The 280,646-nt window shown below is 43.5% G+C and overlaps 1 protein-coding gene across 1 annotated transcript; it reads right to left on the bottom strand.

The window, feature by feature from the left end:
* Nucleotides 1-67,928: 67,928 nt before the first annotated feature.
* MCUB (mitochondrial calcium uniporter dominant negative subunit beta) lies at nt 67,929-246,744 on the bottom strand. The gene is made up of 8 exons (XM_077476706.1): nt 246,525-246,744; nt 155,849-155,918; nt 149,768-149,938; nt 141,448-141,552; nt 140,800-140,960; nt 103,378-103,581; nt 69,826-69,942; nt 67,929-68,135 (listed from the first exon to the last, which is right to left on the bottom strand). Exons 1-8 carry the CDS (start codon nt 246,576-246,578, stop codon nt 68,058-68,060), a joined length of 960 nt encoding a protein of 319 aa, XP_077332832.1. The 5' UTR covers nt 246,579-246,744; the 3' UTR covers nt 67,929-68,057.
* Between the last annotated feature and the right edge of the window lie 33,902 nt (nt 246,745-280,646).

The raw sequence follows: 280,646 nt of genomic DNA, 5'->3' as shown, positions 1-280,646 counted from the left end.
CTGAACACCTGTGAATGAGCGGTACACAGCGCCTACGTTCCTTTGCAACAGGCCCCTCGCTTCGCTCACCACTCTTTGGGCACAGCCTCACTTTGCTCGGCATATGTATATTCTGACTCTATGTCCACTTGGATGGTGGGACTTGAACCTGGAATCAGTACATAGGCGCCATGTACAGCTGACGATCAGCTGTTCACCTTCAGAGACTTTCGGCAGCTCCGTAGTCGTTTGTACTGCACAAGCGATGCGCCTGCGCAGTACGGGGGGGGGGGGTTGCATTATCTGCCGGGGGACCTTTTTCGGCAAGACACCGGTGTTCTATCGGATAGTGCCCGCTATTGTGAAGTGCGCATGCGCAGCACAACAAGTGATTTTATGATCAGCTGTTGAGACAGTGTTCTATTGATAAGTGCCCGGGACAAGCGCATACACCGTACGTAACAGCGCAACAGCTGAGTTTACGGTCAATAATTGGTTAATAGGGCACTAGAATCTATAAAAGGGTCCCACAGTGTTAAATAAAGAAACAACCACATATAATAACAAATTGTCCATAGACATCTGACTCCTGCAAAGAACCTCTGATATATAAATTCTATAATGGAAAGTCTTTAGACCGTGATCATAAAACAAAACAAAAATCGAAAAAAGTGCAGATAAAAAGTCACCACCACCTCAATGCGAACTGCCTGCTCACCTTCCAGGAGTTTTCAGATACAAGGTCCTTATAGTGGTCAGCCTCTATGTGTACCAATCCTGGGACCCTTCCAAGAGCAATCCAGCCTCTCCAGGATAAATTGATTTTCAAGAGCAATCAACTTAACATCATTAAGCAAGAATGCTATTACACTGATTGCCTCCTTTTAGTATAAAATAAGCACTCACACTCGTTCCCTCATCGCTCATTCTCTAGGATAGACCATATATTTATGTCCATAGGGCTAATTCCAGAAATAATATCTACAAAAATTATTCCCATCCCATGGTCCGATCATAGTGCAGGCTACATTACTGTTGCCTCTATAATTCCAAAAAAAAAAAGATCCAACATGGATATTAAGAGATTTCCTACTAAAAAATCCAGCTCATAAAAATAATATTGAAATTGCGCTCAAAGATTATATAAAATATAACTCCACACCTGATGTCTCTCCGACTACATTATGGGAAGCACACAAACCTGTTCTCCGTGGCATATGTCTACAGCAAGCAAACATATTCAACAGAGAGCGGAAAATCCTTTGTCAGACTTTAGAAACAAATTTCAATAAATGTCACACAGCATTCCAAAATAACCCTTCTTCTTTATCTAAAATAAATCTTGACAAAGCTAAATTGGAATTTGATCTATTCCTTACTGAAGCAGCGGATAAAACCATCAAGAGATCACAACACAATTTCTATATCAATGCGAATAAACCTCACACACTATTAGCCAGGGCAATAAAATCCTGCCAGAACCCAACGAAACTGATACGTCTGAAAATCTCTAGGGGGGTATACACAAATAATCCTTTAAAAATATTACAAAAATTCAAAACACAATTAAAAAATTTATACTCTTCTAATAATGAGTGGGACCCTTCTAGAGCAAATGATTTTTTCTCTTATATATCTCTACCGACACTATCTAAAACACAAATGGAAATGATGGAGGAACCATTGTCAATTATAGAGGTATCTGAAGTTATCAAAAATCTGAAACTAAATAAAAGGCCAGGTCCTGATGGTTTTTCTGCGCTGTATTACAAAACGTTTGTAGACACCCTATCTCCAGTCTTGACAAACACTTTTAATTCCCTTTTGGAAGGTCATTCTTTTAGAAGAGAAACCCTAACTGCAATTATCTGTATGCTCTCTAAACCTCACACAGACGATTCAATATGGTCTAATTATCGCCCTATTTCGTTATTAAATTTGGACATAAAAATTTTAGCCAAAATTCTAGCTAACAGATTAAATACTATTATAGGCAATCTAATACATCGTGATCAAGTGGGCTTCATTCCATTACGTCAAGCAGGAGATAATATTAGACGTGCAACACTCCTGTCACATGCCGCTAAAAAAAGACGTATTCCCACTTGTTTTCTTTCTTTAGATATTATGAAAGCTTTTGACACAGTATCTTGGTCATATATGAACTATACCCTTTCCAAATGGGGATTCGGCCCTCATTTTTTACGATGGATCTCTAGTTTGTATCAAGATCCCAAAGCTTATATCAGATATGCAGGGTACAAATCGGACGAGTTTAATATACTGAGGGAGACTCGTCAAGGATGTCCACTTTCGCCATTATTATTTGCTTTACTCATTGAACCTTTAGCACAAAGAATTAGGATGGAACCCACTATAACAGGTATTGAAATGGGTGGCTTTCATCATAAGCTCTGTTTATTCGCAGACGATATTCTCCTTTTTCTATCTTCTCCACATGTTTTGGCCCCAAATCTTATGGTTGTACTACAATAATTCTCATTTATTTCGGGCCTTAAGGTCAATATTCAAAAATCTTCAGCATTAAACATTTCACTTGTCGAAAAAGATAAACAATCTTTACAAAATTCACTACCCTTTAAGTGGGTAGATCATAGCCTCCCATATCTGGGTGTGCAGTTTACTCCTAACCAATCCGATTTATTTGCAGCTAATTACCCAGCTCTATTAAAAAATATTACAAGGTCGTTATCTAATTGGTCATCAATGCCGATATCATGGTTTGGGAAAATCAATATCATAAAAATGTCTGTTCTTACGAAATTTTTATATTTATTCAGAACTCTCCCGATTCATATTCCTGCATATTTTCTTAGGCTGATTCAACAAAAAATAACGAAAATAAAACCCAGACTTCACAAAAAAACACTTGTTCTCCCGAAAGCTTTGGGTGGTTTGGGATTCCCAGACTTTAACATATATTATAAGGCAGCTCAATTATCTCAATTAACAAAATATCACTCTTCTACAGAGATTCCTTTATGGGTCCTCATTGAAGCTGTAGACTGTGATCCTCTTCCTATAAACAATATATTATGGTTACAACCTGCGGATCGTAAGTCTATAAATAACCCCATTTCTAAGCACTCTCTATCTATATGGGATAGGTATAGAAATTCACATGGTCTGCAATCTCCACAAAATCCGCTATTATCTTTCCACAAGAATCCGACTTTTTACCCAGCCTGGAAATATCCCAAAACCTTTAAAGCTTGGTCTAAGGCTGATATCACTTGTCTATATAATCTAACTTCAACTACATCAATAAAATCTTTTACAGATCTATGTGAATTATATAAGCTTCCACAATCAGAAATATTCAGATATCTCCAAATCAAAGATTTTTATACTCCTCTTCTCAATTTAAATGTAAACTTACATAATATTTCTCAATTTGAAAGATTTTGTCTCAAGGAACCACATGCTAAAGGTCGTATTACATCATTGTATACACAATTGATATCTAATTCTAATACTGTTATACCTAAATATGTGGCCAAGTGGGAAAAAGATTTGGATTGTACGATCGATTCTAGGTCTTGGTCCAACATATGGTCTTTCACAAAATCTTCCTCTATAAATATATTGGCGTCTGAATCATCATATAAAGTTCTCACACGCTGGTATTTGGTTCCTGCGAAAATCGCCAAATTCTCAACAGACAACACTGGCCTCTGCTTTCGTGGCTGTCCAGAAAAAGGTACCTATATACATACCTGGTGGCATTGCTCAATTGTACAATCATTTTGGAAAAAGATCTTTCTGATAATTACAAAATTTTTTGATCGTCCAATTTTTCCAGACCCAATTATAGCTCTCCTTAATTTAAAACCAGCCTTTCTGAATCAGAAACAATTCAAATTAGTTCTTACACTCCTGATAGCCGCAAAGCAGACTATAGCCAATGCGTGGAAAACAGATGTGGTGAATATTGCAGAAACCAAACGTAGAATGAATCAATCTTTCATCCATGCTAAAATGGACGCTATAGATAAAAACCAGATGACAAAGTTTGATATCATATGGAAACCCTGGATTAAATATTATACGTCAGATAATATTGACAACCGAGTTTTATTGTTATGGTGATTAAGATTTTTTATAGAATTACAACATTAGATGATATATAAAACCTCCTCCGGAGAATTATTCCCTCCCCTTCCCCTCCTATATACCTTTTATGTTCTTCCCTTACTATATAATACTTACTATAAACATACTTTAGAAGTTATGGTCAAAACTTTAAAATCATATATTTTCTTTTAGACATATTTATATTTTCTTGGGATTAAAATGTTTAAAACTCAGCTATAAGAATGTTTTCAAATTCTAAAATATATAAGGCTATTTATTGTCATTCCCACGAGAATATCTTGAAATTCTTCTTTGTTTTGTATCATCCGTACTTCAATATGTCTACTTTTTATTTCTGGTATCACATACCGTATATACTCGAGTATAAGCCGAGATTTTCAGCCTCTTTTTTGAGGCTGAAAGTGCCCCCCTCGGCTTATACTCGAGTCATCGCTGTCTGCCTGCTCGATCAGCGTGTCGAGCAGACAGACAGTGGACATTCTAAAATTCAAAAGCCGCGCCTCCGCCTCCGCCTTCGCCTGTGATAGGCGGAACACTGAATTTCCCAGCAGTCAGTGTTCCGCCTATCACGGACATCCGCTCATCCTCGTACTACGGACGAGGATGAGACGATGTCCGTGATAGGCGGAACACAGGCTGCTGGGAAATTCAGTGTTCCGCCTATCACAGGCGAAGGCGGAGGCGCGGCTTTTGAATTTTAGAATGGCCGCAGAGGCGCCGACGAAGAGCGGCGATCCTGGCAAGGCACGGGACGGAGGCAAGGCAAGGCAAGGCACGGCACGGGACGGGACGGAGGCAAGGCACGACACGGGACGGAGGCAAGGAGGCAAGGCACGGCACGGGACGGAGGCAAGGAGGCAAGGCACGGCACGGGACGGAGGCAAGGAGGCAAGGCACGGGACGGAGGCTCGGGACACAGGCTCGGGACACAGGTAGGCTGGACACACACACACACACACACACACACACACACACATGGACACACACACACAGGGATGGATGGATGGAGACACACACACACAGGGATGGATGGATACACACACACACAGGGATGGATGGATGGAGACACACACACACACAGGGATGGATGGAGGGAGACACACACACACAGGGATGGATGGATGGATGGAGACACACACACACAGGGATGGATGGATGGAGACACACACACACAGGGATGGATGGATGGATGGAGACACACACACACAGGGATGGATGGATGGATGGACACACACACACACAGGGATGGATGGATGGATGGACACACACACACACAGGGATGGATGGATGGATGGACACACACACACACAGGGATGGATGGACGGACACACAGGGATGGACGGACACACAGGGATGGACGGACACACAGGGATGGACGGACACACAGGGATGGACGGACACACACACAGGGATGGACAGGCATGTCTCACCCTCGGCTTATACACGAGTCAATAAGTTTGCCAGTTTTTTTGGGGGTAAATTGGGGGCCTCGGCTTATATTCGGGTCGGCCTATACTCGAGTATATACGGTAATTTGTCTTATATTCTGTACATGTAATTTATTTTAACATAAAATAAAAAATTCTGAACGAGAAAATAAGCACTCACATTTGCCTCATAGTATACCGCATATTGAACAATCAGCATAGGAACGCAGCTTTCCTCCTCACTACACATCCAGCGTGTTCAGGAAACACGCCCCCGGAAGTGTCATCACCGGCTCCTCCCAACGTGCTGCGTCACAGGTCATGTGACTTTCTCAAGGGAAATTAAGCCATGTGACAAACGTAACGGGTTATAAGCCGCAATTTGTGTATGGGTTGCCATGGTGACGTGAGAATCATTAGCTCATTAGCTACTGTCAATCGCGTTTATAGAAAAAACTATATTGATTTGCAGGTATATAATACAATATTATACATGAAATCTTTATTCGTTAAAGTAATTTAAAAAAACTTACTTTGAGGGCCAATTTTAAACCCAATAATTAGTACTAAAAAAGCAGAGCTATAAGATACAATTTAGCAGACTCCATCTAGTGGTTAATAATAATGACAGGATAGAAATGAGAGAAAGAGTAATACACTATTAGAAAGAGTAATACACTATTATCATAGGGAATTAATAGCAATAAAAAAAACAACCATTACAAATTGGAAATAAAACACTTTAAATCAAAATCAATGTTCAATCCAGTTGGGGAAAAAGTACCCAGCTCAAAAATCCATCTGGATTACCATTTACTTAATTATCTGACCCTGTTACTCCCCCTCCTGTAGGGTTTATATTTATCTATTGCCCAGAACTTGATCCCTGTGGGGTTTTTGTTGTAGCATTGTGCGAAGTGTCTAGAGACATGTTTTAAAAACATTCTTAATATTTTGTATATGTTTTTGTATTCTCTTCCACATAGGATGTTTTGTTCTCCCTACATATTGCAAGGAACATGGACATTGCAACATATATACTACTCCTTCTGTTCTGCATGAAATAAAATATTTTAGAGGGTATTCTTTTTTGGTACTCACAAATGTACACAATTGTCAGGCGTACAGGCATTTTAATGCCGGATGTCCGGAAAGTGTGTCCTGTCCATTGTACTGAGTGGCTGGCGCGTGTCAGGAAGGAGAGCTGAATCATACGCTGCTGACACACGCCGCCACTCAGTACAATGGACAAGACAAACTTTCCGGACATCCGGAATTAAAATGCCTATGTGCCTGACAATTATGTACATTTGTGAGTACCGTGTTCTCAATCTACATTAAAGTACCTTTTTAATTATTGCACTTAGAGTGGCGCCTCTGTTTAATTTTCAGTGTTCCCAGAAGATTGCTTCTTTTTCTTCAAACGGGCTGCCTTCCAAAGTTGCCATTTATCCACACTAATTATGGACTTTTTCTAAAGCCATTGTATGTTCAATATGCCATGTCTCTGTTTTGCATTTTGCATTTATAATTCCCTTGCATGAACATTCTGGTTCATAGTCTTATATATGTGTGGCTGGTAGCGCTCACTCTATTCGTTTTTATATTATATTCTTTTTTGGTGGTGTTGGAAATAAATATATTACTATTTTGACCATTTTTATTGGTATTTCTACATACATAACTTCTTTTGCATGGAAAAAAGTAAATTCTTGTGACTTTGTTGGTGGATCTGGGACATTTTTTGCTATCAGATCCCTTAATGTCAGTGCCTTCCTATAAGTCTAACGAGTGACCAATATTTTTTTTTAAATATGTTCAATTTGTTTAACCACTACAATACAGGGCACTTTCGCCCCCTTCCTTCCCAGCCCAATTTTCAGCTTTCATCGCTCTCGCACTTTCAGTGACAATTGCGCGGTCATGCAACACTGTACCCAAATGAAATTTTTATCATTTTGTTCGCACAAATAGAGCTTTATTTTGGTGGTATTTATTCACGACTCCGTTTTTTTTTTTTTGCGATATAAATTTGTAAAAAAAACAATATTTTCTTTTTTCTATTTTAAAAGAAATCCAATAAAATCAAAATTTGTCATAAATTTAAGCCAAAATGTATTCTGCTACATGTTTTTGGTAAAATAAATTCCGTTAAGTGTATAATAATTGGTTTGTGTGATCACGGACATATGTACGCAAATGATCATGTACAGATGTGTGCAGGTGATGACGGGCATATGTGTACAGATAATCATTGGGACATGTGATTTTAGTGGGACATATGTGGGGGACATGTTTTTGTTATTAGGGACATGTGTTTTTATTATTTGGGGACATGTATGTTTTGAGGACATATGTGGGGACTGTGTTTATACTGTGTGGTGTGTTGTGTGTTTACACTAGGCTGGTGATCAGTGAGTAAAAAGCTGCAAAAAACAGCTCATACTCACTGATCATCAGCTGGTTGCAGCGATCTGCTCTCCTCTCCTCAGCGATGACTTCTGTGTGAGGAGAGGAGGAGCCAATTGCCTAGCAACCGGCTGTTTGTTTACATCACATGACGGCCGTGATTGGACATGGCCGTCATGTGATCAGGAGGGCCAATCACAGAGCCCTCCTGCCGATCCGAGATGCGCCGTGTCCGGGTGAAACGAGCACATCGGGATCGTGCCGCTGCGCGGGCACGCGCGCGATCCCCCTCCTTCTGAAGGACGTTCCTGAACGTCCTATCAAAAGTAGACGGCTCCCACCCAGCCGTTTATGTACATTGGCCAGGTGGGAAGTGGTTAAGTTGGACATTATAGCTTAAAACCATAGGGACTTATTGATATTGTATCACTTTTCTTTTCTTTCTTTATCTTCAATTAAAATAGCTCTTGGTAATTCTGATACTTCATGGATCTTGCTCTTTATAAATTCTTCATTGTAGCCTTTATGGATAAATGTATCTCCTATAATTTGTGCTTGTTCCAAGAAGGTTTTCTGACTACTACAGTTTCTCCTCAGACATATCAGGCCAGACTGCTGGTTGGAAGCTAAACAGTGGGGACCTTGACTGAACAAGTTTTGCATTTTGACTGCTGGTGATTGCTGGGTTGCATTTTTAGGTTCTTTTTAGGGCTTTTCCTTGTAGCTTTTTAAAACCTTTTTCTGACTCTTTTTAAACAGCTTTTTTTTCTTTGCTTCCTTCAGCCTACTAATTAAGGGGAGTAGTTAATTGGTCACAGGTGCTTGAAGCCTATATAACCTCATTGTGAGCCGGCTCATCTTTGAGCTTGCTGGAACGCAGGCCAAGTGAAACTGGAAGTGGCGAGTTAAAAACCAGAGTTGAAACCAGGAGGGTATAACAGGGGTCATAGTACCTGTGTAGTGTGAGTACCTGAGTGTTGTCTAAGTAGTGTGTGTGGATTGTTAGTACTTGTGTATTGTGTACTGTGTACTTGTGTATTGCGGGTGCATGTAGGTCTGCGAGTGGACGTAGGTCTGCACATAGGTTTGCAGGTGCACGTGGGTCGGCGGGTGCACATGGGTCTGCGGGTGCATGTAGGTCTGTGGGTGCACATAGGTCTGCGAGTACCTGTGTATTACCTGTTGAGTACCTGTGTATTGCCTTGTTGAGTTCCTGTGTATTGCCTTGTTGAGTTCCTGTGTATTGCCTTGTTGAGTTCCTGTGTATTGCCTTGTTGTGTTCCTGTGTATTGCCTTGTTGAGTACCTTTGTATTGTCTTGTTGAGTACCTGTGTATTGTCTTGTCGAGTATTAGTGTCAGGAAGCTAGTCGTTAGGTAATTTGGACAGAGTGTAATCCCCAATCCTCATTAAATTAATAGGTAGGAGCCAACACAGAGGCGGGTGGAGACAAACAGGTGCAGGCACTAGGAAAGAGTAGATGGGTGACAATCAGGAAGGGTAGAGGGGGAAGTGCCAGGGAGGCAGATCCAGGGCTGAAGCATCCCAATTAGTACGCCCCATTGATTGACATTGGTGAAACCAGTCAGGGAGCCAGCACAGAGGCGGGTGGAGACAAACAGGTGCAGGCACTAGGAAAAAGTAGATGGGTGAAAATCAGGAAGGGTAGAGGGGGAAGTGCCATGGAGGCTGATCCAGGGCTGGAGCATCCCAATAAGTATGCTCCATTGAGGGACATTGGTGATACCAGTCAGGGACCAGCACTGCTGGAGCTGAGGGACTCTCCTAGCTGCCAGGGGAAGAACTCCTCCAGTGAGAGTGGGGGGGGGGAGCGAAGGGAAAGGAAAGACAGATTTTGGTGGTAGGGGACTCAATTCTTAGAAGGACAGAGAGGGCAATCTGTAGCAAAGACCTGAAGCGCCAAACTGTATGTTGTCTACCGGGTGCTCGGATTCAGCATATCACAGATCTTGTGGACAGATTACTGGGAGGGGCTGGGGAAGACTCAGCTGTCATGGTGCACATTGGCACCAATAACAAAGTAAGAGGCAGATGGAGTGCCCTAAAGAATGATTTTAGGGACTTGAGGAAAAGGACCTCCAAGGTAGTATTCTCAGGAATACTACCTGTACATTGAGCCACACCAGAAAGGCAGAGGGAGATTAGGGAAGTAAACAAGTGGCTGAAGAGCTGGTGTAGTAAGGAGGGGTTTGGGTTCCTGAAGGACTGGGCCTTCTCAGTCGATAACTGGTACTATAGAAGGGATGGACTGCACCTAAATAAGGAGGGTACAGATCCGCTGGGATTAAAGATGGCCAAAAAGTTAGAGGGATTTCTAAACTAAGCAGGGGGGGGGGGGGGTCCAGAGGTAGAGATAGTCAGCGTGGAACATATTCTAGAGGGTAGTATTGGGGGCATTAGTGATAGGTTTTTATAGAAAGGATAGAGGTGGGACTTTATATGAGCCGTGACCATCCGGTACACCGAGCTCCATCCCTAATATTTGGATACAAAGAAAGAGGGGGCAGCAATGGGACTTTATATGAAACAACACATTGAAGGTCAGTTAAATCAATCAATAAAATGATATTTTATTGGCGATGCACGGGGAGATACTACAATAAGTTAATAATACATAGACATATACAGAAAAATATACAATAAAATAAAATAAATAAAAAATATATAAATAAAATAATAAATAAAAATAATAAATAGATAGTAATAAATAATATTAGATGGATAATAAATAAATAAGAAACATGTATGATAGTAACATAGGTCAATTCATATTATATAAGCATTAATGTATATATTTCATATTGTAGTAACATAATTACACATAAATAGTAGCAGATCAATAGTATATCCCAAAGTGCATATACAGTGGAGACCAATAAAATGAATTGATGATTTAAATAAATAAATCGAACCCATGAGGGAATCTTGGTTGTTGGGGCATAACATCCACTGGTAAAAAAACTCGTAAAAATCTTGACGTGTTTCGTGGACTGTTTCCACTCATCAGGAGCCGCTATAAAAATTGGGGGTACCTGTGGCAAAAATATACTGAGTATTAAAAATCAATAATAATTGATTATACAGGAAAAAGGGGGGAACATACAAAGTGGTCCCATCCGCTCTTACCTATAGAATAACAAAAGATGCATCTAGATCTCATGGTAGTAAAGGTTTTACATCAGAGGCACTATGGAGGGGGAATCTGCATCTTTCCGGGAGTTGAGGTAACATCCAAGAAGCCGGCAAGCAGGCCAGAGAGTGAATAGTCCTAAATGTGACTGGAATTTACTCAAAGCGAGTAAGTGTGGTGGAGGAAGGCTAAGGAACCTAAAAAAAGGGGGAATAATGTGAATGAATGTGAAGTGGGATAGGGGAAAGGGGGGGGTTAATGGTAATGATAATGAAGAGACAAGGAAAAGCAAGTGAAGCAGTGAATATTGGATAAGAATAGTCATCCCAAGTGAGAAAAGAAGTGAACAACAGAACTGGAGCAACCCACAGTAACTATATCACCACGGAGATAAGAGACCCAAAACAAAAGGTCATAAATTACCTGAAATAAGAAATGTGTATTGTGTAGGGGTGACACGTGTAAGAAAAACCTTTTAGAAGTAAAGAATATCCTTCGAATGGAAAATAGGTGATGAACGTAGCCTGCAGCACCGGCGAGGATGTGACCAACGTCACGCTGAAAATGCCCAGCTCAGAGAGCAAGAGTACCCGCATCCGAACGACTTGCGCTCACATGAGAGAGCCCAACAGCCCTCGTGCTGAGCGGAGTCATTTTATTGATTGATTTAACTGACCTTCAATGTGTTGTTTCATATAAAGTCCCATTGCTGCCCCCTCTTTCTTTGTATCCATTAGTGATAGGTTGACCAAAGCACATAAACCCAAAGTTAGTATACTAGTCAGGGACCAGCACTGCTGGAGCTGAGGGACTCTCCTAGCTGCCAGGGGAAAAACTCCTCCAGTGAGAGTGAGGGGGGGGGGGAGCGAAGGGAAAGGAAAGATAGATTTTGGTGGTAGGGGACTCAATTCTTAGAAGGACAGAGAGGGCAATCTGTAACAAAGACCTGAAGCGCCAAACTGTATGTTGTCTACCGGGTGCTCGGGTTCGGCATATCACAGATCTTGTGGACAGATTACTGGGAGGGGCTGGGGAAGACTCGGCTGTCATGGTGCACATTGGCGCCAATGACAAAGTAAGAGGCAGATGTAGTGCCCTACAGAACGATTTTAGGGACTTGAGGAAAAGGACCTCCAAGGTAGTATTCTCAGGAATACTACCTGTACATTGAGCCACACCAGAAAGGCGATTAGGGAAGTAAACAAGTGGCTGAAGAGCTGGTGTAGTAAGGAGGGGTTTGGGTTCCTGAAGGACTGGGCCTTCTCAGTCGATAACTGGTACTATAGAAGGGATGGACTGCGCCTAAATAAGGAGGGTACAGATCCGCTGGGATTAAAGATGGCCAAAAAGTTAGAGGGATTTCTAAACTAGGTGAGGGGGGGGGGGGGGTCCAGAGGTAGAGATAGTCAGCATGGAACATATTCTAGAGGGTAGTATTGGGGGCATTAGTGATAGGTTGACCAAAGCAAATAAACCCAAGGTTAGTATAGTAGCAAGTCCTAGTTGCAATCTCGGAACACCCAATAAGAGGAGAATATGCGACCGGTTTTAACTACATGGCATGTTCACCAATGCCAGGAGCCTGGTGGACAAGATGGGTGAACTAGATACTGTTATACGAGGAGGACTTGGATTTTGTGGGAATTTCAGAGACATGGTTCAACAGCTGTCATGATCGGCTGGCAACCATTCAAGGGTATACCCATAGACATGCGCAGCCTATTGCATTAGGGTGTGCATCTGAAAGCTCAAGCACACATGTGTATATATATATATATATATATATATATATATATATATATATATATATATATATAAGCTTCAACTCTTCTGGGAAGGCCGTCCACAAGGTTTAAGAGTGTGTCTATGGGAATGTTTGACCATTCTTCCAGAAGGGCATTTGTGAGGTCAGGCGCTGATGTTGGACAAGAAGGCCTGGCTTGCAGTCTCCACTCAAATTCATCCCAAAGGTGTTCTATCAGGTTGAGGTCAGGATTGCAGGTCAGTCAAGTTCCTCCACCCCAAACTCACTCATCCTCATCCATGTCTTTATGGACTTTGCTTTGTGCACTGGTCCAAATAAATTGATGGAGGGGGGTTATGGTGTGGGGCTGTTTTTTGGGGGTTGGCCCCTTAGTTCCAGTGAAAGGAACTCTTAAGGCGTCAGCATACCAAGAGATTTTGGACAATTTCATGCTCCCAACTTTGTGGGAACAGCTTGGGGATGGCCCCTTCCTGTTCCAACATGACTGTGCATCAGTGCACAATGCAAGGTCCATAAAGACATGGACTTAGCAGGGGTGGTGGGAAATTAACTTCAAGTGCAATAATTCACATTATAACCGTAACTAAAACATATACAATTAAGTGTAACATAAAAATTCCAAAGTGCTATAATGGTGTGAACCTCCCAACTAAAAAGTTGTTGCATTTGAAGGTAATTTGTGTTGCAATTATCTGCAAAGGAGTTTCCACCATCCCTGCTAAGGCAGCACTGATGGGCACTAATAGGCTGCACTGATTGGCAGCGTTTATGGGCACTAATTGGTAGCACTAATGTGCAGTGATTGACAGCACTGATGGGCACTGATATGCATCAGTGACAGGCTCTGATTGGTAGCACTGATTGGCAGCACTGATGGACACTGGCACTGATAGGCAACACTGATTGGAAGACCTGATGGACACTGTGCACTGATAGGCAGTACTGATAGGCACTGATAGGCAGCACTGATGGGCACTGACTGGCAGCACTGATAGGTGGCACTAATTGTCAGCACTGATGGGCACTAATTGTCAGCACTGATGGGCACTGATATGCAGCACTGATGGGCACTGATAGGCAGCACTGGTTGGCACTGATAAGCAGCACTGGCACTGATAGGCAGCATTGGTTGGCACTGATAAGCAGAATTGGTTGGCACTGATAAGCAGCACCAGCATGGATAGGCAGTACTAGTTGGTACTGATTGGCAGCATTGGTTGGCACTGATATGCAGCATTGGTTGGCACTGATAAGCAGCACTGGCACAGATAGGCAGTACCTAGTTGACACTGATTGGCAGCATTGGTTGGCACTGATAGGCAGCATTGGGTGGCACAGTTAGGGGAGAGGGGGGGTTTCTCATTCAGGAGATCGCAAGAATTGCCAGAGCTGTTCAGTGTATGAAACTGTTAGATAATGACACTGCATGCAGGTAGAGAGACCAGCTGTAAAATTCAGCGGTGATGTCGGTGGTGGGCGGGACTGAACAGTTACCAAACACCAGTCAACAGGATGGTCTGGGCGAGCCTCTACATTTCTCTGGTTCCACCCCCTCTCTGAAGCAGCCCAATCATTGGCTGGTGTTGGTGCTAGGTCCCGCACACCCCCGACATTGCGGCTGAGTTGTCATGACTTACAACTCAGCCGCGATGTCGGGGGTGGGCGGGACCAAGCACTATGAACACCAGCCAATGTTTGAGCTGCTTCAGAGAGGGGGCGGGTCCCATAAATGTAGCGGTCTGCTCAGACCCCATCCCATTGGCTGGGGTTTGGTAACTGTTCAGTCTTGACCACCACTGACATCACCGCTAACTTTTACAGCTGGTCTCTCTCCCTGCATGCAGTGTCATTATCTGACAGTTTCATATACTGAATAGGAAACATAAGGGGAATAAAAAGACACTGAATTTCAAAAAGCTAACTTCCCTAAACTACGAACCTTGCTAGAAGGCATAAATTGGGATAAAATCTTAGCTTTAAAGTGGAAGTAAAACCATAGATTTAAACTGGTAAAAAAAAAAGGCATGCCGGGAATGCTAACTGCACATTGGCTGTGCTCTCAGCCAAACTATCAAACCATCCAATGGCTGGTGTCATAACGAATCACATATGCAGCACCATAGCAGTTGAAGATTAAACAGAGGCAAAGATGGCAGCTTCCTTGGCTGAAAACGATAGGGGAGTTTACTTCCACTTTAAGAGTATATTAAATAAGGGCATTAGCCAATGCATCCCATTGGGTAATACATTTAAAAGAGCAAACAAAAGTCCTGGATGGCTTAACTCCAATGTAAAAATGCATATAAAAGCAAAGGAGAAGGCCTTCAAAAATACAAAGTTGAGGGATCACCATCAGCATTCAGACTTTATAAAGAATGCAACAAGAAATGTAAGGGTGCAATAAGGATGGCTAAGATAGAAAATGAAAGACACATAGTGGAGGAGAGCAAAAAAATCTCAAATTCTTTAAGTATGTAAACAGTAAAAAAGGGAGGTCAGACCATATTGGCCCCATAAAGAATGAGGAAGGACATCTGGTTACAAAGGATTGGGAGATGGCGAAGGTATTGAATTTATTCTTCTCCTCAGTCTTCACAAGGGAATCGGGAGGCTTCAGTAACCAAAACTATCAGTGTTTATCCTCATGACACATAACAGGAAGCACCTCCATGGTTAACAGAGGACAGAATTAAAATTAGACTTGGGAAACTTAACATTAATAAATCTCCGGGATCAGGTGGCCTGCACCCGAGAATACTTAGGGAATTTAGTCAAGTAATTGCCAGACCATTGTTCCTAATTTTTACTGACAGTCTACTGACTGGGAAGGTACCAGCTGATTGGAGAAAAGCCAATCAGCTGGTACCAAAGCACCAATATTTAAAAAGGGCCCAAAATACATTCCTGGGAATTACAGACCAGTTACCCTAACATCAGTAGTATGTAAACTCTTGGAGGGGACGATAAGGGACTATATACAAAATTTTAGTAATGAGAATGGTATCATTAGCAATAATCAGCATGGATTCATGAAGAATCGTTCTTGCCAAATCAATCTATTAACTGTCTATGAGGAGGTGAGTTGCCATCTATATAAAGGAAGGCCTGTAGACGTGGTGTATCTGGATTTTTCAAAAGCATTTGACACAGTTCCCCATAAACGTTTACTGTACAAACATTGGTACATTGGCATGGACCCTAGGCTGAGTACATGGATAGAAAACTGGCTACAAGGGCGAGTTCAGAGTGTGTTGATAAATGGGGAGTACTTAGAATGGTCAAGGATGGGTAGTGGAGTCCCCCAGGGTTCTGTGCTGGGTCCAATCCTGTTTAATTTGTTCATAAAAGACTTGGAGGATGGGGTAAGCAGTTCAACCTGTGTATTTGTGGACGATACTAAGCTAAGCAGGGCAATAACTTCTCCGCAGGATGTGGAAACCTTGCAAAAAGATCGAGACAAATTAATGGGTTGGCAAATGAGGTTCAATGTAGAAAAATTTAAAATAATGCATTTGGGTGGCAAAAATATGAATGCAATCTATACAATGGAAGAGAACCTCTGGGGGAATCTACGATGGAAAAGGACCTGGAGGTCCTAGTAGAGGATAGGCTCAGCAATGACATGCAATGCCAAGCTTCTGCTAACAAAGCAAACAGAATATTGGCATGCATTAAAAGGCAGATTCCAGAGATAAAATGATAATTCTCCTGCTCTACAAGACTCTGGTACAGCCGCACCTAGAGTATGCTGCCCAGGTCTGGGCACCAGTCCTTAAGTACTGGAAATGGAGCGAGTCCAAAGAAGGGAAACAAAGCTAATAAAGGGTCTGGGGGATATTAGTTATGAGGAAAGGTTGAGAGCACTGAACTTATTCTCTCTGGAGAAGAGACGCTTGAGAGGGGGATATGATTTAAATGTACAAATACAGTACTGTTGACCCCCAAATAGGGATAAAACTTTTTCACGGAAGGGAGTTTAACAAGACTCGTGGCCACTCATTAAAATTAGAAGAAAAGAGGTTTAACCTTAAACTGCATAGAGGGTTCTTTACTGTAAAGCCCCGTAAACACGATCGGATTTTCCAACAAAACCGTGGATTTTTTTCCGAAGCATGTTGGCTCAACTTGTCTTGCATACACACGGTCACACAAATCTTGGCCCAAAATTCCGAAAGTGAGAACGCGGTGATGTACATGACTTACGATGAGCCGAGAAAAAGGAAGTTCAATAGCCAGTGCGGCTTCTTCTGCTTGATTCTGAGCATGCATGAACATTTGTGCAACAGACTTGTGTACACACGATCGGAAATTCCGAAACAAGTTTTGTTGGTGGAAAATTTGAGAACCTGCTCTCATACATTTGGGGGCGGAAATTCTGACAGCAAATGTTCGATAGAGCATACACACGGTCAGCAAGCTCACATCCAACATTTGTTGTCTGAAAATCCGATCGTGTGTATGGGGCATTAGAGCGGCAAGGATGTGGAATTCCCTTCCACAGGCAGTGGTCCCATTGGAGAGCATCGATAGTTTCAATAAATAATTAGATAAGCACCTGAACAACCACAACATACAGGGATATACAAGGTAATACTGACATATAATCACACAAATAGGATGGACTTGATGGTCTTTTTTCGACCTCACCTACTATGTAACTATGTATCATTTATCCTTTAGGTATGTTAATTAGCCATGGATCATAATAGCAGCTAAGGATGAGCCGAACACCCTCCCCGGTTCGGTTCGCGCCAGAACCTGCAAACAGACCTAAACTTTGTGTGAACTTAAGAACCCTATTAAAGTCTATGGGACTCGAATGTTCAAAATCAAAAACTTGCTAATTTTAAAGGCTAATATGCAAGTTATTGTCCTAGAAAGTGTTTGGGGATCAATGCAAAAAAAACGGGCGTTTTTTCAGGAGCAGTGATTTTAATAATGCTTAAAGTGAAATAATAAAAGTGTAATATTCCTTTAAATTTCGTACCTGGGGGGTGTGTATAGTATGCCTGTAAAGGGGCGCATGTTTCCCGTGTTTAGAACTGTCCCTGCACATAATATCATTTCTGCAAGAAAAAAAGTAATTTAAAAGCACTCGTGGCTATAATGAATTGTCGGCTCCCCGTAATACAGAGAACAGTCATTGAAAGTCATTGATAAAAAAAAAGCGTGGGGTTCCCCCAAATTCAATTACCAGGCCCTTCAAGAGGAAGTAAACCCTGATGAGTTTACTTCCTCTTTCATTCCCTGCAAAGGCAAAGCATAATTGACTACTATGCATCACATAGTAGCCCATTATGTGTCACTTACCTGACACAGGAGCCAGCGAAGTCACCGCTGTCCCCTGTAGTCCGCCGCATCCAGCGGCATCTTCGTTATCGAGGATGCCACGCTCAGTGCGCCTGCGCGCCGCTGTCTACGGCGCATGCGCCACAGACAGCCGTGCCCGTCTTCAGGCAAATATCTCCTAAACCGTATAGGTTTGGGAGATATTTCTTGGACCTACAGGTAAGCCTTAATCTAGGCTTACCTGTAGGTCAAAGTGGTTTGTAAGGGTTTACAACCACTTTCAGGTCTGGTATGGATATTAAGGGGAACCCCGCGTCAAATTAAAAAAAAAATGACGTGGGGTTCCCCCCAAAAATCCATACCAGACCCTGTATCCGAGCACACAACCTGGCAGGCCACAGGAAAAGAGGTGGGGACGAGAGAGCGCCCCCCCCCCAAACCGTACAAGGCCACATGCCCTCAACATTGGGAGGATGCTTTGGGGGTCTGTGACCCCTCAAAACACAATTTCCCCATGTTGATGGGGACAAGGGCCTCATCCCCACAACCCAGGACGGTGGTTGTGGGGGTCTGCGGGCAGGGGGCTTATCAGAATCTGGAAGCCCCCTTTAACAAAAGTACCCCTACCATTTCACAAATAAAGTGTATAAAATTGTTAAAAAACACACACCGTTGGGAAAAGTCCTTTATTAAAAATAAAATTAAAATTAAAAAAAAGATTCCAGCGGTGGCAATCCACTCTTGCTACCCAGCGATGGATGAGCATCTCTCCGAGGTCCAGCTATGGGTGATCTGATCCTGCAATGGGTGATCTCTCCCGATGGCAGCGCATCCATCTTGTCTCCACCGGAGACACTGCGGGAATCCCGGCAGCCTGACACGTCTTAGCTGAGGAGGACGGGGCCACCTGTGACCTGACCCTGCCTCCCTCTGACGCAAGGGGAAAGCTGGGCTTCCCCAGTGATGTAATGCAGGTTTCTGTTACCGGTGGAGACCGGATGGATGCGCTGCGCTTGAGGGAGAGATCACCCATCGCTGGATCAGATCACCCATCGCTGGATAGCAAGAGTGAATTACCACCGCTGGAATCTTTTTTTATTTTTAATGAAGGACTTTTCCCAACTATGTGTGTGTGTGGTTTTAATTTTTTTTACACTTTCTTTGTGAAATGGTAGGGGTACTTTTGTACCCCGTTACCATTTCATACAGGGGGGGCCGGGATCTGGGGGTCACCTTGTTAAAGGGGGCTTCCAGATTTTGATAAGCCCCCCACTGGCAGATGCCTATAACCACCTGCCAGGGTTGCGGGGATGAGGCCCTTGTCCCCATCAACATGGGGACATGGTGCTTTGAGGGGTCACAGACCCCCAAAGCATCCTCCCAATGTTGAGGGCATGTGGCCTGTTATGGTTCAGGAGGGGGGTGCTCTCTCGTCCCCCCCCTCTTTTCCTGCAGCCTGCCAGGTTGTGTGCTCGGATAAAGGGTCTGGTATGGATTTTTGGGGGGAACTCCACGCCATTTTTTTTTTATTTGGCGTGGGGTTCCCCTTAAAATCCATACCAGACCTGAAGGGCCTGGTAATTGAATTTGGGGGAACCCCATGCTTTTTTTTTATCATTGACTTTCAATGACTGTTCTCTCTATTACGAGGAGTTGACAATTCATTATAGCCGTGATTGCTTTTAAATGACTTTTTTTCCTGCAGAAATGACACTTTGTGCAGGGACAGTTCTAAGCACGGGAAACATGCGCCCCTTTACAGGCATACTATACACCCCCCCCCCCCCCCTCCCAGGTATGAAATTTAAAGGAATATTACATTTTTATTTTTTACTTTAAGCATTATTAAAATCACTGCTCCCGAAAAAACGGATTGCTGCATTGATACATGTCCCCTGGGGCAGAACCCAGGTCCCCAAACACTTTTTATGACAATAAATTGCATATAAGCCTTTAAAATTAGCACTTTAGATTTCTCCCATAGACTTGTACAGGGTGTTCCGTGGCTTTTCGAATTTGCCGCGAACACCCCAAATTGTTCGCTGTTCGGCAAACAGGCAATGTTCAAGTCGAACATGAGTTTGACTCAAACTCGAAGCTCATCCCTAATGGCAGCTATGAACTGGTATGTAGCTATTTCTATCTACTGCTTTGAAGAATGTTTTAGTTGTTATTGAGTTGCCTTCTAGATGTATTTCCAGGTCTAAAAAATGAATTGTATTCTCTTGAATCTCATACGATAATTTGATATTTTTTTGATTACTATTTAATTTTTTAAAGAAAATAATCAAACTATTCTGGTCACCATTTCAGTTTAGAATACAGTCATCTATAAATCTTTTATACATCACCAGTTGTATAGGGATATTTGAATACATTTCTTCCTCTTCCCATTTTGCCATGAAAATATTAGCTAGGCTTGGTGCATACTTAGCCCCAGTCCTATTTGGAAGAGAATACAGAAACATAAACAAAATATTAGGATGTTTTTTTTAAAACACAGTGTATCTAGACACTTTGCACAATGCCACAACAAAAACCCTACAGGGCTCAAGTTCTAGGCAATAGATAAATGTAAGCCCCACTGGAAGGGGGAGTAACAGGGTCAGAGAATTTAGTAAATGTGAATCCAGATGGATTTTTGAGCTGGGTACTTTTTCGCCATCTGGATTGAACATTGATTTTGATTTAAATTGTTTTATTTCCAATTTCTAATGGTTGTTTTTTTTATTGCTATTAATTTCCTATGATAATAGTGTATTAATCTTTCTCCTATCTTATTTCTACCCTGCCATTCTTATTATTGACCACTAGATGGAGTCTTTGTATCTTATAGCTCTACTTTTTTAGTACTAATTATTGGGGGTTAAAATTGGTCCTCAAAGTAAGTTTTTTTTTTTTTTTCACAGCCAAACTTCTTCTTTATTTAAATTTTTCATTTAAGTTGCGTACAAAACATAATCAAGTATTATAAAAGAAAACCATAGGACCAAAATACATTCATGCCCTTCAATTTTTCACATTATCCTGGTTTTCTTTCTTTACTTCTCGAGTTCTTCTAAAATATCTCCCTCCCACCCCTCTCCCCACCCCTACTGACCCATTACCTCGTTAAAAATCATAGATTGTCTAAAGATTTTCCAGTATTTCCATTTCACATGGAATCTCTTTCTTTCTCTTTCTTCCTCCATTCCCAGCCCTTCAATACTATACATTTCCTCAACTTTTCCTAGCCATTCCTTTACTTTGGGTGCTTCTATTTCTTTCCATTTTTTCGGAATCAGGCTTTTTGCCACGTTTATTAATGAGCTTGTGAGGGAATTCCTATACTCCTTAATTGGGGTATCTACTGCATGGAATAGGCATAACCATGGGTTCTCAGGTAACTGTATTTTAGCTATTACTTCTATATATCTTATTATTTCTCTCCAATATTCTTTAATCTTGGGACAATCCCACCATATATGGGCCAAACTTCCCGTTTGTCCACAATTCCTCCAACATTTCCCAGATTGTCCCTCCTGGTACTTTGCCATTATATCTGGGGTCCTATACCATCTTACTAAAATTTTATAATTTGTTTCTATCATCTTACTATTTTCTGTGGATCTGTGCACCATCTTCAATATTTTTTCTATATTTTGGTTTTCACCCCGTGCTCCTATCTCTTCTTCCCATTTTTTAATGAAAGTTGGTACCTCCGCTTCACATTCCCGTCTCAAGACCTTATAAAACTGGGCAATACCTGCCCTTGGGGATTTCCCCTCACATATCCGCTCCAAGGCAGTCAAATTTTCTCCATCTCTAAGCGGTTGTGGTAGTCTTGAGACAAAATGTCTAAGCTGCAGGTATCGCCACTCATTCAAATCCATCCAATCATTTTCTTTCTGTAATATTGCTAGTGTTTTCAATTTCCCCTCTTTAATTATGTGTCGTAATTGCATATTATCTTGTTTAATCCATTTCCCTCCTATTGTACTTTTACCAGGTGCATAAAAATCATTATCTTTTAAATAAATTAAAGGGGAATTATATTTCCACTTGTTATGTTTGTGTATTCCCTCCCATACTCTAAACACATTTTTTGTGACCAAAGGTGTTGTCTTCCCTAGTGATCTATATTTTAAAGGAGTCCAGATTTCTCTACCTAAATTTGTGCCTGATAAACTGTGTTCTATTTTTCCCCATCTTTTTTTACTTTCTAATTTTGCCCATTCCACCACCCGTGTTAACACTGCTGCTTCGTAATATTTTCTAAAGTCTGGGACATTCAGACCCCCCTCGTCTTTTCCCTTTTGCAAAGTCTTCAGTGGGATTCTAGGTTTCTTGTTGTTCCAGATAAATTTAGAAATTAAAGAATTTATCATTTTAAAATATAGGGGGGGGGGATATATATTGGTAATAGCTGAAATTTATAAAGGATTTTAGGTTGAATAATCATTTTTAAGGCATTAATTCTTCCTAACCATGACAGGGGCTTTGTTCTCATTCTCCTTATTTCTTCTCTCAATTCTTCTAGAAGGGGGATATAGTTTATTAGGTAAATTATTTCTATTGATGCAGTCAGTTTAATCCCTAAATATTTAATTTCTTTTTGCCATAGAAATGGGAATTCTCTCTTAATGTCAAGTTCTTCTCTCGGATTTATATTTACGTTTAAGATTTCTGACTTGCTTGGGTTGATTTTAAAGTTAGATAATTCTCCGTATTCCTGTAAAGCCTTTAACAAGTTTGGCATGGAGATTCGTGGGCTGGATACATAAAACAGAATATCATCCGCGAATGCGGCTGTCTTATGTATTTCCCCCTCTATCTCAACCCCCTTTATATCTGGGTTTCTCCTTATCGTCTCCAGGAGTGGCTCCAATGCCAGAACGAACAATAGGGGGGACAGCGGACACCCCTGTCTAGTCCCATTGTTCATTCTGAAGGCTGTTGATAGTACCCCATTAACTCTTACCACTGCCTTGGGGCTGTTATATAGTGCCTTTATCCACTTCAAAATTTTGGGACCAAACCCCATTCCCCTTAGGGTACCCATCATGAATCCCCAGTCTACTCGGTCAAAAGCTTTCTCAGCATCTATTGATAGGAGTAGACTGGGGATTCTACTCTCCTTCATCCTCTGAAGCAGTAATAATGACCTTACTCCATTATCTTTTCCTTCTCGCCCCTCAATGAATCCCACCTGATCTGCATGGACTAAGCTAGGCATTAACTTCTTTATTCTAGCGGCCAATATTTTTGCGAACAATTTAATGTCCGTATTGAGTAGTGAGATCGGTCTATAGTTTGAGCATATTGTATTCTCTTTTCCCTCTTTCAATATCGTGGAGATTGTCGCAGTGGAGGCCTCCTCGCTCAGTCCATATTTTGTACCTAGTCCATTATAATATGCACATAAAATTGGGGCTAGTATGTCTCCAAACTTTTTTAGATATTCTATTGTATAGCCATCAGGCCCTGGACTCTTTCCTCCTTTGGTCTCTTTTATTGCCTGTATTACTTCTTGGACTGAGATTGGATTCTCCAATTCCTGCGCCAATTCCCCCGGTATTTTAGGGATATTTGCTTGAAATATATAGTCTTTGATTTTTCCCCTTCTCTTCATCTCTTGCTTTTCTGTCTCTTTTTTTCTCACGGAATATAACTGCCCATAATATTCTCTAAAAACTTCTGCTATTTCCTTAGTTTTATAGACCGACTCTCCCTCTTTATTTAATATTTTCTCTATATAATTCTTCGATCTTTTTTTCCTCAATATCTTTGCTAAGATCTTACTATTTTTAATGCCGCTATAATATCTCTCTTTATTAATCCTATTATATATCGTCCTCATTTCCTGTTCCATTAATTCCCCGAGTTCCTCTCTTTTCATAGCCAGTTTATGTAATAGGTCCACTACCTGTCCACTTTCCCTGCCATTTGCCTTTTTATGTTCTTGCTCTAATCCATGGATTTCCTCCCTCAACTCTCTACTCTTTTTAATACCTTCTCTCTTCCTATTTGTACCTAGTGAAATATATATCCCTCTTATATAAGCTTTATGTGTCTCCCAAATAATATTTTCCATATTCTCTTCATTTAAATTAGTGGTAAAAAAAAACTCCAATTCCTTTCTAATTATTTCCTCTCCCTTCTCGTCCAACAGTTCCCTATTCAATTTCCAGGAAAAAGGAGATTTCTGAAATCCTGGGATTTTGATCTTCAGGCTTATTGGAGAATGATCAGACAATGTTCTAATTCCTATATCTGTGGATATCACCTCGTCCAGAACCCTATGTTCCACTAACCAGTAGTCGATCCTTCTGTACGTCCCGTGTACCGGGGAATAGAACGAGTAGTCTCGTATCCTTGGGTGCATAGTTCTCCACACATCCATAAGCTGGTACTGATATAGCCTGTGTTTTATTATTCTCCTCTGCTCCTTCCCAATCCCCTGCACACGGGACGAACTATCCATTTGCGGATTCATACAAAAGTTCATATCTCCAGCTATAATTACTCTTCCTCTTTTAAAATCCCATAATTTCTCCAATATTCCTTTCAGAAAAACCGTTGGACTTCTATTTGGGCAGTATATGTTAGCGAGGGTATAGTCTACTCCCCATAGTTTCCCCTTCAGAAAGAGGAATCTACCCTCCGGGTCGACTAATCTTTCTTCTATTTTATAGTATACCTCCCGTCCTATACCGATAGCTACCCCTTTTGAGTTCCTTGAGTAAGAATCTCCATAAAACCACACCGGGAACCTAGGGGAGTATATTCTAATCTTGCTTTCGTATGATAGATGGGTTTCCTGTAAGAACACTATACCCGCTTCATATTGTTCTATTTCTTTCAGAATTTTAAACCGCTTTGCTGATTCATTTAGCCCCCTAACGTTATATGACAAACAATTAACTATAGACATAGATTTTAGTCAGGCTGGTTTCTCCTCTTTTCTCACTTAACGAGGTTCTCTGCTGTTGGGTCTTCTTTCTCCCCCCACCCCTCCCACCCCCCCTCCCAACCTCCTCCCAACCCTCCCAGACCCCTCTTTGGTCCTTGTACCTATATCCAGAATATATCCCCATCCTGGAATATGTACCTCACCCCTTGGGGTGAAGCTCCAAGCCCGGCATTCCGTGTCCCTCCACTCCCCCCGGCCTTGAAGGCCCGGTAGACATAGGGGGGGAGAGGAGGGAGCAGATAGTCCAGGGAGGCTCTTCCCGTTTCCACCCATACCCACATTAACTTTTATTTACTTTACCTCTCCCATCTCGTTTCTTTTGTTTTTTTATTATTTTAACCAATAAAGATTTTATGTATAGTATGGTATTATATACCTGTAAATGAATATAATTTTTTCTATAAACACGATTGACAGTATGATGAGCTAATGATTCCCAGGTCACCATGGCAACCCGTACACAAATTGCAGCTTATAGCCCATTACGTTTGTCACATGGTTTAATTTCCCTTTGATAAAGTCACGTGACCTGTGACGCAACACGTCGGGAGGAGCTGGTGACAACACTTCTGGGTGTGTGTTTGCTGAACAAGCTGGATGTATAGTGAGGAGGGAAGCTACGTTACTATGTTGATCGTTCAATTTGCGATATACATTGAGGCAAATGTAAGTGCTTATTTTATACTAAAAGTAGGCAATCAGTGTAATAGCAATCTTGTGCAATGATGTTATGTTAATTACTCTTGAGAATCAATTTATCCTGGAGAGGCTGGATTGCTCTTGGAAGGGTCCTGGAGATGTGGTAACACTGTGTCCCAGGATCGGAACACATAGAGGCTGACCACTATAAGGATTTTGTATCTGAAAACTCTTGGAAGGTGAGCAGGCAGTTCACACTGAGGTGGTGGTGACTTTCTTTCTGCACTTTTTTTCAATTTTTGTTTTTTATGATCACGGTCTAAGGACTTTTCATTATAGAATTTATATTTATATCAGAGGTTCTTTGCAGGAATCAGATGTCTATGGACAATTTATTATATGTGGTTGTTTCTTTATTTAACACTGTGGAACAGTTTTCTAGGTTCTAGCGCACTATTAACCAATTGTTAATCCTATTATATGTGGTATTAGAGCACACCAGAATAGTTGCAGCTGAATTTTTTATATTGAGTTTACGATCAGTTGTTTTGTCGGCGAGATGGCACCCTTGCATAATAGCTGACGGAAGACATTTTTCTGTCAGATTGTGCCTCGCACTGGCCAGGCGTGTTCATGTCGGTGTGGGGTGGATTAGTACATGATGGGGGTGGATTATTCAATGATGGGCAGTGCTGCAAAACACATGTTTTTCTGCTATTCTACCTGGACACTTGTGGGGCGTGTTTAGCTAACTGAAGGGCAGGTTTTTCTATCAGAAAAATATGTGTTTAGCAGCACTGCACATCATTTAATAATCTGCCCCCATCATGTACAAATCCAGCCCGCACCGACATGAACATGCCTCAGCAGCGCAGGGCACTATCTGACACAAAAATTTCTTCCATCGCCCATTGTGCACAGGCGCCGTCTCGCCGTCACAACAGCTAAATGTAAAATCGGCTGTTGTGCTGCTCCCTATGGCGTATGCGCCGTTTGCCCTGGGCACTTCTTGATAGTGGGCACTAGCCGATAGAACACCGGTGTTCTATTGATTTGTACCCTCTGTCGAAAATTGCCAGCGTGTAACGGATGGGCACTCCAGCTGCGTTGCCGATCAGCTGGAGTGACATCACCATAGCGCATGCACACATCACAGGAGGATTTTTTTTAACAGGAGTTACCATTTCACGGGCACAATTGAAAGCTATGCAAAGAGCGGTGGGAAACTGTAGATGTCAGATTGTGCCTCACTGTAAAACCGCAGTGCAACAGTGAGGCACAATATGACAAATACGGTGTCCCTCCGCTGTTTGCATAGCATTAAATTGTGCCAGAGAAATGGTATCTCCCATCGAAAAAAGGCTCCTATGATGTGCGCTATGGTGACGTAACACCAGCTGATCGGCAACTCAGCTGGAGTGCACTTGTGTTCTGCGCGGACACTTTGCGCCGGTGGGCACATATCGACAGAACACCAGACTAAGGTCATCTAGAGCCCAGGACAAACATGTCAAACTGCCTCCCCCCCCCCAAGATGCATGAGCACTGTATGTCAGCAAAAATTCCCCCACAAAAACACTGAGCACTAATCCACATGTTTAAACCCTAAGCATCAATTCATCCTCCTCCCAGGAAAATTATGCCCCCCTGCTGAAATTCCCCCTCTCAGCACAAATCTTTGCCCCCAAATCTCCTAAGCTCAAATGCCCCCCCCAAAACAAAAATTCACACCTCCTAGCACAAAGCCACTACCCTTAAAATTTCCCCTCCTAGTACACATCTTAACCCCCCACCCACCTTCAACACCACCTCCCAGCACAAATCTTCCCTCCTAGCACAAATATTCTTCCCCCTCACCCCTCCTCTCAATACAAATGCCCCCATTAATTAACCTTTTTTTGTTATTTCTCCTTTAAGGGGGTGTGGCAGGGGGAGGGTCATATGCCTACATATGTTTGTTAGTAGGTGTCCCTCATTCCTATCTCAAAATGTTGGGAGGTATACATTTGGATCCTTTAAAATTCACCAATCTGGTGATACTTTCTTGTTGGTCACCAAGCCATGATTTCCATACACTGCACTGAGGATAACCAACAAACATGAAACAGCTGCATGCAGTTTGGAATGAATATCATAATATTAGGCTTTATCTGTACTGTAAACTACCAGTTCTGGACACAGAGTTGACCCAGGGAGAATAAATTAATTATTTTCATGGCTTCAACCACTATCCTAAAATAAGTAATAAACTCAGTGAACTACCAAATGGAACCACCTAGCATAATCCACGATTGTGATCTTCAATGGATGCATGACGGCTTTCTGCCCTTTTAAGTGCAGGGACAAGAGACGGGCCGAACAATCTCTTGTTCAGTTCACAGGAGAACTCTCAAGCAGGGGAAAAGTTCTGCCCTAAACAACGAACCCTATTGAAGTCTGTAGGAGCTGAATATGAGAAATCAAAGTGTAATTTTGAAGGCTTATATGCAAGTAATTGGGGTACAGGTACTGCCCTGGGGGAGATGTATCAATGCAAACAAAGTTTTTTCAAGAGCAGTGATTTAAATGATACTTTAAGTGCAACAATAAAAATGAAAAATTCCTTCAAATATAGTGCCTAGGTGGGGTCCCCTTAGTCTACTTGTAAAGTGGAGGATTTGTAGCATACATAGAACATGCATAGAACATGCTGCAGCAAAAATCACATTTCTAAAGAAACAAAATTGGCGACATCCGGCTATTGAAAAAATAAAATTAAGAAAAAAATGGCGTGGGGTTCCCCATAATATGGACTATAGGGAGAATCTCTCACCAAAATTGAGAAAAAAACGGCGTGGGGTCCCCCCCAAAATCCATACCAGACCCTTATCCAAGCATGGAGCCTGGCAGGTAAGAAAAGGGGGGGAGGGCAAGCGAATGCCCCTTCAAACTATACCAGGCCACATGCCCTCAACATGGGGGGGCTGCTTTGGGAACCAAAGCACCTTGTGAAACCCGTGACTTCACCGGCTGCTACTATAGTAATGACATCACGGCAGAAAGGAAGATCAGGTGAAGATGGAAGCCATGATAGTGCACCACTGGAGGGCTTCCTTTTTGGGTAAGTCTTTCATAATGTGCAATGCATACTTTTGCTGTAATTTTTTTTATTTTTTTGCTGTTTACTACCACTTTTAAGGATTGGCAATAATGGTCATTGTAGAAATACAGATAAATGGAACTCATCTATTAATATCTTACCACACAAATCTGAGATATTTAGAAAATCAGTGTGTGAATACTAATAACAGAAATTAAAAATTCTTACTTGGGTGTACTTTAAAAGTGAATGAAGGATAAATTCACCTTTAGGAACATGTTACATGTTCCAACCTTATTCAGGGTGTAATATGTAGCATGTTACTAATGCACCAGCCTCGCCACCCTCCCCCCCCCCCCTTCCTGAGCCCCCACCGTGACAGCAGGCAGTGGATCCTCTCCCCGCATCCACTGTCACAATTTAAACACAGAGCACACAGCCGTGCCATTCGTTCACAGCAATCTGTGAATAAATGAACTACAAGTCCCATCTCCACTGCGGCAGACAACTTGTAGTTCTTAATGAACTACCAGGACACTCATCAGCGCCTTCGTAGTTCACTGACACTTCCCGCAGTAACTGTTTGGCTGTATGGAGGTATGGGCAGACAAGAGCCTGACATTGCATCAACCATTTACTGATCATGGGTGCAACGCTTTACAGGCTCCATGGTAAAAAAAATATATATTAATGCACATTTTTTATTACATGCAAAATCATGAGCATTTACTATATATATATATTTTTACAAATGGTTAACTTAGTCTTTAGTATATACCTTTGCTTTTCTTTTAAATGTATATTTGCATTACATACTGCATAATCTAGTATTTATTAAGTAGCTCAAACTTGAATTTACATTTTTGGGGTTATCTGAAACTGATGATATGAACCAGCTTGCTGATGTTCCCTAGACGACCATAAGCTCCAGCTATGATGTGATATCTTCATATCTGGTATGACGGGAAGGGCAAGTGTGGCTCACTTTCCTAACCTGATTTAGTGGAACGCGTCAGTCAGATGTCATTTATTGAGGATTTATCAGAACATTCCACAATTAACAAGAGTAAATTAAATCTAGGTAACAAATAACCTTTGATCATAAAGCATTGGGCCAAGTTACACATAACATGGGTGATTTAGCACAGTGTAAGTGCTGGTGACTGTGTTATTTTCCTGTGCACTGGAACAAAGTGAGCATCTTTGTTCATTAAACATTGGACAGGTTGAATGTTGTTATCTAGAGCAGCTTTATGTCTTTATACCACAGCTCATTGATAATTAGTGTGATCAGTAAGATGTATATGTAATAATAGAAAATAAAGAATGTAGCATACTTAAGCTGCGTACACACGGGCGGACTGTCTGGCCAACTTAGTCCGTCGAAACACATTTCAGCGGACAGTCCGCTCGTGTGTGGGCTTCAGCGGACTTTTTCAGCGTGCAGTCTGGCGGACTAAGTATTTCGGAATTTCCGTAATATTGTCCGTCATACTTTGGTTTCAGCGGACAATCCGCTCGTGAGTAGGCTAGTTGGACGGACTAAGTATGGCGCATGCTCAGAAAGGATTTACACGGCGAAAGGTTGCATTGCTGTGTATTGGACTTCCTATTTCTAGTCCCGTCGTACGTCTGTACACGTCATCGCGCAAGCTTTCGACGGACTGTTTGTGTATCCGTGTGTGGTCAAGTCCGTTCATTCGAAAGTATGACGGACTGTCCGTCGGATTGTCTGACGGACTAAGTTGGCCATACAGTCCGCCCATGTGTACGCGGCTTTAGATTATTTCACATCCATATTGGATTTTTTTTTCTGTATATGACAAAATAATTTAGATAATAATTATGAAATAAGTATGAAATGAAACAGATAATATATATAATATTTATATATAATTTTGAGCATCTGTTATATACAGGGCCAGGCCAAACCCAAGGTAGAGGAGGCAGCTGCTTTGGGGGACAGCACACAGTAGGTGGGGCGCAGAAACATCCCCGCTATACCCTGCCTGCATTACTGGTCACACACGGGGGATGCAATTATTGATGGCAGCACCTACCCTGCTACTTTTATAACAAGCGATACAAAGGGAGGGTTGTGTGTTAATGCACACTCCTGTGCTTATATTAGCAACCGCACTCCTATTTCTCATCCTGCCACTTATATTGGTGAATCCAGCAGCTGCGCCTGTGTAAATGGAAGCTTCCATGAAAATTGTATTTTCTATCTTGTATTCATGTTTAGGACAATGTTTTTTGATCTGTATTCGGTGGATATAAAAAGTCTACACACCCCTGTTAAAATGTTAGGTTTCTGTGTTGTAAAAAAATTACACAAAAAAATAAACAATTTCAGAACTTTTTCCACCTTTAATGTGACCTAGAAATTGAACAACAAACTGAAATCTTTTAGGTGGAGGGAAGTAAAAATATAAAACTAAAATAATATGGTTGCATAAGTGTGCACACCCTTAACCACTTTCAGACCGGACCATTTTTCTGGCTTAAGACCAGACCACTTTTTGCGATTCGGCACTGCGTCGCTTTAACTGACAATTGCACAGTCATGCGACGTGGCTCCCAAACAAAATTGGCGTCCTTTTTTCCCCACAAATAGAGCTTTCTTTTGGTGGTATTTGATCACCCCTACGTTTTGTTTTTTTGCGCTATAAACAAAAAAAGAGCGACAATTTTGAAAAAAACGCATTATTTTTTACTTTTTGCTAAAATAAATATCCCCCAAAAATATATATAAAAAGTTTTTTTTTCCACAGTTTAGGCTGATACATATTCTTCTACACATTTTTTGGTAAAAAATCGCAATAAGCGATTATTGATTGGTTTGCGCAAAATTTATAGCGTTTACAAAATAAGGGATAGTTTTATGGCATTTTTATTAATAATTTTTTTTTACTAGTAATGGCGGCGATCAGCGATTTTTATTGTGACTGTGACATTATGGCGGACACATCAGAAATTTTTTACACATTTTTGGGACCATTGTCATTTATACAGCAATCAGTGCTATACAAATGCACTGATTCCTGTGTAAATGAAGGGGTTAACCAGGGGGTGGCAGTGTAGGGGTTAAGTGTGTCCTAGGGGCGTGTTACTAACTGTGGAGGGCTGGGCCGTGTGTTAGTGAACACTGATCTCTGCTCCAATCACAGGCAGAACGGGGAGATGCAGTTTACTTCCGCATCTTCCAGTTCAGCCTCCCCGCGAGATAATCGCAGGTATCCCCGTGGCGAGAGAGTCCATGGGACCCGCAAACCGGACTTACGGGGTCCCAACTCGCACCACCTAGGGGCGTGTTACTAACTGTGGAGGGCTGGGCCGTGTGTTAGTGAACATTGATCTCTGCTCCAATCACAGAGAGCAGAGATCAGTGTCACTTGTTGCTAGGCAGAACGGGGAGATGCGGTTTACTTTGTCGGAAAGTGGTTAAACTAATACTTTGTTGAAGCACCTTTTGATTTTATTATAGCACTCAGTCTTTTTGGGTATGAGCAACAGCATGGCACATCTTGACTGGACAAAACTTGCCCACTCTTCTTTAAAAAAAACACTCCAAATCGGTCAGATTGAGAGAGCACCTCTTTTACACAGCCCTCTTCAGATCACCCCACAGATTTTCAATCAGATTCAGGTCTGGGCTCTGGCTGGACCATTCCAAAACTTTAATCTTCTGCTGGTGAAGCCATTCCTTTATGGATTTGGATGTATGCTTTGGGTCCTTGTTATGCTGAAAGATGAAGTTCCTCTTCATGTTCAGCTTTCTAGCAGAAGCCTGAAGGTTTTGTGCCAATGTTGACTGGTATTTTTAACTGTTCATAATTCCCTGTGGGTATTGTGTTCTTTTAGTGATGTGCAGTGTTTTTTTTTCCGCCAAACATATCTTTTGGAATTTGGCCAAAAAGTTTAACCTTGGTTTCATCACACCATAACACACATTTTCCCACATGCTTTTGGGAGACTTCAGATGTGTTTTTGCAAAATTTAGCCAGGCCTGGATGTTTTTCTTCGTAAGAAAAAGCTTCCATCTTGCCACTATAACCCATAGCCCAGACATAGGAAGAATGCGGTAGATTGTTGTCACATGTACCACACAGCCAGTACTTGCCACATATTCCTGCAGCTCCTTTAATGTTGCTGTAGGTCTCTTGGCAGCCTCTCTGACCAGTTATGTCGTTTTTGGTTGTAACGTGACAAAATGTGGTAAACTTCAAGGGGTATGAATACTTTTTGAAGGCACTGTATCTAATGCCTTTGAAATTCTTTTGTAATCTTCTCCTGACTGATAACTTTTAACAATCAGATCCCTCTGATTATATTAAAGATAAAAAGGGGAAAGAACAAAAAAGGGCTGGAGGGTAACCAATCCTGGGACTTTAGACGGTACCAGATAGAGTCAATCAAAACATTCAAATATAAAAGGTTGTTATTGTTATTCACAAAATATAAAAACAAGAAAAAGGCATTGATAAAAATATCAATACATCACAGTGAATATAAGCTTGGTACAAAGCATAGATACATGGAATGTTACCAATCTTACATATAAAACAATGCTGCTATTCTCTCTACATGTTTCGCTCCATCGAGCTTCCTCAGGAGCTAGGTGATGCAGCTTACAGTAAATGCATTAGTGCGCTTGTGGTGAAATTGCTTCTTTGACGAAGTGATTCGATCCGTTGCCAATTGTACAAATAAAACAATGCTGCTATTCTCTCTACATGTTTCGCTCCATCGCGCTTCCTCAGGAGATAGGTGATGCAGCTTACAATAAATGCACATATATACAGATTCCAAGAACTTTGTTTATAAGATCATGAATCTACAGGTCGAGCCAGTAGGGGCTTAAGTAGAGCAGTTGAAATGATGGTGGCCGCTAAATAACACATACCCCAGGGGGCCTGAATGATAGTGAAATGAAACGAATAGAATCAATCACTAATGGCCGGAAGACTTAAAGGTATGTAAAAGATATATAGTGAATATTGTGTTGCCAGTCATATCCAGCCTCATGCCAGTCGAATCCAACCACCAGGCATGTGTATTCTCCAGAGTGTAAAGATTGCCTTTGTTGGGGAGAATCACAAATTATAAAGCATCCACTAAGGGTAAAGTGTCTTCCGACCTGGTAAGATAGAGATGAGACTTCTCCTGTCAATTGCCAAAAAAGGTTTCCGGTGCTTCCCCAGCAGGGAGAGCTCCATATACCAGCCTCCCTTTGCTCTCCCATAGCTCCCAAAAATGGGGAAAATCCCTCCCCACTAAAGCTTCATGAAGCAGTGAAGGTACCACCCTCACTAAATGTGTTATACTGCCCACGGGGGTATCAACCTCAAACACCGCTGTCTGGTAGTTACGAGTGTCCCCATGGATGCAAATGCAAATTACGCCAATAGTACTGGGGTGTAGTTTTGTGGGGTTCACACAATAATTCCTGACCAGGGTCACCGCACTACCAGAGTCTAGCAAGGCTGTGAGTGGCTTTCCATCCACTGAAATAACACACATCCGTTTTTCAATGCAACTCTGACATGATGCAAACAGAGAAATGCGTCTTTTCATAAAAGCATAATCACATTGCATAGGTTCATCATCTATAGGACAGTTTGCAGCAATATGCCCTAATGCATGGCAATGGAAACACCTTATGTGGCCTACCCCCAGTCCTCTTAACGGCCCCAAAGACCTTCTTGGCTTCTTTGGCCAGTCTCCAGGTCTAGGACCCAAAGTATCATCAGTTATAACAGCAGTCTTATCCACCTTCCCCATGCTCTTGAACCCCGGAACAGTCTTACCAGAACCGCTGAGCGATCTTGCATGCCTAGAGACACCGAAGTGGGGCGTAGATGGATTCACAAAGTCCTCAGTGATAGTGTACCTTTCCACTAGGTCCACCAACTGGGTTGCAGTTTTGGGGCCCCCCTGTCGACCCACTTCCTCAGGGCAGCAGGGAGTGCACGCAGGTACCGATCCATTACCACACGCTACACGATCTGAGGGCTAGTCAAGGTCTCTGGCTGCAACCACTTCCTGGTGAGGTGGACCAGGTCAAACATTTGTGAACGGGGCGGCTTGTTGCTGGAGTAGGACCACTGATGCACGCGCTGGGCACAGACTGTTTTGGTGACACCCAAGCGTGCAAGTATCTGTCTTTCGCGTCTCATAGTCCTGGGTGTTATCTGGTTCTAGATCAAACTAGGCCTTTTGGGGTTCTCCCATAGAAATGAGGCCAACAGACCCGCCCACTGCTCTTTTGGCCATCCTTCACGGACAGGAACTCTCTCAAAAGTCGCAAGGTACGCCTTGACATCATTAGCAGGTTTCATTTTCTGTAGGTGGTAGGAGGCACGTACCATCTTTGGTTCCACCGGCACAGGAGGTGAGGGCCCATTTTTCAGTTCCAGTTGCGAACTGCCGATTCATTTCCTGCTGGGCCTCTGCGACTTGGCGGTGCATCTCTTGCTGGGCCACCTGTTGTGCTGCAGCGACTGTGATTTGGCAGTCCATCTCCTGCTGGCGGCATGTTGTGCTGCAGCGGCCTCTGCGACTTGGCGGTTCATCTCCTGCTGGGCGGCATGTTGTGCTGCAGCGGCCTCTGCGACTTGGCAGTTGGTTTCTCGCTGAGCTGCATTAGCCTGTAGCAGGGCCTTTTTCATTTCCTCCATTTTCAGTAATTGCCCGCTGAATCCACCACGTGTGGGGAAATTAGCTCGTGGGGATCGCCTTTTCTGAAGGACAGTCAGCAAATGGGCACTTTCTTAAAAATCTGGCGGATGCCAGGTTATTTGCAGGAGGTTTGCAAAATAAAACAAATAGTAAAGTAAATCCTTGCCATCTGGCGCTAACTAAACAAACAATCTCCTCTCTATACAGTGCGAGGCTGGTCCCCGTCACCCACAAAACAGGCGGAAAAGCAAACCTTTCTTAGTCTAACAGCCAGAGTCCCTCTCACTCAGGTTCCTTTCTGAGTCTCAAAACCAGAGCCCTGCTCTGCTCCTTTCCTGGATATTTAATGTCCAGCTGACTATAGACCTCAGTGGACCCAAACATCCGGACCGGAACCCAGCCTGCCACAGAGGCTGGAAAAACCGGGCTGGATTCCGGCTCAGTCCCTTACAATAGAACAAATGCAAAGTGAAATGTACCTATTGTCCTGTATCTCACCTCGCATACCGTCACAATATATATATATATATATATATATATATATATATATATATATATATATATATATATATGTAGCACTGACCCCCGAAGGACAGGTTGATTTTATTGGGCTTAACGTTACATCTTCACCTTGTATGCGTCTAGGGGTTTCCCGGGGTAGATGGCCCAAAAACTGCAGAGACTGACGACAGATCCACTTAAAGGGATTTTTATTTGCAAAAAGTAGTTAAACAAACAGACTCTGATATAGGATCAGAGGGTTTAGGTGTCCAGGTACTCTTAGCATCAAAGTCAGAATGAAGAATAACTCTCTTACGTTGAATAAATCCAGAGAATAGCTATTCACAGCTGCATCCTCACCCTAATTGGATAGTCCTTCTCTCACCAGGCCTAGCAGCCAACAGGGTGTTTGAGTCAGGAACAAGTCTCTGCCACAGACTTTGCCATAGAACATGTAAAGGAAACTTGAAACTTGTAGAACACTTGTGTGGTATCAGTATATGGCAGCCGGTCTGGCGATACCACGAGATTGGATTCACTTGGGTTCTTCAGCTTCCAGGCTCTTGTTGAGAAGCCAACCCTTGCATGGCCTTCTCCCGAAGAGTCCTCCCCTGGATAACTTCACAGTTGCTGGGCCTCTCCACTAACCGAGATGGCACCGAACCCCCTCCGAAGCCTTCTTTCAGTTTCCTTGCCTCGGGCTAGCCAACCCCGAGAAGTAAAGTCGGGTGGATCCACACCCCAGGCCATGAAAGTCCTGAGGGATGGTCAGGGGGACCAGGACCATGCAGTCAGAACATACTTCTGGACCGGAACCCAGAAACACATGACATCCGCATCTTAAGTACCCCCTTCCAGAAAGCACAGCAAGAATGACACTCCCACTGGGCTGGTTCAGAGAGAAAGTAACCTTAAAGCTCCCAACTAGACTGTGTTTCCATACCTGCCAGAAGTGACAGTGCCCCCTATGGCCAGGCAGAACACCCTTCAGTCCAGTCAGGCTGATGCTGAGGTCAACATTTAGAGTAATCAAACCCAAACCAAACATTACATTTCAAAAACACATAGTGTGTGCTCTTCAGGAGCCAGCGCTATATATATATATATATATATATATATATATATATATATATATATATATATATATATAAATAAATGTGACCAAAATAACCTCCACTTGTGGTAAGCTTATGACAAACACAGTTGGAATCATATCTGTATATCTATGTAAGAGCTAAGGCACTGCAAACCTGGGGTATTTGGGGTAAAATTTGGTGATATCAATACTGTGATGCTCACGGTTCTCCTTGCTGGAATCTGTGACATTAGCTTTCCCTCCAAAAATTGTTTCTATCTTTCTCCAGCATGACGTCAATCTCTTACATGGTCACCATATATTTTTTTTTTAAATGCATTTATTTTTTGGGAAATTGCAGGGATACATAATACTTAATTTGGTATGATGGAAAGTCATATGACATTCGATCAATACAGACTTGATAACTTTTGAACAAAAATAATGCTTTAAGAATATTCAAGCACAGCTTTTAAACCCCTTTCAAACTGGCACGGCTCCGTATTAGCGGTTTTAGCTGCGTTTTACTGTCATTTTTCGGCCACTAGTGGGATGCTTTTAACCCCCTCTAGCGGCCGAAGAAAGGGCTAAATGCGCCCGAAAAGCACCGCTGCCCATTCATTTCAATGGGCAGGGCGGTTTAGGAGTGGTGTATACAACCGCCCCAAAGATGCTGCTTGCAGGACTTTTTTGAATGTCCTGCAAGGGCACCGCTCCAGTGTGAAAGCACTGGCTTTCACACTGGGGCTGCAGGGGAGGCGTTTTTTAAGGCACTTTACAATTGCTATTTTTAGCCCTAAAGCGCTTGAAAAATGCTTCAGTATGAAAGGGGTTTTAGAGTATTCTAACCAGTGTTTTAGCATCTCTTTCATCCTTAAAAACCAACTATGCTCTAAGAAGGGAGGGACATCCAATGTCTTGTTCCACTCACACTAGATGATGGCGGTTGATAACGCATGCCAGCACATATACATTGTGAAAGCAATGTGTTTCTATAGGAACACTGTAGAACAAATGGAATGGCTACAGACCAGGATCGGAAGTCCAAGTAGAAATCTTTAATGCAATAAAATCCACCAAGTCACATGAGTTCCTGTGACTGTGTATGGTGGATTTTATTGCAATTAAGATCTCTACTTGGACTGTCTATTTTGGTGTGCACCCATCCTATTCGTTGTACAGTGTCCTTGGTTGCATTAAAGATTTCTACTTGGACTTAGTATTTTGGTATGCACCTATTCCAATCATTGTAGAGTATCCTTGGTTGCAATAAAGATTTCTACTTAGACTTCCTATTCTGGTGTGCAGCCATAACATTTATTCTACAGTTTTCCTTGGTTGCAATAAAGATTTCTAATTGTACTTCCTATCCTGGTGTGCAGCCATCCTATTTGTTAGACAGTGTTCCTTGTTTGCAATAAAGATTTCTACTTGGACTTCCTACTCCAGTGTGCACCCATCCCATTAATTCTACAGTGCTCCTCGGTTGCAATAATGATTTCTACTTGGACTTCCTATTGCAGTGTGCACACATCCCATTCATTCTACAGTGTTCTTCGGTTGCGTGCCAGGCCTGCACCTGGTTTTGGGTCTGCATATTGGATGCTGTGCACTTACCTGGAGTAGTAGTATACACTCGATTTCTATAGGAAAAGTTCACATCAGTGTGTTGCACTGATGTGCGCTGCCCTGCAAAAAAGGAGGACAGGACCTACTTTTTCTCAGTACAACACAATGCAACGCATGTAAAAACATGTATGCGTACTGCAAGACACAAATGCAAAAGTCAAAACAGTCTATTGAAGTTTCCTTTACAAATAAAGCTTAGTGACGTTAATAAAAAAAGCATTGCATATTTTCATCTGAATGGTTTGCATACTGCTTCTTGTCCATTCATTGCATTCCAATCAACTGCGGTAATTTAAATATTTTTTTTTACGGTTTGTTATATTTTACTTCTAATTTCTCATTAAAAATGTCCTTTCTTTTTATGTATACTTATTCTTTCACTAAAAGGTTTGCATTCAATAATTGATGGCTTATAATTGTAATGTATTATAAAACCCTCATGGGCACCACTGTACAATATTGCGTTTTTCCTGATTTCATTAGTCCTCCTTCTTTCTATTTCGTTTCTCCGTAGAGCTAAAATATTTTTTATATATTTAACTGTTTCAGTTTTCTGAATACTAACATCCTTCATCCTCCAGACTAAGCAGTGCACTCGTATATTTCATGCTCTAAGCAATAAATCATAATCAAGACTCATTGTTCTGTCTGACTCTTACCACGTGCTGGTTTTTGGATAATTTATCATTTTCTGGCATAGGCTTGTCAGTCCTGTTCTAACACATAATAAAGTGGAGCAGTTTTTTTTAAATTTCAGGGTATGTTCCTCTAGGAGAGGTTGGTTTCCACTTTAAAAGGATATACTGTAACTCCCTTGGTTTCCTTTTGATGTTTTCGTCATTTGCCTTTAATGATTCCTTTCTAAACCTGAATGTAGCAGGGAATGCACTCATTTACTAACAGAACTTATTTTCCAGATAACCAAGCCATCTATAGGCTCCTGTGGTTTTTAATAAGAGTAATCACAGCAGAGGTATCCTTTCCTATACGTCTGATATCATCAGTGATGCAGTAAAGCAAAGATACGGGTCGAAGCTTCATACATTTGACCTTTAAAGTTGCAGCTTGTATATTTCTATCCTAACTATTTCCCTTAAAAGTGTATGTAGCCCTATTTTTTGGTCTGGTAATTATACACTTGAAAGTGTTTTATCTGTTTAATTCATGGATTCATAGGTCATGCCTTCCAGGGCCAATTCACTAACCCTCCGCCCAACCTGAAAACTTTTTATTAACAGATTAAGATCAGACTTCATAGCAGTACAATCCACACTGATGCTGGGGCACAGAGACTGAAAATGACAAGCTGCCCATTCTGCATCAGAACATCTTAATATGACATCTAGAGAATAGGCAGTCTTTTTCCTTACCTTGCCAGCAATATTGACCTTAAATTGGCAAACTCTAAGTGCACAGAAAATGACCTTGACAATAGCAGGAACATCAAAAACAGGAACCCAGGCAGATTGCTGTAGCAGGCAGAATGGCAGTCCGGACACAGGATTTATGGGAAGCTGCTTGTTGCTCTTGGAAACGCTTGCACAATAAGTCATGGCCTTTGTTGGCCGTACAGAAATTCAGCCCTGCTTAAAAGTCTTGGACATGTCCAATAAAGGAAAAGGACAGGGTGTGTGCTCAACTCAAAGGGGATAATGGGCTGGGAGAAACTCCTCTACTCATATTCACCAAAGAATGGTTCCATGTCCAAAGAGCAGTTGGTTTATTTTTCACCCAGGATCTAGACACCATACAGGCTGTCCAGTGAGAGCTATTTATTCTTCAGATTTTGGTAAGTAACCATGCCTTGTACCTTCCATCACACGGAAGCCATTTAAAAAAAAAAAAAAAAAGATCAGTGTACACTTATCTAATACCCTTATCCACATTTTATTTGACAATTACCAGGGTTTGTGGTCATATGGACTTTTGAAGACATAAAGATCATTGCTTTCTGAGTTTAGTGAGTCATTCGGAGAACATGGAACCATCTTTCAACACTGTCAGAGAAAGCTGCAGCAGTGCAAATAATACAATGATTTTGTGCCAAGTAACAGGGGAGCTTTTTGTGTCCAAGATCACTGGGCCTGTATCCAGAGAACAGGAAAACTTGTGTGCCAGAGAGCTGAGAATTTGTGTGTCAGAGGAAAACAAAGAGGAGCTTATGTGTACAAATGATACTGTATCTACAGTTGTGAGAAAAATATATGGAATTTTGCATGAATGGCTCCTAAAAATGTGATCTGATCACTTAATTTAAAATTATTAAATGCATACATACACATACTATATATATCTTATTTAGCGACAAGATCATGCAGAGACCATGAACTCAGTCCTTGACCTTCAGTTGCATATCAAGTCTGTCCCTGACCTTTTGTTATGTTGTCATGTGTGCCCGGTATCTGGAGGACTTCTTGGCACTAAATTTAGACTTTTCTGAATATGAGCTCAAGTTCTCCGATCCTGTCAATGTTTCATCATGTTTCTGACTTTGGTTTCCCTAGCCTCAAGGAAATACCAAACCTTATGCATTAAAACAGCAGCCCCCCTACTGGTCAATCCATTAGTAGAGTTCAAGATGAGGACCACGATTACTAGAGCAGAAAATTAATCTGAGTGGATGCTTTGTGTGTGAGAAGATGGATTGTGCAATTAAAAACTGTAGAAAGGAAAAAAAAAAACATTGCTAACAATATGCTATATTACATATTTTCCAGGTTTATGAAAAAAGTTCTATTAAGTGTGACACCGCAGTTTAGCTGAACCTTTGTGTTTGCATAATTATGATACATACCAGAACAGGAAATCTGCAAATTTGTATTTTGACTGACACTTTATGATGTAGTTAAAGTCAAAATAAGAACATTAAAGTGGAAATCAAAGCAAATGTGTTTTCCTATGTGTACTATTTTTTTTGTTAAATAATTGTGGTTTACCTTCCACATTATTGTTCTGCAGCCAGCATTCCTGACATAGCAGGCAATTAATTTCATAATGTTTCATAAGGGCTGTAGTGGTGTAACCCCAAGAAAATTGGGAAATTCGGACACTCCTGGTGGAAGCAGGCAAAACAAATCTTATAATGTCAGGATCATGTAGTAGTTAATGTACATAGAATATAGATAAAGAAACCTCTAGAGCCCATGCAACTGTGGTTTTAGTAATGTTCCTGATTTGCTTGCTTAAAGTGGATGTAAACCCTCTTCTATACCCAGTGAAGTGAACAGCCTCAGATGATACAGAGATGGAGCAAATCTACCTGCATAAGTTTTACATGTATATCTGCTGTCTTCAGCTCTCTATATTCTTTAGAAAGTGAAAATCGTGTTAGAATTTTTTTCTTCCTGTTCTAGCAGTGGGTGTGGAGTCTGGGCATACACTGTGTGCCCAGACTCCACATAGGCAGAGGAACGAAGAAACATGTAGAGCTGTGCTGTGAATAGACAAGCTCTCTGCTAATCTATTTATAGCTCCCTCCCTGACACAAATTCCAGGCTGCTTTTATGTCCCATCTCTGACAACTTGTCCGAAGTTATCATGCTGATAACAGAGGAATGGAGCAGCAGAAAGACACGGGACTTAGCGCTTTGGAGAGAAATACGTGAAAACTACTCACATATGTGCCTAGGTCACATTTCATGAATCGGGTTTACATCCACTTTAATTTGAGCATGGTACTGCCTAAGCCTAATACACACTAATAGTTTTTTATTGTTCAACCCAGCAGGGCTAAACAAAAAAAAACCTGACCGCTCAGGAGGAGCTACAATAATACAATGATTTCCCCTGCTGTGCTATTGTGTTCTGACATGGGGACAGCCCCCCCACCAAAACACTTTGGGAGCCGATCGGCAGACCTTTTTCAGTCATGCCCCATCGACAGAAGCTGGCTGCAGTACACACGGGCTAAATGTCGGCCAGCTACTACCACCTGACATTCAGCCCGTGTGTACTAGGCTCTAAGCCATACAGTTTAACCTTGTAAAATATAGAATTAATGTAATATAATCCTTGTGTGACGTTTCATGTGATTAAATAATTTTAACACCTTGCTAATCTCTCCTCCTAGGCTGCAGATCTGCAGGTGCATGCTGTACACATTTGTAGAATTGTATGCTGCAATTTGGGAGCTGAGAGTCACATTTTTTGTCAGTCCGGTTTGGCCAGTCTGATCTTTGAGTGGAGATCTGAGATGGAGATGTTTGCCCTGGTAGACTAGAGATGAGACATCTGAAATTTAGAAAATGGCTGATGAAACTGTATATATACAATAGATATAGTAGAATACCCTTACGCCTAAGAAAGATTAACAACAAGAATATTGACCTACATTGGGTCACCCAGTTAGAATGCTTTAATGAAGAATTAAGACAATTTATTTGTATACAGTCATTTCTGGGTTGGGATCAGGGTCATCTACTATTTAATATCTTGTGCAATTTGTTTTTGGTATTAAATATGATGGATGTATTATATTGTATATAAAATAAATAGTTATAACTAATATAAACTTGTTGCCCTTAAAGTCCCATTGGAGAAAATAGAAATTGCTATAGTGGAGGGATGGTGGCAATGCCAAAGGGTGTCAAAATCCTCCTCTCTTGAAAGCATAGGCTGCAGATGTTGAGACAGGTAGCTGGACAGTGGGTATATGAGGGCATATTTTAGAAGATGATCTTTTTGTACTCTATGTCGTTATGTATCTAATGCACTTAACATCTAGAGCAGACCATTTTTACCAATAAATCTCTATGATAAAAATTATTTTTTGTAATAGTCCTCATATAGAATGAAAATCCTAACAATAACCTAAACAGAGATGCAGACAGTGGAAATTGTGGTGTCTGCTCACATTGGTAGTGATGAAGACCTCATTTTACTGATTGTCAGTGGAGAAAAACCCTCTTACTTTAGTTGTCAGTGGAGATGGACTCTCTAACATTCTTTGTCATTGAAGATGGACCCTCTAATATTGGTAAATAGTGGGAGAAGGGCCACCTGTGATTGTAAATGCTTAATTTATTAAAATTAAAATAACAAACATGTCAATGATTTTGCACAGAGCAACTCTGATCCTCCTCTTCTCGGGTCCCCTGCCAAAACTTCAGGCTACCCCCCCCCCCCCCCCCAAGAGTGCCCACCTTAGCCTGCCACTTTCTATGTGGGCACTGTGTATGCCCACTCCAGAGCGCCACTGTGTGCATCCATTGACACACAGAGCACAACTCAGCCCTGCCCCTCTTCACTGGCTGTGATTGACAGCAGCAGGAGCCAACGGCTCCCGATGCAGTCACTGAGCCCATGAGGAAGGAGAGAGCCTCTGCTCTTGTGCATAGTGCTTGATCAAGATCAGGCTCAGGTAAGTATAAGGGGGGCTGGGTGAGAGCTGCATGCAGAAAGTTTTTTTACCTTAATGCAGTATAAAATGTTCTGCCTTTAGAACCACTTTAACGATCAGTGTAGAGTCCTGTTGCATTGGTGCTCAGGGGAGATGTGCTTCTCTATATTAGAAGTAATAGGAGGAAGTTGTCAGAGATGAAGGACCCACTTACATTGGTGGTTAGTGTAGTGTCCCCGCACACTGGTGTTCAATGAAGAATGAACATCCTTATATTTCATAATTGGGAATAGAACCCATTTACATTGGTGGTCAGTAAAGATGTGCTTCCTTATATTAGAAGTAATTGTTAGTGGATTAGTGCACTCTTGTTTCAGAAGTCTTTTGGAGAAGCTCCAGGTTGCACTGATTGGAGGTTTGCACATAGGACAAGGACACTTCCCTACCCACACATAAAAACATTGGGCGTGGTGCTTGGTTTCTCAGGTACCCAGCACTGCATTGGGTGTGGAAGGAAGGAGAGAGATGTTCCACAGGCCTGGAAATACTGGGTAATTTTCTTCACTCCAGCTAGCTGAACTGCGTGTGGGGAAGCAAAAGAAAACTTGAGTACCGTATATGTGGGGGATTTTGCTTTGCACCTTTACACCTCTACTATTCTGAAAATAAAACAGCCAGAATCAAAATTATACAAAATTCTGTGTTTTACATCTTTTATTAATTAAGAAAATATATACTAGGAGAAATATACAGGGTGCCATTGCTGAGCTAGTTACCTACCTACCATAAAAAAAAAAATATAGATATATATAGGTACCCCACAGAAAGCAGCTTGCTATGGGGGGCAGCTGAACAGAGTCATAGCTCCGTGTGTCCATTCACACATGGAGCCCCCATTTGGCCCCACCCCCTCTCCCCTGATTGGCTAGCTGATTTTGATTGACAGCAGTGGGAGCCAATGTGTCTCAGCCAGTCAGGAAGGAAAATCTCAGACAGGTGAGACACTCATGGACATCGCTGGATATAGAGGGACCTCAGGTAAGTGTTAGGGGGGTTGCTGCACACAGAAGGGTTTTTATCTTATGCATAGAATGCATTAAGATAAAAAAAAAACCTTCTGCCTTTACAACCCCTTCAAGGTCACTTTGGGCTTTGATTTTATTCTTCCTTACTGCTTAATGGAAATGCATGGCTGAAGCATAGTAAACTCATCTCACTTGAATACGGTACACCTATGTACAGTAGATGGTACCCAGGTTTGAGCCACTGGGAATATTAATAGCAACACATCTTTTTGCATTCTTTTTTGTTTAACCAGGTATTCATAAGTTTAGGGGAAAATTGCAAGTTTTAATCAAATTATCTGTGAATAGAGAAACCGTTACCAATGACATATTCCGTTACCTGCTGTTGATCTCTAGGACTATTTTTCAGTACTATTATTCTTACTGAGTTTTGAAAAGAAGAAGTGCATTGAACTGGGGAATTCAAATGAAAGAAAAGTAATCACTTTGAAATGTGTTATTGAGAATACAAAGAGAAAGGACATACTGTATATATTTTGAGCATAGCAGGAAACCTTTTAGTGACATTAAAAAGACAGAGCCTATGATAATGTTTTCCTGAAATGTTCAAATACGCTTAGTTCAAAGTACAGGTACATTCAACCATGACATACCATTTTCTCAAAGGAGAGATTTCCTTCAAGTAACGTTCAGAGCAGGCCCAACTCTTCTACGATACACAACACAGGTTGTATAAGTGCCGCAGAAGGTACAAGCCTGAAGTTTTGTTCATGTTCTTCCAGTAATCACCCTACTGGTGATTAGTATACAAAACTAAATAATGTTTGGGAAAAATATTACAGACCTGTGCACTGTTGCTCATATCAGAGGAAGCCAATATGTAAAAAGTCAAAGCTGGACTTTATTATTAGAAAGCCTAACATCCCATTAGACCTCTTCCAGAACCCTGAAAGTAATGCCCCGTACACACAACCGTTTTTTCCGTCGGAATAAACTCTGAAGGTTTTTCCGGCAGAGTTCTGCTGAAACTGTCTTGCGTACATGATCGCACCAAAGTCCGACCGTCAAAAACGCGGTGACGTACAACACATACGACGGGACTAGAAAACTGAAGTTCAATAGCCAGTAATCAATAGCTTCAGTACTTGCTTCAGAGCATGCATCATTTTTGTTACGTCAGAACAGCATACAGATGAGCGGTTTTCCAGATAGGAATTGGTTCCATCAGAAATATTTAGAACATGTTCTATTTCTAGGTCCGAATTTAACGTAAAAAGTCAGATGGGGCATACACAGGATCGGAATATATGATGAAAAGCTCCCGTCTGACTTTTTCTGTCGGACATTCAGCTCATGTGTACGCGGCTTAGGAGTTTCAATCCTACTTCATCTTTTTTGTTATTTAAATCTTTTTATTTTATAAACTTATAAAACATAAATACCAATAAGAATAAAGAAACTTCCAAATCCAGAGATACTCTTACATAATTCCTTCAGTGTCACAATTATCTATTAAACCCTTCGTACATTATTCTTTCTATAAACTTTTAAACCCCTCCCTTCCCCCCCTCCCCCCCCCCTTCCCTCCCGTTGCCTTATTTTACAACCACCTCTTTACTGTGCCTTCACTTTTGTGATGTTAGTAAACAATAATTATATCACTATTATCCTACTCTCCCTTCTCACTAACTAATTTTACTCCATTCTAGTCTACTCTCCCTTCCTTGTACCATCCCCTCAGTCTTTAATTCACCCTTACCATATACCCATTAGTCCCCTTTATGGTGGACAGCCCATTTTATCCAGCCATGGCATCCATAACTTAAAAAATCTGCCAAAGTTCCTTCTTCTAGTGTATACCACTTTTTCCCTCCATATGCCTTACTGCCTTCTATTTTTCCCAATACACACACCTCGCCAACCGGTTTAAGCATGGTCCCAAAAGTACTATTAATAACTTCCACTATTCCTGTCCAGTACCTAAATAATTTTGGGCACTTCCACATCATATGTATCAAATCCTCAGTCTCTTGACACCTTGGACATTTAGCGTCCACTCTATAACCAAATCCAAAAAGTTTTTTCGAGGTATAGTAGACCCTGTGTAGAAAAAATAGCTGAGACATTTTTTGTGCGGGAGATACTGAAACCAGGGCACTGCCTTCTAATATCCTCCCCCACTGTACTTCTGTTATCTTTACTCCAAGGTCCTCCTCCCACCTTTTTTTATTTTTAGCCAATCTTACCCTCGTGATGTACATATATCTCAGATATCAGCCCTTCAGATGACTCCCTAATAACCACTTTTTGAATAAGAGGGGTTTTACACCATACTACTGCTTGGGTTCTAAAATTGTTGTTTGTAGGGCGTGTCTTATCTGAAGGTATCAGAAGAAAGAATGGTTTGGAATACCATACTCCCTCCTCAGCTCCTCAAAGGACTTCAACCTGCTCCCCTCGTATACTTGGGCCAATCTTTCAACACTGCACTTTTCCCATACACTTACTTTACCTATAGGTATCAAGTCTGGCAAATACGTATTATCCCACAATGGGGTATATTCTGTTGGTCCTGCATATCCCATTCCTTTTTTGACCGCCTGCCAAACCTTTGTAATTAATCTTAGTGTAGGGCACTCAGGAAGGAGGGAGTCGGCTTCCAAAGCTTCCACCAATTTACCGTGCTTAGCTCCCTGCAACAGCATCAACTCCCTTTTATTCCTATCCTCCACCCTATCACAACCCCTCAAATGCTGTAGCTGAGCAGCCAAAAAGTAACTACTGGAACTGCTGCACCCCCCTCTTTTATTGGTAACTGCAGTGTCTGTAGGCCTATGCGTGGTTGTCCATTCTTCCACATTAGTTCCCTAAATAAAGTTTCAATCTTTTTAAACCATTCCATTCTTATCCAAACCGGAGCGTTGTGTAGATAGTACAACAACTGGGGCATCCAGACCATTTTGATTAAATTAATTCTACCAGCTACTGACAGAGGTAAACGGTTCCAAATATCCCACTTCCGACTGAGGTTGTCGCTTATATATTGGTTTGGATCTCGTTAGCCATATTTCTAGATATTTCTGTCTACCACCCGCAGTTGAGCAACTGCAGGCGGCAGGGAGCTTATTGAGTTCACCGGCATCAACGCAGACTTCTCCCAATTAATTACCAACCCCGATATCCGCCCGAAGTCTTCCACTATATTCATAGCTGTCACTAAGGATACATCTGTATAACTGAAGAACAGGATATCATCTGCATATAATGCAATCCTGTCTACTCCCACTTCTCTTTTAAATCCCTGTATCGCCCCTGTCGCTCTAATGGCAATCGCTAATGGTTCAATTGCCAAAGCGAATAACAGGGGCGACAAGGGAAATCCCTGTCGTGTACCCCTCTCGAGCCATATCGGATCAGAATACGCGTTGTGGATCTTTATTTTTGCTTTAGGGGTCCTATATAGTGCTTTTACCCATCCCATAAAGGTGGGTCCGAACCCAAATATCTCCAAAGCCCCACTCCAAGCTATCAAAAGCTTTAGCGGCATCTAGAGATACTATGGCCCGTGACCCCATATTTAACGTCGGGATCCACAAATTCAGATACACTCTCCTGATATTGGCACTGGTGGACCTATTCGCTATAAACCCAGATTGACCTGGGTGTATAAGTTTTTGTATATGCTTATTCACCCTTGCTGCCAATACTCTTGCGAGTATTTTAGCATCAGAGCACAGCAGTGATATTGGCCTGTACGATGAGGTATCCATAGGATCTTTCCCTTCTTTTGGCAACACTATTATTATGGCTTCTGACATTGAAATAGGCATCCCCCCTCCTATTGCCACATCCTCTAATACCTTTAATAGTTCTGGGAGCAACATCTCTCCATACCGTCTATAGATCTCCGCTGGAAGACCGTCTGGTCCCGGGGACTTCTGATTGGCCATCCCGGCCACAGTGCTCTGTAAATCCTCCAGGGTTTTAGGGCTCTCTAGTTCCTCTTTCGCTTGTTCTGACAGTGTTGGTAAATCTATCCCTTCAAAAAATTGATCCAACCCCCCCCCCCCCCTTCTGCCTGGATAATAATGCCTAAATGAGTTCAAAATTTCAGGGGTCCGAGAGGAAATCTCCTCCTCCCTGGGCATCCTAATCGCCGCAAACCCTGATGGGGAGTTATTGGTTTTACCCAACCTAGCAAGCATACGGCCTGCGCTCTCCACCTTTCTCGTAACAGCGTTTCTATATATATCCGCTGGCTTCTGAGCCATCTCTCTTGTTTTTCAGGGGTTGGATCTTCCACATATTGTTTTTCAGCCTCTACCACTTCTCCTGTAATACTCTCTTCCCATTTCCTAGAGCTTCTCTTAATCTCTGCCACCTGCTGTATTACTAACCCTCTGAGAAATGCCTTTAAAGTGTCCCAAACCACTCCTATTGGTGCTGTCCCCTCATTTAAAGTTACAAACTCTTTTAATTTTGCATTTAACTAGGTTGGTTCCCCCATCAACTCCAACCAGAATGGAGAGTTTTTCCATTCCATTTGCAAGTTTTTATCCTCAACTTGGACCGTTAATATTAAAGGTGAATGATCCCACACTCCCCTTGGGGCATAGACTATATCTTTTACTAACTCTAGCGCCTCCCTGTTTCCAAACGCCATGTCAATTCTTGATAGTGTGTTATATGAGCTGGAAAAACATGAGTACTGCTGCAAGGTTGGGTTCTGAGTTCTCCAGATATCACACATACCCGCTTCTTCCATAAATTGGGACAAATGGCCCTCAGGAACCTTATCTGATTAAACCCCAGGCGGAAACCTGTCTTTTCTCTTATTGAGGACTTCATTAAAATCCCCCATCAAAATAACTGGTATACCCTCTTTATCTTCCAAAAATTCTGCCAACCTGAATAATATCTCCATTTTAAAAGGTAGTGGGATATAAATATTTACCAGAACGTAGGGTTTATTTTATATTTGGCAATGTAAAAACACATAACGCCCCTCCTTATCTATTATGACTTTCTGAGGAGAAAAATGCATCTTGGTTCTGACCATTATGCTCACTCCCCTTGCGTATGAGGAATAAACCGAATGGTAGTGGAACTAAAATTGCTTGCTGTAAAGTCCTCCCATAGTGTCTTTTGTTAGATGTGTCTCCTGTAGACAAACTAAATCCACCCAATTTTTCTCCATAATTGAGAAAACAGCCATTTCTTTAACTGGGTTCCCAAGCCCCCTGATATTCCAGGAGGCTATATTCAAACTGCTAGATTGTGTCAGCGGGGATTCTGTTATATTCCTGGCCTAGCAGACTATGGCCACCAAAGATTGGAGAGCAACCCATCTCCTTTAGTAACAGATTATACTCACTTGGAACCCTTTCTCCAAAAACCTGAATGTCTTTCACCCATAAATAACCAAGTGAATTATTATACTAATCCCATTCTGTGATACATAAAAAAAAAAAACTCTTTTTACTCTTTCAACGTGACAATCCTGTGTATTCATTTTAATGTGGTTCAAGTACCTTCCCTTCTCCCTCCCCCCTCCCCCTTCACCCAATCCACCCCTCCCCCCCACTCCCAACTCCCACCCCCCCATACCATTGCCTATCTTGGCTCCCCCCAAGGGTTTTATGCGTGACCTTTCTACAACCTATCCCCCATTCAACTCCTTATACCCCCCAGTGCATTACGTACCGTTATTAAATTATACTTATTCATCCCTTTCCCACCCCCCCCCCCCCACAAATGCATACAAAACAACAACTTGGCAGGTGTCTTACCTGCCCCATACATTATAGTGTCACCACACATATATCTCCCCTCTCCCCCCTGATATTAATCCTAAAGCCCAACCATATCATATTTAAAGTTCTACATCCTGTAAGTTCTTCTTATTCTCCTCAAGCCATCTTGCCGCCTCAGCTGCTGTATCAAAAAATTGCCCTTATCCTCAGACGGGCTGGGTACAGTAGGGCGTACATGATTTTCTGCTTCTGCAAAGAGCGTTTAATCCCTATAAACTCTGCTCTACGTTTTTGTAGCATTGGGGAGTAATCTGGGTAGAATGATGTCCTGACACCTTTGAAAAAAATATTCCCCTTCTCCCTGGCCTTTCTCAAAAGAGTTTCCTTATCCTTATAGTTAAAAAAAACTTTAAGAGCATTGACCGGGGGTGTCCATTGGTTGGCCGAGCTCTGGCTGGAACCCTATGAGCTCTCTCTATATCGAACAAAGGCGAAAAACTAGCCTCCCGAACTCCTCCTTAATCCACTTCTCCAGGAACTCAACAGGGTGAGGACCTTCACAGCCCTATTTTCCATTTCATACAATTTTGAGATCTGGAGAGACATTTGTTCTCGTATTGATTTAATTTCCTGTTTGAGAGGGAAAAAATAATCTTCCATTAAACTCAATCTTTCTTCTAGGGCCGTGGTCCTTTCAGTGGTTTTCTGCAGTTTTTGGCTAAGTAAAAGTCATTCCTCCTTAATTACCCCAATTTGTTCACATAGACTATTCAGTGAGCTCTTGCATTCATTAACAGGGGTGAGTATAATCTTTAGTGAGGGTTCTTCTTGTTCTACTAAAGGGGTATGAGGGTTTGCTTCAACCACAGGCTCTGAGCTCCCATTTACTGTCTTATTATTACCTGCCATTTTTATCCCTATTGGTGCAGAACTTTTCTTGCTCTGCGCTTTGCCTTGGCTTTTTCTATCCTGAGGGGATTGAGCCTTTACCGTTGGCTGCTGCTGAGGCCCTTTATTAACCACTTCAATACAGGGCTTTTATACACCTTTCTTACCAGACCAATTTTTAGCTTTCAGCACTCTCACACTTTGAATGACAATTACTCAGTCATGCTACACTCCACCCAAACCAAATTTGTATCATTTTTTTCCCACAAACAAGCTTTCTTTTGGTGGTATTTAATCACCGCTGGGTTTTTTATTTTTTGCAATATAAGCGAAAAAAAGAAATTTTTGAAAAAAAAAAAAACTTTTTTTAGTTTCTATTGTAAAATTTTGCAAATAAAACATTTTTCTTCCTAAATTTGGGCCAAAATGTATACTGCTACATATCTTTAGTAAGAATAACCCAAATAAGTGTATATTATTTGGTCTCTGTGAAAGTTATAGTGTCTAAAAGCTATGGTGCAAATCATTGAAAAATGATCACATCTGATCACACCTGATGCACTGAAGGCCTATCTCATTTCTTGAGACCCTAACAAGCCAGAAAAGTACAAATACCCCCCAAATTACCCCTTTTTGGAAAGCAGATATTCCAAGGTATTTAGTAAGAGGCATGGTGAGTTTTGTGAAGTTGTAATTTTTTTTTTTTTTGCACAAAATTGTCATAATAACAAGTTATTTTTCTCACACAGCATATGCATACTTGCAATGACACCCCAAAATACATTTTGCTACTCCTCCTGAGTATAGTGATACTACATGTGTGAGACTTTTACATAGCCTGGCCACATACAGAGGTCTAACATCCAAGTAGCACCATCAGGCGTTCTACATGCATAAATTACACATCTCATTTCTCAACCACCTATTACAATTTTGAAGGCCCTGGAGCACCAGGACAATGGAAATGCCCACTAAAGGACCACATTTTGGAAAGCTGACACCCCAACGTATAATCTATGAGGCGTAATGAGTCTTTTGAATGGTTCATTTTTTTCCCCAACGTTTTTGGAATGTGTGGAAAAAAAATGAAAACGCATTTTTTTTATACAAAGTTGTCCATTTATAAGATATTTCCAACACATAGCATGTACATAGCAAAACTGACACCCCAAAATGCATTCTGCTACTCCTCCCGAGTATGGAGATACCACATGTGAGACTTTTACACAGCCTGGCCACATACAGAGGCCCAACATTGAAGTAGCACCATCAGGCGTCCTACATGCATAAATTACACATCTCATTTCTCAACCACCTATTAAAATTTTGAAGGCCCTGGAGCACCAGGACAATGGAAATGCCCACTAAATTACCCCATTTTGGAAAGCTAACACCCCAACGTATAATCTATGAGGCATAATAAGTCTTTTGCATGGCTCATTTTTTTCCAGAAGTTTTTGGAAACTGTGGAAAAAAAATGAAAACGCATTTTTTTTTATACAAAGTTGTCCATTTATAAGATATTTACAACACATAGCATGAACATAGCAAAACTGACACCCCAAAATACATTCTGCTGCTCCTCCTGAGTATGGTGATACCACATGTGTGACACTTTTACACAGCCTGGCCACATACAGAGGCCCAACATCCAAGTAACACCGTCAGGTGTTCTAGGAGCATAAATTACACACATAAATTCCTGCCAACCTATCACATTGTTGAAGGCCCTTCATATTTCTAACACATAGCATGTACTGTACATATCAATTACAAACTAAAATACATTCTGCTGAGCAAAGGGTAAAGAAAAGATTACCTGCGGTTTAGTAGTGCAGTGGTCCACAGAGGAGAGCATCGGTCCAGGCAGCAGGCAGGAACATGGAGAGCGACAGCAAATCAGGCAGCAGGCAGGAATAGTCAGTACAGGTAGAGATGTTGTCAGCACAGTCAATGCATTGGTCCAGATAGCAGGCAGGGATGTGGTCAGCAGAAGCAAAAGGATCGTCCATGCAGCAGGCAGGAATACTGTCCATAGTACATGCAGCAGGCAGAGGTATGGTCAGCACAGCCAGAGTATTTGTCCAGGGAGCAGGCAGGACCACCAAGCTTAGGGTATCGGTGAGGAAAGAATGGGGACAGGGGTAAAGGCTTCTCCCACCCAAATCGCTTTGGAGCCTCCGGACAACCAGACCCTGTTCTGGGAACACAAAAAAACAAAAAAAATGGTTTTCTGAACTCCGAACACTATTCTGGAGCCCCTCACATGTGAGACCCCTGTGTAGCAGGGTAAAAGATCAATCCAAGGGGCAGGAAAAAACATGGTCAACAGGCCGAGGTCAGTGCAGGTAAAAAGCAGAAATAGATGGTAGGCAGAAGCATAGTCGATACAGTCCAGGGTCAGTTCACTTTAAAGGCAGAAACATGGCGGACAAACAATGCAGACGGTAGGCAGAGGCATAGTCGAGAAACAGGCCAAGGTCAGTTCACATGGAAGACAATGATACGGTTGGTTGAGGCAGGGAAATATTCATGACGGAAATTGAAAACGGGGAAATGGCAGTATTAGAAATAGGGGCTAATAGTTTTCCAGGGTGTGATATCGTCTGAAGCATTGTCCGATGCAAAGGCCAGGTTGGGACAGTCGGGACAATGGAAGCTGGTGTCTTTCCTAATTCCTCTTTTGGTGCACACCCGACATTTTTTTTGGCGTCGTCTTCCGGATCCTGATGGTGGAAAATGACGCTCATGTAGTCTGCTGCCAGAATCTGAGCGAATGCTTTCAGGGGGGGAATCTTGTTGGTAGATCAGGAAAGTGACAATGTCTTCAATATACTTTATGAAGGTGGTGGGTGTTTCTGTTGACTTTTGTTAGATGATAAAAGAATTTAAAAGGGCCAAATTAAAAAAGTAAATTGCGATTTTTTTGTACCAAAAAAGGGATTTTCTTGTTGAAAGATAGGGCTGCAACATCTGGTTATTTAAATCCACCCCCCCATGAATTTATTATACTCGCTGATACAGGAAGGCTTGTGAACGGGACTGCATCTTCAGTGAAGTTCCACCGAGGTGTCGTCGTGGATGGTAGACATCATGTACACGTCTTTCCTATCCCTCCACTTCACAGCCAACACTTCCTCATTCCTCAAGCTTGCCGATTCCCCCCTTTGAATGGATGTGGTGACAAGACGCGGTGGGAAGCCCTTTCGGTTTTTCCTTATTGTACCACACGCCAAAGTTTTTTTTAGGTACAGGTGGCGGAGAAGGGGCAGACTAGTGTAATAGTTATCCATATAAATATGATAACCCTTTTGGAGGAGTGAGAATGCCAACTTCCAAACTATCTTTCCACTTATTCCCATGTAGGATGGACACTCAGGGGGCTGGAGCTGGGAATCTTTGCCTTCGTACACGTGGAATGAGTACACATAACCAGTGGCGCTTTCACAGAGCTTGTTCAGCTTCAAGCCATACCTCGCTCTCTTACTGGGGATATATTGCTTGATTCCCAGCCGGCCTTTGAAATGCACCAGGGTTTCGTCCATACATATATTTTTGTCAGGGACAAAAGTTCGGAAAACTTATTGGAAAAAAATAATTAGGGGTCGAATTTTATACAGTTTGTCGAAGTTTGGGTGATTTCGGGGTGGGCACTGTCAATTGTCACTAAAATGCAGGAAGCGCATTATAAGTTCATATCGGGACCTGGACATGAGGAGAAAACTGGCATGTGATGGATGGGTTTGGTAGACCAATACTTACGAGTTTCATTTTTTTGTAAGCCCCATGTTTAGCATTAGGCCTAAAAACAATTTAAGCTCTGCCGCTTTTAGGGGTCGCCATTCAAAAGGGCGGCATAGCTGGAGCTGGGGTTGGTTGCAATGAATTGTTGGGCAAAAAGGTTGGTTTGGTCCACGATGCCTTGAACCAATTCGCCTGGGAAAAATAAATAAAAAAAATCAATTTGGGAAAAACCCGCAGTGTTGACCTGCACACCTGGCTGTACTGTTAAAGGGGGGATCGTGGCTGACCCTGTGGTAGAAGGCAGCCACACTGGGTTTTGCCAAGCCTTCTGGAAGTTGGGTTTGGGCCCTAATTCTTTGGCGTGCATTGGGCCTTTCCTCCTGGGGTCTATCAGTGCTTGTACCGGGCCTCTCCTCCTGGGGTCTACCGCTGTTGGCACTGCTGGTAGCTGCCTGGTGCTCAGACTGTCTTCTTTTAGGACGGACTGCTTCCTCCTCCAATTCGGATCCCGATGTGCTGCCTTCAGGGGGCTCATATTTCGAAACAGAATCGGACCCAGAACTGAGCTTTGAGAGCTCCCCGTTGCTCTCATCGGTCAGGCTGAGTATTAGGTAAGCCTCTTCTGGGGTGTACACCTTTCTGGACATAGTGGCTGTAGGTACTCTGTTGGCAGGTGGTGAGGTGGCGGGTACTCTGGTGGCAGTTACTTTGGTAGTACTCTGGTGGCAGGTGGCGGGTACTCTGGTGGCAGGTACTCTGGTGGCGGGTACTCCGGTGGCAGATGGTAAGGTGGCAGGTACTCTGGTGGTACTCTGGCAGGTGGCGGGTACTCTGGTGGCAGGTACTCTGGGGACAGGTACTCCGGTGGCAGAGGGTAAGGTGGCAGGTACTCTGGTGGCAGGTACACTGGTGGCAGGTACTCTGGGGGCGGGTACTCTGGTAGTACTCTGGCAAGTGGCGGGTACTCTGGTAGTACTCTGGCAGGTGGCGGGTACTCTGGTGGCAGGTACTCCGGGGACAGGTACTCTTTATTTAGAGGGAGGCAATTACTGGGGTACAGTAGTGGTAACTCACTGTTAGCTGATCTCCTCCTCTCACTGGATCGGTGTGTGAAGAGGAGAACTCAGCAACAGGAGTTATACACCTTTTGTTTACATTTAGTGACAGGCTGTCATTGGGCACAGCCAGTCACTAAATAGCCAGTGTTCTTCTATTTTTACACTGATCGGGGCTGGGCTGTAGCTAGGGAAAAAGCTTCAGCCAGCCTCAGCCCCGATCACTACACAGGTCCTCTCCAGGAGCGCGCACGTGCGCCGTGCACGCCGCTCCTGGATGTTGTTATGCAGCGCCGGCTTGTGACGGATCACAGCCGGTAAAGCTGCTCCGCCACTCGCCGCCACCGCTTCAATACCCCCATCGGGGAACGGCTAGGGACACACCGGATCCCCGATCGCCGCTCTGTGGGCCCCCGCAGTAGCGGCGGAAAGCTGAGGACATCATATGACAGCCACCCAGGATGGGAGATCCCATCTGTGGCCGTCGTTTGACTATGGCCGGGTACTGAATTGGTTAAGGGAGTTTTTCGGAGTACGAGCAAACCTTTCAAGTTTAGCTGATGCGGCCACTGCAGCCTGGCCTCCCCTCTCCTTCACCAGACGTGTTTGTTTGTGACCCGGTGTTCTCCTGATGTGGCTGCTCTTCTCCCCTCTTTCTAGTCATATTGCTTACGTTACTAAACAAGTGCTGAACCAGCACCTATTTTCCAGAGAGGCAAAGAAGGGGTTATTGTGCAGCTGGCTGCAGTCTCTGCGACCTTTGTCAACTTTACCAATACTAAAATACAGCAGCAGTACAAAAGTAATTCAGTGTTGTCAGTTTGCAATGTAACTATGTGCTATCCAAACTGTGGCCGTATAAGCCTGAAAAAATAATAATGTGTAATTAAGGAGCAGGAAAAGGGCCCAACTAATAAATGGTATCCAATAAGGCCTCACGCAGCTTCAAAGTAGTGTGAAAACTACTTTTCACGATTTTTACAGTTTTTTCCCCCCCTTTTCTCCCAGCGCAAGACCTGGATGACCCCTTAACCCCCCCAAAAAAAAATTGTCCTGCGATTTACTGTTTGTACCAGTCCTGCCGGGTTTTCAGGAGCTTAAAATAGCCCAAAAAATATCCACTGATGTTATATTTATTATTACTGTAGTCCTGAGATGGGTGAATTTTTCCAAATCGCATGTGTATGCACCACTTTCCCCTGACGTTTCATTCAGATAGAATTAAATAGAGGATCAATACAAAGCAATTTGTGATAGTTACTTTACCCTGATTTCAGGCAGTTTAGATTTTTCCCACAGCTCCTGCTCACCCCTTTCTCTGCAGCATGATATTTTTCTTCTTAAATATATAGAGTCACTCACCAGTCCAATGAGCCCGGGTTGTACCCTCACACATATCCCCTGTATTCATCACTTTTTGCTCAGTGCTTACTCACACCGCTTGTCTCTGCTGCAAACGGATGGATGGAGCTCTGTGGATGGATTAACAATCCTCTTGGCTTCACATTTACTTCATCTTTTTAATTTAATTGTTTTTTTATTAAAAAAGAAATTTGGTTTATACATACATAGAGCATAGTTTTCCAAACATAGAAAAAGTGTACATGTCACAACAAAAAAATACAGGTTTTTTCTTCAAAGATATTACTTAGCGCCGAAGGCGCAACCATACCTAACACTCTAGTTATCCCTAACACACCTGCAATTCTATCCCCTCCCCCCCCCCCGTAACCCTGTTCTTCGAACACGCGCTGCTAAATCCAGTCAAGCCTATTTGGCTAGCCGGTAACGGAGTGGCAAATCCCTTCAGGAACAGAAATAAGGAGCATCCGGGAAACTCCCAGACCACACCAGGCCTAAGCCGAGTGGGTGCGCCCTAAATCTTATCCTCCACTATCTCGTCCAGGGGGTAACCAATGTCTCTCAACCATGGATTCCATAGCAACTTGAATTTTTTTAAGTTATTTTGTCTAATATACATTGCTTGTTCACACCAAATTATAGAATTTATGGCATTTATCCATGCTTGCAGTGCTGGAGGGTTTTTTGCCTGCCAGTTCATCGCAATTAGGCGTCTGGCCTGATACAGGCATCTTAATATAGATATTTTTATTACAGCGGAGATTCTACCCCTTTCCATAATCCCTAATAGACAAGTCCTAGCTTCAGGTTCCAAGGTGGTATTAAAGATCCTATTAATTCTATGTACAATTTCTATCCAGTACCGGTATAATTTTGGGCACTTCCATACCATATGAAGCAGGTCCCCTGGTGCTCCACATCTAGGGCACTCACCGTTAGACTTTCTACTTATCTTCCACATTTTTTTAGGGGTGTAGTATGCCCTATATAGAAAGAGCTTGTGGGACATGCGATGCGATGGGGAGATAGACACCAGGTTCCCCTGTGCTAGGATCTCATCCCATTGTTCCTGCCCAATTGGTCCCAGGTCTTCCTCCCATCCCCTCCTGCTCTTATCCGGTCCCTCTCCATTCAAAACTTTATCCTTGAGTTTTGTATATAAACTAGAAATCTGACCCTTTGTTTGTCCTTGCTCGAGGAATCCCTGAAACAGGGGATTCTTCGTCCTCTCAATAACAAGTGTGCCGTACTGTGCATGTATCCCATGTCTCACTTGCAAATATATATAAAATGTTTTATTGGAGATGCCGAATTCCTGACGAAGGTCTTCGAAAGATTTCATAGTATTCCCCTGGTAGAGATGCACCAGTCTACTAATCCCCCTCCTCTCCCACTCCAGGGACCGATCTATACTATTTATTTCGGCCAATTCTCCATTGTTCCATAGGGGGGTATACTCAGTTACCCCCTCATAGCCCAAGAGTTGCTTAGCTATCTGCCATACTTTCCTCGCCAAAACATTGGTAGGGCATTTACAAGCAAATGAGTTGGCCTCCAAGACTTCAACTAGAGTTTTATGATATGCATTATTAATCATCAATTTGTGATTCGGGCAACCACCCCCCTCCAGTCCAGCCCCAGTTAAATGCTGGAGCTGGGCTGATAGAAAGTATGTTCTTGGATGTGGTATCGCTACTCCTCCCTTTTCCACAGGGAGCTGCAGCGTCCGCAGCCGAATCCGAGGCTGTCTCTTTTTCCATATTAATTCTCGAATTAATCCCTCCAGTCTGTTAAACCATTTGTGGCTAATCCAGACTGGGGAGTTGTGGAGGATATACAAGATCTGTGGCTGCCAAATCATTTTTACTAAATTACAGCGCCCCGCCACAGACAGGGGAAGGCGACACCAGCTATTGACCTTCTGCTTCAGTTTTGCCAGTAATGGTACCAGATTCTCCTCAACATACCGGTCTATATCTCTGGGAATCCAGACACCCAAGTATTTCAGCTTAGGTACCACTTCTAGTCCCACAACTGTAGGCGATGTTTGATCTTCAGACTCCGACAGTGGCATAAGGGCTGATTTACTCCAATTAATGACCAAACCTGATTGTTGCCCAAATTCCTCCATCAGCCGTACTACACTGTTCAGAGTGGAGCGCACATCGCCAATAAAAAACAAGACATCTGCAAATAAAGCCAGCTTCTCCTCCTCCAGTCCGCGCTGGAATCCCTGGATGTCCGGGCGTGATCTCGCCATCACAGCCAGGGGTTCCATAGCCAGCACGAACAAGAGGGGAGACAACGGGCATCCCTGCCTCGTACCCCTTTCTAGATGAAACATATCGGAAAATAGGGTCCCCATTTTAATCTTAGCCCTGGGTCCCCTATATAGTAGTTTTACCCATTGGATAAATAGGGGGCCAAAGCCGAAGCGTTCCAATATGCCCCAGAGATAGCCCCACTCCAGGCTGTCAAAAGCTTTAGTAGCATCTAAAGCTAATATGGCACCTGGGTTATCATTGTCTCTAGGTATTTGTAAGTTTAGAAAGACCCTCCTAATATTAGTGTTAGTTGTTCTGCCCGGGATAAACCCGGACTGGTCTGGATGTATTAATTTATGAATATAGCTATTTAACCGAATTGCTAGGGCCTTGGCTAGGATTTTTATATCTGAGCATAACAGAGATATCGGCCGGTACGACGAGACCTCTTGTTGATCCTTCCCCTCTTTAAGAATTAAAGTGATATTAGCCTCCAGCATTGAAGCGGGGAGCTCTCCCGCCTCTAATGCATGGTTTAGCGTTTCCAGTAGTGCCGGCATCAGCTGTTCACTGTATCGTTTATACATTTCTACTGGAAGCCCATCGGGACCAGGAGATTTATAATTGGGCATGCTATTCATCGCGCATTTTAGTTCTTCCAAAGTAAGTGGTAAGTCTAGATTCAGTTTATCCTGGTCTGAAAGCACAGGGATAGCTGTTTGATGCAAAAAATTTGTGGTCAAGCCCTCACAATCCTGTATAGTTGATTTATATAAGGTTCTGTAATAATCACCAAGTACCTTCATAACCTCGGGGGGCCTAGAGACAAGGTCGCCCTTCTGTGTTTTAATTGCCTGTATTCCTGTGGGGGGGCCATTGGTTTGAACCAATAAGGAAAGAACTCGACCCACCTTCTCCCCTTCGCCAAAATAATATTGACGTTGGAAAATACGTTGGTTCTCTACCCTTTTTAGAAGTGCCATTTTATATATCTGTTGGTTATCCTCCCAAGTCGGTTGTTTCCCCGGCGATGGATCCTCCACAAACTCTCTCTCAGCCTGGATAACATAATTTCGAATTTTCCCCTCTTGGTCTCGAGATTCCCGTTTTGTTATTGCAATTTTCTGTATGAGTATTCCTCTAAGAAAGGCTTTTAGGGAATCCCAAACCATTCCAGGTGCCGCTGTCCCTCTGTTAGTCTGGAGAAATTCCCCTATTTGATCCCCTAAGAGGTTAGATCTATCAATTAGTTCCAACCAAGCGGGGTTTATTCTCCACTCTCTCAGTGGGACGCACTCTCCCGTGTTCAAAGTTATAGCCAAAGGGGAATTGTCTGAGATCCCTCGTACCCCGTATTCTATGTCTGCTACCACTCCAACTGCCTCATTGTTCCCCAAACCCATGTCTATTCTTGATAGCGTCTGGTGGGTACTGGAAAAACAGGAATACTGCCTATCCTGAGGGTGTCTCATACGCCAGATGTCTCTTAAACCAACTTCCAGTAGAAATTCATGTAATCGACCTGTTCTGTTCCCAGTTGGACAAGGGAATCTGTCCAAGCGCTTATCTATGATTTCATTGAAATCGCCGGCAATTATCCACGGGACGCCCATTTTACCCAAACTGAACATGAGAAATTTATCCATAACCTCTAGTTTAAAAGGAGGGGGTATATAGATATTCGCTAGAACGTATTCTTGCCCAGCCACCAGGCAGTGCAAGAAGACAAATCTCCCCTCCCCATCTATCTGGGACTCTTTACATAAAAAATCTGTACCCTTCCATACTAACACACTCACACCGCGGGAATACGATGAATAAAAGGAATGCTAATATGCCTGGAATTTCCGGTCATGAAGCAGAGGGGCCGTGGTTGGGGTTAGGTGGGTTTCCTGCAGAAAAAGCAGACCAGGTCCCCTTCCTTCCATCTCCAACATCACAGACCCCCGTTTCTTAGGGTCTCCCAAGCCCCTCACGTTCTACGAAGTTATATTCCACCTACCCATCAGCTCCAATGATATTCCACCTACCCATCAGCTCCAATGATTGGTATACCCATGGAGGGGAGAGGATAAGGGGGGAGGGAACTGCTTCCTCTCCCCATTGCCTCTCCCCATCCCAACCTGTCCCCCATCACCGCCCCGTTACTCACAGCACGCGTTCGAAGACTCCCCTCCCTCCCTCCCCCCACCCGACCCTGCCCATCAGAGCCACCCTTAGGGGTCTCAATTGTAGCCGGTATAATCATACCCCATTCAAAAGTGTCCGAGCTCGTTATCCCCCCACATGATCTTATCACACCCCTTTAATATACTTCTAAGGTGGGATCATAATCCCTCCATAACACCAATCATGCCCTACTATTAAAAAAAAAAAAAAAAAAAAAAAAAGGGGGGGGGGGGGAGGGGAAGTGCCTCTGTAGCTTCAAAAACTCAGTAGTCACAATATTATTATTATACCGCGTTGCTTACCTTCAAAATATATATGTATCCCCCCCAAATCCCACTCTCCCAACTCAACTATAAAACCTCATTACCGCTTCTAGTGTAGAATTGTGTGGACTATTTATTCGCCATATGGCATCGCAGTGTTCTATAATCCATAATACTTTACCCCAGCCTTAGTCAATTTGTTATATCGTTTTACCCACCTCGCCCAAGCAGCGAGCAGCGACATTATAACTCCCCATTCCTTCACCGAGATGGGTTCACAAATAAAATTATTTCCGGTAATATACATACACAAGTTTACATTCTCCCTTACAACCCCCCCCCAGCCCCCGCGCCCCCGCACCCCCACCGCGCCTATAACCATATCTTTATACACAATGTGGATCACCCTATAGTGTTCGATTACTCGTAGTACGTTAACCCCAATCACTAATCTATTCATTGTGTCCCTCTACCACTCCATTGAACAAAAAAAAAAAAAAAAAAAAAAGGGGATATATTCCTTTCCTTTTCCCTCCTCTCCCTCCCTACAATCCCACCCTCCTGGCTCATCCATAAAACCTCGTTTACCACTTCTAATGTGAAATTGTATAAACTATTAATTCGCCTTGTGATATCACAGTGCTCTATAATCCATAGTGTTTTACCCCATTCCAAATCAATTTATTATGTAATTTTGCCCGTCTCACCCAAGCAACGAGCTGTAACATTAGAGCTCCCCATTCCTTCACCGAGATGGGTTCATAAGCAAAGTTATTTCCAGTAATATACATACAGAAGTTTACATTCCCCCTTGCAACCCCCCCCAACCCCCACACCCCCATCTTCCCACTTCTCCTATAGCCATTCCTTTATACACAATATAGATCACCCTATAGTGTTCAGTTACTCGTGATACATTAACCCCAATCATTAGGCTATGCATTGTATCCATCTACGTCTACCCCCCTATTAAGCAATAATAACACAAAAACAAAACAAAAAACAAAAAACAAAAAAACAAACAAAAAAAAAAAAACACCCCCACCCCCCCCCCCCCCAAAAAAACTAGTACAGGCCAACTCTAAGCATCATTAAAGGGCCTCCTTGTGATCCTCCAGCCAGTTCACGGCCTCCTGCGGGGAGTTAAAAAAAATTGTTGAGCCCAAAGCAGACACTCGGAGTCGGGCTGGATACAATAGGGCATACATTATCTTATGCTTTTGCAGGGTGCGTTTGACAGGAATAAACTCCGCTCTCTGTTTCTGTAAGTCCGGTGAAAAATCTGGATAAAATGATACCCTAATCCCCTTATAGAAGATGTCTCCCAATCCCCTGACCCTCCGCATCAAAATCATTCGATCATTATAATTGATAAATTTCAATATCATTGGCCTGCAGCGTCCCTCTGAAAGGTGAGATCTAAGAGGAACTCTGTGGGCTCTTTCGATGCTAGAGGGCGAGGAGAAGGAGACATCTCCCAATAGTTCCTTGAACCAGTTTTCCAAAAAAATTATGGGGTCAGGACCCTCGCTTCCCTCTGGCAGGCCAATTAGTCGCACATTATTCCTGCGGTTCTTGTTGTCCATGTCGTCAATTTTGGATGCCTGTGCGACAATTTGTTTCTGAAGTGTAGCTATTTTTTCCTGAAGGGGGGATAATTCGTCTTCCACCATACTTAATCTTCCCTCTAGAGCATCTATTCTATCGATGGTGTTACTTAATAGTTGGCTCATAGCATGCAGTTCATTTTGAATATTTCTCAATTGGCTGTTCAGCCCAGAAATAGAACTCTTACAGTCATTAACCGCCAGCAATATCTCTCGTAAAGTCGGTTCACCACCCCCCCCCCGGGTTTTTGGGCCGTCCTGCTTTCCTCCTGGGATAGCTCACCTACCCCGCCTCCTGGCAATGGGGTACCAGGATCTAGTGAAGAGTGACCTGCACTTCTTCTGTCCCCCAATGACCCCTGCATTTTAGATTGGCCTGGCGGATGGTGTTGGACTTTCCTACCTGGGGAAGTTGCATGTGCAAAGCGCTCAAGTTTCGAAGCCGCAGAGGCTTGATTTAATTTTTCTTTGGCAGCACGCGTTTTTTGATTCCCCTCTCCATGGGGTATATCCTCTACCGCTCTTTTGCTAAGCATGGTAAAGTCCACGTGGAAAAATCACTAAGCCAGCGGAGGGTAGTAATATAGCAGTTTATATCGCTAAATCAAATCTCCCCAGCAAAAGACCCAGCTTTTGATTCAAGAAAACCTGGGGGGGGGCAGCCAATTCACCAGACGCACAGTGCCAGAATCCCACATTAATTATGTTTGTGGGGTAAGCTCGCTTCAACCAACGGTTATCAAAAGCAAAGCAGGTAGGGAGAAGCAAACATTCCAACCAAACAGGGATAACCAGTGCACTGTCTATTGCCAACCGAGCCACAGTCTCCACCACACAGGTTCTGTCTTCCGTCCCGCTAGATTATATAACATTTCTCACCACTCCACAGCCAGGATTTATCATCAACGGAGCTGGCAAATGTCACCGGGAGGTTTGCATCCGTCCAAGGCAGTCGCAGGACTCTCTCCGCGTGTCCTCGTGCAGCGTCTAAGAGTTCGTCTGTCTTCGGATCTCCGACCGGGTTCTCGCGATAGCGAAGCCTTCTGCGGAGCCCTCCTTCGATACTGTCGGCAATCTCCGTCAGTGCTGGGCAGCAATAGTGGTAGTGCACGCTCCAGGTCAGACGCTCATTACGGAGCTCCGATAGGGGGAGTCAGGAAACAGCAGCTGTAGCCACCAGCGGATTACATTCCTCTCATAGCAGGGCGGAGGCAGGGAGTTCGGACACACTCACACTCCTTCTCACTCACTCACGCCCATCTCCATACGGCCACACCCCCCTGGGCCCTCATTTACTTCATCTTTAGTTCCTGAAGTCAACCATTTAGCTCATGATTGGGACACAGTTTAAAAAAAAATAAAAAAAAAAATAAAGTGATTTGGCTATAAAAAAAAAAAAAAAAAACCCTCAAAAAATCAGGCATTCAGGAGATGGCACCATTGCCTCCTGAATGCCTGTTAGTTGCGCGAGCACCAATTTGTGAAAAGCTATCCACCTCAGAGTGCACTTCACAGAACGACACAGTTGTAGACAACTCCTAAATGTGACGAGGTAAAATGGGCATTATGCCCTTTTGTTTGTAGGCTGCATATGTGAAAGTCTAACTTTGAGCATTTTCAGAAAGTGGTTATAGCAGGAGTTCTTTTGTAAAAAAAAAAAAAAAAAAAAAAAAAGTGTCAACCTATCAAATCTAAAAGTATCCCTACAGGTCCTTTCAGACAGGCAGTAAGCTTACCACCCGCAGACAATACTGCCACATCCTGGTATCTGGTTTTGCTTTTCTCCTTTTTTTTTTATTTTCTAACGGCAATTTTACATTGCAGGACCACATCGCAACTCCAAGTCAAGCCGCTGTCAGGCTGCAATGTTAGAATACGAGTGAGGGGTGGTGGTTGGGGAAGGGGCTAAATGTAGATCCAAGGCTCAGACACCTCTTTTTACCTCCCCCGACCACCAGTGTGAAAGAGCCCGATCAACTCAGATCTACACTTCAGCACACACAGCTTACTCCCCAGTATCCATGCCACCAGTGAGATCTACAGTGCCTTGGAAAGGTATTCATACCCCTTGAAATTTTATTGGGATTTGATGTGATAGACAAGCACAAAGTGGCACATAATTGCGAAGTGGAAGAAAAATTATAAATGGTTTTCAATTTTTTTTTTCTACAAATAAATATCTGAAAAGTTTGCAGTGCATTTGTATTCAGCCCCATTTATTCTGATACCTCCAACTAAAATCTAGTGTAACCAATAGCCTCCAGAAGTCACCTAATTAGTAAATAGAGTCCACCTGTGTGTAATTTAATCTCTGTATAAATACAGCTGTTCTGCGAAGCCCTCAGAGGTTTTTTAGAGAACCTTAGTGAACAAACAGCATCATGAAGGCCAAGTAACAAACCAGATAGGTCAGGGATAAAGTTGTGGAGATGTTTAAAGCAGGGTTACTGGCGGTTCACACTGAGGCAGCACCACTTGCAGCGCGACTGCCTCAGGCAACCTGGACACGACCGATGAGATGACTTGCAAAAAGACTTCTCTATCGAAGTCAATGCAAGTCGCCCCCGAAGTCATACAGGAACCTTTTTCTAAGTGACAATCTGCATCTGGAAACAGGCAACTGTGGCAAGTGACAAACTGCATCTGACACGCTCAGGGCTCCCACTGATTCTGCATTATGGTGAGTTTAACTATTTCATTTTATATTACAATGTAATAATATAAATAATGCACTTCAATCATCCTGACACTATATTAACCATGGTGCCGTGAGGATTGAAGAGCCAACACCAGCCATTGCCCCTACAAATTGCCCCCAATCATTTTGGCAGTGCCCCTCCCGAGATTAGACTCTGGATCCGCCCCTGCCCCACCATGGTGGTGGCAGCATCATGTTGTGGAAATGCTTTTCTTCAGCATGGACAAGGAAGAGTCAGAGGTCAGAGTTGATGGGAAGATGGATGGAGTCAAATACAGGGCAATCTTAGAAGAAAACTTGTTAGGGTCTGCAAAAGACTTGAGACTGGGGTAGAAGTTCACCTTCCAGCAGGACAACAACCCCAAATATACAGCCAGAGCTACAATGGAATGGTTTAGATCAAAGCATTTTATGTGCTAGAATGGCCCAGTCAAAGTCCAACTGGGAATCTATGGCAAGACCTGAAATTGCTGTCACAGATGCTCACCATCCAATCTAACAGAGCTTGAGCTATTTTGTAAAGAAGAATGAGCAAACATTTCACTCTCTAGTTGTGCAAAGCTGGTAGGGACATCCCCAAAAAGACTTGCAGCTGTAATTGCAGTGAAAGGTGGTTCTACAAAGTATTGACTCAGGGGAGGCTAAATACAAAAGCATGCCACACTTTTCAAATATTTGTAAACAATTTTTAAAACTGTTTATCATTTTCCTAATAGTAACTACATTACGGAGTTGAACGGGAAATTCTCTAGCCCTGTGGGGCAAGGCTGTGTTTTGAAAGAGGAGCTAATAGAATCAAGGTTGGAAATGCATAATTGTTCAAAATGTCTTTGTATGCTGCAACATTAACAGTACCCTTCACTGGAAATACCAGTCTAATTGTTTAGAGGAGTTGTCTAATTCTGTCTGTCTGCTGCTGCTTCTGTCCATTCTTTGAGTAAAAGGTAGGTAGTGACTCACAGTACATCTCATCATATGAATCCAAATAAAAAAAGCCTCACCCATTCCTTTATTAAATAACTTTGTGACACTAAGATAAAATGGTATACGTTTAAAGAGAAACTGCACAAATAAAATTGGATCATCTTTTATTAATCGTTTATTGTAGTCTCCTAAAGTAGTGGTCATAAGGTTCAGTTTAATTTACAAAATTATTTAAAACACAAAAACTTTTCTAAACTGAATATAAAAAATTCCATGTTATTCTCTCTCTTGTAGTTGCTCAATTGGAAGCTTGAGTTTTAGAGGATTCCGCAGACGTCTCAAACTTTCTTCGGTCTTGGGAGGAGAAAAAAAAAAAACATAAAAATGACAGTAGATGTACAGATATGGGATACATAGAGGTGAAATCCTGACAGTATACCCCGTTCACACTGCGCCTAAATTGGCTTCCCTATGCGTGTTTGTCACCCAAAAGAAATTCAAGAACCAAATTTTGTCCCTGAGCCAGGTGCTATTTTACAAGCGCTTTGTGTTTTGCAACAATCGTAGCAAAAACCGCACCGTGCTTTGGATGCCATTCAGGATGAAGAGGATGTCGCACATTTTTCCATGATTTGCATTTGCAAGCAGAGTTGTGGTGATTCTGCCCTCGATTCTTATCACCCAAGTGTGAAGGGGCCTGAAGCATGTTTATAATGGCTAAAATGTATCCCGTCAAAGGTTAATTCATGTCACACATTAACCCATCAGATTTTATATTGGAAAAATGTATCTGATCAGGCTTTTGTCAGAGTTTGTGGTCTTGCCCAGAGCAAACATGTTCCTCCATGTTACACTAATAGTACATCCTACATGTCGCCACAACAGACATTTTAAGGGATACGGTCACCTTTTTTAGGGTGAAACATGTAACATATTCCCAATGCTTCAGCTGCTGCCCGATCCCTGTGATAGTAGTATGGGGAGAAGGATTCTGTACTAGCTGTCAGTATTTGAAGTAAAGCTGTGCAGGGCTTCGCTCACATGGCCGTGTCATTCATTCACACAGCTCTATATGTGAATAAACTACAACCCCTGACATGCGTTTGTCAACTTGTAGCTCACAATGAACTACCACGGTGCTGCTGAGCATTGTTAGTTCATCAATTCTTCCTGTCAGTGTATCTGCTTGCCCATACGGGGTGTAAGGACACACATCTGCATGGCACCAGTTCAGGTTTAAAATTAATAAATAAATCAAAGCACTTTTTTTATCTGCAAAAAAATGTGCATTTATTCATTTATTTTTAAAGTGAACTTATCCTTTAAGAAAGGGCAGTGATAACGTTATAGCCAGTGTTTATCATTCTGTGGCCAGTAGGAATTGTTGTATGTCGTGGGGGGGGGGGTGTCAGGTGGTCAATCTGCTACTATTTACATTTACAGACATGGCATTGTTTACGACTAACAATCTGTTGTTACAAAATTAGGTAGACAGCCAGCCTCTTGTAATTGGTCTTACACTAGTATCAGAAAATGTTTATTCAGTAGTGGAGTGCTCAGAAAAAAATGGTTCTTTGTATGCAAATTCAACATGCCATCTGAGACTCTGCTTGGAGATTATTGCTAAAAATAAATACAAATGTTTTTGGAAATACAAACAAAATCCACTTAATTCACATCTGTTCCTTTATTGTATATTTTAAGTAAATGTAGAGCCACATTATTGTGATCATGCAGTGATTGCTATGTACCTACAATATGTTTGATGACAGATAAGCTGGATGATGAGAATGAGGATGTACTTTATAAGGGCAGCTAGATGATCGCTGGCAAAATGTTCTTATACGTAACATCCACTGAATAAACCTGAGAAAGGCAGAGCTGAGAGCATCTGCTGGTGCTGTTCCCCCTCCCAATTCCATTAACATAAACAGGAGTGTTAAGCTCAGCTGAAAATTGAGAGTAATCAATGTATCTAGATTGTTTCCAGGGTCTTTCATTTTTACCCTATGCTTCTACTTAATGTAATAGTTAAAGTCAATACCTCTGCCAGTTCATTTCTCAGCCAATTGTATTTGTCTACATCAAAGCGCTGCTTCTTGGCTCTTTTGTAAAAGAAATTCAGGAACTGACGGTCTCTTGCATCTGGATAAACATAGTCCTATCGAAGAGAGACAGTACTGGGTTAAATGTTCAAAAAGTCAACAGTCCATAACAGAGTATAACAATGGGTTTATAAACGAAAAATAAAATAATGTTAACCACCTCAATACCAGGTACTTAAACACCTTCCTGCCCAGACCAATTTTGAGCTTTCAGCGCTGTCGCAATTTGAATGACATTTGCGCGGTCATGCTACACTGTACCCAAATTAAATTTTTATAATTTTTCCCACAAATAGAGCTTTCTTTTGGTGGTATTTGATCACCTCTACGTTTTTTATTTTTTGCTAAACAAATAAAAAAAGACCAAAACAAATAAAAAATAATTTTTTTTTGTTTCAGTTTCAAAACTTTGTAAATAAGTATGTTTTCTCCTTCACTGATGGGGCTGCACTGACGGGCACTGATAAGGCGGCACTGATGCGGTGGCACCAATGAAGTGGCACTGATGAGGTGGCATTGATGGGCACTGATAGGTGGCACTGATGGGTGACACGGATGGACACTGATAGGCGGCATGGATAGGCGGCATAGATGGGCATGGATAGGCGGCACTGATGGGCACGGATAGGCGGCATTGTATTGCATTGTTTTGTACTGGTGGATGCCAATCAATGCCAAACAATAGTGCATGCCAATCAGTGATGCCCATTGTGGGCACTGATTGGCATCCATTGTGGACACTGTCTGGCATCCCTGGAGGTCTAGGGTGGCATATCTGGTGCTGGGCATCCCTGGTGGTCCAGTGAGGGCATCCTGGGGGGGGGGGGCTGTGCTGATAATCGATCAGCACAGACCCCCCCCCTGTCAGAGGAGCAGCTGATTGGCTCTCCTCATACTCGCATCTGACAGACGCGAGTGAGGAAAAGCCGATCACCGGCTCTTCCTATTTACACCGTTATCCCTGTTATTGGACACGGCTGATCACGTGGTAAAGAGTCTCTGTCGGAAACTCTTTACCTAGATCGTAGTTACGGGGTGTCAGACTGACACCCTGCAACAACGATCAACGCGACGTCCTATGACGTCCGGTCAGCATTTTGAAACCACTTTGCAGCCGTCATTTGCCTATAGGGCGGGCATATTTATTGAATTTTTTTTTATTAAGGGTTCATAGGAAAACTACATTGTGGTTATGTTTAGGGTACAAAATAAGTATATGGCTGCTATAATTGATTGCGCATATGAGTATGTTTTTGCACAGTGATGATACGCATTAATGTGTTTGATTGATTTTACATAGTTGGTGAGGTTGAAAAAAAAACAAGTCCATCAAGTCCAACCCGTGTGTGTGCTTTTATGTTAATATTACATTGTATATCCCTGTATGTTGTGGTTGTTTAGGTGCCTATCTAATAGTTTTTTGAAATTATCGATGCTCCCTGCTGAAACCCACTGCTTGTGGAAGAGAACGCCACATCCTTACAGCCTCTTACAGTAAAGAACCCTCTATGCAGTTTAAGGTTATATCGCTTCTCTCCTAATTTTAGTGAATGGCCGCGTGTCTTTTTAAATTCCCTTGCGCAGAAACGTTTTATCCCTGATGCGGGGTCAGCAGTATGGTATTTGTACATTGAAATCTTGTCCCCTCTCAAGCGTCTCTTCTCCAGAGATAAAAAGTTTAGTGCTTGCAGTCTTTCCCCATAGCATATATCCTCTAGTCCATTTATTAGCTTTGTTGCCCTTCTCTGGACCCTCTATAGTTCCAGCGTATCCCTCCAGAGGACTGGTGCCCAGAACTTCAATGCATACCCCAGGTCTGGCCAGACCAGAGTCTTGTAGAGTAGGAGTATTATCATTTTATCTCTGGAGTTAATCCCCTTTTTAATGCATACCAATATTCTGTTGGCTTTGCTTGTAGCAGCTTGGCATTGCATGCCATTGCTGAGCCTGTCATCTACTAAGACCCCCAGATGCTTTTCCATCCTAGATTCCCCCAGATGTTCTCTCCCTAGCGAGTAGATTGCTTTCATATTTTTGGCACCCAAATGCATTATTTTACATCTTTCAACATGAAACCCCATTTGCTATGGAGTTGCCCACCCCATTAATTTGTTTAGATCTTCTTGCAAGATTTCCCCATCCTGCGTAGAAGTTATTGCCCTGCTTAGCTTAGTATCGCCAGCAAATACTGAGATTAAGCTGTTTATACCATCCTCCAGATCATTTATGAATAAATTAAAAATAGGATAGGTCCCAGGACAGAACCCTGGGGGACCCTGCTTTCCACACCAGACCATTTCGAGTACTCCCCATTTATCACCACCCCCTGGACTCATCCGTAGCCAGTTTTCAATCCATGTAATCCTTTGGTCCATGCTGACAGACCTTAGTTTGTACAGTAAATGTTTATGGGGAACTGTATCGAATGCCTTTGCAAAATCCAGATACACCACATCTACGGGCCTTCTTTTATCTAGATATCAACTAATCTGCTCATAGTCTGGCAAGAACGATTCTTCATGAATCCATGCTGATTACTGCTAATAATAAAGTTTTTATTACTAAAATCTTGTATATAGTTCCTTATCATCCCCTCCAAGAGCTTACAAACTATTGATGTTAGGCTAACTGGTTTGTAGTTCCCAGGGATATATCTTGGCCCCAGTTGCGCAACTAGAACCTTCCGGGCCCTGATGCAAGAAACTATGAAGGGCCCCCCTGACCGTGCCCTTTACTCCGAGACCGGTCGCAAGTGGGTGGCTGTATATAAAGGAACCAATTTTACCATTCCCCTCTGCTTCTCCTCCTCTCCCTCCCACAGGCATTCAGCGGCTGCAGGAGGAAAATGGAGAGATGGGTTCCTCTATTCCAATGTTTCTCAATCTTTTTCCAGTCAGGGCACCCTTGAAGTATACCCCTAGGTGAATGGGGCTGCACTGCAACCACTCTGCAACTGTGTGCATTGCATACAGTTGCAGCATCGTGATGATGCATTTAGGGGTTAAAACAGGTGGTCAGGAGGCAACAGAATGCCTCTTTACAGGCTGTCACACACCTCTGAAAAACGATCTGAGCATGGATCGCTTTTCAGATGAACACTTTTTTTGCTGGTACTATGAACAAACAAGAAAAAAAAAATCAGTTCTGATTGTACACATATAGGGGGTCAGGATTAAACACGCATACATAAAATGTGCAAACATACATGTAAACACACACACACACACACATGTGCATGCACACGTGCACATACATGCACAGACACACACACATACAAACACACATACATACAGATAGCCTTTTAAAAGAATGGCAGCGATTTAACTTACCTCTTCCTGATGGGTACTGCACTGTAGGGGGAGACAAAGAGCACAGCACACACTGCGCTTTCACTTTAGGTTAAATCAGTGTGACCAGCTCCCTGCAGTGCCGATTACAGTTAGACTGAGGATTGCTCATAGCCACTGCCCTGATCGCTCCTCCTATCGAGGTATACAGGGGGCCCTCAAGGGGCCCCTGCAGCATGGGGCCTGGTCGCCATGGCCTCAGCAACCCCTATACTTCCGCCACTGCTTGGCCCCTTTTTAAAAATTGGTGCTACATTGGCTTTTCTCCAATCGGCTGGTACCATTCCAGTCAGTAGAATATTCTGAGGAACAATGGTCTGGCAATCACTTGACTGAGTTCCTTAGGGACCCTCGGGTGTAAGCCATCTGGTTCTGGTGACTTATTAACCACTTGCCGACCGCCACACGACGATATATGTTGACAGAATAGCACAGGCAGGCATATGGGCGTACCTGTACGTCCCTGCCTCCCAGCGGTGCCTGTGGCAGTTAACTTCATTCCAGGAGTGATCCATGCTGAGGGGGAGGCCACGGATTCATGACCACTCCCTTGCGATCGTTCCTGACGAATGGGCTTCTTCTGCTGCCTGTGAACTGTAAACATAGGAAGTGAGATCATCTCTCCTTGCGCTTCCTTTTTCATTTGGGAGCCATGGAGAGAGGACGTGAAAAGTAAGTTGCACCAACAGACCACTAACACCAGTACTCATAGGCACACAAATCACCCCCCGATCACCCCCTGCACCCCCAGCCACAATGTCACTGATTGCAGTGTTCATTTTTTTACTGATCACTGCATTTGGTGTCATTTGTGACTGTAAATATGTTAGGGCAGTTAGTGGTAGGCCCCTTTAGGTCTATAGTACCCCCCTAACCCCCCCAATAAAGCTTTAACCCCTTGATTGACCCCCAGTTAACCCCTTTACCCCGTCGCCAGTGTCACTAAGCCATCTTTTTTCTGATCGCCATATTTGTGTCACGGGGGATGCTAGGTAGCCAGATAGTTATTTAGGTTCACCGTCAGCCTTTTTTAGCGATAGGTACCCCATATACTACCTAATAAAGGTTTTAACCCCCTGACTGCCCGCTAGTTAACCCTTTCACACCCTGTCACCAGTGATCTCCTTATAAGTGTTACGGGTGATGCTGGTTAGTTTGTTTTTTATAGCATCAGGGTCCCGGCTGGGGACAGGGGGCTCTCAGGGTGGGTTTCCCCATTTACAGTCCACTCCCTGGAAATGTGGGATAGGGTTAACACACGCTTTGCACTAGCACCACAGTTATCCCCTCTGACTCCGGTGAGTGGGTACCCGTGGTTCCCCCCAGGGGAACAGATGGCCGCATTCGGTTCGTGGATACGGGATGGGAAGGTCAGCCTGGACAGATTTGTGGAGGGAGGGGCGGTGGTACCACTTTCTACTTTAAGGGAGCGATATGGCAGCTTCCCCTTTGATTTCTGGAGGCATCGCCAACTGGAGGCCTTTATAACCAAGAAAAAAAATCCTTGGAAAACAGCGCTGTCCAAAAAGTTGCTCAGTCATTCAAACGAAGGCCTAAGCCGGTGAGGCAAGCTCTAAAAATAATAAATTAATTACCGACAATAAACTAAATATAAGTTCTTGCTGCAACACAATGTGAGATACCCACAATATACACAAACCAAAAAATAAAGCTGCGCTAAAACGTATAAAGTGAAAAAACTAAAGAAATGATATTGTGACATATTAAATCCTAGTATCGCATACTAAACAGTGTATATAACCAAAAATTGTGCAAAAATTATTCAAAATTAAAACACATAGAAAGTCCAAGGGGAAGAGAAACGCAAAGAAATAAATAAATTCAGTCCATTGAAGTGACTCTTTAAAACACCCCTTAGATGTATAGCAGGTGCGCCCAGAGAGAGAGTTCTATCCACCACCGAATTCAGTAAGGCTTACCAGCTGACAAGATCTCTTTTTAGGGAGATCATACAAGCTTGAAAACAAAAACGATCGCTCCTGGTCTCTCCAATGGGTTCTGCTGGTGTCTCCAACTCTTATGACTCCTTGTTAGAGCGTCTCACATTCCACCATAAATTGTTTGGTAAGAAAAAAAAGAGAAAGGCTCCCATAGCATAAGTCCGTATAAAATTTTAATCCGAACAGATCTGACACCGTCGACATTGATGGTACCCTGTTATATGTTGAAAAAAGAAACATTCTTAGGGGGAGGATCTATTACGTTAGGGGCTATCCTATGTCTCAGGGAAGGGACCCCTCTAAAAATAATCTCTGGTTTGGCTGGAAGGAAGGTGCGGATGATTCTATCATTAGACAACAGATGCCAATGTTTACGCAACATCTTTTTGACTAAATAATGTTGGGTGGGAAAAGTTGTAACAAAAGGGACAACCGGCTTCTCCCTTCCTCCACCCGAACCGGCCTTTAGCAAGGAGGTTCTGTCATCATCGGCAATCTGTTCTATAATTGTGTTCATAGATTCAACATCATACCCCTTTTCTTCCAGTCTCCCTTTTAGAATGTTAGCCTGCAACCTAAAATCGCCAACATCCGAGCAGTTCCTCCTCATTCTTATAAATTGACCTTTAGGGATTGATCTTAACCAGGAACTATGGTGGCAGCTCTCTATGGGTATAAAGGAGTTCCTATCAGTTTTCTTAAAATAGGATATCGTTTTGAAACCCCCTTCAGACTTACTGATTGTCAAATCCAAAAAATGGACACTCTCTAAACTGGCCTCCACTGAAAATCTGATACCCCTATCGTTGTTATTGATGTTGAGAAAAAAAATTCCTCCAATTGGGGCCTAGTCCCCTCCCACAGGAGGAGGACTTCATCTATATACCTCGCCCAGAACGTCAAGTACGGGCTTCGGTCCTTATAGATGACGTCCTCCTCCCACTTAGCCATAAAGAGATTCGCTAAGCTGGGGGCGTACTTCGCCCCCATTGCTACTCCCCGAATCTGTTTAAAATACTTCTGTTCGAACCAAAAATAGTTATGGCTTGCCGCAAACTCAAGTAGATCAATGATAAACTGTTGTTGCTGTACTGACAAGGTGGACATAGTGTTCAAATAGTATGTCGCAGCTGCGATTCCCAATTCATGTGGGGTGATTGTATAAAGAGAGGTGACATCAGCTGTCACCAATAAACTGTGTTCACTAGATCTCAACTCAGACAGTAAATTGATCACATGCCTCGTATCTTTCAGATAAGAGGGCATCTTTTGTACCAGTGGCTGAAGAAAGAAATCAATGTATTTCCCCACCCGGGACGTGACAGAATCTATGCCACTCACTATAGGACGCCCCGGGGGGGATATAAGGTTCTTATGAATTTTTGGCAAATAATATAGCACCGGAGTCCGTGGTGCTTTAGGGACAAGGAATATTCTCCTTCTCATTCAATATTTTAAGTTGGAATCCCCTATCTACCAAAGACTGTAAAGTCTTTTTATATTGAACGACAGGATTACCTGGCAATATGACATACGTATCACCATCATCAACTATATTATGCATTTCTTTAATGTAATCTTGCCGGTCCAAGACTACTATGCCACCACCCTTATCTGCAGGGCGAATGACAAGGTTTTTATTATTACAGAGTGAGTCTAGACCTTCTTCCATATTTCTATCCATTTTATGGTTGACAATCCTAATCTGTTCTAAATCTTTTAATAATACATCCTTAAAGACTTTCAATGAGGGTGCTATCGTCCCTGGGGGATTAAATGTCGAGGCATTCGAAAGTCCCGAATGTGATACCTCCTGGGATATGACTTCGTACTGTTTAGTCGGCAGGGTTGCAAAATGTCTCTTAATATTGACCTTACGGACAAATTTATGAATGTCCATATAGGTTTTAAAACCTATCTAGTTTCCTTGGTGGTGCAAATTTCAAACCTTTGTTAAGTAGAACTGTTTCTGATTTGGTGAGGGTTTGGGTACTAAGATTGAAAATTCCCTCTCCCTTTACTTCCTTAATCTTTTTTGAATATAGAGCATCTAAAGTAGTTAATACTGAAGGGGTATTTGAAATGTATAAAGAAAATAATGGAGATCTGAGCGGGTTGTTTATGAGATTGAAAAATCTGACCATCTCTGAGATCCATACACAATGGGATGTGGCCTTCCTGGAGACCTATGTTAAATTAACCCTTTCCCGCCGAGCGTACGCAGATATGCGTACTCGGCTTCCGGGGGTTATACCGGGATGATGCCCGCACCTGCAGGCATCATCCCGGTACCGTTTTTTGCAGCAGGCGATTGGCTATCCAGGCATAACAACCGATGCGGCTAAAAGCCACTCGGCTGTTATGCCGGAGGAGCGGGAGGGGACGTCCCCCCCTCCCGCCGCCTCTCGCCGCTGTTACCGGTGCTCCCGCTCGATCGGAGCACCGATCAGAGATCCGACGCCTCCGGCTGCTGCGGAGGAGCTGGAACGAAGCCGTAATCGGCTTCGTTCCAGTCTCCTCATCGTAAACACGGAAGCGACGTCATGACGTCACTTCCCGTTTACTCGGCTGCCAATGGCGCCGATTTAAAAAATATATACAGTATTCAGAATCGCCGTTTTTGGCGATCTGAATACATTGAAGTGTAAAGGACCCCCGATCCCTCCATAAAGAGGACCTGTCACCACCTATTACTGTCACAAGGGATGTTTACATTCCTTGTGACAGCAATAAAAGTGATAAATTTTTTTTTTTTTAAACAATTTAGTCATTTTAAAATAAATAAAATAAAAAAAATAAATACATTTTAAAGCGCCCGCCGTCCCCGCGAAGCAAAGAAAACGCATACGGAAGTCGCGCCCGCGTATGTAAATGGTGTTCAAATTACACATGTGAGGTATCGCCGCGATCGTCAGAGCGAGAGCAATAATTCTAGCACTAGACCTCCTCTGTAACGCTAACCTGGTAACCGTAATTTTTTTTTAAAGCGTCGCCTATTGAGATTTTTAGGTACCGTACTTTGTCATCAATCTACAAGTGCGCGCAATTATAAAGTGTGACATGTTTGGTATCTATTTACTCGGCGTAACATTATCTTTCACATTACGCAAAAAAATTGGGCTAATTTCACTGTTTTTTTTTTTTTTTATTCATGAAAGTGTCCCTTTTCCCAAAAAGTTGCGTTTAAAACACCACTGCACAAATACCGTGTGACATAAAATATTGCAACAATCGCCGTTTTATTCTCTAGAGTCTCTGCTAAAAATATATATATAATGTTTGGGGGTTCCAAGTAATTTTCTAGCAAAAAATATGGGTTTTAACTTGTAAACACCAAATTCCAAAAATAGGCTTAGTCATGAAAGGGTTAAATATGGTCCCCAGGAGCCTTAGGTGGGAGGTTTGTCCCCAAAAGGGGGAGACAGAATTGGAGGAGTGGTTCCGCTATTTTAACGATGCGGGAGTTAAATTCCTACAATTTCTGGTCGCCCGAAAAAATAGTAAACTCGTAAGGTTGGATGGAGAAATTAAGTCTCTCAAGGATATATTACTCCTACACAAGGATAAGGATGAATATAAAGATAGGTCAAATAATCTTTTAAAAGTTTTAGATAAGGAAGAGAAGGAACAAAAAGCTAAGAAAAGAAAGAAACACAATAGGGATTATGCCGATTACCAAGCCACAATGGTATTTGAATGGCAAAAGAAATTGTTGGGAGAGCAATCCACAAAAACTGACTCTAGGATGGATGCTATTACCCAGGGAGATGAAACCCATGAAGAAGGTGCTATGCACATTCAGCACCTACCCACTGGGGGCCAACCCCCAAGAACCCTCAAGAAACCATACAATAAATCGGGAAAAAAGGGGTTAGAATGTAACATACCAGTCACCCAGGAGGCTCCCGGTGATAGGGAAAGCTGGGCAGCCTATGGGGAACTCAGGTTGGAACCAACCATATCCACAGGGAAATATGGGCGGCAACGGCCGGGGGTATGGCCAACATTATGAGGGCATGCAACCACCTCACCCTAGGAGGAATCCCTCTTCTAATAGGGGACCTATCAGGGGGTATTATGATAATTATGGGCATAATATGCCCACTTATCAGGGCCCCCAGTATGAAAATAGACCCTATTACAACAGGGAAATTGAAGAAAACGATTACGATTACAGTGTGGACACACACAATCGTTTTTTCCCGTTAAGGGATAGAGTTGGTTCTTCTAATGGGGGATATAATGAATTTGAATATGATGGTTGTGCAAGGGAGCCATTCAGGGACCCCAATGGGAGGTCCAATGTCGGGGACCAGTCACAACAGAATTGGGGTTTTCCCAAGGGTGCTCAAGGAGTAAAAAGACCGGTAGAAAACAAAGAGGAATCAGAGGGGGGAGGAGAGCACAGTATAAGAACCTTATATCCCCCCCGGGACGTCCTATAGTGAGTGGCAGAGATTCTGTCACGTCCCGGGTGGGGAAATACATTGATTTCTTTCTTCAGCCACTGGTACAAAAGATGCCCTCTTATCTGAAAGATACGAGGCATGTGATCAATTTACTGTCCGAGTTGAGATCTAGTGAACACAGTTTATTGGTGACAGCTGATGTCACCTCTCTTTATACAATCATCCCACATGAATTGGGAATCGCAGCTGCGACATACTATTTGAACACTATGTCCACCTTGTCAGTACAGCAACAACAGTTTATCATTGATCTACTTGAGTTTGCGGCAAGCCATAACTATTTTTGGTTCGAACAGAAGTATTTTAAACAGATTCGGGGAGTAGCAATGGGGGCGAAGTACGCCCCCAGCTTAGCGAATCTCTTTATGGCTAAGTGGGAGGAGGACGTCATCTATAAGGACCGAAGCCCGTACTTGACGTTCTGGGCGAGGTATATAGATGACGTCCTCCTCCTGTGGGAGGGGACTAGGCCCCAATTGGAGGAATTTTTTTTCTCAACATCAATAACAACGATAGGGGTATCAGATTTTCAGTGGAGGCCAGTTTAGAGAGTGTCCATTTTTTGGATTTGACAATCAGCAAGTCTGAAGGGGGTTTCAAAACGATATCCTATTTTAAGAAAACTGATAGGAACTCCTTTATACCCATAGAGAGCTGCCACCATAGTTCCTGGTTAAGATCAATCCCTAAAGGTCAATTTATAAGAATGAGGAGGAACTGCTCGGATGTTGGCGATTTTAGGTTGCAGGCTAACATTCTAAAAGGGAGACTGGAAGAAAAGGGGTATGATGTTGAATCTATGAACACAATTATAGAACAGATTGCCGATGATGACAGAACCTCCTTGCTAAAGGCCGGTTCGGGTGGAGGAAGGGAGAAGCCGGTTGTCCCTTTTGTTACAACTTTTCCCACCTAACATTATTTAGTCAAAAATATGTTGCGTAAACATTGGCATCTGTTGTCTAATGATAGAATCATCCGCACCTTCCTTCCAGCCAAACCAAAGATTATTTTTAGAGGGGTCCCTTCCCTGAGACATAGGATAGCCCCTAACGTAATAGATCCTCCCACTAAGAATGTTTCTTTTTTCAACATATAACAGGGTACCATCAATGTCGACGGTGTCAGATCTGCCCATTGAACAAAAGTAAGAAGAGAAAAACTGAGTCTTTTGTTTCTACTAGCACTCAGTGGGAGCATAAAATCAAACCTTTCATAACGTGTAGCTCCAAGGGCGTTGTATATCTTTTACAATGCCCTTGTGGGCTTCAATACATAGGGAGAACCAAGCGAGCCATGCAAGTCCGCTTAGGAGAGCACATCACAAACATTAAGAACGGGTATAAATTCCACTCGGTATCCAAACATTATGACTTATATCATGGTCGTAATCCAGCGAATACTTTGTTTCTAGGTATTGACAAATTTAGTGCGCACTGGAGGGACAGCTCCCTGGTGCGGGACCTGTCTAGACTAGAAATGACGTGGATACACAAGATACGATGTTATACACCTTACGGTCTCAATGTGGACGTTGACGTGAGCGCTTTTATAGATAACGGCTAGATTCTTCTAATGTGAACCACTTCCGAGTTCCTGGGTTGGGTCCTTAGTCTCAGACTTAACTGGAGTGGGGTAGAGAGCTTGTTGGCTATTTTTGATATCCGTTACGGGCATCTATTTTGAAGTATATATGTGCCTTGCGAGATTATATCCACCTAACCGACATCATCTCCCGTGAGGAGATGTGATGGGTATATTTCATAGGGCACTGACCAGTAGGTTTTGGTGGTGGTTTTGGCCACCCTTTACACTATCTGAGGCCACCCAAGGAAGGTGCTTTACCATTTGGGGTGGGTGATGGGGTGTGCCTAAATAACCTTTTTTATTAGTATACGGGGATTGTATTGAATCCCTGATATTTTCTAAGGGGTAATAGTAGATTTGGGTTACGGTTTGGGGCCTTATTTGAGCCAGTATGAGCTAGTATTAATATTTCGTCATCTTGGAGTAGGGTCTGGGATTTTGTGGCATCATTTAATCCAACCACTATTTCTTGGTTGTTTCTTTAGATTTTAATTAATTTTTTACCTTTTTATCCCAAATTTATTTATTTTAGCTGGTTGGCGACCCTTGGTAAAACACGGGATAGCGATCCCCTTTGTGGGACTGCGCCAACTAAGCTCCCTTTGAGGGTGTTTTTGACGTATTTGGCATATATCTTAGCGTATGGGATAATTTTTCTAATGGTCCTTTGTATATAAGGCAGATTGGAATAATGTTTTATATATGAGAATGTTCCTTCTCTTCGTATATGTATGTATAGTTTTACGATTTTTTTTACCTTTGAGACGATCTGATGATCTGTTAGGCATATGTCCCTTGTCCTTGAGGGAGAGCAGGGTCGGGGTTGCGAGGGTGGGTCCCTTCGTGTTTTGGTCGCATACATCGGAACTGTGCGATCGGACATGGAGGGACGCCTCTACCCGATCGTGTGCTCCCGATTAGACAATTAAGGGACATAGTTGAATTGGTTGGTGTAGGCCCAGTTGGGAAACGGTTTGTCTCCGATTCCCAAGAGTGGCTTCACTATTCAATAGTTAGGGAGAACGATCGATTTTGCCCTATTTTAAAATGGCGGATTAGGAGCCGTAGCCAGGAGCTCGGAAGTGGGCGGTTACGTTCTTTGCCGGCGAGTATTTATGGCGGTGGATCAGCGCGCCGCCCGTACCCCAGGAAGAAGTCATTTTTGACTTAACGACGTAGGGTGAGCGGCGTGCTGACGTCACCGCCATTCCCCGTTGACCAGGAAGGGCGGGCAGTGTAAACAGGAGAGAGCCGGCCGGCTCGTGGTTATACACACGCATGTACTCAGCTGGAAATCTGTGAGTTTGTTATTGTTTTATTACGTTCGGATTAAAATTTTATACGGAATTATGCTATGGTAGCCTCTCTCTTTTTTTCTTACCAAACAATTTATGGTGGAATGTGAGACGCTCTAACAAGGAGTCATAAGAGTTGGAGACGCCAGCAGAACCCATTGGAGAGACCAGGAGCGATCGTTTTTGTTTTCAAGCTTGTATGATCTCCCTAAAAAGAGATCTTGTCAGCTGGTAAGCCTTACTGAATTCGGTGGTGGATAGAACTCTCTATCTGGGCGCACCTGCTATACATCTAAGGGGTGTTTTAAAGAGTCACTTCAATGGACTGAATTTATTTATTTCTTTGCGTTTCTCTTCCCCTTGGACTTTCTATGTGTTTTAATTTTGAATAATTTTTGCACAATTTTTGGTTATATACACTGTTTAGTATGCGATACTAGGATTTAATATGTCACAATATCATTTCTTTCGTTTTTCCACTTTATAAGTTTTAGCGCAGCTTTATTTTTTGCTTTATAACCAAGCACTGTAGACAGACACCACTTCGGGTCACGCTGACAGCCTTCGAGAACATGTGGGCATCCGCGGAGCCTCTGACACGCGTGATCTCGGAGATGTACGGGCTGCTAGAATCCACCACACCTACTCCCAAACCATGCTATATTACGGACTGGGAAAAGGACCTCCAACATGAATTTACAGGCGACCAGTTACATTGTCTATACCGCCTAACACATACCAGCTCGATAGACTCTAAGACTCAAGAAAATAACTATAACATTTTATCCAGGTGGTACAGGGTACCCGTCACCCTGGCTAGAATCTTCCCAAACACTCCGGATGTATGCTAGAGGGGATGTGCAATGAAAGGCACCTTCCTCCATATTTGGTGGGAGTGCCCTGTGCTAGCACCATTCTGGAATATGGTTCGCAAACACGTGTCAGACAGTCTGGGTATTGATATCCCAGCCCTGGCTAAGCACTTCTTGCTCCACATACCCACTATGCCTCCATCACGTTATAAAAAGGGTGTACTCCCCCCATCTCCTCAACGCAGCTAAACGTTTAGTACCACTATATTGGAAGAGCTCGCAAATTCCAAGCGAGCAGGACTGGTTGGGGAAGGTGGGGGAGATAATGGAAGCAGAGAGCTGGATGGCCACTTGTAGGGACACCAGGGAGAAATTTGAGCATACGTGGGCACCATGGAAGGCCCATGTCCAGACCGCAACTGTGGTTACATCCAGTTTAGATGTCACGCTTCTTGCCCTAGCAGACCCTGAATTTGGGAGACTTGTCCAGGCGAACCTTCCTCCTCCGAACGCACCTTCTGCTGGTGAGCTGAACGCATAATCCAGTGAGGCATGATGTTCACACTTCCTTTCCCACCCCCATCCCAACTCTTTTCTCTTTCTGTCTCCCCTTTGCCTCTATACATACTCTAATGGAAGATGTTTGGTTTTGGTTGACTTAATATGTTCTTCCCTTTTTACTATGCGGTAGGAGTCACTTGTAAAGCTTTAATAGTGTTAAGGGGGCACCCCGCCCTCTTCTAGTAGGGTAGAGGGACCTGCTCATGTGGATCGAATGTCTGGAGCGGGAAGGGTGATGCCCTGGGTTTGTTGAATGGAAGTAACTCTCTGCCACCATGTATGCTTACATGTAACTTGACTAGGTTGTATGTATCCCCCCACCCCCATGGAACCCCCCCCCCTTTTTTTTCCCCTTATTTTCCCTATGTATGTTGATTTTTTATGTTGTTTCTCCTTTTTGTTCAATTTTTAAAATAACAATAAAATACCAATTATAAAAAAAAATATTCTTTGGACTCAACATGCCGCTCAGCAAATAGCTTGGGGTGTCTACTTTCCAAAATGGGGTCATTTGGGGGGGGGTTGGGCCATCTTGGCATTTTATGGTCTTCAAAACTGCGATAGGTAGTGAGGAGTGAAATAAAAAATTTACGCCCTTAGAAATTCTAAAGGTGGTGACTGGTTTTCAGGGTTCCGAAAGCGGCTAGGCTCCCAAAAAAGTCCCACACGTGGTATTCCCATACTCAAGAGAAGCAGCAGAATGTATTTTGGGGTGTAATTCCACATATTCCCATGGCATGTTTGAGCACTATATCATTTAGTGACAACTTTGTGCAAAAAAAATAAAATAATGGTAATTTTCCCGCAACTTGTGGCAAAACATTTTGGCCTAAATGTATGACTAAAATTTAACTGATTGGATTTTTCTTATAACTAAAAGTAGAAAAAAAAATTTTTTCAAAATTTTTGGTCTTTTTCCGTTTATATCACAAAAAAATAAAATAGCAGAGGCAATCAAATACCATCATTTGTGGGGGAAAAAAAAGATGCAAATTTCGCTTGGGTACAACAATGCATGACCGTGCAATTACCAGTTAAAGCAGCGCAGTGCCAAATTGTAAAAAGTCCTCTGGTCTTTAGGCAGCCAAATGGTCTGAGGCTTAAGTGGTTAATGTTACGTTTTTCAAGTCCATTTCAAATTCTATCCTCTAAAGTTTTTTTCCTTTAACCACTTGCCTACTGGGCACTTAAACCCCCTCCTGCTCAGACCAATTTTCAGCTTTCAGCGCTGTCACACTTTACAATGACAATTTGTTTTTTAAAGTAGAATTTTTATTTATTTTCATATACAACAAACAATACAGAAAACAAACTGCATGTAGAGTGAACATCACTCAAATCATTACATAATCTGGTAAACTGGTATACATTTACTGGGTATGTGACAACGGTCACATATCTATTCAGCTTAATTGGATCCAAGTAATGAACAAGAAGCTTCCATTAATCTTTCAAGAGGTGGTGGTATGGTACTTTCAGAGCTGACCCAAAAGCCCCAAATCTTAAGGAATTTTTTTGGGCATCCTCTGGACTCATACGTCAACTTATATAATGGTATTGCATGATTAATGGTAGTGATCCAAAAGGTTATAGTGGGTGCGGACTGAGACTTCCAGTGGATGGTTATCGATTTTTTGCCATAGAATAGTACTATACGCAGAAAGGTTTGTACATTCTTGGATATACTGTCATCAATATATCCCAGTAAGCACAGCAGAGGGTTGCAAATATTGGGTATCTGAGTTAAGGAGCTGATGAAGGCCGTGACCTCCGACCAGAACTTTCTAATCGGGGTACACTCCCACATCAGGGGAAAGAATGTGCCATCTGTCGTACCGCACCGAGAACATAATGCAGAGGGTAATCTATTTAATTTGTATAGTAAACATGGTGTGAAGTAGGATCTGTATAACAATTTTGTCTGCATCACTTTGTCACGGGAAGAGATGACTGAGGGGACCTGGAGGGGAAGAACTTCCTGCCAGATGTCCTCCGTCAACTCAGGGATGTCAGCACTCCATTTATCGGCTGTATTGCTGAGCCTATGAGTTGTAGAATGTAGGAGGGATCTATAATATGATGAAACTAGTTTGGTGTGAGAAGAATCTGTCAGCAATCGTTCTAGCGGGGAGAGTTGAACAACTATGTTACGAAGGCCAAACTGCGCTGCAGCAGTGTGATGTATCTGTAGATATAGAAAGTAGGCCGTATTGGGTAAATTATATTCCCGACGAAATTCCTCAAAAGGGCGGAACATATTTTAAAATAGGTGCATGATCGTTTTCACACCCCGTGTAGACCAGAATCCCTCCCCCATCGGTTCTGCGGTAGAATTCCTACAAATTTGGATTTCCCCAGAGGTTATGCCCTCTCATATATAGTTGTGCCCTCTCTCCCTCTAAGAGACATACGATGAATCAAATTTTGAAGAGATTCATAGGAGAGTATAGCAGCCCCCAAGGCAGTGGTCGCATTGTTGGTTTCAGGATAAAACCACCAGTGCGCGTGGGCCAACTGTGAGGTCATATAATAGGTTTGAATGCAAGGTAAAGCCAGTCCGGCCTCCATTACCAGTAACTGCAGGGTGGTTGTCGCAATCCTAACTGCTCCCCCCTCCAAATGAAAGTGGTGAGGATAGATTCTATTTCCTTAAATTTGACCTTAGTGAAATATACTGGCGAATTACTCAGGATATACAGAAATCGTGGTAAAAAGATCACTTTAAAGATGTTTATCCTACCTAGTAGTGTTAGGGGGAGATTGGTCCACGTCTTTAATGTGGTTCTCAGTCTTCTGATAAGAGGATCTAGGTGGATTTTGATGTAGGAGGAGATTGGTTGTTTCACCGTAACCCCCAGATATCGGAAGGAACTGACTATTTGTAAGGGGCAGGAGGGAGGTGGCACTATCGACGTTGCTTGGTCTATCATAAAGAGAAGGGATTTGTCCCAGTTGACCTGGAACCCAGAAAAGTGACCAAACCTCTGAATAATTTCCAGCAGGGCTGGGAGAGATGACTGGGGGTCCGATAGGTAAATTAACATATCATCAGCGTACAAAGACACCTTTTCTTCCAGACCCCCAATCGTCAGTCCCACTACCTCCCCACTAGATCTTATTAGTGCTGCCAGAGGTTCTATCGCCAATGCAAATAGCAGCGGCGATAGGAGACATCCCTCTCTAGTGCCTCTCTTTATCAGAAAGGGATCAGACATGGCTGCGTTCACTCTTAGTCTAGCAGTGGGCTTCAGGTAGAGTGGTTGCACCCACCTAATAAAGGTGTTGCCGAATCCGAATTTTGCTAAAACTTCCAACAGATATGGCCATTCAACTGAGTCAAATGCCTTGTGAGCGTCCAAGGCCAATACGGCCCGAGATCCCACATTATCATGAGTGACTTGCAGATTAGTAAAAAGCCTACGTAGATTGATGGAGGTTGATCGCCCAGGGATGAACGCAGTTTGGTCCGCGCCAATAATAGCAGCGATGACTGTGTTCATTCGCCGGGCAAGCACCTTGGCTAGAATCTTGATATCTGAATAAGCAAAATCGGTCTAAACGATTCACAAAGCAGGTGATCTGCATGGGGTTTGGGAATGAGGACAATCAGCGCCTCTGACAGAGGGCGGTAACTGTCCTGTTTGCATAGCATAATTATACAGTGGTGTGAAAAAGTGTTTGCCCCTTCCTCATTTCCTGTTCCTTTGCATGTTTGTCACACTTAAGTGTTTCGGAACATCAAACCAATTTAAACAATAGTCAAGGATAACACAAGTAAACACAAAATGCAATTTGTAAATGAAGGTGTTTATTATTAAAGGTGAAAAAAAATCCAAACCATCATGGCCCTGTGTGAAAAAGTGATTGCCCCCTTGTTAAAACATACTATAACTGTGGTTGTCCACACCTGAGTTCAATTTCTCTAGCCACACCCAGGCCTGATTATTGCCACACCTGTTCACAATCAAGGCATCACTTAAATAGGAGCTGCTTGACACAGTAAGGTCCACCAGAAGATCCTTAAAAGCTACACATCATGCCGAGACCCAAAGAAATTCAGGAACAATTGAGAAAGAAAGTAATTGAGATCTATCAGTCTGGAAAGGGTTATAAAGCCATTTCCAAAGCTTTGGGAATCCAGCGAACCACAGTGAGAGCCATTATCCACAAATGGCGAAGACATGGAACAGTGGTGAACCTTCCCAGGAGTGGCCGGCTGCCCAAAATTACCCCAAGAGCGCAGCGACGACTCATCCAAGAGGTCACAAAAGACCCCACAACAACGTCCAAGGAACTGCAGGCCTCACTTGCCTCAGTTAAGGTCAGCGTTCATGCCTCCACCATCAGGAAAAGACTGGGCAAAAATGGCCTGCATGGCAGAGTTCCAAGGAGAAAACCACTGCTGAGCAAAAAACATCAAAGCATCTCAATTTCTCCACAACACATCTTGATGATCCCCAAGACTTTTGGGACAACATTCTGTGGACCGATGAGACAAAAGTGGAACTCTTTGGAAGGTGTGTGTCCAAGTATATCTGGCGTAGAAGGAACACTGCATTTCATAAAAAGAACATTATACCAACAGTAAAATATGGTGGTGGTAGTGTGATGGTCTGGGGCTGGGGCTGGGACAGGCTGCTCTATTGCGCAAAATCACATATCTGTACGTGATTTTGTTCAATAGCCACTGGGAGGCTCACGTGTGCACCGCCGGAGCTGTAGTTGCATGCTGATTGGCCACAGGGAGAGCCAATCAGTGGACCAGGCGAATGCGATGTCCACCGGCCACCCGTGATCACTCCACAATAGCAAACCGCCGTGCTGTCAGGCATCCCCAGTAATGCCACCAGATTCATGTATCCAGAATGTAAAATAAAGGGGGTGAAACAATTTTAAGCCCCCCTTATCTCATGGGATTGCGGCAGTGGGGTTTCTAGTATTCCCTCAGGTTACAAAAATTGCGGGAAGACTTCCCATTGCATTGGCCCATAGCCTCTGGAAAGGTCAGATGACACTGTATCTGGGCAGTTTAAGGGGATTGTAGTGTAGAATTGGAAAAAAAGATGTCCCTTCTGAGGCGTCTCATCAAAAGAGCTGGAGAAGAAGCGGGGGGGGGGAAACTGGATCCGAAGATGCACAGCCGAAGTTCCTGGAGCCGTCGTCGGCAGGGCTGCCTCCATCGCAACAGCCACCACAGACACCACCATAGATTCTACTTCAAGGACCCCATCAGAGCTGTCAAGGCTTTGAAAGATGGAGAAGTCCGGAGCCCAGCGGTGGGTTTGGAGGAAGAGGATGTTCCACCCACGAAGGAAGTTCCGGGTCGTCTGTCAGCTCAGGGTGTCACTTCCCTTCCGGCAGGAACCATCATTACTCCCCCGCACTGCGTCTTCCCGCAGTGCTGGGGATCCCCCTCCGTGCAAAAGTGGCATGCCTGGAAGGGCGGGGGAGTGCAAAGCAAGAAGGAGCCCAGAGAGAATAGCGCTGCCCAGGACACAAGGGGTGTTGGAAGAGAGGATCCCAAGCATGTCAAGCCGCTCTGGTGGTCGGGCAGCATCTCCAAGGACATCCTATCCCAGTGGTCTGCAAATCAAGGGATCAACAGGCAGGCGCTGCTGCTGCTGTACCTGGCACTGGTGAGTTTGCTCCACATTTATTTGCTTTATTCTCCTCTGTTCCAGTCAGAACTGTTAGGGGATTGAATGCAGTTAGAGAAAGTTTAGAGGTTTCTTTATCTGCTTCTGTGTTGAATAATACTGCTCCCTTGACTGCAATATCATCTGCCAGTGAGGAAAATGTGGCCATGGTTTGGGCGCCATCTAGTGGAGTTAATGCTAACTCAGGTTTTTTTCATTGACAAATTTCCAGCTTTCTTCTACAGCTGATATTATTCATTTACAAAACACAAATTTTCCTGAAACTTGTAGGAAGGAAGTGCTGCCATGTATCTGGTCTCCTCTAGGTTTTCATTTATCCACCGGCATCAAGGAGGAAATTTGGCGAGGGGAATTTTTGGACTTATTATCATTACTCCCCTCGTCAAAAGAGAGTTTCTTCAGAGGTCAGGTGGAAGAGATGATAAATCTGAAGATAGAAGACGGGCAATTAACAAAACTTTTGTTAAAAAGGTTGCAAGCCCTTTTTTATATTCGCTAGCGTGCTATGCGAAAAACATCCAGAGAAAAACCCTTAGCATTTGGACATAATTTTGGAAGCGTATAAAAACTTTAGGGGTATGGCTTGGTTTATTCATGATGAATCATTTAGACAAAAATTGGTGGTACACCCTTTATTACAGTGTTCAATATTGGCCTATGGCTGAATCTTTTTCATCCCCAAAGGCCAACAATTATCAGACAAGCCACTCCCCCAAACCAAGTATCACACTCCAATTACAGAAAAGGGGTCTGTTTTAACATCAATTAAACTCACTGTAGATTGCCTGACTCTAGTAAGTACAGGCACAAGTGCACATTTTGTGCAAGTACTCACCCCATCTCCAAGTGTTTAAAGAAACTTCAAACCAGTCGGCAGGTAAGGAATCCTTTTCTAAAGGCAGAGTCATGTAATGGCCCCTTGGCTCAAGGAATTACCAGACACACAGACAACACATCTTCTGTTTAAAAGGGGTGTTCTCGGTTTTTTCTTTACCAAGTTTTAACGGCTCAGGGTGCAAGATACATCACAATTTAAAATCAATAAACGGTTTAGAAGCTAGAGTGTTAGAAAAAATCACTAGCAAAATTAGTTTGGGTAGGGTAGCTGGCCCATTTAGGGACCCCCCCCCCTTTCAGATTTTAGGATTTACCCTTTAGGAATTTTTCCCAAAAAGGAACCAAACTCTTACCGACTTATCCAACATTTGTCATTCGCTTCAGGCGATTCCCTAAAGGACCAAATACAGGACTAGATTTTGTCTGTTTCATATGCTTCCTTTGAGGACGCTTTGGTAATTTTGAAGGAATTAGGTCCGGGAGCTTTGCTGGCTAAGGCATACATGAAAGCTGCTTTCAGGCTGCTGCCTATAGACCCTACATCATTTAATTTGTTAGGCTTTTTTCAGGGAACATTTTATTTCGACTAATGCCTGCCAATGGGCTGTTCTTTATATTGTTTTTATTTTGAATCCTAGAATGGGTAGTTGCAAGGACGGTGGGTGTGAATTCCCTGATCCATTACTTGGATGCTTTTCCTTACCTAGGTCCTCCTCATCCAAATGCCTGTAGGGATTTATTGCTAGCAATTTCTTCAGTTTGTGAGGCTTTTGGGGTCCCTTTTACAAAGGAAAAATACAAAGAATACTTCAACGGCAGGGCGATTTTGTCAAGGATGGGGAATTCTGTCTTCAGATGGATTCTGAAGGGTCCCTGGGATTCACTGCCATATGGAAAACGCATTGGTGCACTGAGCCCTGGGATCCTGCCTGGAAGCTCAAGGGCTACTTAACCACTTTCAGACCAGTCCATTTTGCTGGCTTAAGAGCAGACCACTTTTTGCGCTTCGGCACTGCGTCGCTTTAACTGACAATTGCGCAATCGCGCGACGTGGCTGCCAAAGAAAATTGATGTCCTTTTTTTCCCACAAATAGAGCTTTCTTTTGGTGGTATTTGATCACCCCTGTGATTTTTATTTTTTGCGCTATAAACAAAAATAGAGCGACAATTTAAAAAAAAAACGCATTATTTTTTGCTATAATAAATATCCCCAAAAATATATAAAAAAACATTTTTTTCCCTCAGTTTAGGCCGATACGTATTCTTCTACATATTTTTGGTAAAAAAAAAAAAAAAAAAAAAAATCGCAATAAGCGATTGATTGGTTTGCGCAAAAGTTATAGCGTTTACAAAATAGGGGATAGTTTTAATGCCATTTTTATAAAAATTTTTTTTTTTTTTTTACTAGTAATGGCGGCGATCAGCGATTTTTATTTTAACTGCCACATTATGGCGGACACATCGGACATTTTTGGGACCATTGTCATTTATACAGCAATCAGTGCTATACAAATGCATTGATTCCTGTGTAAATGACACTGGCAGTGAAGGGGTTAACCAGGGGGTGGCAATGTAGGGGTTAAGTGTTCCTAGGGGCATGGTACTAACTGCGGGGGGCTGGGCTTTGTGTTAGCGAACATTGATCTCTGCTCCAATCACATGGAGTAGAGATCAGCGTCACTTGTTGCTAGGCAGAATGGGGAGATGCTGTTTACAACGGTATCTCTCCGTTCAGCCTCCTCGTGAGACGATCGCGGGTATCCCCGCGGCGATCGAGTCCGCGGGACCCGTGACCAGGCTCATGGGGATCCCGACTGGCACACGAGCTCGCCACCGGCGGCGCGCACGCAATGGCAGGGCGGCATAAAAAAATGGACGTACCTGTACGCCAATATGCCTGCCCGTGCCATTCTGCCGACGTACATCGAGAACTGGTTAAACAGTGTTTTCATAGAACTATTCCCAATTTTGGTGGCAATTAAGCTTTGGGGCACAAAAACAGGCGAATCCTCTTTAGTACAGACAGTAAAGGTGTTATGTATGCATTAAATTGCTTATCCTCAAAGTCTCTGTCAGTCATTGTTCTGCTGAGGCATTTCATTTTTAAATGTTTGAGTCTGAACATTTGGATTAAAGCAAAATTTATACCCGGCAGAACAAATGACGTAGCGGATGGTTTATCTTGTTTTCAGATGTAACGTTTCACTTCCCTGTTGCCAAACGCGGACCCGGTGGGTTTGTCTTAACCAAAGTTCTTGTGGAAACTCATTTGAAGAAGGTTTTAATCAATGTACAGCACTCTATTGCCCGCTACACAATGGCAGTATACCAATCAGCTTGGTGGTTATGGTCTTCATTTTTGCAAGAGTATGGTGTCGCCGATACCTCGGTTTCCAAAGGTTTAGCTCTGTTATTCTTGAATAAACTTAAGTAAAAACTTCTGGTCGTATATGAATAAAGTTTTTTCAGGAGCAAGGGCGGACTGACAACTCATGGGGTCCCCGGGCAATAGGAGATCATGGGGCCCCCCTGTGTCCCAGCCACACTGCCCACATTACATACATTGGTCTCTATCCCCTTTAGCTGCAGAGGCAGCAGCTGAGAATGTACACATGCTGCGGCAGGAATTATACCCCCTGTTGCTTTTGGTGGATGATCATGACCCAATCAAGTGAATAGGGCCACTCTGCAAACACCCTGCAACAATGTGTAATGCATGCAGTAGCATCATGCTAGTGTGGGATCCAAAGGGATAAAGCAAGTTATGTGATGAGGCAATACAACGCCTCCTTATAGCCTGCTTTAGCCACTTAGTCGCTGTACTGGATAAGGTTGCACAACCTTTGCAGAGCAAGCCCCATGACAAGCGTGACAGGGTGTATAATTTCTGCTGAGGCTGCAACATATGTACACTCCTGGACCCCTAGGATGGAAGCAGAGGGATTCCTGGGATGGGGGCAGAGGGGAATCCCTGGGTTGGGGGCAAAGAACTGCGGACATGATACAGGAGGTGGACAGAGGCTGCGGACACGATACAGGAGGTGGACAGAGGCTGCGGACACGATACAGCAGGTGGACAGAGGCTGCGGACACGATACAGCAGGTGGACAGAGGCTGCGGACACGATACAGCAGGTGGACAGAGGCTGCGGACACGATACAGCAGGTGGACAGAGGCTGCGGACACGATACAGCAGGTGGACAGAGGCTGCGGACACGATACAGCAGGTGGACAGAGGCTGCGGACACGATACAGCAGGTGGACAGAGGCTGCGGACACAATACAGCAGGTGGACAGAGGCTGCGGACACGATACAGCAGGTGGACAGAGGCTGCGGACACGATACAGCGGGTGGACAGAGGCTGCGGACACGATACAGCGGGTGGACAGAGGCTGCGGACACGATACAGCAGGTGGACAGAGGCTGCGGACACGATACAGCAGGTGGACAGAGGCTGCGGACATGACAGGAGGTGGAGAGAGGCTGCGGACATACTGCAGGAGGTGGAGAGAGGCTGCAGGCATACTGCAGGAGGTGGAGAGAGGCTGCGGACAAACTGAAGTAGGGGGGCAGAGGTTGCGGACATACTACAGGAGGGGGGCAGAAGTTGCGGACATACTACAGGAGGGGGGCAGAGGTTGCGGATATACTAGAGGAGGGGGGCAGAGGTTGCGGACATACTACAGGAGGGAGCAGAGGTTGTGGACATACTACAGGAGGGGGACAGAGGTTGCGGACATACTACAGGAGGGGGATAGAGGTTGTGGACATGATAGTGTCCTCCTTACCTTAGCCTCCTCCTCTGTCCACCATCATATTACTTCTCCACATTATCAGTGTGCTGTGTCCTCCTCCTGTGCCTCTTTCTCCTCTCCACAGGTCAGGGCAGCACAGTGCTTCCCTGACCTGTGGAGAGGAGAAATGGGAACAGGAGGACGACACAGCACTGATGATGTGGAGAAGTAATATGATAGTTGACAGAACACATCAGTCTCTGTCCCTCCCCTTGCATGCCACAGCTTCACCCTCCGCCGCCTCCGGGCTCCCAGCGATGTCCTACGCTTTCACTCAGTTTACTCTCCTCTTCCCTCCTCAGTCCTCACCCCTGCTCGGCTCCTCTGCCAGTGTCCAGATCGGCTATTTGAAAATGGCGCATGAGCCGCCCCCGGCTGAGCACGTACAAACTTTTCCGAGCCTGGCCGGCTTTAGAACGGCGCATGCGCTGTTCCATGGTCTGCTCGCGGCCATCTTTTTTACGGGCACCAATGCCCATAATGGATTATGCCTGCCAGTGCCAAGTGTCACCGCCAATCAGTGCCACCTGCCACCACCAACCAATGCCACTGCCAACCAGTGCCAGCGTAAATCAGTGCCACCTGCCAGTGCCACCGCCAACCAGTGCCACCTGCCAGTGCCACTGCCAATCAGTGCCGAATGTCACCGCCAATCAGTGCCACCTGCCACCAACCAGTGCCACCGCCAATCAGTTCCACCTGCCAGTGCCAACTAGTGCCACCGCCAACCAGTGCCAACCAATGCCACCGCAAATCAGTGCCACCTGCCAGTGCCGAGTGTCACCAACCAGTGCCACCGCCAACCAGTGCCACCTGCCACCGCCAATCAGTGCCACCTGCCACCGCCAATCAGTGCCACCACCAATGCCACCTGCAACCAACAACCAGTGCCACCGCCAATCAGTGCCACCTGCCACCACCAACCAGTGCCACCTGCCACCGCCAATCAGTGCTACCTGCCAGTGCCAACCAGTGCCACCACCACTCAATGCCACCTGCAAGCACCAACCACTGCCACCGCCAATCAGTGCCACCTACCAGTGACAATCAGTGCCACCTGCCACTACCAATCAGTGCCACCTGCCAGTGCAGAGTGTCACCATCAATCAGTGCCACCTGCCACCACCAACCAGTGCCACCTGCCACCACCAACCAGTGCCACCTGCCACCAACAACCAGTGCCACCTGCCACCAACAACCAGTGCCACCGCCAGTGCCAACCAGTGCCACTGCCAATCAATGCCACCTGCAACCACCAGTGCCACCGCCAATTGGTGCCACCTACCAGTGACAATCAGTGCCACCTGCCACTACCAATCAGTGCCACCTGCCAGTGCCACCTGCTACCACCTGCCAGTGCCACCACCAACCAGTGCCACCTGCCAGTGCCACCTGCTACCACCACCAACCAGTGCCACCTGCCAGTGCCACCGCCAACCAGTGCCACCTGCCAGTGCCAACCAGTCCCACCTGCCACCGCCAACCAGTGCCACCGCCAATCAATGCCACCTGCAGCCACCAGTGCCACCTGCCATGACCAACCAGTGCCACCGCCAATCAGTACCACCTACCAGTGCCATCTGCCAGTGACAATCAGTGCCACTGCCAACACCAATCAGTGCCACCTGCTACCACCAACCAGTGCCACCTGCCAGTGCCACCATCAACCAGTGCCACTGCCAACCAGTGCCACCGCCAACCAGGGCCACCTGCCATCGCCAACCAGGGCCACCTGCCATCGCCAACCAGGCCCACCTGCCAATCTCCTGCCAGTGCCACCTGCCAATCAGTGCCACCTGCCAGTGCCAATCAGTGCTACGTGACAGCGCCACCTGCCAGTGCCAACCAGTGCCACCGCCAGTCAGTGCCACCTGCCAGTGCCAATAGTGTCACCTGCCAATGCCAGCCAGTGTCACCTGCCAGTGCCAATCAATGTCACCTGCCAGTGCCATCTGGCAGTTCCACGTGCCTGCCAGTGGCAACCAGTACCATCCGTCAGTCCCAAACCAGTGCCACCTGCCTAAGCCAACCAGTTCCATCTGTTGCCAGCCTTACTCTTTCTGGTCAGCCCATAAACCTGATGTAACAGCGTTACATTGGAGTTATTGACTGGGTGCTCCGTTGTGAGTTAGGGATAGGGGGTGAAAATGACTGGCCTTATCCCGGGAGCTGACAATCCATACCAGTCTTAAAAAAACAAAACAAAAAAAAACTGGCTCCTTTTTCAACTGGCTCCTAAATTCAAAGCAAATTTGTCAACCCCTGGTGTAGAGTGTCTCTTAATGCCATGTACACACGACCGGACTTTCTGTTAGAAAAGGTCCAACTGAATTCCGTCGGATATTATGATCGTGTGTGGGCTTCATCTGACTTTTTTCTTCAAAAATCCAGACGGACCTAGAAAAAGAACATGTTTCAAATCTGTCCGACGGAATCAATTTCTATCGGGAAAACCGTTTGTCTGTATGCTGGTCCGACGGACTAAATAAGACGCTAGGGCAGCTATTGGCTACTGACTATTGAGCTTCCTTTTCTAGTCCCGTCGCACGTCATCACGTTCAAAACGAACGGACTTTGGTCCGTTCGTGTATGGGCAAATCTGTTCGATCGGAAGTCCGCCGAAAGTCCGTCAGGAATGTTCCTTTGTACTGTTACCAGTACGAAGGAACAATTACTTGCTGCAGCATGAAATAAAGAATCTCTACATTTCCAAGGGCACAATTACCAACTATTTGCAGACCTATCACAACTAATCATCAACAAAAGAGGAGTGTTGAAACCACTTCACATATTAGAACGCAATTTAATAACCTATCAGTGGGGTTTTCCCTTCTCAGTGCATTTGCATTCTTATCAAGGCTCTAAATACACATGCCGTGATGCAAATGATCTGCAAACCACATCACAGAATCTACTCCTGATGACTTCAACCAAAGATCCTGATGACACCCGCCGCAGAGCAACCTTGCATTCTTCTGGTAAATCATCTTCATCAAGAAAAAATTAACACCATAGTCCACACAAAAGAAGTCACTTTCAATCTCCTGATCCGGATCCGGCTTATTTCATGGACTGAAAATTTTCTCTCACCAAGGATCCCCTTTTATGGGAGATAAACCGAATACATTGGTTCAGATTTATTCTTTGAATGACTTTCCTAAGATTCTATTCCTGGCATTGAATATTTAGCTATGCTAATGAGACCCTTTCTTCTATCTTCTCATATCTATATATGGCTTCAACCCACTATCTTCTGAACCCTAGAGAAGTTATTGATATTGTCAAAAATTATTATTTTTAAACATTATTTCTGCTTTCTTCAGTTAAATATCTCAACTTTAGCAATAGATGATATAAAAACTATTTCTTCCAGTCCCATAAAGCTAATTTCATACAAATTCTGCATCCCTTGCCAGTATTCATATTTTGTGAGTCTTCAAACCTTTAATACATGCTTGGGCATTTACTTTGTTATTAATCTTGTTTACAGATAGTAACAGTACAATTTTCATGGTTGGCTTTCCATTTTCTGCAGGGATGTTCCTTGCGCTCCCCTCTTGCTACCCTTGGCTGCTTTTTGAACCAGTAGGCAACTGACAATAGCCAATGTACCCTTGGGGGGAGACTTTTTCCTCGCCTCAAGGGATATGTTATGAAATTACATATGTTATGCTTCATATTCATGCAATTCCAAGTCAGCATTCTTTTGAGCTTTTTTTCTTTTCCCTTATCCCCACTATTCCGGAGGCAAATCTTTTCTTATACAGTCTCTGATTGCGTGCTACCATATTTAATGATTCTTTGATACCATGGCTCCATTAAATATACTATCCCTTAATATTCAGAGATGTAACATACCACAAAAACGTACTAAAGCCTTTCGTCCCTTTGCTTCTAAGAAAGCACTTCGAGTAGGTCTCCAAGAAACCCACTTTGCTGCACAAGCCACCTCTAATTTTTTCAGTAAGCTGTACTCCCAAGTATTTACGGCCTCGGCTTCAACAAAACAACGTGGTGTGCTTATTGCTTTTCACGGTAACACTCCATTTACATTATTGAAAGAGATTAAAGATCCTGAAGGCCGTTATCAAATTCTTACAGGGCATTTGTTAGATACTAATACTACCATTTTGTCATATTTCGCCCCCAACAACCAACCCAATTCTTTTCTCTCCCATTTACTACAAACAATAGACTCACATAAAATCGGTACTGTACTTATATGCAGAGATTCTAACCAGACTATCTTTCCCTTTCTAGATAAATTGCCAAAACCACAGACTCAAAGGTCTGACTAACACTCTTTCTCAAAACTTATTATGAAATATAACTTAGTAGATTCCCGGCGTGAGTTGAAACCTACCAAGAGACAATACCCCAATGTTATTAAGAATCTGAAACTAAGAGACCTGGTCCCAATGGAGTTTCCACTCTTTATTATCGAACATTTGTGGATACTTTATCATCGTTTTAAGACAACTTCAATTCCTGCCTAGAAGGTCACTCTCTTAGGAGGGAAACTGACAGCAATCATTTGCATGCTTCCCAAACCCCATACGGATGACACTGTTTTGGTCAAATTACTGCTCTATTTCTTTATTACATTTGGATATAAAAATTCTGGCCAAAATTCTTACCAACAGATTAAACAAAATTATAGGTAATCTTATACACCGTGATCAAGTTTGTTGAATAGCGATGAAACTAGCTAGTGATAACATTAGACGTGCAACCCTTTTCCGACATACCGCTAAAATACAGTGTATTCCCACCTGTTTTTCTCTCTTGACATTAAGAAAGCATTTGATACAATATCATAGTCCTATATGCACTTTAACCTTAATAAATGGGGCTTTGGCCCACATTTCTTGCAATGGATCACTGCATTATACCATAAACATATAGCTTATATTAAATATGCAGGTTACAAATTGGAAAAGTTTGGTATACAGAGGGCTACACGTCAAGGATGTCCACTCTCACCACTTTTGCTTGCATTACTTATTGAATTTTTGGCACAAAGTATAAGAACGGAACCTACCATCACTGGTATTGAATTGGGTGGATGTCGCCACAAATTATGCTTATTTGCAGACGACATCCTTTTATTTTTGTCTTCACCAAAGTTTCTGCCCCTAACCTCATGGTCATATTACATACATTTTTACTCATTGCGGGCCTTAGAGTCAATGTTCAAAAATCAGTGGCGTTGAACATCTCATTAACTGAAAAGGAGAAACGAATAATACAAGATTAACTACCCTTTAAATGGGCTGACCACAGCCTTTCATATTCGGGTGTCCAATTCACTGCCAATCCCTCAGATCTATTTGCTGCCAACTATCAAGCTTTATTGAAAACAACTTCTATGTCGCTATCTAATTGGTCATCCCTACCAAATTTCTTGGTTCAGAAAAATCAATAAAATAAAAATGACCATTCTCCCTAAATTTTTATATTTATTCAGAGTCCTCCGGATTCATATACCTGCCTACTTTCTTAGAATTATACAACAATCACTTGGGGGAAAATTAAACCTCGGTTACCTAGGAAGACTTTATACCTCCCTAAATCAATGGGCTGCTTGGGTTTTCCAGTTTTTCTATTTATTACAGGGCTGCTTAACTGACACAACTGTTGAAATATCACTCTACTATTGAGATTCCTTTGTGGGTAATTGAAGCAATGGATTGTGATCCTCTTCCCATCAATAATATCCTATGGTTACGTCCTATAGATCGTAAGACAATAAAAAAATCCAATTACTAAACACTCTATCTGGGATAGACACAAGACCTCACATGGTCTGCAATTGCCATATAAGCCACTTCTCTCTTTTCATAAAAACCGGGCCTTTTATCCAGCTTGGATATCTCTCAGAACTTTTACAGTCTGGTCTAAAGTTGGCATCTCTTGTCTATATGACATAATGTCAGCAAAATCAATACGTCCTTTTTCCAGAACTATGCAAATCCTTTAGGCTCCCCCAATCCGAAATATTCTGTTACCTTCAAATCCAAAAAATTTTATGCACCGCTCCTCTAATGATACCATAAACATCCTCTCACATTCTAAGCCCTTGTCAACACTGTCGGAAATTCCAATGGAAAATGTCCGATCGGACCGTGTTGTCGGATAATCCGACCGTGTGTGGGCTCCATCTGACTTTTTCCGTTGGAATGTCCGACCAACAAAGTTTGAGAGCTGGATATAAAATTTTCCGACATGATCCAATAGGACTTTCTCCGATCGTTTGTAGAGAATTCCGATCAGACAAAGTGACACGCATGCCCAGATCAAATTACGAGACCAAAGCTATTGGCTACTAGCCTGAACGTAGTCCCGTCGTAACGTACAAATGTCATCACGTTCCGAACGGATTTTCGGACAACTTTGTCGACCGTGTGTATGCAACACCAGTTTCGGAAAAAAATCAGTCGGATTTTGTTGTCGGAATGTCTGACCGTGTTTACAAGGGCTTAGAGTCGCATTTCAATAATATATTCTCAACTGATCACTAAATCATATACTAATATACCAACATATGTTGCTAAATGGGAAAAAGATCTTGAATGCAATATTGATCCTCTGGTATGGTCTAATATATAGTCTAATACTAAATCTTCTTCAACAAACATAATGGCAGTTGTAACATCATAAGGTACTTACACAGTGGTACTTGGTTCCTGCTAGAATAGCTAAATTTGCAAAAGACAACTCAGGCCTCTGTTTTCGTGGCTGTCTCGAACAAGGTACATATATACACATCTGGTGGAATTGTCCACATACATTTTGAGAAAAAAAAAATGTTATATCCTCAAAAATGTTTGATTGTTCTATTATACCAGACCCAATAACAGCTTTCCTAAATTTAATACCGGACTTTCTCACTCTAACAATTTAAACTATTCCTTATATTCTTGACAGCCGCAAAGCAGACAATAGCCAATGCACGGAAAACACCTATATTGAACATTACAGAAACCAAGCTTAGAATGAATCAATCATTTATACATGCTAAGATGGACGCTTTAGATTTTTGAAGAACACGAGAATTTGAAGAAGTTTGACAATTTATGGAAACCATGGATCAAACATTGCATACCAGATAACTTTGACAATCGAGTACTCTCGTCATGGCAATTGACACCCTCTCACACATTTTTCTTATCACAGTCTATACATAATGTTTGCCTCCGGAACCCTGATGTCTTCCCTACCCTCATCTCTTATTGCTTATTATTTTCTTTCCTCTTATTCTTTTGAGAACCATTTTCTTCCTCAATTCAATCTTTTTCACATAATATTTTTTTACCAAGAGGTAATTTTACATAATCGCAGAAAACATAGAAATTATCTCTACATATGACAATCTAATATTTTATTATTACAGGGAAAGTTTATTACAACACCTTGAAAGTAAAAGTCTCATAAAATGGATCATTTTCTACCAGTCATAAACATAGCATAATATAATTTACCTGTATTTTCTGTAATATTGAATAATATTCTGAAAATTGTCAGATATATAGTATTTGTTATTATTTGATATTTCAAAATAAAAATTTTGAACAAGATAGAATAGGTAAATAAAAATCCAATAGTTTCTAATTATATGTTTGTCCTAACTTTTGTTTGAATATTTTCAGGTCCCCAGAAAATAGTCTTGATTATCGGACATTCATTCGTACATTGGGCCAGCAAGAGAGCGGATGAGAGAGTACATTCTAAAAATTTGGGTTTAGACTGAACAGATTTCAAAACAATGTGGTATGGGAAGCGCGGAATGGTTTAGTCAGACTTTAGTGAGTTAGGTTTTTTATATTTAAAGTAGCCAGCTCTTGATATTTTAATCTTGCATTTGGGAGGCAACGATTTGGGGAAGGTTAAAACCCTTGATTTAATTTTCACAATCAGGGACGATTTGTTAAGGTTTAATTTTTCATCCCCAGGGACAGTTATGATTTTTTCAGAAATTATCCCTAGGTACAAGTGGTTAAACTCAGATTTCTTACGGCTCTTAGAAAAAGTGTGAAAAGGGGTTAACTGGGCAATACAGGCGTTTTTAAGTTCTCTCAGGAGATTTTCTTTTAGGCACACTGAATTAGAAGGTGGGATTCCAGGTTTGTATAGAAGGGATGGAGTCCATTTGATGGAAATAGGTTTGGACTTACTTAATGCTGGTCTCAGCACATGCATTGAAAAGGCTGCGATTATAAGGTGTGGGTGACAGGTGGTTTACTACCTGTCTTTTGGGAGATTCCCCTTTATTTGATTATACAGCTTGAGCCATAGTGGCTGAGCTGTTGTACGTGTGCTAAAGTTTAACATTTATTTATTAAAACCAATAATAAAGGCCACGGCCAAATGTTTTTCCAATCAAAGGTATTGGTGTGTTTTATTGTGTCAAAATTCTGCTGACTGCTATCTCATGTAAGGAAAAGGGGGGAGAAACAGTTTTCAGCCCTCTTTGCCTCATGGGATTGCGGCAGCGGGGTTTCTAGTATTAAATTGCAGGAAGACTTCCCATTGCCCCTTGGCCTCTGGAAAGGTCAGGTGACACTATCTGGGCAGTTTAAGGTGATTGTAGTGTGGAATTGGAAAAGATCCCTTCAAGCTTTAAAAATGACAGGAAGACCTCCCACTGGCCCTTTTTACTCTAGGTGGGTCAGGTGACCACTGTATCGGGGCAGTTTCGGGGGGATTTCTGTGTGGATTTTCAAATGAAAAGAGGGGTTCTGAGCCCCAGAGGTTCAATCGCCTCAGTAGCAACAGCTGTGGTGTTCCCTCCCCAAGTCGTGTCGTTTAACTTTATTATGTGGCTAGTGTCACCTTTCAAGGGGGGACAGTTTATTTTATACAAAGCTAAACAAGTTATTTGAAGTTGTTAAAGTTATATGATGAAAGTGGGGAGATTTCCCTTTATTTGATTATACAGCTTGAGCCGTAGTGGCTGAGCTGTTTTACGTGTTCTAAACTAACTTTTAATATTTATTTATTCAAGCCAATAATAAAGGCCGCGGCCAAATATTTTTCCAGTCAAAGGTATTGGTGTGTTTTATCGTGTCACAATTCTGCTGACTGCTATCCCATATTGATATATATGATCTCTAGAGTATGAACTGTATCATAACATAAAACCAGTTTTGTTGCTTGAGCATTCTACTCACCAGGTTGGTTAGAAGATAATATGCATAGAAGGCAATGACATTTCCATAGGTGAGGAAATATGTAACAGGCTCCATAATATCCCAAGAGTAGACCCACCATGTGAGATAGCCTAAAGCGCCTCCCTGTGTAGACAGCACTGCCAGTCCAGTCCAAATAAGAATATTGCTTCTGGTTTCTGATTTATCAATTATATCCAACCTAATCTAAAAAAACAGAAAGATGAATTAGCAGTGTATGTAACATATGTTATGTTCCATCCAATCTCATTCTGTTGGTGGATTTCAGAATAGGCACAGACAGCTCTATAGTCCATGCTGCATTCTGTTGCCATATCATCATGGTCAGAAAATGTAGCAGGCACTACAGAACTGGTAGACATTCTTTGTCAAAGCTTTAGTAAAAGCCATGTCACTGACTCAATGTAAACTTTTACACAATGTATCACATTTTTTTCTATTTTACACCTACACTGGAAAATGTAATTGTATGTATAGCTAAAACTTTTTGATTGTTTTTTTTTTTTTTTAACCAAAATCAAGTTTATTGAGCATAGCAATAAAAAATGTCATCATACATATATATAAGCCCTGGTGCAACAAGCACCAATATACATAGTACCCAATAACATAAACATCTTACGTCTGACATACAAAAGTGAAACATCTTGACTGCTGCACATACAAGCATTTTAAACCGATGTGATCAGGAACAAATGCCCCTAAAGGCCATGGTAGCGTAGGGGAGTAGAGGGGAGGACGGGCCCCGCAATGGCATGGTAGGTGTTCTTCAACCAGAGCAGCTATCTGCATTCTCCATCCAACTATCCCACACTTTACCAAATTTGTCTGGGCACCCCCGGTTGGCATACATTACTTTTTTAAACGGTAAGACACTGTTCACTGCCCCCCTCCACTGCTGTATCGTAGGGGGAGTAGGCCTAAGCCACAAGCAGGCTATCTGCATACGAGCAGTGAAGAGGACCTCCTGCAAAAATGTCCTAAAGTATTTGTCCTCCTCAGGAAGAGGAAGAAGACCCAGGATACATTGCCGTGGGCATAGGGCAACGGGGGAGCCCATGTGGTCATGCAGGAACTTAATTACTTGCTCCCAGAAACCCTGGACAAGCGGGCAAGCCCAAATGAGGTGGTAGAAAGAACTAGTAATGGTAGGTTATCCTCGCGCTATAGTGGTAAAGTTAGAGCAGGTTGGTGTGGTTGCAGCAGAAAACACCGACAGAGGTGCAAACCCTCCCCTCAAAGTGACAGTAAATAGTAAATAGATGGTGTTGCGCTCCACATAAAATAAATTAAGTCTAATAACACAATTAATAAATAATCTCATAAAATCTTGAAAACGCACTCATGTGATTAAAATTAAAATCACTAAATAATCGCATAAAATCTTGAAAATGTGCTCATGCGATTAAAAATTCCATTAATTCTAGAATAAATACCAAGTGAATAATACAGTGCTTGAAGCTATTTCCTACTAATATTCATAAAATGAAGAAGCTAAAATAATCTATATACTCGTGATAAAGTGACAAGAAAAAAAAAAAAAAAAAAAAAAAAAAAAAAAAATCGCAAGTCTTAAAATTATCAACAAAATCGTGACATCAAACAAATCTGTGTCAGTCCATGAAAGTGCATACAAGTGCCAGCAATATGTGCAAAAAAGAGTATATATAAAAATATACAATAAAAATATAAAAAACGGTGTATGAAAAAATTATTATCACAAAATGCAAAAGATAGTAGTCCAGCAAACGTGATAAAAAAATGTCTCTAAATAAGTGTACAAAGGCTAAATCATAAAGTTCATGCAGAAGATGAAATAAATCCACGCTGTGCTATGTGAGGAAATGAATCCTATGAACAACCCCGGGATGATTCCACCAGTGATTTTTCAGCTCCTTAAACGTGGGTGCTCACACACTGAGTGCAGTGGGTACCTTACCTCACTGCTGTCAGTAAGACAGCAAAATACTCCAGTGCAGCAGTTGTGTCCTCAAATGGGGTGTATATCCTCAGTAGGTATAGGGGAACTTCAACACTTTGCGGTGTATATCCTAAATGTAGTATGGGCGCCCCCAAAACCTTTTCCTCCAGATATTCCGCAAGGGATCGCAAATCAGACCCAAGAAAGAAAGAGGGGTGCTCCAATAGTGAAGTACGTTCACACAAATACTTTATTATAAAAAGGAACTAAGTCCTGGGTACTCACACTTATACAGTAACAATCAAGCGTTTTTTTCACTAACAAACAACGAACGGCTTCCTCGTTCGTACCCCGGACGTCACTTCCGGTATCCTCCTAGGCCAATCCTACGCGTATCGTCATTGATCACGTGACTTCATCAGGGACTAATGCATAGGAGGTGGACGAACGTTTAAATAGTCTTTGTAATGGGCGGCCATTTTCCTGTAGTCAATCCTATTTACTACTATTCGCAGGCACGACTCTAGTTAGACGGCCATTTTGTGATAGACTACCTTCTCGACCGGTTCTTGTGCGCTTCACGGTCGTATTTTCTATAGATACAGAAATAGTCTATTCGTGTATTAGGTAGATCTGTGTCCGCTTACCTGGCTTCAAGCCTAATTGGGACATTTGGTGGTTATGTTTATTCAAACAATAACCCGGGATCTACCTAATAGCATTCTTAATGTCAGTGGCAATGTAAACACATTCGCTTGCTATTGGAACGACGGGACCACAGTTCGTTCGTGAGCTGGTTTAAAATTAAACTTAAAATTGAACTAGTATTGTAATAGGAAATAGAAAATTCATAAAAAATTATAAAATTATAAAAAATGGCTTGAGATGGAGGGTAATGTGCGAATTATTAGATATTCTTTAATTGGTAAAAAAACATATTGACTCTAAATCTTTCCTATAAATTAAAATATTGGTACTGGTTAATAAGTAAAATATCTAGAATAGTGTGACATAGTATTTTTCATATTAAGATAAAATAAAATTAAAAAAGCATTGGAGGGGGGGGCATAAAGTGAGAACGCTCAGCCAGCTAGAATCTAAATGGATTTTTACCTTAGACACTTTCACACCTCAAGGACTCAACATAGAATTTGATCTTAACTGTTTTATCAGCGATTTTTAGGTAATTTTAGATATTTTATTATGAATTTGAATTTTATATATTTAAAGCATTATGACATACAACATCTTGCCTGTTACTGTACTCTACAATGATATACTGAAAGGGGTGTGTTTGGAACTCTGGACTTCATTTCCGGTACCCATCCCCCAAATCGCATATATATGCGTCCTTTTGATATCTTGATCATCGCTTAAAGTGTCGGGAGCAATTTTAATTTTATTTTATCTTAATATGAAAAATACTATGTCACACTATTCTAGATATTTTACTTATTAACCAGTACCAATATTTTAATTTATAGGAAAGATTTAGAGTCAATATGTTTTTTTACCAATTAAAGAATATCTAATAATTCGCACATTACCCTCCATCTCAAGCCATTTTTTATAATTTTATAATTTTTTATGAATTTTCTATTTCCTATTACAATACTAGTTCAATTTTAAGTTTAATTTTAAACCAGCTCACGAACGAACTGTGGTCCCGTCGTTCCAATAGCAAGCGAATGTGTTTACATTGCCACTGACATTAAGAATGCTATTAGGTAGATCCCGGGTTATTGTTTGAATAAACATAACCACCAAATGTCCCAATTAGGCTTGAAGCCAGGTAAGCGGACACAGATCTACCTAATACACGAATAGACTATTTCTGTATCTATAGAAAATACGACCGTGAAGCGCACAAGAACCGGTCGAGAAGGTAGTCTATCACAAAATGGCCGTCTAACTAGAGTCGTGCCTGCGAATAGTAGTAAATAGGATTGACTACAGGAAAATGGCCGCCCATTACAAAGACTATTTAAACGTTCGTCCACCTCCTATGCATTAGTCCCTGATGAAGTCACGTGATCAATGACGATACGCGTAGGATTGGCCTAGGAGGATACCGGAAGTGACGTCCGGGGTACGAACGAGGAAGCCGTTCGTTGTTTGTTAGTGAAAAAAACGCTTGATTGTTACTGTATAAGTGTGAGTACCCAGGACTTAGTTCCTTTTTATAATAAAGTATTTGTGTGAACGTACTTCACTATTGGAGCACCCCTCTTTCTTTCTTGGGTCTGATTTGCGATCCCTTGCGGAATATCTGGAGGAAAAGGTTTTGGGGGCGCCCATACTACATTTAGGATATACACCGCAAAGTGTTGAAGTTCCCCTATACCTACTGAGGATATACACCCCATTTGAGGACACAACTGCTGCACTGGAGTATTTTGCTGTCTTACTGACAGCAGTGAGGTAAGGTACCCACTGCACTCAGTGTGTGAGCACCCACGTTTAAGGAGCTGAAAAATCACTGGTGGAATCATCCCGGGGTTGTTCATAGGATTCATTTCCTCACATAGCACAGCGTGGATTTATTTCATCTTCTGCATGAACTTTATGATTTAGCCTTTGTACACTTATTTAGAGACATTTTTTTATCACGTTTGCTGGACTACTATCTTTTGCATTTTGTGATAATAATTTTTTCATACACCGTTTTTTATATTTTTATTGTATATTTTTATATATACTCTTTTTTGCACATATTGCTGGCACTTGTATGCACTTTCATGGACTGACACAGATTTGTTTGATGTCACGATTTTGTTGATAATTTTAAGACTTGCGATTTTTTTTTTTTTTTTTCTTGTCACTTTATCACGAGTATATAGATTATTTTAGCTTCTTCATTTTATGAATATTAGTAGGAAATAGCTTCAAGCACTGTATTATTCACTTGGTATTTATTCTAGAATTAATGGAATTTTTAATCGCATGAGCACATTTTCAAGATTTTATGCGATTATTTAGTGATTTTAATTTTAATCACATGAGTGCGTTTTCAAGATTTTATGAGATTATTTATTAATTGTGTTATTAGACTTAATTTATTTTATGTGGAGCGCAACACCATCTATTTACTATTTACTGGTAGAAAGAACTGTTGGTGTCCCCACAGCGGGGGCAAGCAGGGTCAAAGTCCGGCCTGAACCTGGATATGCGGCCAGGGGTAAGATACGTGCGGTGAAGCATGTATAGATGCGTGAGCCTATCTGACAGTCTCGGAGACACCACCTTAGATACATTCAGGACGTCACTCCACTGGTCATCCTCCAAGGCCCCGACATCAACCTCCCAGCGTGTTTTCAACCTGTATGCTCTAGCCGTGGCCTGGGGGGTAATGAGAATCTGGTAGAAACAGGAAATCAATTTCCTCGAGTCGTCCCCAAACACCAAATCCACCAAGGCTGTGGATTCCAGTGGTGGAGAGGAGCGCCCAAATTGGGTCTGAGCCGCATGACGGACCTGCAGGTAGCGAAACAACATAAAGTTCGGAAGGTCATACTCCTCCTTTAGCTGCTGAAAAGTCTTAATGCCCTGAGCCCCGTACAACTGGGACAAATACACTATCCCTCTGCATATCCACAGCTTATAATCCGGCACCCTCAGCATCTCGGGCAGAGAAGGGTTCTCCCAGAGAGGTGTGTGGGCATGTAGGGTGGGAGCCGCAGTCGCCTTCTGGGCCCCACTCCAAATTCTACTATGGTGTAAAAGCATGAGCTGTCCCGACCCCGAGCGGGAAAGCCCCCGATGTCTACAAAATAGAATCTGAAAGGGGTGCGCAACCACGTCCGTTACCGGCGTACATACCAGGGTAGAGTAACGAAGTCTATCATAAGTGTTAATATAGAAAAGGTGGGACAATTGGGAAGCCATGTAATAAGCCGCCAGGTCCGGAAGCGCCACCCCACCTAGATGAACAGGACATTTGAGAGTCTGCCAAGCCAACTTGCGCCTGGAAGACCCCCAAATAAAGGAGTTTAAAATAGATTCCATATCACGGAAAACATGGGCCGGGATAGATACTGGAGCATGCCAGAAGACATAAAGTAATTTAGGGAGGAGGATCATTTTCACAAGCCCCACCCTTCCCATAACCCCAAGCGGCAATCTAGACCAAACCTGAGTCTTATGTTTAAGGATGGGGAAGAGTGGCTGTATATTCAAACGGAGATAGTCCGCAATGGAGCGGGAGCACTGTATTCCCAAGTATTTAATCCGGTCCGTCCGCACCAGGGGAAGCGCCGCCTGCACCGACGTGGGGGCAGTCATATCTATGGGGAGGATTTGGGATTTAGACCAATTTATACGTAAGCCCGAAAAGTTGCCGAATCTCTGAATCAACTCCAATGCTGCCGCCAATGAGGGGCCAGCATCCTCCAGGTACAGCAACATATCGTCAGCGTAAAGGCTGAGAACCTCTGACACCCGCCCCCTACAGAGACCCCGGATGTCAGGGTGAGCTCTGATGGCGATAGCCAGAGGCTCCACAGCCAGCGCGTACAACATAGGCGAGATAGGGCAACCCTGGCGCGTGCCGCGGGATAACGGGAAGGAGTCGGACATCTGTCCATTAACCAAAATACGAGCAGTAGGGGCCTGATAAAGAAGCTGAATCCAGCGAACAAATTTAGGGCCGAATCCGAACCTGCGGAGGCACTCCCACAAATACTCCCATTCCACAGAATCAAACGCCTTTGCGGCATCCAGGCTAACCACCACCCTGGCACCGGCATTGTCATGAGGAGCCTGTAGATTCATGAAGAGCCTCCGCAGGTTAAACGCCGTGTTTTTCGTAGGCATAAAGCCAGTTTGGTCTGTATGGATAAGATGGAGAATTACTTTATTAAGTCTAAGGGCTAAAATTTTGGCTAATATTTTAATATCCAATTGCAATAGGGAAATCGGTCTATACGATTCGGGGTAGAGGGGATCTTTGTCGGGCTTCGGGATGAGAATAATCAGGGCCTCACTCATGGAGCGGGGGAGGGAGCCGGTCGCAAACACATGGGAATAAAGCGCTTGGAGCCTGGGAATCAATACCTCCTGGAACTGGGAATAAAACTCCCGAGGGATGCCATCGGAGCCCGGAGCCTTGGCCGGCGCCAAGCACGCCACGGCCTCCGCAATACATTCTTCAGTGATGGGGGCATCCAGGAGCTCAACCTGCGAGTCCGTAAGAACAGGGAAATCTATCTCATTCAACAAGGTATCCAACTGCTCTCGAGAGCCGTCAGCTCCCGAGGCATAAAGATCCATGTAAAAGCGACGGAACGCACCCGCCACCTCCACGGGATCAGACAATAGTTCCCCCGCAGCCGAAGTCAACTGAACGACTACTGGGGGGCTATGGTCCATTCGAGCCAGATAGGCCAATATCTTCCCCGCTCTCTCCCCATACTCATAGGTTTTTTGTTTACTATAGAATATGGACCTGTCCGATTTTTCGTAGTGAAGTTGAGCTGTAAGCCTGGACTGCAGGCGCAACCTGGCAGAGTTCGTGGGCGTAGGGTTCGCCACAAACTCCTCTTCAAGCTCCCTCAGTGTCTCCTCAGCCTGTTCCAACACCAGACGCGAGGAGGCCTTATGCCGGTTAATACGGGCAGACAAAATCGTACGGGCATGCAATTTAAAGGCCTCCCAAACTGAGCCAAACGAGGCTGAACCCACGTTGGTTTGAAAATAGTAGTCCCACTCCCGCTGAATCTCTTCCAGATCCGGGAGGACCGTTAACCAAAATGGGCTCATCCTCCACAGGCGAACAGCGGAGCCAGATGGCACTCCAATACGGACCCAATAGGGCGAGTGGTCTGACAGGGCCCTATCTCCAAAACCCACCTCCCGCAACTGCGGGAGCAGGGCAGGGGAGAGCAGGACCATATCTATACGGGACATGGCATTGTGCGCTGGTGAAAAGCAGGAATACGCCCTATCAGTAGGGTGCCTATACCTCCATGTGTCCGTCAACGCGAGCTCAGAGAGAAACTTACCAAATCTAGTGAGTGATGGACGGGACGAGTGACCAGCAGAGTGAGTGACTCTATCAAGGGCCGGATCAATCACCGCATTAAAATCACCTGCCCATATAGCAGGCAACGCAGGGTGTTGCAACATATAATGAACCCCCTCTTGGAGTACCCCAAAATGAAAGGGGGGGGTATGTAAAAAGCAAGCAGGAGGAACTCCAACCCCCCCACCGTGACATGCAAAAATAAGTATCTCCCATGTCTATCCGATTGCAGGCTGTGTAGTTTAAACTGAGTACCCTTGGCCACCAGGACAGCCACCCCCCTAGAGTTGCTCGTGTATGAAGTATGGTATGCCCACCCCACCCACGGCCTTTTGAGGGATAACTGTAGCTGACCCGTCATGTGAGTTTCAAGCAAAACCACTATATCCGCCCTCATCTGCTTAGCACACGAGAGGACAGCCACTCGTTTCCGTCTGGTCCCCAAACCCCTCACATTCCAGGTGACCAGTTTAAAAGTTCCCATCACCATTCAGTCGACTCACACAGATCCAGAGCCCCAGCTGCGGGTCACCCCACCTCGAGGCCCAGATATGCACCCGAACAGAGGGAGCTAGCCATTCCCTCCCCACCTCAAATTCCCTCCCACACCAGGCAAAACAACATAGCAACCACATAACACTTGAGCAGCAGTCAGATACAGTGCTTAGGAAAACAAAAAAAACAGACTTATAAGATCTAAACAGTGCAAAAATATCTTTATCAACTCTGGACCGACAAAACAACTCGTGCTCCACGCCACCCTCCACCTCCGCGTGAGCCGAGGCCGGCCAGGGAAACTCATCTTGAACATTCTGTGACGCCCGCATCGGTCCACAATGGCTTACGTGGAAGGCACCGGATGACAAATAAAGATGAGGGCCCGATGCGTGCGCCACCGGCAAAAGGGATGAACAAAAGTTAACTGTGCTGCACAGCCGGGTGATGGCGTACGGCATCCAACACCAACAGAGGACGGGGTGCAAGTGTCCGGCTGTCAGAAACGGTTGTGAAAAAGGGGGGGACCGATCCAGTGTGTAAACTTGTAAAAATCAAAAAGGGGGGGAGAAGATAAAGGATAAAAATAAAAACTAAATAATGGGGGAGGGGGGGGGGGGGGGAAACAGGTAGGAGAAAGACCCCCCGCTGCCACCCTACACATAGGGCCAAGGTAAGTATCATGGAGTACGGAGCCACATATGGACAGGCAACATCAGGAACCAAAGCAGTCATAAGGGCCCATCTCAGGGGGGCAACAGTCACGGGTAACTTACACAGTGAGTAACATGTTTCCCCCTCCACAGCCTAAGGGCATAGTGCAGCAGACGAACAAACATCCTTCGGGAGCAGCAATTCACTCTGGGACAACTGCAGGGGCCTGCTCCAGCCAAGAGAGCGCCGCATTGGGGTCTTCAAAAAAAATGCGCTTTTCCATCCCGGATGATCCGTAGTTTAGCAGGGAACAGCATGGCATATACCAAATGCCGGGCTCGGAGCCGGCGCTTCACCTCTGAAAACTGTGCCCTCCGCCGCTGTACCTCGGAGGAGAAGTCCGGAAACACTGCAATACGCTGGTTTTCAAAGGGGATATTGCCTTTCTCCCGGGTAAGGCGCAAGACAGCATCCCGGTCGCGGTAGTTAAGCATCTTCGCAATAAATGTGCGGGGAGGGGCTCCTGCCGGCGGGGGTTTAGAGGCCAAGCGGTGCGCTCGCTCCACCGCAAAAGTAGTAGAGAAGGCCTCCCTACCAAACGTGGCAACAAGCAGACGTTCCAGAAACCCAGGAGGATCCGCTCCTTCAGCCCTCTCCGGCAGCCCCACAAAATGGAGATTACACCGGCGCAGCCTATTCTCGATGTCATCTTGCTTGCTCAGTACAGCCTGAAGCTGATGCTGCAGCCGTTCCGTGGTAACTTGGAGGGGGGGGGATGTCATCTTCCACCTGCCCAATCCTGCGTTCCGTTTCGCTGACTCGTTCCCGCAGCTTATGTAGGTCCTGGCGGATAAGGGAGATGTCCACCTTCACCTCCTCAATTCTGGAGGTAAGAGTCGTGCGGCAGAGCGTAACAGCCTCCAGAATCCGCGCGGTGTCGCCCGATGGCGCGGTGTCCTCGCTCGGGCCTGATGCGGCGCCATTTTTTGATTGTTTTTGATGCATTAAGGGAAGGGTTAAAATCCCTATCAGGATATTTTTGCTGTCTGTTGCCTGCTTGGGAGATTTCCCTTAACTTACCAATTTAACACATGTTTTGGCAATTTCACATATTGTAGAACCCAATATGATTTCCAGTTGAGGAGACCTAGAGATATCCCTTGTGCTCTTATCAAGACCAGTTGAGGGGGACTATCCACCTGTGCTTGCCTGCTCCAGAAGCATCCCACATATGTAGAATTCCTTGTTACTATCTATTATGTGTTTGGTAAGTTGTAAGTTTATTCATAGGGCATTACTGTGTTGTAAAAATTGAACATCTATTGTTTTGCTATACTAATATATTATTTATATATATATATATATATATATATACACACACACACACACACACACACACACACATACATACAGTTGTGCTCCTCATAAGTTTACATACCCTGGCAGAATTTATGATTTCTTGGCCATTTTTCAGAGAAACACAAACGTTTCTTTCACTCATGGTTAGTGTTTGGCTGAAGCCATTTATTACCAATAAACTGTGCTTACGCTTTTTAACCACTTGCCGCCCGCCCTATAGGCAAAGCGGTTTCAAAATCCTGACCGGACGTGGACGGGGGCACGCTTTGCAGTGATCGTTGTTGCAGGGTGTCAGTCTGACACCCTGCAACTACGATCTCGGTAAAGAGTCTCCGACGGAGACTCTTTACCACGTGATCAGCCGTGTCCAATCACGGCTGATCACAGTGTAAATAGGAAGAGCCGGTGATCGGCTTTTCCTCACTCGCATCTGTCAGACGCGAGTAGAGGAGAGCCGATCGGCTGCTCCTCTGACAGGGGGGTCTGTGCTGATCGATTATCAGCACAGCCCCCCCGAGGATGCCCACACTGGACCACCAGGGACGCCAGACCATCAAGGATGCCCAGCACCAGGTATGCCACCCTAGACCACCAGGGATGCCAGTCAGTGCCCACAATGGATGCCAATCAGTGCCCACAATGGGCATCACTGATTGGCATACATTATTGTTTGGCACTGATTGGCATCCATCAGTACAACCATCAGTGCCCATCCATGTCCATCTGTGCCGCCTATCCATGCCCCTCTGTGCCGCCTATCCATGCCAATCCATGCCAGCTATCAGTGCCAATTTGTGCCACCTATCAGTGTCCATCCGTGTCGCCCATCAATGCCACATATCAGTGGCCATCAATGCCACCTCATCAGTGCCACTTCATTGGTGCCACCTCAGCAGTGCCCATCAGTGCTGCCTTATCAGTGCAGCTCATCAGTGCCCATCAGTGAAGGAGAAAACTTACTTATTTACAAAGTTTTAAAGCTGAAACCAAAAAAATAAAAACCATAGAGGTGATCAAATGCCACCAAAAGAAAGCTCTATTTGTGGGAAAAACATTATAAAAATTTAATTTGGGTACAGTGTAGCATGACCGCGCAATTGTCATTCAAAGTGCGACAGCGCTGAAAGCTCAAAATTGGTCTGGGCAGGAAGGTGTTTAAGTGCCTGGTATTGAGGTGGTTAAATCATAATGGCAACAGAAACTGCCCAAAAAAACATGATCAAACATTTAAATACCCTGGTGATTTTTGCCTGATAACATGCACATAAGTTGACACAAAGGGGTTTGAACGACTATTAAAAGGAACACATTCATCAGCCAAGAAGCTGCACATGAGACCTACTTGGACATTCCAACATGACAATTTTCCAAAATACAAGGCCAAGTCAACCTGTCAATGGCTACAGCAGAATAAAGTGAAGGTTCTGGAGTGGCCATCTCAGTCTCCTGACCTCAATATCATTGAGCCACTCTGGGGAGATCTCAAATGTGCAGTTCATGAAAGACAGCCCAATAATTTATAGGGATCAGCAGCTTTACCATCTGAGAAGATAAAGAGTTTCATGCACAAATACCACAAAAGACTTCAAGCTGTCATTGATGATACACAGTGCATGTAAACTTTTCATCGGGGTCATTTGGGTTGATTCTGTCACCATTATCATTTAAAAAGAGTAAATACAGTTGATTGATAATTTATGGCTTCAGTCAAACACTAACCATGGGTGAAAGAAAAGTTTGTGCGTTATTCATATTCTCTGAAGAATGACCAAGAAATCAAATTCTGCCAGGGTAGCTAAACTTATGAGCACAACTGTATATATATATATATATATATATATATATATATATATATATATATATATATATATATATATATATATATATATATATATACAGTGGTGTGAAAAAGTGTTTGCCCCCTTCCTCATTTCCTGTTCCTTTGCATGTTTGTCACACTTAAGTGTTTCGGAACATCAAACCAATTTAAACAATAGTCAAGGACAACACAAGTAAACACAAAATGCAATTTGTAAATGAAGGTGTTTATTATTAAAGGTGAAAAAAAATCCAAACCATCATGGCCCTGTGTGAAAAAGTGATTGCCCCCTAAACCTAATAACTGGTTGGGCCACCCTTAGCAGCAACAACTGCAACCAAGCGTTTGCGATAACGTGCAATGAGGCTTTTACAGCGTCCTGGAGGAATTTTGGCCCACTCATCTTTGCAGAATTGTCCTAATTCAGTTACATTAGAGGGTTTTCGAGCATGAACGGCCTTTTTAAGGTCATACCACAACATCTTAATAGGATTCAGGTCAGGACTTTGGCTAGGCCACTCCAAAGTCTTCATTTTGTTTTTCTTCAGCCATTCGGTGGTGGACTTGCTGGTGTGTTTAGGATCATTGTCCTGCTGCAGAACCCAAGTTCGTTTCAGCTTGAGTACACGAACAGATGGTCGGACATTCTCCTTCAGGATCTCTTGGTAGACAGCAGAATTCATAGTTCCTTTTATCACGGCAAGTCTTCCAGGTCCTGAAGCAGCAAAACAGCCCCAGACCATCACACTACCACCACCATATTTTACTGTTGGTATAATGTTCTTTTTATGAAATGCAGTGTTCCTTCTACACCAGATCTACTTGGACACACACCTTCCAAAGAGTTCCACTTTTGTCTCATCGGTCCACAGAATGTTGTCCCAAGAGTCTTGGGGATCATCAAGATGTGTTGTGGAGAAATTGAGACAAGCTTTGATGTTCTTTTTGCTCAGCAGTGGTTTTCTCCTTGGAACTCTGCCATGCAGGCCATTTTTGCCCAGTCTTTTCCTGATGGTGGAGGCATGAACGCTGACCTTAACTGAGGCAAGTGAGGCCTGCAGTTCCTTGGACGTTGTTGTGGGGTCTTTTGTGACCTCTTGGATGAGTCGTCGCTGCGCTCTTGGGGTAATTTTGGGCGGCCGGCCACTCCTGGGAAGGTTCACCACTGTTCCATGTCTTCGCCATTTGTGGATAATGGCTCTCACTGTGGTTCGCTGGATTCCCAAAGCTTTGGAAATGGCTTTATAACCCTTTCCAGACTGATAGATCTCAATTACTTTCTTTCTCAATTGTTCCTGAATTTCTTTGGGTCTCGGCATGATGTGTAGCTTTTAAGGATCTTCTGGTGGACCTTACTGTGTCAAGCAGCTCCTATTTAAGGGATGCCTTGATTGTGAACAGGTGTGGCAATAATCAGGCCTGGGTGTGGCTAGAGAAATTGAACTCAGGTGTGGACAACCACAGTTGTAGTATGTTTTAACAAGGGGGGCAATCACTTTTTCACACAGGGCCATGATGGTTTGGATTTTTTTTCACCTTTAATAATAAACACCTTCATTTACAAATTGCATTTTGTGTTTGTGTTGTCCTTGACTATTGTTTAAATTGGTTTGATGTTCCGAAACACTTAAGTGTGACAAACATGCAAAGGAACAGGAAATGAGGAAGGGGGCAAACACTTTTTCACACCACTGTATGTATATATATATATATATATATATATATATATATATATATATATATATATATATATATATATATATATATATATATATATATATATATATATATATATATATATATAAATAAAATTTGTTACAGAACTTTATTTGAACCATCAACAATGCTGACCCCCTGAAAAAAGGCTGCATAGAGTTGAAACGTGTCAGAGTTTAGCCTCTTGGTGGTGTATTTTCTCATTATCTAATTGTGTGGATTCAAGCCTGTATCATGTACAATATACATTTTCTATTGTGCATTATTATGCTGTTTTATATGTGTGCTATTGCACTATACAGTCCCTGCTGTTTCAGGGTACTTTTTAAATGTTACTGAATAAAAATTTAGCAATTTTATATACCCCCCTTTTTTTCGAATTTACATTTACTGTTACCCTCGGTATTTGAAAGTCCCAAGCCTCATTTTGTCCACTTAAGTGGGTTTCTTTCTGTCTGATGCTGCAGGAAGAGAGAAGAAATCTTGGAAGTCCTTGGAACATGGATCTCCATTGGAAGATTTCCACTCACTTCTTGCTGTGCTGACAACTCTATGGCCCCTACGCACATGCGGACCGTTTGTCCATTTTTCCATCTATATGTTTACGGATGAAAAAACGAATATCAATGAATCTCTATAGAAAAATGACCCTCCATTTACATTCACTTCCACCAACATCCATTTTTTTGGAATGGATCAAAGCCCTATTTTTCTTCCGTTCAAATACGGATCGAAAACCAGATGTAAACTGAAACGGTTAATTTTTGCAAGATAAAAATGGCTCCAGGACTCAAGTGGTTAATGATTCTAGCTTTAGGATGTAAAAAAAAAAAAAAAAAAATTGATGAAAAATTGATGAAAAATGTCCTTTCAAAAAATGAGACTAATCTGATGAAATGAACGGTCTGCATGTGTGAAAGTGGCCTAAAGGTCTGGATTCCTCTCACTTTCTGTTACAATAGTCTCAGTGAGGAAAACAGAGGGGGAATCACAGACAGCAATTAAAGCAGTACCATGCTGTACCAGCTCCACCATTACTGCATATGCGCAAAAGGGCTCTGTTTGGCCTTCATATCCTGGCAGAGCTCTTCAGCACATCTGCACAAGTGTAGGTAATTTTATTACAGGTACTTATAGGTGCCATCAATTTACGCAGTGCTTTACATATTTATTATACATTCACATCAGTCCCTACCCTCAATGAGCTTACAATCTAAGTTTCCATGCATGTGCAAAAAAGGAGGTGGTTTGGGGCTTCCCTGATGGCCAATCTTTGCACAAGCAGGAAATCCTGCTTGTGCGCAGATAGTCAGGAAAATCAGCATGAGTGCAGTTGTACCACAGGGCACACTTGGCACCCGAAACCTTGTGGCACTCATACAAATGCTTGGTATCAGTGCAACCCTACTAAATGGCAATAAATTGCACCCAATCCTCTCTTCCCTAGCACATCCAAACCTCCCATCATACATGCAAATTTGAGAGCGAGAACCCCAGACTAATCTACCACCTAAAGGCTAGAAAAAAATAGGATTTTTACATCATACTTCCTGTAAAATCCCTTTCTTTGAGTATCCCATGGGACACAGGGTCAGGCTAATATTCATTACTTGCTGGGTTATACTTCATCATTAGGTGAATGGACACTGGTAGACCAAAGGTCTTCAGACAGGAAGTGATCCCCTATATAACCCCTCCTATACAGGAAGCAATTCAGTTTTGTAGCAAGCATTGAATCCTCAAAAAGAGGGGAGGGATCTCTGTGTCCCATGATGTACTCAAAGAAAAGGATTTTACATATAAGTATGACGTAAAAATCCTATTTTCTTTTTCATACATCATGGGACACAGAGTCAGGCTAATATTTATTACCAGCTGGGACGTCCCAGAGAAATAGCCTTGAGGGGAGGGAGACACCCTGCCAAACAATAGCCATCACAACTTATACCGTAGCCCACAGTACACTGTGGCCGAAAGCCGAATCCTTGGCTGCTCAAACAACCACTTGATAACATTTTGTGAACGTATGCACTGAAGACCAGGTAGTAGCCTTACAAATCTGAGCCACAGATACCTGATGGTGAAAAGCCTAGAAGGTTCCTACACCCCTGGTAGAATGAGCTCTCACCCTAAAGGGGTCAATTAACGGACCTAATTGGCAATGGAAGCTTTGAAAGCTGCCTGCCCTTCTTGGGTCGTTTCGGTAAAAAAAAAAAAAAAGTCTGATCCTCGGATATCCTCGGATATCCGCAGATCTAGACAGACAAATAAACCTTGACTGCCCGGACAACGTCCAAAGAATGCAAAGTCTCTTCGGCCAAACGAGGCTGAGAGAAAAAAGAAGGCAAAATAATGTCCCGATTTAAATGAAAGGCCAACACCCCTTTTAGCAAAAAGGATGGAACAGGTCGTAACGCAACTCTGTCATGGTGAAGGATCAAGTATGGCTCCCTGCGTGAAAGGGTCGCCGACTCAAACACCCTTCTAGCCGAGGTGATAGCCATCAGAAAGGCTAGCTTGCGTGACAGCAAGTCTAATGGAATTTCCTTAATAGGTTCAAATGGTTGTTTCTGTAAGACAGACAGCACCAAGTCCCAAGAACACATAGGTGACCTAATGGGGGGAAGCAAGCGCGTTGCCCCTTGCATACAGGTTCGGATCAGTGAATGGGAGGCTAAAGGCCATTGGAAGAATACTGATGGGGCCGAAACTTGACCTCTGTACTCAAAGCCAATTTGATTGAGCTGACTGTAGAAAAGAGAATTCTCCCAATCTCATATTTCCGGGGGTGCCCTTTTCTGGCTTCACACCAAGCAATATAAGTCTTCCAGACCTTATGAAAAATCTTCATAGTGATAGCTTTTCTAGCATTCACTACAGTAGACACCACTGGTCCCGAGATGCCATGGTCCTTTAACACCCTGGTTTCAATAGTCCTCCCGTCAAATTTAGAGACTGTAAATTGGGGTGGAATATAGGACCTTGAGACAGTAGATCGGAGTGACATGGCCCATCTATTGTCAGTCTCGCAATCTCCGGGAACCAGGGCCTTCTGGGCCAGACTGGTGCCACCAGAATGACTGGAATCCACTCTCTCTGAATCCTGCGCAACAAATGTGGAAGGAGAGAGATCGGAGAGAAAGCATAAACCAGGGAGTACTGGCTCCATGAAACTATCAGAGGATCTGCTCCAATTTCCAGTGGATCTCTTGTTCAAAAGAAAAAACTTCTGTAGCTTGTTGTTGAGCCTGGATGCCAGTACGTCAACCTCTGGCAATCCCCAACGTTGGCAAATTTCCTGGAACATTCCCCCGGGCAGATCTGCTGGTGGCTGAGAATCTGCCTTCCATTTCTCCTAGGGATATAGACTGCTGATATCATTGGCACATGTCCCTCTGCCCAGGCTAGTATGTAGTTCACCACCTTCAGAGCTGAACGACTCCTGGTACCGCCTTGGTGGTTTATATAGGCCAATGCTGTGGCATTGTCGGACTGAACCCAGATGGGGCAGTCCTGAAGCTCCACCATCCAGGACTGCAGGGCCAGACATACTGCCTGTAATTCTAGGATATTGATGGGCAGGGTCTGCTCTGTCCCTGACCATTTCCCCTGAGCTGTGAGCCTGTCTAGGGTTGCTCCCCAGCATGAGAGACTGGCATCTGTAGTCAGTACTCCCCAAGTTAGCAGAAGAACGGATTTTCCTTTTCGCAGGTTCTGATCCTGCAACCAGTTTAGGCTTAAGCCTGCCTGAGGAGATAAGCACATTGGATTAATCCAGGGCTTTTCTTCCTCTGTTCCAAGCTGACAAGATGTTTTGTTGCAAAGGCCTGGAATGTAACTGGGAATAGGGCACTGCCTTAAATGAGGATAGCATCCTCCCTAGAAGACTCATACAGAGCCTAATGAAGGGTTGTTTAGTGCCTCTTATCTGACGCACCTGATCCTTCAGGGAACAGATCCTTACGGTGGCAAGAAAACTCTTGCTTGGACTATGTTTAGAATCAGACCTAAATATTTTAGACTTTGAGCTGGTCTCAAGGCTGACTTTTCGGTATTTTTAACCAGCCTAAACTTTTCAAATACCTCACTGTGTATATTATGCTCTGTTCTAGAGCCTGTACTCAGTGATCTCCGAGAGACGTCGTTCAGATACCCGAGCACCAGGATCCCTTGGGCCCTTAAAAGACCCAGTGCTTAAAAGACCCAAGGACCTTTGTGAACACCCGGGGAGCTGTAGCAAGCCCGAGGGGTAGAGCTACAAAAAGAAAATTATGTTCCTTTACTGCAAAAAATAGGAACCTCTGATGAGGCTGAAAGAGAGGTATGTGTAAGTGCGCGTCCTTTATATCGATGGAGGCTAAAAGTCTCATCTCTGGTGTGAGGTTACTACTGAGCAGACAGACTCCATCTAAAGGACTGTATCAATAGATATTTGTTCAGGGACCTTAGGTCCAAAATGGGCCTTGTATTCCCATTTGGTTTCTGAACTGTAAACAAGGTTGAGTAAGACCCTGTGCCCCTTTCGGACATCGGAACCTCTACAATCACTCCTTGATGCACTAGATGATGTAGTGCCTGAATCAATAAATTTTTGGAGGACACGAGGGAACGCTGGATCTTGGAAACCTCTGAGGGGGCACCCCCGTAACTCCAGCTTGTAGTGCAAGATATAACCCACTCTGCCTGAAATGTTGTTTTCCAGATGTCCGCAAAGTGCAGCAGCCTTCCCCCCACCTGATAGAGTGGGGGCCTCCCCTCAGAAGGAGGGCTTGGTGCTGGGTTTAGAAGAATTTTGGACCCAGGGCTTTTTCTGACCCTGGCCCTGGGGCTTGCCCCTGGGCCTAGTGCCCTGTTGTCGGCGAAATCGCCCAGACACAGACATTTGAGGAAGCAGTCCCTGGGTTTTTAAACAAGGGACGTTTGGTGCTTTTCTTCACAGGAAGTAGAGAACTCTTCCCTCCGAAATCTTTTAGATATATTTGTCCAAGTGATGACCGAATAAACGTTCCCCCGAATCGGGAAACCTGCCAATACGTTTTTACAAGGAAGCTCAGCTGACCAGTTCTTAAGCCATAAAAGTCTGCGCATATGTACAGACAAGAAAAACCTGCTGTATTGAATCCTTTAAAGCATCAACAGCAAAACACAGCGCTCAAGGAATACCGGTCTTACTTTCAGGCAGATCATCCTCCTGGTTAGACCTATGAGGCTGTTTGACTTGATCCTTTACGGTAGGGGTGTCCAAACTTTTTTCAAAGAGGGCCAGATTTGATGAAGTGAACATGCGCGGGGGCCGAACATTTTGCCTGACATTCTTTGAACCATTAAAATTCGGTCTAAGTGTGTTCGTTCAAGTACTAATACACTGCCCAACAAGAATTCTCTTGCTTTTGTGGCTGTGTGTGGTAAAGAGATGAGCTTGGGCATATTATTTGGATATACCGCATTTATTGGCATATAACACGCACCTTCACTTCAAGAGGGAAGTTTCAGGGAAAGAAATGTCAGTCATTTTAAATAAAGAACTGTGAAGCAAAATAAGGGTCAGTGCCCATCAATGCAGCCTAATCAGTGCCCACCTGCAGACTCACAATTGCCAGCAATGCACTCGCCATAGCCAGGAATGCACAACCATAGCCAGGAACGCACTGACGAGTGCCAAATATTAACTACAGGAGAATCTCCCGTTTACACGGCAGCCTCTTTAATAGAAAGTCCCGTCTCCTTTGATGAACAGAACCGTAAATGATGAACAGAGTCGTAAAATGGCAGCGGCGGAGACGGGACTTCCTATTACAGAGGCCGCTTGGTCCCGTCTCTTCCCTGTCCCTTCCAAGTCATATACATCTTTTGTGGCCCCGGCGCTGGGAGATCATCAGGAGCCACAAAAGATATACATGTCCAAATAACCCGCGGGCCGGACTTTGGATATGCCTGCACTAGGTGAATGCCCCAGTTAATGTTACAATTTATTTCTGAACATTTACCCAGAAACAATCCTGACAGAATATACACTTTTAACAGACTAGTTGTTTTAGTACTGGATGAAGTAAGCACCCCGTGTGAGGGAAACTACACCATGTTTTTCAATGCATCGGTGAGTTAAAAGCATCCCTGAGCATTTTCTGTGCAGCTGCGCAAATGAGTGCGATTTACATGCTCTCCCGCACTCGCATATATGTGAACCTAAAAGAACATTTTTCAAGACCACAAACAAGATAAACAGGGCTGAAGTAAGGTGGTCATGTGCACTGTTTTTTTTACAACATAGCACAAGGGGATGTTTCATATTTCTGATGTTCTTAAGGGCCCATTCACACCTATGCATAAATTAAATTAATGTGGATACACACGTGTGAGTATTAGGTATTAAAAGTAACAAAAGTAAGACTTTTAAATGTAACTTTGCCCCCATTTTACAAACGATCTGTAAGGATTTCCTTTCTTGGAAATAGTTGAGTTATCCTGATTCAGACACTAACATGTTAAAAATTAATGTGATGCCCATGAGCTTATATTTGCTCCAAACCCTTCCTGTTCCTATTGCTCGGACATATTTTCGCTTGCGTAGGACAGAGTTTATCTGCTATGTTTGGCAGGGTAAATTATCTTGCATTAGCAGAGACATGCTAACAAGATCAAAAGACAGGGGAGGGGTGGGCTTACAAGACCCTGTTGCGTATTATACAGCCTCTCATATGACACAAGTTATCAACTGGCACAAACACTAGGCTTTTAATTATGGGTCTCACAGCACAATTCACCACTCCCCCCTTGATATGACTTCCATGGTCTGTTCAGCTCACTACCCCCTCTCTACAGAAACATCTGGTCCTAGGATCCACATTGAGAAAACTATAGCAATATTTTACTGTAATGGGCAGCAGCAGTTAACCCTCTCTACTGACCCCTATATTGACTCACCCACGTTTCTCCCTGGACACACTGACAGAATGTTTCAGGCTTGGTCTGCTAACAGTCTCAGTACTGCAAGGGACTTTTTAACTGTTGTTATGGAGCGGGGCAATTTCTCTCACTTTTCCTTAGCTCGGGAGAGCCTGATGCTGGACCACTGGCAACAGCTACAACTGTCCCATTTTCTAAACTCCCTCCCGATGCCTCATTGCCTCACCGCCTTTTTGACAAGACTTGCATGACCTGAGGTTGGGTAAGGCAGGCGCAGTTCATTTTTTTCTTTTTTGTACACTGTATTTGACCGATCATTCTCAAAGTGACGTGTGGCTTCTTCAGAAATGAAATAATGATTTGGGGTAACAGCACAAAGTAACTCCACTCTGAGCTATGATATCCAGATAAAAAGTGGCTGATAAATCCGGATACATAATGTAGGGGAAAAAAAATAAATAAAAAACACAAAATAAAATAAAATTACATCAAACATAGAAAATGGATCTGTGGAAGAAAGGGGAAAAAAGATAAAAGCATATAGTAAAAATGCATAAAAATTTTTTTTTATATATATATATATATATATATATATATATATATATATATATATAATCACACTTCACAGGCATGAAAGAATCACTATAAAAACAAATCCACCTCTCATTCACATTGGGAAAATGATTTACAAAAATCCTTTACGGATCAACAATGGGAACAAGCACTTAAAAGTATCTATAAAACTACTAAAAGCTCAGCACTATGGGAACTTACTCAAAAAATTTCACTTAGATGGTATTTGACGCCATCAAGACTAACATCCTTTAATTCATCTTTGTCGGATTTATGTTGGAGATGTAATTCCGCTAAAGGCGATATGTTTCATATTTTTTGGAGTTGCGATAAACTCCAAGAGTTCTGGAAAAGTGTCTTTCTTATATTAACAGACATAACTCAAATGCAGATTCCACTTCTACCTGAGTTAGCGATATTAAACCTAACTATAGAAAACATACCATACCCTTTTCGTCATGTAATGACACACGTCTTCCTGGCAGCCAGACTGTCCATAACCAGATTATGGAAATCTACAACACCTCCAACTGTCTATCAACTTTTAGATACTGTATCCTTACACTACAACTATGAATTAATGATGGCCTCCATTGCAGGCAATTTACCAAAAGAAAAATGTAGGTGGTCACCTTGGGAGGGATGGTCAAAATCCGCAGATTTTCTGAAAAAATCTTAAACAATATTTAGGCATGCTTTACTGAGTTTTCAATTCCTGGTTTCATTCTTTTTGGTTAATTTTTAGCTCTATATGTCTACTTAATATTGACAACATTTCCCTCCCCTAGGACACAGCTGAATATCCATAGAGGTGTTTAAGGGAGGCTAATATTTTTCATTTATACAATTAAAATATTTATATTAATTAACTTTATGATTTTATGTATGTACTCTATTATTAATATCTTATTGCGTGAACTAAACGTTTTTAAGAATATCAGAAAAATATATTTATTTAGCTTTTTTTTTTTTTTTTTTCCCATTATTGTTCTTTTGTATAAGGATTAACAAGTCTCCATTTTGTTATACTGTCATCCATTTTAAAACTTTGTATGACCAAGCTAGAATTCTAATTACTTTTGACATAAATGCTTGCTATTTGGAAAACATGCTGTTTTCCTTGAATGCCCTTGGCCGCGAGAGTTTGTACAGAGAAAGCCAAGATATGCAACTATCTTATATTGTCTGTGACCTAGAACGTCTGGACCACAGACTATTAGCACAATATTGTTGAATATTGTTGAATATCGTAGACTTATTCTTATCTCGTGAAGGTTAATGACGTGCTTTGCCGTGAAGACAATTTCTGCTTATTTTGCTTGTTCTGTCAATAAACCTGTTACTAGGAAAAGCTTGGTGTATAGCTACGAGCGCATCCCTGATTGGCTACTCCACAGGGCGCCACCCCAACTGTTTCAGCATATAACCTGTTGTATTCAAAACATTAAATTGTAATCATTATTCACGTACATCTCGTGTATGTGCCTTGATTATCTCACCGGTGAATGGGACTCCCAGGTTCATCCAGACCACGGCCTAGGCAAGATAGGAAGAGGGAAATCGAGCACCTAACAGAGCAAGGACCCACCTTTACAGCTGGTACCAGGAGTGGGGTCATCGATTCGGCAGGTGAGTGACTACTGATTTATTTACCTTATTGGTGAGGATCTTTTGGTGTCACTCATACTGCCGCGGTGACCGCCACGTGCGGGACCTGTATTGCTGCTGTGCCTCCGCGGTGGGCTAGGCTGGCCCATCGGGAGAAGTAGAGGGCTCGTACCTAAAAAGAGAGTCCGGCTAGGTAGGCCTGACTTAAAACTAAATAGATTAAAAGAGAGTCCGGCTAGGTTGGCCTGACTTAAAACTAAATAGATTAAAAGAGAGTCCGGCTAGGTTGGCCTGACTTAAAACTATTAAGTAAAATAGATTAAAGAGGAACATTACAGGGAAGGGAAGCAATAGATTGCGCCCTCCCCACATAAGGTCGGATGTTCAAGGGACGCCCGAAGGGTAATTTGATCAAATCAAACACAGTGCACATTTTATCTAGTCATGTAAAACGATTGTATGTGATTTAGTTGTTCATATTTCTCATTTTATCTGGTCATGTAAAACGATTGTATGTGATTTAGTTGTTCATGTTTTTCTTTCCAGGTTACGTAAGTATTTCAAACTTGCCTTTTCAATAGTTTTTTTTGTATTTTGCTGTTCTTTCAATGTCTTTACCTTGTGATCCAGATTGCTGTGAAATTGTTAACCCTTGCCCTCACTGTACTGTTGGTTTATTGTTTCTTAAACAAATTGATATCCTGATATTGATAGCCACTCGCCCAGGGGGATATTCCACTAGACTAGGAGAACGCCCCGTGTACCCCCAGGACGAAATTTCTCCCATTGTCCCGCTAGTCAGAATAAACCTGCATAGCCCAGTCAGTGAAACCCACCTCCTTGCTGAATCTTCCCTGGAAGAAGTTCAACAACAGGTGATTCGTGCCACTGGCTGCTATCACCTCTGCCCCCTTACCAAGCATCTCCTAACACCCCCCCATAATGGGGAATATTGTAGGCAAAGACGGGACCCCTTATGGACAACCTACTCCCTATCAGTATGTGCAGACTATAGTGCCCGGTCCCTATGTAGAACCATTTTGGAGTCAGGTTAGGTAAAGGTGCCAGCAATTAGGGATCCATGATATAGGTCCCGCGGGCCCCTGCAACACAGAAGATTGGCATGTAGTAAAAAAGATTTGTCAGTTACATAAGCACTCATACCCCCCCGGGAAGTGGGATGTAGATTACATAAAAAAAATCTTGCAAGATATGGGAAGCCCCTCTAAAAATGTATAAAAAAACATGCCAAAAATCATACCCTCGGCCCCTATAACTACACCCCTGAACGCCCCAGAAATAATCCCTTTTATAGTGGGTCCCTTTTTACCACTACTGTAATGGCCGGAGGGGAGCCAAAAGTAGTACAGTTGCTAAAATTAATTAACCCCAAATGGGCTACCCAACCCCCAGAGGATTTCATGTCAGACACCCGCTCCAGGGAAACTTCCGGGGTTTTTGAACAAAAAGGGGGGTTATTTTATAACACATTTGAACCCCCAACCCCTTTAATGGCACTCCAACCATATGCCCCCACTCGAAGACCAGAATATGCCCGCCAACCACCAGACCAGGGTTGTTTCAACTGTGGTCAAATGGGACATTGGAAGTCCAATTGTCCCTACCGTAGGGGCCAGACGGGACCTTGGGGGAAGGGAAATGGACGAAGGCGTTACCCTAACGCCTTTCCTTCAACTCCACAACATCAACGTACCCCCACTTACCAAGGACCAGGGTCAGGCCCCAGATATCACCAGCCCTATCAAGGACCCCAAGGACCCCCTCCACCTAACAATGCCGCCCTTCGTGTTCCACCACCCCCACCAGCCCCTATTCCCATGCAATGGCCTGCCACCCAACCCTCAAGCAGGACATAGGGCTGCCTGGAGTATGTCCCTTCCCTCAGCCTGGTATGTTACAATGTGTCCTGGAGGAGCCTACCCCAGGTGATCCTGGGTGTAGATGGAAAACGCATTTGTTTTCTCATTGACACTGGTGCCACCTCTAGCTCCATCAATGATGTGACCTTTGACACGCCACAATGTTCTGAGGGAAGCTCCATAGGTATTAATGGGACTCCTGTTACCCACCCTATCACCCCACCCTTATCAGTAACCACCCCGGAGGGGGTGCTACTTTGCCAACAACGGTTTGCCATCCTGCCCCAATGCCCAGTCTCCCTGATGGGAAGGGACTTAATGTCCAAACTGGGAGTGGTGATCAAATTTGATCCACAGGGAGCAGTAACTGCCAGCTCCGCACTCTGCGACTTACAAGGCCCAAAGAGACAATCCAAAAAAGGGTATTTTGTACTCTTACCTGCCTCCCTGGAAACCCATGCTATTTGGGCAGAGAATAACGCGAGTGTAGGTTTCATCCCATGTACCCCTTACACCCCCCAAATGCGCCCAGACTCAGTACCTGTTTTTCAAAAACAATATGCACTACATTCTGACAAAATTGAGGGGATTACACCCCTCATCAATAGGTATGTAGCCATGGGCATCCTGACACCCGTCATCAGCTCATGGAACACCCCCATATACCCAGTGAGAAAGGCAAGCGGGGAATGGCGCTTGGTACAGGACCTCAGGGCAGTCAACAAAATGGTGGTTCCCCTCCCCCCTCTGGTCTCAGACATTGCCTTTATTTTTTCTTGCATACCGGCAAACTCTGTGGCCTACACAGTAATTGACTTAGCTAACGCTTTTTTTTAGCATCCCTCTGGATCCACTGGCCCAGCCCATGTTTGTTTTTTCTTGGGGGGGGGGGAGGGGGCAACTGACCTGGACCCGCCTACTGCAGGGCTATGTGGACAGCCCGGCAGCCTTCTCTATGGTATTGAATGAGACAGTCAAATCCTGGCAATCGAGCGCCGGGTCGGTACTCATCCAATATGTGGATGACCTCCTTCTCTGCAGCCCCACCCCAGAAGCTTGTGAAGAAGACTCAAAGAACTTGCTGGATCACCTAGCCAAGGCAGGTCACTTGGCCTCACGGAAAAAGATACAGTGGGTGACCCCTACTGTAGAGTACTTGGGGTGCATCCTCAACAAGGGAGAGAGAAGTGTTTCCCCCCACCGTGCCGCAGCCCTTAATGCTCTGCAGCCGCCCAGGGACAAGGCCGCCCTCTTGTCTTTCCTGGGAGCAATCGTCTATTGCCGGCAATGGATCCCTGACTGCTCATTTCATGACTCCATTCTGAGGAGGGCCACGCTCTCCACTGCGCCAAAAGTGGTGGAATGGACAGAGGAAATGTTACACTCATTTAACACCCTCCTCTCCTCCCTTGCCTCCGCCCCGGCCTTAGGACTAGTGGACTACAGGAAAACTTTTTATCTATATTGTGTAGTTAATGGATCTGCCTTTGCAGCAGTTCTTGCCCAAGAGCACGGTAATTCTTACCGACCGGTGGCTTTCCTTTCAAAGAAACTCCCACTCCAGGTCCAGGGCATGCCTGCTTGCCTCCAGAACATGGCCGCATGTGCCATGGCCATCCAAGAGGCCAACAAGTTAGTTCTGGGACACCCCCTAACTGTATACACTACCCACTCAGTCACCCATCTTATCCAAAACCTCAATACACAACATATGACCACCCAAAGAGCCAGCGGGTATGAAATCATTCTTCTAAACACCTCCAATCTGACCATCAAACACACCTCTGACACCTCCCCCATCCTCAGGCTATTACATTCTCTGCTCAAACTCATGAATTATGGTGAACCATCCAAAATGCATGACTGCACAAAAGTGTTGCACCAAGTCACCTCCCCACGTAGGGACTTAACAGACGTACCTCTGGCCGGTGCAGAGGAAGTTTTTGTGGACGGCAGTTGCTCGCGCCCTTCGGATTCCACTTTCCTGACAGGATACGCGGTAGTACAACTCCCAGATCTGGTTCTGGAGGCTAAGCCACTTCCGCCTTCCTCGGCACAGGTCGCGGAACTGGTAGCCCTCACCAGAGCATGTATCCTGTTCACAAATAGGGATGTCAATATTTACACTGATAGTCGATACGCCTTCGGCGTGGTTCACGATTTCGGGGTGATCTGGGCTAACAGGGGGTTTAGAACGGCTGACAACAAAATTATAGCCAACAAGGAGCATATCCTGGCCCTTCTCCAGGCTATACTACTGCCCAAACATTTGGCGATTATTAAAGTCAAGGCTCACACCACCACTGGTAGCTACATTGCCCGAGGCAACGCCCTTGCGGATAGATGCGCTCGAGCGGCGGCAAATTCCTCCACACATCCACCCGCCCCTACCACGATATTTTTCCAACAAGATTTTTCAGCGCCAGATTTCCCCTCAGTTGCAGCCCAAATCCAATCCATGGCCACAGACGCTGATGTCCTTTTCTGGGTCCAGCAAGGATTGTCCAAAGACCAAAGAGGCCTTTGGACAAATGGAGGGGTCATTGGGATCCCTGAAGCCAGCTCGGCCCTCATCCTTTCCTACCTGCATGGTCCCGGACATATAGGGTCCCAACCCTTGCAACAGCTGTATGAAAAAACTTTCTGCACAGTTAATCTAAAGAACCATGCAAACACCCTAACAAAGTCATGCCTCACATGCGCTCAAAACAACACGCAGGGTAAGCGACATGGTATACACGGCCAGTTGCCCCCACCCCTAGGCCCACTACAGGACCTACAAATAGACTTCACCCACATGCCCAAACACTAGGACACGTTTGTCACCATTCGAAATCCTAATGGGTGTCCCAGCACAAACACAACTAAAAGCATTAGATGCACAGACTGACATTAACCTATATTCTTTACAGGAAGAGTACGTGAAACATCTGGTAAGTACAATAGAAGAACATAATGAACAAGTTGCTGTCACCTTTTCTCCTCTTCCAACAGAACCTACTCACCCCTTCATCCCTGGGGATAAAGTGTTGATCAAGCAGCTTGCCCAACGGAAGCACGTGGGGCCCATCTACTCCGGTCCATGGAACGTGGAGAAGGTCTCCAGGACTGCTGTCCTCACAGACTACACCCCTCAGTGGATCCATGCCAGCAGACTAAAAAAAAATGCCCCGAACCTCCACCGACTCCAGAACACCCCCAGAGGACACTTGCCCAAGACCAACAGGAGGACGCCACCACCAAAGGGACCCCAGAGACGAACCTACAGACCCTCCAGGAACAGTTCGTCAGAATCTCCCTGGACTTTCCTCCTCCTCCCACCAGCTCGGACTGAAGTCTTTGCAAAAAGAAAGGGACAGGGGCTTAGAAGATCAGTATGTACTACACACCATTTTGCTCTGGTCGATAGTATTGACTTTTGTGGTTTTTTCTATAGTCATGATGTCATGTATCATGACAGGGTCGTGTGGGTTTACAAGAAGCTCAAAAGGTACTGAGAACCGATCATTAGACAGAAGAGCATTAGTTCCAAGGCCCAGTAATCATAATAATAATAACAACAAAGGTTTAGAAGTAAAGGTAGCACGGAACAAATTACCCCCCCAGGACAGTAAAACGTTTTCTTTAGCCCCAACAATACTGGGATTTTTTAAGAAAATATTTCTCGTATTAGTGATGATAGTGTTGTTGATAGTAATGTTCTATGTGATCGCCAAATGCTGCTGCATAGCAGCCTCCAAGGTTTCCCATCCAACAATAGCAACCAAGCCCAATGACGAAGAGAAAGCACTTATGGCTTTTTCCAAGAATGTCTGGTATAGAGGATGATCGATAACTTCGTGCCAAAGTTATGATCACAGGAGGGATTATAAGGATTAACAAGTCTCCATTTTGTTATACTGTCATCCATTTTAAAACTTTGTATGACCAAGCTAGAATTCTAATTACTTTTGACATAAATGCTTGCTATTTGGAAAACATGCTGTTTTCCTTGAATGCCCTTGGCCGCGAGAGTTTGTACAGAGAAAGCCAAGATATGCAACTATCTTATATTGTCTGTGACCTAGAACGTCTGGACCACAGACTATTAGCACAATATTGTTGAATATTGTTGAATATCGTAGACTTATTCTTATCTCGTGAAGGTTAATGACGTGCTTTGCCGTGAAGACAATTTCTGCTTATTTTGCTTGTTCTGTCAATAAACCTGTTACTAGGAAAAGCTTGGTGTATAGCTACGAGCGCATCCCTGATTGGCTACTCCACAGGGCGCCACCCCAACTGTTTCAGCATATAACCTGTTGTATTCAAAACATTAAATTGTAATCATTATTCACGTACATCTCGTGTATGTGCCTTGATTATCTCACCGGTGAATGGGACTCCCAGGTTCATCCAGACCACGGCCTAGGCAAGATAGGAAGAGGGAAATCGAGCACCTAACAGAGCAAGGACCCACCTTTACATTTTGTTTATGCGTATTTGAAATTTATTGTACAATGTACTTTCTATATGCTTTATTTTTAAAAATCAATAAAAATCGATTGATCAAAAAAAAAAAAAAAAAAAAAACATGATTATATGACTAATATTTACCTAAGGAAAAGGGTTACATCATATCTCAGGTTCATGCCATGGGGTATTCTTGTAAATAAAAAAATCCACCAAACTTCTCATTCCAGGAGTCTGCGATTCAGATCTCCTCCCCAAGGAGAATTTTTAACCCTCTCCAAGCCATGAAAGGTAAAGCTTGATATATGTGTCAAGTGTTGAAGTTTAAAATGTTTGGATACGTTGGACAGACCTTTATCAGAAGAATAGAATGCACCGTGGTAATGTTCTCCAATTATTCTGATGCTTAGAGATGTCACAATGCATCCTACATACTGCAAATTACAAGAGTTACATTGCACTAGATACACCACATCTTTTGTACCACAGTTGATAAAATCACTATTTGAAAAATGCTTTTCCCATGGAGCAGGATAATATCTCTTTAGTTTGTTTTGTGTGCTTATCGCAAAAGGGACAAGTATTGCTACCACAGGCATATGATCCCATGGTGCTCAACCAAGTCCTCCTATTGCCTCTGGACTGAAACATACTGGATGATAAAACATCTCCCAGGATTGGGAGTTGTTTGTTTATAATGTTTTTGATGGAATTAAATTCTCGTGAGTAGTTTGTTAGAAATGTGAATGTCCTCTCTGCAGCCTTTTTGTTGCTATTCGTATGTGCGCATCTCAGAAGGGAAGCTCTATCTTTATTTCTAGCCACACTAATGGCTGCATCAATGGACTCAGATTTATAATTGCGCGCTTGTAACCTTGATATTATGATGCTGCATTCATCTGTAAAACTATCTACTGTTGTAGTTGCATTTGACTATAATACATTCCCCTAGAGCAGGGATATGCAATTAGCGACCTCCAGCTGTTGCAGAACTACAAGTCCCATGAGGCATAGCAGAACTCTGACAGCCACCAGCATGACACCCAGAGGGATGATGGGACTTGTAGCTTTGCAACAGCTGGAGGTCCGCTTATTACATATCACTGCCCTAGAGAGGTTGCCCGTATTGTAGGAGCCAGATGGCAGCTTGTAGCCAATAGCAAGGATTTATTGACACAAGACTTGCGGTAGGTACGGGTATTTATTGTCCCTGTGGAGCTACACCCCTCCAGTTTAATATTTAAAAAGTTAATGACGCTGGCATGGGTTTCATAACCGAAATCAAGATTTAAAGAATTGTCATTAATGTAAGCTACGAAAAACGCAATGTTGTCTGGGGAACCTTCCCATGTGAACAGCAAATCATCTATAAAGCGCCCGTATCACCTAATGCAGTCCATATAGGTGTTTAGGGAGGAAAATAAAAATTTCTCCCCCCACCGTCCCATATAGAGATTTGCTAGGGAGGGAGAGAACTTAGCTCCCATTGAGGCTCCACTAACCGGCAAGTAAAAAAACCTTATCAAAGTTAAAAGTTCAGTTATGTCTGAGCAAAAAAAAAGAAAAAGAATCAACTTGTCAATACAATGAACTTCTTCAATTCTACACAGTACAAACTATAGTGATGTAAATGAAATGTAAGAGCTTCCAATTCTAGTTCATGGGGGATACTGGAGTACAGGGATTTAATATCCACGGTAATCAGTAATCCAGTTGGATGATTTGGATCGTTTATTCAAGTGATGAAAAACAGGAACCACTGGGTTGTCAACCATAAGGTATTCCATTTCTCTAGATGTCAAAACTCCCAAATCCCGTCCTGTATCTAGGGGGTGGTACAGTTGTCTCCTGAATTCTTAAGTAGGATTTCCAAGTGTTCAGTATGTTGTTGTGTCAGCTGGCATAAAGCTTCTAATCAGTAATTCTCAAAGTTCAGAATATCAACAGCCCCATCTTTATCAACTTATAACTAGATTCGTTTTGAGATTTTAAAGTTTTTATTACCGCTCTCTGTTCTTGTTAGATTGTCATTCATATAACTAGAATTGCTCACTATCATGTTTAGTCTAACCAGATCATTCTCTACTAAGGTGTGGAACATTTCAACTGCTTCACTCCATGTGTGAATGGGATAAAAATATTTGTTACCACTACCGGGGGTTCCATCTGTTTGTCCATAAATTTCTCCCATTGACTCTGACTGTAGGCTCTCCGGGGTAGATCGAATAACTAAATCCTGAAAGTAAAGTGACTCAAAAAGTAGAAGATATGTCACCCTGGGTAGCCATAGTCTGAGAATCGACGGTTCAGGTATCTCACAAAAGTGCTTCCTAAGTACTTAATTACAAATAAAGCAATTAATATCAGAGTCCTGAAAATGTAAAAATGTAGTGTAGCGCCGGCACTCGTAATAAGTATGCGCTATATGGCTAATTGTGCTAAATTGTACTTTGGCAACAGGTTGGCTAGGCTATAGAACACAGTCCGGTTGGATGCATTGGGTACCAATCTCCGTCTCGGAACCAATCAGTGGGAGTTTTTCTCACTGAGTAATCGAGGAAGGGGTACTTAAGGTGCCGAATTCATGGGGTTCCGGTCCAGAGGTTGTTGCCGACTCCATGGTCCTGGTCCTCCTGACCAGTCCCCAGGGGCCCTCATGGCCTGGGGTGCAGATCCATCCGTTTCCGAGCCTCGGAACTGGCTAGTTCGAGGTGCAGTAACTGGAAGGAGGATTCTAAGGTGTTCCGATGTAGTCTCGGGTAGCAACTCTAAACGTGACCAGGGGAGGACTCTTTGGTAAGAGAGCCACGCACAAGGCTGGCTGCTCAGTAAGAGCCTGGAAGCAGAGCTGCCATGGTCATCGACTGAATCCACAATTCTTATGGTATCAGTTGAAAGATTCTGGTACAGTAAGAAAAGTTCCTACTTCTACACTTCCAGTTGTAACTAAGTTTCCAACCAAGTCTGTGAGAGACTTTGAAAAGCTAGACTTACCTGTTGGCTGCTAAACCCAAAACTTAAGGATTTATCCAACAGTTAAAGAGTCCAGTTGCGAGCAGCTGTTCCCTGGACTGTGTACATAGAGAGAGTCAACAGTTCCAAGCACCTGGACTAAACTCTATCCTGATAGCCTCTATTCCCAACTTAAAGACTGAGTTTGTTCAATCATTTTAGGCAAAATAAAAAATCCTAACAAGGAATTCAAGTGTTAGCCTTTACAGTTACTGGGTTATCCACCTTGGGAACCCCTAGACAAGGACAACGAGTACGAGCTGGAGGAGGTAATCGGTAAGCCCAGAAAAATTCAGCCGCTCCTTCGGGGGTAAGTGCTACAGTAGCATAGGAGAAAAGGAAAGACCCTTTGAGAGGAGAGATAGTTCTGAATCAGTGACCTGAACACGTGACAGGTTAACCACCAGTATAGTGTTAGCAGTGCCCTGCTCCCCTGTCACCTGTGTTAAGTTCTCCTGTTCCATGCCTGGTGTGGACAGCTTGGTCTGGCAAAGTCACCCTCGCCGCATTTTTCTTTTTTCTGACTTATTGTCTGATGTTCCAGGACAGTTTTTTGATGGGGGACCATGATCAATGTCCCTAAAAAAGACAGATGTGGAACTGCGAGATACAGCAGATGATCCACCATCCATAGCATCTAAAACTTCCGATTGTGTATTCGATTGCTCCGGTAAGCTAAAATTGACATGTCCCTGTGTCTTATGTCATTGGCATCTCCTGTTCCTGAATATTGAATGGGTTCTATCCAACAATCTCTGTATATAAACTTAACCGTTTTGATAATCTTGTAAGTCTCTCAAGAATTTATGTATTTTATTATCCATTATGCTTTGCTCAAAACTGGTTAGAAAATCAGTTAAATCCATATTAAGCTTTGCATGTTTTCTGAGGCTTGATGCAAGTCCATGATCCCAAGGGGTTTAAGAATAAAGAAGTTTCCTTCAACTACTTATTCTGAGGATTTCATGGTGGAATGGAATAACATTTTAAGCAAATGTTCCCTGGATTTGAAGGGGTTAATCATTATAGAAGAGAAGTTACTTGAGTCCGTTAATAAAGACATTGAGCACACCTGTCAAACCTCAGAAACATGCAAAGCTTAATATGGATTTAACTGATTTTCTAACTGGTTTTGAGCAAAGCATAATGGATAATAAAAAAGACAAATTCTTGAGAGACTTACAAGATTATCAAAACGGTCAAGTTTATATACACAGACGGTTGGATAGACCCCATTCAATACTCAGGAACAGGAGATGCCGAAGACATAAGATACAGAGACATGTCAATTTTAGCTCACCGGAGCAATCGGATACACAATCTGAAGTTCCATAAGATCTGTTTTTCTAGGAACATTGATCGTGGTTTCCCCCATCAAAAAACTGTCCTGGAACATCAGACAAGTCAGAAAATAAAAAGGAAAAAACAGCGAGGACAACGAGGCCATTGCCAGACCAAGCTATCCACGCCAGGTGAGGGACAGGAGAACTTAACACAGGTGACAGTGGAGCAGGGCACTTCTAACACTATACAGGGCTTAACCTGTCGCATGTTCAGCTCTCTGATTCAGCAACATCTCTCGGCTCAAAATATCTTTCCTTTTCTCCTATGCTACATTTTGAAATTTTCATGACTCTGCTTGATGCTAATCGCTTTATTCGTATGGATGTTAAATCCCTGTACACCAGTAACCCCCATGAACTATCATTGGAAGTGCTTACATTTCAATTACTATAGTATGTACCGTGTGGAATTGAAAGAGTTCATTGTATTGACAGTTGATTTTTTTCTCAAACAGCCTCACAAGTGCCATGAATGCATGATTGCCATGAATGTAGCACCCCCATTTTCATCAGTGCGCCCCCCCCCCCATTGCCAGGAATGCAGCACCCCCCATTGCCGGGAATGCAGCACCCCCCATTGCCGGGAATGCAGCACCCACCATTGCCGGGAATGCGGCACCACCATTTCCATCAGTGTGGCACCCCCATTACCAAGAATGCAGCATCCACCATTGCCAGGAATGCATCAGCCACCATGGCCAGGAAATGCATCAGCCACCATGCCCAGGAATGCATCAGCCACCATGGCCAGGAATGCATCAGCCACCATGGCCAGGAATGCAGACTCACCATTGCCATCAGTGCAGCCTGATTGATTCTCATCCATCTGAAGCCTTGGAGGGGACAGGGAGGGGGTGGGATGAGCATCAAAAGATTACATACAGTAAAAACTCCTGTTTTCTCGGCGACCACTTTAATACAAAGTCCCGCCTCCTATGATGGACAGAACAGTCGTCCAATGGCAGCGCACGAGACGGGACTTCCTATTACAGAGGTCACGTGTAAACAGGAAATTCTCCTGTGTGTACGGCACTTATCCTGCCTCCTTCCCTGTCCCCTCCAAGGGGGCTAGCATATATTTCTTTTGTGGCCCAGGCGCTGGGAGATTGTTGGGGGCCACAATAGAAATACATGTCCAAATCACCAGGCGGGCCGCACAAAACCGGAAAGCGGGCCGCAATTGGCCCATGGACCGGACTTTGGACACACCTGCTCTAAGGGAATGTATCAGAGCCAAATGCAACTGTTCAACAGTAGTTTTACAGTTGAATGCAAAGTCATAACATCAATGCTACAAGCATGCAATTATAAATCTGAGTCCATTGACAGAGCCATTAGTGTGGCTAGGAACAGAGACAGAGCTTCCCTTCTGAGATCCACACGTAAGAATAGCAACAAAAAGGCTACAGAGAGGACAGTCACATTTCTAACAAACTACTCACGAGATTTTAATTCCATCAAAAATATTATAAACAAACAACTCCCAATACTGTCAACAGAGTATGGCCACAGCTGTTATCCAAGCCAGGGTGCAGATTTTTGAGTAGACGAGCTAGCACTCTGGGAGATATTTCATCACCCAGTATGTTTCAGTCTGGAGGCAATAGGAGGACTTGGTTAAGCACCACGAGATCATATACCTGTGGTAACAATACTTCTCGCTTCTGCGATAAGCACACAAAACAAACTGAGGAGATATTATGCTGCTCCATGGGAAAAGCATTTTACATATGTGATTTTATCAACTGTGGTACAAATTATGTGGTGTATCTAGTGCAATGTACCTCTTGTAATTTGCAGTATGTAGGATGCATCGTGACATCGCTAAGAACCAGAATTGGAGAACATTACCACGGTGCATCCTATTCTTTTGATAAAGGTCTGTCCAACGTATCCAAAGATTTTAAACAGCAAAACTCAGGGGATATGTCAAGCTTTACCTCTCTTGGTTTGAAGTAGGCTAAAAATACTCTTTGGGAGGAGATCTGCATCGCAGACTCCTGGAACAAGGAGATTGGTAGATTTTTAATTTAAATACAAGAATACCCCATGGCATGAACCAGAGATATGATGTAGACCTTTTCCTTAGGTAAATATTAGTCATATAATCATGTTTTTATAGTGATTCTTTCATGCCTGTGAAGTGTGTTTTTTATGCAGTTTTACTTTATGCTTTTTTCTTTTTCTCCTTTCTCCACAGATCCATTTTCTATGTTTGATGTCATTTTATTTTATTTTGTATGTTTTTTCTACATTATGTATTGTACCTCCTTTGTAATCACGCAGCAATGTTTTTCACTTGTTCTGATTGATGACATCATCTAAATATTTCATTGAATGGAGGAGGTATTTCAGCATTTGCGTGCGCGCGCGCGTGCGTGTGTATATATACACACATACATATATACACATACACATACACACACACACACACACACACACACACACGTGTGTTGTGTTTGTCATTTTTGGACTGAGCAATGAACAATGCTCCCTTCTGAAAGGCGTCTGCTTATTCTTTTTAATCTGATATGATACAATAAAGATCACAGATTTTATACAAAGATGAGCTCAGGCATGTTCGCAAACCACACGTGTAGAGCCCACCAGGAAGTATGCACTGCACAGCGCTAATCACAAGCAGTGAGAAATTTCCTAATATCTGCAGCCACGCATCGGGACAATGTCTCATTGCTTGTGATTAGCACTGTGCAGTGCCGACTTCCTGACGTGCGGTTTGCTAGCACACCTGAGCTTATCCTTAATGTTATATTAAGAAGTGCCGGCTCTTCCTTTGGATTTTCTCGAATGATTTGGGGGTTACATTTTCAGAAAAGCAAAATGTAGAGAAAGCATGTCTTTGCCCATAAGGCATTGATTTGTTATTACCAAGAAATTTCTTATAAGATAGTCACTAGATAGTATAGAACACCGGCTAAACTCTTCCCTCATTGCCCTGTGCTTTGCTCGTGATATGGGACTCCGAGCTGGCACATTCTTGCATGTCTTTTAGAATTGCCTGGCCTTACAAACCTTCTGGCAACCGGTCTTAGAGATTATACAACACACAATGGGCTTCTCTCTGGCAGCTTATCCAGCGGCCATCTTTCTTCATCTGACCCCTATGCCGCTTAAAAACATTACAAGAAAGCTTTGCTTCTGCAGCTATTAAATGCGGCTAAGGCCCGCATCCCCAGTGTATCGAAAAGTAGCTTTCCTCCAACTGTGGGGCAGCAGTTTGCCAGAGTAAATGATCTCCAGGAAATGGAGGACCTTACAGCGGCCCTCAGGGACAAGACCTCTGAAATAACCAGAAATTGTTTTACTGGGATGACTTTACGTACTTTTACAGATACAATCGATGGCTGAGTGTACTTGATTACCTTCTGTCTGGACAATAATACTTTTACCTCTATATCCATCGTGTGTCGGAATTATGACAGGGAGTCATACGAGACGGTATCGTCAACTATATTTTTATCCCCTTTTAGTAGGTGATGCTTTTCAAACGGATCACTTCTTATTCTCATTACATCTTTTTCTCACCTACCCTCTCCTCCACATCATTCTACCATCTCTCCCAACAAAAGTATTGCATTTTTTTTTTAAGCGTTTGTTAAGTTCTGGTAGAAGACAATTCAACTCACCTGCTCTAGGGGCAGCAGCTCTTCCTTCAAGGCTTCTATCTTCTGTATGAGCTCTTGTTCTTTATTTAGATGATATTCTTCTAAGTGCAAAGCTGAATACAGGTCATGGACCAAAGACTTCACAGGATCCATTCCATTAGACTCATTAGTAGGCTGCTTGTCTGAAAGGAAAATAAGTACTTACATTTTGCTTCACTTATGTTATGCAGAAAGGTCTACAAACAATTTGGAAAGATCACATCTCAAAGTCCAATTTTTTGCAGTCTTCTCAGATCCCTTCATTGAGGAAGATCTTGAGCTTTTAAGAACACCTCTTTCCATCAAGTTTGTATGACTTTCTGCATCACTTTATTGTTAAATAGTCTGTGCCCTAGCATTATTGGATACCGAATATAGGAAAAATTTACACATAATGAAAAAATATAGCAATTTATTTTATTGATTCAATACCAGTTTGCTTTATTTATTTTTTTGTCTTTTTCTTAACAGTCACGATGAGTCACATGGAACCTGTCACATCTCACAGCCAGAAGAGACAAGAGCCATTTGAAGTTACAGCTTTTCTAACTTTCTTGTTTGATGCATTGTTTTGTTCACAAAAAATATGTCTATGAAGACTAAAATGTCTAAGTCATATTCACATCATACCTGTCTGAAGAGACTGGACATGGAATGTTGAGTTGTTTATAACAAGGTGAAAATCATTCTTCAATAAGATGTCCATCAACGTTGAAGCAGAGAACTTGGTACCATCTGAGGATAAAAAGGATTTGCATATTAAAAAAAATAAAAAAAATTTAAAGCATGTTGGCAGAGATACTGCTCTCCAAATCACACAGGGAAATACTTGCACAACCATATTTCTTACAATCTTGAAGGATATTTTGCTATATGGTTATAAGTCAATCCTGCAACAATAGGACAATTACCATGCTTTATGGTTAAGAAATGACATATATAAATTTTTATTACAAAATTCATTAAAAACATCACAAGAGACCATTTAAAATGTGCATAATCAAATGTTGCACTTCAAAGGTTTACACATAGACCATTAATGCCACTCTTTTCTCAACATGTTTCGCTCTGCGGAGCTTCCTCAGGAGATATTGCGTAGTGGCTATAAAACTATAAGCAACAAGAGATACTGTAAATACTCATGCATAATTCAATACTTTTTTACACAATATATCCAAAAAGGAAGAAAAATATCTACATATAAAAATTGTACAAGGGAAACAAATTTTTTGAAAGGACTAATCATATTTGAATGGATATGAATCCTAGAAAATGCACATCTGGAATAAATAAAATGAAAACAAAAACAGCCTTACTAGAACAAAAATGTATATATATAATTTAAGCATTGAAGACAAGTTCCAAGATTGATGATAGGTCAAACCCGTATGTCTTCCCCTTTAAGTAGATATGTAGATGGGAACTATATCTAATACTTTCCTAAGGCCCGGAATGCTAAAAAAAGATAAAAAATGCATATGGTTAATACTAATAAATTCTATCACCATCTTACTACCATGGAGTTGAGTTAATAAATTGCCGTTTATTTTGTCATGAAGTTGAATCAATTCAATCATAAAAGGTCACATCGCTTCCTCTAGGGGATGCAGAAAACGACAGCCTCTCAAGCAGTGTTTGATCAGGGGACTCAAGGTACAGAGCTATTGCAGCTACATACAATCGAGTTTTTGCTGAATCAGTAGGCAGTTTCTATAAATAAGGAATAATAATAATAAAAAATAAATAAATACATGTGCATCAAAATGTCTGTTATCTATTCCTTTTCAAAGCAATCAATCACTAATGAACGAATAGTTGCTTACCGTGATCATTCAGCAAAAAATTCCGGCCGGGAAGAGAAACCCCCCTCACAACAACCCCCCCCCCACCCCCCCAGAGGGGGTTTTTTTCTTTTCTAAATTTTTGTTCAGGTAAGGCTCTTTTTGATTTGTTTTCATTTTATTTTTTTCTAGATGTGCATTTTCTAGTATTCATATCCATTCAAATATAGTGCTTTAAAAAAGGAAGTTATTTTTCTTCCTTTTTGGATATATATATGTAAAAAAGTATTAAATTTTGCATGAGTATTTACAGTATCTCTTGTTGCTTATAGTTTTATAGCCAATATGCAATATCTCCTGAGGAAGCTCCACAGAGCGAAACATGTTGAGAAAAGAGTGGCATTAATGGCCTGTGTGTAAACCTTTGAAGTGCAACATTTGATTATGCAAATTTCAAATTGTCTCTTGTGATGTTTTTAATGAATTTCGGAATAAAAATGTATATATGTAATTTCTTACCCATAAATCATGGTAATTGTCTTTATATATGAAAATACAATAGACACCTAAAAAGTCCTGAGGTTTATGATGTATATTGGCACTATGGGCCCAATTTTAACATTTTTCACTTAGGGGTGTACTCACTTTTGTTGCCAGTGGTTTAGACATTAATGGCTGTGTATTGAGTTGTTTTGAGGGGACAGCAAATTTACACGGTTATACAAGCTGCACACTTACTACTTTACAATGGAGCAAAGTGTAATTTCTTCAGTGTTGTCACATGAAAATATATAATAAAACATTTGCAAACGTGGGGGGCGTACTCACTTTTGTGAGATACGGTATATCTAAAGTGAAGAATAAAAAAAAAAAATTAAAAAAACTGTATAAAAAGAGTCCTGCAACAAATTAAGAAAGAAATGCTGAAGAAGTGTCTTAGACCCCCTTTCACACTGGGGTGCTTTAGTGCTAAAGATAGCGGCTGTAAAGTGCCTGAAAAATGCCTCCCCTGCAGCCCCAGTGTGAAATCCCGAGTGCCTTCACACTGGAGCGGTGCGCTTGCAGGACATTCGAAACAGTCCTAGAAGCGTTATTTTTGAGTGGTTTAGGAGCGGTGTTTACACCGCTCCTCCTCTGGCCCTGCCCATTGAAATAAATGGGCAGTGCTGCTGAAGTGCCTGCAAAGTGTTTTTGGGCGCATTTAACCCTTTTGCTAGCGGCCAAAAAGCACTGCTAAAACTAACGCGGCATGCTGGCAATGTGAAATGGGTCTTAAGCTGGGGTTTACCTGTTATTTAAATCCAAAACAAAAAAATAGGATTTTTAAAATCCTTTTCTTGGAGTACATCACGGGACACAGAGCACCATAGTAATAACTATGTGGGTTATAGGCCACCTTCAGGTGATGGACACTGGCACACCCAAGACAGGAAGTTGCCTCCATATATATAACCCCTTCCATACAGGGAGTACCAAAGTTTTTGTAGCAAAGCAATCTACATATATCCCAAAAAAGGAGAGAGACCTCTGTGTCCCGTGATGTACTCCAAGATAAGGATTTTAAAAGGTAAGCCAGTATAAAAATCCTATTTTCTTTATCGTACATCACGGGACACAGCACCATAGTAATAACTATGTGGGACGTCCCAAAGCAATTCCACTTGAGGGGAGGGAGACTCCAGCAAGCAGGGCATCAGACTTGAGGACCTATACTGCTGCCTGCAGCACACTGCCCCCAAAGGCAATATCCTCTTGCCTTTTTACATCCACCTGATAGAATCTAGTGAATTTATGGACTGAAGACCAAGTTGCGGCCTTGTAGATCTGAGCCATGGAGGATTGGTGATGCACTGCCCAAGAAGCACTAGCTGCTCTGGTGGAGTGCGCTTTGACTTGAAAAGCAGGATTTCTGCCCTTTAATCCACCATAGTCCTGAATTATCACTTGCCGAATCCATTTAGAAATAGTAGATTTCAACCCTGCCTGTCCTTTCCTAGGAGCTTCTGGCAGCACAAATAAAACATCAGTTTTCCGGATTTGAGCAGTCTTCTTTAAATTGACCTTGACTGCTCTCACCACATCAAGCGAATGTAGTGACTTTTCTTCCACAGAACAGGGTTGTGGAAAAAATTATGGTAGGACAATATCTTGGTTTAGAAGGAAACCTGACACCACCTTAGGCAAAAAAAACTTGGACGAGGATGCAACACCATTGTGTCCATGTGAATAATTAAATGTGGCTCTTTACAAGAAAGAGCAGCTAACTGATACCCCTTCTTGAAGAAGATATAGCAACCAGAAAAACAAATTTCCTTGTCAGAAGGCCCAAGGGAATATGCTGCATTGTTTCAAAAGGCTATTTTTGCAATACCAACAAAACTTCATTCAAGTCCCAGGGATTCAGGGGTGACCTAACTGGCGGATTAAACCACGTTAGCCCTTGCAAAAAAAACAGGATCAAAGAATATAAAGCAAGGTCTTGGAAAAAATACCAATAAACCCAAGACTTGACCCTTGATGATACTCAAGGCCAGCTTCGTCTCTACCCCTAATTGTAGAAAGGCAAGAATTCTACCTATGCTATATTTCCGAGGGTGCCAATCCTTGGATTCATAGCAGGAAACATAAGCCTTCCAAAATCTATAATATATGGCTCTGGAAGCCGGTTTCCTTGCATTGATCAAGGTAGAAATCACTGACTTGGAGATCACGCGACTGTTCAGAATGTGGACTTTAATAGCCAAGCTGTTAAATTTAGAAAGTGTAAGGTAGGATGGAATATTGGCCCCTGCAAGAGCAGGTCTGGACGAGGCGGATGAGGACATGGGTCCCCTACCGCCATCTTTATGATCCCTGCATACCAGGACCTTCTGGGCCACACCGGGGCTACCAGAATCACCAGCTTCCTTTCGTGCTTGATCCTGCAAAGAAGCCATGGCAGTAACTGAATAGGGGAAAATGCATAAATGTGAGAACTGATCCCACAGGGTTATCAAGGCATCTGTCCCGCATGCGAGTGGATCCATTGACACAAAGTTCTTCTTGTTGAACCTGGACGCTAAAAAAATCTACGACCGGGATCCCCCATCTTTGGCATTTTGCCAGGAAGATATCGGGATGAAGGGACCCTTCCCCAGGAACAACTGCTGGCGACTCAAGTAGTCCACCTGCCAATTCTCTATCCCTGGAATGGAGACTGCCGATAGGCAAGGTACATCTTTCTCTGCCCAAGCCAGGATATGGTTTATCTCTTTCTGGGCTGTGCGTCTTCTGGTGCCCCCTTGGTGATTGATGCAAGCCACAGCCATGGAATTGTCGGATTGGATCCTGACAGGGCAATTCCATAACCTGAATATCCAGACCTTCAGAGCCAAGCGAGCTGCCCGGATCTCTAGGATATTGAGGAGTAAGGCCCTTTCGATCCTTGATCACTTCACTTGGACAGTTGTCTGTTCCAATACTGCTCCCCAACCCGAAAAGCTGGCATCTGTTACCACTTTCCAGGTAACTGCTATGAAGAATTTCCCCTTTTGCATATTCTTGGCTGTCCACCACCAATTGAGCTCTGGCAGAACTTTGTGGTCAGTCACATAGGGGAATCTAGAGCTTGGACCTTTTTGTTCCAAGCAGATAGGATGATGTTTTGTAACAGTCTTGAATGAAACTGGGCATAGGGAACCGATTTGAATGAAGCTACAATCTTTCCTAACAGCCTCATGCAAAGGAGAATGGATGGGTATTTCTTCGTCCTGACCACCAGTTCCTTTATGGTGCCGATCTTTGCCTGGGGCAAAAATACCCTTCTCTGGGCTGTGTCTATGATCAGACCCAAGTACTCCAGGCTTTTTAGTGGTTTTAAGGAAGATTTCTCTAGGTCGAGAATCCAACCTAGATATTCCAGGTATTTGACTGTGCTAGCCCCACTTTCTTCCAAGCGGGCTATCGACCGATCTACCAGCAGCTGGTCGTCCAAGTTTGCCATGACTGCGATATCCTGTGCCCTTAATCTGGCCAAAGGCAGGGCCAGAACTTTTGTAAACACCCGGGGTGCAGTAGCTAGACCGAAGGGCAAAGCTACAAACTGAAAATGGTGCTGTTCCACTTTGAAATGCAGATATCTCTGGTGAGCGGGGAAAATAAGCACATGCAAGTATGCATCCTTGATGTCGATTGACGCCAGAAGTTCCCCTCCTTGTAGGATGGAAACTACAGACCTGATCGACTCCATGCAAAAGGAGCGAATGTTCAGGAATCGATTCAGATCCTTGAGATCTAAGCTAGGTCTGACATCTCCATTTGTTTTGGGCACCGTGAAGAGGTTTAAATAAAACCCCAATCCTTGCTCCTCTGTCGGAATTTCTACGATCACCCCTTGAGACACCAACCGGTCTAACGTCAGAAACAGAGACTCCTTTTCTCTGGATCTTTGTTGACGCTTGATCTCAGAAAACAGGGTGACGGTAGCTCTCGGAACTTTGTAACCTAGCGTTATTGTGGAGGTGACCCATCTGTCCTGAATCTCTTCCTGCCAGATCTGAGAACTTCACAAGCCTTCCCCCCACCCGAGCGAGGGGCGCCCCTTCATAAGGAGGTCTTAGAATTTTGTTTTGTAGGCTTCCGCCCCAGAACTTCTTTTATCCCTGGGCTTGACCTTGAGGTTTACCTCTTGAACTTGACTTGAGGCCGTCGTGACTGTTTAGAGGCTGATGCTCCTAGCCCTGGAGAAGAAGCTAGCCTTCTTTTAACTGGTAAAAGGTTACTTTTCCCACTAGAAATTTTTTGGATGTATTTATGCAAATCATTCCAAAACAGCCATTCCCCATGAAAAGGAAACCCAGCCAGGAGCTTTTGGGATGGACCGTCGGCTGACCAATTTTTCAGCCACAGGATTCTCTGCATATGCACTAGCAAGAGTGTAAGGCGTGACGCCTGGTGAATAGAATCTTTAATGACATCAATTGCAAATCATAATGCCATTGGTAATTCAGCTAAGCCCCGGGCTTGCTGGGCAGGGTTCACTTTGAGATCCTGTATAAACTGGTCCTTTAGGGATTGACTTAGCATTTAGAGGTTGAGTTACTGCAGGTTTTCCGTAAGAATTCCAATCTCTTATCTGTTGGATCCCTGAACATTTGAGCATTGTCTACTGGACGAAGTTAGACTTTTATTCACATAAGATATAGCAGAGTCAACTGCTGGTATACTCCACTTTTTGGTGAATTTCTCCTCCACGAGATAAAGTGCTGAAAACCTTTTAGGAGGGAGCAAATGCTTATCTGGGTGATCCCATACAGCATCAGGGCTGAGCAAAATACATACTTAATTACTTAGACAGGGGCTGAAAAGTTGGAAACAGCTGCAACACCTGCCAGTTCCAATGGCTCACCCTGGGCAACCATTTCTGGTCCTTCAGGGGAAGATGGGATTGCGGAGGTGTGAGCAGGATCCTCAGTGCCTGAGGGCGATACCTCTGGTCCCTTCTTTGGGGTGTTTGTAAACCCCCTTCTGGAAGGCATAGTCCTAAGCACTAAAGCAGAGATACTATAGTAACAAACGCACCACCTACTGTGCTATAGTTCAAAAAAGAAAAGTGCCATTAATGCTGAGCCTGATGCCGAATAAATGTGTCCTGGGAATGCCTGTATGCACCAGCCTTACATTACCTTTTCTCTGCTGTGTCCGTTCAGCCAGCTGCCTGTATTCTGAGAGGCTGACCTACGGGCTCGGCAGCCATGCACCTGCGCTGTGTGATCCACGTGGAACGATGGGTCATGCACCCAGCGCCGCAAGATTCTTAGGATTCTTCACTTAACTTTTCCCCGCCGCAGGATTCTGCTGTTAACCAGATAGACCCAACCTTCACCCGTCACGGCGAGCTATGTTATAAAACCTTCAAGGACCGGGTCCCTTTTTAATCGGGGTCCACTCCCTTGGACCTGTATAGCATCCTGCCAGAAAACTTTATGGTATTAGATGAATGACCAAAGTACTGGATCTCAAGGTCCAGCCCTCCAAGGAGAGGCATTACAGACAAAACCTCATTCTTCCTCAAGGCACGGGTACCATCCACTTTGGCCTCAGTGGCACTTTGGATGGATCTGATCTGCAAAGGCTGTTTGATTCAGTAAGGATCCTTCCAGCGGAGCTCCTCATAGCACATCTTCAACCGTGACCAACACCTTAGACACTGCTTCCTGTCTTGGGTGTGCCAGTGTCCATCACCTGAAGGTGGCCTATAACCCACATAGTTATTACTATGGTGCCCTGTGTCGATAAAGAAAAGATGGCTTAATTTAGATACTGTCAATGACCTCAAAAGTACACTTACATATTAGATGGGTAATTGCACTAAAAGCAGAACTAAAAACGTAAACCTGATGGAGGGTATTTTTTTTTTTTTTTATAGAATAGACTGTGTATGTCACTTCTGCTAGTATTTTTTTTCTAACGTAAACTGCATGTGGTACAAGCACTGTGCAGTGTACACTCCCAGCATCTCTAAGGTGGCTGCCCAATTGTCAAAAAAAGAAGATGTCAGACCAGGAGAAGACCTAAAAAAGATAGCAGGAGTAAATAGTGATCGGGATATTATGGTATGGTATGGCCAAATTAGGGTATGAATCTGCCATAATGACCAAGTATGCTGTCCTTATCTTTAGTTCCACTTTAGGGTTTAGCATATGAGAATAAATGCAGCTGTCACTGGAATGAGATAAAGTTTTCTTTCTGCTGCATGTCTAAATTAGCCACATTTAAAAGTGGAATCAGGTTTAAATGTTGGGACTTCCTAGATGCTCTAATGGAAGCATTGCAATTACTTAGGCCCCTTTCACACTAACTTGACTTCAAAGTCGCGCGATTTTACCGTGATTCCTCGGCTGCAATTTCAAGGAATGACTGTGTAAACTTGAGGTCTATAGACCTCAACTCCCATCAAAGTCAGACCAAAGTAGTACAGGGACTACCTTCAAATCATACAGATATGAATGGTACTTATTGGAAATCATGGGGTAGGACTCATGCAACTTTGCAGTCCCAAGTCGCAGGACAAGTCGCACAACTCTGAAAGGGGACTTAGACTTGCCACTTTATGTAGAAAGAAAAAGAAATTGGACTTCGTATAAAAACAATAAAATGCCATTTTTATTATTTCTTTCATTCTCTTGTACCTGTGGAAATGGCAGCCAGACTCTGAATTCCTCGGTCCTCATTCTGGATGTCCTTTAAAAACTTCCCTACTGTAGTTGTGAAGGGTTTAATGGTGAACTGGCAACGTTCATTACGAGATGGCAGGGACAGTGTTATAACAGGGAGTCCATGCTTATAGTAGACAGCTACATCTGCAACACAAAAAATATATTTTCGGGTTTCTCAACTCCAATTTTAAGCACCTCTAACAGCACACAATATTCAGTTCATTTTACAGACTCATGTATGACATAAGCAGCGTTTTACTCTAAAAGTGGTGTGAATGTTCAACTTTACCTTGTGCTCTTTTGGTAGTGCAGAAGATTGTACTGTGTGTCAATCTAACAACCTTTCTCTTACAATCACTATGAAACTGTATTTGTACTCTGTTGTGACACTGTCTGAAAATTCTTAAGAGAACTAAACCCACCAATTTAACAGTTTCCCATAATAGTAGCGTTCAGAGCATGCTTTCAATGATATCTGTTACTAGTTGCTAGTGTTCTCATGTTCGCTCCCAACCTAACTTTCAAGCCATCAAACGGCTGATGTCATAGCTTATGACATGTGCAGCACCATGCCCATTGCTGATCAAATAGAGGCTAAGATGGCAGCTCCTTTGGCTGTAAAGGATAGGAGAGTTTAGTCCCACTTTAAAAGCAAAACAGGAAAAAGAAAACGCAAGATTAACTGTCTCGCTTTATACAGGTTACTAAATTGATTCCATCGTGCACACAAATCTATGTAGCATTCACATGCCATAAAATTACCCCAAAATATCCTTATGCGAGTACCATTAAAGCACTAAATTTCCCCTATGTTTAACTTATATGTTTGCATAATGAGCCAGTCCTTGATAACGTTTTATCTATGGATCGCTGGAAACCATTCCTGAATTCTATGCCTTTTGTAGAGGCTAATAAGCTACTGGAATTTGCCACAAAGGAACTGAGCTTTAAGCATACTTTTCTCTCATATATTTGTTTCGATATTCTTATATTTTATAGGATGGAAATCATTTTCAAGGTTTTTATTATTATAATTTATTGCAAATTGAAATACAGTATAAGGTGTTATTATTCTCAATAGATTCTTTTTTGATACTACTAATGGCAGTGATTAGCTACTTATAATGGGACTGCAATAGTACGGTGAAAAATCTGACAATAACTGACACTGGAGGGGAACTGCCACTAATACAGTGATAATATGCACTGGTAATGTACTATTAACAATGGCTGGGAAGGGGTAAACATCTAGGGAGACCGAGGGGTTAAATGTGTGCCCAAGAATGTTTACTGTGTGGTATTTTTACTAAACAATAGGCCTGTTTTTACTCCCTGCTTAGCAGGGAGAAAAAAAAAAAACATTAGACAGCCCTGTGTTGTATACCTATACAAGTCTCTCTTCTGTCATTTGCTCAACCAATCAGCAGGTTCCAGCAATAAATCACTATCTGGGACCCGCTGACTGGCTTGTGCTGCAGCGAATGGCAGCACAGTTGGGGCGACGGGCACGTACTCATGCGCCCCCTATCCATTAGTACAGAAATCATGTGTATGTACGTAATCCAGAGCAGCAGGGCGGCCCTGACGCAGTATAGGTGCAGTGGGCTGCCCTGAAACCAGTAAAACAAAATAAATCTCTAAGCCCTTGTACACACGGTCGGAGATTCCGACAACCAAATCCGTCTGAGTAATTCCAACGGATTCATTCCGGAAGAGGCCCGGAAGTGATGTTGCATACACACGGTCGGACTAAATTGTCGGAAAATCTGATTGTACATAACGTGATGACGTTATTTCGTTACGACGGGACTACGTTCAGGCTAGTAGCCAATAGCTTTGGTCTAGGAATTTGATCTGAGCATGCGTGGCACTTTTTCCGTCGGAGTAGGCTACACATGATCGGAGTATGTCCAATAGGAGCATTTTGTCGTAAAATTGTACCGGCAAGTTGGAAAACTTGGTCCGTCAGATATTCAGACGGAAAAAGTCCGATGCAGACCACACACAGTCGGAATATCCGACAAAACGGTCCGATAGGACACATTCCGTCGGAATCTCCGACCGTGTGTACAAAGGCTAAGACTTCCAGCTTCCTTTCTTTTTGTAATCAAATACAATGTGCATTTAACCTGTTTAACTTGCTTAAACAAAGACTTAAAATCTCTCATTTAATACATGATCATAGATGCTGTTCCCTAGTTAAATTAGGGTGGCAAAAAATAATCACATTAAAACAAAGTTGAATGAATAAACTAAACACCATTCAACTGAAAGATCTCAATGTGGATTTTGATTTGAAATTGTTTCTTTAGAGGCTTGTTCATACCAGATGCTTCAGGTGTGTTTTTTAAATACATCCTTAATGCATGCACAGTAAAATAAATGTTTTCCAATCACTTTAGTTCACACCACTGCATTCAGTTCCAGTGCTTTAAAAAGAAAAAGAAATAAATAAAATGTACAAAAAAAAAAAAAAAAAATTCAAGTCGCACCAAAGAAGTGCAGGTACCCGTTTTGGAGCCGCACTGCAACCGGATCACAAGGCTGCACTGCTTTTACAATGGGCTTGGGGTGTGGTGAACCCAAATTTGATCTATAATTTTTTTTATTTGATCTATAAAATTGATCCAGGGAGTATCAAGGAGGGAATTTTTTCCCCTGCTATAGCAAATTGGATCATGCTTTGCTGGGGTTTCTCACCTTCCTCTGGATCAACTATGGGTATAGGATTGTGTATATGGGATTGTATGGCTGTATTATTTTTTTTATTTTTATTGGTTGAACTAGATGGACTCGTGTCTTTTTTCAACGTACGTATGTAATTCTCCATGGTCTAATTCTCCAAGTATTCACCCTCTCGAATTGTCCTGTTCACCGTTAACATGAAAAGAACATTCCAAATTTTGGCTGGTCACACAACAGGAATAACTGGGGGAAGCTTGATATGCGGAGACTAGTTCTGGTGGCAACCAGAGATTCCCTCACTTTGCAGAGTTTTTCTCAGTTCCTGTTTTGGCTATGGGTCAGGAAGTGGTAGAAAAGTGATACAGATGGTAAAAAAAAAAAACAGACATGGATTATAACCCTCCCTTACACTACCCAAAATGAAAAAAGATTTGCTTTTGTTCTACTTTAACCACTTTCAGACTGGACCATTTTGCTGGCTTAAGACCAGACCATTTTTTGCGATTCGGCACTGCGTCACTTTAACTGACAATTGCGCAGTCGTTCGACATGGCTCCCAAACAAAATTGACGTCCTTCTTTTACCACAAATAGAGCTTTCTTTTGGTGGTATTTGATTACCCCTGCGGTTTTTATTTTCTGCGCTATAAACAAAAAAAGACCATTTTGAAAAAAAAAAAAACATTCTTTTTTACTTTTTGCTATAATAAATATCCCCCAAAAATATATAAAAAAAACATTGTTTTTCCTCAGTTTAGGGCGATATGTATTCTTCTACATATTTTTGTTTAAAAAAAAAAAAAAAAAAAAAACACAATAAGCGATTGATTGGTTTGCGCAGAAAATTTATAGCGTTTACAAAATAGGGGATAGTTTTATGGCATTTTTAGTAATTTTTTTTTACTAGTGGCGGCGATCAGCGATTTTTATTGTGAAATTGTGGTTCGATCCGCGCAGTGGAACTATTATGGTATAGAAACAATGAAAATCTAAAACACAGCCAGAACTGCGGCCCCTACTCCCTACCACCCCAAGGTGGAGTCAAAAATAAGAAAGGTGTGTGATGTAGTAGGTCTTGGCAGTGCTCCTTAGGCTGGTAAAGTTATGTTATGTCCTCTATAAATGATAATTTTTGTAAGAGGGAAAAACTTTTATATTTAGTTACGAGAAATCTCTTGGACAAAAACTACCCCCAGGGTTATATATACCCTTATCTAACTTCCAATAAAAAAAAAAGTGTATATACTCTTGTATGTATTCTTGTTTTTATTTGTGTTAGAGACTCGGCCTCATCAAATATTTCTTCATTTAACAGGAAAAATACTTTTTGAGATTACCATGTGTTAGAACCTCTGGAGTTTCTTTATGTAAAACCCGGAAAGAATTTGAAATGTGCCCTTTATGTGATTAATCCTACTAATTATCTCCAAGAAAAATGAGTAATCTTAAAACCTACCAAAATCTAATTGATGAAATAACAAACATTGTGAAAAAATATTAGGAATACATATATTCACAACCGTGAATACATTTTTTATTGTGACTGCGACATTATGGCAGACACATCAGAAATTTTTGACACATTTTTGGGACCATTGTCATTTATACAGCAATCAGTGCTATACAAATGCACCAATTCCTGTGTAAATGACACTGGCAGTGAAGGGGTTAACCAGGGGGTGGCAGTGTAGGGCATAAGTGTGTCCTAGGGGCGTGTTACTAACTGTGGGGGGCTGGGCTGTGTGTTAGTGAACACTGATCAGTGTCACTTGTTGCTCCCCGTTCAGCCTCCCCGTGAGATGATCGCGGGTATCCCCGTGGCGATCGAGTCCACGGAACCCACGACCGGTCTCAGGGGTCCCGACCACGCACGCGATGGCAGGGCAGCAATTTCAACTGGATGTACCTGTACGCCAGTTTGCCTGCCCGTGCCATTCTGCCAACGTACATCGTTGTGCACTGGTCGGGAACTGGTTAACTTTGGATGGCAATTCTACAGAAGTTTGATGTGTAAGGAAGAACTCTCAGAATTGTTGAACATTTACAAATATTACTAGTTTATAAGGAGTTAAGCGCAAGAAGGTGTGTTTATGTCACCTTATGGACTTATCGGTTTGTTTTTTGTAATGTTCACATTTTTACGGAGAGCTGGGAGTACAACTATTGCTATACTCCCAGCACTCTGACAGGAGTGATGCACTCTGCTATACAGCAGCTGCACTGTCTGCCTCTCCTCTGTGCTGTTCAAACGGAATACTTTATTCACAGAATAGAAAGCCTTCAGTGATTGGATAAGAGGAAAGGCTGACACAGCGACTACAATCGACTCTGCAGCTGCAAATTCAAAAGCCTGAAGGTCCAATGATGGAGTGCCATTTTTAAAAGTCCTGGAGTTTTTTTTTTAATAAAATGACCTTTGATGCTGCAAGCCTGAATGCATTCTATATATTGGGCTGATCCCATTTACTGTGCACTAGACCTAAAGTGACCACCTTTATTTACTGAACAGAAACACATATATATATTTGTATGCAAATGTGGATAAAGTTTCATTACTACCTTAAAGTGTTACTAAACCCACAACGGTAAAATCAGTCTGTATAGGCAGTAAAGCATGCTCGTTATTCTCACGGTGGAACCTAAGGGCTTAATCCTCTGCATTGTGTAAAAAGGCTGTTTGAGTCAGTCTTCTCTGATCATCCCCTTCTTTTACTGTCCTCAACATCTCCTGATGGAACAGAGACTTGGAGGAACTCTACACATGCCCAGTTTGGGGTATATTGCTAGAGAGTTTTCTTGTTTTTGGAGGATGCATGTCAGCACAGGGCCAAGCAGCACTGTCCAGACAGAGGCTAAGGGGTCATGCAGTCTAAGAGGACAGTCAGAGCAGAATGAAAACTCCTCTTACACGCTTTAACTAGACACTCATAAAAGTCACAAGACTGCTATAGACTGCTGACGAGAAAGGGTATTTAGTAGTTTATATTTACTAAACAAATTGAATTTCCATGTTCTGTGTACTGTAGAAGACCAGATATAGTGAATGCAGGGTCTTGGGTTTAGTAACACTTTAAGTAAGAGACGTATACACTATAAGTGTTCTTTAAAGAGAGACACTGAAGTTTTAGAGAAGGAAAACAAACAGCTGCACCTAGATGTAAACATAAAAGGGTTATCAACAGGAAAGTTTCTTGATACCAATTACCCATACCATCCAGTCACAATCTCTATTTCAGCTTCCGCTCTACACTGCAGAATTGGCAGCTGGGAGCCGATTGGTTGCTTCAAGCAACATGACATTATCTCCTTAGTATGCTTGCAGTGTGTACGTCCCTTTAGCTTTTTGCAAAACCATACATATCCCACTTACCACTAGAGGGTACTGATGTGCTGTAGAATCCCACAGTGTTTAGATGAAGCCTGCGTCTGACATTTCTAACCTAAAAATAGGAGAGAGGATACTGAGAAGCATTCACAGATAGCCGATTGTTATATTAGAAAGACATTTTATATGCTTTGCATGATCCTGTAGAGTCAAGCTGACATTTCTCTTAAAAACACTCCTTGTGAAAATAGCTACAATAAATTTCCATTATTTACGGAATAAAGCTGTGGGTACCTTACTGCCTTGTGGTTGCAGAAAAATACATAAATTCAATACAGCTTATATGGAGCTCTAACCTGGTCTGAAGGAATTACAGTAAAATCTTAATAATATGTACTCAGTAATAGAACTGTCAGAATACCACTAAAACCACTGCTCCTGCCACCTCCCCCTCCAGGATAAAATAACTGTATTAACCTTTTCACACTAATGCTGCAATAGCCACTGGATTAAAATCACCCCATGGCTGGCTAATCCGGCACAGTGGAATGTAATTGTTCAACTTTGCCCAAAGCATGCCCTTAGCATTAGCTAAGCTAGCTAATATAAGCTAGCGGCAATATATTACGTTTAAAACGGTTCACATCTTTAGATAGTAGCCACTTTACATGATATTAAAAACGCTATATATGATAGCATCCAGAATTTGTATTCTTTGATACATTTTTGGGACCATTGACAATTATACAACGATCAGTGTTATAAAAATGCACTGATTACTGTATAAATGTCACTGGCAGGGAAGGGGTTAACACTAGGGGGCAATCATGGGGTTGACTGTGTTCCTTAGGTGTGTTCTAACTGTAAGGGGGATGGGACTGTCTAGGAGGCGAGAGAGATCAGTGTTCATACTTAAGCTCCATACAGATTTTTGTCTTTAGATTAACCAAAACCATATAATATGAGGTCAAACCTTAAGAGTTTGAATTTGTATGCAATCAGGCAGGCCCTTGCAATACATGGTTTTGGTAATTCCGAAGACAAAAATTCTGCAGAAAATCTAATAGTGTGTATAGGGCTTTAGTATGAACACACGATCTGTCTCTACTTTCCTGAAAGAACCGAGATTGGTGTGTTTACATGCTCGATCGCAGATGTCTCTAGCAGTCATAACACCCGCCAGGCACTCGTATCGGCTTCGGGCATACGCTGCGGGCGCACGCACCTCCAGAAGCGCAAGCTCACCCTTAGTGGTCAAAAGGTGAGACGACATAAGGTATCGTTTTGCCCAGCCGTGCCATTCTGCCACAGTAAAACTGTCCTGGCTGGTCGGCAGGCAGTTAAACACACTGTATACAGCTGTTTGCCAAGCAGGGGGCCGGGAAGCCAGCCGCCATGTCCTTAACAACCGATGTGTCATCAGCTGTCAGCGGGGTTCCCCGCTGATAGCTGAATGTAAAAAAAAAAAAAAAAAATTATAAAAAAAAGCATAAATTCAAAACAAAAAATTCAAAAAAAAAATTTTTTTTAAACGGTGTGGGGCCCCCCTAGGTCTAGTATGTATTTTGAGGGCCTCCCTCATGCTAAAAGTTTTTTTTTTAAATGGTGTGGGTAGCCCCAAAAATTCAAAACAGACCCTTATCCTGGGCATGCAGCCAGGCAGGTCAGGAAAGGGAGAGGATGAGTGAGCGCCCATCCGAACCATACCACTCCACGTGCCCTCAACATGAGGGGTGGAAGCTTTGGGGCAGGGGGGCTATGTGCCCTGCACCCCACTGCACCTTGCCCCCATGTTGATGCAGTGAAAAGTAAAAAACCAAGAGCTGGTTTTTGGCAAGTCCTTTATTAATAGCTCTGAGCTGTCTTCTACAGCCATCTTCTTCTTCCTTGCCATCGGTTACCCGCTTAAAAAAAAAAAAAAAACACTATTCTGTTGCTGTCTGGCATGTTATATAGCCATGGGGCGTGGCTATCCAATTATGTCACCGGGAGAGCCCACCCTTGACATCACAGGGACGGACTCTCCAGATTACGTCATCAGATAGCCACGCCCCATGGCTATATAACACATGCCAGACAGTGGGTGACAACACAAAGGAGGAAGACAGCAACAGAACAGCAGCTTTTTTGTCAGATGCTGAGGGTGAGGAGAAATTGTGATAAGCAAGAGGATTACGATACACAGGCTGACATCATTTTAGAAAGATTTCATGAAAAAGGTTATAATTTAAAAGATGTATAAAGAACAAAAGAAGCCATACGAAGGTATGACTGGGGAGCATCTATTCAAAGAAAGGGGCAATAAGAGAAGGGATTATGGAATGACCTTTAGGACAGGTTATACCTGTCACTACAGTTTGAACAAATTAAGAGAGAACATTGGCCTCTACTACTAAAAGATAGGGAGCTGAAAAGAATCTTGCCAGTTAAACCACAGTTCATTTATATCAAAACACGCACGTTACGGTGGGAGTTGGCACATAAAGTTATCAATGCTCCAAGGAAGGTTTTCACCTTTTTAGATCAAACTGGTTTCTACAGTTGTGGGAAACGTGTGATCTGTAGAACCTTTAAAGTTCAGGAGGAGGAAAACCACCCACTTTGTGTCCTTTTCACAGGGGAGATACTTTGTGGTAAATTCATCACCTGTGGAACCACACGTCACCTATCTCCTGTCTTGTCCCTGGGGTCTCCAATACATAGGGAGAACCACAAGAAAATTTGGGATAAGTCAGAGAGCATGTCAATAGAATTAAAAAGGGTTTCAAGCATCATAGCTTATTAAACCATTTTAGATTGTTCGCCAATACAGCCCCCTTGGGTTTTGTCTTTTTGTGGAATTGATAAGGTAGAGGCACGTTGAAGACGATCTAATCTTAAGAGGGCCATTTCCCAAAACTAAACCCAATGGATCCATAGGCTTAGAACTATGACTCGGTTGGATTTGAATGTAGAGCTTGACCTCAGTTCTTTATCCCACTGGTACATTTTAGTTTTCCACTGGTACTATCATATATTTTTATATCCTGCATTGGTTATTTCTGTTTTGATTTTGGTCAATTTTTTATAAAAAAAATTTTTTTTCACTTTTAGTTTTTATATTAATTTTTGCACCCCCCTCCCCCCTGAAAGGTGCCATATGTGACACCGGAGGGGGGGAGGGTTCCGATGAGTGGAAGTTCCACTTTAGGGTGGAACCCCGCTTTAAATGTAAGCAGGAAGTGATGTTATCAGGATGGAGAAAGTTGGCACTTGTACACCCATCGGAACTGCCATTTCTATTGGTTGATCAAAGAGAAGATAACCCTCCTCGGATATAAATTTGAGCTTTTGTAGCTGGAAGTGATGTAACTAATGACTCCCTGGGGGAGGGGCGAAATGCGCTGACATTTCCAGCTATTCAAACCACTATTGTCACTTCGCCATCCATGGAAAGCATGCCGATCAGAAGCAAACTCAGAAGAGCTGTTCTCTCTACTTATGCCTGTTCCTTCCATTGTTTAGCCACTTACTGACCGGCTCCTGTACATATACGTCGGGACTTTAAAGATGGATATCTCGGCAATGGCAGCACACTGCTGCCACAAACGAGATATCCATCTTTTCAGGAGCCGGTCGTGTTTATGATAATGCTGGTCTCTGTGGCGGATTCGGCACAAGATCACCGTTATCATGGCAGGAGAGGTTCCACCCCCCCCTCCCGCCGTTCTCCCATGCCTTCCGCTGCTTACCGGAGCTGCTGGTAGCAGCTGAGGCAATCGGGACCTGTCATATCTGTGGTATGGAGATGAGCGAGGGGAAGATGGCCCCCACCCGTCTCCATACCATAGGAGGGTGGAAGCGACCCTCCTTAGCAACCAGCTATATACAGTGTTTGAAGTTCAATTCAGTCACTTTTTTTTTTAAACGGATGTCAGCAGACATTAAAACGGATATAAAAATTTACATCTGCATCAGTTTTTTTTCCAAAAAAAAAATACAATAAAAATAAATAAAAAAGTGACTGAACTAAACGAAAAAGACAGAAAGCCAGTGTGAAACCAGCCTAAAATTGTACAATCCCTTGAAGGGTCCTGCTTATAATTTGACATATAGAGGTTTATTATTATTATTGACGATTTATATAGCGCCAACAGTTTACGCATCGCTTTACAATGTATAGGGGAGACAACACAATTACAGTACAATACAAAAGGTACAGGAGGGCCCTGCTCATAGAGCTTAAAGCGGAGGGCCGGTTATACAAAAAAAAAAAAAAAGTCAGCAGCTGCAAACACTGCAGCTGCTGACTTAATCAACACACTCACCTGTCCAGGGTGCCCGCGATGTCGGCCGCCCGAGGCCGACCCGTCCCTCGGCTCTCGGGTCCCGGTGCTGCCATTCCTTGTAAGGGAAACAGGCAGTGGAGTCTTACGGCTTCACTGCCCGTTTCCTACTGCGCATGCGCGAGTCCCGCAGCTACTGCGCATGCGCGAGTCCCGCAGCGCTTTCTGAATGGGATGCGCTGTGTTCTGGAACACACAGTTCCCAGCGCGACTCATTACCCAGAAGACGCCGCGACGAAGACAGAAGATCTCCGCGGAGGAGGAAGATTAGGAGAAAGTGCCTAGCAACAGGCATTTCTGGTAAGTAAAAAAAAAAAATTTTTTCATTTTTTTTTTTATATTTTTTTGTAATTTTTAATATTTTTTTTGTTTTCAGGGTGGCCCTCCACTTTAAGTGGTTGTAAACCTTTACAAACCACTTTGACCTACAGGTAAGCCTAGATTAAGGCTTACCTGTAGGTCCAAGAAATATCTCCTAAACCTACACGGTTTAGGAGATATTTGCCCGAAGACGGGCACCGCTGTCTACGGCGCATGCGCCGTAGACAGCGGCGCGCAAGCGCACTGAGCGCGGCATCCTCGATGACGAAGATGCCGCGCAATGCAGCGAGTCTCGGCTCCTGTGCGCATGAGCGGGAGTGACGTCATCGCGGCTTCGCCGAATGACAGCGGCGGAGCTGCGAGACCCACCGAGAAGATGGATGCGCCGGACTACAGGGGACAGCTGTGACTTCACTGGCTCCTGTGTCATGTAAGTGACACATAATGGGCTACTATGCGATGCATAGTAATCCATTAGGCTTTGCCTTTGCAGGGAATGAAAGAGGAAGTAAACTCATCAGGGTTTACTTCCTCTTTACATTCTAAAGGCAGGGGGTGGTGGTACAAAAGGTAATAGCTGCAGAGAATGATTTGATGGGGGCGGCTCGGGGGGACAGTTAGGTGGGTGTGGGATAGACTTCCCTGAATAAATTAGTTTTTAGGGAACTCTTAAAGGTGGACAGGGTAGGGGCTGAGCGGACAGACTGGGGCAGGGAGTTCCAGAGGATGGGAGAGGCTCTGGAGAAGTCTTGAAGGCGAGCATGAGAGGAGGTAACAAGGGAGCTAGAAAGCAGGAGGTCATCGGAGGAGCGGATTTGGGCGATATCTGCAGATGAGGTTGGTGATGTAGATGGGGGCGATGTTGTGGATTGCTTTGTATGTTATGGTTAGCATTTTGAATTTTACACGGTGGGGTAGGGGAAGACAGTAAAGGGATTGGCAAAGGGGCAGCAGTCACGGAACGATTAGTGAGGTGTATTAGTCTAGCAGCAGCATTCATAATAGACTGAAGGGGGGATAGCCTGCTTAAGGGTAGGCCATTAAGGAGAGAGTTGCAGTAGTCAAGGCGGGAAATAATCAAGGAGTGAACAAGTTGCTTTGTGGTGTCAGTCAGGAAGGGTCACATTCTGGAGATGTTGGGGAGGTGAAGGCGGCAGGATTTAGCCAGTGATTGTATATGGGGGCTGAAGGAGAGGTCAGAGTCAAGGATTACACCCAGGACTCTGGCATGGGTGGAGGGACCAATGGTTGTTTTGTTGATATTAATGGTGAAGTCATTATTAATATTAATTAATGATATTAATGGTGAAGTTTATAAACCGTATGGATGTATAGATATCATACCTTATTAACATAGGGGGTACTCACTGTGGCTCCCACATAACCAGAGTACTAACAATCATTCTATCCTTCCCTAGATTCTGATACCCACTATTAGTTGAAAAATTGGATACCTGCTCAATCTCCCGTATAAATAACTGGGTCACTGGCCCTGATTTACCCAGCAATGTTACTCACTGTGTTGTTCTGTTTTTGTATACTGCAAACCTTTGAAAAAAATCTTATATGGCACAAAAACAAAAAAACACTATACAAGTGTATTTCTAGCATTAGAGTAAAAGATTTGAATATAGTTATCCTTTAAAAGAGGTATTTTTTTTTAAATTCATACTTACCTAGGTGGATGCACCATGGGCCCGATGCTGCATCTGTCCCCTGGCACTTCTGCACTAAGAACCGAGCGATCATACATCGCCGATCACTTGGTTCTCACAGCTCCCCGAACAAAGAGCAGGAGACTGTCAGTCACCATTCTCTGCTCTGCCTGATTCCGTGGTCACGATGACACGGGCCCTGGACCGACTCTGACATCAGTTTAGTCCACTCTCTGCTGAAAACGGGTCACTCCTGTGATCCATACATAGATCCAAATGAGCTTTGGCTGTACTTCTCCATTAACCACTTGAAAAAAACATGCACTGTACTGACACTGGCTGGGAAGAAGTTAAACATCTAGGAAGATCAAAGGGTTAAATGTGTGCCTAACCAGTATTTTTGTATTGTGAGGTGCTTCCACTAAGGGCTGTGCCGTTTTTTATTCCCTTCTTTACAGGGAAATGAAAACCAGTACATCCCCGCTGACAGGACAGAGCTCTGTATCGTTTACATTGACAGAGCTGTCCTGTCTTCCCCCTTGCTTATCAGCGGGTGTCAGCAGTCATCCATTCGCTGGCACCCGTTGATCGGCTTGTACTGTAATCACAGTACTTTCAATCAAATTTTGTGAGCAGGCAGTGCTGAGCCAGGCTGTGTGTGTCTATTGATTAATTCAGAAAAAAATTATCTGCAGTGCCGCCCCTGCTAGTTACAATACTTTCTTCACATTTATTAACCATTTGCCTACTGGGCACCCTTCCTGCCCAGACCAATTTTCAGCTTTCAGTGCTCTCACACTTTGAATGACAATTACTCAGTCATGCAACACTGTACCCAAATGAATTTTTTGTCCTTTTTTTCCCCCACAAATAGAGATTTCTTTTGGTGGTATTTGATCACCTCTGAGGTTTTTATTTTTTGCTCTATAAATGAAAAAATACAGAAAATTTGGAGAAAAAACGCATATTTCTTTGTTTCTGTGACAAAATTATGCAAATTATAAATTTTTCGTCATAAATTTTGGCCACTATTTATACTGCTACATATCTTTGGTAAAAATAACCCAAATTAGTGCATATTATTTGGTCTTTGTGAAAGTTAGAGAGTCTACAAGCTGTGGTGCGAATCATACAAAATTGATCACATCTGATGTACTGGTGGCCTATCTCACTTCTTGCAAATGACCCCTTTATGGAAAGTAGACATTCCAAGGTATTTAGTAAGAGGCATGGTGAGCTTTTTGATGTTGTCATTTTTTCCCACAATTCTTTGCAAAATTAAGATTTTTTTTATTTTTTTTAAATTTTTTCCACAAAATTGTCATTGTAATAGGTTATTTCTCTCACATGGCATGTCTATACCACAAATGACACCCCCAAAAGAATTCTGCTACTCCTCCTGAGTATTACAATACCACGTGTGGGACTTTTTCACAGCCTGGCCACATAGAGAAGCCCAACATGCAGGGAGCGCCGTCACATGTTTTAGGAGCATAAATTACACATCTAACTTGTTGACTACCTATTACAATTTTGAAGGCCCTGGAGCACCAGGACAATGACACGTGGCCCTGATACGTGGCACCAATGACAGATGGCCCTGATACGTGGCACCAATGACAGATGGCACTGATACGTGGCACCAATGACAGATGGCACTGATACGTGGCACCAATGACAGATGGCACTGATACGTGGCACCAATGACAGATGGCACTGATACGTGGCACCAATGACGCGTGACACTGATGACAGGTGGCACTGATAAGTGGCATTGATGACACATGATACTGACAACAGATGGCACGTGACACTGACAGGTGGCACTGATGACAAATGGCACTGATATGTGACACTGATGACAGATGGCACTATGTGGCACTTATACGTGGCACTGATGACAGGTGGCACTGGGGACAGATAGCACTAACAGGTGGCACTGGGGACAGATAGCACTAACAGGTGGCACTGGGGACAGATAGCACTAACAGGTGGCACTGGGGACAGATAGCACTAACAGGTGGCACTGGGGACAGATAGCACTAACAGGTGGCACTGGGGGCAGGTGGCTCTGGGGAGGATGGCACTTTTTTTTTATACTTACAGCCGCTGCAGCCATTGATCTCTCCCTTCTCACACGCTGTCTGTGTGAGGAGGGAGAGCGGCGCTGAGAGATGATCTCATATGTTTACATATGAGATCATCTCTCATTGGACATGCAGATCGCGCTGTAAACGGCTGCTGTTATTGGCCGTTTACAGCGATCTGTGACTGGCTGTGTCCGAGGGATACGGCCAGCACAGAACTTCCCCGATGCGCGCCCGCGGCGGCGCGCAGAGGGGAAGTAAACAGGAGGACGTCCAGGGATGGCCTCCCGGCAGTTAGCGTCCACTCTGTAGCCGTATTTCGGCTATAGGGCGGGTGTGAATCGGTTAAGGCCTGGCTGTATTTATCAAAATGGCATATATGGGCTAGCCTAGGGCAGTAGGTTTGCAGGAGGTAGCACCAAGCCCCAACACTTAAAAACTGTGATCTATTTATATTTTGCTTCCATTTTCTGCATACCTCTCTACTATTGTAGCCAAAACAATTCAGCAAGGTCCATAGGGTGAAGTATATGCCAGGGATGCTGAGAGGAGTCAGAAGGGATCCGTGTAGTCCAAGAAACATCTCTGTACTTGTTTGTCTATACCAGCTTTTCTGAACCAGGGTTTCATGGAAAACTGAAAACAACGTACAGATCAGGAAGGTGTAAAAATGATCTGCTGGGGTGTCAAGTAAACTATTTTTTATACTTCTATTTAAAACAAACAAACAATCTAACATTTTGTGATCATGCCAATGTATTGCAAACTGTACAGTTGTGCTCAAAAAGTTTGCATACCTTGGCAGAACTGAAATTGTGAAATGTTGCCATTAATATTGGAAATATGACTGATCATGCCAAAAAACTGTTTTTGTTTTTTTTGTTTGTTTTTTTAAGGATAGCAATCGCATGAAGCCATTTATTATCACATAGTGTTTTGGATCCTTTTTAAATCATAACAACAGACATCACCCAATAACAGAAATCACCCAATGGCCCTGATAAAAAGTTTGCCTGGAATGTGGGGGGACAGGAGGGACATTGGGGATAATTGGTCGGGGCAGGAGGGACAGTGAGGAGACAGGAGGTATATTGGGGATATTTGGGGGGACAGTGGGGAGACAGAAGGGACATTGGGGATAATTTGGGGGACAGGAGGGACAGTGAGGAGACAGGAGAGACATTGGAGATTAGCAGGGGAGATAGTGATGCTCTGTGTATGTGTGTAGTGACTAGTGTGCACTGTGACTGCACTGTACATCGATTGTGTCACAAACCACAGTTCACTTGGAAGATCCCAGGCAATTCCATCTCATTACATGTGCCTGTGGGATAGAGCAGGCGCCTCTGTGCCACTGCCAGACTAGTTGCCACAATGGGGAAATAGTAGATTCAGTCCAGCGTGGAGTAGAAGATGATGGCAGTAACTCACACAGGGAGGCAGAGGCGGGATTCCCAGAGAAACCCAGCCTCTGCCACGGCACATCACCCCATTCATCCAATCACCAGGCAGCCGCTGCCCATCCCTGAGCCAGAACATGGGCCCTGGAGCGCAGCGAGCGACACCGCCCTACACATTAGGACGGAGTGACACTCGCACTGGATGCTACGTTGCGCCCCCCTAAATTTTGCACCCGGGACCATGGCCCCCTCCGCACCCCCCACGCTACACCACTGGGCCCTCCTGTCTCCCAGGTTCAACAGGTTTGTCTTCAGATAAAGTGGTCATTTAGCTTTAGCAATGGAAGCTCTGATGGCTCAGTGAAATCTGTACACCTTGATTTATGCCATTCCTCTCTTGAAATTCTATTTTGCAAATTCTTTTTTTATCAGTATCCAACAAACCATGCAAAGATGATGGAATTGATCAAACGGACTGCACAAAGGCGACAAATAGATATCACCATTTGTTAACATGTGTAGATACAAAATACAATGTAAGCGTAATGAGTGGGTAAGCAAACATGATTATAACCCGTTTGGTGAACAGTCAAACTTAATCCAAGAAGAGGGTGGTCCCTTTTTCCTGTCACTCAAACTGTGATTTTCCTAGCTCTTGGATGGCCATGGTCGTAACAAAGGCATTTTGCATACTGCATTTTTCATTTTACCTGGGGGGTAAGTAACAGTAAGGGAGAAAGAGCCAGGGGGATTTTGGGAGGGGGGAAATGAGAAGGGGGGAGTTCAGTGAAGGCACAGTGTGGCGTAGACAGAATCTCTTGAAACTATTTACCTCCTCTCTTTTGCAGGATTGGGTTGTAGAGCATTCTATTGTACCTTGTTGCTCCAGATTGCCAGATTTGGTATGCTGACTGATAAGACTCCTTGGCTAATGCTCTTTAGGCTCCACCACCTTGTCAGGATCTTATACTTGATGGCTGATTTACCATGACTGCCCGCACCTAACTTTTCACCAGAACAAAGTCTGGAAAACTCCCTTGGTGGAAAAAAGTTCCTCAAATGGCACTTCTAGGTTATCCCCACAATGTTCACCCAGCAGGGTCCAAACACAGTACTGCAAAAGCCAGGCTGAGGACAACCATGCTGGCAATCTACAATTAAAGAGATTAGCTCTAGCAGTTGTGTACAGAAAAGTCTTGATCGAAGAAAATTATCTTAAAAATTAGGAAAAAAAGGTTCTAGCAAAATAGATTAGTCTTTTTTACATAGAGCTGAACAAAAGCCATCTATCTTCCTAGCACACTGGCAAAAAATTAAGCTTGCTGATAGTGGGAGGAGCTATATTAGCTAGCCTACCATTTGTTTTTGTTGGGGTCCAATCCTCCTGTAGGCTGCTGAATGATCTGAAGGTGAAAGACTTCATTTGCTTCCACAGACAAGAAAGAAATGCATTTTTTTTCAGTGATTCGGGTGTATTGTCACTCTCCTACACCAACCCACTAATATTTGCCCTTTGATTTTAAACCTGAAACATTTGACACTTCAAAACAGGCTACAAGTACTATAAGAATCATTTTCAAAACTAAGTGTATTCCATGTTGACAGTAACTTTTCAGCATTATTAATCAGAGAAATAATAAAGAAACAAGAGTTAATGGTGCAATTAAAGAAAGCAACATGTATTGTTATATGTTAATTTGGCAGCTACAGCTAGAGAAGCACATGATAAAACACACAGTACACAGCTTCTGCAGACTGTAATAGTGAGCTAATCCGGTATATCTGATCTTGATAAAAGCTGCAGGATCTTCCAGGACAGCCAGCTGGTTATTTTAAATAGGTCACGTACAACAGACTTCTAATGGTTCTTTCAAGTTTTATAATTACCAGCACACTTCAAGTAAATCTTTTACTGTCCATTTCATATGAATTTAAAGTGTGATGCCCATTTACCTCCCTTTAGACTAGTTTAACTTCATGTAAAAAATTCATCCCTGATGTAGTCTTAAATAAACAAAAAGTACACAGAGATACAGATGTAAACTAGTGCTGCAACTAACAATTATTTTCATAATCTATTAGCTGGTTGATCATTGTTTCGTTTTTAATTGGATAAAACCCTTAAAAAAATAAAAAATAAAAAAAGCGGTGTATAATTTAGTTAATATGTAAAGAATAAAACGATAGCAATCTTTTCCTAAATATCTCTATATGTAGTGGTAAATATAAACAACCAACTATATGGTTAGAGAGCAAAATCTCTAATCCACTGAGGATAACAGAAGAGATGTACTGTATATACTATTAGAGGTTGAATCTGGTAAATATCATACTCAGATCAAATTTTTTTATTTAAAGAAAAAAATAAATTACCTGCTTGCCGCCCGCCCATCGTCACATGACGACGGGGCGGGGCGGCTATCATTCTGGGACGACGTCATATGGCCACGCCAACTTGCTAGAACATGGCACAACCCCGATCTCTGTAAAGAACCGCGTCCGCGGCTCTTTAACCATGTGATTGGCTGTGTCCCCGTCACATGTAAACATGGAGATGCCAGTAATCGGCTCTTCCCGCCTCACACTGACAGAGCATGTGGCATGGAGAGCCCATCAGCGGCATTTCCACGCATCTAGAAATGTAATCGGGGCACTGATTACAATATAGCAATATAGTGTCACCAATCAGTGCCCACCAATGCCAGCAATCAGTGCCCACCACTGCCCACAAGTGCCACCAATCAGTGCCCATTAGCGATGCCAGTGAGTGCTGGTAATCAGTGCCGCCCATCAATGCCCAGTGTCGCCCATCAGTGCCATCCATCAATGCCCATCATTGCTGCCTATCAGAGCCTCTTATCAGTTCCCCCTCATCACTTCCACCTCATCAATGCCCACCAATTCAGCTTATCAGTGCTGTCATCAGCACACATCAGTGAAAGTGAAAAATGACTTTGTTACAAAATTTACTTTTCAAAATTTTTGTCTTTTTTTGTAAAAAATAAAAAACCCAGCAGTGATTAAATACCACCAAAAGAAAAGTTATTTGTGCAAAGAAAATTATAGAAAATTTGTTTGTGTACAGTGTAGCACAACCGCGCAATTGTCATTCAAAGTGCGAGAGCGCTGAAAACTGAAAAATGGCCTGGGCAGGAAGGGGGTATAAGTACCCGGTAGGCAAGTGGTTAAAGACTGTTTTGCCGATTTTCAGACAGAATATATTATATGCTGGCCATACAAAAACAATGTCTTCCGTAAAGAAAAAAAAAAGTAATTTGAAAGGATGTTCATTTTATTTTCTAATAGTTAGAGGGGTCAAAATCAATGTTCTTTTTCGACCACAGTAAAAAAATTACGACCACAGTAAGGGAAAATTCGAAGGGGCAGAATAGAAAACTTCTTGGTCAAAGGAATTTTCAGACAGTGTATGTGGTTTTTGTTCATAAATTAAATTCATTTTAAAATGGAATGTTAAAAGCAAGTGAAATTTTCAAAATGACATTCTTTCGTTCAGTGAATGTTTGTATCAAAATTCTTGTCCGAAAATTGATACGTGTATGGCCAGCATAAGGCTTGGTTCACACCTATACAGTTTGCTTTTGAATAGTTTCTAAACTGCTTTTTGCTGTGCATTTTGCACACGCGATTTTGCTGAAATTTGTGTTTTGCATTTTTTATGTTTTTTTTTTTTGGACAATTTGTTGTTGGGCAGATTAAAAAACACAAATTGCTGCAAAAACACACTACATGCTTTTCTGCAGCTTCTACATCCCATCCCAGTCCCAGCATCCTCTGGGACTGTGACATCATAATGGGCGGGGACATCAACCGGCGATGTCCCTATACAAGTCTCTGCACACCGCGTGCCTGTCATTGTGGCCAGAGACAGAGACGAGGCAACAGCTCAAGAAGAGAAGAACAGAAGAACAGAAGGCGGCGGCGACTGAAGACCAGGCCACTGCTTGTAAAAGAGCTAGAAGGCAGCGCGGAGGCCCGGCAAGAAGAACCGAAGAGGGGGACAAGACCCCCGAAGTCGGAAGAAGAGGGCTGCGACGAAGAAGAAAGCCGGGCTCCTCCGCTAGTGAAAGAGCTAGCAAAAGAGCAGAAGACAGCAGAGGAGTCCGGCGAGAAGACCACCGAAGAAGACCCCCGGAGCTGTGCAATAAACTATTTTAACCCTTGTGTGTTTTTTTTTACATTTTTTTCACAGGTGAATGGGTAGGGGTACATTGTACCCCATACTCATTCACATATGGTGGGGGGTCAGGATTCGGGGGCCCCTTTATTAAAAGGGGGCTCACGGATTCCGATAAGCCCCCCCGCCCGCATACCCTGACAACCAACGGCCAGGGTTGTCAGGAAGAGGCCCTTGTCCTCATCAACATGGGGACAAGGTGCTTTGGGGTGGGGGGGCCTCGCGGCCCCCCCATGTTGAGGGCACGCGGCCTGGTATGGCTCAGGAGGGGGGGAGCTTGCTCATCCCCACCCCCTTTCCTGACCGGCCAGGTTGCGTGCTCGGATAAGGGTCTGATATGGACCTAGGGGGGACCCCCATGCCGTTTTTTCGGCGTAGGGCTTCACATTTAAGTCCATACCAGGTGACGGGGCCAGCGACGCTTCCTTCGCTGGTTCCGGCTACCTGGAGCTGCGCTCAAAATGAACGGACTTTAGTGCTCTTAAATGAGAGCTTAATGCACAGAATGCATTAAGATAAAAAAACGTCTTTACAATCACATTAATGTGGGGATCTGTTGGTTTCTATTATTTCAACCTGCTGGTTAAACAAAAAAAGGAAGGAAGAAGATGATTGGCTTCAATTAGACTTCCTAAGCTTGGCAACCAGCTATACAGAAAATTAATAATGTCAAAGATAAAGATATTTTACATATAATAGAAACATTTTCATTTTTGACTGACTTTCACTTTAAAGACCAACTATGGCAGTCCCCAGACACAATAAAGAAATTAGTGAAAACAGAAAAGGGACAGATAGTGTATTATTTACACCTTATCCGGAGAAAAAAAAAAAAAAAAGAAAAAAAAAACAACTGGTTAGCTGCAATACATTCAGCTTTTTTTTTGGTTTGGATATGCTTTAAACTGACAGTTAAAGAGGAGCTCCAGTTTCCTTCAGGAAAAAAATAAAGTCAGCAGCTACAAATACTGTAGCTGTTGACTTCTATTAGGACACTTACCTGTCCAGGAATCCAGCGGTTTCCTCACCCCAGCCGATTTTTTTTTTTAATCGGGTCTCGGGTGCTGTCATGGCCATTGCTTGTAATTGAAACCGGGAGTGAAGCCTTGTAGGTTCACAGTCGGTTCCCTACTGCCCATGCGCGAATTGCTTTGTGAATGGCCCAGCAGCAGGGGAAGGAGGCTGAATTTCTGGCTGACCTTGCTGCGTCAAAGTCACCTGGAAGTGGGAACGGGTACCTGTCAAAACCAGGTACCTGCTTCCCCCAAAAGGTACTAAAATGTGGCAGCGGAGGGGGAGGAGGCAAACAAACGGAGGCTCTACTCACACACCAATCAGTTCCTCTACATTTGTTGCCCCTCGTCACCTTTTCATAGCCTTTTTTTTCCTCAACATACATTCACTAAACCCCATCTAATTTTTATTTTCTTAAAGCGGGAGTCCGCCGTTTTTTTTTTTTTAAAAGCCAGCAGCTACAAATACTGCAGCTGCTGACTTTTAAAATAATGACACTTACCCACCCAGCGCGCCCGCGATGTCGGCACCCGAAGCCAATCTCTCGATCGTCTCTCGGGTGCTGCCGCCGCCATCTTGGGTATGGGAATCAGGAAGTGGAGCCTTGCGGCTTCATTTCCTGGTTCCCTACTGCGCATGCGCGAGTCGCGCTGTGCAATAAGGTTGGTCCCCGCTGTCTCTGGGATCCGTGTGTTTCCCAGCAGGCAGCGGGGGACCTTCGGAAAGGGGTGTAGATTCTGCGGTAAGGGGCGTACCATCTGGAGAATCTACGCCGGAAGTGGGTGCAGATACCTGTACTGTACAGGTACCTGCACCCCCCTCCCCCCTGAAAGGTGCCAATTGTGGTGCCGGAGGGGGGGGAGGGTTCCAATGAGCGGAAGCTCCACTTTAGGGTGGACCCCCGCTTTAACATACAGATTGGAGATGCACTGCAACTTCAGCGGCCGAAACATAACAGCTGAAAATTGTGTTTTTGTCATTTTGCTGATGCTGATAATGGCTCTGAAAACGCATGCGATTTTAACACCATTTTACTGTGTTTATGGTGTGTTTTTATTAGATTTTTCATGCGACTCAAAAACCGCATCAAAAACATTAAATGGGTACGTTATTGATGCTTCCTTGTTGCGTTTTCAATGCATTTCAAAGGGGAGGTGGGTTTTTTGTGCAGTTTTTTTAAATGACCAAAAATGCAGCAAGCAAGATTTTTTAACACCTCAATGGAAGTGCAAGGTACCAGTGCAAAGACATACACAGAATTTGAAGGGCTGCATTTTTCTTGCGCTAAAGGTGCTGATAATGGCCGACAAATTCATATTCATTTAAATTCATGATATTAATTAAAATGTCAAATATATATATATATATATATATATATATATATATATATATATATATATATATATATATATATATATATATATATATATAGTAATGTAATATAATATAATATAATATAATATATATATAATATAGGTGCACCTCTAATACAGATGCTGCCCGACACTGGCCCTGTCTGTTTTCTGCATAGGCTTGCTACATCATATTCTGTTACATGACACTATATTACGAAATGCCTTACGCTGCAATTTACAGTACATTTACAAAGTTTATCAAACTTCATCAGTACAAGATGTTTTAGAGCCTAGAGAAAAATATGCAGCAAAAATTCAAGGGTCATGCGTACACTTGAACTTTTATTAAGAATCTGGAGCCACCAGTCTGAAGCAGCACCGCTATACATTTATTAACGTCCAGCACCTATTGCTGAGAGCTTTCATTAGAAGCTATTTATCCAGTTCACAGATGTTACAACCTACTGCACATTCAGCTGAAATATACTACAGCTACAGTTCAACTAGCTTCAAAAAACAACATGCTAACCAAGGAAAATCAATGAAAACCTGAAATAAATTGCACACTTCCTAGTAAAACTTGCTTCCAGTATAAAGTCAATTATCAATGCCCTGTCTTTGCTATCTTAGACTGACAAGTTAAAAAATGTTCCAACAAACTAATACAAATACATGAAATGCCAATGTTTTTATGAATACCGCAGTTTTCTGCCACATTCACAGTCCTCTGTTTTCTAATAATCATATTTTTTACCTTTTATGTTTCTGAGCAGAGGCTGTCAGTGTTCCTCCTATGAAACAAGGGCTGTCAGCTTCCAAAAGAGGTATTTAGTACATTGAGCGAGCCTTTATCAGCAGGACAGTAAGTGCCAATTCATAACCTCTAGATTAAAAGGTTTTCCTTTATTTCAAGGAGACGGGAAAGTGACCCATGCAGAGCAGTGATAGTGGATGGCAATTAGCAAAGCTTCCGGTGGCATTATTATGGCACATTAACAGAGCAGATAGACATGCATGGAGGCTGCCATGGCAGACTTCTCATCTTATTAAGGTAGCGAAATGCCTTCAGTGGGCATTCAAGCATCCTAACTATGCATGTTCCAAACCAAATACCTACCAAAGAACAAAAGGGAGTGGTGTACTGAGTAATGCTTATTAGTAATAGGTGAATCTCCCCGTGTTCAATTTACCAAGGTTTTCTGATTTAGAGTTTTGGAACCAACTACCTACCGAGTTAAAACTGTGTGCACAAGCACTGCGCCTAGAAGAATTGATGCTGGCCTTTTTTTAAATAATTTTTTTTGTAATAATATAGTGCGCTGTATCACGTTATTGTCACACAGTTTATGTGACACTTTTTATTCTTTATATTTTGAGTTTAAATGAGAAAAAACAACAACATTTTGAGCAGATGGGTTATGACAGTTGTTTAAGAGTACAAGGCATATAAAAAATTGTTAATGACAATAGAGTGAAAGTACCTCGTTTTGCTGTGAAAAGATCTGAAATTACACATGTAAAGGAACTGACAGATGTACACTAGGTATAATGTATATTAAAGGTAATTTGTTTTGTACACGTACAACTGAGACTTTTTTTTTTTTTTTTTTATAAAAAGATAAAAACAGGTTTACTTCAAAATATCAACCAAGCCGCTCTCTTGGGTCCTCCCAAGACCTCCCTGCCTTCTAGCTCCCTGGTCACCTCCTCCCATGCTCGCCTCCGGGATTTCTCCAGAACTTCTTCCATCCTTTGGAACTCCCTACCCCAATCTGTCCGACTGTTCTCTAATCCAGTGGTCAACAACCCTATCCTCAGGGCCCACTAACAGATCAGGTTTGCAAGATAACTGAAATACATCACATGTGATATCATTTGCTGCTCAGTGATTGCAGTATTTTAGTCTGCATCTCCCCAAGGTAATACATAAAACCTGGCCTGTTAGTGAGCCCTTAGGACAGGGTTGATGACCACTGGTCTAATCTATCCATCTTTAGACGAACCCTGAAAACCCTTCTCTTTAAAGAAGCCTACTTTCTTCATGAGATCATCCTCACAGTTACTACCTTTTGTATCAATTGTCCTCCCTCTTAGATTGTAAGCAGGGACCTCCGAGTTCTCTTGTACCAAATCGTATTGTAACTGTAATGTCTGCCTTTATTTTGCAAAGTGCTGTGCAAACTGTTGGCGCTATATAAATCCTGTATAATAATAACTTAAATTTTCGATTTCAAATTCTGTCTAGTGGAAGAATATCCTTTGACCTTTGCCTGTGACTCAGCATAGGGCCTTATTGTGAAGCACAGATTGCTGAATTGTGCAAGAAAACTACTGCAAGTGGGAGTGGAGGACATTAAACACAAGACCTAATAATTAGAAAAGTACTATAAATTGGCAGTCAGGATGACTTTAGATCACTCTGACAGTACTGGAATGAGCAACAGAGTCAATAAACGTAATATATGCTATGCCTGGAAATTGCCTGTATAGATCTGCAGTGTGTCTGCTATTACAGGACTGCTGAAATATTAGCACATGTACGTACTTTCCAAGGCTCTAGAGCTGGAGGCATTTCAATTACAATGTGTAGTTTTTACAGGCACAGCAGATAAGAGATACATTGATATAGACCACTGCTAGCCATAACTGTGCCTGTACGCGAATAGGTGGTCAGTTGGAAATTCTTGTACTTTTAGCTACAAATTGATTCTGATAAGTGACAATTGATCAAATTTGATATGCAGTACTTATATAGCAGAATAGCTCTGCTTTGCTGTGCTCAGAAATTGTTTTCACGCTGTTTTAATTAAGACATTTCAAGAACGCAGTGTTCCCGCTAGTAAATAAAAGTGCTGAAACTTTAATTAAGCTCCTTTATCATTTCAGCTTTACTTTGCATGCGGGGCTATTTATGACCTAGCATGGGTTTAAAACTAAAAAAATAAAAACACTAAAAAAATAACACCTTATTTGGATTTTACCATGGGTGGATTGCACAAATGAGTTCACACTGGTGAGCAGGACACCACTTTAAAAGCAGCATACCCAATTCCAAGCATTTCCAGGCCTGGAGTTCAAACATGCAATACTGCTTCTGTGGTTACTATGCTATCTTCAGTCACAACAAGCCACTTTTGCACACAAGTTCCTCGATTATTCAGAACACTATTCTGATAGAAATAGTAGCACAATTTTGATTAGTGTTGTGCCAATTCTGAAAAATAGTGGGATGCACATAGCTCCCATCTGTCCATTAAAAGGTTCTGGCATCTTCTGAATCAGATCCCTTGATTGCTCTTCCTTTCCCAATTGTCTCTTGTTGGTATAATATATAGCCCTCTATGTAAAAAAACAAAAAAACACTATATTCATCGGGAACCTATGCCCAACACAGTCCAAAAGCATAGACAAGGCAATTTGCGCTGCATTTGCGTGTCCTGAAAAAAAATTAAGACTTGCTGCATTTTTATTTTTGTGAAAAAAGGACGCAAGTTTCATATGGGTACAGTGTTGCATGACTGAGTAATTGTCAAAGTGTGAGATGCCTGAAAGCTGAAAATTGGTCTGGTGAGGAAGGGGGTGTAAGTGCACTGTATTGAGGTGGTTAAGAGATATGCGCCCGCCCAGGAGCTTCGTGAGCGCAGTTGCGGGTCCCACGGACTCGAAGTCCAGGGGGATACCCGCGATCGTCTCACGGAGAGGAAGAACAGGGAGATGCTAATGTAAACAAGCATTTCCCCATTCTGCCCAGTGACAATGTCACTGATCACTGCTCCCTGTAATTGGGAGCGGTGATCAGCGTTGCATCACACACAGCCCCTCCCCCGTTAGAATCACTCCCTTGGACACACTTAACCCCCAACATCTCCACCTAGTGGTTAACCCCTTCACTGCCAGTCACATTTACACAGTAATCAATGTGTTTTTTAATTGCACTGATGGCTGTATAAATGTGAATGGTCCCAAAATTGTGCCAAGTGTCCATTTTGTCCACCATAATGTCGCAGTCATGATAATAAAAACAAAAAAAACAAAAACACAATTGCTGATTGCCGCCATTACTAATAAAAAAATTATTCATAAAAATGCCATAAAACTATCCCCTATTTTGTAAATGGTATAACTTTTGCGCAGACCAAACGCTTGTTGCATTTTTTTTTTTTTTTTTACTAAAAATAAGTAGAAGAATACGTATCAGCCTAAACTGAGGGGGAAAACTTTTTTTATATATATTTTTTGGTGATATTTAGTATGGCAAAAAGTAAAAAATAAAGCGTTTTTTCAAAACCGCAAAGGTGATCAAATACCACCAAAAGAAAGCTCTATTTGTGGGGAAAAAAAAGGACGTCCATTTTGTTTGGGATCCACATTGCACGACTGCGCAATTGTCAGCTAAAGCAACGCAGTGCCGAATCACAGAAAACGCTCTGGTCTTTGGCCAGCCAAATGGTCCGGGGCTTAAGTGGTTAATGGGTCAATTTATAAAAAACATTTTGGACGAATGTGACAAGCATTCACCCAGCCTTGACAAATTCTGGTCATATTTTTCTTAATACAGCGATTTATGATTATCAACTCCAGTGACCCATAAGGCTGAAACAACTAATCGATTAATTTCATAATCGACACGTTCACATCTATGCTTTTTTCAGCCACTGTTTATCTGGAAAGGACTTTTTTTTTTTTTAAAGCAAAACTGTGCATTTTTGGTTCAACATACTTCAATGGAGAAGCTGCAGAAAAACATGTAATGCGTTTTTGCAGAAAATGTGTGTTTTTTAATCTGCCCAACAACAAATTGGCAAAAAAAAAGAAGCAAAAAATGCAAATCATAGCAAAATCATGTGCGCAAAAATCAAAACGCACAGCAAAAAGCACTGCAGAAACAGATCAAAAGCAAACTGCATAGGTGTGTACCAAGCCTTATGCTGTCCACACAGATCCATTTTCAGAAGAGAATATTCAGACAAAAAATCTTTGTACATTTGCTGAATGAAAGAATGTTGTTTGAAATTTTCATTTGTTTTTAACATTCTGTTTTTAAATTGAATGTCATTTCTGAATGAAAACCACATAACACAAGAAGTTTTCTATTTTCAAATGTTCCTGTCACTGTGGTTGAAAATGAATTGATTTGACCCCACTAACGATTAGAAAATTGAACAAACGTTCTTAAAATTACATTTTTTTGAAGAAAGACATTGTTTATTAACCACTTGCTTACTGGGCACTTAAACCCCCCTCAGTCCCAGACCAATTTTCAGCTTTCAGCGCTGATGCACTTTGAATGACAATTGCGCGGGCATACAACACTGTACCCAAATTAAATTTTTATCATTTTTTTCCCACAAATAGAGCTTTCTTTTGGTGGTATTTAGTTACAGCTCGGAGTTTTATTTTTTGCTAAACAAACAAAAAAAGATGCAAAAAAAAAAAAAAATCATGTTTTAATAGTTTGTTATAAAATTTTGCAAACGGGTCATTTTTCTCCTTCATTGAAGTGCGCTGATAAGGCGGCACTGATAGGCTGCATTGGTGGGCACTGATGGGCTGCATTGGTGGGCACTGATGTGCTGCATTGGTGGGCACTGATGGGCTGCACTGGTGGGCACTGATGGGCTGCACTGGTGGGCACTGATGGGCTGCACTGGTGGGCACTGATAGGCTGCACTGGTGGGCACTGATAGGCATAGTTAAGGCGGCACTAATAGGCACAGATAAGGCGGCACCGATGGGGACAGAAAAGGCGGCACTGATGGGCAAAGATGGGCACAGATAAGATGGCACGGATGGGTGGCACGGATAAGTGGCACGGATGGGTGGCACGGATGGGCACTGATAGGTACCACAGATAGATGGGACTGATGGGCACTGATAGGTGGCACTGATAGGTGGCTCTGATAGGTGGCACTGCTGGGCACTGATGGGCGGCACTGCTGGGCACTGATGGGCGGCACTGCTGGGCACTGATGGGCGGCACTGGGGTGCAGCACCTTTGAGGCAGATTGGGTGGCACTGTGGGTGGCACTGTGGGTGGCACTGTGGGCACTATGGGCACAGACGGGGGGCACTTACTTTTACTTTTAAATCTACTTCAGGATGGCACTGCGGGAGGCAGGTGGGCACTGGCAGGTGGCATGTGGTGCCTTGCATTGCTGGCCGTGATCGGGACTGATGTCCCGATCACGGCCGCCGGTGATCGGCTTTTTTTTTCTCTCCTCGCGCTGTCAGCGCGAGGAGGAATAATAGCCGATTACCGGCTCCGTTCTATCACATGATCAGCTGTCATTGGCTGACAGCTGATCACGTGATAAGGGGTCGGGATCGACCCCTTACACGGATCGGTGATCAGGCGAGTCTCACGGACTCGCCGATCACAGAGCGCGCCGCGCGCCCCTCAGGGGGCGCGCAGGCCGCTCGTAACCGGGACGACGTCAATAGACGTGGTCCCGGAAATCTAGGTCCGCGCTAATGCCGTCATTCGGCAATAGCGCGGATCCCAAGTGGTTAAATAACATTTTTTTTATCTGAGTCTGATGATATTTACCAGATTCAGTATATACAGTACATCTCTTCTAATATATAGTATACAGTATATATCTTCTGTCTGGTATTCTCAGAGTGGATTAGATATGTTGCTCCCTAACCATATAGTTGGTTATTTACATTTACCACTGCATAGAGAGATTTAAGAATAAATTGCCATTTTTTACATAAAAACTAAATTATATACCACGCTTTTTTTTTTTTTTTAAGGATATTAAATGATTATTCGAAACAATAAATCGGCCAACTAATCGATTATAAAAATAATCGTTAGTTGCAGCACTAGTGACCATTATGTGGTATTTTTTTCTGACTGAGTTATTTAAAAAAAAAAAAAAAAAGATAACTCATTATGGCCGCCAGATAGAACATCTAAATCAGGGATGTCCAAACTTTTTTCAAAGAGGGCCAGATTTGATGAAGTGAACATGCGCGAGGGCCGACCATTTTGCCTGACATTCTTCGAACCATTAAAATTCGGTCTAAGTGTGTTCGTCCGAGCACTAATACACTGCCCAACAAGAATTCTCTTGCCTTTGTGGCTGTGTGTAAAAGATGAACTCAAGTGTATTATTTGGATAAACCGTATTTATTGGCGTATAACACGCACCTTCACTTTAAGAGGGAAGCTTCAGGGAAAAAATAAATTTAAATTTTAAATAAAGAACTGTGAAGCAAAATAAGGGTCAGTGCCCATCTGCAGACCCACAATTGCCGGGAATGCAGCCCCACCATTGCCGGGAATGCAGCCCCACCATTGCCGGGAATGCAGCCCCACCATTGCCGGGAATGCAGCCCCACCATTGCCGGGAATGCAGCCCCACCATTGCCGGGAATGCAGCCCCACCATTGCCGGGAATGCAGCCCCACCATTGCCGGGAATGCAGCCCCACCATTGCCGGGAATGCAGCCCCACCATTGCCGGGAATGCAGCCCCACCATTGCCGGGAATGCAGCCCCACCATTGCCGGGAATGCAGCCCCACCATTGCCGGGAATGCAGCCCCACCATTGCCGGGAATGCAGCCCCACCATTGCCGGGAATGCAGCCCCACCATTGCCAGGAATGCAGCCCCACCATTGCCAGGAATGCAGCCCCACCATTGCCAGGAATGCAGCCCCACCATTGCCAGGAATGCAGCCCCACCATTGCCAGGAATGCAGCCCCACCATTGCCAGGAATGCAGCCCCACCATTGCCAGGAATGCAGCCCCACCATTGCATTTGCAGCCCCACCATTGCCGGGAATGCAGCCCCACCATTGCCAGGAATGCAGCCCCACCATTGCCAGGAATGCAGCCCCACCATTGCCAGGAATGCAGCCCCACCATTGCCAGGAATGCAGCCCCACCATTGCCAGGAATGCAGCCCCACCATTGCCAGGAATGCAGCCCCACCATTGCCAGGAATGCAGCCCCACCATTGCCAGGAATGCAGCCCCACAATTGCAATTGCCAGGAATGCAGCCCCACAATTGCAATTGCCAGGAATGCAGCCACCATTACCATCATTGCAGCCATGGAGGGCAGGACAAGCGCCAAGGACATCCTATAGGAGAATTTCCTATTTACACAACGGCCGCTTTAAGAGAAAGTCCCGCCGCCTCTGATGGACAGAGCAGTCATCCAATGGCAGAGATGGGACTTATTACAGCTGCCATGTAAACAGGAAATTCTCCTCCTGTGTGCACAGCACTCGTCCTGCCTCCTCCCACCGAGGCAGCCGGACTATATATCTTTTGTGACCCCGGCGCTGGGAGATCGCCTGTGGCCACAAAAGATGTATATGTTTAAATAACCAGGCGGGCCATTCAAAACCGGACCACGGGCCGCGATTGGCCCGCGGGCCGGACTTTGGACATGCCTGATCTAAATAAATTCCAATATTAAGTAGAATATGGCCAGAATGAATCAAAAGTGGATATTATGCTTATCACATTCACACCCAAAGCTGGTATTTTAGTTAAAGATGGTGCATGGTAGCCCACCAACTGCTTATATTTTTTGAATACTCTAAAAGCAAGATTTCTCTGCCATATTTCCCAAATCCGTTTTAAACAATATAGTTATATAGCTTTCACTTGAAATATACTGGAAGAATAATATGTTCTAGTTTTCAGGTAACATATATAAATTAATGTTGTGCTGTGCCAGCAAGAACTACAAAATGTATATTAAAAAAATAGGAGATAAAAGCATAAGCAGAAGGGCATATTCTGATGAATTAGGGTCATTTGGGTGGCTGTGAATTGTCTTACAAAATACTCTAAAGTAGCCAATAAACATTATCTAAATATGTTTGCATGAAATTCTAGATAAAGGACATATGCAAACGCTAGCTGCTTGACAAAGAGGATGTTGTTTAATCCTTTTGACTTTCATACTGCTGATTTATGAATGTTAGAGACACAGAAAGTGACAGCAAAGGGACATTGGGCTATTTTAAATTCTAAGAATTCCTAACATTGCACATTTAAACTTGCAAGATGGTGATGAATTCAAAGGAAAGATCAAGACTTCCGATGCAACAAAAATCAATAGCTTTAATGGAAAAGCTGCCTGATCCATTGAAACCGATTTCAGAACTATTTAGAAATGTACACACCCCTTCCCAACATAAAACCTGTAGCCTGTAAGCCTATGAGTATAAAAAGTATAAAAAAACAGGAAATAATTAAATGTAGGAGAATAGGGAGTTAATTAAGGCTGATTAGAGTAAATTAAGGGTTAATAAGGGGTTAAACAGAGGAACATTTGTTCATCCCTTTGATCTGCAGAAGAAGAAACTACGTTTCTTTTTATTTTAGTGTTTCGGCTGAGCAATGTTGTTAAAAAAAAAGCAGCCGGCAATGTTTATTAACAGCTCCAATTACTGGACTTCTAAAGCCTCATACACACGATAGGACTTTGTACAAACTTTCCCTTGGATTTTTGTACAAAGGGCGTCGGCCCTGAACTTGTGTTGCATACACACGGCAAGACTTTTTCAGCCAACTTTCACCAAATCACGTGGTTTTTCTGCTCTTTACCGCCACCTTTGGTCAACTTCTGTATTGTTGTCTGATCTTTTGCATTGGTTCTGAGCATGCCTCTTTGTACTTTGTACAAAAGTCCTATGGTTTTCTGTACACACGATCAGACTTTGCTCCATCGGACTTTTGTTGCCAGAAAGTTTGTCCGTTCGCACAGCCAACAAAAGTCAGATGAAAACCAAAAAAGTTTGTCCGATTGAGCGTACACACGGTCGGATGTTGCTCCAAAACAGCTAATTTGCATGTTTGTTGTCAAAAAGTCTGATTGTGTGTATGGGCCTTAACACTTCAGCTGTCAACAAGGGAGACCCACTGACAGCTCAAAGAACCGAGCCTGAAAGTATCTGTTTCATTTATGGGAGCATTTGCCCGAGTACCAATACTTGTGCAAATACTCGGTATCGGCACCGATACTAGTATTGGTGCAACCCTATTCACACCTATGCAGGTTGCATATTCCAGATGCATTTTTCAATACACGTTTCTGATCAATTGAAGTCTATGGAACCAAAAAACAGAAAAAAATCCCTGGCTCTTTCCATAAAATGCACAGATGTGAACTACATCCATAGGAAACCATGTTAAATGGAATGCAGTATGTTTCTGCAAAACTGAAAATGCACTAGAAAATACATAGGTGTGAACCAGGCCTTAGGGGGAAGGCTGACAGCACAATAGGGACTAGGAAGGCTGACTAAGGAGGTGGTACCTAGCCTCCAAACATGTTCAATTGGCTCCTTCATCACAGTCATCTGACAGCTCTTCTGACAGTTTGTCTTTCCTCTTGGAGGCTTCCCAGCTGCTCACGCTGACCTCTGCACAGCCCCCTTTAGCTTATCTGAAATCTGTAGATTTCCCAATGATGATTCCTCTGGAGTTTTTTACATGCTTATTCCTTACGGAACTTTGTGAGTGCATCTTTTTATTGGATTTACATTTTGTTACACAATAAAAAAAAATAAGTATTACACTATTGGCGCCTCTTTCCCCCTACCCTCATCTTTTGCAGTGTCCGGGTTCCCAGCACACTCTGAAAGGCAACCTTCATATTCCCAACAGTGTTAGTCACAGACACTCCCCATTCTGCATCAGCACTGGGAGCTCCATCAGACAGTAAACACACTCCAAGTGAAAGCAAAGGAGGAAGAGGTGTGTTCACGGGTGCTGTGCTCTATGCTTCCTGCTACAGTGGAGTACTCAGCTGTGTGATTAAAGTGGTTGTATACCCCTCCTTCACATTTTTACCTACAGGTAAGCCTATAATAAAGCTTACCTGTAGGTAAAATGAATATCTCCTAAACCTGTACGATTTAGGAGATATTCACGCTGCATGCAGCCGCTGACGTCAGCAGTGCATGCGCTCGCTCCAGCCACTCACAGCGCCAGAGCCGTGAACCCAGAAGAAAACGCAGAGGGAACATGTGAGCTCCCTCAGTGGTGACCAGGAGGCGATGCCTTTTTTTCCGGGCTTTAAGCCTGGGTTCACACTGATGCAAACAGTGGGTTTGATGCGTTTAGGAACACAGATTCGTAGGTCATGTAAAAAGCATAGTATTCCATGGCTTTGGTTCACATCTATGCATTGGTGCAAGAAAAAAAAAAAAGGGGGGGGGGGGGGTCCTGTGCTGGTGCTATGCAAATTCCTATGGTGCAGTGCAAATTTTATCTTCATAGGCTTTAACTGAACTTGCAGTAAACTCATAGCACACAGTTCACATCTCAGCGAATTGTTCACTGTCTGCCTCTGGAAATTCGCTGTAAATTCGCACCTGTCCACCTCAAAATGCAAGGCAAATTTGCACCTCACACAGGACAAAAAAAAAGATCAAATTCGCAGTGCATCGCACTGCAGTAGTGTGCACTTAGGCTAAAGGTACTGTACTGCTGATTTTTTTTTGTGCAGAGAATTCCACCTATCACATTACATACTGCAGAGTATTCCACCCATCCCACTGGCAGAACTACCAGGGTCACAAAGGTCGCATTTGTGACTGGGCCCTGGAATTCCGCCACTGTGAGTGCTCCAAGACTGCAGGAAAGGGGCCCCCTGCAGAACATGTGAAAGGGTCCCACTGCAGGGTCGGAATTAAGAACTCCATGACAGGAGTAAAGGGGCCCAGGCTCGGAGGGCTGTACCTCGGAACAAGTGGGTCAGGGGAGCCCTTCATGTTTTTTGAACCAGGGCCCTGAAGATTCTAGTTAAGCCTCTGGCCTGACGCAACATACACTGTTCCCACAATGTAGTGTCTGGTGCATATCTCCCAAGGTTTTACCAACATTGCACTGATCAGGATGCATTGTTTCTATTTTTATATTAGAATACAGTAAAGGGTAGATTGAAGAATCCATAGTAAAATAATACATTTGTTAAGCCATGAGTGATTTCTCTGTATGGTTATAGGGCGATGCCCAGAGGTCCCAAAAAGCTTTGCCAGCAACCAATCACCTGCAGGTACCATCCTATAACCCAATGTCTATAAAGATAAAGCCTATGTCCTGTACTGTATGATAAGATAAAAAGGTTTGGCTATGAATAAACTTTAAAAGCAGTCTTTTTGCTTTCTTCATGAATCATATTATGCCTGACATAGATAACTACTATCTCATCGGAGATCTTTGTAGCGTCACAATTTCACAAACCTAAACATACTTAATGTGATTGTAGCCGTATTAGTGCAATTGTGACAGTAAATTGAGTACTGTCCGTGATACTTTTTTCATTTGCACTAACATACAATTTTTCAGGACAAGTTTTCGGGGTATTTCCCCTTCTTCAAGGTCCAAGCAGTCAATAAATAAATAAAAAAAAGTATCACGGACAGTACTCAATTTTCTGTCACAAACCTAAACAAAAGTATTCTAACACTAGAGAAAGGGTAAAATGTTTGTATGTTTGAAACATATACAAAAATCACTGAATAGCTGGCAGTCTGATTGGCATGAATATGTTGCCAGTCTAGAGCATATTATATGTTGCCAAGTAATTAAGGTGGGGGGCATTAGCATTTCACCGATATGCTAATAAAGATTTAAGAATCGGCTTTTTAGCCCTGCAATCTAACTTCTGAGACACTATAAATTCAGTTATTAATATTCTGTACTGAAATTATTAACAAGGGTTTGATGACTATTATACGAGTATAGCTATGTGGTACACCAAACAGTCTGTATTGAGCTGACTGATCCTATCTAATTAATGACAAAAAAACAGAAAGAAAATGAATTAGGTTTATAAAAAAAAAAAAACCTAGTGAACATGCAGAAGTATTTTACATGGTATGCACAACAGGATTAATGAGAAATGTATATGCATGAAAATAGCATGGTTAAGCCTCTGTAAAGTTATTCATGAGCAAGCTGCATCTTTGAGAGTAAAGCGCAATGCTATATTTAGCAGACAGATTTATACCATTTTACATACATTAAACTGTTACCAAAGGGGAGATCTAATGTTTTTAAAAATACAAATGCTACAATGATTTCAGTAATATAATGTTAACAAATTCATAGTTGTTATCACAAGTAATCCCAAAAAAAATCAGCAGCGACATTTGAATATTTCACCAAGTCATAGATGTTTTTATTGTGCAGTTAAAAGGAGAAGTCCAGTCTGGGCTCATTCAGCTGGGCTTCTAAGGGTCAGAGGCGTGAAATTCGTTTTGCACTCCGGTGACCTGTTTTTAGCAGAGAGCGGACTGAAGTCCGCTCTCCACTGACTGAAGTCCGCTCTCCACTGACTGAAGTCCGCTCTCCACTGACTGAAGTCCGCTCTCCACTGACTGAAGTCCGCTCTCCACTGACTGAAGTCCGCTCTCCACTGATGTCACCAGGATCAATCCAGGCACCGTGTTATCCCGACTTAGGAAGTATGGATCTGCCAGCTGCCTGGACTGATGGCAGTCTCAGCGAGAACGGCTGCTTCCCGCCTCTCCACAGCTCAGCGCTCCAGTGAGCGTGGAGGAACAGAGCAGGAGAGCTGCTGATTGACAGGCAGCATCTCTCCACTCGGGGAGCTGAAAGAACGGAGCCATCAGCGACTCGGTTCTCAGTGAAGAGGCGGCGGGGAACAGATGCCTAGGCAAGTAATAATACGGCAGGTGTGTCCAAACTTTTTTCAAAGAGGGCCAGATTTGATGAAGTGAACATGCTCGAGGGCCGACCATTTTGTCTGACATTCTTTAAACCATTAAAATTCGGTCATCCGAGCACTAATACATGGCCCAACAAGAATTCTCTTGCCTTTGTGCTGTGTGTGGTGAACAGATGAGCTCGGGTGTGTTATTTGGATATACTGTATTTAAATCGGCTTATACCACACACCTTAACTTTAAAAAGGAAGTCTCAGGAAAAAAAAAAAAAAAAAAATCTTACATTTTAAATGAAGACATGTGAAGCAAAATAAGGGTCAGTGCCCATCTGCAGCCCCCAGCGTATTGCCATGAATGCAGCCCCCAGCGTATTGCCATGAACGCAGCCCACACATTGCCATGAACGCAGCCCACACATTGCCATGAACGCAGCCCACACATTGCCATGAACGCAGCCCACACATTGCCATGAACGCAGCCTCACCATTGCCATCAGTGCAGCCTGATTCACGTCCTCTGCAGCCTTGGAGGACATACAGGAGAAACTCCTGTTTCTTTCGACGGCCTCTTTAATTGAAAGTCCCGCCTCCTGTGATGGACAAAACGGTTGTCCAATGGCAGCGCAGGACGGGACTTCCTTTTACACAGGATGCTGTCCTGTATCCACGGCACTCGTCCCGCCCCCTCCATGGCAGCCAGCATATCTATCTTTTGTGGCCACCGGCGATCAGGGATTCGTTGGGGGGCCACAAAAGATATATATGTGAACATGATCAGACGGGCCGTCCAAAACCAGAACGCGGGCCGCGATTGGCCCGCGGACCGGACTTTGGACATGCCTGTAATATGGGATAAAAAAAAAAATCCCACACTTCTCTTAAATTTACTATTATTCCAGTTATGCATATCCTGTGAAAAGGTAATGCAATGTTCATCAGGCTTTATCATGAATCTAATACATTTGCTTTCTGTCTTTTTTTATGAGATAGGATCAGCTCTATACAGAGTATCTAGTGTACCATGTACTTAAAAAAAAATGTATGTTACGATCAATAACGCATAGAACAATTATTCACCTTCATATCTCTAAGAAAAAATCACTGCATTTAGCAAGTTAAGAATTGAGCTTTCATTCATTTGAAGAGCTTTCCACCCATTTCCTGTTGTGTCTTCAGAACAGGAAGTGAAGGGTAATCTCTCCAGTGAGAAACGGGCAGAAAAAAAAAAAAAAAAAAAAAACTGAAAGGGGATGTAACGCTAGAACAAAAAAAGTTTGGATTTTATGTACAATTTAAAATGCTTCTAAAAAGGCATGGGTTTTTCTCTAAATCTCTAAATTAAGGTAAAAATACTTCTGTATGCAGTACACCCCCCCCCCCCCCCCAAAATCTCATCTGTGCCCTATCTTTAATCAGTGCTGTGCCCGATGGCAGCAACTCTACCCACTGGACACTCAGCACAGCCAGAAAACTGAACACACTGTGCTCTCACACCTAGCGTGGTCCGTTTTTAATAAGAGAACAGAGGGACTGACAGGAACACCAAGAATTTCACACAAAGCAAGCAATACAAAGAGAACAGGATACTTTAATAAATACATTGTACAGCAAGCACTTATCAGGAATATGAAATTCTGAGTTGACATATACTTTAAGCATTGGCACACAAAGTCCTGTTCTACGGAAGCACTGGGAAGGCGCTTTATAACCTCAGCAAGTATAGCAGTGATAAATGTAATAATGCTGACAGTTCCTTCATCTAAAATTATCATCAAGCTGCATTACATGACTATATGATTATTACTGCACAATAACCACAGCTTCAAATGTATGTCTCTTTGGAAATTAGAGACCAAACTAACTGTGACACAAAAGCACATCACTGCAAAATTATAAACTATAACCAACAACACAGTCCACTTCCCATATGAAAAATAAGACCTGAATGAAGAAGCCTAAATAAGAGTATAAAGTATTTTATGCTTTGTGTTGTTGTCATGGACGTCCCGGTAATCCTGTGGTATATGGGAGACCTGCCCGCAGAATCCCCATACTAAGAACTAACCGGTATCCAAGGGCGCACGTTAGCGCGAACGGGCGGACGCGGGTGCGCGAGGTCAAGAACGGGCGCACGGTTACACACGGGTGCGCGCAGACGCGCCGTGCGTCCGTTTTGGCGCCCAGAAGGCTACTTAAGGGAACCCGTCACTGTGCCTCCTTTCTGTCCAGTCTACGGCGTGTCCTGTGATCCTGCTATCTGCTACCTAGTTGACCTTGATTCCGGTTTACCCGGCCTGTTCCTGACGACGTCTGTTTGCTGCCTGCCTCCGACCCTCGGCTTGTCTGACTACGCTTTTGCCTCTTCCTTGGGACTGTTGCTGCCCGTCTGTTACCGACCCGGCTTGTACCTCGACTACCCTTCTGCCTCTGTGTGGCACCTGCTCGGTCCACTAGTTGAGATCCGGCCTGCCTGGCCCTACCTGTGTTCCAGCCTGACTGCTGAGTACCTTCTGCCACCTGCTGTTCCAGCCCTCTGCCGTACTACAGGACACCTCCTCGCTGTCAGCTGCTCCAGTATCCCTACCAAGTTCCCGTGCATCACCTGTTGCCTGCTGATCATGCGCTCCTGTAGTACTTCTGCTTCTCCAAAGGTCCGGACCAGTCCTACACCTGCTTGGCCGCTCCCTGCATTCTGGGCTCCTATACCAGGTACGTGACAGTTGTGGAATAACAGGCTTTTTTGTTACCCACTGTAAGATCCAATTTTCTGAGTTAACTGATGGACACAGGTCTTCTATTCTTGTTCATATGGTTTTATTGCACCTCTTACAGGAGTAGGACACACAAGGCAGAAAGAAACAGCATTTATAGGCAGTCACCCCCCCCACTATAGACAAGCTAGTGAGTGACAAAGCAGTGTAAGAAGATCGAAAACGAAAATAGAAGAGTGGGTGCTGTGTCCGTCAATTAACTCAGAGAAAGGCATTTTACATCGAGTAACAAAAAATCCTGTTATTTCTTACGTTTATTGACGGATACAGCTATTCTATTCTTGGCTATAGATCCCAAAGCAGTGCCTCAAAAGTGATGGCCAAACACCAAACTGAGCAATGCGGCAAACATGCTATCCATCCAAACGAACCCCCAAGAGGCAACAAGGAACCTCAAGCAGCAGCCAGCAAAACCTTGGGGCCAAAACAAGCATCCAAAGAAGCAAACATATCGACTTTGTAAAAATTGGTAAAAGTGTGCAAAAGATGACCAGGTCGCCATCTTGCAAACCTGGGAAACAGATGCCTGATGTCCAAACACCCAAGGAGGGAAGGAGGAGCCTGAACTTTTGAACAATTGTCTCCTGAATTCAACACAAAATAGTGGCAGAGGAGGCTGAATGTATTTAGTGGCCAGACTGGAGTGACTACGGGATCTGCATTATCCAGCCTATTGGCCAGACCAGCTGTTGATTATAGAGCTTTGCAGGGAAAAATTCCAGGAAAAGAAAAAAAAAAAAAAAAAAAAAAAAAAAAGGGAAAAAGGAAAGGTGGTGGAACGGAATGAAAATGTGGCGCTATAAAACCCTATGATCAAGAATAGGAAAGCTGTGTGCATCAATGAACATAAAACAATTTTGCTGAATTGGACAGTGTCACTCTTGCACCGTTTCAGTGATGTATCAAGGACTAACTCCACAGGTTTAGAAGATAAGCCTTGGAATATCCCTCAAACTGTTCCCAATCTGTGCCGCTTTGGCAGTGCAGACACTAATCTAAGTTTCCATATTACGCTGATATAGTAGTGATTTCTAGCAGTCTCAAATAATAATATATGTCTCCAGTCTGACTGTTTCCTAAAGTATGCCCCCAATCTCAAACTCCTATAGCATGTTTACAGTCCCGGACAGTCTCCAGCATTATATCTGCAGTCTCCCATCTCTTGTATTGTTGCTCATGGTCTCTGACCACCTATTGTATCATGTCCAAAATCTCTGACCATCTCTTGTATCCTGCCCAAAGTCTAACTATATCCTGTTGTATGTCTCCTGTGACTGATGATGAACATTCACTGAATTTTATGTGCGGCCCCTTGGTGATATGGGGGGGGGGGGTGACACCTGAAGTTCCCCATATCAAGAAAGTTAACCACTGTTCTAGACCCATAGTTGGAACAGGCAGCTTTCTATTGTAGTCAAACAAATGATTTCAGCAGCAGCTGTGGAAACTACAAGCTTCACAGGTAGTGCTCACCTCCAAACACTGCAGTTGGGGTGTTACTCCAATATATGTGCTAATGTCTGCAATTTTTGTCCCTTTTCTTAGAATGGAAAACACTTCAGTGGTTTCTGCAAGGTGTCACCAAATCACATAGTCAGGAAACCTGAACGCATTAAAAAAATTAAATGAATTAATTTCAAAAAGTGAAAATCGTATATTTTATACAATTGCGTTACACACAGCGATATATTTTAAGCATTTTTTCGTTTAATTTTGACGATTATGGCTTACAGCTAGTGAAAACCCCAAATTCGGCATCTCAGAAAATTAGATTACAACATAAGACCAATTAAAAAATAAATAAAAAAATAAAGGATTTTTAATACAGAAATGTTGGCTTACAGAGAAGTATGTCCATGTACAGTAGGGCTCCTTTTGCATGAATTACTGCATCAATGCAGCGTGGCATGGAGGCGATCAGCCTGTGGTACTGCTGAAGTAGTATGGAAGCCCAGGTTGCTTTGATAGCAGCTTTCAGCTCGTCTGCATTGTTGGGTCTTGTGTCTCTCATCTTTCTCTTCACAATAACCCACAGATTCTCAATGGGGTTTAGGTCAAGCGAGTTTGTTGGCCAAACCATGGTTAATTAAACCAGGTATTGGTACTTTTGGCAGTGTGGGCAGGTGCCAAGAACTGCTGGAAAATGAAATCAGCATCTCCATGAAACTGGTCAGCAGAAGGAAGCACGAAGTGGTCTAGAATTTCCTTGTAGAGGGCTGCACTGACTTTGGACTTGATAAAACACAGTGGACCAACACCAGCAGATGACATGGCTCCCCAAATCAGACTGTGGAAAATGTTGCATTTAATTTGGGAATCAAGGTCCCAGAGTCTGGAGGAAGACTAGAAAGGCACAGAATCCAAGTTGCATGATGTAAAGTGTGAAGTTTCCACAGTCAGTGATGATTAGGGGAGCCATGTCATCTGCTGGTATTGGTTCACTGTGTTTTATCACATCTAAAGCCATCGCAGCCCTCTAGCAGGAAATTCTAGAGCACTTCAGTGCTTCCCTCTGCTAACCAGGTTTCTGCATACATTTCTGTATTAAAAATCCTCTTTTTTATTGGTCTTATGTAATATTCTAATTTGCTGAGATACAGAATTTTGAGTTTTCACTAGCTGTAAGCCATAATCAAAACTGAAAGAAATAAATGCTTCAAATATATATTTTTATAGATGCATTGCACACAGAGTAATACGAGTTTCACTTTTTGAATTGAATTTCTAAAATAAATGCAGTCTTTGATGATATTCTAATTTTATGAGAGGCACCTATATACAGTGTACATCATTACTATTGTTCTGACTGCTTTACTAAATAGATTCCACTCTAATGAAGGGGCAAGGCCCTAAAACATGCAAGTACAGCTACCTGTTTTGCAAGCTGCCAGTGTTTAACAAGTTGTTCTCAAATAACAGGCTCTCAAGAGTAAAATCCCTAAAAAGGTACCCATTGACATTAGACTGTTAAGTCAACAGACAATCCTCAGGTTAGTGCATGCATGCACAAGTCCATTATGCTTGCGGGCCCAGCTGGATTTTACTAAATAATTATTATTTACCAAAGAAAATAATGACCAAGAAGGTGTCTGCTGAATATAAAACTAGTGTGCAATACTAGAACCCATTATTAAAAAAGTATACTTTGTTTTTTTCAAGAATCATACTTGCCTAGTTGGATGCAGCGTCGGTCCCCTGTCGCCTCTGCACTGAGAACAGAGCAAACACCGCCGATGGCTCGGTTCTCACAGCTCCCCGAGCAGAGAGCTGCTGATTGTCAAGCTGCCCCCCCCCCCTCCGAGCGCTGAGCTGTGGAGGAGCAGGAGCGGCTGTCTCAGGCTCTCAGCGGCTCGCTGAGATAGGCATCAGTCCATGATTTCTTTGATATCAGCAGAGCGCTTTGGGTGGACTTCTCCTTTAATTTGAGGCTTGATACATAGCACAACTAGGTACAGGACCTAACAAGAGGCAAAGTAGCCAACCAAATGAGACATTTGCAGATGCCTTTTGGTGTCTGTTTATATAAGCCAGGCATTTCTTTATTTTTTAAAGTGGTTCTATGCATCAAGATAAAACACCTTCTGTACGCGGCAGCCTCTCCCAGCCCCTCTAATGCTTACCTGAACCCATCTCGATCCAGCAATGTTGCACAGAAGGCTCACCTGTCCGGGACTCTTTCTCCGCATTGACAGACAGAAGGCACCATTGGCTGCCGCTGCTGTCAAAGTCACTGAGTATATGAGAAGAGACAAGGGGCGGGACCAGGCCACGGCTCTGTGTCTGAATGGACAAACAGAGCAGCAGCTCAGCTCAGGTGCCCACATAGCAAGCTGCCTGCTGTGGGGGAACTTGGTAGGGGTGGGGGGGCCAGGAACGCTGGTGGGGGACCACAGAAGAGGTTATTCTGGGCTGCTCGGTGCAAAACCACCACACACAACAGGTAAGTATGACTTTTTTTTTTTTAAATAACAAAACGAGACTTTAGTATCACTGTAAACTTGTCAGGTTCGCTTTAAGTCAAAGATTTCTGATGCAACTTGTACCACGTTTTAGGACAACCATTGGACAATTAAATCGCTATAGCCTTGTATAGTTTTGAAATCTGTAATTCTACTAAGTGTGCTAATGTATATATTCAATAAGTCACACTATTTAACAACCCCAGTACAATCAAGCTTTGATATAACATCTACAAACTTTGATATCATATGTATACAAATCTCAGCACATTTATTAGTATTAATACCGTTCCAGGTGAGATTAGGCTCCAAACTTCACAATTACATCTCAGGCGCTGGCTCGCCTCATCTCCCCTGGAAGAATATTATTTTGCATTTCAGTGTGCGATATTCATGTTGCTGGTACATTAGTGTTGCCTTGCCATTTTTGGTGTTAAATGTAAACCCCCCCAAGGGCTCCTGCACACTGCAACTGGAAGAAAAGAAAAAAAAAAGAAAAGCTAGTTTTACAGGTTGGAGCTTTTATTTTTCTGCCTCTAAACAAATAGCGCACCCAATTTTCTCCCTTTTATACCAGTGGAAATGTTTTGCTATATTTGATCATGAAGGAAAATGTACCCGTTGATTTTGCCAGAAATCTAGTGAGCTAATAACTTCCTGTGTATTCCTCTACGTTATAAGATTATTATTATCAGCTCTTTCTGTGGAATACATTATTATTGAGACAAGAAGGGCAGCTATTCTGCAATCCCAACACATTCTGTTCCGTACAGTACACTGAGCGAGCGTTGGCACCCTAGGCTAGGGCAGAAAGTGTGTTACTGACAGGATCCCAAGGTAAAAATAAGGGTGGAAAATCCTGGAAGAAAACTATTGGAATCACCACATCCATGGACTAGTAACCAATCCCTACTGCTGCCTGCCGGACCTTTAAGAGGTTCTAAATGTCGGATGGTGGAGAAGGGCATTACAATCATGTGACTGCTATGATTGGCACCCACATGATTGTCGAGCTTACAATCACAAGTTTGAATCAGGTGCTTTCCAGTACCTGCCAGTTACTATGCTGGTTGCACGCTGAGCGCACTCAGCACAATAATATGTTCACATAGGGCTGCATATATGTGGCCTCTCTGCGTTAAAGCCCACCCTTCAAGGGGCAACATACATGTGTACGGCTGGTGGGAAGAGGTTAAAGTGGTAGTAAACGCACCCTGTGCCATTTCCACCATATCAAGCTCTACCACCTCATGAATGAGTTGCTCTGTGTAAAACGCTTCCTACCTTATCCCATTGTGGGTAATCTGTCCTTTTCTAATAAATGACGTAATCGGCACATTCGCAGTTAGTCCCGTTTTCCCAGCAGGCTCCTCTTCTTGCCGGAAAATAACAGTGTTGCTGTGTACATGCCGGGGCTGCGTCATTTCCTTTGGATGACGCCAGCCCCGAGGTCACGTGAACCCCCCCCCGCTGAGAAGCTGATCCTAACCCCATGTGACTCTCTACGTCACAGGGGTTGGAGTGCAGAGCCGAGGACAGAGCCTGTCTGTCTGAAATGAAAACGAGGCTTGGCTTCAAGAATGAATGCACACGTGCAGGATTATGGCCACAGAAGAGTGGGGGCGGAAATAAAATACTACTGAGACGCAGAAGACAGGCGTTATAATGGCAGCAGGTGAGTACAAGCAGGGGCAATCATACTTTTTGTCAAGTAAGAACGTTTTATTTGCATAATTTATATGGCATAAAGCTACTAAACAGCAACATGTACTAAAAATTACAGAGTTCTAATTGCTTCCCACTGTAGCCAAAACTAAACAAAAAAGTTTTGTCTTGACTTGAGTTAGGCTTGGTTCACACTGATGCAACTTATTACACTCAAGTGGCTGGAAAGTAAACGACCGGCTTCTGTCGAAGGGTCATGACCAAAAAAAGTCTGCCGACCGGCTCCTGATCTGCACTCTCAGCCAATGACTGGGGGGGGTTGTCATCCACTTGTCAGAACACAATAGAACAGCAGGGGAGATAAAATGGTTAGTACAGCGGCTAACCCACTGGGTTGAACAAAAGAGAAGTAGTAGTGTGTGCCAGGCTTTAGAGCAGAGTCTCAAACTGGCGGCCCTCCAGCAGTTGCGAAACTACAAGTCCCATCATGCCTCTGCCTTTGGGAGTCTTGCTCTTAACTGTCAGCCTTGCAATGCCTCATGGGATTTGTAGTTTTGCAACAGCTGGAGGGCCACCAGTTTGAAACCCCTGCTTTAGAGCATGGTTGCTAAAGCTGTGGCCCTCCAGGTGTTGCAGAACTACAAGTCCCATAAGGCATTGCAAGGCTGACAGTTACAAGCAGGACTCCCAAAGGCAGAGGCTTGATGGGTGACAGGTTGAGCACCCATGATTTAGCACTATTTGAAACAATGCTTCATTCCTCCTGGAAAGTGATTAAATTAAAAGCAATTGTCTCATGTATACCTGTATATGCCTTTGGCAGAGTGTAAAGCAAAGAAATTGAGAAAAGAGATACTGGAAACTATTGTGTATTCTACAAATGTATTCTAAAATGGCCTAAATGGATTTGTTGGTACCCCCACAAACATTTTAAATAACTGTATCATAGTGCTATATGTCACACTTCAGTGACATAGTGACAGTATCACGCATGTTTTCAATCTTATAATCAGTTAGCGAATGTAAATGTACATATAAATATAATTGTCAATAAGAGGTCAAAATTCTATCTTAAAGAGGAAGTAAACCCTGATGAGTTTACTTCCTCTTTCATTCCCTGCAAAGGCAAAGCATAATGGACTACTATGCATCGCATAGTAGTCCATTATGTGTCACTTACCTGACACAGGAGCCAGCGAAGTCACCGCTGTCCCCTGTAGTCCGGCGCATTCATCTTCTCGTGGGGTCTCGCAGCTCCACCGCTGTCATTCGGCGAAGCCGTCAATCCGCAGCATCTTCGTCGTTGACGGTGCCACGCTCAGTGCGCCTGCACGCCACTGTCTACGGCACATGCGCCATAGACAGCGGTGACTGTCTTCGGGCAAATATCTCCTAAACCGTATAGGTTTAGGAGATATTTCTTGGACCTACAGGTAAGCCTTAATCTAGGCTTTCCTGTAGATCAAAGTGTGTTGTAAGGGTTTACAACCACTTTAACATTTGTTGAAATGAAAAAGCAGACACACATGAAGTGCCTCATTCATGCTGTATGGGCCTCTGCACCCACGTGAACCAAGCCTTGCTCTACAAATGTGCAAAAATGAAGGCCTTGAAGGTACTTGGCCTTTAGCACTTGCAGCACATTTACAGTGGATCTTCACTGCATCTTAGCACCACAAAGACTATTTAATCCATTTTTAATATTTAAAGCAAACTTCCCTATCCATCCATGTCTCTATACTTTACTTTGTTGAGAAATAACTTTGAAAAACACCCCCCAGCATTTTTGGCTGTGGTCATCTTCAGTAGGGGCAGATGATTCATGCAGTAGATGATTCATTTGCTTCCTGGAATATAAAGTTGCAGCGATACTAGTATTGGTACCGATACAGAGTAGTTGCACAAGTATCAGTACTCGTGCAAATGCACCGATACTTTCAGGTTCAGCTCTTTGAGCTGTCAGTGGGTCTCTCCAGTGTTAAAGAAGTCATTGTTTCTTTTTGTATATTTCTGTTTCTTCATCTGCAGATCAAAGGGATGAACAAATGTTCCTCTGTTTAACTCCTTAATAACCCTCAATTTACCCTAATCAGCTTTTTAACTCACTATTCTCCTACATTTATTATTTCCCTGCTTTATTTCTTTTGTTCACGTCTATTTTATAAACGATAAACAATAAAAACTTTTTTTGTTTGCTTTGTTAGTGAATACTTTTACACATATATATTAACATATATTTACACATTTTTCAATGTGAAAAGTACAACATTTAAAAAAAAAATCATTTTTTTTCATTTGTAAATAACTTTCCAATGCTTTGTACCATTGCTGACAACTGAAGTTAAAATAAAAAAAACAGTTGCGGTATCGGCAAGTACTATAAGAAAAAATAAATAAAAATAAATCGGTACTTGTACTCATTGTAAAAAAAAAAAAATGGCATCGGTGCATCACTACTGGAATCCATCTGCCCTTAGCGCAAACATGCATGCGCTAGAGTGTGCTTAGCTGAGAAAACCCCTCCTCCTCTCCTTCTCTACTGAAGACTCCTGGGATGTATTATTATTTAAGGTACTTATATAGCGCCATCAATTTACGCAGTGCTTTACAAATACATTGTCCATTCACATTGTAAGCTCTTTGAGGGTAGGAAGCAATCTAAGGTATGACATCATTTGCCTAGGCCTGGAAACCAGGAAGTAAAGGATTAAAAATAATCTGTTGACTGGGAGTGTGCAATTCCACTTTAATATGGAACTGAATACATTGCCATGATAGTTAAAACAGATTACAGTTTTTTTTACCCCTTTCATAGAGTCGGTGTGGCACAGTGAATTATATGTGGCCTAAAGAAATACGTATTTTAAGATTTTCATTTCTGCAGATGGCTTATTTGTTTCCAGGGATCAAGGCCATAATCAATACGGCTGAAGCCTGATATACAAATCATTTTAACACTCAGCTTCCTGCCCCAGGAAAACACAAATTGATCAAATTTTATTCTGAAGTATTTTTTAATCATAGTCGACTGCTTGCCAGCTGCGATTTAACCATCTGCCACCTAATCGGCCTACAGCACACTAAGAAATGCATTTTGTATATATTTGTTCTAAAATTTTTGTGCTTCAGACGTAGAATAAACAATGTTTTTCAGTCCTGATTAAATTGTTTTAATGGAATAATAAATTCTGCTTAAGCCAACATCAAACATATTATTTATTAGCCAACTGAACCCCAGAAGTTTTTACCCCTTCATGACCAGAGCATTTTTTGTTATTCAGCACTGTGCTACTTTTGTAACAGCAAAAAACTTCATCCACCATGGCAAGTGGGAGCTAGTACAAACTTTACCCACAAAAAAGCTACAGTGTGTGGAATAACCATTACAAAAAAACAGGGTGCTCCTCAACAGAGAAGCACTACCCTCAAACCGCACCAAAACTGTGGCAACAAATGCAGCAGTGCATTAACTTAAAAAGGTACTGTGTTTTTGCCCAAAATTTTTTTTATGTGCAATTGCCATTATACAGCCGCCTGCAAAACTTTGTGGCCAAAACAGGCATCAGACGATGCACTGACATCTACCTTGTAGAATTTTGTAAAAGTGCAAACGGATGACCAAGTCGTCACTTTACATATTTGAGCAACAGACACTTGATGTCCGAAGGCCCAAGACGTTCCGATTGTCCTTGTAGCGTGGGCCGTGACCGGAAAAGGGAAAACCTGTCCCTTAAAGGCGTAGTTCTGTACAACAACCTGTCTAATCCTCCTGGAAAAGGTGGGCGACGAGACCGCCATGCCTCTCTTTCGGACCAGCCAGGGTACGCGTGGTGATCGCCACATCCTCCTCTAACTCTGAGGCGGAAGATGCCCTCGGGAGGAGATAGTCTAGGTAACCCACAATCACGATCCCGCGTTGTTGCAGCAACGCCAAAACAGGAGCCAATACCTTGGTAAAGACTCGGGGGGCTGATGCCAAACCAAAAGGGAAGAGCCACAAACTGGTAGTGTGTTTCCCCAACTGTGAATTGCAGAAACCTCCAATGCCGAAGGCATAATGGTATGTGCAGGTACGCATCCTGGATGTCCAAAGACGCCAGGGAGTCCCCTTGATGGATTGCAGCGACTATTGAGCGAACTGATACCATTCTGAACCCCTGTACTTTTACAAAGTAATTTAGGGCTTTTAGGTCTAAGATTGGAGGGGCTTGGGATATTTGGCCGAAGCTCCAGGTGGACGAAAGGGTGTCAGAAATTCAGACGCAAAAAGTCAGATAGAGCCCACACACGATCGGATTTTTCAACAACATGATCCGATCGCACATTGTCGGTTGGAAAGTGGACCATGTGTAAGGGGCATATCATGGTGTTAAATTCCTGGTGTTCCTGCCAGTCCCTCTGCTTTGCTATTAAAAACAGACCACACCAAGTAGGAGAACACACCATGGTCCATTCTCTAGCTATACTGGGAACTCAGTATGCTCTCCTCCAATGATCAGACTTGTCCTGACATGCCCCTACGGCACAGCCATTCACTGGGAAGCTCGGTGTCCTGCTGCTTCTCCTCCCCCCAGCTCTTAAGCAGCTGAGAACAGAGGAAATATGATCAATTCCCAAAAAAAAGGGGGGGGGGGGGGAGTATTGATGTTATTTTGATATCTAAAAAAAAAAAAAAAATAGTTTGCCTTTCATTTCTTTTTTAAACTGAATGGATTGTTTTACAAGGTGTTTGTTTACAATCACTTTAAATCTATAAATGCTATGAAAGGTTTTTCAACATAGCTTTAAGCAGCCATATTGTGGTTCTTCGTCCTGAGTAGATCTTATCCCATGACCTCATGTGCCAGCTGTTGAGATCTTCTTCCAAAAGTGGATTAATGGTGGGTGGAGAAAGGTATTAGATTCACCCAGTCTAGAGGACTTAGGAAAACATGTATGTATGTATTGCTAACCCCGTACCCCCTCCTTCCCCAAAGCCACTATATAGTTGTAAAAAACTTGTCTCTAAATAATTCTACAATTAAGGCCCCATCCACACTTTGCATATCTGGAAACATGGGCATAATTGCAGGATTCTGCCCACAATTCCAGATACTGCCAAAACCGCAGCAAAATGAGCGATGCGGTTTGGGTGCCAATCATTCCAAACTCAGTGCGATGTTGTCATGATTGTTGGAAATTGGAACAAAGTGCATGTGAAAAAAATTGCACAAAGCTTGTCACCCAGAAAGGTGCAAGCGCTTCTTTGGCACATTTGTTGTGCACAGTGCAGCCCATTCAAGTGTTCCATGCACAACCCAAGAAAACACAGGAAAATCTTGCAAAAAATCTGTGGGCAGGAACGTGCGTGTAGTTCCTGGTACATGAAGTGTGAAATGAGGCTGAGGGCCTGTGTCAATGAGCTTTGAACGTTATTCATTATATTTACATCAGTTAAAGATGCCTATGAATATCACTTTTAAAAGAAAGCTTCAGTTATTTTTTCATCTTTCAATCTATTAAATCTTCTGCCCTTGTTGTTTCAACTTTGGATAGTAAAACATTTTTTTTTTCAGCCAGTAAATCCCATATACAGCCCACTTCCTCTTTCTTGTCTGGTAAAAAGCCTAGGCTTATGCCATCATGCACAGCTCTCTCTCTCTCTTACTCTCATGGGACTTTGCCAGAAAGAGAGGGGGGGGGGGGGGGTGAGTCATAAGAGGGCCAATGAGAGCTGCAGAGCTGGAGGTGTGAGTCTGTGTAAATCCAGGAAGTGAACAGGCAGCAGCTTCAGCTGCCCACAGCTAAAATGATTGCAGCCAGACTCAGTGGAGGGAGATTTCTGCAGCATATTTGGCAAGTACAAAATCACAGTATATATAAATATGGAAAGTGGTTGGAGGGAAGCTTCAGAATGGCAAAGATGTTTTTATTGCAAATTATGTGAGCAGACTACAGTTCCTCTTTAATTCACTGATAGCTGCACATTAGACCACCTTCAAGTACATTTTGCATTTCCATAGACTGTTCTAGGAATGCAAAACCCGCTTGAAGCAAACAAAAGCCCACCGACACACTCTTAATGCCTACCAAACCAGGTTGGGAAGTCCTGAGAACTCTAGTTTGGAGATTTTACCTTTGAAATCCTCTGGATACATAAAAGACCAACAAGTTACTTAAAGCTCAGCTACAAGCAAAACAATCATACACCACTACTAAAATCCACACGAGAGCCGTTTTACTTGCCAGACGATTTGTATTTGTCTGGCCAATCTTGAGATTTGCACAAATATGCCAGTCAGGAAAGCCAGGTCTACGATTCTTTTTGCAGGAGGATATAGCCCATTGAATTTCAATCTCCTGGCTGGAGAACATCCAGCATCAACTAAATGCGCCCCCCAAACCCACCTAACCTTACTGTCCCTGGCCCATCCTTTCATTCACTGGAGCTCAGAATCACATGGCCATTATATAGGGCAGTCTGCAAGCTAATGCAGTATAGGGACACCCACTCTTCCAGACCATCACCCACCGATCAAGGTATTTAGATATTTGTAGAACTACATCCAAGAACCAGCCCACTGCTTGAAATTTGGAGAGGATTGCTGAAGTGGGGTGTTTTGATTATTGGAGGGGGGTGTCAAAAGGAAGGCAGAATATATGCAGATTGAATTTCAACTTTAACTTTCTGTAACCAAAACATACAGTAACATTAGTTTCCCAACCAGTGTTTTGTAACATCCAATAGAAACTCCTGACATATTTAGGCAGTATTTCAACTTGTTAACGTGTTAAAAACAGAACTGCATTGTATCTGAGCACTACAAACCAAAAGGTGCTATTTAATTAATTTTTAATATTCAAAACAAACTCCCCCATCCATCCATGTTTCCCCCCCCTCCCCCCAGCCCCCAACTGCCCCCCCCCCCCCCCCTACCATTTTTGGCTGTGGCATTCTTGAGTAAGGGCAGATGACTGGTGTAGAAATTACTTCCTGGAATTCATCTTCCCTTAGCTCAGCCATGCAGGCAGGAGGGTTTGCTTATATGAAAAAGACACTCCTGCCCTCCTGACATCATTTGCCTAGGCATGGAAACCAGGAACTAAATAAATTGTAAACACTAGTTAAAAACAAGTAATATGATATACTTTCCAATCTACTTGCTAATGCTAGTAGCATAAGGATTCAAAATAGTCTGTTAATTGAAAGAGCAAAATTCTATTTTAAGAATAATAGTTTGTGACCCTTACCGTTTTTATTTTTAGCCTTACTTTGACAATGAAGGGAGATAAGTTTATAAGTAAAAGTATAATTGTACTTAGTACTTAGACAACATGGCACCAACCTGCTGCACGTGGCAAGCAACTGATATTATAAATACATGCATGATTAGATTTTAGAAAAACAAACAGACATGGAAAATTGTGTATAGAGGAAGTGACTAGTACTGCTGACATGTCCTGAGATTTCTAGGGGCCTAGCTATAACTAAGATCCAATGGCTTTATTGTGTTATGTGGCACTGACCTGTACAAGATTAGGAACTTTGACCTCACTATGATTTTCTGGTCTGAATGCTACTTTTGGGTCAAGTATTAAAGCCAAGGACAGCCAGCCAACTAGTATATTTCAGAAAAATGGCATCCTTTGTAATTTTTTTAAATCACAGACATTACTCAGCTGCATCAATCTCAGCTGTACGCAATCCATCCTTCTAGATTGTAAAGTCCATTAGTATTATACACGCTTTATATAGCGACAACAGTCTGCGCATCGCTTTACAACATGGAGGCAGACAGTTTGTTTACAATACAATTTAATACAGGAGGGCTCTGCTCAGAGCTTACAATCTAGAAGTCCATGGAGATAACATCTAATAGACTGTGGATGGTTACTCCCAGGACCAAATGCATACAAAAGTATAATACTATTAGCTTTGAGAAAAAAACAGTAATTAAATAGCTTGATTTTTCGTGTTAGTCTAGCTCTGACACTAAGGCAAGTGGGATTATGGTTTTACAGATACCTGCTAGGCTGCTTAACCATTTCTGGAACACCGCATGCTGATATACATCCTTACTTTGAGGGCGGATATTGTTGTTATGGCAGCAGCTAGCTGCCATAACCCCGGTATCCTCGTGTTCGGCCGGCGGTCCACTACAAGATAAAAGTGATCTCTGCGGTGGATTCGCTGTGAGATCACTTTTATCGGCGGCGGGAGGGGGCCACCCCGCCATACTCTGGTGCCCTACGCCGCTTACCGGAGCCATCGGCAGAGGCGATCCAGTCCTCTCTGTGGCTGTGCATGGAGACAAGTGAGGGGAAGATGACCCCCACCTGTTTCCATGACACTGCAGGGTGGAAGTGAAGTCATAATGTCACTTACGCCCACAGCTCTTAAAAGGGCCATTTTTTTTTTTAAATGACAATTTTTTATTTTTTTTTGTATATTATTGCATTTTAGTCTAAATATGAGATCTGAGGTCTTTTTGACCCCAGATCTCATATTTAGGAGGTCCTGTCATGCTTTTTTTTCCATTACAAGGGATGCTTACATTCCTTGTAATAGGAATAAAAGTGACTTTAAAAAAATAAAAGAAAAAAAAAGTGTAAAAAAAAAAAATAAAAAAAATAAAAAGGTAAAAAAAGAAAAAAAATAAAAAAATTAAAAACGCGCCCCGTCCTGCCGAGCTTGTATGCAGAAGCAAACGCATATGTGAGTAGTGCCCACATATGAAACTGGTGTTCAAACCCCATGTGAGGTATTGCCGTGATTGGTAGAGTGAGAGCAATAATTCTAGCCCTAGACCTCCTCTGTAGCTCAAAACATGCAACCTGTAGAATTTTTTAGATGTCCCCTATGGAGATTTTTAAGGGTAAAAGTTTGTCGCCATTCCACGAGCAGGCACAATTTTAGAGCGTAACATGTTGGGTATCAATTTACTCGGCTTAACATCATCTTTCACAATACAAAAAAATATATACATAAAAAAAATTGGCCTAACTTTACTTATTTTTTTAATTCAAAAACGTACATTTTTTTCCCAAAAAAAGTGCACTTGTAAGACCACTGCACAAATACGGTGTGACAAAGTATTGCAACAAATTTTATGCTCTAGGGCAGTGATGGCGAACCTTGGCACCCAAGATGTTTTGGAACTACATTTCCAGTGATGCTCATGCACTCTCCAGTGTAGTTGAGCATCATGGGAAATGTAGTTCCAAAACATCTGGGGTGCCAAGGTTCGCCATCACTGCTCTAGGGTAAAGTTTGGGGGGGTTCTAAGTAATTTTCAAGAAAAAAAAACAAAAAAACAACGTTCTTAACTTGTAACCACATCTAAAAGAGGCTTGGTCCTTAAAGGGGCGTTCCTGCCGTTTAAAAAAAAAAGTCAGCAGCTACAAACACTGTAGCTGCTGACTTTTAATAAGGCCGATCCATCCATCGGATCGGCTGACAGTGCCGCCATCCTAACTAAGGGAAACAGGCAGTGGAGCCTTGCGGCTTCACTGCCCATTTCCTACTGCACATTCGTGAGCCGCGCAACACTTTGTGAATGGCCCGTTGTTTCCCGAGGCACAGGCATGGCCCAGAAGACAACGGAGACACTTGCCGAGGAGGAAGAATTGAAGAAACAGCGCCATGGAATAGGAAGAGGCAGATTAGGAAGACTGCCTAGCAACAGGGGTTTCAAATGTTTTTTTTTTATATTTTTTTAAGAATATTAAAATGTAATAAGTGGTTAACAAACACTATGAGAGGACCTTTCAGCACGTTAAAGAGTGTGTGCAAAGAAACCCAAGATATTTTAGGGCCAGTTCACACTAGACGCAGTTCCGTGCGTTTTTTTCTGCACTAAAAATGCATGTACAGTGTTTTCCATGTATTCCAATGGCTCTAGTTCACACCATGCATTCAGTTTTTGGTCAGTTTCCGGTGCAGAAACTGACTGGAACTGACTGTATTGGTGCAGAAAAAAACGGAACTGTACGGAACTGCATCTGGTGTGTACTGATCCTTACTGTGAAAACTATGCAGGTCTATTTGTTCTGAACACTTACTGTTGTCATGCGAGAACACGCTATCCAATATTCAATCTGACAAAGTAATAATATGTCTCATGCAAAACTCTGTTAGACTTCGTGTTAAAGGATGCAGCCAATACAGCAAACTTAAAATTTTGAAATAAAGGAAACTGAGTGCATAACAGTAACTAAACAGTAACCTCGCATCTGAGAATATTTGTGAGAAACTGCAGTCTTATAAATGTAACCGCTGAGTCTATCATAAATAAAGTCAACTTACACCTCCAGTCTATCAGAGTGCCATCTGTTCTATGTGTATATAACGTCTGTTTTATACTTTTATAGTTCTGTATTGATGATCTGTAACATTTTCAAAGCAGATAAAATAGAGAGTGCAGCAGTGGTAAGATATTCTTACTACTACACACTAGTGATGCAGCGATCTATAAAGGGAAATGATGTAAAGGCATCCATGATGGATTCTCCATAATACAGACTACATATACATTTGGGGATCCAGCTGTAGGCATCTTCATCATTGCCTTATTGGAGGGAGTGGAAACACAAATTACTGTACTGAAATCTTAAAGCAGTATTAAAATATTTTTTCGCCCCGCTTGAAAATAAATTTAAGTCAGGAGCTACAAATACTGAGAACTTCTGGTGGATCGCCACGATCGAGATCCAACCGAAGTGGGGGTGAGTCAAACAGAGGTACCTGCTCCCCTTCCCCCAAAAACAGAAGAGAAGGGGAGGAAATGGCATAAAACATCCCCTTTAGGGTGAAGCTCAGCTTTAAACCCAAAAGCAAACATTATATTGCAGCTTACCAATTCTTAGATGTGATGGCTGCATTAGATTAATTTTTTAGGCTTTCTTCCATTTTCATATTCTGATCCAGCCAGCAAGTCTGTTGCCTTTCACAGCAGAAACCCTCCAATTTGCATGGTTTTACATGGTTGTAGCTGATTATAAAGTGTGAGCTGGAGTTTTGGCTTCAATTTGTTAGTGTAAATCTGCTAACTCATTAAACACTCCCCTCCCCCCAAGACTGGCAAAGTTGCGGTCTTCTGTGCCTCCTGTGCTCATTCCTTCAGAATTGTGTCTCTTTAATACAGATGGTGTGTTACTGGCCTTATCACCAGGGGAAAAAGCCAAAGAAAACTGATGCAGCCACCACATCTAATGGTTGGTAAGCTGCAATTCAATACATTTTGGTTTTGGGATTAATAACAAACTATTGGGGTTTATGAAACATAAGAAACTGTCAATTAATTCAAACCACTTCAACCAGAACTTCACTCCCTCAATCAACACTATTTTGCTGTTAGCATTATTAAATAGATAGGAAAATAGATCAAATGATGTCATACATCCCAGGAATCTTCAGGAGGGGAGGAGGGGTTTCTTCAGCTAAGCAACCCCTCCTGCCTGCATACCTGAGCTAAGGGCAGATGAATTCCAGGAAGTAAAAAGGCTATATAAATAATCTGCCCTTACTCAAGATGGCCCTGGCCAGAAGTGCAAGGGGATGTTTTTCAAGGTGATCTCTCAGCAAAATAAAGCATGAAAACATGGATAGAAGGGGTAGTTTGGTTTAAATAAGAACAAAAAAAAACTGAGTTTGTGGTGCTCAGATGCAGTGTATTTTCACATTAAACCTACTCAAACCCTAATATCTACTATGGTGGAGTTTGCTTTTAAAGTAAAACAGGGGGCAAACCTTTTTTCATATCAGATAGAGTAAGGGAGGGTTATAACCCCTATTTGGGTTGTTTTTGGCCATCTGTGTCCCGTTAGGGAGACTGACCCAGAGCCAAAACAGGAAGTGAAAGGAAATCCATCTAAAGTGAGGGAAATTCCTAGTAGTCACTAGAATCAGTGTTCCTATTGAAATATTTATCCTCTATTCTTGGTTCAGGTAACCGCTCAAAATTTGGGGTTTTCTTTCACTTTTCTTTCAGTGATAACAGTAAACAGGGTAAACAGAGAGGACGCATCTTTCTTTTTAACTATCCAAAATAAAAAATAAAAACATTTTGCAGTTCTTCTCAGTTCTTACTGAGATGTAAAAGTGTGGAAGCAGGGCTTTCACACTGGAGCGGTGCGCTAGCAGGACGGTGAAAAAAGTCCTGCTAGCCGCATCTTTGGAGCGGTGAAAGGAGCGGTGTATTCACCGCTCCTACCCATTGAAATCAATGGGACAGCGCGGCTATACCACCCGCTGCTAAAACGCCGGTAAAGCACCGCTAAAAATAGCGGCACTTTACTGCCGACGGCCGCACCGCCTCAGTGTGAAAGAGGCCTAACAGTTAATTCCATATTAGAAGTAAGCCCAATTTTACCTAATGAAATCTTGGTGTGCTGACCAAGGTTTTCAGAACTGCATGGGCTAGCTACATTAGCACTCATCATGTAATCCTACCAGAAGAAACAGCAGTTCATTCTCTTACCCGATGTCCATGATACTGCAAATTCAGAATACTCTGAATCGAAGCACTGAGAAGCAGAACACCACTAACAAAAGAAAAACTTTCTGCAGAAGTGGCCAGAAATGGTGTGAAGTATTATGTAACACTTCATTTTTGCCAACCGTCAACAGCAGATCTGTGCAGTGAAAGTCTGTTAAAAAAATAGGATTCTTGTACCCGTAAAATCCTTTTCTCTGAAGTTCATTGATGGACGCAGCATCTTCATCTTGACCTTGGGGTTACATCGCCCCTTTAGGAAAGAACTAGACAGAAAGTGTAAGCCGGGGAAGCCTGTTGCTTCTCTAATTCACGATGCAACAATTTAGCCCATTTAGTAAGCGTCTGCGTCACCACTGTAATAAGTGCTCTTACAAGCGCCTTTTCCTGCGCTGACCCAGACAAAGTCATCCTCACTGTGCAAACCTGGTCTGCATCCTCTGATACATCAGAACAGGGGCCGCCTGTCACAGCGGGGGCCCGAGTCTGAATCAGAGCTTTCCCCAGAAGATGGTTGGGGGAGGGGGAGTTTTTTACCCCCCTTGTGCCCGCACGCCACTTCCACCCTGGCAACAAAGGCCTCCAGGACTGCCGACAGAGCATCCATAGACACCGCAGGTGCAGGGGAACCAGTTGCAATAACAGGGAATGTGTGGGGAAGAAGCGCCAGCTTCTGACGTCATGCTTACCCACACTCGCCTATCACCACTTAGGGACCTAAGGCAAGTCACACAAAAAGTCCACCCTCCTAGCTGCACAGACTAAGGACTCACCACCCTGACCCAGGTACTGCGCTGTGCAGCTGCTGGCTGCTCTCCCCTGTGTAATCCACGAGGTGTCTGTGTGGAAAGCGCGCTGTTCTAGAAGGATACAAGCATCTAGCGCTAGAGGAAAAACTACCTGAGGCTACTAGAAAATGGCAGACGGCCGTCTCTGCAAAAATGTCTGAGGGCACCAAGAAAATGGCTGCTGAACTACTAGCAAATGACTGAAAGGCAAAAAACTGGCTGTGGCTACAGAAAAATGGCCGCAGCCCCAGAAAAATGGTCGTGGAGTGAGCGGTGGCCTCCCCATGTGTCACAAACAGCACAGACAGCAGTGGCCCAGAAATAGGGAGGAGGATGAGCAGACCCCCAACACCCAGAGCAGACCCCTGCCAGGACCCAGAGCCCCCCTGGAGGACCGCCGGGCCAGGTATATGCACCGCACCCCCATGTGCCCAGTCAAACAGCGGCCCGTAGCATGGGGAGGAGGGAAGGCTCAGAGAGAAGAAAGGGAGAATGAGAGACCCCATAGTCGACCTCCCAGGATATGCCCAGCTGCTCCATCCTGCTGAGACAGGTGGAACCATACTTACCCCTCCTGCAGGGACTGCTGGATGTATTCCAGAGACAGGCCCATCACCCGAGCAGTACGGGGTGGCTGCCGCCCACAGCAAACTGACACAGACAGCAGTAGCCTGGTCATATGTGTGCCCCGGAGCATATAGCTCACCAGCCGGGACTGGATTAGACGGGGCATGTCGTGGCCAACCCAGCGTGTAGCTAGGGCCTGATCACGCTCGATGGCCAGGCTGGGGAGACTACAAGGATCTATATTATCCATCCTGTCACCCAGCCCGGTTGTTGATTGTAAATCACAGAGATCAAAAATGCAGAAAAAATAAAAAAATTTCCAGGACCAATGGTCCCATCGGGATCCAGGTCCTTCTCCTACACTAGGCAGAAAAACTGAGCTGCTGGATGCAGTGTGAGGAGTTATAGCCAGTAGGAACGCCCCCCTGGGTGGTACTGTGCAAGTGTTGCTGTTTTTATCACTTTCTGCCAAGTCCTCTCCTAAAGGGGCGATATAACCCTAAAGTCAAGATCAAGATGTTGTGTCAGTCAATGAACGATAGAGAAAATATTTATATCATAGGGTATATCTGCTTTAAAAACATGTATAGGCATTTTTTAAAGGTGTGTTAATAAGTTAAAAGAGCCATCAGCTCAGGTCATACATGAGCTAACCACGCATTAATAAAAGAGTCCAGGGAAGGGAGCGGTGTGAAGCATACATAGCATGCCATTGGCCAAAAAAAAAAAAAATCACATTAAAAATAACGCACTTAAAAACATACCACAAAAATGCATAAGATGTGAACCTAGCCTAAGCCCCGGCCAGTGGTATCTATGACAGTCACAGTCAGCTGCTCAAGTTTACCCAGGCAGACCGCAAAAAGCTCGATCTTAAGCTGGCTATGAGCATAATTCAGTTGGTTCAGCAGGGACCGGGTGAGTGTTAAAGAGGAAGTCTCTCCCACTCTGATGCTTCTTTTCATTTATTCCATTATAATAAGTAATTATCAAACTATAGCCACTGTAATCCAGCCCAAATCGCATATTACTTACTGTTTAAAGAAACTTTAAAAAACTTGTTTCCAGGGGTTAGGCAGCACCATCTTAAGTATTGTTTTCGGAGTTTACAGTGGAGTGTATTTCTGCCCTTACATTGAGCACTTCCTGTACTGTTAACCAAGCCTCCTTCTCAATCCACCGTTTCTATGGCAACCCTGCTTCCCTGTTCATAGCTCACTTGTTTATTTCATAGTATTTACCTGTGCTGATTACCTAGTGTTTGCCTGTAGGAGTCCTATCAGCTTCAGTTGATAAGACTGCAGTACTGCTGTCCCATTCCCTGGTTTACATTGTATGTGAGGTCACATGGTGTGTAGAAGGAAGCTCTGAGTGATTAGCAGCCTGCCGGGAGTTCAGAGCTGTGTGCCCTAGGAAGTCTTGATAACAGATAGATAAGACAGAGAGTGTGCCGTAAATCAGGGGGAGATCTGGGCATGCTCAGTAATATCATTCTAAAGAACAAAAAGGATAACAATACTAAGCAAGTAAGGAAATATCTACAAGCAGTGTTCATTAGGGTTTTTATGCTGATTCACATGGGACAAAGTTGTAGGGGAGGGTTTGCAACCACTTTAATCAATGTGTGGCCATCCCTGTTTAACAGAAGTCAGTCACTTGATTCCTCAATCCACATTGTTTGTCTGGATGGAGGAACCTGTTTTTTTTCCCCATTGTTCCCACTAGCTGACTGAAAAAAATGAATTGGTCAATGGCCAGCTTTAGATATCACCGGTCAGGGCATAGACTGAAAGCAATAGTGCTCCTTCAATTGAGAGATTATCATTTTATCTGAATTTCTTTTTTTTTTACTGCCTATGTGAGCTATTCATGCATGTATGAGAACAGAAACAAACAGTTGTCATTAGAACTGGAGATTGCTATCACACTATTGCAACTAAGAAACATGCAAATCTCCAGACCCGAGTTATACTGGCTATACACTGATTGAAAATCAGCTGGTTCAGCAGTGACTGGCCAAAATAAGGACCAAAGTGTGGCCGTCCCTGCTCAAAAGAAGTTGATTTTCTCTCGATTTATGGTAGTAACTACTGTCACTCGAACTGAAAGAAAAAGAAGGAAAATTCAAAACGTTTAAACGCTTACCGACAGCGCTATAACCAAATGAGGGCTACAGCATTGGCGGCTAGTTCTGGAAGGCCGTCATATGACTGTGCCCACTGCGGGGCGTGGGCGGCATGCTGTGATCACAAATTGAGGTAAAGAGCCAATCAGTGGCTCTTTATCACGTGATCGTTTGTGTCTAATCACAGCTGATCACAGATGTAAACAGAAGCCGGTTATCGGCACTCCTTTCCTCACACTGACAAGCCATCAGCGCACATCAGTGAAGGAGAAAGAGTACCCATTTGCAAAAAATTACATTTTTTTTTTTTGCTAAATAAAAACCCAGTGGTGATTAAATACCACCAAAAGAAAGCTCTATTTGTGTCGACAGCGCTGAAAGCTGAAAATTGGCCATTAGAGGAAGCGGGTAAAAGTTCCCAGTAGACAAGTGATTAAAGCCCAACTTCAACCAAACATTTTTTTTCCCATGCAGTTTGTCTATGACCACACTACATGGGTCAACTGCCCAGGGGTGATACTTACCTGATCCTTCAATCCCCGAAAAACCACACTCACCCATGGTTCAGCGGTGGACTGTTCTATGTATATGAGGCCTGCTCTGAGCGTGATGACGTCAGGAACAGTCTACTGTTCAAGGATCGCTGGAGCACATGGGTGCCAGACCAGTCTTGCACTGGGAGGATTGAAAGATTAGTTAAGTATATCTCCGCTCTCCTCTCCCCTAAACAAAAAGGAGCTATTAACCTGTGTATATGATGAAATCCAGCATTTACAAATCCATCCGACTGACATGTTGAATTATAAAAGTTTTTTAAAATTCAACATCTAAACAGTCCATCAAATTTCTAAATACTGTATTTCACCATATAAGCTCTGTTTACTGTTAAAAATAAGTGTGAAATGCAAGACTCTGGTGGGTGTAACCAGATGTCCGCTTGCCGCCTTCTCACTGTATCCTTACTGTGGAGGAGTGCGGGTGTAGCAAGATGGCAGCAATGGAACGTCACTTCCGTTACAAATTCTGACGGTTCACCTAATCTGACAAAACACCGGCAGGGGACAGATGATGCATCCACCTAGGTAAGTATGATAAAAAAAAAAAAAATGCATACTTACACATGCAGTCAGGTTCAGGAGCTCCTGGACTGTGTTGTATCACAGGCTTGAGCAATAATATATATGTCAGGCATTCAGGCATCCTACAAATAGTCTTTTCACGTTAATATTTTTAACAAAGTAACCAATTTCATTTACACAGGAAGTATTGGGGCAATGATCTTAATTTCACAAGGCCCCTCTAACACATTCAGCCTTAAGGGGATGCAAGATAAAATGATGCCTCACACTGCCATAACTGCATAATGATTAACAAGTTACCACAATAGTATGTATGCACATTTTATTTATTTTAAAGAATGTTGCCATAAAAGTTTAGCGGTTTTACATACATCATTCAAGAGATAATTAACATTCTTTACATATTTTAATATGCCCAACAAGGCTTAAAGTAAACCCATATGGCAGTTTCAGCAGTGATCTGGGAAGGCAGGCTGGTACAGTACAGATAGGAGGTGGCCCCTCCTTGTGTCTGCTATTCAGTTTACATTAAAAGGAACCAGGTTGGAAAGAAAAACTGGAGCTGCTTTTTGCTGACTCCAGTTTCAAGAGGCATGACTTCAAAGTAGTTCCTGCACTACTTTGGTCCAACTTTGATCCTACTTCAGCCCATTGAATATCACTGAAGTCAGATCAACGTCGGATCGCAGTGTTAACTGATCCGACTTTAGCATGCAACGTGTTCTCTGATTATCTTGAAGGGGAACACCACGTCAAATAAAAAATTGTCATGGGTTCCCCCTCCAAGAGCATACCAGGCACTTCAGTCTGGTATGCACGTTAAGGGGAACTCCCACACCAAAAAAAGGCGTGTGGGTACCCCCCCCCAAAAAGCCATACCAGACCTTTATCCGAGCACACAGCTTGGCAGGTCATGAAAGAGGGTGGGGACAAGCGAGCGCCCCCCCCCCTTGAATCGTAGCAGGCCACATGCCCTCAACATGGGCGGAGAGGGTGCTTTGAGGCAGGGGGGCCCTGCGCCCCCCCACAACACCTTGTCCCCATGTTGATGAGGAAAAGAGCCTCTTGCCGACAACCCTGGCCGCCACGGGCAGGGAGCTTATTGGAATCCGGAAGCCCATTTTAACAAGGTGGCCCCCAGATCCTGGCTCCCCACCCTACGTGAATTAGTATTGGGCACATTGTACCCCTACCCATTCAGCTAAAAAAAAAAAAAAAAAAAAAAAAAAGTGTCAGAAATAAAACACAGAACACGTTTTTAAAGTAATTTATTAGGCAGCTTGACGACTTCTCCCCTCTCTGGCTCTTCTCCCTCTTCTGGTGGAGTCTTCTGCCTCCTCTGCTGATGTCTTCTGCCTCTGCTGGTTCTTCTCCCCTCTCCAGCCCTTCTTCGCTGATGTCTTTTAGCCCTCTGCGGTTCTCATATAATTGTTCAGCCGAGTCTGATGAACAATTCTGATATGGGCTTATGGTCATTGAAGTGACCATGAGCTTATAGGAGAGGGAGAAAGGAGGGCCGTACGCCATATGGACTTGGCCACCTGCACACACTTCTGTAGGTCCATACGGCATACAGACCTGGCAGCGAAAGGGTTAATATATGACATTCCTTTACAATTTTTTTTTGGGATTTTTTTTTTTTTTTTAAAGCATCTTCGCCATGCCTTTATCTACATGTCTTAACATAATAGAGCTCTTAATTTACTTGCATACCATTTATCTGTATATTCTTCACTTCTAAAATCAATTGCAACTCAAAAATTGACAGGAAAACTGAGAACGTCAGCAAGCACATTCCTTCAGCAAAAATTTGTTCACAGGCAGGGTCAGCATTATTGTTGAAACCATTGAATCTAGTTCAAAACGGCACCATTAAAAGAGCGATTGCTTTTTACAACAGTACAGAAATTGACGGCTCACAAGAACATTGCTGAATATAAGAGTGCCTAAATTACCAAAGCAAGATAAATGAAAGCAATAATCATAATCTCAATGCACTATACAAACAGAAAAAGAGTAGTTTATGAGTAATGAATGCAACTGCAGATAAAGCGAAATATAAAAGAACTTCTTATAGTCCACTTATATTACAACCCCAAGTCTAAAACAAGTGGGACGTGGTGTAAAATCTATATAAAAACAGATTTGGAAATCTTCTACACCCATATTGTATTCACAATAGAATGTTTAAACTGAGAACATTTACCATTTTAAGAAAAAAAAAAATGAGGTCATTTTGAAATCGATGGCAGGAACATGGTCTCAAAAAAGGTCTCAGATTCGGTGTTTACGCGTTTAAAACAGTTTTTTTTGCTAGAAAATTACTTAGGACCCCCAAACATAGGTTTTTTTTCTAACACCCTAGAGAATAAAATGGCGGTCATTGCAATACCTTTTTCACACCGTATTTGCGCAGCGGTCTTAAAAGCGCACTTTTTTTTGGAAAAAATTCACTTTTTTGAATAAAAAAATAAGACAACAGTAAAATTAGCCCAATTTGTTTTATATTGTGAAAGATAATGTTACGTCGAGGATATTGACAACCAACATGTCATGCTTCAAAACTGCGCCCGCTCCTGGAATGGCATCAAACTTTTACCCTCAAAAATCTCCATAAGCGACATTTAAAAAAATTCTACAGGTTGCAAGTTTTGCGTTACAGAGGAGAATTATTGTTCTCGCTCTACCGATCGCGGCGATACCTCACATGTGTGGTTTGACTACCGTTTTCATATGCGGGCGCTACTCAAGTATGCGTTCGCTTCTGCTCGCGAGCTCGTCAGGGATGGGGTGTTTTTTTCTTACTTATTTTACTTGCTTTTATTTGTTTTTACAAAAAAAGGATCACTTGTATTCCAATTACAAGGAATGTAAACATCCCTTGTAATAGAAAAAAGCATGACAGGTCCTCTTAAATATGAGATCTGGGGTCAAAAAGTCCTCAGATCTCATATTTGGACTTCAATGCAATAAAAAAAAAAAAAAAAGTAATTTGAAAAAATATATTTTGACGTCGCTTCTGCCCTTCTATGCTATAGAGACGAGCGGGGGCCATCTTAGCCTCACTCGTCTCCATACTTAGCCGAGGAAAGGCCCCGATCGCCTCCGCCCGCTACCAACGGCTCCGGTAAGCGGCGGAGGGCACGGGAGAGCGGCAGGAGGGGGTGTCACTGATCTCGTGGCTGATCTCGTGGCGAACCCGCCGCAGAGACCACTATTATCGTACACAGGACCGCCTCCTGTAAAGAGGGATATCTCGGTTGTGGCAGCAGCTGCTGCCTTACCGAGATGACCCTCTTCAAAGTACCGACGTATACGTACAGGAGGCGGTCCTTACGTGGTTAAACAACAACACTGTACAGTGCCTTGAAAAGTATTCAAACCCCTTAAAATTTTGCCCACTTTGTCCGCAACCAAAAACTTAAATGTATTTTTTGGAGATTTTATGTGATAGACCAACACAAAGTGGCACATAATTGTGAAGTGGAAGGAAAATGATAAATGGTTTTCAATTTTGTTTTACAAATAAATATCTGAAAAATGTATTGTATTCAGCCCCAATATTCAGTCAGTCGATACTTTGTAGAATCACCTTTTGATGCAATTACAGCTGCAAGTCTTTTGGGAGATGTCTCTACCAGCTTTTCACAACTGGAGTGACATTTTTGCCCATTCTTCTTTGCAAAATAGCTCAAGCTCAGTCAGATTGGATGGAAAGAGGCTGCGAACAGCAATTTTTAAGTCTTTAAAAATCAGAGGGTAGGTGTGGCGCTATTCATGTGTTGCAACTCATGTGTGAGTTTAGGATATGCACGTAAAATACTCTCTCCACACTCGTTGCAATATTTTATGTCACACTGTATTTGCGCAGCTGGGTGTTTTAAATGCATTTTTACTACTATATATACATACACGCATAATTATATATATATATATATATATATATATATATATATATATATATATATATATATATATTTATTTATTTATTATGTATACACACATATACACACACACACGCATATACACACTGGGAGGTCCAACTTTATCCCTGACCTGTCCAGTGTGTTCCTTTACCATCATGGTGCTGTGCTGTTCACTAAGGTTCTCTAACAAACCTCTGAGGGCTTCACAGAACAGCCGTTTTTATACTGAGATTAAATTACACACAGGAGGACAGGTATTTACTAATTAGGTGACTTCTGAAAGAAATTGGTACCACTAGATTTTAGTTAGGGGTATCAGTAAAAAAGGGGGCTGAATACAAATGCACACCACGCTTTTTTTCCTTCATTCACAATTATGTGCTACTTTGTGTTGGTCTATCACATAAAATGTAAATAAAATATTTATGTATGGACAATTTCAAGCGTTATGAATACTTTTTCAAAGCACTATAAATGTCTGGGAAATGAGGAGACCAGTTGCTGTTGTCCCATTCTAAACTGAGCATATGCTGCTCTAAAGCCTGGATATACCAGTACTGTGCAAAGGTTTTAGGCAGGTGTGATAAAATGTTTCACTTCAGATCTCATCTGCTTGTAGTAAATGGACTAAATATTTTCATTGCACGATTTTTGTACTGTACACTTGTAGTACTATTTAAAGTGAATGTAAACCCGAAAATTTTTATTTTTTTTATTTTTTGATGTCATAATGTAGAGTATAAAATTTCCTATCATTTGAGCCCAGTCTTGCCACAAAGAGTTAATCCAGCTCTGCGCAATCCTCGTTAATTGTTCAGTCAGATAAATCTTGACAAACAGAGAAAAACTGTCAAATCCTCCCCTTTGCTGTGAGTGACAGGTGATTTACATATCTCGTGCACTAGCCTAAGAGACGTGCATTATTTTTAAATTCCCTCCCACTCCTTTCTTCTGCTGCTCTGCCAGAATTGGATGTTCCACACCTCAGCATGATTTGTCATGCTGAAGTCATGTGGTTACTTTCCTGTCTTTTTAGGATGTTAGAGATCATAGCAGAAGTTCAGTGTAAGAAATACACAGGAGAATATGCATATTGACAAGGGGAGTGTAGAGGTGGGCGGGGAGTCTACTGACATCACAACTCCACCCACCAAGCTCCAGACAACAGACCCGCCCACAGAACATGCATTTTTTCAGGTTTCATAGCAGACAGAGGGGAGACATTTGACAGGTAAAGATGCATGCAGGAGGCATGTATAGCCTTCAAGATAACCCCTATGGCAGTAGTTTAAAAAGGATTACATTGGGTTTACATCCACTTTAACCTTTTTCAAAATAAAAAGTACAGTATCATTTGTTTATACACAGTATCTCAGGAAAGTGAGCACGCCTCACATTTTTGTAAACATTGTATTATATCTTTTTATGTGACAACACTGAGGAAATGACACTTTGCTACAATTTAAAGTAGTGAGTGTACAGCTTGTATAACCGTATGCATTTGCTGTCCCCTCAAAATAACTCAACACACAGCCAGTAATGTCTAAACCGCTGGCAACAAAACTGAGTACACCCCTAAGTGAAAATGTCCACATTGGGCCCACTGGCTACACAGGAACAGTGTCCCTCCCTGGAAGTGATGTCACTAGCTTTCAGTAACCACACCCACTGGCTGTTTTTAGACTCAAAAGGAAGTAGAATTTAAGTCATGTGACGGCACTGGATACTACAAAATAAAGGTAGAAAAACTGTGATTTTTTCATTTTGAGACATAAGGCTGAACTTAGTAATAATTGCAGGGGAAAATGTGAGTGTTAGCGTGGTCTTCCACTTTAATGACTTGGGGTGCAAGATGCTAATATGTTTTTAACCACTTGACCACTGGGCACTTAAACCCCCTTAATAACCAGACCAATTTTCAGCTTTCGGTGCCCTCACATTTTGAATGACAATTACTCAGTCATGTAAAACTGTACCTATATGAAATTTTTGTGCTTTTTTTTCCACACAGAGCTTTCTTTTGGTGGTATTTAATCACCGCTGGGTTTTTTATTTTTTGTGCTATAAAAGAAAAAAAATTCTGTAAAAAAAATTTATTTTTCTTTGCTTCCGTTATAAAATTTAGCAGATTAGTAATTTTTCTTCATAAATTTTGGCCAAAATTTATACTACTACATATCTTTGGTAAAAATAAGTACAAATTGGTGGATATTATTTGGTCTTTGTGAAAGTTATAGAGTCCACAAGCTATGGCGCCAATATCTGAAAATTGATCACACCTGAAGTACCGACGGCCTAATTTCTTGAGAGCCTAACATGCCAGAAAAGTACAAATACCCCCCAAATGACCCCTTTTTGGAAAGAAGACATTTCAAGGTATTTAGTAAGAGGCATGATGAGTTTTTTGAAGTTGTCATTTTTTCCCACAATTCTTTTCAAAATCAAAAAAAATTTTTCCCTTTTTTTCACAAAATTGTCATATTATCAGGTTATTTCTCACACACAGCATATGTATACCACAAATTATACCCCAAAACACATTCTGCTATTACTCCCGAGTATGGCGATATCACATGTGTGAGACTTTTACACAGCGTGGCCACATACAGAGGCCCAACATGCAGAGAGCACCATCAGGCATTCTGGAGCACGCAGGACAATTCTGACATTTCTCTCCTACATGTAAAAATAATCATTTATTTGCTAGAAAATGACATAGAACCCCAAAACATTATATATGTTTTTTAGCAAAGACTCTAGAGAATACAATGGAGGTCGCATGGTATTTGCGCAGTTTTCTGCTTTAAAAAAAAAAAAAAAACACAAAACAGTAAAGTTAGCCCAATGTTTTTGCATAATGTGAAAGATGAAGTTACGCTAAGTAAATAGATACCTAACATGTCACCCTTCAAAATTGTACACGCTCGTGGAATGGCGCCAAACCTCGCTAATTAAAAATCCCCATAGCCGACACTTTAAATTTTTTTACTGGTTACATGTTTTGAGTTACAGAGGAGGTCTAGGGCCAGAATTATTGCTCTCACTCTAACGTTCGCAGCGATACCTCACGTGTGGTTTGAAAACAGTTTTCATATGTGGGCGGGACTTACGTATGCATTCGCTTCTGCATACGAGCACATGGGGACAGGAGCGCTTTCAATTTTATTTTATTTTTTATTGTTCATTTTACTTTATTTTAGTTTGACACTTTTTTCCCCAAAAATAAATTTTTTGATCACTTTTATTCCTATTACAAGGAATGTAAACATCCCTTGTAATAGGAATATGGCATGACAGGTCCTCTTTACAGTGAGATATGGGGTCAATAAGACCCCACATCTCATCTCTAGGCTGGGAAGCCTGAAAAAAACAAAACAAACAAAAAAGACATGATTCTGGCTTTGATCGTATTGGCAAGTCGGTAGAACCACTGGAGGGTGGCGGGGGACGTCCCCTCGCGTCTCCTGTAAGATCGATCAAGCAGTGGAACAGCTGCTATGATCGTTCTTATGGTGTTGGGAATCGCCGGATGAAAAATCCGATATCTGAATGATGCCCCCCGCACAAAGTCGAGGACATCATATGACGGCCGGCGGGCAGTGGTTAAAATGCATTTTGTTTATTTTTTTAAACACAAAGTTGTCCATTTATACAATATTTCGAACACATAGCATGTACATACCAAAAATGACACCCCAATATAGATTCTCCTATTCCTCCTGAGTACGGCGATACCACATGTGTGAGACTTCCACAGCCTGGTCAAATACAGAGGCTGAGTACAGCCAAGCATGGCCGGGTATCACAAATTATTGCAGGGTATCACCGAGCATGGCTGGGTATGGCTGGGTATCACCGAGCATGGCTGGGTATGGCTGGGTATCCCCAAGCATGGCTGGGTATGGCAGGGTATCCCCAAGCATGGCTGGGTATGGCAGGGTATCCCCAAGCATGGCTGGGTATGGCAGGGTATCCCCAAGCATGGCTGGGTATTGCACGGTATCACCAAGCATGGCTGGGTATTGCACGGTATCACCAAGCATGGCTGGGTATTGCACGGTATCACCAAGCATGGCTGGGTATTGCACGGTATCACCAAGCATGGCTGGGTATTGCACGGTATCACCAAGCATGGCTGGGTATTGCAGGGTATCCCCAAGCATGGCTGGGTATCCCCAAGCATGGCTGGGTATGGCAGGGTATCCCCAAGCATGGCTGGGTATCCCCAAGCATGGCTGGGTATGGCAGGGTATCCCCAAGCATGGCTGGGTATTGCACGGTATCACCAAGCATGGCTGGGTATTGCACGGTATCACCAAGCATGGCTGGGTATTGCACGGTATCACCAAGCATGGCTGGGTATTGCACGGTATCACCAAGCATGGCTGGGTATTGCACGGTATCACCAAGCATGGCTGGGTATTGCACGGTATCACCAAGCATGGCTGGGTATTGCAGGGTATGGCAGTTTATGGCAGAGTATTGGCAGGGAATGCAGGCTATTGCAGAGTATTGGCAGGGCACTGCAGAGTATTGGCAGGGCACTGCAGAGTATTGGCAGGGCACTGCAGAGTATTGGCAGGGCACTGCAGAGTATTGGCAGGGCACTGCAGAGTATTGGCAGGGCATTGCTGGGTTAATTGTTGGTGAGCAGTGCTGTGGGCACTGCAGATCCAGCCCACAGCGCTGCTGACATCAAACTCTCCCGTCTCACTGTACCGATCGGTACAGAGAGGGGAGGGAGGAACCGGTGTCATAACACGTTTACAAGTAATCGTTCCGTCATTTGAGGGAGCGATCGCTTGTAAACGGCCGTAATGAGCGGCCGTTTACCGTGATTTGTCGGGTCCTGTCATGGATGCTCTCGAGTGTGCGCCCCAGGGGGCGTGCGAGAGCGGAATTCTGGGAGGACGTCATATGAGGGCCTCCCAGAGTTAAGCAACCTCCCTGTAGCCATCATTCGGCTATGGGCCGGTTGTTATGTGGCTAAACTCCTTTTTGCACATCAAACTTTTGTTATTTTATTGTACTTTGGTTGCGCCTATAAAGCCCATGATGGTCCAATGTGTTAGTTTCATATATTTAAATTATCTTGGGGCGTGGCGCGGTTGTTATACTAGGGTTTAATGAGTGTCCACACTACCATCTAGTGGTCTCTCGTTTATCTACTTATAATTTAATGCAGAACCCAGAGAGGAAACAAGTAGTGGAAGCCTTCCTCTGCCAGCTTTCTGTTTACAAATGACAGCAGTGTTCGGCTGAGATGTCACGGCTTCTAGGGGTTTAATTCCAACGGACATCTAAATAAAGCATGATTTCTCTACAGAGGTGCTCACTGCTCCTCATCCATGGAGCCTCAATTGGAACTCCTCATGGCCTGGGTCACATGACACAGTGGCGCAAGAAATATTGAAGCTTTTTGATCAGCTGCCAAGCAGCTAACATACAGTATTCAGATGAAGATGAGCACTGACAGCACCCATACCCAACTCAGTACTTTACATCAATTATAGTTGCATCTGTGCAAATAAGTAGTCATTGAGAAAGTTTTTTTTTTTTTTTTTTATAAAACACAATTATCACTTTAATGTGATAACAGGTACTCTATATTCGAGGGACACCAGCAAAAGAAGGATTTGGCACAATATTTTTTTTTTTTTACTGTTGCTGCAAATTATTTATCCAGAATTGCTACATGCATTTGACAAATCTGTGATTTATGCAGCTTTTTGTGGTTGTTGTTTTGTTTCTTTGCAAAAGAAAGTTTATTACCACCTATCTCATTGTAAGCTTACATTTCACACATGAACCTCTCTGAAGTAAGCTCTGTTACTGGATCTTCAGCCATAGCACATAGCAACAACAGACTATTTCATTCTTGAGCTTTAAATACAAAGCAGGATATGGAGTTATAACAGGTCCTTGACTGAAACATTTTCAACCACAGTGATTACATGGCAGATCAAAGTATTACTCACAGCATTAACATCACAGGATGACTCACTGGCCCATATGAGGAAAATCTAATTAGGAACAGTTACTATGCATTCCTTGGCTAGGCCTTTAGGCCCCACTGCCTTCTGATGCAGCTGTCCTTTCATACTACAGAGGACATACACAGCCAGAAAGGCCCTGTCAAGGCCCTGGGATATTGTTCACAAAATGTGCTTCAGTGACTTGATACAATTCAGCTCCTCCTACTTTGCTGGAAAACCAAAGTCTGTTAAAAAAAAAAAAATGACAGTATAGTGTTGATCTTATCTTATCCACGTGTATTAATTAACTAATACAAAGGGTAATGCTGTGTAATCCATACATAGATCATTTCAAATAACTTTCAAAGGGACAAGTTATGTCTTTTACAATAATAATAATAATAATAATAATAATAATAATAGGAAGTTAAACGATTTGAGATTTTTTTAAGAACTGAAAAAAAAAAAACACTAGATCCCTGTGTATAAAACAGAAAGTGGATACTGCTATGCAGGGGCAGTTTTGAAAAAAAAAAAAAAAAAAAAAAAAATGGGCAATGAGCAAGTATAATGTGGGGGCCCTCTATACACAGCATTTCAGCTCCACACTTCTAGCCAGCCATTTGGGTCCCTGGACAATTCCCGAGTGTGCTTTCTCAACACAGTGCTTGCTGCTAACTTCTGGACACTGCAGTGTTCACTTAAAGCAGTATTAAACCTAAAAGCAAACATGTATTATATTGCATTTCTTACAGGTGATGGCTGCTTTCATTTTCTTCTTTTAGGCTCTCTTCTATTTTCATCGGGTGATCCAGACAGCAAGTCTGTTCTTCAAAAGAACAAACTCTTTTGCATGATGTACCAGGTAGAGAGATTTACCACTGACAGGTGTGTTTTAAATGATTAGCTTTTATTTATGTAAAGCACTTTATCCCAAAAGAAAAAAAAAATAGTTTGCTGTAACTGCTTATAAAGTATTAGCTGAAAGCTGTATTAAACCTAACGGTGAGCATTTATTATATTGCAGTTCACCAATTCTTAGGATGTGATGGCTGCATTCCCTTTTTAGGCTGTCTATTTTCATCTGGTGATCAAGCTAGCAAGTCTGTTGTCAAAAGCACAAGATCTGCAGCAGAATGTATCAGTTTAATATGGATGAGACAAACCACCTATCACTGACAGGGGTGATTAAAATGATCAGCTTTTATTTACAGACGTTAAACCCTTATCTCCAAAAAAAAAAAAAAAACTACTGCTGTGCCGCTGTATGCTTATTCCTCTGGGGTTGTGTCCCGCCAATACAGGTGGTGTGTTTATGAGCATATCACCAGGTGAAAACAGAGGGGAAGCAGCTAAAGAAAATAAAAATGATGTAGTCATCACATCTAATGATTGCAGGTTACCAATATAATATATATTTTTGGATTTGGCCCCTTTCACACTGACGTCCCGTTCAGGCCCGCCTGTCAGTTTTTCAGGCGGACCTGACCGGGTGCTCCATAGAGCTCTATGGAGCGTCGGATGTCAGCGGTGACATGTCCGCTGACATCCGACCCGCTCCGATCCGAAAAAGTGTAACGGAGGAAAAAGCTATTTTTCCATCCGTCTGCGGATCGGGTGACGACAGGCACTGCGGTCCGTCGTCATCCGATCTCCCATAGGGGAGAGCGGCGCTGTGACAGGTCCATCCCTGCGCAGTGTGCAGAGACAGACCTGTCATCTCCCTGCTCAATGGGGATCGGCGGAGTGATCCCCGCTGAGCAAACGGATATCCACGGGGCGGATCAGAACTGATCCGCCCCGTGTGAAAGGACCCTTAGGGTTTGATTCCGCTTGAAGTTTGGCTTCAATTTAAATCTGCTGGTATCCAAGAGCTCTTTCACACTGGGGTGTGGGGGAGGTAGCGGTAAAGCACCACTAGTTTTAACAGCGCTTTACAGCTGTTGTAGCGGCACGAGTGGGGTGCTTTTAACCCCCTAAAAGGGGTTAAGAAGTGCCCGTGTAGCACCGCTGCCGAATCGCTTTGCAGGCGCTTTGGCAGTGCTGGCCATGCATTCCATCAGACAGGTGCGGTGGAGAAGTGTATACAAAACTTGCAAACAGCCCCAAAGATGCTGCTTGCAGGACTTTTTCTAACGTCCTGCCAGCGCACTGCCCCATTGTGAAAGCACTCGAGTTTTCACACTGGGACTGCAGAAGAAGCATTTTCAGGTGCTTTACAGGCACTATTTTTAGCATTAAAGCGCCTGAAAAATGCCCCAGTCTGAAAGGGGTGTTAATCTGCTAGTACATCTAACACTCCCCTCCCCCCAGACTGACAATGCTGCTGTTTGAAGGTGCCTCATGTGCACATTCATCCAGAGTTGTATCTTACTAATGCAGGAGGTGTGTTTCTGGCCAGATCCTCCAGTGAAAAAAATAAATAAAAAAAATCTAAAAAAAAATAAATAAAATAAACCTAATGCAGCCACCACATCTAATAATTGGTAAGCTGCACTATATTCGATTTTTGGTTTTGGGTTTATTACCCCTTTAATGCTGCAACTGCTATTTTACATTGTTTATAAAATGTATGGCCTGCAGGATATCTCATGGAGTGTTATTTGCATAAAATTGTACTATGATTAAAAGGACAGACATTTTAAGGCCTCATGTGCACACTGGATCTTTTTGGACGTTTTACAGCAGCTGTTTTGGCTTCAGACTTTTTTTTCTACAGTCAATAAACTCCCCATCATGTTATCCTATGTGTCCATGCACACATAAGCTATTAGCAGCAGTTTTTGGCTGGGGCGTTTTTTGGCTTTAAAAAAAAAAAAAAAACCCTAAAACTAGTGGGTCCTAAGAGTTTTTCAGCTGTAAAAATGCTCCAACATAAAAAAACGCTGATAAACACCAATAAACGCAGCTCACCAGTGTTGTTGATCCACTGAAAAAAAAATATTTTTTTCAAGAAAAAAAGAAAACACTAAAAAAATAGTAATAAACGTTATTGCAAAAACCTTGAAAAACTCACTGCAAAGCTACTGGTGCCTTTATATGGTGCAGTGTGCATGAGGCCTAAACCGTGTGATCTGGCCTTCTCCTCTTCCCAACTTTCCCCCGTTCATGTATTCAATTGTGTGACAAGCCGAAATGAGTAAGGGCCTCAGGCAACAAGCTTTTGTTGGCATCATACTGGTTTAACATTCCTATACAAGTCTATGGTAATTGTAAATCCCGCAGGACAGATGCACTGGTCAACAAATTCTAAATAATCTCAGAAGGGTCTCAAACTGATAACCACTCAAAGTCTGATGAGACATGATCACAAGCCTGACAAAGGGGTTCTGCGTGACTCCGAAACGCTGCGCTCTCTTGTTTGTATTGTGATCATACTTCAATAAGAAAACGTTTGGACTCAATTTGAAGCTCCATGGTGTGATAGAAAATATCTACATTGTGACATTCATGATCAAGTCTCCAGCTGGCAGTTGCCGACGCACCCAGAATCTTGGAGCCTTTTCCAGGAACGTGTGCGATGGGAATATGGATGGTTATCAAAACTTAATTAGGCATGAGAGAAAATTACTATATTACTTCATCTGAAATGTCATGATATATAATATATATATATATATATATATATGATATATAATTAGGAAGCAAAAGATCTGCTTTAATAAAGTCACAGAAATAAACTACCTCAAACTTTAATATAACACTGGCTTCGTTAGAAAGCCCTGTCACTCTAAACAGACAAGCATCATAGGTTACAGCATTGTTCTTAAAGCGGTAGTAAACCCGCTGAAATTTATTTTTTTCTTCAGACCTGCAAGGGAAAAAGCATAATGAGTTAATATGCACCGCATACTAGCTCATTATGAAATACTTATCTTAGAACAAGGCCCCGATATCTCCGACGATCCACGCCGAGGGAACCGATGAGGTTCCCTCGGCATGTCTTCCAGGTATCGCGGCTCTGGCGCTGCGAGTGGCTGGATCCACGATATCATCACTCCCGCACATGCGCGCAGGACATTTCTTTCCGGCAAGGTCCGGCGTCTGCCAGCCTTGCAGCCGAGAAACCCCTGTGCGCATGAGCTGCTGCAGTCAGCGGCTCATTGCGAGGGGAATATCTCCCAAACCATACAGGTTTAGATTTTTTTTTACCTACAGGTAAGCCTTATTATAGGCTTACCTATAGGTAAAAGTAAAAAAAAAAAAAAAAAAAAAAAAAAAAAAAACACTATACAACCGCTTTAAGGCCCCATGCACACTGAGCGGCAAAAACACCACTTTTAGGGGTGTCTGGCATTTTCTTCTCTACCTCTAAACAGCCCTCCATGTTAGCCAATGTGTCATTGCACACACAAGCATTTAGAGGCAGGGGTGTAAAGAGACAGGAAAAAAAAAAAAAAAAAAAAAAAAAAAAAACACACTGCCAGCACGTTTAGGAGCAGCAGCGTTTTGGAAGAAAAAACATGTGTAAAAACATCTAAACGAGCACCAGGCGCTTGAGCGTTCATTTCTATGACCAGAATACATTTTTATTCTAACACATCTAAATGCATTCATCTGTCTCAAGAGTTTTTTTTTTTTTGCCAAAGCACTGCTGCCAGGAGGAAATGCCCTGTGTGCGGTCTGAATGAAAAATGCTACATTTAAAGAACTGCGGTACTTACATTGCCTTTTTTAATATATCCAAGAACATCAAATACAATCTATTACCACTATACAAAGGTTGGATAAAATTATGGAAACACCGGGTTAAAGAACAAAATTGGTATCCAATATGTTGTTGGACCGCCTTTGGCATCCAAGACTGGGAATTGACAAATAATAAGTCTTGGATGGTGGATAACAGAATCTGGTACCACTCTTCATGCAAAAATCGTTACAGTACTTAGAGATACCGGAGGCAAAAAACAGCACAAGCCTTGTTCTCCCAAATTGACCATAGTGGCTCTATGATATTGAGGTTTGGCAACTGCCGCACCCAGGGAAGCTGTGAGACTCCATCTGCATGCTTGTCAAACCACGATTTGACAGCACCAGCTGTGTGAATCGGGGCACTATCGTCTTTGCAAATCATATAAGGTTTCCATATTTTTGTCCAATCCCTGTATTTTTCCTCTGTGATTTGAGAACTGCCATCAAACATTGCTTAATTTACATTTATCTTGACTGCATCTACACTGTACATGCTGACAATGACCAAGAACAAAGAAGGTATCTGTTCCACAAGCCTATCAGGTTCAGTGTTCTTAGTACCAACATTTCTTGAAGTCCTACTGTTGGAACTGCAATACAGAGTTGGAATAGGTTGCAGATTTAAAGTAGTTGTAAAGGCCCAAGGTTTTTTTACCTTCATGCATTCTATTAATGAAGCTATAAAACCTTCTGTTTGCAGCAGCACCCTCAGCCACACTGATACTCATCTGAGCCCCATCATGATCCAGAAATGTGCACAAGAGCCTCAGCTCTCCAGAGACTCTCCCTCCCTATTGGCTATAAATCACAGCTAGTGGGCTATTAAGAAAGAGGGGAGGGGCCAAGCCATGGCTGTGTGTGTGTGTGAATGGACACACTGAGGAGCAGCTTGGGAGTGAGCCTTCTAGTGCCCCCCACAGCAAGTTGCTTTCTCTGGGGCACTCGGCAGGAGGGAGGGGACAGGAGTGCCAGTGGGAGACCCGAAAAGAGGAGATTCATGGTTGCTCTGTGCAAAACCACTGCACAGAGCGAGTAAGTTTAACATGGTTGTTATTTTTAAAACAAAAAAGTTGTAGTTTTTTTTAAATTCACTTTAATTATCTATACGACAACTCTTAAAATATGCACAAGCACAACCCTATTTTTCCACTTTGCAACACCTATCTAGTCTCTGTAATGCCTCACTGTTTTTCAAAAACTGTACATGTGAAATGGAGTGCCAAAATAAAGAGATTGTTAGAACAATAGTTTCACAAAATGATTTCTCTGGGATGGACAATTTAGAGGTGCTTGAGAGCAGCCGCTCAGAACACAGCTTGAATGCTGCTACATAGAGATTGCAATATTCCATGAAATAATAATGGAGGAAGAAGTACTAACTCTTCACCTACCTACAGGAGTTCCACCATAATTCTGAACAGAGAATGCACTGCTAGGCTATGATACCATAGTTACCACGAGATGATTGCACGTTATTAGCATCTGCTGACTACATTGTTAAAATCTCCTCTTCTGCCAGTCTGGGAATTTCTGTTCTTGAAGCAAAAGCAGCCTCGGTTTTTGTGTGGTAATCATCCTTTACTGCTGTGCGTAGCATTAGACTGCAACTCTTCTATGATTGCTTCCAAAATTTGCATTTAATTACATCTAACAAAACTCTTTGAAAAAGCAGATGGAAATGAATTCAAAAGGCGCCCAAAACACATGACATGCACTTGACAAATGCAAAGGGGAAAATTAAACTGTATACTGGGACCCCAAATTCTCTAATAACAAATGCATATGCTTAAATTATAATGTGCTCAGTGTGTTAACAAGATACCCAGAAAGTAAAAACAATTAAAGCTAAGTTCTAGGCACTTTATCGACTCCCACCGCGTTCATGATCACTTTCTATTATCTACTTGGCCTTTTTATTTTTATTTTCTGCAATGCAAATACTTTTTTTCTAGCAAATCCTCAGTTTCTGCATTACCTCGCTGCGGTGATGTAGGTCATGTCTGCCTACCCATTGGCTCCTGGGATAGGAGTGTCATCAATCCCAGGTGCCAATGGGCATCCTCCACTTCAATGAGTGCACCGTGCTTTGTACGCACTGCGGATGCAGCATCAGTCCAATATTGTATCTGTTCCCCCGCCATCAGCTAAAACTAAGAACCGAGTGATCAAACACAGCTGGTCGCTCAGTTCTCTGTGAGCAAAGCACTGAGCTGTGGAGGGGGCAGGAGCAGCTGGCTCAGACTACATAAAGCATGTACTGTTTATAAGTGGGCCTTCTCTTGAGGTCCCTGCACCCCCCCCCCCCCCCCCCCCAAGATTATAAAACTGCAATTTTTTATTTTTTTTGCTGGCCCTTCCACCACCATGTGAATGATGTGCCACTCCTCTGTAGCCTTCCAGGAGTCTGTAGGGGTAGGGACACGGGTTTATTTACTAAAACTGGAGAGTGCAAAATCTAGTGCAGCTCTGCATAGAAACCAATCAGCTGAAGTTTAGGAGCGGATCGGCACAGGGCCTGGCTGTGACCCCGAAGCAGCAAATCACAGCAGAACAATGCTGGAATGCTAAAAATGAAAAAAAAAAAAGATTGCAGGTGGAGTGAAGGTCTATGGGGTAGCAAAGTCCACTTTTTAATTTGTTTCTACAGGTAAGCCTATAATAAGGCTTACCTGTAGGTACAATGAATAACTCCTAAACTTGCACTGACTGTTTAGGAGATGCAGATTTACACAGGATGCAGCCAGTGACATAACCGACCCATGCGCTCTGAAGGGACAGCATACCCTGGAGTCCGCAAACCAAGAAGGAAGACCGGGTAAAGATGGGAGCCCTGGTAGCAATGACAGAGCACCAATGGAGGGCTTTGTTTTAAAGGTAAATATGCAGCACATACCAGGAAATTATAACATTAACTTGCAGGTGGATTTTTTTTGTTCTTTAAGGCATTTACTAGGTGAATACAGGCAATTTGGGTTAAGCCTGGTACACATGTAAAGCTTCTTTCATTCGACCCAGCGGGCCAAACAAAAAAAAATAAAAAAACTGACAGATCTCTGTACTAACACACACGATATTAGTGCAGCGATCTCCCCCACTGCGTCTTTGTGTTCTGTCAGGGCTACCGTTCCCCTGCCAGAACACAGTGATCAGCGCTCACAAGCTATTGGCTGAGAGCACTGATCCAATGCTGGTTTTCCAGCATGTCCCTTCGACAAAAGCTAGCGAACAGATCGACTACTGTCAGAAAAAACAGTTTTTAACACTGACCAAATGTCGGACGGTTCTTGTTGAAGCTATTTGGCCCATGTGTATCTAGCCTTAGGCTTGCATAAAGAAAAACAGTGAGGCATTACAGAGAGTGGGAAGGGGTGTTACAAAGTGGAAAAACATACCCGTCAGCTGATAGGACACGAAGCCACAGCAGAACTGTACCAGTCAAAGTCAGCCAAGACTCTGCTGATGCCAGCACACACCTTTAGGTGATCTAACATGACAATTTTAGGTAATCTGATCTGAACCTGGAAAACCAAAAGGGATCTGTTAAATTATGGTTGATAATTGACTTTCTAATGTATCCTAAGTGCTCATTCACACTGGCAGAAAAAAAAAAAAAACGCTACATTTAGATGTACCCTGTGCATAGTTTTGTGTGTATCTAAACTTTAATCACTGAGCCGATACACACAGCTGCACAAAAAATAAGTAGGATGCCTCTGTTCAGGGCACACAGATATGCAGATTTTGTTCATGAATGCCCATAAAAGTGTATAATCAATGAGCCCAATCATAATTTGCCTAAAATTGCAAGATATTACTGGTGATCAGGTGAAGTGAACAATATTTGCACTTTATCAGCCGCTATACATGATGCTTATATTATTATTATTAAACCCAGGACCCTGCATTAACTATATCTGGTCTCCCACAGTACACAGAAGAGGGAAATGCAATCATTTTAGTAAATATAAACAGCTAAATACCTCTTCTCATAAGCAGTATTTCAGGAATCCAAAGTCTCCTGCGAGGTGTGGGAGTCTTTCATATTTTGACACCCGCAAGTACACCATGATATCCCGGCTGCAGGGTCGATCCTGAATGGTCTACTGGTTCAGAGCTGGGGATGATCGGTGTGGCGGGAGGGACAGCTGTGAGCACCGATCTCCCTGTATAGCTTTTTAGCCTACAGCTGCTTATCCTCCTCTCCCTCCCGTGGCTTTTGGCTAAAAAGCTATACAGGGAGATCGGTGCAGCTGTCCCTCCCGCCACACCGATCATTCCTGGCTGTTTCCTGTGTACTCCTCTGGTCGCTCCTCTGGCCTCCTGTCCTCCTCCCCCCCCCCCGGCTGTGGGGATGTGTCAGGACGGAGAAGCGGAGGAAGGGACCGGTAAATATGTCATTTATTGGCCCCCTTCATTTTTTAAATTGGGCACAGTGATCTATCACTATCGATCGCTCCTGTGTCCTGTGAAAACTGAGCAGAGTAAACTGTGTGTTACTCAGCATCATTTTATGAATGGATAGGAGCCTGTGTCTCCTGTCCATTCATCTTCAGTGCTGAGAAAGGGATTGGGGAATTGTCCTCAGCCCGTTTCTCTGTCTCAAAGGGGAGACAGCTCACCAGAGCCTACCAACAGGGCTGATGGGGAATAAAATGCAATAAAGATTAAAAAATTAACAAATTTGTAAATAAAAAAAATAAAAATATATAAAAAATGACACCACTCCCCCCTGCCCTACCAACACTGTCCACTGCCCCAACCCCCTGCCCCCAAAAAGCATTGTAAAAACAAACAAATTAAAAATTGTAAAAAAAAAAAAATCAAATACATAAAAATAAAAAATTACTGACACCATACCAACACTGTCCACTTCCCTATACTCCCACCACCTTCCCTGTGAAAAAAATAAATAGAAATAATAGATTAAAAAATAAAAACAAAAAACTACTGACACTGTCCACTACGGAGCACCTCCTCTATGAAATTTGTTTGCCACCTCCCTGAAATGAGTTTTTTGCAGGGTGGGGTTTTCTGGTATACTGCAGTCTTGTAACTTCTATCAGCATCTAGTTAAAGCACGTAGCAGTCTTCATTCTCTTCAAATTGTCCTATGAGGTTGCAGGACCCCTGACCTGTCTGGACAGTGCTAATCACATGCAAGAAGAAAAAACTAACAATAGACACCAAACTGAGCATGTGTAGAGTGCCTCCAAGGCTCTGTACTATCAGGAGATGGATTGGGGACTGTGGAAGAAGGGAAGGCTTATTTTGGGGGGGAGGGGAGACAGAAGAGGCAGAAGTTGGGGGGGGCGCCCGAGAGACAGAAGTGGGGGGGGGACCTGAGAGACAGAAGTGGGGGGGGGGAACCTGAGAGACAGAAGTGGGGGGGGGGGGGAACCTGAGAGACAGAAGTGGGGGGGGTATAAATATTACAGGTTTGTTTGGAGTTATGCAGATGTTATTTAGAACATACTAGAGCCATGCAATGGAAAATAAGAATGGAAAGCAAGCCAACACCAAAAGGTGTGAAAACATCTGATAAGCTGACGGGTTTCTTTTACAGTACAAGTACCGTATATTAGCAAGTACAAACTGGAACTCAAATTAGAAAGCTATTTTTATGACACTTTGTAAACCTGAAATAAATATAGATGGAATTATGTACAGATTAGATTTTCTTTGGTTCAGTTATTTTCGTAAATTTAGTGAAAGAGAAAAAAACAAAAACTTCCCTGCATGCTTTCCTACCAAGTCCAATAGGCTCTGTACAATGGGCAGCTCAGGGTAGTGATTCAGCTGTCAACACCCATGGCAACCAGACCACTTGAAAATGTTGGTGGAGACCGAAGGAAACATCAAAGTGAGAAATTAGAAAGAATGGTGGTTAAAGTAGACCATGCCTCAGATTCATTTTCATGTAAAGTACATTCATACCAAGTTTATATTACCTCTCACAGAGATCAAAGTAGGACCCCCCACCCATCCCCACGACAGCGACTTTGGGCTCCATTCAAAAAACGTTATCTACCGCTTTAAAGCAGAGGTCCACCCTAAAGTGTACCTTCCGCTCATCGGAACCCTCCCCCCCTCCGGTGCCACAATCGGCACCTTTCAGGGGGAGGGGGGTGCAGTTACCTGGATAATCCAGGTAACTGCACCCACTTCCGGGATAGCTCTCTGCGGAAAGGGACGTAACTTACGCCCCTTTCCGCAAGTGCCCCGCTGCCTGCTGGGAAACACACAGATCCCAGAGGCAGCGGGGACCATCCTCATTGCGCAGCGCGGCTCGCGCATGCGCAGTAGGGAACCGGGAAATGAAGACGAAAGGCTCCAATTCCTGATTCCCATACCCAAGATGGTGGCGGCAGCACTCGAGTGTCGATCTAGAGATCGGCTTCGGGTGCCGACATCGCGGGCGCGCTGGACAGGTAAGTGTCACTATTTTAAAAGTCAGCAGCTGCAGTATTTGTAGCTGCTGGCTTTAAAAAAAAAAAAAAAAAAAACGCGGAGTCCCGGTCGACTCCCGCTTTAAGACTATTTTCACACTGAGAAGCTATAACACTAAAAATAGCGTATGTAAAGCGCCTCTCCTGTCACTCCAGTGTGAAAGCTCGAGGGCTTTCACACTGGAGCAGTGCGCTTGCGGGATGTTAAAAGTCCTGAAAGCTGTATACACCGCTCCTAAAGTGCTCCTGCCAATTGAAATTAATGGGCACTGCCAAAGTGCCTACAAAGTGCCATGGCAGTGGCTCTTTGCGGGCACTTTTAACCCTTTTTCGGCTGCTAGTGGGGATTAAAAGCATCCCACTAGCAGCCGAAAAGCGCCAATAAAACAACAGTAAAGTGCCTCTAAAAATAGCAGTGTTTTACCGCTGACGCCCCCAACGCCCAAGTGTGAAAGTCTCTAAGAGCAGCGGCAAAATCGCTCATAGCGTTTTTCAAAAATGTTTTTTGCAGTTTACTTAAAAATGCTACTAGAATACTGCATTTGGCATTTCTTGAAGTGATGCAGTATTTTAGTAGTGAAAACTTGTGGTATTATCATCCCGGCACCCATCAATGTCCTTAACAACCAGGAATTAGCTGGTTGTTAAGGAGCAGGCACCCACTGCATCCTTAACAGCTACAACTCATCTGCAAAATGTAAAAAAAATAAATAAAAAAAATTAAAAAAAAAGGAAGAAGAAGGAGCATGGGGAATGACTAACACTGTTTTATGCAACACTTACGAGTGTGTTTGGTTTTTGAAGTGAATTCCACATAAAGGGATAGTGAAATAAAATTTTCAGTATCGCATGCTTGCTCCATGATGGTGGCTTGCATGTGGATTTTGTGAACACAAGTGGATTTTTGAACTAAAGTGGAGAGATAATAACCAGGAGTTGAAAACAGGAGTCTCTAACCTCTAGCCTACCTTCATCCTCCCCTCCATTTTAAAGATCACACTGCAAGGGGCAACCAGACTGCTCTCCAGAAACGTCAGGCTGACAGCAAGCCAGATTCACCGGAACCAGAGTGGTTAATGGGGACCACTGCAGCCAGGTAAGCTCGCACCTCCACAAAACTACTGAAAGAATGCTCTGACATCGTGGCTCCAACCATAACCCACCTCATAAACCGATCATTCCACGAAGGGATTGTTCCCAGCATCGTCAAACCTCTACTCAAGAAACCAAACCTGGACCCTCAGGATCCAAACAACCGTAGGCCAATTACAAGCCTCAACACCATTTCTAAGATCATGGAGAAAGCTGTAGTACATCAGCTACAACTCCACCTGGATACTCACAAACTCCTGGATCTGCTGCAATCAGGCTTCCACCCGGGACATGGAACAGAAACAGCTCTCCTCAAGATTTGGGACGATGCTCCTCGAAGCAGCAGATGACGGAGAGCCGTGTCTCCTCGTACTGCTAGACCTAACTGCAGCGTTTGATACAGTAGATCACAATACTCTACTCGTCCGCCTCACAGAAGTAGCCGGAGTCCAAGACATAGATCTCCAATTGTTCGTGTCCTTCCTAGGAAATCGGTCAGACAGTGAAACTAGGAAAATTCCTCTCCGAAACTCGGGCAGTCACCTGCGGAGTCCCTCAAGGCTCTCCTTTATCACCCGTTCTCTTCAACATTTACATTCGCCCACTCCTTCAAATCATCAGATGCTCAGATCTCTGCTTCCACACTTACGCTGACGACACACAACTTTATTTCCGGATCAATGGAAAAAAAGATCACCAACAACTTGAAAACTGCCTCAAATCAATAGAGGACTGGATGACCACCAACTCCCTCCAGCTGAACCAATCAAAGACAGAGCTTCTTATCTTACACCCAAATCATAAGCCCGCAACCAAAACCTCCTGGTCTCCACCAACCGTCTTTGGGCAGACTATCTCCCCAAAGACCAAAGCGAAGAGTCTCTGGGTTATTTTAGACGCACAAATGTCAATGGATGCGCAAATAGGAGCAGTAGTCAGTGGATCTCACCATCTGCTGCGCATGCTTCGCAGACTCATCCCTTTTATCCCAAAGAATGATAAAGCAGTGGTAGTTGGAACAATCATTAATTCACGACTGGACTACGCAAATTCGCTTTACCACAATATCAACTTGCGCGATTACAACTGATCCAAAACACGGCGGCAAGGCTGATAACAGGAAAAAAACCCTGGGAATCCATCTCTCCTTCACTGTGGAGCTTACATTGGCCAACCGTAAAAAAAAAAAAAAAAAAAAAAAAAAAAAAAAAAAAAAATCGGATCATGTTCAAGACCCTTTGCCTTACCCACAAATGCGTGTATAGAGAAGCTCTGCAATACCTAATGGAGAAAATAAATCATTACACATCAAACCGCAGTCTTTGATCGGCCAACAAAAACCTCCTCCTCGTGCCCAAAGCCTGGTATAAATCCAAGGGGGATCGGAGATTCGCTGTCCAAGGGCCTCGGCTATGGAATGCTCTACCAATCAACATCCGCCTGGAAGAAAATCACCTGGCTTTTAGGAAAAAAACTCAAGACCTTCCTCTTTTAGCAGATGATCAAAGATCGCCACAGCGCCTAGAGGCGATTCAGTTCGCATTGTGTGCTATACAAGTATTTCATTCATTTGGAAAAAATGTGTTGCATGACCCAAATAGCGTATGCGATATGCTTTTGGAGTGGTTCTAATTGGTCAACAAACAGCAAGTGATGGCACAATCTATTGAGAACCGCTCTGATCCATCCTGTCATCCATAGGGAAGGAGAAAGAACAGCATGGCTTTCAAACTCCAGGACCACAGGACCGGGCTGCATGGACAGTCAAACTAAATTGAATACACAGGCAAGTGCAGCAGAGACCGGGGGTTGGGAAGAGTGTAGGATGTCAGTTCACCTTTACATTTTTTTTCTGAAAAAGGTGAATACTTTATAAGACTGCTTTCGAATGATCAATGGTACAATTTTTGGAAAAATAATATTGGTGTTGTATATTGTGAAATGTCAGGAATTTATCCATGCAGACTTGTAGAATTACTGAAAAATCCACTTTATACTGTAACTGAACTGTGGGCACAGAAACATCAATTTAAATGTTACTCAAAGCTGTTCTAAAGCTAAAACATTTTTACATTAACACATTAACCACTTGCCATCTGCCCACAGTACATTTTCTTTGGACAGGCAGCAACTACAGGCTAGGTACCTGTAGGTCATCGCCTGTCTCCGGGTGTGCATGTACACGCCCCCTGCTTACCTGTGCTGTGATTGGACACAGCACCAGTTTGTCAGCAGCTTTCAGCCAGTGATTTTGGCTCTATACTTGCCGATTGGCTGTGGCCAATCACATCACAGAGCGATCTGGCTGTTTCCTCTCCCTGAAATCAACTCTGAGTTCATGAGAAAAAGCAGGCAGATCTGAGAGTAAAAGCAGCACACATTACACTTGAACTACTTTGACCACAGGAAAACGCAGCAAAATAGTGCTGCAGTTGTACCACGATTTTGTACATTTTTGTCAGGCCGGCGTTCAAATTGTTCCTATCCTAAACACAATTCTTCTGTGTGCAGGAGAGGGAGGACCTCCCCTAACCACATCTGCTCCTAAAGTCTGCTAAAAGCCCATGTACATACATTTAATTTGCATACAGTGTTGCATGATCGACCAATTGGTAGTTAAAGTAGCATAGTGCTGAATAGCAAAAAAATGCCTGGTCACGATGGGGGAAAAAAAATCTTCCGGAGGTCAAGTGGTTAAAGCAAAAAAAAAAAAAAAACACTCCACTACTTGCTCTAACCCACATCCCTAAATGCACATAGCTCCTAGCACTGCTCCAGCATTACTCCTTTCACTGTCTGCTCTCACAGGAGACACTAGGCTCCTGTTGCTGTGAAGTGGGAGTTGGGGCGTAGCTTATCAACACTGTGTATGTCTGTGGATGCATGCAGCCCAGCCCCTGGCTGGCTAAAAAGGCACCTAAAAGATAGAGGAGCGAACAGCACCGGTGGGGGACTACTCTGGGACATATTGTTGCATAGATCATATAAATAAAACATCTTTTTTATTATAACACAAAAAATATATATATATATCATTTAAGATCACTATGATATAAATACGCTGTGTGTGAAACAAATGTCTTTGCACACAGTTATTAGCCTGTAGAAGTAACGGTGACATCATCACTATGCTGCACCTAACCTGAGCAGAGTTATGGGAGGGGCCCAGCAAGTCCTACCACTGCAGGCTACCTGCATAACACGGGGGGGGGGGGGGGGGGGGCAGAAGACCAGCAATCCTGCACAAGGATAGATAGCAGCAGTGACTTTTTTTTTTCACAGGAAACGCCTACACAGAGGTAACATTTTACAATGGATTATGACACAGATCTGGAAGAAATACACAAAGCACACCAAGATTCAAGGAATAATACCCATGCTTTTTGTATTTAGGCAATATCTTCTTATCCTGGAGTTTCAAGTATAAGAGAAATTTTACAGATCACCTTAAATAATTTTAGAAATAAAGTTCTAAAGTACTTTATATTGTGGTATCTAGCAGGCTTGGAGCAGGGGAAATCTTACATACGGTATGTAGATTACATTTCCCAGTGGACGCCTATTATTCACCAACACGCCTTCCTGCCAACTAGCTCTATTGTTTCAACAATCCAACTGTGAGTGAAGTTGGAAGGGGGTGAGACCAAGAATACTGAATACTAACAGTAATATACAGTACAGTATATTCCCTGGCAGAAAATGTATATACTCAGCAAGTTGAGAAGTGATTTTAACTGTCAAGGTTTATTATACCTAATGAAAAGGATCAGCAAATACTTTTTTGAATTAGCTGCCAACAACATTAACAAATTAACACCACAAATGGAACATTCTCTGAATCTGGCTGCTTTTATTTCCTGTATTCTGATAAAACCAGAGAGAAATAGATTTCCTACAGTGATCAACCATTCCTTATCTTTAAATCCACTGCGTGCACTTTTTTTTCTAAGCATTCAAAATGAAAATAACCAAAAGATATGTTCTTTACAGCACCCCTATTGTGACACTGCTGATCCCCCATAAAATGCCTATTAATCCAGCAATTGAATCATCTGATATTTGGGTCATGTATGGGAGCAAATTCCTCCTGAGACCATCCAAAACCACTTGGATTTGATCTTAAATATACCATGTCTGTGCTGTAAGAGCAGTGGCCTTTGTATGTGGTTATGGTACAACAAATTCTATTGTTCATCAAGTCATCTGGATTGCTCTTTGCAGGCACTGAATATATGATCTTTGACTTTAATACCCAATATGTTACACATTCGACCTATGATGTTTCTCAGATACCATGTGGGTATATTTATTTCCCCAAAAAAGTTTATTAAATCAAATGGAGATGCAGTACAACATTAGTATGGTAAGTGAGGTTAAATAAAATTGAGCTTAAATTGACATTATATGATATCCAGTTCTCCAAAAATAATCCATACACATCCACTAATTAAAAAGGAGAAGTCCAGCCTGAGCTTTTTAGGCTGGGCTTCTCCTCTGGGTCTCAGGAGTGCAATTTGTTTTACATTCCTGGGACCCATTTTCAGTGGAGAGTGGTCCGAAGTTCGCTCTCCACTGACATCACTGCCCTCAGTCGAGGCAGCACCTCACCCCGGCTTCTGAAGCCTGAATGCGCCAGCTGCCTTAACTGATAGCAGTCTCAGCGAGCCACTGAGACTGCCGCTCCCCACCCCTCCATAGCTCAGCACTCCAATGAGCATGGGGGAGCAGAGAGGAGAGACAATGACAGTCAGCAGCTCTCCTCTCTGGGATCTGTGAGAACCAAGCCATCAACGGTGTTCAGTGGCTCAGTTCTCAGTGCAGAGAAGGTGGGGGACAGATGCAGCATCAGTCTAATGCTCCATCCACCTAGGTAAGCATGAATAAAAAAATAAAAATAAAATAAAAAAAAATTACTTCTCTTTTAAAACTGCAGGTGATTAACAAAAAAAAAAAAAAATTCTATGCAAGGCAATGTCATAATGTGCTAGTATGCATTTGATATACTTACCTGAGAACAAAGCCCTCTTCTGCCCTTAAAAGCATCTGATCACACCAAGATCGGTGCTTTTCATTTTAAAAAATGGCGCAGTTTACATCCAGATAACCGGAAAGGGATGTAAGGTCATTGCTTCCAGTTCCCTACATCATAGAGATGAACAAATACCGCAATTGCTCTGTTCGTTTCTATGATAAGCCAGTGGAAGCGCCGGCTGGTCAATAGGGTGTCCCTGAGGGACAGATCAGCCCGATAAAGCTGTGGAAGGTGGCGAGAGGGGAGGATGACCCCTCCTGCTGCTTGTAAACGTAATCTAGTGGCTAGTTAGCCGCTAGGATTGCTTCTACAAGAGAGTCAACCGTCGATGCAAAAAAAAAAAAATGGTAGCTACAGGCATCATCCTGGTATAACCACTTGAAGTCCAGCGACGTATCGGCACATTGCTGGTGGTCAAGTGGTTAAATGATAATTATTTGATAGGAAAATTTAAACTACAGCTGCTAGGGGTAGGAGACTGCATCCATTTTCATACCATACCCACAGTGAGACAACTCTGCCTCCCCTGTGCTCCGCCTGAGCCCCTAGAACACTATGCTTTCTTGGTTTGAGGAGAATAGGCCAGCCAACATCCTACAATACAATTCTTGGTACATTCGTGAAATAGCACTGAGAACCGTGGGTTGAAAGGGCACTTGATAATGGAAACACCATCCTAATGAGTGTCAGTATCTATACAGGAATTTTGAGAGCCTGCCACAGTTTGGCTTTTCATACCCTCCAGCAACCTTATCCATACACATTTAGCAATCTCTCCTTCAACATGCTAAATAGTGCGCTTGGAGGAATATCTGCTACTGGTTAAAAAGGTATCCAAAAAAGTTGCAGCACCCATGACTGCCTGAATACCCACACAGTGACTGCATCTGGAAGGAAGAAGTCATTGTTCAGACTGTAATTCTTCAAGTGGCTTGGTGGGTTTTAAAATCTGCACTTGCCAAGACGGGTGGTGCTGACAGGGCCACCCACGGCTAACATTTCACATGATTTAACAGAAATTGGCTGAAATTTGTACTATTAATGTATTTATTTTGTTCAGCATGGACTCGCATTAAATTAAATGGTTTTCCTAAATGTAAACTCAACTGGACTTTTATAGAAAGAACTTCTAGGTGCCTGCGCAAACCTAGGCACTTTGTCCCATTGACATCTCACTACTGGTCACTGAGGCCACCCATCATGGTTTGGGAATAAAATAGCAGACAGCAAGCTAGAGCACCAGTATCCAGCTGAAGATGCCATTTTCATTATAGCTTCAGGCTTCTAAGCTCTTGAAGTCAACAAAAGATATGTGCAGACAGCCTACAGGTAAAGCTCCAGTGGCACTGAAGCAGTTTTAAGACCACAGAATTAAGATCCTACTTGGCCTTTACTGATTGCTGATAAGAGATGTTAGGAAATAATAACCAGACAGGTAAGAAAATCTTATTTGTTTGCTATGGTTTTTCTTGTGAAAAGCCTGTACCTGAATGTCTGCATGTGTCTTCCTTCTTCCCTATTCACCTGAATATAAATACACAACTGTCCGCAGCAGTTATGTTTAACCAGTTCAGCTCTAGAGCAAATTTTTTAAATTTTTTTGCACGTAAAAAAAAAATAAAAAAATAAAAATAAAACTTAATTTTTTTGCAAAAAAAACAACATTTAAAACCCCAGAAATTATATATTTTCTGAAATCAGAGGCCCTAAAAAATAAAAATATGATAGTTGCAACTTTTCACATGATAATGGCACAACTGTTAATTAAATGCATATTTTCAGAAAAATATATATATTAAAATTAATTTTTGTGCAAGCACACACAATATACACATGAATTGTGTTCGCATTGGACAAGCGACAGGTACTCTTTTTGGAGATATTATGGGTCAGTTTGCAGTTGTATAGAAGAGATTTCTATGCAAGTTTTGACTTCCTAGGGCATTATAAACAAGGGCTAATTGAACCTATTTAAAGCTGACCCACAGACGGATTGAAATTCAACAGGAACTGGCCAAATTTCACTCTATCTATGGGCAGGTTGGTTGTACTGAAGTAGATCAATAGCCTGTCGCTGGCTATAGTTGCAGCAGTGATCACTGTATTCTGATGGCGAGGAAACCTCCCGCTGTCAGAATAAAATAGTGCAGTGGGAGGGATTCAGGGAATGTTGAAGCAAAGAAAACCCACTAGATTTTCCCCCTTTCAATTCATGGTTGAAGAAAAGAAAATGGCATAATGTATGACCAGCGTTAGCTTGCCTTGCCAAAAGGCTGTACACCTGCTGTGCCTATATATCCAGGTATATGCTGGGGCTCTGTTGGCACACCCTTGTGGCAGAGGGGGCAAAGTAGATGCAAAAGCAGGTGCCTGCTCTACAGGGCTTTTTTTTTTATTTTTTATTTTATCATACAGGTTTTTTCTTTATATCAAAAGCTGTACAGACTTGCTTAGAAAGTCAGATCTTGCTGGTTTGTTTCTGAAATCTATACAGTAGTCAACTTTACACAGCCAAAAAAAGTTGACCGTCTAAGAGCCAATATACACCTATGCACACACATCTAGGTAATATTCTCACTAGATTTTCACATACATCTGAGCACATTCTAGAAGTTATTTGAAAGAAAAAAAAAAAAAAAATCATACATTTGATTTAGTTAGGACATACAAGGTCCAATATGTATGTTATTACTTCCTTGTAACATTTTCTCTTTACTTTTGTGTGTCTACACGGTCTTTGTCTGAAAGGTCTTGAAAGGACTCCTTGCAAACTAATCCATCCATTCAGCCTCATAAACTGCTAGCGTTTCAGCCCTCCCTTTGTGGTCTGGATTGTAATGAATTCATGTACATAAAAGCATGCACCTCACCTTCTAAATAAATATGAACTAAGTATTGGCAGCACAGATGTGACAATACAACCCCGGAGATATTCACACATAGGACAGACACTCACACCTGTAGGAACGTATGAATGGGTAGATATAAAGTGAGGAGGAAAACCTATTCCTTGGTCATTCGACATCCATCTGTTATTTAATAAAACATCAACAAACACCATCTACTTCAGGCTGTACCCAGTCTCTATAGCAGTGATTCTCAACTAGGGTTCCTCCAAGGGTTGCTAGGGGTCCTTTCAGCATTGGGCAATTTCTGCCTCTCAGATAAGTTCCCACTGACACTATTGATCTTTTTTAGCTATCTGTAAGGAGGTAATTCTTCCCAATGACCACAAATGTAAGGACCATTCATCCCACTGACCATCACACTATTGTATCATGAGTTGTAGATTTCTCATTTTTAGTAGGGGTTCCCCAAGACCGGAGAACTATTTCAAGAGTTCTTCTGTGTTGAAAAGGTTGAGAAAGGCTGCTCTATAGGGTTGATTTACTAAAACTGGAGAGTGCAAAATCTGGTGCAGCTCAGCATAGAAACCAATCAGCTTCCAGGTTTTATTGTCAAAGCCTAATTGAACAAGCTGAAGTTAGAAGCTGATTGGCTACCATGCACAACTGGCACCAGATTTTGAGTGCTCCAGTCTTTTAAGTAAGGCTGCATTCACACCTGAGCATTTCGTTTTTGGCCGTGTTCACACCTAGGCGTTTTTTTTTTGCTGCAAGCTTCAGCTTTAAAAACACCCAACAAGACAAATCCCATTCATTTTAATAGCCCCTGTTCACATCTGAGCATTTTGTCGTCTGAAGCAAAACACCTGAAGATCAAAAAAGTACAGGAGCTTCTTTTTTGGCAGATTACAGGCGTTTTCTGCTTTTTACATTGATTACCTTTTGACCTGTACAAAATAGCGTGACTTTCTGCCTGAAAAAAAAAAATCACGCATTTTTACCGCAATTTTGTACAGGTCAGGTCACCAATGTAAAAAGCAGAATGCCTGTAATCTGCCCAAAAAGAAGCTCATGTACTTGTCATGTAAGGCATTTTGCTTCAGGTGACAAAACGCTCAGATGTGAACAGGTGCCATTGAAATGAATGGGATTTTGCTTGTTGGGCGTGTAAATGCAGCCTAACCCCCCCCCCCCCCCTATATGTCCTCCAGTATTGTACTGAATGAGTGTAGTGCCAACATGTAAAACTAACTGTACTTCTGTGTTTAAGGTAGACTGAAAGTGAAAGAGCCTAAAACCTTAACTCAAAGTGGACTTTCACCATCTATCAACCCCAATCTCTAATCCACTTTAAGAATAACAGAATATAAATACTGTATATACTATTAGAGGAGATATATACTGTAGATACTATTAGAGGAGATATATACTGTAGATACTATTAGAAGAGATATACTGTAAATTAGAGGTCGACTGATATATCGGCCGATATTTGCCGTTTTTTAATTAATCGGCATCGGCCGATTGTGCTGATAAAAAGCCGTTTTAGAACTACAGTGGGACTTTAAAATGACTTCTGTAAGAAGTCAGTGTAAGTTGCCTGAGTCATCATAGAAACCCTTTCCTCCTCTCTGGGCAGCCTGCCAAGAAAAGAACTAAATGATACAATGTTTACACTTGAATGAATGAAGTCATCTCAGTGTGTAGAAGTTCTCAGTTTAACCATTTAAAGACTAAATCTTTTCTGACACTTGTTGCTTACAAGTAAAAATCCTGTATTTTCTGCCAGAAAATCACTTAGACCCCCCAAAAATGATATATATTTTTTTAGCAGAGATCCTAGGGAATAAAATAGCGGTTGTTGCAATATTTTATGTCACACGGCATTTGCACAGAGGTCTTTCAAATGCATTTTTTGGGGAAAAAATACACTGTTTAAAAAAATAAAAAAATAAAATAAAAACAGTAAAGTTAGCCCATTTTTTTTTTCACCCAAAAGTTTTGACTACCTGTTTTTATTTAATATATAGGTTTTTTTTTGTTTTGTTTTTTAATCTAAATCATACATACAAGTAAACTGATTGGAGGTTTGTTTTGTTTAATAAATGTTTAAATGTAAGAAATTTTCTGTATCATTTATGAAGGTTGCTTTCACACTGGAGCGGGCAGGCGTTGATGGTAAAACGCAAGTTTTAGCGGCTCTTTACCATCATTTTAGCGGTGCTATTTGGCTGCTAGTGGGGCACATATAACCCAGCTAGCGGCCAAGGAAGAGGTTAAATGCGCCCGTGAAGCACCGCTGCCAAATCGCATTGCATGCGCTTCGGCAGTGGTGCCCATTCATATCAATGGGCAGGAGTGGTGGAGGAGCGGTATACACTACTCCAAACGTGCTGCTTGCAGGACTTTTTTTTTTTAAGATCCTGCCAGCGCATCGCCTCAGTGTGAAAGCACTCGGGGCTTCCACACAGACTGCAGGGGAGCCGTTTTGCAGGCACTTTACAGGCGCCATTTTTAGCCCAAAAGCACCTGAAAAACGCCCCAGTGGGAAAGGTGTGTTAGATTTTATGAGATCAAGGGGGATTAAAAAAAATAATAAAATAAATAAATAAAATAAAATCGGCCTAACATATCGGCCCAAAAAAATCATCATCATATATCGGCTATCGGCCGCCATGATTTCTAAATATCGGCATCGGCCAGAGAAAAACCCATATCGGTCGACCTCTACTGTAAATACTATTAGAAGAGATATACTGTATATACTATTAGAGGTTGAATCTGGTAAATATCATCAGACTCAGATCCTTTTTATTAAAAGGAAAAAAAAAAAAAAAGTTAGACTGTTTTGCAGATTTTCAAACAGAACTGTAATATATTATATGCTGGCCATACAAAAACAATGTCTTCCTTCAAAAAAAATAGCATTTTAAGAATGTTCGTTTGATTTTCGAATCGTTAGTCGGGTCAGATCGACGTTCATTTTCAACATTCTTTCATTCAGCGAACGTACAAAGATTTTTCATATAAATATTCTCACCTAAAAAACACTATCTATGTGGCCAGCATAAGGCTCGGTACACACCTGTGCAGTTTTTTTTTTATTCCTATTACAAGGCAGGTAAACATGCCTTGTTATAGAAATAAGGATGACAGGTCTTCTTTAAAAAAAAAGACCCATAACCTCTCCTTTACCTCAAGACTTCGGTCACATCGCACGCAGCTTTGAAATTATGTAACTTCGCTTGAAATTGCACGATTTCTTAGCCGCATGTTGGTGTGACTTGGAAGACCTCATAGACAGATATTCATGCAAGTAGCACCTGAACTTGCAAAAAGTAGCACTTCCATTGCAGACAAGAGGGTGCGACATGTCATGCGATTTGAAACTATCAAATTGCATGACCGGAGGCTGAAAAGAAGATCACGTTCCGGTCCTCCAATGCCATAGAGACGATCAGAGATGATCTGGTCTCTGTCCGCCTCTGTGACCAGCTGGCCGAACTGTCGGGTCAGGGGCTAAAGAGCTACTTGGACTGCTTTCATAAAAAAGCCAACCACTGGCTGAAAAAATTAAATACTGGGGTTGTGGGCGATAGCTTCAGCCATAACCCTGGTAAACCACAATGTATATACCCGTATTGCAGTTGGCAAGTGTGTAATGTAGCCTGTAATGTATTAATTTCCTTTTGATAATCCTGCCACTCTATTTTGCAATAATATTAACAAAAGGTATTCCTGCAACTGTTCAGCTTGCTGTCATACCACGAGTACTAGGGCATGGGTCCTATCATCTATGTCTAAATTGGCCCTAGAATGTGTATGTATAAATGTGAGTTAGCAACCTTAGATTGCAAGCTCTTTGATGTGAATGTATTATATATATAAAATAAAGAGCTGTGTAAATTGTCAGTGCTATATACCCTCACCAGTCACTATATTAGGTACACCTTACCCAGTAATGGAGAAGAGCAGCTCAGTATAGGAGGAGAGGAGAAGAAGAGCCCAGTATAGAAGGTGAGGAAAAGAGCAGCTCAGTAAAAGAGGAGAGGAGCTCAGTATAGGAGAAGAGGAGTTCAGTATGGGTGGAGAGGAGACGAGCAGCTCAGTATGGGAGAGGAGCGGAGCAGAGCAGCTCAGTATGGGAGAGGAGCGGAGCAGAGCAGCTCAGTATGGGAGAGGAGCGGAGCAGAGCAGCTCAGTATGGGAGAGGAGCGGAGCAGCTCAGCTCAGTATGGGAGAGGAGTGGAGCAGCTCAGCTCAGTATGGGAGAGGAGCGGAGCAGAGCAGCTCAGTATGGGAGAGGAGCAGAGCAGCTCAGTATGGGAGAGGAGCGGAGCAGAGCAGCTCAGTATGGGAGAGGAGCGGAGCAGAGCAGCTCAGTATGGGAGAGGAGCGGAGCAGAGCAGCTCAGTATGGGAGAGGAGCGGAGCAGAGCAGCTCAGTATGGGAGAGGAGCGGAGCAGAGCAGCTCAGTATGGGAGAGGAGCGGAGCAGCTCAGCTCAGTATGGGAGAGGAGCGGAGCAGCTCAGCTCAGTATGGGAGAGGAGCGGAGCAGCTCAGCTCAGTATGGGAGAGGAGCGGAGCAGCTCAGCATGGGAGAGGAGCGGAGCAGCTCAGTATATGAGAGGAGCGGAGCAGCTCAGTATAGGAGGAGAGGAGCTCGGTATAGGGGAAGAGCTCAGTATAGGAGAGGAGCCCAGTAATGGAGGAGATGAGCTCAGTATAGTAGAAGAGCAGCTCGGCATAGAAGGAGAGGAGCTCAGTATAGGAGTGGAGCTTGGTATAGAAGGAGGAGGAGCTCAGTATAGGAGAGAAGCCCAGTATAGAAGGAGAGGAGCTCAGTATCGGAGGAGAGAAGCTCTGTATAGGAGCTCAGTATAGAAGGAGAGGAGCCCCGTAATGGAGAGGAGCTGAGTATAGAAGGAGAGCAGCCCCGTAATGGAGAGGAGCTGAGTATAGAAGGAGAGGAGCCCCGTAATGGAGAGGAGCTGAGTATAGAAGGAGAGGAGCCCCGTAATGGAGAAGAGTGCCACAAGAGCTTCCATGAAAGAATGAGTGACATCATGGGGCTGTCTGGGAGAGGAAACAACAAGACAGATTGTAGGATGGACTATGGAACATTACAGGACAGACATGCTGCACGAAGCCTGTCAGCCAGCAATGAGGACACAGCGGGGCACACACCGCACAGGTAGGTAGTTGGTGCGCACAGAAAGTTGCACTAACAAGTGAGAAGTCCAATAGACGTTGGCGAGGAGTCTCTTACCTGACAAGCAGTAGCCCCAGGAAGTCTCCTCCACAGCTGTGCGAGAACAGACATCTCTGTCACACGGCAGCCCCTTCACCGAGATGTCTGCTATCCCCTGTGTTCATAGCACGGCTCACGGCCGCTTCTCCCGCCCCCCGCTGGCTGCTCTCCTTCTCTACGCTCACAGCTTGCCGTACATGTGAGGCGCTTCACTTCCTCCTTCTTCCCCTCCACCTCCCTCCGATACATCCAGCTGCACTGCAACGACCGGCCGCTAGGGGCAGCAGACGTGTGCTTATGTCTATAGCTGATGTCTGGGGGCATCTTGTCATTTTTTTTTCTATATATACATAGAGAGAGATCATATTATTATTATTATTATTATACAGGATTTTTGTAGTGCTGATCATTTTATGCTGCATATGACCCAAACCATTTTTTTTGTTCAACCCTTCTTTCAATCAAGTCTAAGCACAATATTCCCTTTGCACTCATTCAATAAACTGGCTGTTCAGCAGTGCTGGGTGCTGTAATGACCATCGGCTGGAAACCGTCATCAACGAGAGCAAATTGTCATCAGTACACCAAGGATTCCTAGAAAGGGATTTATTTTTGTGGTCACATGATAAACGTACAGCAACGTTTCGGAGCCACGCAGGGCCCCTTCGTCAGGAAAGTCACTTGTCTGATGAAGGGGTCTTGCATGGCTCCGAAACGTTACTGTATGTTTATCATGTGACCACAAAAATAAATCCCTTTCTAGGAATCCTTGGTGTACTGATGACATTTTCTTCACTTTCTTTCAATCAAGATTGTAAAGTGTATTTTTTTGAAAAAAATTTTTTTAAGTGATTGTAAACGTCAGCCATGAAATATGAACAACAGTGATAGTTTTGTTGACGAAAATATTTTCATTGACTAAATTAACACTATTTTAGTTAACTAAAATACAATTAAACTAATACAATTCCGATGACTAAATATGACTAAAACTAAAACAATTCAGATGACTAAAAATACAACTAAAACTAAAACAATTGAGACGACTAAAATACATCTAAAATTAATTAAATCTGAGTTTATTGAAAAGTATTTTACATACAAAATTTCATACATAGATGGTATCATACCACCAGTCACAATACAATACAAAATATATACACAATCAACATTACTTATGGAAGTCAGTTTGGCATAAAGAAATTCATATATAATATAAAAATACCACCCAAAAAAAAAAAAAAAAAAAATAAGATATGTGTTATATGAACCTATATTACTGGCTAAACAGACCAATTTACTTATACATATATAAATCTTTATTAAAAGAGTATTAAAGCGGTGGGCCAGCGAAAAAAAAAAAAAGAAATTAAAAGTCAGCAGCTACAAACACCGTAGCTGCTGACTTTTAATAAGCACTTACCTTTCTAGGATGCCCGCCATGTTGGCCGCCCGACCCGTCCCTCAGCTCTTGGGTCCCGTTGCCGCCATTCAAAGTAAGGGAAACAGGCAGAGGAGCCTTTGCTGCTTCACTGCCTGTTTCATACTGCGCATGCGCGAGTCTTGCAGAGCTTTGTGAATGGGGCACGCTGTGTTGTGGGACACACACAGTTCCCATAACACACCGCGCCCCATTCACCAGAAGACAACGCGAGGAGGAGAAGACCGAAGATCACCGCAGAATAGAAAGAAGCAGATTAGGATGATCTGCCTAGCAACAGCCATTTCTGGTAAGTGAAAAATGTATTTATTTATTTATTGTTTTTAATTTTCTTGGAGCCTTTTTATGCATTTTTTTTTTTTAGGGTGGACCTCCCCTTTAAAGCGGTAGTAAACCCGCAAATTTTTTTTTTTTTTTTTTAAACCTACAAAGCAAAAGGCAAAATGAGCTAGTATGCACCGCATACTAGCTCATTATGAAATACTTACCTTAGAAAGAGGCCCCGACATCTGGCCCGATCCATGCCGAGGGAGCTGACATGCTCCCTCGGCGTTTCTTCCGGGTAACGCGGCTCCGGCGCTGTGAGTGGCCGGAGCCGCGATATCGTCACTCCCGCGCATGCGCGCGGGAGATTTCAGTCCGGCCGGTCGGCCGCTGCCGGATTTTCACGGCGAGAACCCCCTTGTGCGCATGCGCCGCTGCAGTCAGCGGCGCATACCGAGGGGAATATCTCCTAAACAGTACAGGTTTAGGAGATATTTTTTTTTACCTACAGGTAAGCCTTATTATAGGCTTTCCTGTAGGTAAAAGTAAAAAAATTGAGCATACAACCACTTTAAGCACCAATGTGTATTAGAGCACAGAGGACCACCTCCCCTCCATATTATTAATAATTATGGTCTATGGTATTCTGGTCCTTAACATTCAGCAGCAACTCCAAAAAGGTGAAGGAAAAAGAAAGAGAAAATAAAATAAAAATACAGCTAAAATGAAAACAATTGAGATGACTAAAAAACAACTAAAACTAAAACAATTCAGAAGACTAAAATACGACTAAAATGAAAACAATTCAGATGACTAAACTAAAACTAGAACAATTCAGATGACTAAACTAAAACTAGAACAATTCAGATGACTAAACTAAAACTAGAACAATTCAGATGACCAAATACAACTAAAACTAAAATGGCATTTTATTCAAAAGACTTAAACCAAATTGAAATTTGATATCAAAATTAACACTGCACTACCACTAGGGATGAGCTTCGTGTTCGAGTCGAACATACATTCGACTCGAACATCGGCTGTTCGCCCGTTCGGCGAATTCCGAACGTTATGGGCCGTTCGCGCCAAATTTGTGTGGCGCTCACGGCCCACAATGCACTGCGTCATCGCAGTGCATTGCTGGCTCATGATTGGCCAAGCATGCACTGTGACCCCGCATGCTTGGCCAATCACAGCGCCAGCAGCGAGGAGAGCCATGATTGGCCACAGGCTGGATGCCTGTGGCCAATCATAGCTCAGGCTGTGTAGTACACGCCCCACACTATATAAGGCCGCCAGCGCGGCGGCCTTGTGTAGTGTGTTGGCGTCTGAAGCAGTTAGTGGGTGTTCTGTGTACCTTCAACACAGTACACACCGATCGTTATCGGCCGATTTTCGATCTTGCTCTTCTGTAGTGGTTGTTGTCTGCTTGCCCTGACCGCAGTATACACCGCTATATTCACCTCACCTATATAGCTAGTGATCTATCTTTTATAATAGAGCTTGCAGTCAGCAGTGTAAGGAGCTTGTGCGTGCTGTCTGCGTGCTCTGTACCCAGTACACACTGCTATATCCACCTACATAGCTCTTCTCTATTTGAGCCCACTTGCCATCTGCAGGAGTTATTGGAAGTTGTGTGTGCCTCCAGCACAGCACAGTATACATCTGTATATACCCCTTTATCTCTGGTGTTCTATAATAAAGGCATCTGTAGGAGTTAGTGGGTTTTTTGTGCCTTCAGCACAATATACACCTGTATCTACCCTTTATTGCTGTTCTCTAATAGAGCCATCTGCAGGGCTTAGTGGGTGTTGTGTGACTCAATTACAGTATACCCCTTTATCTGTGGTGTTCTATAATAAAGGCATCTGCAGGAGTTAGTGGGTGTTGTGTGACTCCAGCACAATATACACCTGTATCTACCGTTTATTGCTGTTCTCTAATAGAGCCATCTGCAGGGCTTAGTGGGTGTTGTGTGACTTCCATTACAGTATACCCCTTTATCTCTGGTGTTCTATAATAAAGGCATCTGCAGGAGTTAGTGGGTGTTGTGTGCCTCCAGCACAATATACACTACCCAACTGCTGTTTTACCCAACTCCCTTCAGGCCATTACCATGTCTGGAAGGCCAGCAAGGAGAGGCAGACAGACGCTAGCCGATAAAAGAGGGCAAGCAGGCTCTGTGTCTAGAGACAACAGTGCTGGTCGTGGACGCGGTGCATTGTCATCAGCACGTGGCCATGGGACACGCTTGTCCTTCTTTTCGGCAGCTGGACATGTTGAACCACAACATGCCAACGACTTGGTAGAGTGGATGACCAAGCCCTCTTCATCCTCCTCATCCTCTCTCACCCAGTCTCAGGGTACTAGCAAAGCAGCTGCCAACGCATCGTCTTCCCTCCTCTCAATGTCATCATCAGTGACTCCTTCCCTAGACCCACCACGTCCTCCTGAGGAGTCTCCTGAACTCTTTGAGCACAGTGTTTTGTACATGCTCCAGGAGGATGCCCAGTGTTTTGTAGGCTCTGATGATGACACTCAGCTAGAGGAAGGCAGTAGCGTGAGCGCAGAGAGAGGGGATGCTCAAGAAGGACAGCAATCTGGCAGTCATGTTCCACAAGCTGCAGCATACTGCCAGGTTTGCTACAGCGATGAAGAGGGAGGGGATGATGAGGGCACTGACTCCACGTGGGTGCCTGGTAGGAGAGAGGAGGAGGAGGAGGAGGCACATGTCCAACGAGGCAGGATGCCCTCCAGGGGCCAGCTTAGGGGCAGCACACCGACTGAATCACACCGCAGAGCTTCGCCTGTGCAGGGCGTTGCCTCTGCGCATTATTCTAAAGGTTCTTTGGTCTGGGCCTTTTTTGAGACGAGTGCATCAGATCGCACCGCTGCTATTTGCAACATATGTCTCAAGCGTATCTCGCGTGGCCAAAACATCAGCCGCTTGGGCACCACATGCTTGACCAGACATATGTTGACCTGCCATGCAGCTCGTTGGCAAGCGTACCTCAAAGACCCACACCAAAGAACAAAGCGGACCTCTCCTTGCTCCTCATCAGCTGGCATCTCCAACCCCACTAGACCTTCAGTCCTCTCTGAAACCTGCTCTGAGAGGAATGAAGGTGTAGAATTAGGTGTGTCACAGCCAAGTGCTTTCGGGCACTCTGCTAGCAGTACACCCACGTCCGATTATAGCAGGCAAATGTCCCTGCCCCAGCTGCTGGACCGGCGAAAGAAGTTCACTCCCAGCCATCCACATGCCCAGCGGTTGAATGCTAGCTTGGCTAAATTGCTAGCTCTTCAACTGCTGCCTTTTCAGTTGTTAGACTCGGCCCCCTTCCGTGAGTTTGTACAATGTGCGGTTCCTCAGTGGCAGGTCCCCAAACGCCACTTTTTCTCACGGAAGGCGATTCCGGATCTCTACCGGCATGTGGAAGGCAATGTCCTTGCCTCGCTGGACAGGGCGGTCAGCGGTAAGGTGCATATTACCGCTGACTCATGGTCCAGCAGGCATGGACAGGGACGTTACCTGTCTTTCACGGCCCATTGGGTCACTCTTCTGGCAGCTGGGAAGGATGCAGGACAAGGTGCAGTAGTGTTGGAGGTTGTTCCGCCACCACGCCTCCAAAATGCTACTATTGGTTGTGACACACCTCTCTCCTCCACCCCCTCCTCTTCTTCTTCCTCCATGGCCTCTTCCAGTGCTCTGTCCTCAGAACCAGCGGTGCTCGGTAGGCGTTCCAGGGGCTACGCAAGTACGCAGGCAAAACGATGCCATGCCGTGCTTGCGCTGATTTGTTTGGGGGACAGGAGCCACACTGGGGCGGATGTTTTGTCAGCTCTGCAGGGGCAGACCGAGAGGTGGTTGACGCCACGCCAGCTTAAGCCAGGAATGGTGGTTTGTGACAATGGCACCCAGGGCTGGACTGGGAAAGAAATTTGGCCCTGGACTTCATCCAGACCGGCCCACTTACATTTTGAGTGTCTCATCAGCGCCCCCTTACATCAGAGTGTCTCATCGGCACCCCCTTACATCAGAGTGTCTCATCGGCACCCCCTTACATCAGAGTGTCTCATCGGCACCCCCTTACATCAGAGTGTCTCATTAGCAGCCCCCTTACATCAGTGTCTCATTAGCAGCCCCCTTACATCAGAGTGTCTCATTAGCAGCCCCCTTGCATCAGAGTGTCTCATTAGCAGCCCCCTTGCATCAGAGTGTCCCATCACAAGCCCCCTTGCATCAGAGTGGCCCACTGAGCCATCGGCCCACCGGGAAACTCCCTGTAGTCCCAATGGCCAGTACATGCCTGATGGCACCAACCTTCTCTCTGCCCTCCGACAGGGACAACTGACCCATGTGCCCTGTGTAGCTCATGTCCTTAACCTGGTGGTGCAGCGGTTCTTAGGCAGGTACCCCGGCTTACAGGATGTCCTGAAGCAGGCCAGGAAAGTCTGTGTGCATTTCCGCCAATCATTTAATGCCTATGCTCGGCTGGCTGAGCTCCAAAAGGAGTTGAACCTGCCCAAGAACCGCCTTATATGTGACATGCCCACCAGGTGGAACTCAACGTTGGCCATGCTGCAGCGGCTGCACACGCAGCAGAGGGCCATCAATGAGTACCTGTGCAACTACGGCACCAGGACAGGGTCAGGGGAGCTCGGTTTTTTCTCACCACGCCAGTGGGGCATGATCAGGGATGCATGCACTGTCCTGTCACCGTTTGAGGAGGCCACAAGGATGGTGAGCAGTGACAGTGCATGCATCAGTGACACTGTACCTCTTGTCCACCTCTTGGAGCATACGCTGCGTGGAATAATGGACAGGGCACTTGAGGCAGAACAGAGGCAGGAAGAGGAGGACTTCCTTGCCTCTCAAGGCCCCCTTTATCCAGACAGTGTTCCTGCTGTGCCACCCATCACACAGGAAGAGGAGGAGGAGGAGGATGATTGTGTCAGCATGGAGGTTGAGGCTGGCACTCGCATTAGCAGCAGCAGCAGCAGTCTCGTAGGGATGATTTACAGTCCCAAGAAACACGTGGACTTGTACGTGGCTGGGAGGAGGTAGCTGCGGATCATGTTGTCCTTAGTGACCCAGAGGACTCCGGACCGATTGCCTCAGCTAACCTATGCTGCATGGCCTCCCTGATCCTGCAAAGCCTGCGGAAGGATCCTCGTATTCTTCGGATCAAGGAGAGGGACCATTACTGGCTGGCCACTCTCCTTGATCCACGGTACAAGGGTAAGGTTGCTGACCTTATCTTGCCATCGCAGAGGGAGCAGAGGATGAGACATCTCCGGGAGGCTGTCACGTACCTGGTTGGAGAGCCCAAGCGTGCAGGGAGCGGCGCCTCGTAAGCCCCGGCTCGAGAGCCCCTGGAGATGGGAACAGGGATTCAGGAGTCCGGAGGGCACAAGTGCCAGACTGGTCAGCTGGTAGCGAAGACCGGAGCAGATGGTGGACCGGAGCAGAGGGTGCAACCAGCGCAGGATGCTGGACAGGAACTGCTGGACGGCTGGCACAGGTGAACAGGCAGGAGCTGCGGAAGTAGTAGTCAGAGCAGGTCCGTAGGCAGACTGGCAGAAGTAGTCAGGGACGAGCTGGGTCGGCAACAATCGGGCAGCAGAGGTACAAGGCAGAAGGCAGAAGCGTGGTCAATCAGGCAAAAGGGTCAGAGGCAGGCGGCAAACAGGCAAAGTCCAGGAACAGGCCGGGTACAGAATCAGGAACACACACACAGGAACAGATAGCAGGAGTCACGGGAAAGCTGCAGACGGGACAGCACAGAGGAGCAGGAGCAGGTCCCTTAAGTAGGCAACTAGGCGCCAAGAACGGTCGCACGGTACGTCTACGTATCCCCGCGGGTGACCGTGCTCCCGTTCGTGACCCCGCGTACCCACGTACGCCCGTTCGGCTCGTCGCGCACCCGCGTGCGCCCGCTCGTGTCAACGCGCACCCGCGTGCGCCTGTTGGGGACTATGTGCACTCGCGTGCGTTCGTTAGCGCCAACCCGCGTCCGAAGGCACCGACGATCCCCTCGTACCGGGAACCTGCGGGTAAGTCTTACTTGGGTGACCGGGGTGGTGGAACGACCGTGACATTGCCCCCCCCAAGGGGCAACCTCCGGATGCCCAACTGTGCCATCTTATCCGGGTGAGTTCTTTTGAAGGCATGGATTAGTCTTTCGGCATGCAGGTTGGACTCCGGTTCCCATGAATTCTCCTCAGGGCCATATCCCCTCCATTTAACCAGAAACTGGGTCTGGTTACGTCTCCTCCTGCAATCCAAGATAGCTTCAACCTCAAATTCCAATTCCCCATCAATCATCACGGGTTCTGGGGGGTTGGTACTCCGGTCGGCAAAGGGGTCCAGAACCGCGGGCTTGAGTAATGAAACGTGAAAAACCGGGTGGATCCGGAATGACCCCGGGAGTTTCAGCTCAAAGGCTACTTCATTTAGTTTCCTCAGAATGGGGAATGGACCCACAAACTTCGGGCCCAGCTTCCTGGAAGGACAGGCCAACTTCAAGTTTAACGTAGACAGCCAGACCTGGTCCCCGACCTGGAGGTTAAGTTCGCCCCTTCTCTTCCTATCGAAGACTTCCTTATAGTGTTCCTGGGTTTTAGCCAGCGTTTCTTGAAGAATCCTGTTATTATTCCTGAAGAAGTTAAGGTCCTCCTGGACCGCCGGTACCGAACACTCAGGAAGATTACTGGGCAGAAAAAGTGGGTGGAAACCGAAGTTTGCAAAGAAGGGGGACTGTTTGGTGGCCGAATGGATGGAATTATTATATGCGAATTCCGCTAAAGGTAGAAGCGATACCCAATCGTCCTGGGAGAAGGAAGAGAAGCAACGCAGATACTGCTCCAGCGTTTGGTTGGTTCTCTCGGTCTGGCCGTTAGTTTGAGGGTGGTAGGCCGAAGATAGGCGAAGCTCGATTTTCAGGGCCCCACAGAGAGCCTTCCAAAACCTGGACGTGAATTGAACACCCCTGTCAGAGGTGATGTCAGCAGGAATGCCGTGGAGCCTTACTACTTCTTTAATAAAAGTCCTGGCCATCTCTGTGGCCGATGGAGTCCCCTTCATGGGTAAGAAGTGAGCCATTTTAGTAAATCTGTCCACTACCACCAGGATCGAGGAAAAGTCTTCAGAGGGGGGCAGTTCCACGATAAAATCCATGGATATCATTTTCCACGGCCTATCCGGGATGGGTAATGGTCTCAGCAAGCCCCAAACCTTCGACTTACTCCCCTTATTCCTAATGCAGGTGGTACACGCTTCTACATATTCCCTGCAGTGTTTCTTCATCTGGGGCCACCAAAACGTACGTTGAAGTAAGTCTAAGGTTTTGAATGCTCCAAAGTGACCGGCCAATGGGTGGTCATGGCAGGAGCTGAGGACCGCAGTACGTAACTCCTGGGGGACAAAGATTCTATCCTGGTGCCAGAGAAGACCGTCCTTGGGGGTTAAAGAGGTGTCAGAAGATAGAGCCGGATCACTGGAGGCCTGTTTTATTCGGGACAAGAGATCTTCATGGAGCAGGAGAAAGTTTCCTGGGGGAAGAATGGTGTCTGGCGTAGGAGATAACACTGGCTCATTGTACATCCGGGAAAGAGCATCAGGCTTCACGTTCTTCGACCCGGGCCTGTACGTGATATGGAACACGAACCTGGAAAAGAAAAGTGCCCACCGGGCCTGTCTTGGCTTCAGTCGTTTGGCAGATTTAAGATACTCCAGGTTCTTGTGGTCCGTATAAACCAGGATCGGGTGGGAAGCACCTTCAAGGAGGTAGCGCCATTCCTCCAACGCCGCCTTGATCGCCAGTAATTCCCGGTCTCCGACGTCATAGTTCCGCTCAGCTTCTGAGAGTTTGCGGGAGAAAAAGGCCACTGGGTACAAAAGTGACTTAGGCCCCTGTCTCTGGGATAATACCGCCCCAACGGCTACTTCCGAGGCATCCACCTCCAGGATATAGGGCAGCGTAGCATCGGGGTGCCTCAGGATCGAAGCTGAAACAAATAGTTTCTTCAGGGTTTCAAAGGCTTCTTGCGCCTTGGGAGTCCATAGGAATCTTTGACCCTGTTTGGTCAGCTCCGTGATGGGGGAGATAATGGATGAAAATCCTCTGATAAACTTTCTATAGAAATTGGCAAATCCCACGAACCGTTGGACCCCTTTCCGGTCCGAGGGAGCGGGTCAGTCTAGGATGGCTGAGACTTTCTGGGGATCCATTTCTATTCCGTCTACGGAAATGATCAAGCCCAAGAATTGAATGCTCTGTTGCTCGAAGACGCACTTCTCCGGTTTGGCGTACAGGCCATGGAGACGGAGACGAGCCAGGACAATCTTCACATGCTCCCGGTGTTCGGCTAAGGAGGAAGAAAAGATTAGTATATCGTCAAGGTATATAACAACAAACAGGTCTAAGTACTCTCTGAAGACATCATTGACGAAATGCTGGAATGTAGCAGGGGCATTACAGAGTCCAAAGGGCATGACGAGATACTCATAATGCCCGAAGCGGGTACGAAAGGCGGTCTTCCACTCATCGCCTTTGCGGATACGGACCAGGTTGTAGGCGCCCCGCAGATCCAGTTTGGAGAACACCTTAGCCGACCCCAGTCTCTGGAACAATTCAGGCACCAACGGTAGAGGGTAGCGGTTTTTCACAGTAACCTTATTGAGTGCCCGGTAGTCTACGCATGGTCGTAGGGAGTGATCCTTCTTCTGGACGAAGAAAATCCCTGCACCTGCCGGGGAAGTGGAAGGTTGGATAAAGCCCTTCTTTAAATTATCGTCCAGGTAGGTCTTTAGAGCTCCCAGCTCGGTCTCAGATAGGGGAAAGATTCTCCCGAAGGGAATCTCCGCTCCCGGAAGCAAGTCTATCGGGCAATCATATAGTCTGTGGGGAGGTAGAGTCTCTGCGCCCTTCTTACTAAAAACATCCAAAAATTGGTGATAGACTTTGGGCACTGCCAGTCGGGTTTCGGTGTCTGTCTCCAAGCAGAGCAGGGAAGGAGGGTCCGTCTTGATGGCTGGAAGGCAATACTGATGATAGTAGGCAGATGGAAACTCGATCTTTCCAGTGAACCAGTTTATCAGGGGATTGTGGGCCTTCAACCAGGGTATGCCAAGGATTATGGGAAAGAGGGGAGACTCGATAATGTCCAGACACAGGTGCTCCTGGTGGTCCCCCGTGATGGTGGCAAGAAGGGGAGATGTTTCCTGGGTTACAGGTCCGGATCTCAGAGAGGAACCGTCGGCCAAATAGATTGGAAGTTCCTTGGCCCTGGGCCGAAGGGGAATGTTGTTCTTCAGGGCGAAGGATAGGTCCATAAAACCGCTACAGGCCCCAGAGTCAATGATCGCGTTGACGCGGATAGTCTTGCCGGAGAACTGTAAAAGAAGAGGCACAGCCAGGTGAGAGATGGTACTGGTACTAGGCGTAGTAGGAGGAGAGGCGGGAGGTATAAGCAGGCACTTACGCGACTTGGCGGGGCAAGTGCGAACATAATGTCCAGATCCTCCGCAGTAGAGGCACAGGTTACCAGATCTTCGGCGTTGGCGCTCTTCGGGGGTCAGAGGTGAACGTAGTAATCCCAGCTGCATGGGTTCCGATAAATCCGGAGAAGAAGGATCAGGAAGAACCGGTGGATTGGCACTTGGAACCCGTGGCATCATCCAGACTGGGCGCGAGGTGGAAGAAGAGCGCTCCAGACGACGCTCTCTTAACCGCCTATCGATCTGGACAGAGAGGTCGATGAGCGCTTCCAGGGTCTCAGGAGTCCCTACACGGGCCAGTTCGTCCTTCAAAGCCTCCGAGAGTCCCATGCGGAACTGGTAACGGAGAGCTGAGCTGTTCCACTCTGTGTCGGCGCTCCAGCGCCTGAACTCAGACACATAGTCCTCTACTGGCCTGCGACCTTGCTGGAGTGCATGCAAAGCTGCTTCTGCGGTGGCTGCGAGCTGGGGGTCCTCATAAAGACGAGACATGGCTTGGAAGAAGACATCTAAGGAGTCCAGACAGGGGTCTTTTCGTTCAAGGAGGCGATGTGCCCAGGCCTGGGGTTCGTCGGTAAGTAAGGAGATAATGAACCCTACTTTCGTAGCCTCAAGAGAAAAGGTCCGGGGCTGAAGGGCGAAGAAGAGCTCGCAGGAATTCCGGAAGGCCCTAAATTTATTCCGGTTACCGGAAAAACGGTCTAGTGTAGGGACCCTTGGCTCTGGCGGCAACATGACCACTGAAGGGGGACCTGGAGATCCGGAGGCAACTGGAGCTGCGGCAGATAGGGCTTGAACCCGTTCCTCCAAACGACCATAACCCTCTTGCAGGTTCTTCACGGCCTGGGTGAGGCCGGCTAGATGGTGGCACAGTTCATCCATCGGAGACGCTCCCTGCGAGGGCTCGGACATGGCTGTCCCGTACTGTCACGTACCTGGTTGGAGAGCCCAAGCGTGCAGGGAGCGGCGCCTCGTAAGCCCCGGCTCAAGAGCCCCTGGAGATGGGAACAGGGATTCAGGAGTCCGGAGGGCACAAGTGCCAGACTGGTCAGCTGGTAGCGAAGACCGGAGCAGATGGTGGACCGGAGCAGAGGGTGCAACCAGCGCAGGATGCTGGACAGGAACTGCTGGACGGCTGGCACAGGTGAACAGGCAGGAGCTGCGGAAGTAGTAGTCAGAGCAGGTCCGTAGGCAGACTGGCAGAAGTAGTCAGGGACGAGCTGGGTCGGCAACAATCGGGCAGCAGAGGTACAAGGCAGAAGGCAGAAGCGTGGTCAATCAGGCAAAAGGGTCGGAGGCAGGCGGCAAACAGGCAAAGTCCAGGAACAGGCCGGGTACAGAATCAGGAACACACACACAGGAACAGATAGCAGGAGTCACGGGAAAGCTGCAGACGGGACAGCACAGAGGAGCAGGAGCAGGTCCCTTAAGTAGGCAACTAGGCGCCAAGAACGGTCGCACGGTACGTCTACGTATCCCCGCGGGTGACCGTGCTCCCGTTCGTGACCCCGCGTACGCCCGTTCGGCTCGTCGCGCACCCGCGTGCGCCCGCTCGTGTCAACGCGCACCCGCGCGCGCCTGTTGGGGACTATGTGCACTCGCGTGCGTTCGTTAGCGCCAACCCGCGTCCGAAGGCACCGACGATCCCCTCGTACCGGGAACCTGCGGGTAAGTCTTACTTGGGTGACCGGGGTGGTGGAACGACCGTGACAGAGGCCTTGCAGACAGGTCTGTGCCACGCGTTCCCAGAGACTGGGAGGTTACAAACTCCTGGTCCTGGACAACGTGTTGCTGAGGCATCGGTCAGAAGGAGCGGTGGAGAAGGTGGCCGTCTGATGCTTTCAGACAATTTTTTAGTCCGCAGCCCCAAGGTATGATCGGTTCCAGCAACCATCACCAGCGTCTGATTTACATGGTGCAGGAATACCTAGGGGCAAGGTCAGACTTGGACACCTTTCCCACCGAAAATCCTCTGGCTTATTGGGTCTTGAGGATGGATCACTGGCCAGAGCTTGCACAGTATGCAGTTGAGCTACTGGCCTGTCCTGCATCCAGCGTTCTTTCGGAACGCACCTTCAGTGCTGCTGGTGGCTTTGTTACCGATCACAGGGTGCACCTGTCCACCGAATCAGTTGATCGACTGACCTTCATCAAGATGAATCAGTCTTGGATCACCCACAGCTACCAAGCACCTGAAGCTGATGTAACCGAATAATTTTTTTTGAAATATCACATCCCTTCAAGACTGCCTATGCTGATGCTGAGTGACTGTCCTGTTATGTTGATTGTTTATCCTCTTCCTCCTCCGCTGATATGTTGGAAGAACATTTCTGGTTCTGGGTGATGCCATCAGCCCAATTTTTCTGCCCCTGTTTAACAGGGGCGTTTAATTACAAATTTTGATGCAATGCTTTGCAGCAGGGCTAATTCCTGCAATAAAACTAGAGTATATGGGAGAGGTTGCAGTGTCGTGGCACCAGCACCAGTGCCTAAGGCCCAATTTTTCTGCCCCTGTTTAACAGGGACATGTAATTACAGATCTTGATATAATATTTCACAGGAGGGCCCGTTCCTGTGCCCACCCAGAGTAACTGTGAGGACTTATAGTGTTGTGGCACCAGCACCACAACCACCAAAGGTCAATTTTTTTACCACTGTTCAACAATGGCATGTAATTACAATTCTTGATATTATCGTTCACAGCAGGGCGCTCCAGTGCCCACCAAGAGTCACTTTGAGGGCTTACAATGTTGTGGCAAAACCAACACCTTGTTCCGCCATTTCTGCAGAGCATATAGGGCAGGCCCCTACTTTCAAACATCCAACTTACAAACATCTCCTACTTGCAAACGGAAGGAGACAACAGCAATGAGATGAAAAAAGATGGATGACAAAACAAATTATACAGGGGTGATAACCCTTCCCTATGGTTTCCAAAAAGCTTAAAAATAGTTTTTTTGACTGGAGCTACACTTTAAAAATGTACCAGTTGAAAATTACAAACAGATTCAACTTAACACAACAAACCTACACAGTCCCTGTCTTGTTTGCACCGCCTGTATACTGCTGATCTGAGTATATAGGGCCTGGGGGCCACACGCATTTCCTTTTTTTAATATGGGTACGGGGTTCCCCTTAATATGCGTACAAGACCCAAAGGGGCTGGTAATGGGCAGGGAGGGCTACCCATGCCATTTTTCTCAATGGTTTTCAACCATATTGCAGGAACCAGATATAACATTAAAACCGCAAGCAGTTTTCAATGATGTTATTTCTGTTTAATGTCATTTTGTGCAGGGACTGTTCTAAACATGGGAAACACGTGGCACTTCACATGCATACTACAGACACCCCCCATGCACCATATTTAAAGGAATATTTCACTTTTTTTTTCACTTTAATCGTCATTAAAATCAGTGCTCCCGCCAAAACGGCCATTTTTAAAAACATTTTAGGCATTGACCCATGTCCCCTGGGGCAGGAGCCAGGTCCTCAAACCCTTTTTAGGACAGCATCTTGCATATTAGCCGTTAAAATTAGCACTTTTAATTTCGAACGTTCGAGTCCCATAGACTTCAATGGGGTTCTAAAGTTCATACGAATTTGGGGTCCGTTCGAAAGTTCTGGTGTGAATCGAACCGGGGGGTGTTCGGCTTATCCCTAACTACCACATAAGAATAAGTAGGGGGCATCTAGGAAGCCGCTGAACAAGAAAAGAAAAAGGCTATTATATTTAATTAAATATTTAATATTGGTAACATATTCAGGTAATATGTGCAATGGCATTACAGCTAATATAGTTCACAGGTTTTTTTTTTTTTTTTTATATATTTTAAAGTTGCACTTCTGTTTTTCAGAAGTAATATTTTTGTTTGTTTATGTAACTTGGTTTTATTTACATAGACGCATAAAGCCCAAATCTGTGTCTGTAGTGCAAACCTGGCTGATCGCTTCTGGCATCTGACGATCTGTAAAAAAATAAAAAATAAAGAAAAAAAAAAAGCCACACCGCTTTTGCTAGAAGCGATTAGCCAGGAAATTGTCAGGAGGATTGCCGTCCAGATGACACAGAGCGGGGATCTCCTGCTGTTACACAGCTTGTATAAAACATCGGGCACCTGAGCCGTAGCCAGGGGCGGATCCAGGGGGGGCAACAGGCAATTGCCCCCTCCGAGAATACGGCCAGCGGATGACAGCGCGGCCGGTTCCGTGGGTGCCAGCGTGGCCGGTTCAACGGGTGACTGCTCTGAGTGCTGGTGAGTGGACGGGTGAGGGGAGGGCAGCTGGGCAGCTTAGGAGGGCTGCTGGCCAATCAGGAAGCTAGCGGGCAGGGGAGCAGGGAGATGACATTATCTCTCACTGCCCTGCATCCCTCCAGTTCCGCCCTCACTGTGCGAGAAGCTGTGTGCAGCAGAGAGATTACATCATGTCTCTGCTGCTTATCTTCACTCTGGGACACAACAAAAGACCACCTTAGCAGAAAAGTGACACAGTAAGTGACAATCCGCAATGTGTGGCAGGCTACATGGCAAGTGGCAATGCACAATGTGTAGCAAACTACGTGGCAAGTGGCAATCCGCAATGTGTGGCAGGTGACCTGGCAAGTGGCAATCTGCAATGTGTGGCAGGTGATGTGGCAAGTGACAATCCGCAATGTGTGACAGGTGACGTGGAAAGTGACAATCCGCAATATGTGGCAGGCTACGTGGCAAGTGGCAATCCGCAATGTGTGGCAGGTGACATGGAAAGTGACCATCCACAATGTGTGGCAGGTGATGTGGCAAGTAACAATCCGCAATGTGTGGCAGGCTACGTGGCAAGTGGCAATCCGCAATGTGTGGCAGGTGACGTGGCAAGTAACAATCCGCATTTGGTGACAAGTGACGTTGCAAGTGACAATCCACATTTGGTGGCAGGCAAAAGACACCCTCAGGGCTCCCACTGATTCTGCATTATGGTGAGTTGAACCATTTAATTTTATATTACAATGTAATAATATAAATTATGCGCTTCAATCATCCTGACACCATAACAGCCATGGTGCCGTAATGATTGAAGCGCCAATACCAGCCATTTCCCATATAAAGTGGCCCAAAAAAACATATTTTATAGCAGTGCCCCTCCCGAGACTGGACTCTGGATCCGCCCCTGGCCGTAGCTGTAACTACTCCCCAACCCCCCCCCCCCCCCCACCACCACTCTTTTCTCCTTTCTCTAGCTACTCCTACTCTATCCCCCTTCTTCCTTTGTTATTATTTAGTATTTGTTATTTTAACCACTTCAGCCCCGGAAGAATTTACCCCCTTCCTGACCAGAGCACCTTTTATGATACAGCACTGCGTCGATTTAACTGACAATTGCGCGGCAGTGCGATGTTGCACCTAAACAAAATTGATGTCCTTTTTTCCCCACAAATAGAGCTTTCTTTTCGTGGTATTTGATCACCTCTGCGGTTTTTATTTTTTGCACTATAAACCAAAAAAGAGTGACAATTTTGAAAAAAAAGCAATATTTTTTACTATAATAAATATCCCAAAAAAAAAAAAAAAAAAAAAAAAAAAAATTCTTTCTTAGTTCAGGCCGATATGTATTCTACATATTTTTGGTAAAAAAAAAATCGCAATTGATTGGTTTGTGCAAAAGTTATAGCATCTACAAAATAGGGGATAGATTTATGTAATTTTTATTATAACGTTTTTTGATTAGCAATGGCGGCGATCTGCGATTTTTATCGTGACTGCGACATTGAGGCGGAGACTCTTATAACACTATTTTGGGACCAGTGACATTTATACAGCGATCAGTGCTATAAAAATGCACTGATTACTGTGTAAATTACACTGGCAGGGACGGGGTTAAACACTAGGGTATGATCAAGGGGTTAAGTGTGTCCTAAGGAGTGATTCTAACTGTGGGGGGGTGGGCTCACTACAAGATGAGAGATCACTGCTCCCGATGAGTAGTAGATCCCTGTCATGTTGCTAGGCAGAACAGGAAAATGCCTTGTTTACATTTCCCCGTTCTACCGCTCAGTGTCACGGTCGCGGGCCCCCGGCGGACATCGAGTCCGCGGGACCCACATGTATGCTTGCAGAGTGGGCCCGCGCCCCACTAAGCCACGGCTTAAAGGGGATGTACAGGTACTCCCATTTGCCCAGCTGTGCCATTGTGCCGACGTTCATTGTAGTGCGCTGGTCGTCAAGCAGTTAAGGGAAAATAGAACATAAGAATGGGCAGCCCTATTCCCTTAATGACAATAATATACAAGTTACCTACAGCATAAGAAGATATGAAAATACGACATGACAGAGATCTATCTGAGGAATTTTCAACACACGTAATAATAGCTCTAATGCAGTGGTCATCAACCCTGTCCTCAGGGCCCACTAACAGGCCAGGTTTTATGTATTACCTTGGAGAGATGCAGACTAGAACACTGCAATCACTGAGCAGCAAATTATATCACCTCCAATGTATTTCAGTTATCTTGCAAACCTGATCTGTTAGTGGGCCCTGAGGACAGGGTTGATGACCACTGATCTAATGTACATCCCCACTCAATGTGATATGCTGATACGAGGCTGCGACCTCATCTGTTTGAATGTTATTGCTGTTCTACTTGGGATTTGCCCTTTCTTGAAGTTTAATAAAAATTATATTTGAAAAAAAAACGTCGGCCACCGTCAAACAAACAAAAAAACCCACTCCAGGTGTCTGAGCCATGATATCTCCTTCTCCATCAGGTATGGGTGCTGGCTCAGTATGCAAATAGCATATAGCAGAAAAAGTAATCCGGATGGCCGCACTCCAACAAAAATCTCTTTATTAATGACAGTCCATACAGCAAAAAGAATAAAACAGATCGCCAATGCGTTTCACACCGTAACTACTGGTGCTTACTCATAGCTGTAAGTAAGCACCAGTAGTTACGGTGTGAAACGTGATAGCGATCTGTTTTTATCCTTTTTGCTGTATGAACTGTCATTAATAAAGAGATTTTTGTTGGAGTGCGGCCATCCGGATTACTTTTTCTGCTATATACTGTCAAACAAAGTCGCACCTACTAGACCGACTCCTATGATAGACAGCACACTGGTCCAATGCCGGTCCAGGAGGCAGGACTTTGTTTGACAGCAGCCAGCATTTCATATACAAGCTGTGTCACAGTGGGAGATCCCCACTCTGTGTGATTCGAAGGGCAATCTTCATGATTCCTTCCTGTGATCCCTGCTGCATTGATGGTACCTAATAGGCTGCATTGATGCACGTTGATAGGCTGCATTGATGGGCACTGATAAGCATTAATTAGGCTGCACTGATGGGATTGCACTGATAAGGCAGCTCTGATATTCTGCACTGATGAGCACTAATAGGTTGCACTGATGGCCACTGGTGAGGCTGCATTGATAGCCACTGATGAGGCGGCAATTGTGGCCTCTGAGGGGGCTGCACTGATGGTCACTGATGAGGCTGTACTAATCAGCTGCACTGATCTGCTGCTTTGATGGCTGCTGATGAGGTTGAACTTATAAGCTACACTGATGGCCATTGATATGCTGTACTGATGGCCACTGATGAGGTAGCACTGATGGAGCTGCACTGTTGGCCACTGATGAGGTGGCAATGATGGGCACTGAAGAGGCTGCACTGAAGGGCACTGATAAGGCAGCACTGATGGGCACTGATATTCTTTATGTTAAAGCGGGAGTCCACCGGGACTCCGTGTTTTTTTTTTTTTTTTTAAAAGCCAGCAGCTACAAATACTGCAGCTGCTGACTTTTAAAATAGTGACACTTACCTGTCCAGCGCGCCCGCGATGTCGGCACCCGAAGCCGATCGCTAGGTTGTCTGTTGGGTCCTGCCGCCGCCATCTTGGGTATGGGAATCAGGAAATGGAGCCTTTCGGCTTCATTTCCCGGTTCCCTACTGCGCATGCGCGAGCCGCGCGGCGCAATCCGGACGGTCCCCGCTGCCTCTGGGAACTGTGTGTTTCCCAGCAGGCAGCGGGGCACTTGCGCAAAGGGGCGGGCAGTTGCGGAAAGGGGCGTAATCTACGCCCCTTTCCGCAGACAGCTATCCCGGAAGTGGGTGCAGTTACCTGGATTATCCAGGTAACTGCACCCCCTCCCCCCTGAAAGGTGCCAATTGTGGCGCCGGAGGGGGGGGGGATTCCGATGAGCGGAGGTCCATTTTAGGGTGGACCTCCGCTTTAATATTGTTAAAGTTGTTAATATTTATTTTCCCAAAACGTCTTTCAGGACAGCGCCGGAGAGATATCATGACTCCTCCCCAACAGGAAACACGTCATCATCCAATTGTCAGGGCTAGGTTCAGCCCTTCCTTCTCTGAGCTGGTCGCTCAGCTGTCATTTAATTGCCAGCTCCAATCTCTCCACAGTGACTCACCTGTTGATGATATCCTGCTTGTCAGTCCTGCCTACTTAAAGGGGTTGTAAGCCTTTGTGTTTTTTTACCTTAATGCATCCTGTGCATTAAGGTGAAAAAACGCGTGGCAGTGACCGGCCCCCCAGCCCCCCCCCGTTTTACTTACCTGAGCCCTGGAACTTGACCCGGCGAGGATGCACTGTGTCTCTGCCTGGGGTTCTCGACTCTTGATTGGATAGATTGATAGCAGTGCAGCCATTGGCTCCCACTGCTGTCAATCAAATCCGATGATGTGGGCTCCTGGGGACGGGGCCGAGTCATACATTCAGCGGCTTTGGACGCCAAATGCTGGACCCAGGAGCGCTCCCACAAGGTAACGCCCTCGTTAGAGCGCTTCTCCAAGGCGGTTATCTGATGTGGGGAGGAGCCATGAGAGCCACCGGGGTACCCCAGATGATGAGGTTTGGGGCCACTCTGTGCAAAACGAGCTGCACAGTGGAGGTAAGTATGATATGTTTGTTGTTTAAAAAAAAAAGAACCCTTACAATCACTTTAAGCTGTCCAACCCAGGTGATCTCTGCCTTCGCCTTGGTCACATCTCTAGAGACGCTTTCCTGTGTTCCTGTTAAAGACTTGCTTGATCTTCCTTCTGCCTCCAGGTCCTGCTTGCTGTTCTACTACGCTCATCTCTGGCTCCCTGATGTTTTGGCTTGTCTGACTTTCCGTTACGGTTCCTGAACTTTGGCTATGTTTTGACTACGTTTACTCTATTTACCGTTTTTTATTATTATTAACCACTTGCTGTCCACGCTATAGCCGAAAGACGGCTACAGCGTGGACTTAATTTGCCGGGAGGGCATTTCTGGACATCCTCCCGTGCTTGAGCAGCCTGCCAGCCCCCTGCGGGGAATGTGTGGTGCGCTCTGTGATCAGCGAGTCTATGAGACTCGCCTGATCACAGATCGTAGTAAGGGGTTGATCCTGACCCCTTACCACGTGATCAGCTGTCCAAAATTTATTTTTTACCAAATAACCCAAATGGTGATTAAATACCACCAAAAGACTGCTCCATTTGTGTGAAAAAAAATTATACAAATTTAATTTGAGTACAGTGTAGCATGACCACGCAATTGTCATTCAAAGTGTGCCGGCACTTAAAGCTGAAAATTGGTCTGGGCAGGAGGGGGGTTTAAGTGCCCAGTAAGCAAGAGGTTAAACAAGTGAGATTTAACTGTACTTCTTTCTCAGTCTAAAACATGGTTTCTGACAGTAGGCGAAGGCCATGAATTCAGAAGATGCAGTCAATCCACTTGTTGGCAGTGTTGGTCATCTTACTTTAACCACTTAAGCCCCAGACCAATTTGCAGCCAAAGGACCAAGCCCCTTTTTGCGATTCGGCACTGCGTCGCTTTAACTGACAATTGCGTGATTGTGTGACGTTGTTCCCAAACAAAATTGGTGTACTTTTTTTCCCACAAATAGAGCTTTCTTTTGGTGGTATTTGATCACCTCTGCAGTTTTCATTTTTTGCGCTATAAACAAAAATATGTGCCAATTTTGAAAAAATTCAATATTTTTTACTTTTTGCTATAATAAATATCCCCAAAAAATATATAAAAAAAATTGTATTTCCTCAGTTTAGGCCGATACATATTCTTCTACATATTTTTGGTAAAAAAAATCGCAATTATTGATTGGTTTGCGCCAAAAGTTAAAGCGTTTACAAAATAGGGGATAGTTTTATAGCATTTTTATTAATATTTTTTTTTTTACTAGTAATGGTGGCAATCAGCAATTTTTATTGTGACTGCAACATTATTGTGGACACATCGGACATTTTTGACACATTTTTGGAACCATTGTCATTTATACAGCAATCAGTGCTATTTAAATGCACTGAAAGAGTTAACCACTAGGGGGCAGTGTAGGTGTTATGTATGACGTTATTTTTTTTTTATTGTAGGGGGACGTGGCCTGGCATGTGACATCACTGATCGTCCTTCCTTATAAAAGGGAAGAAACAATCGGTTACAGCCGCACAGGGAAGCACGGGGAGAGGTTTGTTTACACAGACCTCTCCTCATTCTTCAGCTCTATGACCCGATTGCGGGACACCAGCGGCGATCGGGTCCACTGGTCCCGCGGCCACGGTCACGGAGCACAGGACCGGGTCGGGAGCGCGCCACCACAGCTGGGCACTTAAAAAGCAATGTACAGGTACGTGCTTGTGCCCAGTTGTGCCATTCTGCTGACCTACATCGGCATGCGGCGGTCCTTAAGTGGTTAAAAAAGTAATTAGTTAAGTTACAAATTACTTCTCCCAAAAAGTAATTGCCTTAGTAACTCAATTACTACATTGGAAAAGTAATTAGTTACTCAGCAAAGTAACTGTGACTTTTTTTAAATATTCTATAATGCAATTACATTCTATAACATCTTTAACCACTTGACAACTGGGCACTTAAACCCCCCTCGTGACCAGACCAATTTTCAGCTTTCGGTGCTCTCACACTTTGAATGACAATTACTGTCATGTAACACTGTACCCAAATGAAATTTTTGTCCTTTTTTTTTCCCACAAATAGAGCTTTCTTTTGGTATTTGATCACCTCTGTTTTTTTTTTTTTTTTTTTTTTTGCGCTATAAATGAAAAAAGACTGACAATTTTGAAAAAAAAATGCATTTTTCTTTGTTTCTGTGATAAAATTTTGCAAATTATTAGTTTTTCTTCATAAACTTTGGCCACAATTTATACTGCTACATATCTTTGGTACAAATAACCCAAATTGGTGGATATTATTTGGTCTTTGTGAAAGTTTCATTTCTTGTGACCTGAACAAGCCAGGAAAGTACAAATATCCCCCAAATGACCCCTTTTTTTAAAGTAGACATTCCAAGGTATTTAGTAAGAGGAATGGTGAGCTTTTTGATGTTGTCATTTTTTCCCACAATTCTTTGCAAAATGAAGATTTTTTTATTTTATTTTTTTTCCACAAAACTTTCATTGTAATAGGTTATTTCTCTCACTTGGCATGTGTATACCACAAATAATGCCCCAAAATAAATTCTGCTACTTCTCCTGAGTATTATGATACCACATGTGTGGGACTTTTCCACAGCCTGGCCACTTAGAGAGGGCCAACATGCAGGGAGCGCCATCATGTGTTCTAGGAGCATAAATTACACATCTAACTTGTTGACTACCTATTACACTTTTGAAGGCCCTGGAGCACCAGGACAATGACACCTGACACTGACATGGCACTGATGACAGATGGCACTGATGACAGATGCCACAAATACGTGGCACTGATGACATGTGACACTGATGACAGATGGCACTAATATGTGGCACTGATGACAGATGCCACAAATACGTGGCACTGATGACACATGGCACTAATAAGTGGCACTGATGACACGTGACACTGATGACAGATGGCACTGATACCTGCCATTGATGACACGTGACACTGATAACAGATGGCACGTGGCACTAATATGTGGCACTGATGACAGATGCCACTTATACGTGGCACTGATGACACGTGACACTGATATGGCATTGATGACAGATGGCACTATGTGGCACTGATGACATGTGGCATTGATGACAGATGGCACTAATATGTGGGACTGATGACACGTGGCACTATGTGGCACTGATGACATGTGGCACTTATGACAGATGGCACTTATACGTGGCACTGGGGATAGATGGCACTTATACATGGCACTGGGGACAGATGGTGCTGACAACAGGTGGCACTGGGGACAGATGGCACTGATGACAGGTGGCACTGGGGGCAGATGGCACTGACAGGTGGCAGTGGGGGCAGTGGGGATAGGTGGCCGTAGGGACAGATTGGCACTTTATTTTCGTTTTTGAATTTTTATTATTATTTTTTTTTTACACTAACCGCTGCATCTCTCAGGGGTTCATCTCTCCCTCCTCACACGCTGTCTCTGTGTGAGGAGGGAGAGCCGGTCGTACACACCGATCGAGATGTAAACGGCTGATTTGATTGGCCATTTACAGTGATCTGTGACTGGCTGTGTCCAAGGGACACGGCCAGCACAGAACTTCCCCCATTGCTCGCCCGCGGCAGCGCGCGGAGGACGCCCTCCTGGCAGTTAGCGTCCGCGCTGTAGCCATCTTTTGGCTATAGCGTGGGCGCGAAGTGGTTAATATCAAAGATGTTTATATTAACTGATTGAATAAAAACACTATATACAGTAATTTAGAACATTTAGTATATATTTGAACCCAAATGTTGAGGGGGGTGGCAGCGGTGGTACTTGAGGGATGGCAGCAGTGGTACTTGAGAGGGTGGCAGCGGTGGTACTGGGGGGGGTGGCAGTGGCGGCGGTGGTACTTGGGGGGGTGGCAGCGGTGGTACTTGGGGGGGTGGCAGTGGTGGTGGTGTACTTGGAGGGGTGGCAGCGGTAGTACTTTGGGTGGTGGCAGCGGTGGTGTACTTGGGGGGTGGCAGGCAGCATGGTACTTGGGGGGGGGGGGGGGGTGGCAGCGGTGGTGGTGCCTTCCTCTCTCACCACCACCACCTCTGCCTCTTACTGATCCCATCCCCCACCACCACTGTTCTCATCCCTACCCTATCCCCCCCATCACCTCTGTTGTAGAAGTGATGGTATCAGTAAGAAGCAGAGGTGGTGGAGGACTTGGGATTGCACTGCAATTCGAATCATCGGTCACAAATCACTCAAATGCCTCCTGGGGTGCCTTTCCTCAGGAGGAGAGAGAAAGACTCTCCCATTCACTCGATTGGTGTCAGCTGGTCAGATGACTTAATTTTTCAGTGTCCGCCCCGCTTCCCTACATTCTTTCTCTCTCTGGATAGGCAGGGCGGGATGGGGCAGACAGTCTCTGTCCCACACAGTCTCTCTGAGTCTCAGCCTCTTCTCAGCTCAGCGGGCGAAAGCCCCCCTCCCCATGGCAGAACGAATGGCCAGGCAGCGCGGGCACGGCGGGGCCTCCTGGGTGGTAGATGTAATTGGGGTAACACTGCCCAAGTAATGGGAACTGAGTTACCATGAGGGGAAGAGTAATCAGTTAGATTACTTGTTACCCTCTAAAGTAACTGCTTTACGTAACTCTGTTTATTTTAACTCAGTTACTTACATCACTGCTTGTTGGTAATATTTTTTCCAGATTGGATGAGCAGGATCCCCACATGGATCAATTTGCCATGGCATTACAAACACTCCTGAGGCGCATGGCTCAGCTGGAATCTCCCACTGGGGCTGCTCCGGTAAAACCTGTGTTGTAGGCTGTCCCTGCTGCTGCTCCAGTCTCTGTGCAGGCATCCACCTTGAGTATTACCTCTATAAGAGGTATGTCTGGTTCTGCTCTGGTTCCCCAGCGATTAGGGGGCGATCCAGTCCAATGCAGAGGTTTTCTCAGCCAGGTTGAGATATACTTTGAGATGCTGCCCAAGGCGTTTCCCACAGACAGAAGAAAAGTAGGTTATGTGATATCTTTGCTTTCTGAGAGAGCCTTGGCCTGGGCAAACCCTCTATGGGAGGCTCAAAAACCTGTTGTCTTGAGTTACCCTGAGTTTGTGGCTTCTTTTAGAAGGGTATTTAACTTTCCCCCATGCTCCACTTCTGCTGCCAATTGCCTCATGTCCATCAAACGGAGTATGAGTAGTGTTGCCGATTATGCCATTGAATTCCGTACTCTGGCAGCAGAGGTTGCTTGGAACAACGAGGCCTTCGTGGCTGCTTTTTCCTATTGTCTCTCGGATACCATCAAGGATGAAATAACAGCTCGAGATATACCCACTGAGTTGGAGAAGTTGATCACGTTTGCCATCCTCATTGACTCCAGACCCAAAGACTCTCCTTTAAGGAGCGCTTGCTGAAGCCTCCTGTATATTTGTCTCTGTGCTTTGCGGTCGCACCCTTGCCTCCATCACCTCCCATGCCTCCTGGTACCGAGTTGGTCAGTGAAGATGAACCCATGCACTTGGGCTTCAAGTGGATAAGAGAACCCTTAGGAGGGAGCGATTGTACCTTTATTGTGGCCAGGCAGGTCCCTTTTTGAATCCTTGTCCTACCTGTCCAGGGAATGCCCAAACCTTGAGGTCCTGTCATGGACAGACCTTAGGTGGCGTTGTTTCATCCCCAGTTATGCAGAAAGTTAAGCCCCTGGTTTTGGTTACCTTTTCTTGGGCTGAGTCGTTCATTGAAATACAGGCTCTAATTGACTTTAGGGCTGCAGGCTGTCTTTGCTGCCTTTTGTTTCAATTCTGCTGCAGCTGCGTGACACTCCACTTGCCATTGAGGCTCTTGACGGGAGACCTCTACAGCCTGCCCATGTGAAACATGAGACTGTTCCATTGTCCATGGCCGTAGGTGCTTTTCACCATGAGATAATCCAATTCCAAGTTATTTCCTCACCTAAGATTCCGCTGGTTATTGGTTATCCTTGATTACAGAGGCAAAACTACTATTTTGACTGGCTCCATGCTTAGGTTCTCTCCTGGTCGCCGCAATGCAGTAAGACATGCTTCCAGAAGCTAAGGTCCTGTGCACTTCTCTCTCCTCTCTGACGCAATTCTTTGACAAAGGTCAAGCCAGAAGTTTGCCTCCACACCGGTCGTATGATTGCGCAATTGACCTTCAACCTGGTGCCATACCCCCTCTTGGCCAGGTTTACCCTTTGTCGGTCTTGGAGGAGGAGTATGTTGCAGATGCACTTTCTCAAGGTTTCACCTGCAAATCCTCATCTCCTGCTGGTGCTGGTTTCTTCTTTGTGAAGAAGAGTGGTGAACTGAGACCTGGAGAGCCACCACACAGATGTCTGCCATGTGCTTCCAAGAGGGAGAAACCAAGAGAGAACAATCTCTATTGTAAATAGGAGAGGTACGAATTTCATCGTGAACAGGTTAAATTCCTGGGTTATGTGATTTCCACTGCTGGCTTTTCGATGGACCCAGAGAAACTTTCAGCAGTCCTACAGTGGCCCCGACCCGTGGGTTTACGTTCTCTGCAGCATTTTCTTGGCTTTGCCAACTATTATCGGAAGTTTAGCCGTAAGTTCTCGTCTCTGGTCAAGCCCCTGACTGATATGACCATAAAGGATGGTGGCCCACAGTGTTGGTCTCCGGAGTCCGTCAAGGCCTTTGAGAGTCTCAAGGCTGCCTTTTGTTTCTGCTCCTGTGTTGGCACATCCTGATCCTATGTTACCTTTTATCCTTGAGGTTGATGCTTCTGAGACTAGAGTTGGTGCCTTTCTGTCTCAACATCCTACCTCTGAAAGCGCTATGCATTCTTGTGGCTACTTTTCCAAGAAATTGTCACCTGCGGAGTGCTATTACAAGATTGGTGACAGCTGTTAGCGATCATTTTAGCCCTGAAAAAATTGAGACATCTCCTTTGAAGGTACCACTGTGCCACTTCTCATTCTTATTGACCATAAGAATCTCACATTCTTGTCTGAGGCTAAACGCCTCTCTCCCGGAAGGATGCAATGGGCTCTTTTCTTGATTAGTTTCAATTACATTGTCTCGTTCTTACCCGGTACTAAGAATGTAAGGGCTGAAGCTTAGTCAGGACAATTTTCCTCCACTTCCAAGATGGAGTTGGTTCTGGTTCCTGTGATTCCTCCTGAACGTATTCTGGCTACGGTTCGCACCAGTCTCACTTCTCCTTTTGGGTGACAAAATTGTTGCTGCTCAGGTTCATGCTCCTCCTGAGAAACCTTGTGACCACTGCTTCGTCCCAGAGAGTCTCCCTACTGCCGTGCTCCAGACTTGCCATTCTCCCAAGGCTGCTGGCCACCCTGGGAAGAATCAACTCTTTTGGTCCATTTCCCAACAATTCTGGTGGCCTGGTCTATGTGCTGATGTAACTGCCTTCATAGCAGCCTGTTCCATGTGTGCTCAGAGTAAGACTCCACGACACCTTCCAGTGGGCCTCCTACAACCCAATGGAGAGAGGCCCTGGACCCTCCTGTGTATGGATTTCATTGTGGAGATACCCAACTCCCATGGCAACACAGTTATCCTTATGGTGGTTGACTGATTCTTAAAAATGTCCCATTGTATCCCACTTAAGACTTTGCCCACTTCTAAGGAACTGGCTTCCATTTTTGCTAGGGAGATCTTTCGCTTACATGGGCTACCCAAGGTGATTGTCTCGGACAGGGGTAGTCAGTTTGTGTCCCAGTTTTGGCAAGCCTTTTGTGTGCACAGTTGGAAATTCAGTTTAATAACGCTGCGCTATCCAAATTATGTTGTAGCATTTTATTCGATTATCCACTGGGTCAGCACAAGCATATGGGACGTGATCAGTGCTAGCAGCTGTCCTTAATACCAATTTGGATTTTTACATGGTAGCTCACAAGAATTTTCTTGTTCTTTCGGGGAATTCAGCTTGCTTTCTCCTCTGTGAATCACCCGCAGTCTAATGGGCCACACAGCAAGCCAATCAGTTCTTGAAGCAATTCCTACGTTGCTATATTTCTGACCACCATAACAACTGGACAGACCTCTTACTAGGTGGAGTTTGCTCATAATAGTGCCTTGAATTCTGCTTCCCGATTTGTCCCCATTTATGGTGAACTATGGTTTCCAACCTTCCATGTTGCCTGACTCATTTGTTCCGCAGAGTATTCCTGCATTAGAGGAGCATCTCCGTGGTCTTCGCTCCACTTGGGTACAAGTCCAGGAGGCTTTGCAACATGCTAATGATAGGTACAGACTCCATGCTGACCGTAGACGCCTGTCTGCGCTTTTCTACCAGGTTGGGGACAGGATCTGTCATCTTGCAACCTCCGACTTCGTGTTCCCGCTCTGAAGTTCGCACCTCGGGTTAATTGGGCCTTTCCGTATCCTTTGCAGGATTAACCCAGTGGCTTACGCTTTAGACTTTCCTTCTAATATGCGTATCTCAAATGTATTTCATGTCTCCTTATTAACACCTTTGGTCTGCAACCGCTTTACCACCTTGGTGCCTCGTCCTCACTCTGTATAGGTTGAGAACCACAAGGAGTATGAAGTACAGTCAATTGTTGACTCCCGTAGGCGCATACAGCACCTGGTGCATTGAAAAGGGTACGGTCCAGAGGAATGCTCTTGGGTCTCATCCTGGGACATACATGCCCCTGTCCTCCTTTGAGATTTCCATAGATGGTTTTCCCCTCAAGCCTGGTGGTCTTCCGCGAGGGAGGGGTCATTGAGGAGGGGGTACTGTCAGGGCTGGGCTCAGCCCTTCCTTCTCTGAGCTGGCCGCTCAGCTGTTGGCTAAATGCCAGCTTCTATCTCTCCACAGTGACTCACCTGTTGATGATATCCTGCTCTCCAGTCCTGCCTACTTAAGCCATCCAGCCCAGATGATCTCTGCCTTCACCTTGGTCACATCTCTAGAGACGCTCTCCTGTGTTCCTTCTGGCTCCAGATCCTGCTTGCTGTTCTACTACACTCATCTCTGGCTTCCTGACGTTTTGGCTTGTCTGACTATCCGTTTCAGTTCCTGAACTCTGGCTATGTTTTGACTACGTTTACTCTGTTTACCCTTTTTATTATTACAAGTGAGATTTAACTGTACTTCTGTCTCAGTCTGATTCATGGTTTCTGACAAGTATTAAAGGAAACAAAGGAGACCCTTTAATAGGAAACGCCAAGCCCCTATGTAACAATAATGCTAAGCACCTTTAGCCTACCAAGCAACACTTAGCGACTCACATTACCTGGTTAAGGAAAAAATGTACCGCTGCAAGTGTCAGTTCAGAGCCTGCTCTGTGTCCCACAGCTGCCTTCTGGAAGCACTGCATGCTTGGCCTACACAAAAGCTGGGTGTGCACCAGAATGTTCTGTGCGTGCACGGTCCTGGTGAACAAGCGTGGCTGTATTTGTGTATGACGCAAATTCTCGTGCACCCAGATAAAAGGCTACAGCGCATGTGCGGCGAAGCCGCGTTCGCCATGGCCGCCAAACAAACTGCTGAGGCCCGAATGCACGTGCACCATGGTCGCCAAACAACAATTGCTGAACATAGTGGCAGTCTTGCGAATGCACGTGCACCCTGGTAAACCAAGGCGAGATGGCACGCCATCGTGTGCCATCATACAGGTAAAAAACAGCCAGACACAAGCAAAAAAAGTACACTTTGCAAACACCCAAAGCTAGCCCAAAACTCCCCCGTATGGTCACCTCGCAAGGGTGTCCAGCCTCTAGCTAGTTTGACTGATTGTTACAATAACTGGGACACCCCACAATAGTAAATAAAGGGGTGTCATTTACCTGTCCAGGCGCAGGGCAGCTTAGAAACTAAGAGCCCAATCTTCACCCTTCATGGCGGGTTCCTGTCATTTGAGGACCTTCAAGGACTGGGTACCCTTTTCATGTTTAGGGTCCTTTGGACCTGTACAGCACACTACAGGAATGCCTTAACACTGTGGTGTCCAGGATTCCACTTTGCAGAGTACAGCGTTCGGAGACCGCATTACAGGCAAAATCTCGCAGGATCTTGAGTCTTCTTTGCGAAGCTCATGTGCCATTTATCTAAGCATATAAAGCCTGTGTCAAATGGATCCAATTGGTCAATCCTTTCATTAATTTAAGAACCGTTTGTGGGACTAGAGACCTGGAGCTCAGAGAGCTCAAACAAACCGTGTCATCCACCCTGCAGACACTGGTAAAAAAACGGAAGTTCTTCCTGTGTGGGAGGGGTTATATAGGGGATCACTTCCTGTCTAAAGCCCTTTGGTCTATCAGTGTCCATTCATCTGGTGATGGAGTATAACCCAGCAGGTAATGAATATTAGCCTGACTCTGTGTCCCATGATGTATGAAAAAGAAAGATAAGGAGCATTATCTAAAAGCATGTCATGTCTCAAAAAAGTGTTATCAGCCACTCCCATAAACACCTTCCTCTGAGCTTTAAAGGATAAGTTTACCTTTAAAAAAAAAAAAAAAAAAAAAGGATAAATTCACATCTATTTGCAGTTAAAAAAAATTTGCATTTTGTTTTTTACCTGGAGCCTGTAAGGCTACGACCCGCAAAATTAGGCCCCTCTTGTTCCAAATGTGAAATCAAGTCATCAGGCAGAGAACCACAAGCATTTTTCCATTTGTCCAATAGCATGGGCACTAGTTTTTAATTCTGGCCTAAATTGCTGTTTCCCCCCAGCATTGCAAATCTCTTCATTTATTTATTTATTTTTTTAAACAGAAAATCAGTTTATCACCCAACAACCTTTCTCTTTCTAATATCAAATTTTATAGAAGAAATATCAATCATTTTCTTATATGGTAAGGAGGCATTTTAGATATCCCCACATTTATCCAATACCCTAGCAATAACTCTTGAGGACTTTTGTTCATTAGTTTTCCTCACCTTCATTCTGTTAAATACTTGGATGTTATCCTAACGATGATCACCAATGGTAAGGGCATTACAAAGACTTTTTATTTTTAAGTGTAGACTGTAGTTACCAGCATAATTTCCCATAGCATAGGCACACAATGACCCATTAAATTGTATGTGAACCTTTGCCCATTCAATTTTTACATTGGCAATTCAAACATTTCAGAGGTTAAATAAACATCAAACACAAAATTAGGTTTTAAAGCTCATGCATCAAGGCACTTCTTGACACAGCACAATAAAAATTGTAACCTTAACCACTATTGTCGAGGACATTTTAAATATAATGATTACAACAGGTTTACAAAACTGCAAACATGAGACATGTTGGATTTATTGATTAAACACTTTGGCTGCTGAAGGTCTAAATGAGGCCACTGAAACATTTTAACATTCTTTAGTTAACATTACTTTCAGTCCTGATATTTTCCATTATTTTATTTTGGTCTCTCAATCACAACCTTTTATACACACCCTGTTTATTTCACTTATTCAAATACTTATGCATGCAATCTCTTTTTAGTCAGCATTTTCTTTTCTCAGAATTTGTTGCTCATTCGCACATCAGTGTTGTATCCTTTACTGTGTCAATTAAGTACATATAACGTAAAGTTTTCCCCTTGTCTTCTTTCCAATCTATTACCCATACATTCTTCACCATGTGTTCAGTTTCCCTAATAGAATATTTTTCTTCTTTTTATATTCCTTCCCAGATCTATTCCCTTTAACTGTCACATATCCCCTGTCACTTTCTGATTACGTATTCCCACTTCTCAGTCCCTGCTATGCCCTTCCTTCATAATAAAATCTGGTTTTGTTCGGTCATCCTTTACTGGTCATGCAGGGCCGCTGTTGTAAATCACGGGGGCTCCATTGAGTTTACTTGACAGGCCCCCCCCATGCAAATATTAAAACCATATTTTCACTAAAAATACATTAAAATCACTCAAATATTCTGTCATACATAAAAAAACAGATTCCATGTGCAGGCCAAAATTCTCCCCAAATAATAATGCACATATTTCCCCCCCTCCCAGCACAAATCTTTGCCCCCCACTCCCACATATCATATCAAATTCCACCCCAATTCCCCCTCATAGCACAAATCTCCCTCACCCCAAAAAATCGCCCACCTAGCACACATCCTCTTTCTTAAACTTTCTATCCTGGCACAAATCTTCTCCCCCAAATCCCTTCTATTAGCCCTAATTTCCCCATCCCTTCCTGGCACAAAATCACCTCATCACCCCTTCCAGCACAAATCTTTCACCAATCCCCCTCCTAGGACAAAGTCCCCCAAATTCCTCCTCCTAGCAGAGCCCCCTATAAATTTCCCTTCCCAGGAGCGGCCCTTCCGCCCCCACCACTCTCCTAGAACAAACATCCCCTCAAACCCTCTTCCTAGCATATATCCCTCCTCCCCAAATCCCCATTACACTTCCCAGCACAGATAGCCACCCATCCCCCCTCCTCCACAAACATCCCTAGCACAAACTATTTCCCATTCCCCCAACTTACAGGGGGAAGCCACTACAAAGTCCAGAGGCAGTGCGCTGTGTTATGCACTCCCTTCCTGACAGAACAGTGCTTGTCTATACGGCACGAGACAGGATCGCTCTTAGATATCATTAGACTGTGCACACACATCTCCTCCAGGGCTGCTCATCTCCTGGCAGCAATAAATGTGGGTAGGGGCAGTAATCAAACTGTGTGTGTACAGTCCAATGCGATCTAAGAGCGATCCTGTCTCATGTACTGTATGGAGGAAGGCTGTTCTGAAAGGAAGGGAGAGCTCAACACAGCGCACATCCTCCTGGCTCTTTCCTCTCTACCTCTTCTTCTCTCATTGCTCCAGCCTCCAGGCTGCCATCTCCTTGTCCCGGTCCTGAGGGCAGGTGGAGGTCGGGGAAAGAGTTTAGCGGCCAAGGGCAGAACTGAAATTTAGGTGGGTGCAGCCCACCCCAGCACCCCCCTATATCTGGCCATGTGTGTGTTTCTCTCCCTCCAGTAGCTGAAATCTGGTGGGAGGGAGAGGAGAGAAACTGGCTTTCAGCTGCTGCAGAGAGCGACACAAGGCATCACTCTGCAATTGCCTCTGCTTCATGGATCCCCTGCTTTCCAGCCCCCCTGTGTGCCCTGACCCCCTGCAGGAGGCCCAGTGGTACACGACAGCCCTGTGGTCATGTGGTCATTGTGCAAGTTCAGCTTATTTCATTCCCGCATGTCAGTCCTGTCTTTGGGGGCAATTTCAGAGACATCTGTGCGGGTTTCTGCACAGATGTCTATTGAAATTGCACCCTGAAATTGCCAAAAGTAGCACAACTTTAATGTGTGTGTATTTTTTCCCTACTCCTCTTCAGTTGAATGGCTCATAGAACCCAGCGATGTTAGCTTTGAAGCTTGATTGAGGCTATTGATCCCCCTGCTCAGTGCGCAAAAACACGAGGCTGTAGCCGTGAGCTGTACATGTCCGGGCGATCACCGAGTGAGGCCGAGCACGTCCGAACAAACCAGAGTGTCCCCGGGGGGAAGCTTGCGAAATTCTGGGTAATTTTTGTGAGTACCGCGAGAAGAAAGGTGGGACAAGCAGGACTGCGCAGCATGGAGCGGACAGTTAAGAAGGAGAGGAGACCAGGGACAGACTGGGCGCAGCTTAGGGCCAGCTTGGCTCCTCCAACCTCAGTACTGCACAATTGTGCTCTCCTGGGCAACTCCGAAGATGCTAAGCATCTCCCGTCCGGAGCCTTGAAAGGCAGGCAGGTATCCTCAGCACCGCAAAAGGACGGGCGGAACGTAACAGCAGAGAGAGGTCTGCCACAAAGGAAACCAGGGACATACCAGAGACAAACTAGATAAATTAGATACAGCTAATGTTATTGGGGGTATGTCAAGGAGAAGAGAGGAACAACCATGGCAGGAAAATATGGGGACACAATCACTGTGCTCCTCAAAGGACAAGGGTAACCAGACAGCGGCAGCAGTGGCAGCGGCTGCTAAGCTGTAGCGGTTTGTCCATACTCTGGTCAAGACTCCAACAAAAGGGGGACAGCAGACACAGGCAAAAGCAAAGCTGGGAGCACCACTGGATAGAAAGAGCCACGGGCAACCATCAGTAACATCAGCGGCATTTGCGATTAAAACTGTAAGTAGCAAGAGCT

The sequence above is a fragment of the Lithobates pipiens genome, unplaced genomic scaffold (genome assembly GCF_037356315.1).
Source record: "Lithobates pipiens isolate NorthernLeopardFrog02 unplaced genomic scaffold, aLitPip1_a1.2 Scaffold_13, whole genome shotgun sequence".
Lineage (NCBI taxonomy): Eukaryota > Metazoa > Chordata > Amphibia > Anura > Ranidae > Lithobates > Lithobates pipiens.
The sequence above is the reverse complement of the archived record's forward strand: the minus strand, read 5'-3'. Positions and strand labels throughout refer to the sequence as shown.

Bases quoted from the DNA above. Each gene is read 5' to 3' on its own strand.
- MCUB (XM_077476706.1), bottom strand. From the start codon at position 246,578: ATGTCTGTTCTCGCACAGCTGTGGAGGAGACTTCCTGGGGCTACTGCT. The intron at 141,553-149,767 runs GTACAAGAGAAT...TTTTATCCTCAG, and splicing joins TCTGGCTGCCATTTCCACAG to ATGGTACCAAGTTCTCTGCT. The intron at 140,961-141,447 runs GTATGATGTGAA...TTTTCCTTTCAG, and splicing joins TGTCCAGTCTCTTCAGACAG to ACAAGCAGCCTACTAATGAG.